Source organism: Balaenoptera borealis, assembly GCF_965194805.1.
Source record: "Balaenoptera borealis genome assembly, chromosome: 7".
Taxonomy (NCBI): Eukaryota; Metazoa; Chordata; class Mammalia; order Artiodactyla; family Balaenopteridae; genus Balaenoptera; species Balaenoptera borealis.
In genome coordinates this window covers 117540592-117754821 of record NC_138864.1, presented here as the reverse complement: position 1 = coordinate 117754821, position 214230 = coordinate 117540592, and the positions used below count along the sequence as shown (strand labels likewise).

Sequence of the window (214230 nt, the reverse complement as noted above, 5' to 3'; positions counted from 1 at the left end):
TCCCTTAATCTGCTATACTGAACCATCCATCCAAATATCTGCCCTCTGGGTTTATGCACTTGGCCCAATGTAAATGCCACCGAGTTTATAATCTCCCAAACAGCCTGGGCCTGCAGGCTGACAATCTTGCCAGCTCCTCTCATTTTTCACAGCAGAAATTTCAAACACTGATCCTTCTTTTCAAGTCCCCACCTCTGTCACCTGCACTCTTACTCCAGCCAACATTATCTCCAACATCACAGACAAGTATTTTGCAGAAACTGTTTCATCCTCCTGCTTCTCAACCCAAGCTTCTCTATAAAAATTATCCATATTTAGATAAGTTCTAATTTTTTCCCCTCTCTTCTCAATGAAAGAGTTTTCTCTCTTCTTGTCTAAGTATAATCCTAGTATCTATTCTCTAGATTTCAAAGCCTTTGAATTTCTCAAAAATCTTATTCCACCAAATATCCTTCTTCTCTCTTGCATGATCAACCTCTCCCTTTGAATTTGCTCTTTCGCCCAAGTCACCCTAAACTCTGTTGATGACTTTGTATTCTTCTCTAGACCATTATAATTTTCTTTTTCCTTTCTTGGTAACTTTCCAAAAAGATAATTCCACACTGTCTGCATTACCTTCCTCACCTATTACTGGCATGGATTCTGTTTCTTGCATTCCACTTAAACTGCTCCTGCCGAGGTCACTAGTGGTTTAGCTGCTGAATACGATGAGCACTGGCTTAGTGATAGCCCTATCAACCACTCCCTCCTCTTTAAAATTCTGGTTTGTATCATTTGCTATCATTCGATCTTAATTTTCCACCTACTTTTCTGGCTCCTCTTCAACTTTCTTTGTAGTCTCCTATTTCGTGAAATGTTGACATTACCTGTATTTCACCCCAGGTCCACTGCTCACTCTCCTTTAGCCATCTCCACCACTCATATGACTTCATATAATATCTGAGGACAATCCAACCTGTATTTCTAGCTCATAGATTTGGATTCATATATTCAACCGCCTATTAGATATCTCCCTTGGATTTCCCACAGACTTAACCAAATTCAACCTGTTTTAACATGAAATCATCTCTCCCCAGAACCCCATCCCAGCTTCTACCAATTGTGCCAAATTGGCTCCTTCTCAAATAATTAATACCTTGAGGAAGAGAATCACAATTTCTTCAAAAATCTAGGTATCTTTTTTGACTCTTCTCCTGTTAGTTCTCACAGCCAGCTACAAGTTCAGTCAGATACTTTACCAATATCTTCCAAATTTGTTCCTTCCTCTCCATTCCTACTGGAAATGCTTTAGTCAGGCCATCATTTCTAGCCTGAACTGTCACCACAGCTTCCCCACTGGCCCTCTGCTTCCATTCTTCCTGTTCCCAAAATCCACTGCACATTGCAGCTGGATTGATCTTTCTACAGCACGAACAAGATCGTTTCATTCTCTTATATTCTAGTCTTCGGTGGTTCTCCAGACAGAACATAAACTCGCTGTGTAACCAAAGGTCGTCATGACACCTCCCATACCCAGCTGCTCAGCCTCTTCTCCCTCTGGGTTTCAGCTGTACCAAACCAACAATTATGCAGTGACAATCTATAAACTGATAGGGACAAAGAATTTTCTCTCTCTTTTAACTTTGCCTTTCCTTTAATTTTCCATTCCCTGCACCTCTGCTCTTCTCAACCCCAGCCCAATGCCATGACCATTTCTACAAGCACTTTCATATGTGTATAGCTTCACTTTTCAACTGAGGCTGCCTTCAGGTTAATATTTAACAAGCCAAGAAAAGAAGCACCTTAATTGTGAAATGGGGGTGAGGAGCAAAGATCTACAGCCAATTTGCCAACATGGAGTTTAGGATTGGGGTTTGGCATTGAAGTTGGAGTTTATTAACTATTCTTTCCTATTTGCCTAAATCTATCAGGTGTCTCTCCACTGGCCTAAATTATCCAAAAGTTTACTCTAATCCCCAGAAGATACATCTCATATGATTATGCTTCCATAAAATCCCTGTATCAAGGTTGATCAGGCAGATGTCATGATTCACATTTTATAAATGAATGTTAAGGAATTTTGTCTAACCACGGTTAGTCATGGAACTGAGGCAAAAACTGAGAGGCCCTCCTTCTTAAATTGGTACTTGGGAATAAAGACACAGACCTACTAGAGATGGACTTGAGGATATGGGGAGGGGGAAGGGTAAGCTGTGACAAAGTGAGAGAGTGGCATGGACATATATACACTACCAAACGTAAAATAGATAGCTAGTGGGAAGCAGCCGCATAGCACAGGGAGATCAGCTCGGTGCTTTGTGACCACCTAGAGGGGTGGGATAGGGAGGGTGGGAGGGTGGGAGGGAGGGAGATGCAAGAGGGAAGAGATATGGGAACATACGTATATGTATAACTGATTCACTTTGTTATAAAGCAGAAACTAACACACCATTGTAAAGCAATTTTACTCCAATAAAGATGTTAAAAAGTAAAAAATAAAAAATAAATTGGTACTTGAATATTCTCACTCTCTCCACCATGTCTCCTAGACTCAAGAGCTTAGAGATCTAGAGACTAACTCTCCGATGCTGGAATTTCAGGCAGTGAAAGCAACCTGAGGGACCCACTCTGTATGCTCGCAGTACCTGACTAGTTTCTTGTACATGCAGCCCATGACTCACTACCACAGTAAACACACTGTCCATCAGTTAGCCTCCTCCTCCAAATACTCTCTCTCTCCATGGGGAGACATTTCTCTCCAGCCTCTACAAACCAAAAGTAAGCACCTCTTCCATAGCTCCTTAATCCTCTTGGGGAAGCAGGTTCAGCACCTGGAACTCCAGATGTTCAGGACACTCCAGGGACAACCCCGGGCATTTTCCTGCCATTGGAACTATTGTCATCCACGCAGAGGGTAGGAGTGGGGATTACGGAAGGTAGAAAGTCTTCCCTACTTAGAAACCCTCCCTGCCCAAAGCTGCTTTTCTGTGTCAAACAAAATTTTAGCATAATGAAAATCCTGGTTATTATTCAAAAACCTTAAGGACTGGATAACCATCTCCCTCTCTGCCAAAAGAGACAAGTTCACCTCTCTTCCAACCCATGCCACGTTCAGCTAGCTACCAGAAGAAGCCCATCTGTTTATTCTTTCCTTGGTTTCTCTCCTTGGGAAAGGAACATCGCACTTGAGACCCTCCCCCAAACACACACACACACACACACACAGACCCCTCTCCTCTCCAGTCAGCTCGTGCCTCCATGCACTATCTCATCCCCACTCCTCATCGTGGAAAGGGAAGAAGAATCAGGTTCAGGTCCAGAAACACAGTACAGGTTGTCCAGATCACTAAGCAGAGGAGACAGAGGCATTGACAAGAAGAAAGGGACACTCCTTGTTCAGAGAACCATGCACATGGGGAAGAGTACTCACCTCATAGCCATGTCCTTTTACGTGCTGTGTCTGTCCTTCGCTGGTTCTGGAGGAGCACTGAGCAAAGGTAACTGGGTGGATGTAGTCAGCTTCTGCCAGGGTTGATTTATTGCCCTACAAAGTGGGTGGCAATTGGAGGAGAGGAGCGCAGTTTCCAAAAGACCATAAAAGGGCCCTTACTTTCCTAGTGGCATGAGGAAAGCTCCATTTGCTAATAAAAGGGGAAGGTGGGGTTTTGTCTAATAGTTGTGCCTTTTCTGTGTTCCTGTTCATACCTGATTACTTTGCTTGTCACACTGTATTATGCTTGCTTGTCTGTCCATGTAGCCTAAAGAGCTCAAGAGCCAGGGTCTTAGCCATTTTCTTCACCTCTGTATCTCCTGTGTTCAGTACTCGACCCTATGTCCATTGATGTTTTTAAATACATAGCTCTTTGTTGAATAAGTGAAAGAATGAGTAATGCTTGGTTCATCACACTGTTTCTTTCTCCATTTTTATTTCCCCAAGTTCTCTTGGTATAACTCAGCTTTTCATTAATTCAAATAAGCATCCCCACCAAGTATCCTAATAAGAGAAACACCATTAAAATGGAAATTGTATTATCTTAAAGTGGGAAGACACCTCTACTGGATATTTGTCATGCTTTCTGACTGCTCAGCATCTTCCCACCTTGAGAATTCCGCCTCTCCAAGGAAGAGGCTAGACATTCTCTTTCACAGTCTTCCTTTTAGCCAAGGTAGAGGCAAGGAGCCTGGGCATGGCCAATGAGATATGCCTGAGATCCGGAAGAAAGTGGAGGGAAGGAGGAAGTGCCACGTGGATTCCAGGACATTGGAGGGGCATCATTTCAGAGGCAGCAGGAACAGGGGACCTAGTAGCATCCTATGCTCAGTATTGGGGTGCAAGTTGCCAGACATGCACTAATGGAAGTGGCAAATAGAGTATCCCACTGGGTAATCATGTCTGGTCCCTGACCATGTAGCTTACAAACCTGATGCTCTTGCCCTCCTGGAGCTTCAGTGAATCACTAATATCTTTTTTTAAAAATTGTTTCTTCTTAATCTAGCTAAAGTAGGGTTTTCTAATTGAAATATAATTTGCATACTATGACATTCATCCTTTTAAAGTGTACAGTTCAGTGGTTTTTAGTATATTCACAAAGTTGCGCAATCATCACCACTATCTAATTCCAGAACATTTGCATCATCCCAAAAAGAAGCCCTGTGCTTGCCTCTCCTGTGTTCCTGCAACCACTAATCTACTTTCTCTTTTGATGGATTTGCCTATTCTGAATATTTCATGTAAGTGGAATCATACAGTACGTGGCCATTTGTGTCTGGCTTCTTTCACTTAGCGTAATGTTTTCAAAGTTTATTCATGTTGTTGCAGGTATCAGGTACCTGCAGGTATCAGTCTATTATTTCTTTTTATGGCTGGATGATATCAATTGTATTGATATATCACATTTTGTTTATCCACTCATCAGTTGATGGTATATTTGGGTTGGTTACACTTTTTAGCTATTATGAGCAATGTTGCTATGAAAATGTATGTACAAGCTTTTGTGTGGACATATATTTTCAATTCTCTTGGGGATATACTTAGGAGTGGAATTTATGGGTCATATGGTAACTCTAGCTTTAACTTTTTGAAGAACTGCAGAACTGTTTTCCAAAGCAGTGGCAACATTTTACCTTCCCATCAGCAATATATGAAGGTACATAGTATATGTAGGATATTGCATATTCTATACATAGCAATATATGAGGGTATGCCATCTTTTGATGGCATCTAAGTAATATAGTACCCATAGTAGTCCATGTTTGCTTCAAATGTTCAGCGCATGGCCAGTATACACACACACACACACACACACGCACAGAAACTTGGTTTCTGCCTCTATAAACTCCTAGAATGACATAGACACCGTATCTTTTGCTTTAGTACAAGAGAGCCTTTGTTAAAAGGGAAAATGCACCTGGATCTCATTTCAAATTGGGACAATATGTTGGCAAAAGATCAAGAAAGGAGATTTATTGTTACACAAATCTTTCTATTCTTTGTGTGATAGTTTACTCTTAACTCCCCACACCCTGTGTGCACTTGTGACATCATTCACATTAAATGCTAACTGACAATCCCAGCTATAATCTGTTTCCTAAAGTGCAGAAAACAGCTAGCTTCACCATCCCTTCTTGTTAACCAGCAACTGGAAGATATTAGGTCACATGCTTGTGTTGACCAATGAAAAAGTAACAGAGACATTTTGAAGGGAAGAGACAAGCTTGTGAGCCAGTATCTTCCCATTTTTTATTAGTGAGAAGGAACAGTGAAGTTAGCTATTGGCAGAACATTGTAAATCAACTATACGTCGATTAAAAAAATAAAGTGTAAAAAAAAATTGTAGATATCTCAAAATATTGTTTATGCCGCTCATCACACTGACGTTATGACATTAGTTCCACTTGCTAGATCTTGTTATTTAATGTGATAATTTTTAAAAACATCTTATGTATTACTATATTAAATTTTTTAAATATTTGCATAACTGTATTTTAATATAATAGGATTCCTTTACAATAGTATGCATTTTACTTTATGCATTTAAGAACATCATTCTTAGGAGGGGTTCCATAGATGCCACTAGACTGTCAGTAGGGCCCCGGACACTACAAATGTTGCAAACCCTTTCATGCTTCACTCAGAGACTTGGCAATCAGGATTCTCTAGTCAGAAATCTTCTCCTTGAGCATTCTGTAGCAACCAGAGCCAACTTCTAGCAATATGTCCTTGATGATAACATATTTCTCATATATCAAGTAAATAATTCTTTCCTCCTGGTAGCCTTCCTGGGTTTATCAAAGGATAGCTGACAAGTTTCCCATCTTTTTGATCAAGGGATCCCTGTGGTTGTTTTTCCATGTTTCACTAGTTGCCTAGTTAGTGCAACCTCTCATCCAAAAGCCTCTTATTTTGATAATTAGAATACTAAGCTAACTTACCTATATTATTTTTATGTAGCCTTATGGAGGCACTGACACATGAGTAAACAAGTAGAATCTGACTCCCTGGTATACGAAAGAAAGAGAGAAAGGAAGAAAGGAAGAAAGGAAGGAAGGAAGGAAGGAAGGAAGGAGGGAGGGAGGGAGGGAGGGAGGGAAGGAAGGAAGGAAGGGAGGGAGGGAGGAAGGAAGGGAGAGAAAGAAAGAGAGAGAAAGAAAGAAAGAGAGAGAGAGGGAGGGAGAGAAAGAAAGAAAGAGAGGGAGAGAGAGGGAGGGAGGAAGGAAGGAAGGAAGGAAGGGAGGAGAAAGGGAGGGGGGATAAATTAGAAGTATGGGATCAACCCATACCCACTACTATATATAAAATAGATAAGCAACAAGGATTTACTGTATAACACAGGAAACAATATTCAATATCTTATAATAACCTATAATGGAAAGTAAACTGAAAAAATTATATATATACACATATATATATAAAACTGAATCACTTCGCTGTATACCTGAAACTAACACAAAATTGTAAATCAACTATACTTCAATAAAAAAAGGGAAAGATAGAAAAAGACGTAGGAAAGTAAACACATTCATCTCTAATACACTCATTTCCAAGTAATACTAAAAGTAAATATCCCTGTTGAACATTAGTATATAATTTCTTTATCCCAAAATCTAACCATCTAGTGTTTTAACCAATAATGTTGCAAATTCTGTTTTTGCCAGAGTTATGTTACCAAGTATAGTAACTTCTATGATGATTAAAAAAACAACAAACATCCAAGCACACTCTCCCACAAACCTAAATCTAAGAAAAACCCATACCAGAGGCATAAGGAAAAGGGTGAATAACCATAAATCTGATCATTTCTTTGGTGGATTGGCCTGCAGGAACTCTGATGCTGAAGAGAACAAGACCAATTCACAAGGGTTTGCTGAATAAAAAGAAGTTTTAATGCCTAAGTGAGATTACCCACAGTCAAATTACCACAAAATTCAAAACCTTTCATAAATCTGCTTGCCTATTTTTAGTTGGCACATGAGTTGCATGCATTTGTGTGAACTGTGGTTATACACATTAGGCACAGAGCAGAGAAATAAGATTTACACATTTCAAAGCACACCACAGCAAAAATAAGTTATTTTTTACATTCAAATTCCTTCCTTCAACTTTGCCTGCTTAAATCTCACCCCAGCCCTATTCCCATAGGCTAAGGATTTCCCCTAGCCCCTCCTCTTGTTTTCAAATGAGCTAGCTCTTCCTTTCTCCTTCCCATGAGGCTACTATTCCTAATATTTGTAGGTTATCTTCTTACTTGTCATGGCCACTTTTATCCTCATCATCTGTTCTCTCTCATCTTTCCTGCTTACCTTCCCTGCGTTTGCCTTTTCTTCCCCTTATATCATGCTCTCAGCAAATTATCCCATCTCCCTATAACTACCTGGCAGATGTTCTTTCTGGATACTTTTTTGAGGCGTTAGTTAGTTCTAGGATCCGAACTATCCTGGAAAGCTGTAGCTTGTATATTTAGCAATAGTGGGCCCATCCCCTAATCACACACACATATACACGCACACATGCTTCATCATGGACCCAGTGCGTCTTCAGTATATGTATGATTAGCCATCAGTACCATACTAATCACAGAGAGACATCAAGGTAACCCACAGTTTTCCACACCTCCCTACTGCCTATAGCACAGGGCTAAAACACAGACAGAACATAAAACAAAACGAAGAAAATATTTTAGCTGTACTGGGCATGAACTGATTGGCAACACACAATAATTTTATGAGCATGAAGTATAAGTAGTATCAAAGCCATTCGTAGTTAGGATCTTGCTCTAAAAATTCACAGTGCTCTCCATGTCAATGAAGTGAAATTATGTAAGCTGAGGTTTCTGCTGGTCACATCAATGTTTAACACCTGTTGGGAACCAAAGAAAAAGCATTGGGCAACTGGTGATTGAAGTTTCCTACAGTCAAACAAATCAGATACAAGCCAGTGGTCCATATACACTTTCACAAGTCATTGCCTAGCTTCCAGACTGCCCTAAGATTTTCAGGTGAGAAGGGTGTTTCTTAATCCCTTAGAGTATAAAAATCATTCAGTATGTAGGGAAAAGACGACAAGACCCTAAATAATGAAATACACAACCACTGCAGAGAAACAACTGCGCAAATTGGAGAAAATGTCCTCGGAGCCCTCCTTTTATTTCCTGCTTCTCCTGTTCCCTTATGGTGCCTTGATGATTGCCCAGTAAGAGTCTGATATTTCACTGTTTTTTTCTAGGCAAATACCTTCAATAAAGTTTCACCGCATGTGCAGTAGTTAGCTTGTCAGCAACAAAATTGGGCAACGTCCTTTATAAGCTCTTGGTCGAGTTGGGGAAGTTGGTTGACAAGAAAACCACAAAAATGAGGAAACAAATAAAAAATACAAACTGAAGGAAAACTTTCATTTCAGGCTTTGTAATCAGGAAGGATTATGAAAAAAGAAAGTTCTGAAAAAAGCAAGAAGTAAGCACACAAGAAAAGAGCCCATTTACCATGAGGCTAGGTATTGGAACCACAACACTGCATTAAATCCAAGGTGCAGATTTTTCACATATTTAACGTTCATGAAATCAGAATGTGTCTTACAATCAACAGGCTTGGAATTACTGTGAACAAGTAGCCCTCCTGACAACTGTTTGTACACGTGTGAACTTCATTGTTACTACTGGTGTTATGAATGGATGGACTGTAAACCACTTAAGAATTATTTTAGAAAGGAATATGAATCTTGGCTGACAGTAAAATCAAAAAAATGCTACGATGAAAACTTGTATAAAGGATCTTAGTGGCTTTGGAGTAAATTGCATAGACAGCAGTGAAAGAATTTTTATGAAATGATATATCACCAACACCTCTGATAGTTCAGAGGAAATATCTTAACCAATTCAGGCCACATATTTTTCTTCTAAATAATAATAAATCAAATAAAATAATTTAAAATATTTACCTAGAAATTTAAATAATAAAAGAAAAACTTAAATGATATAAAGTGGTTAAGATATTTCTAATATTTCTTCACATTCAGAGTTTCCCTCTTCTAAATTACCTTGATGCAGATTTATCAATGTCCATGTATCTCCACCCAACATTTTCCTCTGTAGTATCATAGTAAAATGATAAAAATCTTTGGTTAAAGAAATTTTGTAAAGCTTTCTATATTTTTAAACTAGAAGTTTTAAGTGATAGGAAAGCATAGCATCATACTTCTGTAAGACTTTTTCTTTCTTTGTGGCATGGGAAATAAAGGAGCAAATTTTAACTGATGGTGTCTTATAATTGATGAAATATGGTAGTGCAAGCTGTTTGAGAAGTAGATCTCTGAGGCAAAGACAAAGTTTTACATAGGTTTGCAGACAAGAAGACATACATGACAAGTAAGGATCCAGACCATCAATTCCAAATGATGATAAACCCTGAATTTTCCCTTCATCTCTGTGCTGTCCGCTCTGACACACGGAACACAGAGGGATTCGGGAAGGGCTTTGCAGGAGAGGGTATCATCTGGAAGGGAAGCAGGACGGAACTGCCCTAGGTAGCTCAGGGTTGGGAAATACCATCTGGACTTTTCACTGGTCACAAACCTGTGTTGTAGAGTTGTAGGAGAAGGTGGGTGTTATAACCACGCCGCTCACAGAGATGCTGACACTGGAAACGGAGACACTGCCCACTCCCCAGATCTCAATGTAGCCCAGTTTCAAAGGGTTTGTATCGCTGATGTATTTGTTGAAAATTACATGACTGTGCATCGTATTCTGTCAATTGGAGATAAAAGAAACCAGAGGGGGAAAAAATAGCAAAATTTGTTCAAATTTTTCACAACCTCTTTTTAGGCACAAATGTAGACCATGAAGTAAGATAACTTAAGAGCCCCCCCTTGTGACCTTGGATAGTGAGACCATGATTTTAGCATTCTATCTCCTACTGCCAACTACCATCCAAATTGGCATTGGTTAAGCACTGGCAGGGTCTCTAGAATCACACCAACTCTAAGAAGACAAAGAATCTCAGCTATCAGGAACCTTACATTCCACATGTGGAGAAGTCACAAAATATGCTCACCATTCCAAGGCGACATAGGAATAAGGGCTACAAAACATCGAAACAGCCTGTCCATCCGTGCTTGGTGAATTGGAATAAGCTACTGATGAAATATGAATGGGCTTAATCACAGAAAACTTCCGGGGAGCATATTATATCTCTATCTGAAGTCTAGAGGATGGGGCAGTTGCAAACTAGTAAGATGAACAGTGAAGGAATTCTAGGTGGATTTATGTCATGATTCCCAGCATCTTAGCAAGCTAGTAGAACTCTATATTCTCCCTTCACAGGCCCAGTCACACTCACCTGGCTGACAGAAAAGTGGGCCAGGTAGTAGAGTCCTTTCCCATAGGTATCTGCAAACAAAGAACAAAGTAAGCATGATCTGGAACATGCTCTAGAGTTCTAATTGCTTACCTGTCTTGGTTGAGAAAGTAGGGATGATTTTTGTTTGGGTTTTTTATCTTATTTTTCTTCTTTACAGTGTTCCGTTTTGGGAGATTTAGTCAGACTCTGGCTCCAACCTCAGTTTACACAAAATGTTTGAAATGAGTGTCTAAGAGAGTCGCCTCATATAGTATAGTTTTCTAACACCACACTTAGTCCACTTCTCTTTCTTGTGGCCTGTGATTCCCAACATCTTGGCAGTCACCTCAGAATCTCCAGATTCCTCCTGCTAGAGACACACATATCTGCACACACAACCACATCACAAACACCAAGACTGGTGTATAACTGGTCAGTTTATCTTGAGAGGGTTTAGGCAATTTTTTAAATGCCATCTCCAGAGAATAGACTTCTTTGTCCTTTATCCTTAATTTATGCCGCAGGTCCAAGGAGAACATCCTGTGGGGGGGGTGTTACCGCCCCACACCCTACCTCGGTGGCTTTCTCACTCTTCCCCATACACTTGCCTCTTTCTAAGTTGCTGATCACTTGGTCAGAAGGCATTGGCTATCCTCTAGAGCTGTGCTGTCTGAGATAGTAGCCACTAGCCAAACGTAGCTATTTAAATTTAAATTAATTACAATTAAATAAAATTTAAACTCCAGTTGCTCAGATGCACTTGTCATGTTTCAAGTGCTCAATAGCCACATATGCCTACTTGCTAGCATATTGGACAACACAGATATAGAACATTTCCATCACTGCAGAAAGGTCTATTGGATATCACTGGGCCTAGAAATTACTAATGGTACTTGAGACATCCTCCTGAGAGGTTACTAATTCCTGTAAACTCCTAATGGAAAATTCCCCCCAATAAATAGCATAGTTGATAGAGGCATTGCCTCTCTTACTGGGACATGTAATTAGGGAATGTGCCCTTGAACATAAACCATATATGGAAGTATAGCTCAGTTGGCTACAAAGAAACTCTCCCTACGGCTCCTATACTGCTGTTTTCCACAGTGGATTAGGACAGCTGGATAACGGTGAGAGATTCAGAGTTATGCTTCATATGCATGAGGCACAAGGATCATGTATCATACACTTAAAAGTAACAGATGTGCACGACTGTCTTAACACAGAAAAGGAAACAGCAGCCCTATAAGATATCCAGGAACCTAGCCAGTGGTATTGACATGAATGAATCCGAGGTGGCCCTTACTCACCAATGCTTTGCCCATCATCCCAGAAGAGCCAACCTTCAGCAGTCCCCTCATCATCCAAGGCAACCTTGAAGCCTGTGAATTTCTGACGGCTGCAGTGACGGAGGAAAGAGACACTGGGTAAAAACAAAGCCACAGCCACAAACCAAGCGTTTTCATAAAAACATAAAGGAAGTGCTTCATGATATAAAGACTGGGTACTGGGATTCCGGAGACTTGGGATCTAGTTCTAGTTCTGTCTCCATAAGCTCTATGACTTCATGTCAGGAATGAATGAATGAATCAAAGGGAATTTCCCTTTAAGGCTGTATAAGCTCATAGGAGCTCTACAATCTCTACAAAAAGCTTTAAGCAAACTCACTGGTTTCCTTCCTTTCTCCACTGTGAGGAAAAGCCTAGTGCTTCAGTCTTTCTTCTTTCATGACCTAATGTCCACATGTACAGTGAGTTCTGTTTACAGATGTCCTAAGTTCTTCAGTTTTCAACAGAATTTTTGCAATAAAATGAGTAGGGCTCCAAGAATTTTAGTTTGACATCAGACATACATGGATTTTAGTCCCTGCTCAACTCCTCACTAACTGTGTGACTCTGAGTTAATCACTTAGCCTCCTGAAGCCTCTCTTTGCTCATCTGAGAAATGGGGATGATAACAGTACTTACACCATAGGGCTTATTTTTCCTTTTGTTAGGAAAAACAGATAATCTCCAAATAGAAATCTCCATATTAGTACAGTTCTAGGCACAGAGCAAGCATTCACCTGCTGTCAGCTATTATCAATTATTATATAGGTCTAGAATACATAGGCTATATATTAGGTCTAGAATTTTTAAATCTTGCATGTAAGGGATCTCAGCCTCGGTTGCCATATGGCTTACACAATTTTTCAGCAGTAATTTTCTTAGCAAAGAGTCAATTATGATCCAGTCTTTTAAAACTAGCATGAACCATGGTTGCTCCTGTTTGACTTCCACTTCAAATGTCACTAATTAGACCTAATATCACACCCACTTAGATCTAAAATAGCTGTTAATTAAGAATTGTTCAGAGTACAGAATCCAAAAAAGGCTAAAATACAAACAAGTAAGCAAGCAAACAAACAAAACTGTTTAGTAAAAGTGCTCTGGGGCCTGAGGGTGCGGTTTACAGATTGGTGGGCTTCACCAGGATCTGAGCTGCCTGGCGTGGAAGGGAGAAATGTGGCACCCTCACTCACCTTAAGTGGGTGTTCTGTGCAGGCTCTTGCCAGGGCAGGATGTAGCCCCCACGGACATGAAGATTAATATGGTCAAGAGGCGCTGGCAAGGACTTCCACTCTCCCCGGGCTTGAATGTCCACACCCTATGGGCCAGAAGAAGGTGATGGAGAGAACACATCTGCCCGAATGACACATTTACCAGACATCTTGTCCACGCTCGGAAACTGCTGCCTGTTCAGGACCTGTTATCACACTTTTCCACGCTCGCCCAGCTGCTCTATGGGATCTTGAGTTGCTGCCAGGGCATCATGTCAGGATCTCTTGTCTTTGGGGGCTTCTGCTGTACACACCCCATGAGATCACAGCTGCCTCTCACCCTACCCTTACCCCACATCCTGTTTCTGCGTAGGAAGTACTGCTAAAGGAGGCTGAGCGAGCCTTCTTTCTTTCTGTTCGGCTCCTGATTCACTCCCCCAAAGACACGTCCAGACCTTCCCTTTGTTTTGTCCCCACTCCACCTCCGTCTCCCTCCACTGCCCCCCACTCCACCCTTACCAACTTCACTAACACCTTTGACTCCTACTTGACGGAAATAATTAAAGTGAACTGCCTTATTTCACAAATCCTTATCTTTAACTCATTATATCTTCCTTTATGTTTCACATCTTGATCTTGCCTGTTACAGGGAGAAGCATCTCTCACCCCAGGCCATAAACCTCGATTCCTAAGAAACCATCCTCCCACATGTTCTCAGCCTAGAGCAAGGCGTCTCGAATTCAGCACTGTGGACGTTCTGGGCCAGATAACCCTGTGCTGTGGGCACTGTTCTGTGCTTTCTAGATGCTGTCCAGTGTCCATCCACTAGATGCATCTCCCCCACTTCCCACCACATTGTGACAACCAAAAATGTCTCCAGACTCGGCCAATGTCCCCTGATAGGCAGGTCCCTCCTTTTGAGAATCACCACTTTAGAGGTAAGGAGCACAGCTACCACCACATTTCTTCACTTTTGGTCCCCAATGTTCATTTTATGCAGATTCGATCTACATCACATTCGCCGGGGTGGACTCTGCTTCGTGCCTGCCTCAGGACCCCAGAATCTACAGGACTGAATACAAATTCCAGCCCACATCTCTGGGGCTTCTTCAGTTTTCTTACTGATATCATGAGAAAACTGAATTATGTGCTTTCTAATGACACTTTATTCTAGTATCTTACGAATGCTGGACTTTTCCTCCATTGATTGTCCTACCTTCAAGTGAAATTTGATACACGTAAAACCGTCAGTTATATTTCTACCAAATTCTTTCTCTCAATGTTTTTTTTTTCATTCTACTACACATTGTGGCTAAATATGATATGCTACCTTCTCATGATTTCCTTTCTAGTACCTAATGAGTCACAGGCTTGTTTCCTTTCCTTTAAATAGTTTCTGACCAGGCTAGCCTAAAAAATTCCTGTTAAAATATCCATAAAGACATGACTATAAGATCAAATCTAAAAGCAGCATTATTAAAATAAGAAATGACAACCTAATGTGACTTTGTAAAGGGGAATTTTCATCAACTGCATAGTCACTGAATATGACTGAGAAGCACTGTTTTAAAAATCCAATATATATTCTACCCTGTAAACAAATAAACAAAATGGCCATGAGTGAAGTAGATAAAAACTTTAATTCACACACACTGTCTGCTCTTAATCTACACTAAAGTAGGTAATCAATAAGACAAGTCAGAGTAATTCCATGCCTCTCCCTCTCCCAAACAGTCTACAAGCTATAATGCCCGATATGACAGAAAGGAGAGAGGGATGGATAGAAAACAACTTCATGGCATGTTCAGTCGCATAGGCATGATGGAGACAGACGAAAGCTCGTCAAAGAGCTATCAACTGCTGATTTTGCAGCTTGAGAGCCTGAGCAGATGAAGATCCAGCCTTGCCAGAAGCACATCAGCCTGTCCTGCCTCAAGGCACCTGCCCCTTCATCAAACAAGCGCAGTCTAAACGCCAAGCAATAAGGATGGCTTGTTGCTTCTGCAGTCGGATGAGCACAGGAGGGACAGTGTGGGATGGGAGTCCACAGCTACTAAGGTGGCAACGGTAGGAGAAGTCATGATCCCTGGGAAGTGGGAACCACAGAGACAGGGAGATAGGAGTCTTACCTTCTTCACCCACCCTTCACTCAGGCATTTGCTCATTTCCAGCTCCACTGGACAAGCAACAGAGAAACTGGGCAGAAGTGGTAGCTCTCAAGACAAGTAGGACTTTCTTATTTTGCCCTCTCCTGCTTTCTATCTCTTTGCCTTTCTGTTCCGCTTTCTGGGTAATTTCCTAGATTGTACCTTACAATTTCTTTTTAAACAAAATTTTTTAATTCCTGCATCATGCGTTTAATTTCCAAGGATTGCTTTGTGAGTATGCTTTGTTTAAAGCATGTTTTCTTATTTTAAGTATACCTTCTTATCTTCCTGAGGAGATAAAAATTTTCTAGCTAACTTCTTAATAACATATGTGCAGAAAATTATACAAATAGAAAATGCACAGCTCAATAAAGTTTTACCAAGTGAACACACCCATGAAACCACCACCTAAATCAAGAAGTGACTATTACCAGCATCCCAGAAGGCTCTCTCATCCCCTCTCATAATAATCACCACACCAGAGGCGGCAACTATTCTGATTTCTATCACTTTTGCCTGTTTTCGAACTTGTATTTCATAAATGGAATCCTACATTCTTTACTGTCTTGAATCTGGCTATTTGTGCTCAAGATTACGTTTGTGATGTTCATTATCTTTGTTTGTGTAGCAACAGTTTATTATTTTCATTGTCCTATACTATTCATTTTTAAAAATAGAACATGATCTATTTATCGAGTTCACCGTTTATGGACATTTGTCTTATTTCCAGTTTTTTTTGCTATTTTACAATAGAGCTGCTATGAGACATTCTTGGACTTTTTTGGTGAAAATATGTACACTTGAGGAATAAATCTATAACACTACCATTTCTTCCCAGATGTACATTGACATAATATATATATAACATAAAGTGATAAAATATGATATACAATATATATTAAACACAATGAAAATTCTAGTACAAGCTTGTTTTTATTTTCTGGATTGACAATATTTTAATGTAATCTGGGAGAAGATATAAAAATAACAATCATGGGGCTTCCCTGGTGGCACAGTGGTTGAGAGTCTGCCTGCCAATGCAGGGGACACGGGTTCGAGCCCTGGTCTGGGAGGATCCCACATGCCGCGGAGCAACTAAGCCCGTGCGCCACAACTACTGAGCCTGCGCGTCTGGAGCTTGTGCTCCGCCAACAAGAGAGGCCGCGGTGGCAAGAGGCCCACGCACCACGATGAAGAGTGGCCCCAGCTCGCCGCAACTGGAGAGAGCCCTCGCACAAAACGAAGACCCAACACAGCCAAAAAATAAATAAATAAATAAATAAATAAATAAATAAAAAATAACAATCATATTTCTGAAAAAAGATGATGACCCATTGGTCTATCATACATTAAACTGTATTATAAATAAGTAATCACTAAAATGTTCAGAACTGACAGAATACATAATTCATAGATTAACAAATCAAAAATAGAAAGGAAAAAAGAGACCTTTCAGACAAATTTTACCATATGTAAAAACAGTACATAATAACAGAAGTTTAGCAAAGCAAAAGTATTGGGAAATTTGACCAAAAAAAGGCTGTATCCTGACATTTCGCTATTCACCAAATGCATTCCAGTGACTGAAAAAACATTAATTTGACTATATAAAAGTTAAAATATCTATCTAAAATTATAAAAAATTTAAAAGCAAATGACAAAGTGGAAAAATACTTCCAGTAAACATGGCAAAGTGTTATCAACTTAAGTGTGTAACTATCCTTTAAAATTCAGTACAATTACTTTATCTTAATAGGAAACTGGCAAAAGAATAGAAAGGTCACAGAAGTATAAATGGGCTGTCAAAGATGATCACAAATCAAATCAATGGTGAGCATTAGGAACCATATTGCCTTTAAGAGTGATACAAAGATGAATATAAATATTTTAAAAAACAAATATTGGGGCTTCCCTGGTGGCGCACTGGTTGAGAATCTGCCTGCCAATGCAGGGGACACGGGTTCGAGCCCTGGTCTGGGAAGATCCCACATGCCACGGAGCAACTAGGCCCGTGAGCCACAACTACTGAGCCTGCGCGTCTGGAGCCTGTGCTCCACAATAAGAGAGGCCGCGATAGTGAGAGGCCCGCGCACCGCGATGAAGAGTGGCCCCCGCTTGCCGCAACTAGAGAAAGCCCTCGCACAGAAACGAAGACCCAACACAGCCAAAAATAAATAAATATTTTAAAAAACAAAAAAAACACAAATATTCAAAGCTGACAATGACTTAGGGAAATGAACACTCTTGTGTGCTGATGGGAATGTAAGTTGTTTCTGGTATTTTGCCAACTTTTATTAAGGATTCTTGTGTTAAGCATCTTCTCTGGCTAGAAATTCAGAAAACCACTGGGTGATGGGTGGGAGTGGAGCACATGAAAGACATGCTTTCTTGAACAGACAAGATGGAAATTTAGGTTAACAATGTTCTGTTGAATGGAAGAGGTGAAAATTTAGGTACTGTAGAAACAGGAATTATATGAACTATACATAAATTCCTACCTCACTTAAGCATATAATAACCTGTGTGACAACAAAGAAACCCAGTTCAGAAACAGGATCTGATTGAATCATCTGCTCCAAGTGGAGAGCCTAAGTTTCCATTCTATTTACCAGGTGCAAATTTTTCCATGCTTTTGCTAACATCTGAAATACATCCTTCCTCTTCATCTTTTAAAGTACTGAGTATATTTTACTGACACTTCTGTAAACTGTCAGTGGGACTGGGTGCTGATAAAACCTTTTGGAAAGCAATCTGCCAGCATCTGTCAAAATGTCAAATACTTTACCCCAGCAAATTCACTGACCAAAACTTACACCAAGATATATGTACAGCGATATTTCCTACAGAATTGCACCACTACTTATAAAAAGAAAACAAGAAAACAAACTACAATCCTAACTGTCCATCCACAGAGGTGCTTTGCTAAATGATTCCATACAATGGAACATAACACAGCTCCTAAAAAGAATGGGGAAGAGCTTCAAGTGCTGACATACAAAGATCTTCAAGATATGTTATTAGGTGAATTAATCAAGGTCCAATAGTATGTAGAGTAAGATACTATTTGTGTAAATAAAAAAAGAATACACATATGCTAATCTATGCACAAATTTTTATCAGCAAAGATATATAACAGATTGTTAATGGGGGTTAGCTTTAGAAGGGGGACCAAGGATTGGGAGACAGGGAGAATGGTGAATTTTACTTTCCATTTTCCAATGTTTTCCCTTTTCCAATGTTTGAATTTTTACCAGTGGAGGGATTTTTACTTTCCTAATTTCTTGGCATCCCGTATGTCTTTCAGGGTACCTTTCCAGTCCATATTCCTCTGATATCTTCCATCCTTTAACCAGTATACCTGCATTTATTCTTCCTCGAAATTTCTACACTATATTTTAATATTCCACAGTGTTCCTTATATCGAATGATTTTTTTAATTTTTATTTTATATTGGAGTATAGTTAATTAACAATGTTCTGTTAGTTTCAGGTATACAGCAAAGTGATTCAGTTATACATATACATGTATCTATTCCTTTTCCAAATTCTTCTCCCATTTAGGTTATTACAGAGTATTAAGCAGAGTTCCCTGTGCTATACAGTAGGTTCCTTAACTTGTTCCTTTTCACATGACCAGATGGTGAAATAGGTCTTATACACTTTGTGTATCCTCTAGAATAGGGATTAACAAATTTCAACTTTAAAGGGTCAGATAGGATATATTTTACACTTTGTGGGCCAGATAGCCTCTGATGAAACTACTCAAAACTACTTGATTCTAATTAAACATCAAAATTTTATTTTTTTCTAAATGGCTTGTTCCATCAACATTTGGCTTCCTATGTTTAGTTTTGTCTCAAAAAGAAACAAAAAAAGTTGAAAGACTCAATCAAAGCTATTTTCTATTTAAAGGGAACACTCTTGCACTGTTGGTGGGAATTTAAATTGATACAGCCACTATGGAGAACAGTATGGAGGTTCCTTAAAAAACTAAAAACAGAACTACCATACGACCTAGCAATCCCACTACTGGGCATATATCCTGCGAAAACCATAATTCAAAAAGAGTCATGTACCACAATGTTCATTGCAGCTCTATTTACAATAGCCAGGACATGGAAGCAACCTAAGTGTCCATCAACAGATGAATGGATAAAGAAGATGTGGCACATATATACAATGGAATATTACTCAGCCATAAAAAGAAACGAAATTGAGTTATTTGTAGTGAGGTGGATGGGCCTAGAGTCTGTCATACAGAGTGAAGTAAGTCAAAAAGAGAAAAACAAATACCGTATGCTAACACATATATATGGAATCTTAAAAACAAACAAACAAAAATTGTCATGAAGAACCTAGGGGCAAGATGGGAATAAATATGCAGACCTACAAGAGAATGGACTTGAGGACATGGGGAGGGGGAAGGGTAAGCTGGGACAAAGTGAAAGAGTGGCATGGACATATATACACTACCAAATGTAAAATAGATAGCTAGTGAGAAGCAGCTGCATAGCACAGGGAGATCAGCTTGGTGCTTTGTGACCACCTAGAGGGGTGGGATAGGGAAGGTGGGAGGGAGGGAGACACAAGAGGGAAGTGATATGGGGATATATGTATATGTATAACTGATTCACTTTGTTATAAAGCAGAAACTAACACACCATTGTAAAGCAATTATACTCCAATAAAGATGTTAAAAAAAAAAAAAAGCTATTTTCTATTTAAAAGCCATGTATAAAACCAGCAATTCCAGGAAACTTTTCTCTTCGTTGATAGCCCTCACACTTCACTTTCTTTTATATGGTATATATAATTATGTATATATGTATTAGTGTTTATAACATGCAAATATTAGCTCCAGATTAGATGGTGAACTCCATAGGGAAACTTTTCCAGTATATACCACACCCAGAGCTCAGTAAGGTGGTTTGCACCTGGGCAAGGTTGGGACTAGAGTGAGATGTGTAAGGTGCCTAGGATGCACCATTTAAGAGGGCACTTACTCTCATGGTCCTGCAAACACAGGGGCCGCCTTAAAAAGGAGTGCCTCCTTAAACCGTGTGCCCTAGGCACCTTACTTGCTTCACCCTGGCCCTGGCCCCGCACCCAGGAGCCTCAGTGTACTCAGAATGACTGCCTGTTAGTGAATAAGCCAGTCAACATGCAAACTCAGGACAAAGGCTACACTCACTTAAAGGAAGTCGGCTGCTCCCTCCCAGAAAGGCCCTCTTCGGGAAGCACAGAGCAGTCTTAACCTACTGCCAACCAGAGGACAGATCCAGCTCAGGAAAAAGGGGCGTGTCAGGGAGGACTCAGGGCTCCATAAGACAGAGAAGAAAAGGAACAAAATTTCCATTGTCCTTGCAGGGTTTTCACCCAATCCCACTACAAATGGCTTGGCTGAAAGGGCCCAGAGCATGCTCTGCCTCTTATCCTCCTGCTGTTATCCTTTTGTTGTATTTCTAGTTTGCTGCTTTGCTCTGCTCAGAAAAGTCAGGAGAGGAGGACTAGTTAGAGAGAGAGGAGACATTACCATTGATTCTTCCTCAAGAATCAAACTCTGGACTTCCCTGGTGGTGCAGTGGTTAAAAATCCGCCTGCCAATGCAGGGGACACACGTTCAATCCCTGGCCCGGGAAGATCCCACATGCCACGGAGCAACTAAGCCTGTGAGCCACAGCTACTAAGCCTGCGCTCTAGAGCCCACGAGCCACTACTGAGCCTGCGTGCCACAACTACTGAAGCCCGTGTGCCTAGAGCCCGTGCTCCACAACAAGAGAAGCCACCGCAATACGAAGCCCACACACCGCAACGAAGAGTAGCCCCCGCTCGCTGCAACTAGAGAAAGCCTGTGTGCAGCAATGAAGTCCCAACGCAGTCAAAAATGAATTAAATTAATAAATTTATAAAAAAAAAAATCAAACTCTGATTTGTCTGTGTCCCTGCAAAAGAACACTGCTTGTACAAATTTACATTCCCACCAACAGTGTAGGAGGGTTCCCTTTTCTCCACATCCTCTCCAGCATTTGTTGTTTGTAGATTTATTGATGATGGCCATTCTGACCGGTGTGAGGTGATACCTCATTGTAGTTTTGAGTTGCATTTCTCTAGTAATTGGTACAGCCACTATGGAAAACAGTATGGGGGTTTCTTAAAAAACTAAAAATATAACTACCATATGACCAGGAATCCCACTCCTAGGCATATACCAGAGAAAACCATAATTCGGAAGGATACATGAACCCCAGTGTTTACTGCAGCACTATTCACAATAGCCAGGACATAGAAGCAACCTAAATGTCCATCAACAGAGGAATGGATAAAGAAGATGTGGTACATATATACAATGGAATATTACTCAATCATAAAAAAGAACAAAATAATGCCATTTGCAGCAACATGGATGGACCTAGAGATTGTCATACTGAGTGAAGTAAGTCAGACTGAGAAAGACAAATATATGATATCGTTTGTACGTGGAGTCTAAAAAAAGGCTACAAATTAACTTATCTACAAAACAGAAATAGAGTTACAGATGTAGAAAATAAACTTTTGGTTATCAGGGGGTAAGGGAGGGGAGCAATAAATAGGAAGATTGGAATTGACATAAATAAACTACTATATATACAATAGATAACTAATACGGACCTACTGTATAGCACAGGGAACTCTACTCAATACTCTGTAATGGCCTATATGGGAAAAGACTCTAAAAAAGAGTGGAGGGCTTCCCTGGTGGCGCAGTGGTTGAGAGTCTGCCTGCCAATGCAGGGGACACGGGTTCGAGCCCTGGTCTGGGAAGATCCCACATGCCGCGGAGCAACTATGCCCGTGAGCCACAATTACTAAGCCTGCGCGTCTGGAGCCTGTGCTCCGCAACAAGAGAGGCCGTGATAATGAGAGGCCCGCGCACCACGATGAAGAGTGGCCCCCACTTGCCGCAACTAGAGAAAGCCCTCGCACAGAAACGAAGACCCAACACAGCCAAAATTAAATAAATAAACCCAAAAAAGTTTAAAAAAAAAAATAATATGACAAATATATAAAATATAAAAAAGAGTGGATATATGTATATGTATAACTGACTCACTTTGCCGTACACCTGAAACTAACACAACATTATAAATCAACTGTACTCCAATAAAAATTAAAAAAAAAAAAAGAACACTGCTTGAAGCTTCTGTGAAAGACTGTTTTCCCAACTGAGTCTCTGGGGTTCAGACTAGCCCAGAAAAGTCATATGACAGAGAAGGTTGTGTTCCTTCCCCATTTCTAAATGCATTTGAATTACACCAGCTCACAAAAGTCGGGCCTCATACCTCTGTGTACATTTTACATACTGCCTAGGACCTTGCTTACCTTAGGAAAGTACATTTAACAACTCCACTTTGGGCATCTATGCTATAAAAGAAGGTATTATGTAAAAAGACAGAGGGGAAAAGGCTCCTAATACTTATGAACTTCCAGTCTAGCAGGGAGAATATAAACAAAAACCATAGTTCCCAGCACAACTTCAAGCATTTACCAGTGTCTGCCATTATACACCACTGTGAATAGTGGCGGTATAAGGAAAGATAAAAAACTAACACATAAAGAACACCCACAAAAAGCCAGGCACTACAGGAGATGCTTTTACGCATTTCAGAACAATTCTGTGAGGGAAGCGTTCTTTCCCCATGTGGAGGTGAGAAACATGAGGCTACAAGGTTAAAAGGGACATGTCCAAGAACACACAACAAGTGGGTTACGGAGCCAGAATTTGACCTGAGGTCTGTCAGATTCTAAAGCCTGTGCATGCTATCATTTCCCCAGGTTGTATAGAAACAATCAGAAAAACTTACCGTGTAGTAATCATACCAGCGGGCTCTAGGGAAATATGCAGTGACATTTCTGGCGTTCTAAAATTAAACAAAAAAAACAAGGCATGAGCAGTGGGCTCAGCCCTCTAGGGCAGAGTAACCCGTTTGCAGAGTACAGGGGTCAAAACAACGCAATGGCCTTGAACCCACAGGCCTCTTCTCTCTAGAGGTCACCAGTGTTGGGAAAGGCTCCCTTCTCTGATCCCGTCTCAAACTGGGGAGATTTGCCTAACCAAAAATGGTGGCTTCTGTAAAACCCTTTGGGATCCGGGACTTAAGGGGGAAAAAAAAAAATCATCATTTACTTATAGACTTATCCCATATCCTCTCTAAAGAGACAAACTGAGGTTGAGTCTAGAGCAGAAAAAAAATTTGTAGGTTTACGGCACCAATACTTCAGAAATTATGATTAGCGCAGTAAGTTTTGGAGAAGATCCGGTTAACTGTTATTTTAATCAGAAGCCTAATCATTGATAAATGAAGTAAAGAAATGGCTGCCTGAGGACCTCTTTTGGAGGAAGGGAAGAGCTAGCCAGTAACAAAATTATACACATTGCTACAAACGATCCTTCTGAAAAGTTTTGTTTTAATGGTGATAGAGGATAGCAAGGATTTCCTTATAGTACTGTCCCCACCTGACTCATACTCCTTATTTCAATTAAAGAAGAAATGATTATATCTTCAAATATATCAAAGGGTTTTTTCCTTCTTGATTATCCAATGAATCAGAATTCATTATACTGATTTGAAAGATGAGGGAGCTGAGGACCAGAACACCTAAGTGATGAACTTCAGCTCAGAGGGAGAGGAAGAGACAGAGGTAGAATAAGAAACCACATCTCAGGACCCCATCAGATGAGGCCTCTTCTCCTCGACTAGTCACCAGCCTCATAGCTGGGATCCTCTATTCATCAGAGGCCTCCATACTCACAGGCTCTAGGACAGGGCTGACCAGGAAGGCTGGGCCCAGAAGGAACTGACTGTCTACATCCCAGGTCACCTGGTCTGACACAAACCTGGAGAGGGAAACCAAGATACCACAATTAGGACCCCTACAGGACTCCAGATCGAGGCCTTGAAGAAACTCCTCAAGTTCAGACCCAAGTTGGAAATCCAGCCGCATCCTATGCCATCCTTTATTCTTGCCCTAGGTCAACCTTAATTAGATACATGCTCACTTTCTACATGTCATGTTCTTCAAACCCCAGAAACGGCTGGATTTAGACACGTTCTCACCTAACAATATCTCCACACGTTTCTTAACCACAGCACATTTTAACGCAAGGATGACCTCCATTCCTCAGATATGCCCCTGGAATGCCTTCTTTTGTGACCTGAGCTACTATAAAGGATAGGTAGGTCTTTACAGGCCCAAATTAGAAAGAAATTATTCTGTGTTGTATTGTATATCATTTTGAAATTTTTCAAAAAAGATCAGTAGTCTTTTACCAAAGAGCTAAGGTGTGACTGACACCATGCTAAAAGGAGTCGTAACGTACGGTCTGTGCCTAGAGAGCTTTTGGCAAAAGCAGTCATGCCTTTAATTTGGAAGAATTGTTTTCTTCAACTGCCACCATATAGAATAAAGTTATCACTTAGTCATTGGTATCCTCGCTAGACACTCACTCATGGAGAAGAGGCCGCACGACAGTGCTGCCCTCCGTGTTGGCCCTGTGCATCAGGGTGTACAAATATGGCAACAGGGCGTATCTGGTCTGCAGGACACTTCTGGAGATAGTCACAAAGGTAGAATCCCAGGACACAGGGTCTTGCCTCTAAGGAGAAAAGAAAGTGTTCAGCACTCAACTTAGGGGACCTGGGGGACGTAAGGAGATCACTGAACATTTATTCCAAATGAAGATCAAACAGAGCTAAACCAACGATGACTATAGATGAGACTCAAAGAATATTTTTAATAGACCAAAAGATGTCACTGAAGCTTTCCCAGGACAGTTGAAAAAATTCCCCATAAGAAATGGGGGGTAGGGTATATATTTGGTACAATGCCCAAACTGAAAGAATACTGATTCATTGAAACATGAGGATTTTTTCATGTACTTGTTGGCTATTTGTATATCTTCTTTGGAAAAATGTCTATTCAGTTCCTCTGCCCATTTTTAAATCAGATTTTTTTTTTTTTGCTATTGAGTTGTATGAGTGCCTTATATATTTTGGATATTAACCCTTTATCAGATACATAGTTTGCAAGTATTTTCTCCCATTCTGTGGGTTGTCTTTTCATTTTGTTGATTCCATGCAGAAGCTTTTTAGTGTGATGTAGTCCCACTTCTTTAATTTTGCTTCTGTTCTTTGTGCTTTTGGTGTCATATCAAAAAAAAAAATTGCCAAGAACAATGTCAAGTAGATTTTTCCCTATGTTTTCTTCTAGGAGTTTTATGGTTTCAGGTCTTAATCCATTTTGAGTTAATTTTTGTGAGTGTGGTAAGATTTATTTTTGTGAGTGTGCCTGTGATTATCTAGTTTTACCAACATCATGCATTAAAGAGACTATGTTTTCTCCACAGAGTATTTTTGGCTCTCTTGTCAAATATTAGTTGACAGTACATGCAAAGGTTTATTTCTGGGCTCCGATTCTGTTCCATTGGTCTATGAGTCTATTTTTTATGCCAATACCATACTGTTTTGATTACTAGACCATGTAGTTTTGATCATTATAGCTTTGTAATATAGTTTGAAATCAGGACGCCTGATGCCTCTAGCTTTGTTCTTTCTCAGGACTGCTTTAGCTGTCCGTGGTCTTTTGTAATTCCGTACAACTTTTAGGATATTTTTTTCTATTTCTGTGAAAAATCCCATTAGAATTTTGATTGGAATTACATTGACTTCATAGATGGTTTTAGTACGGACATTTTAACAATGTTAATTCTTCTGATCCATGAACACAGAATATTTTTCCACTTGTCTCTTTCATCAGTGTCTTACAGTTTTCAGTGTACAGATCTTTCACCTTCTTGGTTAAGTTTATTGCTAAGTACTTTATTGTGTTCTGATGCTATTGTGAATGGGATTGTTTTCTTTATTCCTTTTTCAGATATTTCACTGTTAGTGTTGAGAAAGGCAATCGATTTCTGTATGTTGATTTTATATTGTGCAACTTCACTGAATTCATTGATTAGTTTCTAATAGTTTTTTGGTGACATCTTTAGGATTTTCTGTATATAAAATCATATAAACTGTAAACAGAGACCATTTTACTTCTTCCTTTCTGATTTGAATGCTTTTTTTTTTCTCATCTGATGGCTCTGACTAGGACTTCCAGTACTATGTTGACTAGGAGTAGTGAGAGTGGGAACCCTTGTCTTTGTCCTGATCTTAGAGAAAAAGCTTTCAACTTTTCACTGTTGAGTATAATATTAGCCGTGAGCTTGTCATATACGGCCTTTATTATGTTGAGGTACATTCCTTCTATACTCAATTTGTTGAGAGTTTTTAATCATGAAAAGATGTTGTATTTGTCAAGTCTTTTTTTTCCTGCACCTATTAAGATGATCATATGATTTTTATCTTTTATTCTATTAATGTGGTATATCACATGATTTGCATATATTGAACCATCCTTGCATCCCAAGGTTAAATCCCACTTGATCATGATGCATCATTCTTTCAGTGTGCTGTCAAATTCATTGTACTAATATTTTGTTAAAACTTTTTAGAACTATATTCATCAGGGATATTGGCCTGTTTTTCTTTTCTTGCAGTATATTGGTCTCTTTTTCTTTTCTTGTAGTGTCCTTATCTGCTTAAGTATCAGGGTAATGCTGGTCTTGTAAAATTAGTTTGGCAGTGTTCCCAAACCTTTAATTTTTTGGAGGTGAGAAGTATTGGCATTAATTCTTCTTTAAATGTTTTATAGACTTCACCAAGGAAACCATCTGGTCCTGGGCTTTTCTTTGTTGGATTTTTGATTACTGATCTCCTTACTCATTACTAGTCTGTTCAGATTTTCTATCTCTTCATGATTCAGTCTTGGTAGACTCATGTTTCTAGAAATTTACCCATTTCAACCAGGTTGTCCAATTTGTCAGTATATAATTGTTCATAGTAGTCTCTTATCTTTTATATTTCTGTGGTATCAGTTATAATGTCTCCTTTTTCATTTACAATTTTATTTATATTTGAGCTTCCTCTCTTTTTGTCTTAAGAAATCTAGCTAAAGGTTTGTCAATCTTGTTTATCTTTTCAAAGAACCAGCTCTTAGTTTCATTGATCTTTTCTATTTTCTGGTCTCTATTTTATTTATTTCTGCTCTGATCTTCGTTATTTCCATTCTTCTGCTAACTTTGGGCTTAGTTTGTTCTTCTTTTTCTAGTTCCTTGAGGTGTAAAGTTAGGTTGCTTATTTGATATCTTTCCTTTTTCTATAAACTTCCCTCTTAGGAAGGAAGGTATGGAATGGTAGTTATCAGGGGCTGGGAGGTGAGAGAAATGGGGAGATGTTGGTCAAAGAGTAAAAACTTCTTGTTATAAATTAAATATTTCTGGTGATATAATGTATAGCATGGTGTCCATAGTTAACAGTACTGTATTATATACTTGAAAGTTGCTAAGAGCGTAGATATTAAATGTTCTCACAACAAAAAAGAAATGGTAATTATGTGACATGATGGAGGTGTTAACTGACCCTACTGTGATAATCATTTCACAATATATAAGTATATCAAATTTTAAAAAAAGAAACATGAGGGTTTAATGGTTTTGAAGATGTCCTTGGGGAATATAGACTACATTACTTGTAGTTCAAAAAGAGAGTCTGTGTTCCTGGTGACACAGAACTTTTGAGCTCTGAGCTCAATGTCCTACCCTGGCCCCAATGCTGTTGTGGTTCCTCGAGAAGGGGTAAAAGGCCCCCAGCTGCATCCAGCGAGCACACATTTCATATTCAGCATCTTGAAAGAATCCACAAATATCTGCTCCTGTCTGAAACAGGGTAGAATAAAATGGGCCCGTTAATGATTTCTGAAAGATGTCACCATCTGCTTGGTGATTAGGAGTAATCCAAAGGACACTTACAAAGGATATGCCGAAGAGGCTAAACTCCATCATGCCTGCAACGAGAACCACAGCTGTGTCAGACAAGGCACTCAGGACCTGCCTCCTCTTCCCTCCTTGGAGAAGCCTTGATCGAAGACCCCAACTCCTCTCCTCTCCCAGCAGCCCACACACCAATGATAGATTTCTTCAGCTGGTCCCACGCAGCCGTGTTGTCACCCAGCCAGTGTCCTCCCCAGCGGCCAGAAGAGGGGAAAGTGGAGCGAGTGATGACGATCCCTCGCTGCCCCGTCACCTCCTGCACAGCTCTGCTCGGAGGGGAACAAGGGGGTGATTTAGGGCACAGCAGGCGAGGAAAGGCCACAAACCTTCTCCTCCCAGAGCTCCTGAGCCTAGGGCATGGTGACAAAATATCTCCTGTATCACAGAAGGGAATATGGAAATCTGAGCCATGAGGTTCCTCACTGACTGACTCCATATGATGGTGATAATATTAAAAGTTGTATCTTTACATTGCGTTTTATAGTGTTTCATATAAAAAAAAACTTCACAATGTAATAAACTCACCAGATCACCTAAAAATAATAGGTAATCACTAAATTTTGCTATTTATTTACTCAATACTTAGCTTTATATATTTGGGAAAGAAGAAGATGAATTCCTTTATAAGGCTTTCCTTAGGATACTTCTTATTAAGCATTGAATGAGCACACAAAATGGGACAGTGATAATTAAGTAGAACACCAGTTGGCTACCCAAAAAGAATGACAAAAAATAAATTCTAATAGAGATGAGCCACTTTTGAAAAAAAGGAAAGAGATATCCAGTCCTCTGTGTTCCCTTACAATAACTAAAGTTATTATAGCATCATCCACGCTGCGTGATAAACTTACTTATGTCTCCACGTGTATTTCCTCCACTAGGACTATTAGTCTCTTACTTAAATAAGGACCACGCCTTATTTAAATCTGTCCTGCTAACTAGGATCACAGGGTCTGGCTCCGTGTTCATGAGTACTTAATAAACGAGAATTGCGACAGAGCTATAATTAAAGTCTTCTTAACTCTTGGCAGAGGGAATGAAAGGACGAGCAGTGTAGCTTCATCAGTCCCTGGCTGTCCCTGCAGGCTGTCCCGACTGGAGAAGGCAGTTGATGACTCACTCGTACGTGGGTCTGGTCTGAGCCCATCCGTACAGGCTGTGCACGTCGTAGTGCCGCACCGGGGAGCCATCAGGCAGGAGCTGCTGGCTCTCCATGCACAGGGTCTTGCTGCTCAGGCCCCTGTCCCTGGACTCCAAATCTGAGGAGAAAGATCTAGTGATGTGAAATCCACCCCTGCCTGATCCTGTTTATCCTTGACCTCTCCTCATGGGATTGGACTCTGGATCATAAGACTAACTTGACCCCTGCATGGGTGCTTCTCCTCCCCAGGGGCATGGAAACATGCCCGGCTCTGAGCTACAATGGCACTCGCAGGTGTTTTCAACATCCAGGGCCCCAGAGGGTTCCCCAGGAGAAAGCAGGGGCATGGGGAAGAACGCAGTTGTCAAACACTTACTGTGTGACAGGCTCCAACCTAGGCTTTTAACATGTACGTTATTTTATGTAATTCTTATCATAGTTCTATGGAGAAGATATCATTATCTTCCTTTTACAGTTTAAAAAACTGAGATCAGAAAATAGCAAGTAATCTGCTAAAGGTCACACAACTCATAGAGCGTATAATTTCCGGAGCCAAGACATGAACACAAGTACAACGCCAAAGTCATTGACTCCATGATAAGGCGAGGCCATTACTTTCCACCCACTGGTGACACAATAAATTCCTGCGGAGGGATTAACATGAGCCTGAAGAAGTAAGACACCTAGCTGTGGGATCCTTTAGAGACATCACCACAGTTAAGTGTTTTTTGAAAAAAATTTGAGAAACTTACCCAAAGGGGCCAATAACTTGCCCACACCCAACTGGGTAAAGTTCTTGGAGTGTGTTTGTCTTTGGTCCCCCCAAAACCAGAGTGTCAGTCAGGATGTCCCTGAACATCAGGATAAATGTCTGGCTGCTGGACTCTCGCAGCTCACTCCCTGCAGCCATGGCGCTGCCAGTAGAGGGGGCCAAGGGTCCTTACATGGCATGTAGGGAGGGTGGTTCAGATAGGCATCCTTGCAGCCTGGAGGGACTGCCCCACTCACGAAGCTCGCCGGTTCATTCATATCCTGGAAATGTCAAACACAGGAATACTTTACTTTTAAAAAGAATTATATACTGTCAACTCAGAGACAAGGAAGTAGAGAATAATTGTTCACCATCCAGTAATTCCACAGATACCAGCCCAGGGAGATTCATCAAATCCAGCCTGAAAAACATCAATTAAGCCCTACAGAATGACTGGCTGGAGGATTTGAAAAAAATTCTCACTCGGGGTGTGAGGCAGGCTCAGTTCCAAGGAATTCCTGGTAGTCAGCTTGGAATTCTACAGCAAGAACTTCAGACAAGGTACAAGGTATGAGGAGTATCAGAATGGTCCACTCCAGATTGGAGGAACTGCAGTCTGATATGTCCAAGGTCTTTCTTGGATGACTATTACACCTTTTGATTAAAGGTCAGTAATACATATGCTTAGGCACACAGAGATAGAAACACACCTATTCCCATGCACACAGACACAAACACACACACTTACAATCCACAGGCCATCAAACTTCAAGCTCTTCTCTGGATCCCGTGGATTGGTGTACATTTCTCTCAACTCCCTTTTCCACCATGTGATGGTTGAATTACGGAAAAAGTCTGGGAAGGCCACATAAGCTCGGTATTGCTGTAAAAAGTAAATACAATTTATTTGTCCCAAACAAATATATTAGACAGAAAACAGGCATTTCCTGAAAGCTTAACTCATGCAAAGCCTATACTGTGTGGTGATAGTTAATCCAAAGTTATGAGCTTAAGTAATGTTCTTGGCTTATTTGAAATACAATGAGCTCAAAGAACAGAAATGAGCACAAATGAGACACCTTCTTATCATTTGGAAAGCATCCATGGACTGTTTTCCTCTTTGTATCAACATGAATGGTAGCCATCAACCTGAACTCACTTTTTCCACCGTTAGATACCCACCCCTCAACTTCTGTCCTGCAATTTCCTAAGCACTCCTCAAAGACAAAGCATGAGCCAGGGAGACTGCAGCTTGAAAGGGGCAGACAGCAGATGCATTGTCAACAGGTTGAAAAGAAACATCAAGCTGATCCTCTCCTATCTCATTCCCAGTAGGAAAAAAGGGTGAGAGATAAGACTGCATTTTATTACATAAGACTATCTAACTGATATGTATCTGTGTTTTCTATGGTTTCAGAATCACCTGAATAGTGCAGTTGTGTGTCAACTAAATTGGGAGGACTTAAAGAGGAAGTTTCAACTCACCTTTCTCTTATCTTCTTCAAATAATAAAAAACTGTGTCTTTATTTTAACCTGAAAAATGGACCCAAGGTATAACTCCTGAACTATAACCCTTTTGAGATCAAGGCCCTTGTTGACTTTTGTATTCCCCAACCATGCTTAGCTTAGAAGCTGACGTAAGATAAATGTTCAGAGCATAATTGTAAATTCACGCCACTTAGCAATAGCAAATATTCTTAAATTTCTATATAGCTATGATGCTTGTTATGGAGCTTTATGGTCCTTTGTATGTCTCAGTAAATTGGTTCCTCTGTGTTCATCAGTGTATTTCAAGAGTTAAAAAGCTAAATAATGCTGGTGGCAAGAGTGTGGGTGGGGAGGAAACAACAGAAAAAGGACTTGGTCTAGGGAACCTCCAGTACCTATACATGATAGGCAAAAGGCAAGTGGAATCCCAAATGTCTAGAAAAAAGGCCAAAAAGAACACAAAGAAAAAACCAGAAATGGATCAGTGTGCAGGGATCCAGCTCACAGAGAGCTTCCGAGGTAGTGAGCCAGACCACTGAGCATCTCGTGAAAGGGAGGCATGCCAAGGTTGCCTTTTTGTTAGAAAATGGACGTAGAAACATGGACCCAACAAAATAGAACCTTTCACCAGAAACAGAGAACTCCAGCTCAGGCAGGGTTAGAAACATGGGGTAGAGGAGGGAAGTGGAGAATTGGAATAAACAGAGTCAACACCAGCCGCGTCCAAGTGATAACTGAATCCCAAATGAGATACAAGTGAGAAACTTGACTAACTTTGATTTATTAACCCCACTAAAAGGTACTCTGACCCTTACCCATGAAATTAAAAATGTTCTGCTGTTCTCCAAGGTACTGGCTCTGCCTCACTCCTGTCTGTATTCCACTCTTGCCTCATTGCTTCTGTCCTCACTTTCCCTAGTCCTCAACTCATGATGTACCCACTTGCATGTCTGGTCCCAGGATTACTTATCACAATCCATTGTGTGCTACCAAAATGCAATTCCTAGGCCCCATGCCAGGCTTACTGTATTAAACATCTAAGCTTCAGATCCAGTAGCCTCAGGCCCACTAATCTCATCAAGTGGGTCTTATTAATATAAATAGTTAAAATCATTCTATCTATTGAGAATGTCTTATGTGCTACCTAACAAACACTGCGACCCCCTAATGAAGTATTTCTCATCAGGGGCACAATTGGCATTTAGGGCAGGAGAATTCTTGGTGGAAAATCCCCTGCAATTGGGCATCCCTGGTCACTGCCTACAAAATGTCACTTGGTGCTCCCCTTGCAATAATCAAAACTGTCCCACAGATTTCCAAATGCCCTCAAGGTGGCAGTATTGCCTCTAAAAGTCGATGTACTGCAGGGCTCACACAGTGGTAGCCAACTTCTTGATTGCTGAAGTGGCCCTCTCCCCAGCATACTGATTTAAAAGTCATGGTACTGCCATAAAAACAGACACATAGACCAGTGGAACAGAACAGAAAGCCCAGAAATAAACCCACACATGTGCAGTCAATTAATCTTTGACAAGGGTACCAAGAACACAAATGGGGAAAGGATAGTCTTCTGTTAACAGTGTTAGAAAAACGTGGATATGTAGAGAACAAACGTATGGACACCAACGGGGGAAAGCGGCGGGAGGTGGGGGGGTGGTGAATCTAAGAAAAAAAAAAAAACATGGATATCCACATGCAAAAGAATGAAACTGGACTCCTATCTTACACTGCTCACAAAAATTAATTCAAAATGAATTAAAGACTTAAATGTAAAACCTGAAACCATAAAACTCCTAGAAGAAAACACAGGAAAAAGCTCCTTGACATTGGTCTTGGCAATGATTTTTTTGGATTTGACACCAAAAACACAAGCAACAAAAGCAAAAATAAACAAGTGGGATTACATCAAACTAAAAAGCTTCTCCACAGTTAAGGAAACAATCAATAAAATGAAAAGGCAACTTACAGAATGGGAGAAAATATTTGTAAATCAAATACCTGATGAGTTAATATCAGAAGTATATAAGGAGCTTATACAACTCAATAGCAAAAACAAACAAACAAAAAAACAACCCACAAATATATTGATTTAAAAATGGACAAAGGACCTGAACAGACATATTTCCAAAGAAGGCATACAAAAGGCCAACAGGTACATGAAAAGGTTCTCAGGATCACTAATCATCAAGGAAATGCAAATCAAAACCACAATGATAATCTGTTAGGACAGCTTTTATGAAAAAGATGAGAGATAACAAGTGTTGGCAAGGATGTGAAGAAAAGGGAACACTTGTGCACTGCTGGGGGGAATATAAATTGGTACAGCCACTACAGAAAATACTGGGTTAGCAAAAAACTTCGTTAGGGTTTTTCCATAAGATGTTACGGAAAAACCAGAACAAACTTTTGGGCCAACCCAATAGTATGGCGTTCCCTCAAAAAATTAAAAATAGAACTACTGTATGATCCAGCAATTCTACTTCTGGGTATATATCCTGAAGGAAGAGAAATCAGCACCTTGAAGAGATATCTGTACTCCCATGTTCACTGCAGCATTTATTCACAATAGCCAAGATGTTGAAGTAACCTAAGTGTCTGTCCACAGATGAATGGATAAAGAACGTGTGGTGTCTATACATACGATGGAATATTATTCAGCTATGAGAAAGAAGGAAAACCTGCCATTTGCAACAACATGGATAAACCTAGAAGGCATTATTCTAAGTGAAATAAGCCAGACAGAGAAAGACAAATTCTGTATAATCTCACTTACATGTGGAATCTGGAAAAAAAAAAAAAAAAGTTGAACTCATAGAAACAGAGAGTAGAGTGGTGATTACCGGGTGCCAGGGGGTGGGGAAAATGAGGAGATGCTGGTCAAAGGTTGCAAGCCTTCATTTATAAGATGAATACGTTTCTGAGCCTAATGTACAACATGGTGATTGTCGTTAATAATACTGTATCGTATACTTAAAAGTTGCTAAGAGAGTAGATCTTAAACATTCTCACCACACAGTACACAAATGGCAACTATGTGAAATGATGGATGCGCTACTTAACCTGATTCTCATAATCATTTCATGATATATATGTATATCAAATTATCACATTGTACACTTTACATATATACAATTTTATTTGTCAATTATACGCCGTTAAGCTGGCGGAAAATACTAAAAACTAAATAAATAAAGTCAAGGAGCCCATGACCCTGAACTTCTCTGGCGGATTCCTATGTCCATGTGGGCTGCCTGGACCATGAAACTTCAAGTGATCTTCTGTGAGAAGCAACAGAGATCACAGCAAGCTAGGTTCTCTCCCTTGGATTCTCATCTGAGATCCATTACAAGTAAGAACCTGTTCCCAGGAGAGTGCAAGTTTTAACATATGGCTGGAAACTGGAAGATAAGATCAAAGTTGGGAAACCCAAGGAAAGATGGGGGGATTTATAAGAGAGAAGATGGAAAAGCCTGTCTGTGAAAAAAAAGAGGTACAGAGAAAATTACCCAATCACTAAAGACAGGGGTGGGAGACTGTTTAAAAGAGATACACAAGGCAAATACAACAATAATGAAAACAACAATAAATACACTAATTCAGACAAAAGGCACTGTTTCTTCGAGGTGTCATTCAGCGGAAATTTCATGGATGTTTGCAATCTGACAGCCTTGGATTGGAAATCACCACTCTGTCACCTAAAATCATGGACACAAGTAATTTAAGCTCTCTGAGTCTTAGTTATGCAAAGTATAATAATATCTACCTCCCAACTGGGGCAAAATATTGCATGTAAAGTGACTGGCACACAGACAGACACACAGGACATGTTCCCTCCGTAAGTTTCCTCATCTCGCGCCCATGCCCATGCCATGGGCATGTCCAGTATCCTAAGTATGGCTGCACCTTCCTGGCAACCCTGATTTCACCCAACATCCATACAGGCCCTTTACCTCCACTTGACTTTCCCAGTCTAGAGAACTGTTGATAACAATATCAGGAAAATCAGGCCAGACCTGTGAAGAGAAAAATGTTTAAAAGCAATGCACTAGATAATTTCTCTTATATAGCATTTCCTAAGAAACTATAAACTATGCCCTAGAGGTGATAATTTGATTTTCTTGTAGGGTTGATCTAAAGAAAAGTGGATCTCACAATGCACATACATTCCTTTAAAATTCCTTAACAGTGGTGACAAATACTGATGGAGAAAATGACAACTTCTGACCTCAGAGTCCAAACAGAAAAGAAAAAAAAAAAAATGTACAAACACATTAACAATGTGGGGATTAGTGGATCACTGCTCAGAGCATACCTTTCCCCAGACAATGCTTCCATCATTCGGATCTTTGATGAAGACGTCGTCCTCCACACCCCGCGTGAAAGGGGGATAGGGCTTTGTCTCGTTGCCAGAAATGGCTGGGTCCTGAAATCAAAGCACAGGTCAGCTGAGAAAACCAAAGCCAGGGTAGAAAAATGGATAACTCTTCAAAAGCGGAGGCATCAGCTTCCACCTGAGCTGTAGAGCTTCTGTGAATCCAGGGAAATACACTTTTCTTATTGAACCTCAACTTCTCTACTCATAGCATGGAAGAAAACACAAGTACAAAGCTTTCTCCACCAAATCCCATTCACTCTTCCAAACAGACTCCGCCCATTCACACGGGGACTGACCAGAATGAGGATGACCCGCATCCCGCCGGCCTTCATTCGAGCAATCAGAGCTGGAAGCCCCTCAAACTTGGGGCTGAGGGTGAAGTCCAGCTGCCGCTCCAGGTAGTCGATGTCTGCGTACTGCACGTCCTGGAGGAGGACAAAGGAAACTTGCAAAAGCCCACGCTCCACGTGAGAACAACGCTCCACTAACCAATGGTGAATTTCAGTCGGCATCTTTTTGATTCTTTCAAATCCCACCTCTGTGATTTGTTAGGTATTAGGTTCTGGGAAATTCACCTAATTTTCAAATTTTGAGTCGTAAAATAGAAAAAAACTAAATTTGCACAAAATAGAATGATAATGCCGAACTGGCAAGGCTGTGGAGATAAATGAAAGCAGCAGATGAAAGTGCTTTGTGAAGGGCCAGTATAAGGAGCGACTGTGGTTACCACCCCCATCCCCAGAGGCTGCCCCTGGTATCAGTGGCTCAGAAAAAATAACATAATGTAAACTACCCGGTACTAATACAACATGGATAGTAAGCCCATTAAAACAAAACAAACAAAAGCACCTGTAATTGCTTTGGAATAACTAATCCTGGGGGTTATCAGACACAGCTTTCTTATTAAGAATAAAATATTGCATGCTATACTTTCCGTTAGTAGGAACAATCGTAAACAATAGAAAAATCAATAGAATAAAATTAAGTATGTAAATGGTTTATGGGACCAATTCTCTGATTAGTGGACCTCTCTCATCTTCAAGTGAAGGCGGAGTTTGTTTCCATAATTATTTCCTCTGGAAACCAGTCCCAAGATCCCTACATTCAACCAGGGATTAGCTCAAAGCTGTGGGAACACTGGGCTGCAGTGCCAGCAAAGCGTTGGAACTGAGGTTATATCTACACACACAGTGGTCTGACTGAATTTGGGTCAATTTCTTTTAACTAAGCAAAGCTACTCTCTGGGCAACATTTTTACGGTAGCAAGAATGTTTTTGACTAGATGTTGTGAAGTCATGTGAAAGAAACGGAAGCATGATCTAGCAGAAAGAGCCCTCAGGCTGACGCAATGCCCTCCTCCTTTGGCAAATCACTGTGACTCTTCAAGTTGGGGACAATGACACCCACCCCCCTTATATTACTACTGGGCAGGGGTGAGGCTGAGTGTGATACTGTATGAGAAAGTACTTTGTAATTTTATAGAACCTGATAAAAATCAGACAATCTAATCCAGATACAGAGACAAGGGTTGGCCATGCGGCCCCAGAGCCAGTACCCCGCAGACTGACAACGCACATAGGGGATTTGGACAGCCACCATCTCATCATACAAGCTACCAATCTCAGCATCGTTCTTGTATCCATAGCGACACAGCTGAAACCCCAAGGACCAGTAAGGAACCATCACTGGCCGACCAATCAACTAGAAAATAAACAGAAAATTTAGTCCTTAAAAAGAAGAATCTGGGTTAAAGTTGTACACAAAGTAATAAGAATATTTTTCCAGTGTCCCCAGTCAGATAATCAACAAATTCAAATCCAGAGAGAAACTAAGAGGATGCAGAGCCACTGAGATAACTTGGAGAAAGCTTCCTGCCGGACTTGACCTCTCTCCCTAGGAGTTTTGGAAAACCTGATTTTACTCTGATTCCTAGTGGCAGACCAGCTTACTGGTTAAGAACACGAAATTCAGAAGCAAAATACCAAAATGCCTGGGTAACCATACGGGATCCAGTCTCTGCTGGCTACGTGACTCTGGGCAAAAGTGAAATAACCTCTTCTATATCTGTTTCTTCACTTGTAAATTGAGGATAATAATATATTTGTTTCATAGTGTTTTTGTGAAGACTGAATGAGTTAACGTACGTAAAGTGCTCTGACATGCAACAAGTAACATATCAGTGACATATAGTAAGTTTTATGTCTGTGTTTGTTGCTGCTGCCAAAGCAACTGTTGGGACCACTATGACCACAACCACTACCACAACCCTCACCACCACAATCACCACCCTCACTGCCACCACTCTCACCACCACCACCATCACCACCATCGCCACTATTACCACTGTCACTGCCACCACCCTCACTGCCACCACCACCATTACTACCATCACCATCATCACCACCACCATTACTACCATCGCCATCATCACCACAACAACCCTCACCACCACAATCACCACCCTCACTGCCACCACCATCATCACCACCATCATCACCACCACCACCATCACCACCATCGCCACTATTACCACTGTCACTGCCAACTACCACCAGTGGCACCACTACTATTGATACTTCTGCTATTCTGCAATGCCCTGAGAGGCTACGAATATAACGGTTATCAGGATGTAGTTATTGTTCCTTATTCTATAGCCTACCTGTCTCCCAGAAAGACCAAAAATTCTAGTTATCATCTAAGAACTACAGAATGTGCTGTATAAATACTTGGTAACCAGTTGAATTCCCTCCTACCTCAGTGTACTGCTGAGTGACAAGCTCTGGAGTTGGCCCCAAGAAGACATAGAAGTCCAGAATTCCTCCTGTGGTACGGTATGTCAAGGCAGGCAAGGGCTGGAATGTCACATCTGGAAATGTAGGAAAATACCAATCAATATGGAAACCTTCAAGTGAGAAATTACCCCTGAAATTCATACATTCTCCCTCTTCCTATGCCTCCTTATTGTAGTGTACTGAGAGAAGGTATTTTGTACTATACCTACACAGAATTTAAAAAGTTAAGTGAAGGTCTGCAGGGTAATCTGCGCCTGGATTTTCTTCCCTTTCATGCACTTATTACCTTATTATATGTTTTGTCCTTCTGCTCTTTAAAAATTGTTATTATCATTTTTATTTCAGAATAGTTTAAAACTTACAAGAAGTTGCAAAAGTAGCACTAAGAGTTCTCTTGGACAATTCACCCAGCTTCCCCCAATGACAACTTCTTACATAACCATTGTACATTGTCAAAACCAGGAAACTGATGTTGATACAATACTATTAGCTCAGATAGAGGGCATATTCAGATTTCACCAGTTTTCACAAGCATGCTTTTTAACCCCACTTCCTGATTTTCCACCCCCTTTCCAATATACCACGCAACTTTTCTTTACACCCTCGTACCCCCAGAGCGAGTGCTCTGACCCACGGCTTCATCACTAATTCAAATTATATTAGTGGCTCCCACTGGCTGACCTCCAGGATACTTGGGACTTGCTTGGTTTTGCTACCCCTTCTTACGTTGTTTATGCCAAATAAGAGTTAATTCTTATTACTACACGCTACTGAACTGAAATAAACAGAAAGGCTAAAGAGAATGAAGAAAAAAAATAAAAAGCACTCTCCACAAGATAATAATTTTGACTTCAGGGGCAACATGATCAAACACATTCTAAAGTTCCTCAAGGATGATTGATTCACAAAAATAAGGGAAGATGAGAGCATCATCTTACCCATGGCGTTGCTGTTTAGCAGGAGCACCCCATGGGCATTGCCATCCTCCTCCAGTGCCATGTAGTAAGGGTGGACACCATAGGAATTCTTCTTGTACTGGGAGAGTCATGGGGAGAAGTGGCAGGAGGTTAGAAGACAAAGGGTGAAAAAAGACAGAGATTGAGAACAAAACTCAACAAATTGATTGGTAAGGTGTGTCTAGTCTTCTCTGTGAAATAAACACATAAGACACAAAGAAACCCAAGAATTGGCCCACTTGCCTAAAAGCAGAATGTGACCATCCAAGTTGAGTGTTGGAAAGATGAAACATGAAGCATACACAGTGTGGGTGGACAGAGGCAAAGACACAGATCCCAAATGCTCTGCCCTTACCCCCGGGGGTTGGTCTCGGGAAAACATTCCCCACGTGTTCCAGTTCAAGTCTCTTCGAAAGGCTGTGTGCTCAGTTTCCCCAAAGCCATAGAGGTACTGGGAGGGGAGGCGCGTGGAGATGCGGATGAACATGTCGTTGAAGGTGAAGCCAAGGAGCTGAGAGTCCCAACTGCAACACAAAAGGGTATGTGTGCAAAAGAAACGGGCTGTTCTAATAGCTTCAAGCAACTGACTTCTCAGGGAAATTGAACTCTTGATTTCCTCCTCCCACCCAGAACCCCCTGTTGACCTCCCACACAAAACATAAAGTCTATACGATTAAAATAATCATAGACTCCCTTGCTATCCAAGCCCAGGAGCCAGTTCTTTCTTCTGTTTTCCTCTATCACTACCTCCTTCTAGTGGTCCCTCCAGAATGCCAAATCCAATCTGTCTCACCATCTCAGCTGCCACCACTTCACAGCAGGCCTAGTTTCCACCCTTGCCCCACTATAGTCCATTTTCTACACAGCATCCAGAATGATTATTTTTTAAGCATCTCACATCATGTCAAGCCCTGTTTGCAATTCTTCAGTGATTCTCATTGAAACATCTTGTGACGTCTTCAAGGCCATTCCTGATCTCAAGCCACCTGGACCCCAGCCTCATCTCCCCCCACTCACCTCCTTACTTACGATACTACTGCCACCACATTGGACTTTTTTCCCCTTAATAAGGCAAGTTTGCTCCTGTTTCTTGGTCTGTGCACTGACTACGCAATTTGCTTGAAGTGCTCTCACTCCTCCCCCATCTCCATGGGGGAGGCTGCATCTGCTCATCCAGGTCCTACTTCAAATGTCACCTCCTTGGAGAGACCGCCTCTGACCACAGTATCAAAAGCAGTAACCTCCCCATAATTATCAATTACCCTGTTCTTTTTCCTGCATAGCGGTTGTCACTATCTAAACCTCTACATATTTTAACTTAAATTATTTTTGTTATTTCCGTAGTATTTTCTGTCATAAAAAGAGAGAGCTCATCTTCTATAACCACGTACTATGGAGAAGGCACCTCATAAACATTTGTTGAATGAATCCCTAGGTACCTGCAGCTGCCTCAGGAATTATTCCCAGGGCACTAAAGATTTCTCATAAGAACAGAAGGAAATCACTTGTTCATGAATCTGGAAATGGACAGTGTGTTGCTATGAGCAGTATATCTCCAAGGACAATGGACCTGGCAATGATACAGGTAATCATCAATTCCAAGTCAGACTAAGAGCCATTTACATTACAGTGCCTGTACTCTTCCGGCGAATTTCAATCCCAAAAGGATTCTTCTTAATGAGGACATCATAGAGTCGACTCTCAGAGGTGCTGGATGGAACCCTGGGTATGTTGAGAGGGACTGGAACTTCATACCGGTTGTTGTTGGGATCATAAATCTAGGACCACAGGAAATAGATTTTAGGCAAGTATAGTTGTCTTGAAACCTATACTCTTAGAAGAAACTTGATGTCTTTGACAAAGAGTCTGAACGCTACATTTGTCTTCTTTAAGCTCATGATACTGGAAACTTAATTAACAAATCAAAGAACAATGTCACATTTACCACCTTGATCTGAGTCCGTCATATCTCATTTTTAAAGCCTGTATTACAGAAACACATTCCTTTGATATTGGTTCTACCTTGGGAAATCAGTCTGGAATTTATGAATATATTCTTTATTACTTTGTGTGTGGTGTGTGGGTGTGAGTGTATGTGAATACCTGAAAACATTTCTGAACTGAAAAAAAAAATCCCCCCCAAAAAACGTGAACTCTACTTGATTAAAATAATCATAGATGTCCTTGTTAAAAATGGGGTCTAAATTGATTCACTGAGTACCTACTATATTCTTACCTGATACTGTACTAGACACAAGGATTACTAAACTGAGTAAGACACAGTTATTGCTTTTAAGAAGTCCACATACTAATGGAAAGTGAAAGAGAGGTGCCCACACTACCTGAGTGATACGTGTTAATGTAGAGCTATACAGAAGTATTGTGAGGTTATAGGAAAGGAAATGCCTAACAATGTTTCTGGAAGACTGAGACAGTTTCATGAGGGAAAAGGCTGAGTCTTAAAAAGCTTTTCAGTCATTAAACAAGCACAGAATGAAAATCAAGTGCTTCCTGGCAGAGACATAAATGCAAAGGCACAGAGAATTAAAAGAAAGAGGCAAATATTTTGAGAGGCTACTATATAATCAGGAGGTAGAATAGGAAAGAATTAAACCTGGAAACTTGATCAAGTTCATTTATTTCAAACCCATTAGGTGCCTACCACATGCCAGTGTTAGAGTGAGGATAGCAAGATAAAATAGTATCATCCCGACATTAGAAAATGTGAAAGAGCTCATCGTCCAGGTTGATATCAGATTGTCAAGAACATTTCAAGCAATGCCACACTGGCCTGAGTCTTTCATCTACTCTCTCAATAAACTTTTGAGAACTTACTATCTCCTAAGCTTTGTGTTACATTTCAGGAGCACAGAGATGAAGGGACAAATTCCTGTCCTTGAGAAACTTACAATTCAATAGTGAAAAAGATATCAAAAACAGCCCATCGCTTGTCCTGAGGTGTAATTAAATCATGGGAGAGAAAGAGATCAGTACACTCTTGTAGGTATTTCATGTACCCCAAATTCAGTGTTCAGAACTGAACTCATCATTTTATTTTGCCTAAGCTCAAACCTTTTCAGTTTTCCCATCACAGTTAATGTCACCACCATCCATATAGAGACACAAGCTAGAAACATGGTAATCGTCTTGATGCTTCTCTCTCCCTCATAGACTACTTGTAATTAATCACCAGATCCCATAATGCTACTTCTCATTCTCTCGAAGATGTCCACTTCTCCATCTCCTTTCTGTACCTGGTTTAAGCTCAGTCCCTCATCTGGATTTCCTAACTGGTAGCCTCCTAACTTGTCTCTCCTTTTTCACTCTTGTCCTCCTAACCACTTTCCTTACAGTAGACACAGTAATCATTTCAAAGGGCAATTTAGAACAGGTGTCACTGTTCCATCAATGGTCTCCAATTACTCTTAGGATAATGATCTAGCATATTGTAGCATGGCTAACTTAGAAGAGCAGACTGATTTCAGGGTTCTGTAACCTTGACTAGCAAATAGTAATGGAAGTGAAACGTGCCAAGTAAGTACTTGACACGTATACTGTAAACACATACCTTAAACTGCAGCATGTTATCCTTATGGTAGGTCACATTCAGACGGAGGGAGTTCACGGGTACGGAGGGCAAAGAGTAGGCATACGGAGAAGACTTTAAGGAGAGGACAGCTGTGGCCCCATGTAAGTCATACTGAACATCACTGACAGAGTATAGATCATTGACAAAATAGCAAAAAGGGACTCCAGGAGAACCGGATACCTGAAAAGTAAAGCCAAATCCAGCTCAGCATGAGTTCTAAGATTATCAAATATAAAGGGTCTAGAAAAGGCAATTTGCAGGGAGATAAAGATAAAACCAGTCATTTTTTTATATACTCTTTGGTAGTGACGTAAGTTTTCATTCCTGGTCTCCATGTAAAATATTTGTAAAAAAAATTCCCACTCCCATCCCTACCTATTCTTCATATCCAGATAAAAACTCAGGTTACTTTGGAAGTCTGTCCTTTCTATGGATTTTAAGTAGCGATATAGGCACTGGTGCTATGCTTGTGAAATTGTAGATTAAGTGTAGAGGATTTTACAAAATTACAATGAGGTACCACCTCACACTGTGAGGAATGGCCTCACAGGAATGGCCATCATTAAAAAGTCTACAAATAACAAATGCTGGAGAGGGTATGAAGAAAAGGGAACCCTCCTACACTGTTGGTGGGAATGTAAATTGGTGCGGCCACTGTGGAAAACAGTATGGAGGTTCCTCAAAAAACTAAAAATAGAGTTGACATATGATCCAGCAATCCCACTCCTGGGCATATACCCAGACAAAACTACAATTCAAAAAGATACATGCACCCCTATGTTCATAGCTGCACTATTCACAATAGCCAGGACATAGAAACAGCCTAAATGTCCATCAACAGATGAATGGATAAAGATGTGGTACATATATACAATGGAATACTACACAGCCATAAAAAAGACTGAAATAATGCCATTTGCAGCAACATCGATGCACCCAGGGATTATCGTACTGAGTGAAGTCAGACAGAGAAAGACAAATACCATATGATATCACTTATATGTGGAATCTAAACTATGACACAAATGAACCTATCTACAAAACAGAAACAGAGTCACAGACATAAAGAACAGACTTGCGGTTGCCAAGGGGGAGGGGGGTGGGGGAGGGATGGATTGGGAGTCTGGGGCTAGCAGATGCAAGCTGTTATATAGAAGATGGATAAACAACAGGTCCTACTCTATAGCACAGGGAACTATATTCAATATCCTGTGATAAACCATAATGGAAAAGAATATAAAAAAGATTGTATATATGTATAACTGAATCGCTTTTCTGCATAGCAGAAATTAACACAACATTGTAAATACACTATACTTCAATTTAAACAAAAAAGAGTAGAGGATTTTAATGTACATTAACACCGTCACTATGGTTACCTCCCAGACACAGCCCCGGGCAGTACAGTTTTCTGCAGAAGCACCGTTCTCATCAGGATAACAGTCTATTTTTTCTGCATCCCTTATCTTCACATCCCACTCCACCGTGTATATTCCTCCCAGGACAAGATCAATTTCTGTGATAAGGGCCACCTGTAAGAATGGGAAAGTATCAAGCAAATGTATCCTCTTGCACTGTGTATCCTTGCACTGTGGCTAAGTGCAAGTCCACTGGCCAAGTATTTCTTTCTTGATTTAAGGGCCTGCCCCTCCCTTCCCTTCACCTTCACCTTTCCCTTTTTCTTCCAGCTTCTTCTTCTTTGTTTATTTTTATTTGTTCTCTAACAAGGCTAGAGTGACTGGAATTAAGCCACAATTTCCAAACACAAGAGAAGAAAAGACCTCAACCCTGACAACCTTGAGCCACTGAACCAATGCCAGCAACTGACCACTTCCTAAACATCCAATCCCATAGGGAAAAAAATCCCAATTTGTTTAAACTACCATTTTGCTGAGTTTCCTGTCACTTGCAGCTGAACAAATCTCTACCAGATGTACCATCTTTCAAGGTCCAGCTCTAGCCCTGATGTCTCCAAAGTTTTGCTCAATGACTCCGTTAAGCTTTGAACATGAAATTGGGCAGAATATACATTAACATTTCCTAGAGGTAGGGTTGGGTTGACTGTCCCCTTCCCAATAGTTTCATGTGTTTCTCCACCACCTAAATTCAAACAATAAAAGAGTTCCTTTGGTTGTATATTTATTAATATATTTATCAAACATTTAATTAGTTTATTTTTATATGTGCATCTTTCAAATGGCTTGCACTTTGCTGTACACACAACTAGCCATATAATACTTTATTTCTAACTTTATAATGTATGCATCCTCAATGTATGTTGTGAGGACAAAATGTCAAATGCAACCAATATATCATTATAGTAGAAGATTAAATTTCCTTATTTTCTCCAAATTTGGACAGTCCCTCACAAACCACGCTGACCCAGCAGCTCCCAAACTCGGATCATTTGGAGCACCTGTAGCAAGGAGTGTTGGGGGAAAGGATTCCTCATAACACTAAGATTTCAGAGGAGCTGATTAAAGCCTATCCAGGAACTTCAGGCCTCATTAAAAGTGAGGAAAAATTATTTTATTATTATCACCTAACCAAGTGAGTAGCCATTAGCTAAGCTTATCCAATTCTTTGACTTAAAATATTTCCTAAAAATGTATGTGTTGGAGTGAGAATCTATATAGCCCAATACAGTAAAAAAAAAAAAAAAGCACCTCGAAATTTTAATTAATGGGAATCCCACCTCCCACCTCAACCCTTCTAGTATCAATCAATCAGCAGCTTTCAGACCCAGTTTTCCTCTAATCCTGTTCCCGACACTCCTGACTTTGCTCTTCTTCTGTTCCAGTCAGAGGACAGAAGACTGAGGGACAGATAAGGGAATAAAGATAAAGGACCAGTTTACCTCCTCCCATGTCTCAGCAGCTCCTTTGTTAATCCCAGCTCTGGCCCACTCTTTATTTTTTTCTGTCCTAACCCTCTGACTCCCCACCCCAGTCTTCAGAGTGTGCTCTGGTCCTTCAGAAACCCACGCAACCTTGGCAAGAAGGAACATCATAAGCGATGAAGAATTCTTTACAAACTATCTCAACAAAATGGGGTTTTACCTGGAGGTTAGAATCATAAGTGACATTAGGAGAAACTTGAATTTCGACACCACTGTGTTTCACTGTAACATTGGTAGGTTCCTGGGTCCCAAGGATTTTAATCTCTTTAAATGCTAAATTATTGGGGTCTGTGTAGGTTGATTGCAAAATCTTCACATCCAAGCGGTTCTGCAAAACAGTTAAGTACAAAGATGTGCCTTAAATACACAGATTCTCAAATCACTCCAATTCTTCATCCTAGACCGGATACTCAAAACCACTCCGAATGGCTCTTAGCTGTCTCTACTAATGTGTGCTCAAGTACAAACTTATTTTTCCCCTGAGGGGGGTGGAAAAAGGAGAGAGAGAGAAACATACATACAGAGAGAGAAATTTTTTAAAACTTCATTTAAAAAGACTGCTTTGACTTATCCATATCATTGCCTCTTTTTACTAACATGAATGATTCAATTATTAGGTGTTAAGTCATAAACTGAAATGTGGTCACCTATTGTCATAAATGAAGCTACAAATATAATTACACACATACACAAACACATATGAGCTAATGGTCAGACAGAAGCCCACACTTAAGATTCATAAAAATATACTACTCACTTGGGTGACGGAGAACTCGCAAAAGAGGTAAACTTTATTGGCCACAGTATCTGAAAGTGAGATTAAAACAAGTCAGACTCTGGTCTGCCCACTACAAAAGGACAGATTTCATCCTGGCACTCCTTGAAGCTACATGTTGAGAATGACAAGATTAGAGAGAGAGTTTCCAAGGCCAAGACACTGTTTTCCCTTTTTCCTTCCTACCTTAACCTTGAAAAGGTTCCCTTCCAAGTGCTTCCAAGGCATAAGCCTCAAGTGAAGCTATTTCCTAAGCTTGAGCCACAAGAATCGTTTATGCATTGGAGACAGATTAAGAAGCATGGCTAGATTCGGGTGCACTAGAAAGGTGTCTTCTCACTGCCTGACTAGCACAGGTAGGTTTTACACATCATCCACGTTTGTTCATAAGTATTTGGAGGGAGGATGTGTGCACTGAATGGCAGAAACAGTCTAGAAAACATTTCTTTCAGGTGCCCTTTGATAATAAAATGAGAGCCTATATATGCAGCTGGCCAGTGGGAGAATTCTAAGAGGTAGAGATGTGTTTTCCTTCCACCTGTGGTCCAACTACCACTATTCCTGAACAGCACAACTGAAATCAAAATTCTTCTCTCGAGTGATTAATGTTACTGGGCCTGGAGAGATTTCTCCCACCGCTGAATGACCAGCAGGAGTAACTGGGCAACATTGTGCTCACCTTTCGTTTCCCCATCATCCCAGAAAAGTTCGCCTTTTGCTTCTTTGTTGTCATCCAGGGCAATGATAAGACCAAGAGGGTTCCTTCGACTGTGAGAAACAAGATTTGTGTGAGAGGCAAAGACTTGGGACTCAAAGAATTTTGCTAAATGAGCTGTGAAGGATTCTATCAGATTTCAAATCGGACAGGTTACTAGCAGCAGACGGCTCTGCTTTTCTTCAGGCACAAAGGCAAAATCAACAGGGGCATCACTTTCTAGAATGGGTAATGTCACAGGCGAGAGCACCACTCCAAACATTAGCAATAAACATCTATGAAGGAGGCAAGAATTTAATCACCAGAATCACTGCAATAGCTGCAATAAAACCTGCTGATGCTATTATTATTTTGAATACAGACTATCAGAAGAGAAAGAAATCCGAGACAGTAATTGGTTCAGCCTAACCATTTTACAGCTGATACATGCAGGAGAAGTATTAACTGCAGTCAGGGGGATATATTTGTTCCCTGCCTAAGAACCATGTTGACTCAGAAAGCAAGAAAATACAATAAGGTCCATCTATATATTGGCAATTTTCCTAATTTGATTATTTATTATTAGTTCATTTCGAGAAAAAGAAAACATTCTAATTATCTGCTTTATAACTCAGAATATAAAACAGAAAACACTACTCAAAAGATGCTGAAATAGATGCACATAGAGAAAGGGAGAAAGAAGGAGCAACTGCATTTAAATCTCTCCTTATTTCACCCCTCCTCTAGACCGCCTCCCGATTTCCTACTCCTGTTGCATCCCTCACACCCCCTATTATATTCTTTCATAGGTCAGCCTTCCACTGTGCCCTGTGCAAGCCAGGTTCCAATGTCAACAAAATCACCTGCTTTCACTTAACATGCATGTACTGAGTAGCTTTCATTGCTAGGAAGTCTAAGAGATACAAAAACAAATAGACCAGAACTACATTGATGACCTTAAATATTTTAAGAAAGATTAAACATATTCACCAAATAGTCAAAACAGAAAGTAAAGAGTGGCACAAAAGTTAAAATCCTTATAGGAGTCCATAGTGACACTTCGAGTGGTATGGTGGCCTAGATATTCTGGAGGACACTGCATACTCTTAAGGACTCACCCACTGAAATACTACTTGGCCTTAGATAAATTAAACACATGATCCTTGAAGGGTGCTAATGTGAAACCCAAGTTGACAGCAGTCCTGGCTTGCAACCAAAGAGCAGGCTAATCACCTCTGGGGGAATGAGACCTATTTGGATCCTTGAGATCACCACATTTGAAAAACCAAAAAATTACTAAATACACGAGGTAACAAGCCAACATGAAAGAAAGTTGGCAAAAACAACTAAAAATAGATTTAGATTCCACTAAGGATTTTAGATAATAGAATTTTCAGTTACAAAGTATAGAATAACTATGACTGAAATACTTAACAATATTAAAGGAAAAAAAGTATTAAAAAATGACCAGAAAGTTGGAAGTGGCAGCACACCCTCAGCTGGAATTGTTGGGGAAGATTTCTCGCAGATGAAATCAGAGTGTAATTTGGGAGATGATTAAGAATGTATCAGGCATAGAATGCTGAAAAGGGTAATAGGTGCTGAAGGCCACATGCAGAGAAACAGACGAGTATGTTTGGAGAATAACAAGATCTTTGGCATGGCTGTCCTACAGGTGTGTAGTAAGGTGTGTCAGGAGACACAGGTTAACTTGAAACCAGATTATGACTGGCCTTGAACGACCTACTAATGATAGAATTTAGACTTTAACCTGGGAAGCAACAAATTGAGATCTTCACTTTGGAAAGACAATTTTGGTATCAGTGTGCAGAACAGCATGAAGTTGAATAGTTAGAGAAAAAGAAACCAGGTGGTATTTGGATATATAAATATTTTCCATCAGTATCACAAAAGTTTAAATTTGAAAAATTATGGCAGTAAGGAAGGTTCAAAAGATAAAGATTTCTAACCTCCAAAAAACTCCATCTATTAAAAGCAAATAAGCTAATACATTTAGAGACACAGATGTGAATGTGTGCCTCTTTAGTACAGATGGAGTCTATAATTTGAGCATCAAAGAATCATCAAGGAGAAATGAGTGACATGAAGGAGATTTGAAGTGCACAGGAAGTAATTTTTGAACCCCGTTTTGCATCACAAGAAAGAAATGGCTCAGTGGGAAGAAAGAAACAGGAAACTGAGATTATAGGGGAGTGGAAAGTGGACCCCACCCCCTAGAAATGAGAATGAAGAGTCGAGTGCATAGCATGGTAGAATGATGGTCCGATCAAGGCAGGTGGAGTGATCAACAGACCCGTTTGCCTGGAATTGACATGTTTCCCAAAACATGAGACTTTCAGGGCTAAAACTGACATATTCCTAGGAAAACTAGGAAGGTTCACCACCCTCGCAGTCAGTATGTTTCGAGGGGAAAGTCGGGGGCGTTAAGGAAGGACAGGATTAAGGTCTTTCAAAATCCATTTGGATGCAGCTCTAAATCACAGCTTCCCCAGAAGAGGCCCACAGAAATCCAGGGAACAGAGTTTGATGACCACACACACACACACACACACACACACACACTCACACGCACACACACACACGTGCCCTTCCTCCCCACATTCCACGTAATGCTTCAGCATCTTCTCCATGGGCAACAGATGGGAACAGAAACAACTAGGTTTGTCAGCCTCCCCCTTAAAGGAAACTCCCAGCCATGCTATACCTGGCCACAGTGGTTGTGGCTGGCTGCTGTGCGGGGAAGATGTAGCCCCCTCGAAGGTGAAGTCCAATTTTGTCTCCAGGAATTTCCATCTCCACTTTTTGCTTCCTCCATTTCACTCGGCCCCCCTGACGCACGTAGACAAATCAAACACATTGGCATGAGCACATCACCGCTACCTCTTAACCACACGTGGAGTTATCTCCAGCTCTTTCCTTCTCCCACCTAGTTGAATTGCTATCTAGTCAGGCATCAAGCAAGAAAAGGGAAAGAATTTAAGAACAACGGGTTTTGCGATCAGCTGGGGGCTTGGGGAACATATATCACGCTGAGGCTATTTGACATACATTATACAAACTGATAGTTTTCTGAACAAGAATCTCACTTATAACCAGGCTCAAATTGTCCATCGGCCCCACTATTTGCCCATGAGACATTCTCCTTCCATCTTTATCTTGCTGCTGAATAAAGTATATGAAAGTATCTTTTTCAGATTTCATCATGACTGATGTCGAGTGACTTAGTCTCACTTTATTGACTCTGCTATGAAATCACTGCAAACACGACAGAAACATTCCTCAGTGCATGGATAGATGTTTGTCTACCCAGACGTATCTTGTCTATGCAGCTTGAAGAGTTTAAGAAAAGTCAGAGCTACTTACAGTCTCATAGTCATACCAGACGGCATCAGGCACATATGCTGTCACTCTCTCTGCACCCTGAAATTAAAACAAACTATTGTCCTTTATGGCCCAGCCTCTGAAGGGGATAAAACTTCTTAATCACATACTGAGAATGCATAAATGGCCTTTCTTTTCTCTACCAACTTGTGCTTTTCTTCTAACAGAGGCAATAACCTTGCCACTCAAAGAAAAATCCCAGATGGAACCATATTAGGAATAATCATCATAATATTGAAATAGGTGTTGTGGTAAAAATTCCAGCTTTAGAGTCACAGAAGCAGATGTGATGACAGCGAGGCAGGGAGACAGAACAAGGAAGGCGGGCAGCCTCTAGAAGGTGGAAGAGGCAAGGAAATGGATTTCTCCCTTAGAGCCCCAGAAGCAACCGGCCCCACCAACATGGTGATTTTAGCCCAGTGAGACCCATTTTGGGCTCAAAATTCTGACCTCCAGAAATGTAAGATAATAGATTTTTGTTGCTATGAGCCACTGCATTTGTGGTAATTTGTTACAGCAGCGATAGGAAACTAATACAGCCTCTCTAGACACAAACCAGACCAGTTAGCAGAGTCAACTGCAGCCAGGTGGAAAACAGGAAGAAGGACACGACAGTGCATAGAAGTGATGAAACAAGAACCAGGAAAATCTGGGACTCCCTTCACTGGCTGAGAGGCAAGTTCTGCTTGGAGGAAAGGACGTAAGAGAAGTGCCATGAGACATCAGTGCTGTGAAGCTGGGCTTGGCAGAGAGGGCAGGGCTGGAGGGTGGGATTTTGAATAATTAAAAAAAAATTCCAGCTTTACACTGCGTACCTCATTTAATCTTCCCAACAGTCTCCAGTGATACATACTATTATTATCTCATCTTACAGCTAAGGAAGCAGCACATAATTTCCCCCAGACGGCACTGGTACCAAGTGGCAGAGACAACAAACACACCCAGATCACCCTGACCTTAGAGTGAGTGCTGGGTCACTGCTCCCTCCTGCCTCTGCATCCTGGAACAAGTCATGATCTGCTATGAGAATCTGACAACACATAGGACAATTCTTAAACCCAGAGTCACCCGTAGATGCTTCTATACTGATTGGAAACTTGGTCAAGGACAAAAGACTTCTAGAGACAAAAATGTGTACCCATCAGATATCCATCTTTCCCAAACTCCAACACACAGTTTTCAAGGTTGCCCCAGCCACAGATGTTGGAAATGGGTTTGGAACAGAAAGAGGACAAATGGTTCCAAGAAGAGAGGAGTCTGGAGTTAGCAGGAGCAAGAGCAGAGACCACCAGTGTGTCTCGGTGGGAGCACTTGCCTCAGCCAGAACCGGCGTGATGAGGAGGCCGGGCCCCCATAAAAACTGTTGGTGCACATCCCAAGTGTTGCTGTCCTCGTAGAACCTAGAGACCAGAGAAATGTGCAATGACATTTGGGCCAGTGCTTTCTGGCAGCTCTCCCCCAAGCCTGTCTAAAACTTGCAGGCTCCCTGTCTGGGGCAAATTCCCCAAATTATTCCGTGACACGTATTCAATCCCCGTCTCCCTACTCCTGCAGGCAGATCCACTTTCCCTAGCCCCTGCACCCTCCTATTCTTTCCCCAATTTGGACAGAAGTTCCTATTTCAGTATCTCTATGCTAGGCAGCTTCCAGGCTATAATTGTATTTGTCATATCCCCCTTAAAAAAATAAGTAAAACAAGCAAGACATTTTAAAACCTCAGCTGACTATCCAAAAGGAACTAGATCTGATCACCCAAAAAAAGCAGACAAAAACTTTACTCTTTTCTCTTTTAGGATACCTACCTTTTAACAGAGAATTCTGGGAGATAGTAAAAACTTACCCACAATAATGAATATATATTATAATATATATTATAATAATATATGCCTGAGGGCCTAAAATGTCAGACACAGAAGGGGATTAACTGTATTTTGATTTTGACAAGAAAAAGTCTCCTTTTTCCTAGACCATAAAATTATTGTGTTAATTTTTAATAAGCGAGACCTGGGTTACTTTTTTCTTTTTCTATGATATGACCAATATAGACCTCAAAGATGTCCCCACTGATGACCAGCAAGTATATCCTCCAATATCCAGGCACTGGCTTTCAGAATATCTGTGCTCAAAACTGTTAGAATGAATTCACTTAAAAGCCAACCAATAAAACTGGTTGAATTCCATGTCCCGATTGAGGCTTTTATCTACATAGCATCAAACATAGTTCAACCTAATATCTCTATTTTCATGCTTTTTTCTTGTTGTTTTTTTTTTGCATCATGTACACAGAGCATTACTGTTCCCACTGTTCAAACCCTGAGGAATGCTACCAAAGGCATGAGGGACTGGGGCAGGGTTCCCGCCTAAATCACAGCCTCCGTCTCAAGCCACTTCCGTACACTTCCCAGCACCATCTTCAATCCTTGGGTTTCTAAACAAGGCTTCTGGCTCCTTATTCTGCCAGGGCCAGTCATGAGAAAGCAAACCCCACTGCAGAGCTACTCACTCTGCAGCCACCAGAGGGTCCCACAGCATTAGCTAGGAAGCGAGGACACACCCTCTCCTACTACAAATCTCCACCAAGCTTATTAAATTTGCCCTGTGCCTCACAGCAGCTTCCCCGAGATTCCAGCCCCGAAACAAGATCGCCTGGAAACAACAGAGCTATTTGCTGGCTAATATAGAGGCATCAGTTCGTACTAAGTGGCCAGCTTTAAGGAAAGTCTCTTAAGTGTTCTTTTTTTAGAGTCAAATTAGAGACACATTGGCTGACAATAAAAATTCTGCATTCAGGAAATCCTCCGTACTATTCTTATTAGTATGTAAATGACAGGCTCATACCTAGAGCCTGAACATGGTGCATGACAAAAGCGACCATCAGGTTCAAGCTATCAAATCCTTTAAATTAAGGCTAAAGAAACTAAGGATGAAAGAACTTAAATGATTTGTCTCAGGTATAGAGTTAGTTGGTGGAACAAAGACCCCAAATTCCACAACTTTTAGTCTAGTTCTCTCCCCAAAAGGGAACAGGCTATAATACTTAAATATACCTAAAATAGTACATAGGCAGCAATAGCCTTGCAAATACCAACTCGTTATTCAAGTTAAAAAAATATATCTGAGTAACTGTTTGGATTGTTTTAATTTTCACTCATTTTTTTAAAAAATATTTGTTTATTCATTTAGGCTGCTGCCGGTCTTAGTTGCAGCTCACGGGATCTTCGTTGCGGCATGCAGACTCTTAGTTGAGAACTCTTAGTTTCGGCATGCATGCAGGATCTAGTTCCCCGACCAGGGATTGAACCCAGGTCCCCTTCATTGGGAGCGCAGAGTCTTACCCGCTGGACCACCAGGGAAGTCCCTTCACTCTTATATTTGATGATACAGTCAATGTCACCCAGTTACATTAACAAAATTCCTTTGGGCTAGGTGAACTTACTCATGCAGAAGGGGCCTGGCTACCGTGTCCCCCTGGCTGTGAGCACGGTAGAAGAGGGTGTAGAGGTAGGGCAATAGAGCATAGCGGATCGTAAGGTAGTGTCTGGAGGAATTCAACAGCAGAGAGTCAGCTCCAAAGGAGGCAGGATCCTGGGCCTGGGAAGAAACAAGAGGTTGCAACTGACACCTGGTTACAAATAAGAAAAGCCTCTGGAGATATCAGACCCCATTCATCACAACCAAGAGTTCTGTTCCTGCAAGACCTGGGGCCTACCTTGCAAACTCTGCCTCTGAGCAGTAGGGTTGGGCAAAGGGAGGTCATTCCACCAAGTTAGGTGGCCATTCTTCACCCTGCACTGCATCCCCCCTCATTCATTCTGTGGGTGCTCTCAGTAGACTGCCATTTAAATAACTTTCAAGTATTTCCTCATTTGATTCTCACTACAAAATGAGCAATGTAAATAAAGTGTATAGAGGTTTGATTAAAAACCTTCACAGACTTGCCATTTCCTTGACTGCCGCGGTAGAAATAGCAGGGGTTGTGTCGGCAGGGCATTTTAATGGTGCATCATGAGTCCTGGTTAATTGCAAACGGTGGTCCCAATTAGCCTAAGTGAAGCACCAGGTAGGAAGTTGGCTCAACAGATTCCTCGGACAGGATGCAGGTAGATCCAGTCCTAATGTATGCCAAGTCTATTTTGATCATATCTCCTGGGAGACTTACCTTGTAGCCTTGGCCATTGTGATTCCTGGAAAATGGATAGAATGCTCCCAGCTGCATCCACCTCCTGCAGAGCTCTTCGGGAGCATCCAATGTAAAGCCACATATGTCAGAACCCACCTGGAAGGACACACAGACAGCGACGGCATGTGTACCTCACTACCATTACCGTCCCCTGCTCCTGGGCTTTGCTTTCTACCAGGGACCTACCAGCTGTACTTGGCTAAACTCTTCCTGAGAAGGCTACTTCGGTGTGATGGAACTGGGCTAAATCCTATGTCCACTCTTTACTGCCAGGTGACTGCAAATGAATTACTTAACCCTTCTGTGCCTCAGTTTCCTCATTTTGTTAAAGTGGGCACTCTAGGGTTTTAGTAAATGAGATAATGGAAGTAAAACACTTGATGCACAATAGTTTTTTGGTGAATAGCAACTAGAAATACCATTGATATTATTACTTTGACCACAGCACTAGGAGAATTAATTTTCCAAAGCCTAATTCTGATCAGGTCATTCATCTATTCAAAAATCCCCAGGGTCTCCTGCTGCCTGTCCTACTAGCGCCTCAAAACCTGGTTCCAACCTACCTTTCCAGCATCATTTCTCATTCCAGTCCTACACTCCGATCCTTAGGGACACTCAAATTCTGCCCCTTGCTGGTCTCGCTCAGGTTTATTTCTCAGTCTTAAAATGACCTCCCCCACATCAGTCTGATAAAACATACCCACTTTCAAGGTTAAACTCAAGTGCCATCTTTTGCACGAGTTTACTATTTACTCCCTCCTGTGACTCCCATTGTTCCTTGTAATCTTGTTAGAATTGCTAAGTCCCGTTCTCAGGATTTCTTTTAACATTTAAATTATATGTTCCTGTTCGCACTTTTACCCTAGCTTGTCATAACTGTGTGTGTGTGTGTGTGTGTGTGTGTGTGTATATATATATATATATATATAGAGAGAGAGAGAGAGAGAGAGAGAGAGAGAGAGAGATAGAGAGAGAGAGAGAGACTTTGGGGGGGGGTGTGGAAGGAAGGTGTTTCTGTTACTATATTTATGTTTCTCTCCACCCTCACCATGCATACCTAGCTCAACGCCTTGCTCGAAGTAAGAGCTCAATAAATAGATATGCTGAATTTAACTAAAAGATGCCAACTGTAACCTTAAGGACATGTGCACTTTTTTGTGTGTATGTTGTACTTTAATAAAAAATATTCCAACGATACCACTTCAAGCTTGCACCTTCTATCCTTATAAGGCAGTACAGGAAAGAATGTCGTGGTATCAGTGTCATACTGACATGGATGAAGCACATAACCCTCCAGACTTTAAATCCCTGGGCCATGGACGGCAGTAGAGGGGAGCTTTATCATTTGAAAAACTTCTAGCCTGAGGCATTCTGGGGACTGGGATGTGGACTCACCATCGGGATACCAAAAAGGTTGAACTCGAGCATGCCAGGGATGGACCACCGAAGGTCATTCCAGGTGGCTGCGTTGTCTCCTAACCAGTGGGCTGCAAACTTGCCAGACCCCGCAAAGGTAGAACGGGTTAAAATGAAGCTTCTCTTGTTAGGGAACACAGTCTTGACAGCTCTAGAAAGGGACAGAGACTTAGGGAGTCAATGTGTGACCTTAGCGTGTCTTAGCCCAGAGGATAGAGTGATAATATCGAGGATCTCAAGTTAATACCTCACTCTTCTCTTCTAGCCCTCTCCTGCAGAGTTAGAGTTGCTGTTGGGAGCAGACTGTACCATTGAGTATATTTATATTTCGTTTTGTTTTGTTTTAGGCATTTTATGTACATCATTAACTCCATAATTTCAAAGTTCAGTAGAAGGATACTGAGCCAGTACCTAAAACCCCAAAGCACATGAAGTCTATAAGTTACTTAATCCTCCGTACACCAGTCTATAACAGTATGGCAGAGAGGAAAATACATGGGCCATGGACTCATGCAGAAATGAGTCCAAATTTTGCTCTTACATTTTATTAGCTGTTTGACCTTGGTCAAATTACTTCTCTTTCTTTCTTCCAACCTTCCATTCATTCATTTATTCATTCTTTCTTTCATTATACACAGTACACAAATACTTATTGGATTCCTTCCTCCCTATGTGACCAGGATTTTCTTCATTCATTCAATAATAACAACCATACTTATTTGCCGAATTTTTTTTTTACATTCTTTTTTCTGTATAGCTGGTTTATTTTGTTTTAATATAGCAGGTTCTTATTAGTTATCTATTTTATACATATCAGTGTATACATGTCCATCCCAACCTCCCAATTCATCACACCACCACCCCCACCCCCGCCTTCCCCCCTTGGTGTCCATATGTTTGTTCTCTACATCTGTGTCTTCATCTGTACCATTTTTCTAGATTCAACATATATGCGTTAATATACGATATTTGTTTTTCTCTTTCTGACTTACTTCACTCTGTATGACAATCTCTAGGTCCATCCACATCTCAGCAAATGACCCAATTTCGTTCCTTTTTATGGCTGAGTAATATTCCATTGTATATATGTACCACCTCTTCTTTACCCATTTGTCTGTTGATGGGCATTTAGGTTGCTTCCATGACCTGGCTATCATAAATAGTGCTACAATGAACATTGGGGTGCATGTGTCTTTTTGGATTATAGTTTTCTCTGGGTAAAGGCTCAGTAGTGGGATTGCTGGGTCATATGGTAATTCTATTTTTAGGTTTTTAAGGAAACTCCATACTGTTCTCCATAGTGGCTGTATCAATTTACATTCCCACCAACAGTGCAAGAGGGTTCCCTTTTCTCCACACCCTCTCCAGCATTTGTTGTTTGCAGATTTTCTGATGACGTCCATTCTAACCAGTGTGAGGTGATACCTCATTGTAGTTTTGATTTGCATTTCTCTAATAATTAGAGATGTTGAGCAGCTTTTCATGTGCTTCTTGGCCATCTGTATGTCTTCTTTGGAGAAATGTCTATTTAGGTCTTCTGCCCTTTTTTTGATTGGGTTGTTTGTTTTTTTAATATTGAGCTGCATGAGCTGTTTATATATTTTGAAGATTAATCCTTTGTCCATTGATTCGTTTGCAAATGTTTTCTCCCATTCTGAGGGTTGTCTTTTCATCTTGTTTATAGTTTTCTTTGCTGTGCAAAAGATTTTAAGTTTCATTAGGTCCTATTTGTTTATTTTTGTTTTTATTTCCATTACTCTGGGAGATGGGTCAAAAAAATCTTGCTGTGATTTATGTCATAGAGTGTTCTTCCTGTGTTTCCCTCTAAGATTTTTACAGTGTCCAGTCTTACATTTAGGTCTTTAATCCATTGTGAGTTTGGTTTTTTTTTCTTAAAGATTGATTGATTGATTGATTGATTGATTGATTGATTGCTATGTTGGGTCTTCGTTTCTGTGCTGGGGCTTTCTCTAGTTGTGGCAAGCGGGGGCCACTCTTCATCACGGTGCACGGGCCTCTCACCATCTTGGCCTCTCTTGTTGCGGAGCACAGGTTCCAGATGCGCAGGCTCAGTAGTTGTGCCTCACGGGTCTAGTTGCTCCGCGGCATGTGGGATCTTCCCAGACCAGAGTGCGAACCCATGTCCCCTGCATTAGCAGGCAGATTCTCAACCACTGCGCCACCAGGGAAGCCCCCATTGTGAGTTTTTGTGTATGGTGTTAGGGAGTGTTCTAATTTCATTCTTTTACATGTAGCTGTCCAGTTTTCCCAGCACCACTTATTAAAGAGGCTGTCTTTTCTCCATTGTATATCCTTGCTTCCTTTGTCATAAATTAGTTGACCATAGGTGTGTGGGTTTATCTCTGGGCTTTCTATCCTGTTCCATTGATCTATATTTCTGTTTTTTGTGCCAGTACCGTACTGTCTTCATTACTGTAGCTTTGTAGTATAGTCTGAAGTCAGGGAGCCTGATTCCTCCAGCTCTGTTTTTCTTTCTCAGTATTGCATTGACTATTCGAGGTCTTTTGGTTTCCATACAAATTGTGAAATTTTTTGTTCTAGTTTTGTGAAGAGTGCCATTGGTAGTTTGATAGGGATTGCACTGAATCTGCTTTGGGTAGTATAGTCATTTTCACAATGTTGATTCTTCCGATCCAAATACATGGTATATCTCTCCATCTGTTTGTATCATCTTTAATTTCTTTCATCAGTGTCTTATAGTTTTCTGCATACAGGTCTTTTGTCTCCTTAGGTAGGTTTATTCCTAGGTATTTTATTCTTTTTGTTGCAATGGTAAATGGTAAACATTTCCTTAATTTCTCTTTTAGATTTTTTGTTGTTAGTGTACAGGAATGCAAGAGATTTCTGTGCATTAATTTTGTATCCTACTACTTTACCAAATTCACTGATTAGCTCTAGTAGTTTTCTGGTAGCATATTTAGGATACTGTATGTATAGTATCTTGTCATCTGCAAACAATGACAGTTTTACTTCTTTTCCAATTTGTATTCCTTTTACTTCTTTTTCTTCTCTGATTGCTGTGGCTAAAACTTCCAAAATTATGTTGAATAATAGTGGTGAGAGTGGGCAACCCTGTCTTGTTCCTAATCTTAGAGAAAATGGTTTCAGTTTTTCACCACTGAGAATGATGTTGGCTGTAGGTTTCTCATATATGGCCTTTATTATGTTGAAGTAGGTTCCCTCTATGCCCATTTTCTGGAGAGTTTTTATCATAAATGGGTGTTGAATTTTGTCAAAAGCTTCTTCTGCATCTATTAAGATGATCATATGGTTTTCATCCTTCAATTTGTTAATATGGTGTATCACATTGACTGATTTGCATATATTGAAGAATCCTTGCATCCCTGGGATAAATCCTACTTGATCATGATGTATGATCCTTTTAATGTGTTGTTGGATTCTGTTTGCTAGTGTTTTGTTGAGGATTTTTGCCTCTATATTCATCAGTGATATTGGTCTGTAATTTTCTTTTTTTGTAGTATCTTTGTCTGGTTTTGGTATCAGGATTATGGTGGCCTCATGGAATGAGTTTGGGAGTGTTCCTTCCTCTGCAATTTTTTGCAAGAATCTGAGAAGGATGGGTGTTAGCTCTTCTGTAAACGTTTGATAGAATTCACCTGTGAAGCCATCTGGGCCTGGACTTTTGTTTGCTGGAAGATTTTTAATCTTCTTCTTTAATCAGTTTCAATTTCATTACTTGTGATTGGTCTGTTCATATTTTCTATTTCTTCCTGGTTCAGTCTTGGAAGGTTATACCTTTCTAAGAATTTGTCCATTTCTTCCAGGTTGTCCATTTTATTGGCATAGAGTTGCTTGTAGTAGTCTCTTAGGATGCTTTGTATTTCTGCAGTGTCTGTTGTAATTTCTCCTTTTTCATTTCTAATTTTATTGATTTGAGTCCTCTCCCTCTTTTTCTTGATGAGTCTGGCTAATGGTTTATCAATTTTGTTTACCTTCTCAAAGAACCAGCTTTTAGTTTTATTGATCCTTGCTATTGTTTTCTTTGTTTCTATTTCATTTATTTCTGCTCTGATCTGTATGATTTCTCTTCTTCTACTAACTTTGGGTTTTGTTTGCTCTTCTTTCTCTAGTTCCTTTAGGTGCAAAGTTAGATTGTTTATTTGAGATTTTTCTTGTTTCTTGAGGTAGGATTGTATTGTTATAAACTTCCCTCTTAGAACTGCTTTTGCTGCATCCCATAGGTTTTGGATTGTCATGTTTTCATTGTCATTTGTCTCTAGGTATTTTTTGATTTCCTCTTTGATTTCCTCAGTGATCTCTTGGTTATTTAGCAAGGTATTGTTTAGCCTCCCTGTGTTTGTGTTTTTTACATTTTTCCCCTGTAATTTATTTCTAATCTCATAGCCTTGTGGTCAGAAAAGATGCTTGATATGATATCAATTTTCTTAAATTTACTGAGGCTTGATTTATGACCCCAGATGTGATCTATCCTGGAGAATGTTCCATGTGCACTTGAGAAGAAAGTGTAATCTGCTGTTTTTGGATGGAATGTCCTATAAATATCAATTAAATCTATCTGGTCTGCTGTGTCATTTAAAGCTTGTGTTTCCTTATTAATTTTCTGTCTGGATGATCTGTCCATTGGTATAAGTGAGGTGTCAAAGTCCCCCACTATGACTATGTTACTGTCAATTTCCTCTTTTATAGCTTTTAGCAGTTGCCTTTTTATTGAGGTGCTCCTATGTTGGGTGTATGTATTTTTACAATTGTTATATCTTCTTCTTGGACTGATCCCTTGATCATTACATAGTGTCCTTCCTTTTCTCTTGTAACATTCTTATTTTAAAGTCTATTTTATCTGATATGAGTATTGCTACTCCAGTTTTCTTTTGATTTCCATTTGCATGGAATATATTTTCTATCCCCTCACTTTCAGTCTGTATGTGTCCCTAGGTCTGAAGCGCGTCTCTTGTAGACAGCATATATATGGGTCTTGTTTTTGTATCCATTCAGCAAGCCTGTGTCTTTTGGTTGGAGCATTTAATCCATTCACATGTAAGGTAATTAGCGATATGTATTTTCCTATTACCATTTTCTTAATTGTTTTGAGTTTGTTTTTGTAGGTCCTTTCCTTCTCTTGTGTTTCCCACTTAGAGAAGTTCCTTTAGCATTTGTTGTAGAGATGGTTTGGTGGTGCTGAATTCTCTTAGCTTTTGCTTGTCTGTAAAGCTTTTGATTTCTCTGTCCAATCTGAATGAGATCCTTGCTGGGTAGAATAATCTTGGTTGCAGGTTCTTCCCTTTCATCACTATAAATATATCATGCCACTCCCTTCTGGCCTGTAGAGTTTCTGCTGAGAAATCAGCTGTTAACCTTAATGGGATTCCCTTGTATGTTATTTGTTGTTTTTCCCTTGTTGCTTTTAATAATTTTTCTCTGTCTTTAATTTTTGTCAGTTTGATTACTATGTGTCTCGGCGTGTTTCTCCTTGGGTTTATCCTGCCTGGGACTCTCTGCACTTCCTGGACTTGGGTGGCTATTTCCTTTCCCATGGTAGGGAAGTTTTCGACTATAATCTCTTCAAATATTTTCTTGGGTCCTTTCTCTCTCTCTTCTCCTGGGACCCCTATAATGCAAATGTCGGTGCATTTAATGTTGTCCCAGAGGTCTCTTAGGCTGTCTTCATTTCTTTTCATTCTTTTTTCTTTAATCTGTTCTGCAGCAGTGATTTCCACCATTCTCCCTTCCAGGTCACTTTCCATTCTTCTGCCTCAGTTATTCTGCTATTCATTCCTTCTAGTGTATTTTTCATTTCAGTTACTGTATTGTTCATCTCTGTTTATTTGTTCTTTAATTCTTCTAGGTCTTTTTTAAACATTTCTTGCATCCTTTCGACCTTTGCCTCCATTCTATTTCTGAGGTCCTGGATCATCTTCACTATCATTATTCTGAATTCTTTTTCTGAAAGTTTGCCTATCTCCACTTCATTTAGTTGTTTTTCTGGGGTTTTATCTTGTTCCTTCATGTGGTACATGGCCCTCTGCCTTTTCATTCTCTCTATCTTTCTGTGAATGTGGTTTTCGTTCCACAGGTTGCAGGATTGTAGTTCTTCTTGCTTCTGCTGTATGCCCTCTGGTGGATGAGGCTATCTAAGAGGCTTGTGCAAGCTTCCTGATGGGAGGGACTGGTGGTGGGCAGAGCTGGGTTTTGCTATGTTGGACAGAGCTCAGTAAAACTTTAATATGTTTGTCTGCTGATGGGTGGGGCTGAGTTCCCTCCTTGTTGGTTGTTGGCCTGAGGCGACCCAACACTGGAGCCTACCCGGGCTCTTTGGTGGGGCTAATGGCGGACTCTGGGAGGGCTCACGCCAAGGAGCACTTCCCAGAACTTTTCCTGCCAGGGTCCTTGTCCCTGTGGTGAGCCACAGCTGCCCCCTACCTCTGCAGGAAACCCTCCAACACTAGCAGGTAGGTCTGGTTCTGTCTCCTATGGGGTCACTACTCCTTCCCCCTGGGTCCTGATATGCACACTACTTTGTGTGTGCCCTCCAAGAGTGGAGTCTCTGTTTCCCCCAGTCCTGTCAAAGTCCTGCAATCCAATCCCGCTAGCCTTCAAAGTCTGATTCTCTGGGAATTTGTCCTCCCATTGCCAGACCCCCAGCTTCGGAAGCCTGACGTGGGGCTCAGAACCTTCACTCCAGTGGGTGTACTTTTGTGGTATAAATGTTCTCCAGTTTGTGAGTCACCCACCCAGCAGTTATGGGATTTGATTTTATTGTGATTGCGCCCCTTCTACTGTCTCATTGAGGCTTCTCCTTTGTCTTTGGATGTGGGGTATCTTTTTTGGTGAGTTCCAGTGTCTTCCTGTCAATGATTGTTCAGCAGTTAGTTGTGATGCCGGTGCTCTTGCAAGAGGAAGTGAGCGCACGTCCTTCTACTCCGCCATCTTGAACCAATCTCCCTTGCTGAGTTCTTAAAAATAACACACTGGCAACTGGCATCTAGTGAGACTAAGAATTTGATCATGTATTAAGTAAATCTGATCATATATTAAGTCCATAGCAATAATGGCCTTACTCTGATGTGGCAATTGCCATGGAGTAGCCGTACAGATTGTGGACATCGTACTGCTTGCCCCAGTGCTGTACTGCATCCATGCAGAGACTCTTGCAGAATAGGTACCCATCCAGGATTCCTGCAACAAGAGAGGGATCAGTCAATGAGAGCCTGAGATGCATATTCCCTGTTTCTCGACTATCACCTGAAATTGTGGCTCCCTAGGCAGGCATTTTTTGTGGCCATCCTGGAAATCATCATACAGCTTCCTCACTATCAGAAGGATATATACTTTCAGTAGTTTCTCTGATATATAAAAAAATTGTGCTGACCCATACACATTCTCCCACCTGGGTGCACATGTGACCAGAGGCAAGTATTTGGAAGTAAGTGGATCCAGTTAGACTTGAAGTTAAATCTGAAGTCTTCAAACTGAGCTAAATTAAGTGGTCCAAGAATAAAAATATTAGATGAAAGTGTAAATTAGTTTCTCACCCTTTCTCTAAGCTGTTATAAGGGATGATTGACCAATCTCTCTTTCATTCATCCAATCTTTTCTGCTCCCCTTGCACCACTATGGTTCAGATCCAAATTACCTTTGTCTTAACCATTGCAATCATTTTCTTTTTTTTTTTTTAATTTTTATTTATTTATTTATTTTTGGCTGTGTTGGGTCTTCGTTTCTGTGCGAGGGCTTTCTCTAGTTGCGGCAAGTGGGGGCCACTCTTCATTGCGGTGCGCGGGCCTCTCACTATCGTGGCCTCTCTTGTTGCGGAGCACAGGCTCCAGACACGCAGGCTCAGTAGTTGTGGCTCACGGGCCCAGTTGCTCCGCGGCATGTGGGATCTTCCCAGACCAGGACTCGAACCCGTGTCCCCTGCATTGGCAGGCAGATTCTCAACCACTGCGCCACCAGGGAAGCCCTGCAATCATTTTCTTAATGGCTTATTTAACTCTGATCTATTGATCTTCTAATTCATATTAGAAGCACACATTAATGCCAGGTCAATATTTCCAAAACCATTTGACTGTCATGTTTCCCTCTAAAACTTAAATAATTTCTACCACCAAAGAATGAAGCCTCCCATCTGAGTCTCTCAGCATTTGATGCTGACCCATCTGCCCTAATTTCCTATTTTTCCATCAGACTGGAAGTTTTCATAAGATGCTGTAATTCTAGCAGCTCATTCTTTTCTTAATCAAGATACAATTTGTCTGTGAGCCTCTAGATTTCTTCAAACTACAATAAATGCTGTGATTCCAGGGCCACACCCTGGGATACAGTGTTGTTCAAAGTTCAATCAGAACTCACTAGCATCATATTCACTGACTCTGATGTTGACCCGCCCCCCCCCCACCCCCACCAAGCCATGGGTTCTGGCTTCCTTTCATTTTATGGTCCAAATCTGTTCTTCACTGTCTTGACATCACCACACTTGACCTTCATATGAAGACCTAACCTGGTTACCTGGTCTCTCTCTGGTTAGCCCTAACCTATCTGGGTACACACTTGAGAGGAAAATGAACTAACCACTAACCTCTGGCTTCTGCACCATATCTTCTCTGGAACAGAAACAGCTCAGATGTAGGTAGGACTAGGTTGATTGCCCCTTTTCAATTTACGCCTCATTTAGGAAAGCACAGAGTGTTTTGATTTTCTTTCCTAGTTTTCTTTATACAGTACCCACATTTTCCTTCCCTTATGCAATTTATGTAAAAAATCCCTTGCCAGGTTATTCATATCTATCCTTATGAATTTAAAATACCAGATATGCATTGCCACTTTAATCAAACCAACCAGCACTTACTGGGAGTGAATGGGGGATAATTTAGATTGCTTGTGGAACATCCTGAAACTGAACCATCCACGAAGTTGGAGACTTCATTCATATCCTAGAAGACAAAGAACAAAGACTATTAAGAAAAAGTAACATGTCCTCGTATGTTGTACTGATGGTGTCTTTCTTTTTTTTTGAGGACTCAGAGAAATGATTCTAGATATTTCTTTTTTTAACGAGGTTCTTATGTTAAGGAGAGAAATAGATGTTCCTGTCCTGTCTTCTCTACCCATTGAAGGCTTTGTGGAGAAGCTTCTTAAAATCCCTTCAGAATGATATATGTATATAATCATTGAAAATGAAGAATTTCCAAAAATACTAGGTGAAAAATATTTCAATTTATATGGTCCCATGTATATCAACTTATACATTCTTTAAATATTTAAATATAGCTATGAATACACACACATATAAATGCATATACATATATAATGCAAACATATGCAGAGAGAGTGAGAGAACAAGCATGTACCCACAGCTGTGCAAGTGAGGGCTCTGGAAAGATGCATACTGAAATATTGATGGTAGATGTCTTTGGCTGATATCACTTTAGCTCTCATCTGTTTAGCTCTTTGTATTGTTTGCATTTTCTACCTTTCTCTTATAAATAGAAAAAAGTTCAACTCCAGAGCTCTGTAAATTGTGCTGGACCCCTGAGGCTTTGCATTTGCTTTCATTTGACATCATGTGAGACATTTGTCCTTTCTGCAGCCACAGTTCTGTCGCTCACTTGAGTACTTTGGCTCTGATCAGTTTATCCAACACATCCAAGTGAAAGAGCCCTGAAGTGACAATTGAACAGTTTGTGTACTTTGTGACAACGTAAGGAGTATATGACCTATTTTTACTTCAGCTCATTCATTTGTAAAAGGAGAGCTAGGCTCGGAAAAAACAGATATCTCAGTTTACTTCCTTCCACTTCTAACAATCTGATTTTGAAGTCTAAGCTACATGTTTTGGTAAGATTATTTGAATAGTAAGAGAGAGAATAACTAGAATTATTGCCATACTTGCTTTCCTCTCTTCCTCTTCCCCCTGTGCTCCATGACTCGATGATATAGAGATACACAGTCTGAATGTTAGCCGCCTAGTAATCAAAATGTTAAGAACTCACAATCCAGATTCCATCAAATTCTACTTGATTGTGGAAAAGCTCACATTCATTTGCCCACCAAGCAGTACACTTGGGGTCGGTGTAATCGGGAAACACAGTTTTTCCAGGCCAGACCTGCAGGAGGAAAAGAAAAATATTGATCAAAGGAAGTTAAATGAATACAGAGTAAAACAGAGTACAAAGAAATTCCTAATATGATCATGGCAACAGAGGTGCCCAGGCACAGGTCCTTTTCAATTAGGAATGTAAAGTGCTTTAAATATTTAGAATAAATAGGAGGAGTCAAATAGTCACTTGAGAAAAAACTTATTTCAAAAAAATGGTTAAGTCTTTGCTAATCTTCAACTCTGCCTCACCCTTCCCTCACACTTTCTCTACTCCCAATCCTAGGAATGGTAAATGAGGGAGAGTACTGTATAATTTCAACTGACCCATGACAAGTTATGGGTTCTAACCATCAATTACTCTTCTCTATTCTCTTCCTATCCACTTCTTCTCAGACACTAGGCACTTGGGTCAGCAGAGGTGTTAAAAGTGAATCAGCAGATAACACCTTCATGGAAAACAAGGACAAATAAGTTTGAGAAAGAACTAGTCAAACTTGCCAAATAACAGAAAAACTGAGTAAGTAGAGGAATGAAATAGTTTCATTGGATTTGCCAGTTAGGAGGTAACTGGTGCCAAAGCAGCATCAGTGGAGTGACGGGGGAGGAAAGTAGACTGCAGTCAGCTGAAGAGTGAATGGGGGGTACTTCCCTTGTGGCTCAGTGGTTAAGAATCCGCCTGCCAATGCAGGGGACATGGGTTCAAGCCCTGGTCCAAGAAGATCTCACATGCCGCGGAGCAACTAAGCCTGTGTACCACAACTACTGAGCCTGCCTGCCACAACTACTGAAGCCCGTGCGCCTAGAGCCCATGCTCTGCGACAAGAGAAGCCACAGCAACGAGAAGCCCATGTACTGCAACAAAGAGTAGCCCACGCTCACCGCAACTAGAGAAAGCCCGCACACAGCAACGAAGACCCAATGTAGCCAAACATAAATAAATAAAATGAATAAATTAAAAAAAAAAAGTGAATGGGGGGTGAGGTGAGGAGGTGGACATTCAGTATCTAAGTCTATTGTTTAAAGGGACTTTGCTGTGAAGGGAATGTAAGAACTGGGATGACTGGTAGGTATTTGAGGATGAAAGGACAAGGGCAAGTTGATCCCCAGCATATATAAGGCACCTGAAAATGTAAAACAAAACAATTACAGACACACACACACACACTGCCACAGCCCCTCCACCAGCCCCGACTTCCCCATTAAGATACCTCCCCAGTGAGTGGAGTCACTCCATCTGAAGCATTCACCCATATCTTCATATCTGAACCCCTGTCATACGGGCCATAGGGATTACTTGGGGAAGAGTTGTTGGAGATGGCTGGATCCTAAGAAAGGGAAAAATACATTGAGGGTCCTAGCTTTGAGCTAGAACCACTGAAAGGGAACTGGGGATTGAGGGATGAGGGAGGGGGAGGGGGCGTAATGACAAGGAAGAGCAAGGACCTGATGTGGGGGAATAAGAGGATAGCACATACCATAATGATGACCAATTTTTGTCCGTTACTGTGTAACTCTTTAACAAACTCAGGGAAGCCCTTAAAATTTACTGGATCATAAGTGAAGTCCTTCCTCTCATGCATATAATCAATATCAGCATGCTGAACGTCCTGAAAGAATACACAACGTCCACAATTTATGAGCCCACCCCTGGAATCAGATTAGCTGCATCACCCTACCTTGTTGCCTGGCGCTCCGGCATTGAAAACCAATCTAACAAACAAACCACAACAGTTACAAAAAATATCACTAAGGCTATCAAAACATATCCATTACCTAAATGCTATGTCATCCACAAGATAAAGGAGAGAAGGGACTGGCTCTCCCACTTCTCCCGCATTTGACTGCACCACATTTTGTATTGTTGCTTCTCTTCCACTTAAAGCCTTCTTTGGCATTTGCTCTTTCCTAATTTTACTTGTATGAAAATAGTGGAACCCAGAATGAAATTGACTCTTGCTCCAAGACCTAAGCGTCTGCCTCCAAGGGAGTGGGGTAAGGGAGAGAAGAGGATTATTCCAGAGACTACTGGGCGTTTCTCTTTGCATCTCTTGTAAGACCTCGCTACTCATTATATAATAGACACATTCAAATTTAGCCACTTAAATCATAAAAATATTTTATTACATGTATAAACTGTATTCTTTTGTTCCCTTAAACTAGGGAAAGAAATGCCTTGAGAATACAAATAAGAATGCACTGTGTAGAATGTCATCAATACAGTAAGTATAAGAAAACCAGTTCCTTCAAGGAATGGTTGGCCCAACAAAAAAGTCCAGCATTCTGAATATATAAAAATATTTTTGTTGTATATTTTTAAAAAAAACTCAGGAGGAGAGAGTATAAACAATTGTTCTTATTCCCCAAGAAAATTCTTTTATTTTTGGAGGATTTTTTGCTGCCTTACTTACGTAAGGCAGCTGTGCAGCACGGTTTCTCTCCATGACTTCTTTCATGTTACCCAGGGTTCCATAGTCATAACGACTGAGATGAAACCCAAGTGCCCAGTATGAGGGTAGGGCTGGCCGTCCAATGAGCTGAAAGAATGATGTGAAATGAAAGTTAGCAAATACTCTATTTTTAACAAAACTTTTTCTACGCATTAGTTTGGGGGCACAAAACATACCCCACTTTCCAACACACTATTTCCTTAATATTAGAATGCTAGCCCCTTTAATAAATCATTAAGGTTTGGATCAATTTGTAATAGCACATTTATAATAGCTACTTATAATAGCATATGTTTGTGAGTCACACTTGCATATTAAATTTACATTTCTTTGCTCTTATTTACAATTTCCTCAGTCACAACCATAACATTATAAATTTACCTCTTGATACTCTTGAACCACTTGCTCTGGAGTGTTTCCCAAGAACACGTAGAAGTCGAGAATGCCCCCAGTGGTGCGGTAAGTGACAGCTGGCGTGGGCTGGAGGGAAACCTCTTGAAAGATTAAAAATGAAGCAAATAAACATTAGAATTTATTCTAGAGTAATAATTACAAAGCTTTAGACCAGAGGATCACCAGTCATCTGAACACTAATGAAGTGATCCTAATGCCTCAGTTTTTGTATAAAAAGGGACAAACTCTGACAATCAAAGTCCAACCTCACAGCACAAGAAAGGCCAAAGCATTTGTTCTGTGACAGATTTCCATAACTGGTGACTGCAGTGTCTTAACTGCTGTGTCAGGATTTCATGAAAAAGCAACCAGTTTCAGGAAGTGGTCCAGAATAAGCCATTGCGGCATAAAAATGGTTGTAAGCTGAAAACGTTTGAGTTTCTGAAATCCCTTATCCACCTAAAAGCAGAGCCTCCCATACGAACTCAGTTGTCATAAACCCCCTGCCCTGGAGCAAAACTAATCTCCTTTGAGACAATAAATCGGCAGCACACAAGAATACCCAGCCCCCACTATCCTCCTAAGGGCTCACTGATCTTTCCAAAACGTCATCTGTTGTTCCATTAAATGCCCTTTATCCCTCTCACCCCTTCTAAGAAGCCATTTGTTTCATCCTAAGTACATTTCTTCCCCTATTAGGATGGTTTGTAAGTCCCAAATTCTAACCACTCCTTTGAGCTACTCACTGAGCACTCTTGTGTATATGCAGGTTGCACACGTAAATAAACCTAGTTTTTTCTCTTGCTAACCTGTCTTTTGTCAGATTGATTCACAGGCCCTCAAATACCAAACCTAAGAGGACAGAGAAAAAAATTTTCTTCTCTGCCATTCACAACTACAGAATATGCTGTTCCCACCCCATATCCCATCATTATTGCAGGAACATAACCTGGCTAGACACACGGAGGTACCAGCCTCAGCAGATCTCACATCAAGCAAGAGCCAAACTAAAAAGATGTCAGAGATGATACTATAAATTCAAAATCCCTCTAAGCCCCAAATGCAATTTTCAGAGATGAAGTCTCCCCATAGCCTTGATTTGCATTAGGGATAAAAGGTCTCAAGATCGACTAAAATGTACTCTTCAGGCATAAGAACAACTCACACGGAGTATCTAAGATTCTGTGACTTTTCCCTCTAAGCCTGAAACAGATTGTTTTCTGGTTCCTTTCAGCCACCTGAAACTGTACAATCCTTGTATTATCTCAGTCTATTCTTTGACTATCAGGTACCTTAGAATCATCTTCGATCACTTAGAGTGATTCTCAAACAATCTGTGGTAAAGGATCAGATCTTTATTTTCTAAATTTCCAGTTCTTTGCAAACTGATACTTTTGTAAAATAACATGAAAATGAATTATTAGAAAAAGTTTCATACATGTACTTGGATGCTACAGCAATGTTTCCTCTTAATTTTATATTCATCTTACTGTAGACCTGAAACAGTCTTTGAACACTCCATGGGTCACGCTTTAAGGAGTACTGATCTAGTCCATCAAGTCCCAGTTGAGAAGAGGGTGGGGATCAATATCCTGTGCTGACCATCAACCTTGGGAGATTCTGACAGAACTCCTCTTTCCCTGTAGGGATTGATTCATTGCCCTGGGATTGGTTGTTACTGGTGCAAGCAGAAAAACAGTTGAGAATCACTGATCTGATCTAAAACCTTCAAAGATAAGGAAGCAAGGTACTTCCTGGAATCCTATGATATTATACCATTTGGTCTTAAACAATCTAACTGTACTCTGCCTGACCCTCACGCTCCACTTTACCTTGCTACCCTTGGAGGTCTCGATGTAACATTCACACCTCAGTTGTAGTTCCTTGGTTACACCCTGCTATTAGAGCAATTACCTGTTTCTTACCAGAGCTTTTATTAACCTCTGTACTGGATGAAAGTCTGAGGAAGGAGAAGAACAAATTGGTAGAAACGGCCTTAGAATAGACTGTAGGAAAGGGTTAGCTGTTTTAACACTATAATAGTAAATATTCCAACAGAGGCAACCAGATTCAAGAAAATCGTAAGCTAAGAGAGAAAACTCTACTCATGGCTACCATGAGTCAACAGGTAATGAAGTATGAATGGCACAGTCAGAGAACATATAAGGCCCCAAGCTACGGCTCAGCCATTCCTAAAGGGTGCCATTCCTTTATCATAATGCTGTAAGAAAGGGACTGAAAATCATCCTTGTGTATGAATATTCCTTTAGTCTTTTACCCATGGCATTGCTGTTCATCAGAAACACTCCAAAGGACAATCCACTAGCATCTTCAAGGCATAGGAAGAATGTCTGTGCACCATACAAGTTAGTTCCATCCTGCAGAAAGATAATTTAAAACCAAAAATTTACAAATAAACCCCACATGGCCAGAAATAGCTTAGGAAATCGACGTTAATCATGTGAGGAATTGACAAGGAACTCATGTCAAAGAAGACACAAATTTTTAATGTAAGGTCTACACTTGGTTGATGTTAATCAAGTGAATTAGCATTTTCATATAGAATGAGCCAGCTATGACCATTTATCTAATAGAAATGTGAGAACTTGTGATATGTTAGGATGTGGGAGAACAGGTTTGAAACTGTAGTTCAAAAAAGCGCTTCTCTATGGATATCAAAAACAAACTTATGGTTACCAAAGGGGACACGTTGGGGGTAGGGATAAATCAGGAGCTTGGGGTGAACTATATAAGACAGATAACTAAAAAAGGACCTACTGTATAGCACAGAGAACTCTACTCAATATTCTGTGATAATCTACATGAGAAAAGAATGAATATATGTATAACTGAATCACTTTGCCGTATACCTGAAACTAACGCAACAGTGTAAAGCAACTATACTCCAATAAAAATTTTTTTTCAAAAAAAGAGCTTTTCTCTCAAAGAGGCGTGACCTTGACTCAAAGAGTCTTGACCTAACCTCATCTGCAAAAACTCCATCGAGCCCTAATATAAATCATGCACCTTTCTAATTTGCAACTAGATGGAGCTCTACTTAAGATATATGGTCTTATAGTCTTTACAACAGCATACATTAGAACTTGAGCTGGTCTTCTAGACTTTAGAACAGTAGTTTTCAACCTGGGCTGCATCCCACCCCAATTAAAACAGAATCTCTGGGAATAGAAGCAGACATTGATAGTTTGTTCAATTTCCCCGGGTGATGCCAATGTATAATCATGTTTGAGAATCACTGCTCTGGGACAGCATATCTCAAAATTTGGTGTGCATACAAATTACAAAGGAACCTCCTTTCAGTGTGGGGTCTAATTTAGTAGATGGAAGAGGGAGCTGAGAGCCCAAATTTGTCACGTGGTGGTGCCCATACTGTACACTTCAAGCAGCAAGGATCTAAGGCTCCTTATTGAACAAGCATCACCAGCCATATCCCAGATGAGCTGCTTGGACCCAACACCTTTCCTGTTTTTCTGATAGGCCTATGGTATGGTGAGGAGCGTGGGCCAGGGATTAGATCCTATCTCTGTTCCTTATGAACTTTTTTTTTTTTTACATTGGGCTATTCATTTGGCTTTTCTAAACCTCAGTTTCCTTGTCTGTTAAATGGAATAAATTAGACTCATTTTTCTCAGAGTCCTTTTGGTAAATAGAGATAATATATTTTAAAATTCACTTAATAAGTTATTCCTCTAATTTCCTTTCATCCAGCCACTAGTTCTGCTTAATTGGGAAAGTTGCTGAACAAGACCTGAATGTAGTATTGCTGAGTCTAGAAAATGCCTCTGCTTTGAGTTTTAGCAGTCAAAACAAAACCAAGAGAGAAAAAACAAAATAAAATAATAACAACGAAACTCTACTCCTTCTATTCTTTCACTGCCCCAAACATTCTTCACACAAAGAATGATTAATACAGAATTTTAGCTGATATTTTATCCTATTTTGCTGACAAACCTGGTAAGTTGGTGATGTGTAAAGGTCAACCTAAAATATGGTAACCATAACCAGCATATTGTGCAGAATGAGTATTAGTTTTCTCCACAACTAGTTAGTTCAAAATGAAAATGTGATGAAAAATACTTGGTATTTATTGAGAATTTTCGATGTGGCAGACACTCTTCTAGAGACTCTACATGTATCAATTCATTTAATTCCCATCACAACCCTATGAAGTAAGTATATTACCCCCATTTCATAGATGGGGAACTAAAGACACAGAGAGGAAACATGCCCAGAACCACAAAACTGGTGAGTAGCAGTGCCAGAATTCAGACCCAGATAGCCTCACCGGAGCACCTGACTCTTAACTGTTATACTGTACTGCTAGGAGTGACCTTCATGAAAGAGGCTATGGTATTCAGTGGAAAGGGGCCCATCCTGAAAGGTTACCCCTTTTGGGACTGTGTCCCTGGCAAATATGGGCCAGGTCTTCCAATTCATATCGTGCCGGTACTGCTGGTGCACGTGTTCTCCCAGACCATACACGTTAGCACTAGGCAGTCGGATGGAGAGCTGCAGGAACTGATCAGCAAACAGCAGGGGCCCGATGCTGGAGTCAAACCTAGACATGGGTGGAAAACACAGGGATGGGTGGGCAAGTGGAGTGGAGGGGATGCAACTGCTTAGAAAATTGTTCTTGTATCTCAGAGACTCAATACTCCCTGTTTAATCGGCCTCATTTGCCCTCCTGTGACATTTTTCCATGGACATCAAGAGATCAGGATTTCCTGAGGGCAGGTACCATTCGGCACATTTCTTAGATTTGTCCCCTTGACTCTCTATCACATGACCAGAATATTAGTCATACATTATAGTAGATGCTCCATAGAGAGTTACTGCTGGATAGGTGTTAGATGGATGGAGGGAAAAAAGGGAAAATAAGGAGGAAAAATGACCAAATGGAAGGAAGAAAGAGAAAAAGGACACAGCCCAGTGCCTGGCCTACAATAAATGCTTAGTAATAAAAGAGGAGGAGGAGGAGGAAGAGGAGGAAGGGAGGAAGAGGAAGGAAGGCAGAAAAAAGTACACATTTGGAGGTGGAGAGTCTGGTCACCAACAGTGGGCTCACAGCCCTCAGGAATATTGTAGAAATGCATCCTTTTCCAGGCTTGCAAACCTCCCTCCCCCACAACCTTCATACTCAAATCTCCAGATAGGTTTGCAAAACTTACAGAACATGATTGTTGCTCGTTCTGATCACTTTGATGCTAAATGGCTGTTTGGAGATCTCAACTTTATAGGTCAAGGAAGAAGCAGCATTTCCTTTGAAGGGTTGCACATGTTCATGGGGCACTTCGTATCTGTCCTGGTTTTGGTCAGTTAACTGTCCAGAGAGATTAGGGAAAGATAGTCAAAATGAAAATGTCTCTGTTTTTCTAAAATAGAAGCACACCTACCAACACCAGCGTTTCCCAACATCTGTGCTCCTGGTACAGGAACCTGTGCAGCAAATGACATTATGTCTGAAATTATGTCACCAAATTCAGCTGTTTAACACTTGGACATAAGTTAGCTTTTAGGTAGAAATATATACTACAAGTCTGCAGACATAAACTATCTCTAGAATTTTCAAAGTTGTGATAATTCTTTTTTTCCTTCCCTATATCATTTCACATGGTACAAAGGGAAAATAAATGAAAGCCAAAGCTCACCAGTGAACTCTATAATATACATTTAGGAAGTTATCACACTGAAGGAAGGCTTTCAACATACACCTGCTAAGATGCTTTCAACATACACATGCTAAGTAAGAATAATGACAGTAGAGAAAAATACCTCCATCAGCAAATTTTTCTCCTTTGTAGTAACTGCAGTCATCAGGTTGGGAACAAGAACTTCTCCAAAAAAATTTTAAATAAACAAATATCATATGCTATCACTTATATGTGGAATCTAAAATATGATACAAATGAACTTATTCACAAAACTGAAAGACACACAGACACAGAAAACAAAATTAGGGTTACCAAAGGGGAAAGGGGGGTAGGGAGGGATGAATTGGGAGTTTGGGATTAGCAGATAAAAACTACCGTATATAAAATAGATAAACAACAAGGGCCTACTGTAGAGCATAGGAAATTATATTCAGTATCTTGTAATAAACTATAATGGAAAAGAATATGAAAAAAAGAAAAAAAGAAACAAACTACAACCTTAAAGTGGAAACGGTTAGACGTCTGGTATTCCGCTGTGAGAAGGACATTGTTGACATCATTTCCAAAAAGAGATGGAGAAGGCAACCTTTTCAACTGGGCTGTGAATCCTAATGTGAAGGGGGTAAAGAGTTTTCATAGCTGGTAAATTCACAAACAGCCACATACAATTAAGCTTTATGTCAAAGGGGCTGGCGAAAAGCCTTTACTTCCCATAAGAAGAGGAGACACAGATGTGCACCTCATCATACACACATACTGCCTTCGGCCAGATTCTGAAGCTAGGTATTGTCATTGCCTTATTCAAAAACCATGCCTCTCTTCTCCAAAATCTGAATGGAAACATCCCTCAAAGGCCTAACTCTCGTTACACCAGCCCATCCATCACTCATATACCCTTTATATTCTGAGCCCTCAAGGTGTTCACATCCATTATTCCTTCTCAGTTATCTTCATGTTACGCCACAGGTGATCGTATGCACTGATGCCATCTCCCCAGTTATGTGACAAGCCAGGTGAGAGTCGAGACCTTATTAGAAAAGCCCATCAGGCCAAGAGGCCCTGGAAGAGGAGCATGCCTCTTCCTTTATGCTAAGAGCCTCCCTAAGTATCCCCAGCATGTTCATTATTATGTCTGCATTTTGAGGTGGGAGAAAGAAGGGGGGATGTTTAGTCCATGAACACTGACACTGGCTAGCTAACTTTCACAAAACATTGGTAAAATTGGAATTGTTTCCATATCGTTAAAATTACATTATATTAGAGTTGTTAGTAGTCTCAGAGGTTACTGAGTTCAAATCCCTCTCTTTAAAAGTTAGAAACTTGGGGAATAAAGAAGTTACAATGTTTGGACAAGGTTACAAAGGTACATAAAGACAGAGTCAGGAATAGGACATGTCTCCCAACTCCCAAGACAGAGAGTGATATTTTTCCTTGATGCCAAAATAGACTCTAGTCCTTGCTCAAGGGCAGTGCCCACCTCCTGTCACACGCTGTGGTAGCCGTACAGAGTAACACCCCGCCTGCTGCTACAGCTCTCTTCTGCAGTGTACAGAGCCAACCTGCAGAGGATCTGGAGCTCCTTCCTCAAGGCTGAGTCTGGCTTACCTGCATTTGTGTTCACAAGGTTGCCCTCCACTTGATAGCCATGACTCTTAGAATAGTAGCACCAGGGCACACTTATGGTTCCCTGAGGTTTCCAGCAGCACCCACGCTGGTCACACGTGGCCTGAAATAAGAGATTAGTTAGAGTAACTCCACTATGTGTAGAACACTATCATTGATAAATTTAATTTGAGCATGCGGTCTCATGAGTCTTGTTTTACAAGTAAGGGACCTGATATTTAAAGAAATTGTGCTGTATCCCAGTCAATGCAGTGCTTGCACTCAAAACTCACTTTTCTGGCCAACATCCTTCCTTGTTGTTGTTATCATATAACAGTATATGATCACAATGCATTCTCTACCTGTCATCACAATAAACCTGGTAAGTTTATTTAAATATTCTAAACTACTATATAGTTATATCACCTGTAACCCAAAATGACAAATGGAGCTTCACTGACATTGGCTTTGGGCTTTAAAAAAAACTTTGCAATTAACTTTATTCAGAAGCTTTGAAATCAAGGCAATTTTGCTTTGACTTTTAAATGTGTATATTACAAATGGGTATATTTAGTATAGGTGACATATATGCATATATATTATACATATATACATAGTATATACATACGTGTGTGTGTGTATATATATGTGTGTATATATAGTCTCTTAACTCCTCCCAAGGCAGTAAGTAATTGTTCCTTGAAACCCAAATAGATTCTGATTCTTACTTAAGAAAGGTACCTGCCTTTTACTACAATTAATGACTGAATCACATGGAGACTAAAATGGATACAATTTCTTTCTCATATAACTAATTTGGAAGAAGCAATCAGGTTAAATACAAAAAAAGTACAAGGAAACCACTCCTCTTGAGTGTAACTAATAAAATACTATAGCAAAAATTATGGGTTGTGGCTTCCAAGATTAGATTACAGAGTGTCTCCTGTCTTGCTTGCTCCCTCCCTTTCACTGCTCTGTTGGAGCTCTCACTCTGCGAGAAGTGAGGTGCTGGACTGCAGGATGACCCACAAGGTGAGGAGCTGAGGGAGGTCTCCAGCAAGGAACTGAGGTCTCCTCAGCCCAATAATCCTTGAGCAGCTGAATTCTGCTAATAATCACAATACACAAGCTTGAAAAGGATCATCCCTCAGTCCCAGAAGACACCTTGATTGCAGTCTTCTGGAAGCCTATGAGCCAAAAGCACCCAGATACACCAAGGCCAGATTTCTGACCATAGAAACTGTGAGAAAATAATGTTTGTTGTGTTAAGCCATTAAGTTTCGGGATAATTTGTTACACAGCAATAGATAACTAACATACCCTGCTATATTATTTTACAGATGAAGAACCTCAGGCCACAGAGGTAAAAGTTCACAGGGGTGAAGTGATCTGCCAAAGGTCACTTAGCTATTGAGAAGACAAGGACCAAAACTTAGTTCTCTTGTTATCCGCTTCTTTTTTTCTATAGTCTGGGTTGAGTATCTGCTGAGCATATTTTTAGGAGGATATGGCAATGCTTTACAAACGTAAGACAAAAAAAAATTGCTTAGCTATATGAACAATTAGATTTAATCAAATGCTAATTTTTTTGCTAATAACCAATATTAAGGATCTAAAAACAGTGTCCATCTGTGTGGTTTCTATTGTTATGGAATCAGGCTTCACTGTGAACTCAACCGATCAGCAGTTTTTGTTTTTTCTTTTCAAAACCCACTCAGAGGAAACTTCAGTATAACCGGAAAAGAGAAAGGTGCTGGAAAGAGCGCTAAGCAGAACGGCTTCTGCGTGCTCCTCAGAGCTCAGTAACTTCTTCACCGGACTGGAAAGGGCAAAGATCAAAGAGTGGCCAAAGCAGCATGAAAAGTGAACAGCCTCTTGGCCACCTGGAAATCCCAGGCCCTGCAGCGGAGCCAAGCAGTGATGAGGAGCAATGTGGGGAGAAGCAGAGAGCGGGGCAAATAGACAAGAGAGTAAAGAGTAGGTGAAACCTCAGAAAAGAGTTGTAGAGAGAAGCTATAAAAAAATGACAACATGAATAGGACTGAAGGCAACCAAAAAGAATTAAACCCAAACCTGAGACACAACAAAATGGCCTTTGAAGTTGAACATGAGAATTAAAATTTAAGAGAAACTGCCAAAATAATGTAGAGTGTATAATTTCCAATACAGTATTGAGGGGAAAACTAAGGGGAAAAATTCTCAATGCAAAAAATAAGGAAAGAAAACATGTATATGGGGGTAGGCGTGAGTGGGGAGCAGTACATAAAAAACAGACCAAATGGAAAAACACAAAATGAGACCATAGAAAAAAGTTTTTCATGTCATTTATCATATGGCTTAAATACTTAATTTAAAAAACAAGGATAATCAGATTACATTTACAGAAATAAATTCAACTGAAGCTGTTTACAGGCAGCACACCCAAAATTTAAGCTGACAAAAGCACTAAAACGGGAAAACAGCTATGTGAGAAGAATTCTTACCAAAGGTTAGTACAGCTATAGTGATAGCTGACAAATAGACTTTAAGTAAATATTAATTATTAGAGAGACACAGAGTCACTACATGATGACAAAAGCTTCAGTTCACCAGGAAGATATGACATCTCAAACCTGATACACACCTGATAATAAAGACTCAAAATATTTACAGAAAAACCTTAAAGAATCACAAGGTAAAATTGAAAAAGATAGTAAGTACCTAATGCAATATTTTTAAAGAACTCCCTCAGTAATTGATAGATAAAGTAGACAAAAAAGTAAAGATATTTTGCTTTTTACATAATAGATACATACAGGCTCCTGCACCAACACAAAGAGAAGGACTGGATTGAACTCAGAGATAGTGAGAAATCAGATGCTGAAGACACTGCTTATGACCTAGTCAAGCTCTGCTCCACTGGAGTCCTTTTCTCCTCCAACCCCCAATGCTTCTTAACATTTAGAGAGAGAGGAGAAGAAACAAAAAAGGAAATATTTTATATCAAAATCAGACATGAGAGAAAAAGGAAAACTAGAATCCAGTTTTATCCATGAATACGAATGCAAAAACCTAAAAGAAAAGAGCATGCAATTTTAACAATGGAAATCAGCAACATATTAAATAAATAATAAGCGAGTAGTGTTTCTTCCAGAAACACAGGGATTCTTTACTATTAGAAAATCCACTGTATAATTTTTCATAACTTATTAAAGGAAGTACACAATACAATCATTTAAATTAATCACCTATTCATGATAAAATTCTTAGCAAACTGGGAATAAAAAGTAAGTTCCTTAGTTGGATAATGGGTAGATACCTAAAGCCTATAATATGCATCTCACTAACTGTGAAATGTTAGAAACATTCCTTTTAAAATCAGAAAAAAGAGTAGGTGACCATGTCTATGACGTTTTATAATTAAATATATATTGGAGGTCCTGACACTATAAGACTAATAAGACAAGAAAATAAAGAAAATTTGTAAAACTAAAAAGGATGAAGCCAAGTTATCATTATTTTCTGACATAATGTTGTGTAAGTAGAAATCCAAGAAAATTTATAGAAATAAATTTAAACTAAATAAGTTAATTATTATGATATTAGATCTTCTATTTTCTTCTTAAAGTCAAACTTTTTCTTTTTTGCCTTTAGGCTTTTAATCTTCCTGGCATTGTTCCTTGAGATATGATGTAATATAGGAATATATAAGCTTGACTTCATTAAAATATAAAATATCAGTTCATCAAGACAGCATAAAATAGGTGAACACAGCCTCATAACAGCAGAAGATACTTGCAGCATGTATAATAAAAATAAGAAGTAGAATCTAGAATAACACAAACAAGAAATGTGTACAAATCAGAGTGAGTTGAAAATAATTTACTGATAAGACTACATATGCCTTAGAATATGTGCATCATTAGGTCATTAGGAAGCAGCATAACTAAGATTAAAAAAAAATTCAGGACCTCAGCAACTGCAGCATTTATAAAAGACAGAAAGCAAAGTTGCAAGGACAAATGCAAACAGGTGAAAAGGAAGTGTCCCAGGTGCAGTGAGAGTCAGCCTGAGTGAATCAGAATTAGCCAGCTCCTGCCACTGGAGGGAATGAGACCACAGTCGACCTTGCTCATTCAGCCCTGCCAACCATCCTGTCTGGGTGCTGGCTCCTCTAACCCTGTATCCCTCCATCCTGTTCTTTCTGTACTGTCCAGTGTCTCTCCACAGCCTTTACGTGTCCTGTCTTAGACACAGGATTCCCTCCCTTCACTGGGATAAGAAACAATGGAATTTACAACAAAGAATCATCTGAAGGGAAATTTATACTCTTAGTTCTTTAATCCCAGACGAGAGAACTAGAGAGGAATGATAAAATGATATAGCAATGACCTCAGCAGTAAAACATTCTGCCTAGCCTGCTGTCATATTCATAATTTCTTCCCACTCCCCTCCTCCACATAGCCATATACTTTCCTTCAACAAACACATTATATATATATATATATATATATATATATATATATATACATATACACACACAACATTATCCATTGAATCAGCCTCTCAACAACACTTTAGATCAGCATATGGCACCCGGGATACTTAAAACACACAGCAAAATACCTAAGAAATACCTTCTATGAAAAACCAGATCACTGAAAGTGCTCCCAGAGTATTTCTTTCTGGCTGAGCTAAAGAGGAGCAGGCCAGTGAATGAATGCGAAGGTCATAGATTAATTCACTTGGGTATAACATTTAGAAAAAAGGCAAAGGTTGTTTATTGAACTACAATCTTGATACCACAGTATTAAACGGTCTTATTATAAAACCAAAGAAGCATTACTGAGGCAATAATGACGTTTGAAGTTCACGTAGCCAATAACAAGATGGGCTGTTGCAGGAAAGTGGACAGACTGAGGATGCATTATTCTTCCAGGTGGGCTTCTGAGCAAGTAGTTTCCTAGCACACTATGACAGGGGCAAGTAAATGGGTGTGGATCAACTTTCTGGAAACATCCTGTTTAGGTACAGCATATCTAGACCACGACTTCCCATTCCTATTGGCAAAGCAACACATTAATTAATGGTCCTCTATCATCAAGCTCCAAACTACCTTATAGTCTTAAACATTATATGCTCTCTGGCACCGATCCTGTATCTTGGCCATATGGGACCATTCAATATGTCATGTATGTGCCCCACAATTTCCTCTTCTGTCACTTTGTGTGCATTGTCTCCTCTATCCTGAATTCACTTTCCATTCGTCTCATCTCTGTCAAAATCCTGCTTATCATTAATTCCAGACTGTCACCTTCTCCTTGATAATAATCTCTTCTGCTTTGTGATCCACACAGTATTTTGTTTATATCTTATAAATTTTTGTTTTATATTCTAGTTATTTATTTACTTAGCATATCTCCTCTACCTATTGAACCTATCTCTAAAATACCAAACTTTATGACATTTGGCCCCATACTGAAGTGCTTTTTTTTCTTTTTCTCTTCTATCTTCTTTTTTCCTTTATTTCTGTCTTTTATTCTCTCTCTTCTTGGTTTCCCATTTCGTGATTTCGTTCAGCCCTAAGTGGCTGCTCCTAGCTGCTATGTATCACATAAAAAGCCAACCTCCTCTACCCGAAATGCAAGGTCTTCCAAAATCTGAATCCACCTTTTCTGTTCAGACACATTTCTTCCTACTCCAAGCAGGCATGTCTCTTCATTAATCCAAGAGAAAGTCACATTCATTCCGTCAGGGTAAGACGCCAGATGAAGGGGACTGAATACTGCAACAGTCTTGGTAAGATGAACGGCTCTCACTGGGGTTCCTCCCAGCGCTGGCAGGCTTGCTGCCCAGGCTGCCGCCCTTCTGTGCTCTCATTGTGTTGTCCTGTCCTGGGGATTTCCTGATCCTTGACTATTTACCATATTGGTGCTCTCTCTTGCCTTCAACACAGCCTCTGAGCTTCCTGACTAGTTTTGTCCAATCACTCTGCTCCTAACTACAGTTCCCAGGCATTTTCTCTACTCCAAGCTATTTATCTGGCTCTGGTTCTTTTTTTCTGCCTTAACTTCCAGCTTCCCCAAAACCCCAGTCTATCACTACGGTTGATTTCTCATCTGTTATTTCTTTGCCGTCTTGGTTCTCTCTGACTCAGCATCTATGCTATTTCAGTCAATACTCAAATTGTGAGTATTGGCACAATTGTGCCAATTTGTGGCTCAAATTGTGTAACCATTCTCACTTTCCACAGTTCACATTCTGTGACTCTGTCCAAGTTATGGGCTGAACTGTGTCCCCAGAAAAGATATGTTGAAGCCCTAATCCTCAGTACCTCAGAACTTGATCTTATTTGGAAATAGGATTGTTGCAGATGTGATTAGTTAAGGTGTGATCATACTGGAGTTGGGTGGGCCCTTAATCCAACGTGACCTGTGTCCTTATAAAAATGGGAAATTTGAACACAGACACACACAGAGAATGCTTTGTGAAGATGGAAGCAGAGAATGGAGTAATGTAGCTACAAGCCAAGAAATGCCAAGGATTGTGGCCGTCACCAGAAGCTAGGACAAAGGCATGGAACAGATTCTTCCTCAGAGCCCTCAAAAGGAACCAACCCTAATGACACCTTGATTTTGGACTTCTAGCCTCCAGAAGTATGAAAGAAAAAAAATGCAGAAATAAAATGTCTTTTGGTATTAGGACCTTTAGACAAACCAAAATAGTAACTCTCAAGAACATCACAGATTATTCCAGCCCATGAACAATAGGATGGCTACAGAGATAAATGTGAGAGTGCCACATGCCCAAGAATTGCATGCAGCAAGCATCCTTTCTGTGTCTGATACAAATCTGCCATTTCAGGTCAGTGCACTTCACTCAGAAGGCTGTATTTCGTTTTTATTCACTCTCAACGTGAAACATGACTGATATGGTGTGTGCAATGCATTTTAAATCATATGTTCAGCTGGACTTCAGGTGATGATCAGGAAACACTGCCCAAAAGTAAATGCCCAGATGCCTGCACTATCTTTAATCTGGTATTTATTACCTCTTCCTTCAAAACTTGGCTCTTGAAACTTTATCCTTATTTGAAATACTGTTTTATGCCTATGGATGACTTTTTATTGTAGATCCTAGATAACCTTTTAGAATTGTGTAAGGAAAAAAGAGAGAGAGGGCAAGAAACAGAGTCAGAAACAGAGTCAGAGAGAACTAGTAACCAAGTAGTGTTGCCAGATAAAAGACAAATATACTTTTAGTATAAGTAAGTCCCAAGTCTTACACGGGACATAATTATACTAAAAATTTATTCATTGTTTATCTGAAATTCAAACCTAAATGGACAGCATGTACTTTTATTTGCTGAATCTGTCAACACAAGGAAATTTTCTAGTTCTTCCTCTCCCAAGGCTGAGCTGTCATATAAGCATGAATACAGGATTTCTTTTCCTGAGCCACCAATAATTGCAATGCAAACAATAAACAACTCTGGGGGCTACAAACAGAAAAAAAAAAAAAAAAAGAACACAAACCCTTATCCAATGGCATAAACTCTTAAATGAAAACAAGATCTGTAACTCAAACCTTTGTTGGTGACTGGTCAGGGATGCAGTTTATCCGCTCCAATTCATTTACCACTGGGCACTTGGCAGGACCAGGAGTGGTACTTTTCCCAGGATCTGGAGTAACTGTCATCCCAGGACCTGGGATAATCCCAAAAGCAAACATAAGATGACAGAATTAATATCACAGGCATTCGATACCCCCATAGTTCTCAACACCTCCAATTATATGGACTCCACTACTGACCGGGCTTCACTCTATGACCTTGAAATGTACACATTCACTTTATAAAGCCTCATTTTGTTCTTGCTGACTGTATTTAACTCTACATACACCTGCACCATCTCCTTCCACCAGCAAGGCCCTCCCCTATGAGACAGTGCATACAAGAGCAAGGAGTTGGACTCCAACATTAGATTGGAAGCTCACCTTCCAAAGTGAGCTCCAAATCTACCTTCTCTACTCCAGGGGTTGGTAAACTATGTCCTGTGGACCAAACCAGGTCACAGCCTGATTTGTAAATAAAATATTGCTGTCACACAGCCACACCCAGATTTTTTATGTATTGTCTATAGCTGCTTTTGTTATTATAGGCAGAATTAGGTAGTTAGGACAGAGACCGTATGGCCCACAAAATCTGAAGTATTAAGTATATGGCCCTTTACAGAGAAGTCTGTACACTCTGCTTTGGTCCTGTACTTCCACCCAGGCAGCTGGTTCACGAAATGTTTGCACACAGATCACGTGCAGTATATGTTGTTCTCTTGAATGTTACCCTAATCATAGTAACCTCAATTCTCCTTGCTCAGTCAACAGGCAATCCCTTGACAAGGAACACTTCTGAGTGATGGCGTTCTTATACAAATGTAAAATCTCATAGGACAAAAAATGTAAAGGGAGGCCACCAAACTAGAAACTGGCAGCTAGAATCTATGCCAGTTGATTGATGGATTCAGACTTAAAAATCAGTTAAATAGGACTTCCCTGGTGGCGCAGTGATTAAGAATCCACCTGCCGATGCAGGGGACACGGGTTCGAGCCCTGGTCTGGGAAGATCCCACATGCGGCGGAGCAACTAAGCCCGTGCACCACAACTACTGAGCCTGTGCTCTAGAGCCCACAAGCCACAACTACTGAGCTCGTGTGCCACAACTACTGAAGCTCGCACACCTAGAGCCCATGCTCCACAACAAGAGAAGCCACCGCAATGAGAAGCCCACGCACCGCAGCGAAGAGTAGCCCCCGCTCACCACAACTAGAGAAAGCCCGCGCACAGCAACGAAGACCCAATACAGCCAAAAATAATAAATAAATTAATTAATTTTTTAAAAAATCAGTAAAATAAAGAAGGCACATTTATTGCATTCTAACATAAGGAAGTTAGATTTCTTTAGGGCACTCTACAATAAGCTAATAATATTAAGACAAAACAATGAGCCTTCTAATAAGTTTTCTTTTCACTAAGGTTTCCAATTCAAAAGTGGTGGAGTAATAGAACTTTATATTTGTGCCAGTTTCCGCATAAGGGTTTTAGTTTCATTTTCAGGATCAGAGAATTTTAAGAACTGAACAACCTTTGAGATTATTTAATCTAACTTCCCACAAAAGTAGAAATGGCGTGACCGAGAATGAGGTAGGGGGAGGGGGCAAAGGTTTTCCTCTGGCAACATACTGGCCCCTCTTCACCTGCCCCACCTAGGAAGCTGCTCCTAGCTGAAGCCCAGATAAGAAATCATGGATAACTCAGCACAATCCAGCCCTTCTGTTAAAATAAAACAGTTCAATAAACTTTTAATAAAAAAACTCTGGTAGCTGTTATTTTTTTAAATAACCAAACTTGGGCCTAAGGTACTTTAATTGATTATATACTTATTTGACTACATTTCATATAAGGGTATTGTTGATTACTATTGTTAACAAAATTACAATTATTCAATGAAATTCAGCAAATATATTTCAAGTGCCAGTTGCGGAATCCTGCGCTGCGCTAAATTGGAAAATGAAAGTGTCAGAGTTAGGCCTACAATGAATACCTATTGTGCTGTCACAGTTTTGAGTCAGGTGGTCCCCAACACACACATATAGTACACACACACACACACACACACACACATTCACACCAGTGAATATGAAAGCATCACTTCCCTGCCACTTCTGAGGTGTTTGCTCTGATAAGAGCAATATATGGAGGGGGGAACACCAGAGTTCCTTGTTACCTTCTGATTCCAAAGAATCTCTGGCTGAAAGCACAAAGAGAGGAATAGTGATGATAAACACCCCAAGCAGAAGAACACTGAGCATAAGCTCCAAAGTAGTGAACTTTTTCAACTTCTTTCTTGCCATCTACAAAGAAAGACAAAACAATTTTAGATTTGAGTTTTATTTAACATGTGGTTAGCAAACTTTTTTAACAGAAAAGCTCAAATGTATACATAAGAGGAATGAATAACATAATAAATGCCCAGGTACCCATCAACTAGATTAAAAAATTATCAAAAAAAAAAAAAAAAAAAATTATCAAGTGGCCAATCTCATTCTGTCTATTCTTTTCTTTTTTAAAGGTAATATAAAAACTTTTATTTTTCTTATGTCTATTCTTATTCATGTCTCTCCTTAACCTTGGGTTATTTTGAAGCAAATCTCAGATTTCATATCTTTTAATCTGAAAATATTTAAGCATATTTTTTTAAAAATAAGAAATTTCACAAAAGCCAAGCAAAATACTGTTATCACACTTAAAATATTTTTTAAATAATTCTTTAATCATCAAATTAAAGTATTTTAAAATAATTTCCCTCATTGTCTGATAAGTATTTTATAGCTTGTTTGTTCTACTCTCATAAGGATACAAGTAAGATTTATATATGACTGATTTATGTCTGTTAAGTCTTTTTTAACCAGTAAGGTTTGTTCTGTAGATCTGCCCACAATCTGGATTTTGTTGATTGCATCTCCATGCATGCCAACATGTTTCTCTATCCTTGTATTTCCTATAAATTATTAGATCTAGAGTTTTGACAGATACAGGTTGGTTTCTTTTTGGCATGAATGCTGCATAGATGGTACAACATCTTCCAGCAAGAGACACATAAAATCTAGCAGTCTCCTTTTTTCAAAAAAAATGTTCACAGCCATTGGCGAGCATTTCTTCGATCCATTATTTCATTAGGAGTTGTGATGCAGTGACACTGTAATTTTATCATTCTTTGTTCACTTATTAAATGAAATATTCCTATAGAAAGAAATTTCCCCTCATCTATCATTTGTCTCATAAAGGTACAGTTTGTATAGGAAAGGCAGGATAAACGTTTGACTCTTTATTTACTGGTTTTCAAAATAAGGAGTAGTTTCCCTAGCATCCTCCAAAGGGGATCAATGAGATTTTTTGGTCCAATATCTTTATGAACTCATAGGTTTAAACACACTTCATCTGTATTAATCCATTGATGTTATTATTATTATTATTATTATTATTATTATTATTATTATTATTATTAACGCTCATATTTTCCCATCTCTACCCATTGACAGTCTCTTCAAGTTGGCTCTTGGTACTCTTTGGTACTTTCCCTGCTTGCTGGTTTAACATGATAACCTAGGCTCCTTTTGCACATTTCCTGCCCCTCATCTCAAATCAAACATTTCTACGGAGTCCTGGCTCCTTTTAGTGGCAATAGTATTTAGAAATTATAATCTGGATAGAGTCGGTGAAATTTAACCTAGAATTCTAGAACTGAAGGGACCTTATGGATCATCTTGACCAGTGCTGCCTTTGGAGCCCCAAGGGGTCCTTGAGGATTTTTAATTTCAAAAAAAATACAGAAATTACACATTTATCTATGTTAGACTCATTATGAACCCTAGCTAGGGATAAGAATATTTTGTCAAGAAGTTTAAATCAGACACTCGGCACTTGCCCCTGCCCAACTCCTACTGAATCAGAATCTCTGGGGTTAAGGCCTGGATATCTGATTTTTTTAAAAACCTCCACAGATGATTCTGATATGCAATCATGTTTCAAAAGCAGTGAACCCGTCTATTATAGGTTCGCTGTTGGCTCCCTGCCGAACAAACTATAGTATCTCTGCAATGCGCTAGGAATCCTGTGTGCTCTTCAAGTATACAGAAAACTGAGATCGAACACATGAAGCTCATCTTGTTGGGATGCTAAATTTAGAGTATTTTAAGCCAAAATTTGGCTTTTAAGTAAAGATTCATGAAGTTCAAAACCTAAAAACATTATCCTTTATATTCAAAGATCCACCATAAATTGGGCTTTGAAGTATCTTCTTATTAGTGAGGAAAGATACGGCAAAGTCATCCACATTTACTCTTTCCATGCTATGGGAGGTTACAGGGAAACCCAGAGAGCCCAGAGGTCAACTCAACTGCTCAGCGGGATGAATACTGATATCATTTGTCCAGATACAGAGCATAGCAACATAGCACATGTCTGAACGAAGAAATAAAATACCACGTTCCTAAGGGTGAGTACTGTGATCGACACAGAAACAGGACTTGAGGAGAGAAAAACCTGACAGCTATTAAAGCAGGGACCACTGGCATTATCAGTGTCACCCGGGCCTCTGTGCAGACTCCCTTAGTCTTTGACCAGGAAGGCACAGACCACCATGCACAAACTCAAATGGGGATTATGCCTCATGTGCAGTCCTTTCTAGAAATCTTCCTCAGTGCTTCCATCCTTGGACTTGGTTCTTTGTTTGGATCAATTCTGATTCTGGACTGAGTTGTGGCTCTACCCTCCATGGGCAGCAAGTAAATAAACCCCCATCACTCCCTTCACGTCCTTCCCCTGGATGGCCCAGATATGACTGCATGTACCTCCTTCCTCTGACCCCACTACTGTCCTTCTTTAGAAGGACCTCACTGTCTCTTAGGGGAGGGCACACTGTCTTTTACGTTTTGTACAAGAATGTGGACACAGATATAGCACTTCTCCAAAAGCATGAGAAACTATGTAGAGCCATACTTTAATGCAGAAATGCACTGCTCAATAGGGAGTGAAACCTACAGCTAAGTCACAATCAATACACAAACCAGAGAGAGGGAGAAATATCTTGTCGAAAGAAGAAGTAAACAAATCCATTGTCAAGTTGAGTGGTGTGACTGGAATGATTCCTAAAATGAGTTTCATTGACCTAACTAGCTTCTTGTATTTCCTCAACTTATGAAAAATTGTACATTAGCCGTATCTAGAATCAGACATACTGAAAAGTGTAAAGAAAAAGAAGAGGAGAGAAGAGTGGAAGGAGCAGAATTATCTACACTAATGGGCCACTGGTTTTGAGGCCTCACAAGTTTAAAATGGTTTCCATTGCTTATGAGACTAAATGGCGTATCATCTATTACCATCTGACTCTTAATAATCATTATCACTAAGTTTCTGGTCTTCTATGTGCCAGGTATTTTCCAAGCTTGGTTAGATATCTGTATAACCCTGAAAGGCAGATATTCATCTCCATTTTATAAACGAGAAAACAGAGGTCAAAACGGTATAAAACTCGTCAGCAACCACAGACAAATGGTGGAGCTGAAATTCACTACCAGTCTGCGCTCCAGGGCCCAGCTTCTCGGAACACACACTCCCCGACAGCACCTTCTCCACTTACCAGGTCAAACAATATCTCCCCCAGGACTTCAAATTAATAACCCTCCCTCTCTCGCTCCCAAGCACTCTATCTAGATTTATAACCCTGAGGAGAATCTGTCTTCCCTACTAACTTTGAAGCTACTAGAGGAAAGTGAGTACGAGTTTCTTACCCCTCCCCAAGTCGTCCCTCTCAGCCTGAGAGCCTCAGATACCGATTCCCTTGGCCCTGGGGCAGCTGAGTGGAGCCAGGGCAGAGGGTCCAGGGCCATTCTTCTGCCGGCAGTTGCCGCCTCTGGAAATCCAGATCCCTTTCAATTAGCCTAGTGATGCCACCTTCCTTTTTTTTTAATCACTGTATCATTTTTTAAATTTTTATTTTATATTGGAGTATAGCTGATTGACAATGTTGTGTTAGCTTCAGGTGTACAGCATAGTGATTCAGTTATACATATACATATATCTTTCCTTTTTTCAAGTTCTTTTCCCATTTAGGTTACTACAGACCTGTGCTATAGAGTAGGTCCTTATTGCTTATCTATTTTAAATATAGCAGTGTATTTATGTCCATCCCAATCTCTCAATCTATCCCACCCACCCCCGCCCCAGTAACCGTAAGTTCCTTCTCTAAGTCTGTTATCACTGTATCTTTTTCTTAATAACTGTTTTTTTTTTTCCTTTTCCTTGTGCTCTCTGATGTGGACAGCGCCGGCAAGAACTCCACCATGCCTCAGTGCACGCTGCGTGGCAGGTGCTCTAAGTGAGTGTCTGCTGGCTGGGGAGCAAGGCTGAGTGGAAACACCGCCACAGGATCCTTTGGCCATGCACGCACTGCAGGGTCCTCGCTCCTGTTTCCCAAGAGGAAAGGTGGGGAAGGAATGGGGAACAGTGTGCCTTCATCCCAGGGACCTCACCAGTAATCACAGGGGCACTAGGGAAAAGGAAAGAAAAAATAAAATTTGGATTTAAAAAATAATATAAGTTAGAGGGCAGTTATTTATTTTACAAAAGGATCCAAGTCAAGCTTTCTTTAAATCAATCTTTGAAGTATGCAGGAGTGGTACATCAATATCTCCAGGGAGATTTTTTTTAAGAATACACAGCTACTTCCCTCTCCATTTGACCTTTGTAACGATTGCTCATAACCAGTAATAGCCTTCATGTGAGTTGTAACATACAAAGAAATAGCTGAAAACCATCTCTTTATAAAGGAATAGTTTACATTCTCTACCAGAATATATCCTAGTAAATGCACTTTCTGGAAAACAGCACTCTTCACAGCCCCTTCTTAAGCCCAACCACAGCTGAACACAGCCCCACATCCCTCTCCTGCTCTCTGTACCCTCCTACTCCCAGCTCAGAACTGCCCCCACCTCCACTGCAGACCCCCTTTCCCAGGCTGATTATCAGCTGAGCTGCTCTCTGCTCTGAATCCCCAGCACAATGGTTCTGTCTGCTTTTCTTCGTCCATACTGTTACAGACTCATTTCATTTTGTACATCTTTATTAGAATGTCAAGGGAAGTCTGGAAAGGAAAAAAGGTAAAATCCTGTGATCACAGTCTACCATCTGGAACCCTTCTATGTAGGTTTTAAAAGTTCCCTAGATCACTTTGATCTTCACTTCCCCTCCACTCCTGTTTGAGAATCACTTGGGAAACCTTGAGTTCAGTGGATTTAATAACATTGAATGACATTATCCTATGAGGGGGAGGGGGAACAGCAGGTGTAAATTAAGGACAGTGCAATAAGGGACAAAAATGAAGTAGGAGACAGTAATAAAGAAAAATGAAATACATTTGGAGGGAGTAGTGGGGGATGGGTGGCTCCTTGAAAGTTTTCAACCCCATCAAAGCACCCCTCCCAACTCTTCCAGTATCTCCAGTATATCAATGTGCCCTCTCTAACCTCAGCTCATTTGTGACCAAGGATAAGTTTTCCTAAGGCTTTTCCCCCAAAGGTATGCCTACTTTCTTAGGTTTACAACACCCTTTTTCTTTCTCAAATTGTAAGCTCTTAGGGTGTGAGAATTACGCCTGCTTCTTCCTCTTTATTTCCTTCCTAAATACCTACAAGCAGAATCTACATAATCAATACTTACTGACCAATAACATTTTATTCCTTGACTGAATATTTACAAAATAACCTGAATACTTCCTAATTATAGTACACCGTGAAGGTACTTTAGAGGATACAATGATGGTACCTGCCTTAAGTGGACTTAAATTCCAATACCACTATTTCCTTCTACCCAATAAAGGCAATGTACGGTAGAAAGAAGAGAAGGGATGTGCTCTTTCTTGAAAATCAGAAGACCTTAATTTTATTCCTCATTCTGAAAATAACTAGCCAGATGACCTTGAGAAATTTACTTAAGCTTTCTGGTTCTCTGTTTCCTCACTTACAATTAAAGAGGTTGAACGAGAAGATCTACAAAATTCATACCAGCTTTTATATGTCATGTTTGAATGAGTCACCCAAATTGCTTGCTTCTTTACTCTTCTCTTCCATAGAAGATCCCTGTGCTAAACATATCACTGGCATTTTCCTTCTTCATTATATGCCCAAGTTCTCTTTCTCAGTGTGAGAGCATGCTAAGTACAGCTTGAGAAGATCTGAGCTTGCTTTTAGCCCTACCATTTCTTGCTGTGGTCGCCAAAGAATTTATTTAACACTCTTGAATCTCAGTTTTCTGAGGTGTAAAAATGGAACTAAGAATATCTATTACTAACTATCATCATCTTCTTATTGTGAGAATCAAATAAAAACATCTTAAATAATAAAGCATTACATATCCTTATTTATTACTTACCATAGAGAAAATACTCTTGGGTACGAAACAGCATATTCCTAAGAAATGTGTTAATCCCTCTCTCGTGAGGGTGGCACCCCACCTTACTCAGTGCTTTGTAAAGTGGAAGATGCACGTTCCTGGCAGCTGTCCTTATGAACTTGTTCTGATATGAACTCCTATCTGCTAAGTGCTTTATGGCCCCATGTGTCAGGTGACTCACGTGGTACCTGAGACACAGGTGCAGAAATCTAGGAGGAAGCAGGAGGAGCTATGAGCAGCAATCTTGCCCATTCAAAGTCCGATTCTCCACCAGCCCACTCACAGCTCCTCTCCCGGGCTGCCTTGTAAATCACACTATTTTTACTCAAAAAGCACATTCCTTCTCTTCTTCCCTGAAGTCTTCATTCAAAACTCCCCAGCTCGCAAATCTTAAATCCTCAGCTCAACTTAGTTGTTTGATATTTTCTTGCAGCCTCACTATCCACCCAATCGATGTGTCCTCACACAACCTCCAGATGGTCCTCAGGCAGAAGAAGGCTTTTTCACACACTGATGAGAAAACGCTATTTGTCACCATAATACCCTCTTAACATGCAAAAGGAAATGGGGTTGTACCCTTCTCTACAACAAGGATTGCCTTGGTTTTTCTAAAGTAAATGACCCAGCTCTAATCTTTCATACCTGTCCTTCCCCAATACATCACATTCCCAAAGGCTTTATAGGATATTCCATAATACTAATCTTGCATGTAAAACTCCATAAATATTAATAGCCTTCCATGCCTGATATAATCAAATTAACTAATGAGATCAAGAGCGATCTCATGTTCACTGGCAAGGAGCAGAGTTATCAGAATGCCTATGGAAGCGACAATGTCTCCTTCTCTTTGGTGGTTGCTGACAGCTGTGAAATAGGAGACTGTTCTTCATACTAATTTAAAATTTTTCCCAAATGGCTGTTAACATACTGTGTTACATGCTATGAAGAAAAAGTCACCCACCATTTACTAGTCAAACTGTAAACACTATATGCTCAATAAAGACTTGGCAAAAGCTACTCAAGTTATTTACACCCGTAATCTGGATGTCCATTTATAGAAATTTAGTCCATAAATATACTTGTGGCTTCGGAGGTCAGATCCCAGGGAGAGGACTGGGGTTGGCTGTGTGAACACAGCCTGAAGGGGGCTAGTGCACCACAGGTAGCCAGGAGGGAGTCCAGGAAAAAGTCTGGACCTGCCGAAGAGGCAAGAGACCATTGTTTTCCGGTGCACAAGGAGATGGGATTCAGAGCACCGCCTAAACGAGCTCCAAAGACAGGCCCAAGCTGTGGCTATCACCGCGGACACCAGAGACGGGCATGAAATGCTAAGGCTGCTGCTGCAGCCACCAAGAAGCCTGTGTGCAAGCACAGGTCACTCTCCACACCGCCCCTCCCGGGAGCCTGTGCAACCCGCCACTTCCAGGGTCCCATGAACCAGGGACAACGTCCCCGGGAGAACACACAGCGCGCCTCATGCTGGTGCAACGTCACACCTGCCTCCGCCGCTGGAAGCTCGCTCTGCATTCCGTACCCCTCCCTCCCCCCAGCCTGAGTGAGCCAGAGCCCCCTAATCAGCTGCTCCTTTAACCCCCTCCTGTCTGGTCAAAGAACAGACGCCCCCAGGTGACCTACATGCAGAGGCGGGGCCAAATCCAAAGCTGAACCCCAGAAGCTGTGCGAAAACAGAAGAGAAAGGGAAATCTCTCCCAGCAGTCTCAGGAGCAGCAGATTAAATCTCCACAGTCAAGTTGATGTACCCTGCATCTGTGGAATACCTGAATAGACAATGAAACATCCCAAAATCGAGGTGGTGGACTTTGGGAGCAACTGTAGACTTGGGGTTTGCTTTCTGCATGTAATTTGTTTCTGGTTTTATGTCTATCTTAGTTTACTATTTAGAGCTTATTATCATTGGTAGATTTGTTTATTAATTTGGCTGCTCTCTTCCTTTTTTTTTAAATATATATATATTTTTTTCCTTTTTCTCTTTTTGTGAGTGTGTATGTGTATGCTTCTTTCTGTGATTTTGTCTGAATAGCTTTGTTTTTACTGCTTGTCCTAGCGTTCTGTTTGTCCGTGTTTGCTCTTTTTTTTTTAGCACTTGTTATCATTGGTGGAATTGTTTATTGGTTTGGTTACTCTCTTCTTTCTTTTTTTTTTAATTACTTTTTAATTTTTTTATTTTAATAATATTTTTTTTATTTTAATAACTTCATTTTATTTATTTAATTTTTCTTTCTTTCTGTTTTTTTTTTCTCCCTTTTCTTCTGAGCCATGTGGCTGACAAGGTCTTCGTGCTCCAGCCAGGTGTCAAGCCTGAGCCGCATAGGTGGGAGAGCCAAGTTCAAGACATTATTCCACCACAGACCTCACAGACCCATGTAATATCAATCAGCGAGAGCTCTCCCAGAGATCTCCATCTCAACACTAAGACCCAGATCCACTCAACAACTAGCAAGCTCCAGTGCTGGATACCCCATGCCAAAAAACTAGCAACACAGGAACACAACACCACCCATTAGCAGAGTGGCTGCCTAAAATCATAATAAGTTCACGAACACTCCAAAACACACCACTGGACATGGTTCTGCCCACCAGAAAGACAAGATCCAGCCTCATCCACCAGAACACAGGCACTAGTCCCCTCCACCAGGAAGCCTACACAACCCACAGAACCAACCTTACCCACTGGGGGCAGACACCAAAAACAATGGGAACTACAAACCTGCGGCCTGCGAAAAGGAGACCACAAACACAGTATGTTAAGCAAAATGAGAAGACAGAGAAATACACAGCAGATGAAGGAGCAAAGGAAAAACCCATCAGACCAAACAAATGAAGAGGAAACAGGCAGTCTACCTGAAAAAGAATTCACAGTAAAGATAGTAAAGATGATCCAAAATCTTGAAAACAGAATGGAGAAAATACAAGAAACGTTTAACAAGGTCCTAGAAGAACTAAAGAGCAAGCAAACAATGACGAACAACACAATAAATGAAATTTAAAATTCTCTAGAAATCAATAACAGAATAACTGAGGCAGAAGAACAGATAAATGACCTAGAAGATAAAATAGTGGAAATAACTACCACAGAGCAGAATAAAGAAAACAGAATGAAAAGAATTGAGGACAGTCTCAGAGACCGCTAGGGCAACATTAAACGCACTAACATTTGAATTACAGGGGTCCCAGAAAAAGAAGAGAAAAAGAAAGGGACTGAGAAAATATTTTAAGAGATTATAGTTGAAAGCTTCCCTAATATGGGAAAGGAAATAGTCAATTAAGTCCAGGAAGTGCAAAAAGTCTCATACAGGATAAATCCAAGAAGAAACACGCCAAGACACATATTAATCAAACTACCAAAATTTAATACAAAGAAAAAATATTAAAAGCAGCAAGGAAAAAGCAACAAATAACACACAAGGGAATTCCCATAAGGTTAACAGCTGATCTTTCAGCAGAAACTCTGCAAGCCAGAAGGGTGGGGCAGGACATATTTAAAGTGTTGAAAGGAAAAAAACTGCAACCAAGATTATTCTATCCAGCAAGGATCTCATTCAGATTTGATGGAGAAATTAAAAACTTTACAGACAAGCAAAAGCTAAGAGAATTCAGCACCACCAAACCAGCTTTACAACAAACGTTAAAGGAACTTCTCTAGGCAGGAAACACAAGAGAAGGAAAAGACCTACAATAACAAACCCAAAGCAATTAAGAAAATGGTAATAGTAACATACGTATCAATAACTACCTTAAATGTAAACGGATTAAATGCTCCAACCAAAAGACACAGACTGGCTGAAAGAATACAAAAACAAGACCCATATATATGCTGTCTACAAGAGACCCACTTCAGACCAAGGGACACATACAGACTGAAAGTAAGGGGATGGAAAAAAATATTCCATGCAAATGGAAATCAAAAGAAAGCTGGAGTAGCAATTCACATATAAGACAAAATAGACTTTAAAATAAAGACTATTACAAGAGACAAGGACACTACATAATGATCAAGAGATCAATCCAAGAAGAAGATATAACAATTGTAAATATTTATGCACCCAACAGAGGAACACCTCAATACATAAGTTAAATGTTAACAGCCATAAAAGGGGAAATCGACAGTAACACAATAATAGTAAGGGACTTAAACACCCCACTTTCACCAATGGACAGATCATCCAAAATGAGAATAAATAAGGAAACACAAGCTTTAAATGATACATTAAACAAGATGAACTTAATTGATATTCATAGGACATTCCATCCAAAAACAACAGAATACACTTTCTTCTCAAGTGCTCATGGAACATTCTCCAGGATAGATTACATCTTGGGTCACGAATCAAGACTTAGAAAATTTAGAAAAACTGAAATCATGTCAAGTATCTTTTCCGACCACAACACTATAAGACTAGATATCAATTACAGGAAAAAATCCGTAAAAAATACAAACACATGGAGGCTAAACAATACACTACTAAATAACCAAGAGATCATTGAGGAAATCAAAAAACACCTAGAAACAAATGACAATGAAAACACGACAACCCAAAACCCATGGGCAGCAAAAGTAGTTCTAAGAGGGAAGTTTATAGCCATACAATCCTACCTCAAGAAACAAGAAATATCTCAAATAAACAACCAAACCTTACACTGAAAGCAATTAGAGAAAGAAGAACAAAAAAACCCCAAAGTTAGCAGAAGGAAAGAAATCATAAAGACCAGATCAGAAGTAAATGAAAAAGAAAGGAAGGAAACGATAGCAAAGATCAATAAAACTAAAAGCTGGTTCTTTGAGAAGATAAACAAAACTGATAAACCATTAGTCAGACTCATCAAGAAAAAAAGGGAGAAGACTCAAATCAATAGAATTAGAAATGAAAAAGGAGAAGTAACAACTGACACTGCAGAAATACAAAGGATCATGAGAGATTACTACAAGCAACTATATGCCAATAAAATGACAACCTGAAAGAAATGGACAAATTCTTAGAAATGCACAACCTTCTGCGATTGAACCAGGAAGAAATAGAAAATATGAACAGACCAATCACATGCACTGAAATTGAAACTGTGATTAAAAATCTTCCAACAAACAAAAGCCCAGGACCAGATGGCTTCACAGGTAAATTCTATCAAACATTTAGAAAAGAGCTAATGCTTATCCTTCTCAAACTCTTCCAAAATATAGCAGAAGGAGGAACACTCCCAAACTCATTCTACAAGGCCACCATCACCCTGATACCAAAACCTGACGAAGGTGTCACAAAAAAGAAAACTACAGGCCAATATCACTGATGAACATAAATGCAAAAATCCTCAACAACTAGCAAACAGAATCCAACAGCACATTAAAAGGATCATATACTATGATCAAGTGGGGTTTATCCCAGGAATGCAAAAAGACCATATAATCATCTCAATAGATGCAGAAAAAGCTTTCAACAAAATTCAACACCCATTTATGATAAAAACCCTCCAGAAAGTAGGCATAGAGGAAACTTACCTTAACATAATAAAGGCCATATACGACAAACCCACAGCCAACATCATTCTCAATGGTGAAAAACTGAAACCATTTCCACTAAGATCAGGGACAAGACAAGGTTTCCCACTCTCACCACTATTATTTAACATAGCTTTGGAAGTTTTAGCCACAGCAACCAGAGAAGAAAAAGAAATAAAAGGAATTCAAATAGGAAAAGAAGAAGTAAAACTGTCACTGCTTGCAGATGACATTATACTATACATACAGAATCCTAAAGATGCTACCAGAAAACTACTAGGACTAATCAATGAATTTGGTAAAGTAGCAGGATACAAAATTACTGCGCAAAAATCTCTTGCATTCCTCTACACTAACAACAAAAAATCTGAAAGAGAAATTAAGGAAACATTCTTATTTACCATTGCAACAAAAAGAATAAAATACCTAGGAATAAACCTACCTAAGGAAACAAAAGACCTGTATGCAGAAAACTATAAGACACTGATGAAAGAAATTAAAGATGATACAAACAGATGGAGAGATATACCATGTTCTTGGATTGGAAAAATCAACATTGTGAAAATGACTATACTACCCAAAGCAATCTACAGATTCAATGCACTCCCTATCAAACTACCAATGGCATTCTTCACAGAACTAGAACAAAAAATTTCACAATTTGTAGGGAAACACAAAAGACCCCGAAGAGCCAAAGCAATCTTGAGAAAGAAAAACAGAGCTGGAGGAATCAGGCTCCCTGATTTCAGACTATACTAAGCTACAGTAATCAAGACAGTATGGTACTGGCACAAAAACAGAAATATAGATCAATGGAACAGGATAGAAAACCCAGAGATAAACCCACACACATATGGTCACCTTATTTTTGATAAAAGAGGCAAGAATATACAATGGAGAAAAGACAGCCTCTTCAATAAGTGGTGCTGGGAAAACTGGACAGGTACATGTAAAAGAATGAAATTAGAACACTCCCTAACACCATACACAAAAATAAACTCAAAATGGATTAAAGACCTAAATGTAAGGCCAGACACTATACAACTCTTAGAGGAAAACATAGGCAGAACACTCTATGACATAAATCACAGCAAGATCATTTTTGACCCATCTCCTAGAGAAATGGAAATAAAAACAAAAATACACAAATGGGACCTAAAGAAACTTACAAGCTTTTGCAGAGCAAAGGAAACCATAAACAAGATGAAAAGACAACCCTCAGAATGGGAGAAAATATTTGCAAATGAAGCAACTGACAAAGGATTAATCTCCAAAATATACAAGCAGCTCATGCAGCTCAGTATCAAAAAAACAAACAACCCGGGGCTTCCCTGGTGGCGCAGTGGTTGAGAATCTGCCTGCCAGTGCGGAGGACACGGGCTCGAGCCCTGGTCTGGGGGGATCCCACATGCCACGGAGCAACTAGGCCCGTGAGCCACAACTACTGAGCCTGCGCGTCTGGAGCCTGTGCTCCGCAACAAGAGAGGCCGCGATAGCGAGAGGCCCGCGCACCGCGATGAAGAGTGGCCCCCGCTTGCCGCAACTAGGGAAAGCCCTAGCGCAGAAACGAAGACCCAACACAGCCATAAATAAATAAATAAATAAAATTAAAATTAAAAAAAAAACAACCCAATCCAGAAATGGGCAGAAGACCTAAACAGACATTTCTCCAAAGAAGATATACAGATTGCCAACAAACACATGAAAGGATGCTCAACATCACTAATCATTAGAGAAATGCAAATCAAAGCTACAATGAAGTATCACCTCACACCAGTCAGAATGGCCATCATCAAAAAATCTACAAACAATAAATGCTGGAGAGGGTGTGGAGAAAAGGGAACCCTCTTGTACTGTTGGTGGGAACGTAAATTGATACAGCCACTATAGAGAACAGTATGGTGGTTCCTTAAAAAACTAAAAATAGGACTACCATACGACCCAGCAATCCCACTACTGGGCATATACCATGAGAAAACCATAATTCAAAAACAGTCATGTACCACAATGTTCATTGCAGCTCTATTTACAATAGCCAGGACATGGAAGCCACCTAAGTGTCCATCGACAGATGAATGGATAAAGATGTGGCACATATAAACAATGGAATATTACTCATCCATAAAAAGAAGCGAAATTGAGTTATTTGTAGTGAGGTGGATGGACCTAGAGTCTGTCATACAGAGTGAAGTAAGTCAGAAAGAGAAAAACAAATACCGTATGCTAACACATATATATGGAATCTAAAAAAAAAAAAAAAAAAGGTTCTGAAGAACCTAGGAGCAGGACAGGAATAAAGACGCAGACGTAGAGAATGGACTTGAGGACACGGGGAGTGTAAAGGGTAAGCTGGGATGAAGTGAGAGAGTGGCATGGACATATATACACTACCAAATGTAAAATAGATAGCTAGTGAGAAGCAGCCGCATAGCACAGGGAGATCAGCTCGGTGCTTTGTGTCCACCTAGAGGGGTGGGATAGGGAGGGTGGGAGGGAGACGCAGAAGGGATATATGTATGGGTTTATATGTATACTTATAGCTGATTCGCTTTGTTATACAGCAGAAACTAACACACCATTGTAAAGCAATTATACTCCAATAAAAATGTTAAAAAAAAATACACTTGCATGTGTGGAAAGCAATGTATGTACAGATACAGGTTCTTCACTGTAACATGATATATAACAGCAATAGATTGTGAATAGTATAGATATCTATAGAGAGAGGATGGAGTAAATTATGAAATAAAACTTAATATTATTCAAAATCATGATATGGTGGGGTTTTTTTAAATAAAGATGCACAAATTCTTCTATACTCTCCCCTTCAAGAGGTGGAGCCAAGCCCCCCATCCCTCACCCCATGAGAGTGGGCTGGACTTAGTGACTCACTTCTAACAAACAGAATACAGCAGAGCGGGTGGTGTGTGACTCCCAAGACTGGGATACAAAAGGCATTACATCTTCCTCCTTCCTCTTTCTCTTGGATCAGTTCTTGGAGAAGCCAGCTGCCATGCCATAAGGACGCTCAAGCAGACCTATAGAAAGGGCCAACAGCCAGCAAGGAACTGAGACCTCCTGCCAACAGCCATGTGAGTGAGGCATCTCAGAAGCAGATTCTCCAGCCCCAGGGAAGGCTTCACATGACAGCAGCCCTGGGCAGCATCCTGGCTGCAACCTCATGAGAGACCTTGAACCAGAACCACCTAGCGAAGTATTCCTAACCCACAGGAACTGTGAGATAATAAATGTTCATTGCTTCAAGCTGTGAAATTTTGGGGTAATTTGCTATGCAGCAATAGATAATTAATATACATGGGTAAATATGACTTTTGAAAAAATATCACTTGCATTTTAAAAAATCTGTTTGCCTCCTATCAAAAGTCCTTTTGCATCATATTCAAATATGGCTACTGGCTCTATGGAACAATGATAATTATTTTCTAGCTATAGAAGAGAAACATTTCCTTAAACCTTAAGGAAAAAAAAAAACCTCATCAGCATCATCTGATTCACCTTACTTCCCAAATTATATGGATCTCAGTGGTGAAACCTACAATCTCAATTTGAAATGCAATTTAGAAAAAAATCAAGATCAAAGAAAAAATGTTTTAAAAAACTGTTACTTGGCAGTCTGTCATCAATCTTTGGATATTCTATTTCATATGACACATAAACTGTGCAATTTTAATGATAATAATCGCTACTAGTAATTGAGTAATGTTCTAAGAGGTTTATATAATCCATTGCATGTAATCTTTGTTATAACCCCCAGTGAGTTATTGCTACCATCTTCGCTTTCAGATGAGGAAGTTAAGCTTTAGCAAGCCCACATAACCTGCCTGATGTCACACAGCTGATAAGGAGTAAAGCCACAATTTGAATACCCGCCCTTTGGACTTCACGGCCAGAACTTGTAAGCACTACTCTGTATTCCATGTAATAATGCCCGCAGTGTACTCCAGCTTAGGCTTTTAGTGAGATTGTGTTTTTGTCAAATAGTATCTGGGTCATTAACCAAGTACTTAGAACGTGTGTGGCACTGGGCGAAGCACTTAGGTGCATTATTTCATTTCGTCCCCACAGCCACCCTCTAAGCTGAGACTGTATTATTGCCATTTGACAAATGAGCTAACTGAGCCTCAGAGACTCCAGATTGCCTGAGGCCCAGGCAGTCTGAATCCAAAGCTCATTTCCACATACGATGCAAGTACAGAAAACTTACACATTCGTGATGATAGAAGTTTTTAATTTAAGAGGATGGAGGATGCATGGGAGATGCCTGTGTCCTTCCAAAGACAACCTCCGGGTAGGAAACTTACAGAAAGAAAAGGAAAGAATTCTGCAACATTTCAGTCTCCACAGCCCCTGGGGGGTTTCAAAGCTGTTTTGTAAGCATCTGTTGTAGTAGTCAATTCACTTGAAGTTTGCAACCCACAGGACTGTTTTAAATTCTCTGTGAGAGCCAGGAGAATGAGTTCCCCATGTTTATCAATCCTTTGTCTTTGGAGGAACAGGAGATCTGACTGCAGTTTATTTATTCACTCATCAATTATTTATTAAGCTCCTACAATGTGCCAAGCACTCTTCCAGGAGCTGGTTATGCAACAACAAACAAAAAGGTAAAAATTCTTGCCCTCATGGGACTTATATTCCTGTGGGTAGAAAAAAAGAGACAAAAAAATAAAAGAATATCCATAGGTTAGACTTTGGTAAGTGCTGTGGAGAAAAATAAAGCTTGGGCGGGGTAAGGACGAGGAACGTGAATGAGGGTTGCAATTTTAATTAGGCTGCTTAGGGAAAATCTCATGGAAAAGCTGCAAATTATTACTGTACATAAATTGTGCAGACTCCAACGGTAATTTTTTCCTTGAATTAAAATGGTTATACGAATAATTGCCAAAGCTCATTTTCCTGGTACTGTTATAATCATTTAGGCAAAGTAGATGGATAAAGCAGGTGGGGCCCAAACTACTGAGATTGCTATCTGAATTCATTAGGAAAAACTGGATAATCAATTTTCATTTTTTTCTGAATTATAGCCATTAGCTGATTTACATATGCATTCTAAGCCTTTCTTTCAAAAATCCTTTGATAACACAAGGCAAGAGCTCTCGTGGAAAAGAGAGGGTTAGTTTTACAGAGGCTGAGAATAACTTGCAAAGAGGACCCCAGCAAGTCATGGCTATTCCTCAAAACTCCTGGGCAAAATTTACTGACTTTGTACATTGTCGTCCGGATATTTAGAGAATGGGAAGGAAAACAGGAGCTAACGATCTTTTTCTCCCTAGTCTGGTCACATCCAAAGTGCAAAGATCTAAAAGCCAGCTTGACCCGACTTAGCTGTGTGGCCTTGGAAGAACTTGGGCCTCATTTTCCCCATCTGAATCCAAAGGGATTGTGTCTAGAAGACAGCTATGACCTACGGTGACCCCAGCAGCAGGGTGTGCAAAGGCTTATCTGCTCCATCACGTTCTGCAGTTTTGGAAATTTTTAGATGGACAATTTCTTCTTCTAGGGCCATCTAGTCCTTAGTATTCCATGCTCAGGGAGCAGTTTATAGAGTAACGTTATTAGCCCATCAAAACTCCCATTTGTGAGGGATGCCGGATAATAAAAATCACTGGCATCTGCGGAAGCATGAGTGAAACAGCGATGAGCTATCTTCGGTTGGGGGTACAGGACAGAAGGTCCTCCCCATCATTTGGTCCTTCTCAGCACAGCAAACCAAAGACCCCTCCCTCTTCCTCCTACCTGCCCACCACACATACACACTGCTCCACACCGTGACAAAGAGCAATAGACAGTTTGGAGATCTGGAGGTCCCTTTAGCACGTGAAAGCTGCCATTCAGACCCTCTATCAGGAACCCATGGAAGCTTTTTCTAGTGAGACCTGGGGGACTGATCTTGGTCTCCTGTTTCCCCAGTTGCAACTCTCCTTTCTCACCTCCACGGCCCATCAGAAAAGGAATGCCCACGTGTGTTTAGCTAGACTCTCAACCACTAGTGAGGATACCACCCTCTCTTACTTCGTTTTACCAGAGAGGAGCCAGCAACAATCCGTCACCTTCCCTTTCCCCTAGGCACTTTCATTCCATTTGGACAGGAGACAGTTCAGACGCCGAGTCTTTCCCTTCATAACCTCCTTCCAGACCCCACAGGAAATCACTACACACCAAAGCGTGCACACACCCCAGTACTTCACACACACACACACACACACACACTTTTAGACTCTTCCCCATAATAATTCTTTATTTGATCAATAAAGGCACCAAACTCACAGGGATAGAAATATATAGATTTCTCAATTTCCTGACCGTGATGGGTTCTCTAAATACCACTTCTCAGTCACAGCTCCACATCCTTTTAGAAGGAACATCCCCAAATGCCCTAATCTAACTTCCAAATTCTAACTCCTTCCCCTCACTTCCCCCACCTCATCTCAAGAATCAGAAAGAATTTCTACCAGTTACCTCACCCTGAATATTAAATCATTCATCACCACACAGACATGCACACACACATACATCCCAAGAAAAAAAAGAGCTGAATTTTGTTTAACATGTGTTTGTGTAATTCTGTGGTGTGTTGTTGATTTTTTTTTGTCTGTGTTTAACCAATTAACAAGGGCATTTGATTGAAAGAGCTGAGCACAAGTCCACGCACACTTGCACACACACATCTGCAGCTGTAAGAAAGCACACAGTTTAGGTACATACCTCATCGCCCCCGCTGCTCCCGCTCTCTGAAGGATGGGCTGGCAATCAGGGCAGAGCACCGTCCACAGAAAGCAGCCACAGCCCTGGTGACTGGTTACTGTACTGATGTTAATGGAGTTCAAAAGCAAATGACTGCCCAGCTCTTTTTCAGGATCAGATTTGCTAGTTAATTAGTAATCAAGGTCTTTCTGAGGCAGTCACCCCTAAGACCTTGGGGCAAGAAGTAACCACCCTGACCCCTGGGGCACTGAATGTCTCTGCCTAAGTGAGGACGCTCCCTGTGCCTGGTAGCAGAACAAGACTGACACAAAGTGTAGATGATAAAGAGCAAAAAAAAAAAATGATCCTGGTACCCCAGAAGAGCCCCATCTCTCCCAATGACCCCTAATCTCATCCACTGATCTGTGTTTGAAGGAAATAATTCTGAAAATGTTTTCAAAATAGTTTTCTTCTTTTCCTGCCTCTAGGAGGGGTATCCTTAAGCTTTTTTGTGTTAAAGAGACCCTTTGGCCATCCGGTACCTCCTAGGGTACCTCTCTTGGAATTACATTTTTTTAGAATCACATTTTTAAATGCATGAGACAAAATACAAAAATACAAAATAAGCATACAAAAGAAACCAATTTCATTGAATTACAGTTACTAGAATACTTTTTAAATTGTAGTAATGTATGTGCTTCTTTAATGATATATTAACTAACAAATCGAGCAGCTGGTCTAATAGCTACTGCAGTTTCAAAATAGTGTAAACAGTATTTTGAGATTATCTTCAACATATGATATAAAAGTATCCGTGACCTCTCTCGGAATCAAAGTCTTAGGTACTGCTCACACTACTGTGATTTGTGGCCTAACTTTATATTTTGAAAGATATATTAAATGTCAGTATTTCAGCAAAGAAAAAAACATAAACCCTTTCCCCTTCCAAGTTCACCTGCTCTCTGAATTAAATGCACAAACCCCAGGTTACGAGCGCCACTCTACTGCTAGGCAGACCCTCCCTCAAAGCAGGCAGTGTCCTTGCCCGGGTGCCACTCCAAGTGATGCCAGTGATCCATGAACCCATTACTGCCAGTCCCAAGGAAAGAAGTACCAAACCCGAGGATAAATATTTACAAGCTTCTATTGCCACTTGTCATGGTAATTTATGTCCATTGACCCTAATAATTAAAAACTGGAGTTTGTGTTTGTGTATGTATATGGTTTTTAATTTTCTTTTTCTAGTAATTTATTTTTATTTTAAATTTACAAAAGTCTCAGTCTGTGACATAATGGAAATTTTTGTTTTTAAAAAAACCTGATTTTTTACCACGGATCATTTTAAAAGCTCTGCTCAACTACTGTTATTCCTGGTCATTTGCTTTTATGGATCAGTGAAAATTCAAAAAACTTAGGCTAAGGGACCTAAATTTATAACCTGTGTATCACCGAGAAAAACTAAACAAAAGTCACCATCTCTTATCATTATTTCATTGTGGACACAGACTATTAAAATGGAATGAATTTATCTTCTTGAAAAGTTCACTTTCTTGTCCTTATTTTTGTCATTTCATCGACCAACAGAGAAGGAGGCTCAGCTCAGTGCTCTGTGACGACCTAGCCGGGTGGGACTGGTCGGGGGGGGGGCAGTGGGAGGGAGGTCCAAGAGGGAGGAGACATAGGTATACATATAGCTGATTCACTTCATTGTATAGCAGAAACTAACACAACATTGTAAAGCAATTATACTCCAATAAAATAATTAAATAAATAAAAAGGGAGTTTGTGATTGACATGTACACACTGCTATATTTAAAATGGATAACCAACAAGGACTTACTGTATAGCACAGGGAACCCTGCTCAATATTCTGTAACAACCTAATTGGGAAAAGAATTTGAAAAAGAATAGGTACATGTGTATGTATAACTGAATCACTTTGTTGTACACCTGAAACTAACACAACATTGTTAACCAACTGTACTCCAATATAAAACAAAACGTTAAAAGAAAAAAAAGAAATGTTGGGAACCAGTAAGACCTGCAGACCAGGTATTGGGAACCCCTGATCTACTGCGTTTGGCATCACAATGACAAAGAATTTTGAGCTAAAAGAGGAAGAAAAGGAAAACTAAGGTGTATGGAGGCCTGTTGGGTACTGACTCCTTTTGCCGACATTATTTCACCAGTGTTCACAACGGCCTGACAGCTGCCAGGGTCTGAACTGCCATGCGGATACTTGCCCACTCTGCATCAGCGCCCACGCAGACCGTTTAGTATTAGCCCGAAAGAACTTCAAAGATCACCACATATAGCCCCCTCATCTTAACAGACGGGGAGCCTTGGACCTAGCAATTTTGTGAGGTTTGCATTAGTCTAATAACGGAATGTAGTACGTGCGTGTTAACATTTAAAAAAGAAAAATTTTTGGCAGTTATATACTTTGCCCAAGGCCCTGTACTACTCACTGACTCTATGATGTTGCCTGACTAGAGCGTTTGAAAAGTGTAGCCACTGGATTTAAAAAAGAGATGATTCAGGACAGACCAATGTACAGAACTGTGATGCTGAGAGTGGTTTGTGACCCTGGTGACACAGCCTTACTTGAGCCTGAGGATGTCAGGAAAACATGTCTGTCTGGGAGCCATGGGGGCCGTGCAACTACGAGAACCAGTAATGTGAGGACAAACCCTCCTCCTCAGAACTCTCCAGCCAAGCCCCTTCCCCAGACCCCGTGGCCCCATGTCTGGATCATGCAGTAGCTCCTGGGCCTCCTCCCTCCTTCCAACCCCTGAAAATAGGATAACCACTTCCTAAACACAAGTCAATTCAATGTTTAGTTATTATACGTGTGCTATAAACAAGCATCTATCAGAATAGCAATGACAGCAATATTTATGGAACACTTATATGGCCCATGCATTATGTTAAATGAGTCACAGGCATGATTTCAATTTCTCCTCATAATTACACTATGAGGCAGTGACTGTTATCACCCCAGTTTTACAGCTGAGAACCCTGAGGCACAAAGAGCAACTGCCCGAAGGCTGTGTAACTAACAAGAGGTGAAACCAGAACGCAAGCGCAGGCAGTCTGGTCGAGCCTACACTGGAACACAAATGTGAGTGATGCCTCCGTAACCTCACAGCCAAGAGCGTGTAAGAAGTCAAATGGCTACGCTACAAAAGACAAGGCAGCACTGACAAATGTCATTGGAAAAAGAACACTCCCAATTGGGAGGGACAGGAAAGAAAGAAATTAAAGGCCAAGATAGATGGGAGTGGGAAAGAAGGAGAGACGGTAAGATTTGGGGGGCTAAGGGATCAGCATAAGCAAGGCACAGAGGTAAGAAAGAATGGGACCTGCTTCAGAAACTGCAGCAGAAAGACAAGGGAAGACAGTGTGGGAAAGTCAGGACATTATTGGAAAAGTACCCTAGAGCCGCCGCATCACGGAGATTCTGTTAACAAGAAGACTTCCACCAGCAACAGGGACCCATCGCAGGCAAGACACTGCCCAGGCTGTCATAAACATGAAATAGATTTCTGAGCCTAGGATTTCTCTGCCTAGGACTCAATGTGCAGGATTATCTGTCTCTGTGAGTCTTTACTCAGAATATTACTTGTTCCCACACCTCCAAACAGAACAAGACATATCCATAGGGAACACTGGGAGCTGTACAAGCTGCATGTCCACTGGAGTGGCCCAAAAGTATGGAACTCTGCTACCCTGAGATCCTCCATGGGCATTCCCTGAAGACCAAAGAGCCAGTGGATCACAGTCAATCCTGGGCGAGAACACCCGTCTCTCCCTGTGCAACTTTCCCAAAACAAAACTTTATTCAGGCTTCTCTTCTAAAACCTAAAATAGCCATGGTCTAGTTCTCACGATAAATCGCACCTTTCTTTCTCTCTTTAAGGCCCTCACTGTCATTTTGACTCCACTACTCCAGTGTTTTTCACTATGCACCAGTCAACTTGGCTCATGGCTGCTTCTGCATTTTTGCCTGAGGGCAGCCCTCCACCAGGGCTGTGTCTACATCCTCTTGTCCTCTGTTTTCTGTGAAAACCCCTCTCCTATTGCAAAGCCAAGTTTAAAATCCACTTGGTCATGAAATTTTCTCCAAACATTCAATTCCCATTGACGTCTCCTCTTTTCTGAACTACTGAAGTAATAGTACGTTCAAGAATAGTGTTCTGTCTTATGGGTGAACACACCCCAAAGCGCTCAGGGGAAAGCTAGCCTCTCATCAAGTCCCTGCTGGCTGAGTTCCCTCAGAGTCTCCCCAAAGCCAGACCCACGTGAGGAGCCTATTCTGACCTCTTGAGCGGAGAAGGGACAGCTGAGCCCCAGTGTGTGTTCTCCATCCTCCTAGCACTGAACATGGCAATGGATTCTCCCTTCTTGGAATAAAATCCTTATGAAAAGATACTCATCTGTCTGGATTTTACCAGCAATGGACTGTGGGTGGGTTAGATAATCCTGAAAGTATTCCTAAATAAGCTTATTAATCTGAAACAGGTAGATAGAACATTGAAATCAAGTTAAATCATCTCTTGGACACTGTTTCCATGTTAAGTCTTCAGCTGGTGGTTTAGTAGTTCCCTGTATGGTGTCATAGAAAGAGCATGGGGTTTGGAAACAAACTAGCTGGGGTTTGAATATTGGATTCTCTGCTTACTTTCCACAGGCCTTGGGCAGTCATTTCAATGCTCTGAAGCTCAGTTGCCCGCTCTGTACATTAGGGGTGAGAATATGTGTGACATATATTATTTTGCACCTAAGCTGAGATAATAAGTACCTGATATCCAGTGTCGGTTTCCCAGTCCCTCCCTAACTTGTCTTTTCTGAAAATAAGGTCAAATAAAACCCAGCAAGCGGTCGCCTTAGCTTAAATTCTGTTAACAACTTCTCCTTCAATTCATGCACCCCCAGGAAGAGCCTCACTAGCCTGGGCCGGAGGAGGCATTCTCTTGCATCCATGGACCACCGACAGGCAAGTGCAGAGCATCAGCGCCTCCCACGGGGAACCACGGGCTGAGGGGGAAAAGCAGCCCAGTCCATGACTTTGCTCTCCATGGCTCCTCAACAGTCCTTCTTCCCCATCTCTCCCCACCGCCCACTCCCAAGCACATGCCGTCTCCACACCTTCTTGTCACAAAGCATCTCTCACAGCCTCCACGGCCTACAAAATTGTATAAATTGTACCTCTTTCTTTTTATTGTGACCAAGTTCCTTCTTTCATTCCCAAAATAAGCTCTTCACATCAGATGCTATCTGGCAAAGGAGAAGTTGCTTAGAGTGAGAGTAATTTCCCTGCCCAGAAATGTTCAAAGAAAGGTGAAAAAAAAAGAGACTTATACTGGGCATTACAGCATTTCCTTCTCTTGTGAAATACCTATTATTCAGCAGTTCTACACGACCTTTCATCCTTTCCTACCTCACCCCCACAGACAGGAATACATGCAAACACCGGTGTGAGTCCAAGGAGAGAGTTATTAGGAATAATATGTTACTTAGTATTCACCTGTTAGTAATAAAACTTTATATTTGTATAATACATTGCAGTTTTCAGAGCACTTTAATCTGTATTATCTCTCTGATCATACAAAGAAATAGAGCAGGAATTTTTAATCCCCATGTATAATGAGGAAACAAACTAAGAAAAATGATTTGCTAAAGGTCACTCAAATACTGGCCAAGTCGAACTAGTGCTAACTTAGTTTCAAACTAGTAATCCAGTGTTCACAGAGTCTGAAGTCAGTAAATCCAGAAACTGATTTTTCAGACTAAATACTTGTTCATTCATTCAACAGATTCAAAGTTCACTCTCCACCACGTGTCCCAAAGAGGAAAGCTCAGATCCCATCCGTTATCAAATTCTGCCATCCTCCCCTCACAGATGGATACTTCTCTTAAGTCCAAAGCTTGTCCTAGAGATTTCTACCATTTCCTCCATGGCTCCCCTACCCCATGCCCAGGGAACACCGGCCCAATCCTGTAAGGGACCCCAATACAGCCCTAACTCACTAGTTACAGCTGACTGGACCAGCACTGGACAGCTGATCCAACCTGGTCCAATTGGATTCTCTCTCCCGGAAATTAGGATTTGAGACACAGAGTCTGAATCATATTCAGGCTGTGGGATCATATCATGTTACTGAGAGGCAGAAATTAAGATTTTACTGAAAATACCTGTTTGCCCAAAAGAGAACAGGATAGACATATAGAAAGAAGCAGGAGTAAGAGATTATTCAAACCCAAGGAAGAAAAAGTAAAGAGACTAGCTACCAGTATTTTTCCTATTTCTTTTAAGACCAATACACAACAGAATTTCAGGTGATTCTCCTGCTTCTTCACCAAAATACTACTTCTACAATTACTACCACCACTGCTTCTACTACTAACCACCATCATCACCACCACCATCACCACCACCATTATCACCATCACCATCACCACCACCACCACCATCACCACCACCATCACCACCACCATCACCACCACCACCACCATCACCACCACCATCACCACCATCACCACCACCATCACCACCACCATCACCAGCATCACCATCACCATCGACATCATCCTTTCCTGCAGCCATGTACTGTGAGTTTCTATACCTGGCAACCAAATAGTCTCTGATGGCCCTGCTATGGCAGGCTCTCATTGTCTCCCTCTGTCCAGTGTAAATACCTTCACCAGAAATTTCTAACCACTCCAGTCCAACCTACAAGCAACATATTGGCAACACTTTGCTGACTTCTACAACCACTTGCAATTGTAGGACCTTCAAATCCCCACAAAGTCCCTCTGAATTATTTGGCCTCCCTATAGAATTGTGCTTTTTAGTTCAGGATACATGTAATCTAGGGGTATGTGGTGACACACTGAGAGGTACGTAACACATCCTCTTGGAAAATCAACTTTAGTCAAAGTCCTTGGAGAAGAACAGGCAATTTGAATCAATATTTGGAATTATGAAAAATATGGCAGTATAAAGTAATGGCATGCATAATTTTTTTCAACATAAAACGCTAAATTTACAGAAATTTTCCTGTGAGCCTGCTTCCCCCAGGTCCCCACCCCAGGGGAAACTGTGAAAAGAATGCCATAGGGAATGTCTTAAAGGCGCCAATAATGTCTCACAGCCACACACAGGCTCTGGCTATCATTGTTGCCCTCTTCTCTGGCTTGGCCTCTCTCCCCCACATACTCCCTCGCCGTTCCGCTCTCTGGGAATCTCCGTGTCACACCATCTCCCCCGTCTCTGCCAGACAGTGACCCTCAAAGTGTCACGGCTGCTCAGCGTTCTCTTCCTTTTCCCATTACAGAGGAACGCAACGGGGCTGATTGTCATCCCATGTCTCACCGCTCTATCAGCTTTCACTTAACACCTCCTCTTCCATAATTCATATTAGTGGACAAAATAAAGCTCAAAAAGGGGTCGAGCACCTTCTAAAGCAATCCCTACCCACAGGTCCCTGCTGGGGAAAGTGACCCAAGTATGTCCCTGATCACAAGATTCCGTGCTGGCACCGATGCTGACTGGACCTGGGCTGGGCACTAACCCAAGACAGCCAGTCCTTCAACAGACTGGCATCTCCAGACATCACCTGCTGTGCGAGCACCAGACAACTCAGATTCTCTTTCTGAATGGAACGCACAGAGAATCTGCAGCAGGATCGGTTAGTAGCAAGAGCAAAACTGAAAGGTAGAGAAACAGAAATAAGAGCTGTGTGAGACCATCTTTAACCTCATCTCCCCTGGCATTACCTCTCTGCCCTCCTCCCTTTGACAGTTCAAAAGGGACAGGATATGCTTTAAATGCAGGAAGCAGAGACGTCCTTCCTTTTGTTTCCTCTCTTGCGCTTCCTGTTTTCTGCCTCTTCGTCACAAACGAACCTAAACACAGGGCAGGCTGCCTTTCCCTCTGTCCACTTCCTCGCTTCACATCCCCAGATGGGCAGATGGACTCAGAGCCCTTCTCACAGGCAAGTTATCGGTTAGTCATTGCGTTCAGCGTCCAGGCACAGTGGCCCAAGCATTGTGACTTAAAGACAGAAAGATATTACCTTTCTCACTTTCTCTGCTCTCTCTGGAGCACAGTAGTCGCTGGTGTGCTTTCACGAACTCAAAAACTTCAGGGTTGAGATTCTCTTGGCTTTTCGCTCATGGTTGGAGCTCCAACCATAACATCTTAGTTCAGGCACAGAAGGAAGAAAAGGAGACAAGGGCTTTCTAAAGAATCCCACCCAATGTCTTCTTCTTGTGTCTCACTGGCTACTCTTATCTGAAAGAAAGATGGGAAATGCAGTTTATTTTTAGTTAATATTGACATACCCAATAACAGAGGGGTTCTGTTGGCAATGAAAAGGAGAGAACTAATAGTCTGCAGGCAATTAGCAATAACTACCATGAACTGAATGGCAAGTTGATGCGTGGATTCTGCCTAGGTCTACTGCATGCTCCAAACCAAGCTGTGCCAGAGCTCTACCTTGGGAGCTTTCAGACGCTGCTCTAGCTTTTAATAAAGTAACACACACTCTACACCCCATTTCCCTGCTGCTCCTCTCATGTAATCGGAGTGATTGGCAGAGCTGGATTTGGGAATTCCCGGGACTCTTGGCTACATACCAGCTAAAAGCATCAACATCCTAACTCCTCACTTAGTAACCTTGGCCAAGATATCTAACTAACCTTCCTGAAACTCCACTTTGTCATCAGTAAAATGGAAGTATCACTACACTCTTCACACAGCAACTCTGAGATTAAAGGATATTCAGGCTGCCATAGCATGATAAATGGTGTCTGAAATTTCACTTCTGTGACATACGGGCCACATTATTGCAAGAGTAAATCAATGACGGGCGAGCTTGCACGGAGAGCAGGGCAGGAACTCCAGGTCTCACAGTGGTCTGGCCCCACCTCGTGGCAGCTGTTGAGTAATGACAGGAAGATTCTGGATCCCAAACTGGCGCTGACTTGGGAAAATGGGAGGGATTACATGACTCTTCAGTTCGATTATCTGGGGAGTTCAGAGACACAAGACTCATCCTCAGGTGCCATGCTTCCTAAGAGCAATTTACCTGTTCTTTCCCACTGGTCTCAGACAACCCTCTGAGGCAGGAGATAGACAGGCCCCAGGCTGAGCAGCTGGAGACTGTCCCCTGTGGACAGATACTCCAAGATAAAGATAATGGCAGGGGCCATAAAGATAAGGGCAGGGAGGACCTGAGTGCCGCCCAGATAAAAGATAAAGAGACCACATATTTCCATTCTTGAGGTCAAGGAGACTTTCCCAACTACACAGGAGCAGAAAGGCTCCTCAGGGGCCAAAAAGGGAGGGGGCGCCACCCCGTAACAGATGGTATCAACCTTCCCATAGGCCTCTGTGCTAGAATCCATCTTGGCTAAGAGATGCACGGGCACACAGGGAAGGACCAGGAGTTAAACCAAATACGGACTCAGAGCCAGGCAAAGCAAGATGATTGGCCAGAGGAAACCCAGAAGAAATGCCCACATAAGTGATTCAAACCACCACGGAGGCACGACTCTCTCTCTGAGCCAGCCCGTGTGCGCCTATTCACAGGTACATTTTTCCTCCTAAAAAACACTTTGTTTCACTATTTTCCATTTCTTTGCTGAAATTTATTTCTACAAAGCAGACAAGCCAGGGCCTTCTCACTGGTCACTGGCCCTCGTGGTCTAGTGGCTAGGATTCAGCGCTCTCACTACCGCGGCCTGACTTCAATCTCTGGTCAGGGAACTGAGACCCTGCTTCAAGCCACTGCAGGCCGAGGCCACACAAGATCACCTCCATAACTGCCTACCCACAGGGTAAGAACTGAAGCCAGTCCCTAAGTAGGAATGGGGGCAGGTGCCAGACGAGAAGAAGCCAATCATGGATCACTTCATATTATAATTCTCACAGAAGTGAAAGAAACAGTCTTGATCAGGAGCCCGGCCCCTCCAGTCTCACCTCCTGCTACAAGGCAGCACTGGCCTCGTCTCACCCATCAGAGCACAGGGCTCCTTCCCACCCTGGTTCCTTCCTGGGGGCCATATCCTCATCGTCACCATGGCCCTACTTCAGAACAACACCATCCCAGTCATCTGTTTCCTGTCAGTTGTCTGTCCCATTAACGTTAAATTGTTTCTTTCAGTTAGCTCTGTTATCTCAAGTCGTTTAGCCGTACTTTCCTGTCTAAATTAAAATGATCTCTCTCCCTGAGGAATACACTCTTTCACATATAAACTGCCATTTCTTCACAATTCCTGTTGTCTTGGCTTACTTTCTCAAGGCCTCATGGGACTTCCCTGCTGTCTCTCCCCCTCCATGCCTTTGCTTTGCATCTAGATAATTAAGCAGGTGAGAGCAAGTGAGGTTGCAGGGACTGAGGAATCTCAGCTCAGTGATGTTCAAACAGGAAGCTCACTTTGTTCTCAGAAATGTACATACTTTCTTACAATAGCCAAGATATGAAAGCAACCTAAGTGCCCATCAACACATGAATGGATAAAGAAGATGTGGTGTGTGTGTGTGTATATATATATATATATATATATATATATATATATATATTTATTTATAAATATATATATAGTGAAATACTACTCAGCCATAAAAAAGAATGAAATTTTGCCATTTGCAACAACATAGATGGACCTGGAGAGTATTCTGCTTAGCGAAATAAGTCAGAGAACAACAAATATTGTATGTTTTCACTTACATGTGATATCTATATATATTTGGTGAGAACATTTAAGTTTTACTCTCTAAGCAAATTTTATTTATACAATTCAGTGTTATACATTGTATGTTATACACTGGATCCTCAGACTTTATTTGTACCCTTTTACCAACCTCTCCTTATTTCTCCCACCTGCCAACCACTGGCAATCACTGTTTTACTCTTTGTTTCTATGTTTGACACTTTTTCTCATATTCCACATACAGTATAAGTGATACCATGCACTATTTGTCTTTCTCTGTCCCGCTTATTTCACTTCGCACAATGTCCTCATGGTCCATCCATGTTGTCGCAAATCACAGGATTCCCTTTTTCTCATGCTTGAATAATATTCCACCGTATCCATTCATCCATTAATGGACCCTTGGGTTGTTGCCATATCTTGGCTATTGTGAATAATGCTGCAATGAACATGGGAATGAGGACATATCTTTGACATCCTTTTGCATTCCCTTTGGATATATACCCAGAAGAGGAACTGCTGGATCGTATGATAGTTCTATAACTAGCATTTATTGATTGGACGTCATGTGCCAAGCACAATCCCAGTCACGTTACATGTGTCAATTCGGGTCATCCTCCCAACCCTCTGAGGTAGGTATTATTTTGTTCATCATCTCTATTCCATATGAGATGAGCGAAGAGGGTTCAATCACTTGCCAAGTTCTCACAGAGAGGAAGCAGCAGAGCTAGGCCTTGACCTGAAAGAGCTTGGTTCTAGAGCCCACACTCTCAACACAGAGCGCCCTTCAGAGGAGGACATCTGAGAAGGGACAGAGGCCCTGATTATGTACGCAGGACCTCTAGGCCACTGTGAAAACTTGGCTGATACGGTGAAGGAGATGGGGGGCCCTGAAAGGTTTGAACAGAGCAATGACATGATCTTAGTTATATGTTAACAGGATCACTATTGCTGCTTTGTAGAAAGTGGGGTATGGGAGGGGGTATGGGAAGCAGACAGAGCAGTTGTAAGGCTTCGGCAATGATCCAGGCCAGATATCCACCCCCTACCCCTTCAGAGCAAGACGCTGGCCTTGTTCATGTTAATACTCCTCTTGCCAAGCACAGTACCTGGCATAATAATGATGGTTGAATGAAATCTTTGGCAATGGCAGTCATACTAGTCATACAGGGGAGGAACCATGCACTTGTCCATATTAAAAACATAGTCTATGATCAGTCACCCTCAGGGGTGATAGAAGGCATGCAAATGGAAAGAGGTACCATCTCAAACCTTAGTTCACAGAGAATATATGCTCTGTCTGCTGCCAGTTTCCTTAAAACCCATAAGCAAATCCTGCTCTCCTCTCCACTCATGTGGGTCCAGATGGGCATGCAAAACTGGGCTTAGGAAATCAAGACCTTGTCTTATTTGCATCCCTGATGCCAGGCCATGGTCCTCTGGGAAGGCTGTTGTTACAGAAACACCCGGGTTTATTCAAAGCTTCTGCATCACCCAAGAGATAGAACCATCATTCTTCTACTCTTATGATGAGCCTTTGTGTGTATCCAAGAGATATTCTAAAGCAACAATATCCCTCTAAGTTTACTGTCAGAACTTTTCATGCACTCACTCTGGGATAGCTCTAGAGCAAGAGCTGGATGTCTTGTGAAGGAAAGGTCATGGCTCAGAATGTACACTTACCCTTCTCTGCTGGGCGGTATTTGAGTCTTAGATTAGCCAAGTAAGAAGAGACATCATGGTGACTCTGACTGCCATCGTAACTGTGCCCTATGAAGTCAGGAATGCATTTCTGTTCTTTTCAGTCCTGGAGTTTGCAGTAGGGATCCTGGTCAATGCCTTCATTTTCTTGATGAATTTTTGGGTCGTGGTGAGGAGGTGGCCACTGAGCAACTGTGATCTTGTCCTGCTGAATCTCAGCCTCACCTGGCTTTTCCTGCACGGGCTGCTCTTTCTGGATGCCATCCAGCTTATCCACTTCCAGTGGATAAAAGACCCGCTGAGCCTCTGCTACCAGACCATCCTCATGCTCTGGATGCTCGTAAATCAAGCTGGCCTCTGGCTCACCACTTGCCTTAGTCTCCTCTACTGCTCCAAGACTGTCCATTTCTTTCACACCTTCCTCCTCCGCTTGGCAAGCTGGATCTCCAGGAAGATCCCCCAGATGCTCCTGGGTGCTATTTTTTCCTCCTGTGTCTGCATTGTTCTCTATTTGTGGGACTTTTTCAGTAGATCTCACTTCTCAGTTGCAACCATGCTACTCATGAATAACAATACAGAACTCAATTGAGAAATTGAGAAAACTCAATTTCTTTCATTCCTTCCCCTTCTGCAGCCTGGGGTCCATCCCCTCTTTCTTGCTTTTTCTGGTCTCTTCTGGGGTACTGACTGTCTCCCTGGGGAGGCACATGAGGACAAGGAGGGCCAAAACCAGAGAGTCTCGGGACCCCAGCCTGGAGGCCCATATCAAAGCACTCAGGTCTCGTCTCTTTCTTCCGCCTGTATGTGGTGTCCTTCTGCGCTGCCTTCATCTCGGTGCCTTTGCTGATGCTGTGGCACAACAAGATCGGGGTCGTGGGCTGTGCAGAGATACTGGCAGCCTCCCCTCGGGGCACACAGTCATCCTGATCTCAGGCAATGCCAAGCTGAAGGGAGCTGTGGAGACCATTCTTCTCCAGGCTCAGAGCAGCCTAAAGGTAAGGGCGGACCGCAAGGCAGATCCCAGGATGCCAGATCTATGTTGAGAGTGGACATGAAACGGGTTCTTCATAACTATGCCTCTGATTGTTCATAAAGCCTTCAGAAACCTATTCCAATTTCTTTTCTAAGGTATAACTCCAAGTCTCTCTACTTTACATCCATGATCCCACCCATAGTAGAAAAAAATAATTAAAGCTCTACACATGGCCTAGGCAAGTAGAATGGCATTGGTTGTCTAGATAAAATGAACAAAATATAGAAGTGAAGTATTCAGTGTAAATTCTTTGTATACTATAGCTTACTAGTGCTTGGTATAAGCCAAACCATGAGAAATCCCCTCTTATGAAGTGATATCTAAATCCCAAGATAGCATGGTTGGTTTTTCACATGACTGCTATTTCTTAACATGAGTGCTAGTGGGACTTCCCCAGTGGTCCAGTGGTTAAGACTCCGCGCTCGCAAGGCAGGGGCCCTGGATTCGATCCCTGGTCAGGGAACTAGATCCCGCATGCCACAACTAAGATCTGGCACAGCCAAATAAATAAATATTTTTTTTAAAAAACAGGTGCTAGCATATAATATTTGAACATATTGACTACTATGGCAATTATATTATCCTCCTCAAGCTCCACAATATTCATGGAAACATAAGATATGAAAAGACAAACTTGGAAGAACAATGATGTCATCAGCTTCAAGAGGTACTACATTAAAACACCTACAGGAACCAAAGGATGGGTCATTTTGTCTGAAAATGCACTGATTCAGAAATGTACATTCACCTGCTTTAGAGTGGGAGAAAAAGAGAGGTAGATACTTGCTCAGTGGGTGCCCTGGATGTCAAAGCCTCTGTGTGTCTCCTGGCTCTACTCCACTTGCTCATGAGGACAGTGCTTTGCCTGGTACCAAGCACCGGTCAGTCTAGTTGGGGAACCTGCCAAAATAGCCTCGCTAAAAGGCCTATTTGTGGAGACTGGCATTCTCTGCCTGCCTGCACAGGAACCTAGCCGGGAAGGCTTTCCTCAAATCACATCCTAAATGGCTCAGCAGAGAGAAAGGTATACCAGACATAGATCTTTATGGGCTTCAAAGCACAGCCCATGACCACAGTGGCTCCTGGTTCTGCTGGCTGTGGGTGCTGCTGAGGACTGCTTCCTCCTCCCAGGACCTGTTCTTGATAACTCCAATCCCTCCTCTCAGTTTTCCCAAATTATCCTTTTTGCCACCTCCAATGGCTGCAAAATTTGTGCCTTCATCTGGTTTCCTTTCCTTGGTGGACACCAAAGTTATCCTAGAACTTCCTCAAAGACAGTGGTCCCCACTCTTGGCTGCACATTAAAATTGCCCGGGGAGCTTTTAAAATCTCAATGCCCAGGCCACATACTAGGCTGATTAAATCAAATCTCTGGAGATTGAACCCAGGCGTCACTTTTTTAAAGATCCCTGAGTGATTCCAGGGTGCAACCAATATTGAGAACCACTGTTCCAGATGCTCTTTTTCTTGAGCTGGATCATGTGACCCTCTGACTGAACTGTATTGTGACCTTTTAATTCCACCTTTCCCTAAAGTACTTGGAGGAATATGAAAGAAAACCTTAAAGGACATCCTTTCTTATTCTTCTTTCTCTCTTTTTTCACAAACTCTCTCTGGACAGGTCTCCATTACATCTTACTTCTCTCCACAGCTTTATTTTTATTTAACATTATATTTTGATGTAATTTCATACTTAAAGTTGCAAGAATTTCCATATACCCTTTATCCAGATTTACTCATTTTTTACATTTTGCCCCATTTCTCTCTCCTTTCTGCCCCCAATTACAATCCAAAAATATAGGGTTCACTTTAGTCTTCCACTTTTATATATTTGTAACTCCCTTCTCTAACCATGAGAAATATCCTCCACTTATACTCTATATATTTGCCCATTTGCTTACGGCTAGAATACAGAGAAAGTGGTTTCAGAATTGCTATAACACTGCAAAAAGCAAAATTAACTAGAGTTCAATATTTGTTTACAGATTTTTTTCATTTTTAGGCAAAATTTATACACAGCAAAATACACAGATGTTAAATGTACAACTTGGTGAGGCTGGATAAGTATGAATATATATATATTTTTTTCATGTAACCAACACCCCAAATATGATATACAATATTTCCATCAGCACAGAAAGTTCCAGTATTCCTCTTCCAGTAAATCTCCACCCACCATGGGCAACCACTGTACTAATTTCTTTCCAAAGGTTCTTTCTTTCCATAGATCATTCCTTCCCATAGATTAGTTTTGCCTGTTCTTGTACGGAATCATGTGGTATAGACTCTTGTTTTGCTACTTTAACTCAACATAATGCCTTTGAGATTCACCCTTAATAGTATGTGAGTCATAACTGGTTTATCCACTTTTGATGACCATTTGCATTGTTTACGGTTTGGAACTATTATGAATAAACATTCTTGAATTCATCTTTTTGTAGCCACAGTTTTCATTTCTCTTAGATAAATACTTAGTGGAATTACTGTGTCATAAAGTTGATGTACATTTAGCTTTACAAGAAACTGCTAAAGAGTTTTCTAGAGTGATTCTAGCATTTCACGCTCCCATCAACAATGTAGGAGAGTTGTTCTACATTTTCACCAACATTTGGTATTGTCAGTCTTTTTAAATTTGGGCCATTCTAGTGGAGGTGAATGGTATCTCAATCTCGTGGTTTTAATTTGCATTTCCCTGACAACTAGTAATATGGAGCACCTTTTCATGTGGTCCATGGCCATTTGAACATCTTCTATTATAAAGCTACTATTTGACTTGTTTGCCCCTTTTTTAATATTCAGTTGTCTTTTTATTATTTCTTTGTAGAAGTTTATTGATCTGCAGCATTTGTGTGTGTGTATGTTCTTAAAATATATATATATATATATTTAAAAAATATTCAGCCTGTAAAAAACTAAAAATAGAGTTACCATATGATCCAGCAATCCCACTCCCAGACATATATCCAGAAAAGATGAAAACTCTAATTCAAAAAGATACACGAACCCCAATGTTCACAGCAGCACTATTTACAATAGGCAAGACATGGAAGCAACCTAAATGTCCATTGACAGATGAATGGATAAATAAGATGTGGTATATATATAAATATAATGGAATATTAATCAGCCATAAGAAAGAATCCATTTCCAGCAACATGGACTGACCTAGAGATTATCATACTAAGTGAAGTAAATCAGAAAGGAAAGACAAACATCATATGATATCACTTATATGTGGAATCTTAAAAAATGATACAAATGAACTTATTTACAAAGCAGAACAGACTCACAGACATAGAAAACAAACTTATGGTTACCAAAGGGGAAAGGGGGCAGGGAGGGATAAATTAGAAGTTTGGGATTAGCAAATACAAACTACTACATATAAAATAGATAAACAACAAGGCCCTACAGTATAGCACAGGGAACTATATTCAATATCTTGTAATAAACTACAATGGAAAAAAATATTTAGTCTAAAAATCTATGAACAGGATATAGCTCTTCATTTATTTGTCTATAATTTCTCTCAGCAATATTTTATAGTTTTTAGTGTAGAGGTCTTGCATGTCTTTTGATAAAATTATACCTAGGTATTTAATATTTTATAATGTTACATACAGTAATGTTAAATGGGGTATTTAAATCTTCATATTTCAATTATTTGCTGCTAGTTTATAAAATTTTTGTACATTAACCATGTATCTTGTCACTTTCCTAAATGAATTTAATAGTGCCAATAGCTTTTTGTAGGTTCTTTGAAATTTCATACTGAAACAATCATGCCATCAGCAAATAAGAGAACTTATATCTCCCTTCTCAATCTTTATGGCCTTTATTTAACTTATTTCACTGGCTGGAACCATCAGTACAATCTTGATTAGAAATAATGTGAGTATACATCCTGCCTCATTCCTTATCTTACAAAGAAAACATTATTTCATCATTGAGTATAATATCAGCTGTAGATCTCTTATAGATCTCCTTTATCAGATTAAGAAAGACCATTTTTATTGCTAGTATGCTAAGAATTTTTATCAACGGAGGTTGAATTTATTGAAACGAGTGAATGGTTTCTATTTTGAACACAGTGATTTATACTGAAAAAATTTTGCATGTTAAATCAGTCTTGCATTCCTGGGATAAGTCCCAATTAGTCATAATGTATTATTTTTATATGTTGCTCTATTTGACTTGCTAACATACTGTTAAGAATCTTTGCATCTATCTTAGTATGTACTATTAACTTAACTTTTATTCTTGGTAGACTATATTTGTTACTTGCCCTTTCAAAGAGAATCTGTGGGTTATAAACTTTATGAATCCTCTATGTCTAAAATTGTTTGCCCAGCTAAAATAGGTTAGCTGAGTATAGAATTCTACATTCAAGTTTATTTTATCTTAATTATATGAAGATATTACTACTTTGTCTTCTCAAAAACAGTATTACTAATGTTATTCTATTTCTCATTCCTTTGTAGTTTATTTTTCTTTTCTATATAAAGTTTCTCCTCAGAAGTGAATTTCTTTCCATTATTTTCTTAAGTTTCATTTTGTTATTTCTAGTTATGGGTGTTTGTTCTTCTGTTTGTTTTTTAATCTTGCTTGGTAGCTAGAGAAACCTTTAATCTTAGGAGTCATGTTTTCTTCACTTTTGGAAAATTCTTGGTCATATTTCTTTAATATTATCTCCCCTCTATTCTCTCTCTTTTTTCCTTCTGCAACTTCTTTTAGCTGAATATTTAGATTCTGGACCTATTCTTGTCTTTGACTTTTCTTTAATATTTTCAGTATTTTGGGACATGTTCAGGGAAGTTTCTCAGCTCCGTTTTCTAGCACATTTTTTAATTCCTTTGTTTTTTTTTAAATTAAAATACATTTTTTTAATTAATAGAATTTTTATTTTGTTCTTCATAAGCACCTGTTCTTTATCATAATGTTTGGTTCTAACTCTTTGAAGCTAGTTTTTGGAAGAAGTTACCTCCTTTGGCTCTTTGAGAATATTAAATATTACTTTAAAATCCTTTTTAGGCTGCATTATGACCTTTAATTCCTAGGTTATATGTTCTTTTGGTGGTTGAGTTTATCTGTGTTTCTGTAAAGATGTTGGTGTTACTTAGCAGTTTTGTCATTTTTAGCTGTTTGTACAGGAATTCTTTCCACACTCTGTGGCAGGAATTTCTCCTAGTATAGTGGCTTCACAATTGTGTAGATACTAACCTTGAAGATGGCTTAGCTTTAGATTTGTCTGCTGGGCAGAGACATATCAGAATTTGTTTCCAAGAAACACAGCCCTAGTTCCCGCTTCATGATAGTAAAGCAGCAGACTCTGTGGTGGTTTTGAGTTTGTTTTACTCTTTTAGAAATGCTTCTCCAATTCTGGTTCATGAAACTTTCTCTTACTTGTTTTTGAGTGTGGCTAAAAATTTGTGCATTAAAAAAATATGTATATATCATTTTAATGGGTTTTGTGTAGAGGGGAGATATTTTATCAAATTTCTCATGTGCCACCTTGAACTTAAAAAGAATCACTGATATTTCTAGTTTTCTAAAATATTTTATAAAGAATAAGAGTTATTTTTAACACATATCCTTTCAGCAACGATTGAGTTAAATATGACTGTATCCTCTGTTGTGTTGACATGATATATTACATCAGTGATTTCTGAAGAGAAGTGTGAGTGCCTCCGTAGCTGTTTGCCTGCTTTATGTTAAAGAATATTTTAATAGTTCCTATGGGGTACTTTTTTTTTTTTTTTCTTTGTTTTGTTTTCCACTTCCTCATTCTTTAAAAGTGAGGTCCACTTAAGTCTGGTGTTAGAATTTGTATGAGTGGATTTCCCTAGATCTAGTTTTATCTTCAAATGATGACTGGAAGAATATTTCTCTGACCTTACTATTTCACTTAGACTTTAGTCTGAAGATCTGGTTGATGTGTAAAACATTTAGTTAAATTTCTAGTATTTAGTTGTCATTTATCACATTATTTTTCCTAAATTTTCCTGCTTTCCTGTTGGGTCATTTCTCTTTGTGTGGGGAAATATATTCCTGGAAAAGTTGAAATTGATTATTATATTTCAACTGAGTAATAGTCTCTTTTTTTTCTAGAGGAAAACTATAATACTATTTTTGAAATGAAACGCACCTGTTGGTCTAGAGATTCTATACTTCACTGAGGGTATTAATGGTCCAAATTATACTCACTTCTGTCTCTAAAAATACTACATTCTTTGTGTATAGGCCTGAAATGTGAAAAATACAGTACTAACTAGAGACCTAGAATATTGTCCTAACCCTGCACCTCATAAAGCTTTGCAGTAATTTCTTTTTAACCCAGAAATGGCTTTCTGGCTTCTATTCAGCAAAAGTTCCGTATCTCTTAGAGAGGCATGGAGAAGGGTATTGAAGTCTCCATTTTCCTCCTTGACTTTGTTATTTTGCTTCATTGTTATTGTTTTAACTGCTACTGCTCTTAATATTCAATACCAAAAGCACTACAGACCTCAAACATAAATAAAAATTTTCTCTGCTTTTGTAAATTTCAAAAAAAAAAAAAAAAAAGAATCTTTGCATCTATTTCCATGAGAAATACTAACTTCTATTTTTCTTTTTTTCTTTTAAATATCTTTGTTAAGTTTGGTATCAAGGTTATTCTGGCCTCATAATATAAATTGAGAAATGTTTCCTCTGTCTTTATTTTCTTTAAGATTTTGTAAAATTGGTATTATTCCCTCCTTAAATATTTGATAGCATTCACCAGAGAAGTCATTTGGGCCTGAAATTTCCTATTCAGGGAAAGTTTTTTAATTATAATAATTACAATTTATTTAATAGATACAGTAGTATTAAGATTGTCTATTTCTTCTTGTGTCTATTTTTGTAAGTTGTGCTTTTAAAGGAATTTGTCTCTTTCATCTAAGTTTGTAAATGTATTGCCATAAATTTGATCATATCCCTTTATTATCTTCTTAATGTCTATAGTATCTGCTTTGCTATTCCCTCTTTCATTACCAATTTAGATAACTTTTGTTATCTCTTTTTAATTCATCACTCTAGGTAGAGATTTATCAATTTATTGATAATTCCAAGAAATCACCTTTTGGTTTCGTTTATTTCCTCTATTTCTTTTATTTTCTTCTACCTATTTTTTTATTATTTATTATTTCCTTCCTCTACTTTTTAGGTTTAATTTCTCTTCCTGATTTAGCTTCTTAAGTTAGAGAATTAGATCATTGATTTTAAGTCTTTTTTTCTGTTCTAATATAAACATTTAAAGCTTTAAGCTTTAAGTTTCCTGCTAAACACATTTTGCCACATCCCCACATATTTCAATACATTGCATTTTCCCCCAGCTTTATTGAGGTATAATTAATGTATAATGTCTGTAAGTTTACAGTGTACAATGTAACGATTTGATTTCACATATATATTGCAAAATGTTTACTACAATAAGATTAGTTAACACATTCTTTACTCACATAATTACCATTTTGTTGTTGTTGTTGTTATAGTTAGTGAGAACACTAAATCTTTATTCTCATAACAACTTTAAAGTATACAATATAGTATTGCTAAATATAGTCACCACGCTATACATTAGATCCCAAGAACTTATTCATCTTATAACTGAGAATCTGTACCTTTTGACCACCATATCCTCATTTCCCCCATGCCCCATCCCCTGGCAACCTCCATTCTACTCTCTGTTTCTATGAATTTGATGATTTTAGATTTCAAAATAAGTGAGATCATATAGCACTTGTTTTTCTCTATCTGGCTTATTTAGTAATATAATGTCCCTTAGGTTCATCTATGTTGTTGCAAATGGCAAATGGCAAGATTTCCTTCTTTCTCACAGATGAATAATATTCCATATTATATATATATATATGTGTGTGTGTGTGTCTGTGTGTGTATACACACATCCATCTTTCTTATGCATTCATCTTAGGTTGTTTCCACATCTTGGTTGTTGTGAATAATGCTGCAATGACCATAGACGTGACCACCTCTCTCTGAGATACTGATTTCATTTCCTTCGGAATATATACCCAGAAGCAGGATTGCTGGATCATATGGTAGTCCTATTTTTAACTTTTCAAGGAACCTCCATACTGTTTTCCATAGTGGCTACACCAATTTGCATTCCCATCAACAGTGTGCAAAGGATCTTTTTCTCCACATCTTCATTAGCATTTGTTATCTCTTGTTTTGATAACAGCCATTCTAACAGGTGTGCGGTGATATCTCATTGTGGTTTTGACTTGAATTTCCCTAATGATTAGTGATCTTGAGCACCTGTTCATATACTTTTTGGACACTTGTGTGTCTTCTTTGGAACAATGTCTATTCAAGTCCTTTGTCCATTTTTTAACTGAATTGTTTTTTTGCTATTGAGTTGTGTGTGTTCCTTAAACGTTTAGGATAGTAACCCCTTATGAGATATATAGTTTGCAAATATTTTCTCCCAGTTGGTAGGTTGCCTTTTCATTGTGTTGATTGTTTCCTTTGCTGTGTAGAAGCTTTTCAATATTCTTTTTTATATAGGATAGACTGCTCTGTTGATGCTGAGTGTAAAGCCATAATTTGCCCCTCCGAAGGTCTTTTCTGATGCTTTTATTCCACTTGATCTCTCAGTAGCTTTCTTTTTTTGATTCAGGTACTATGAGAATGGCTGAGGGCTCAGAGCAGTGAATTAATAGACATGTGCTAGTTTCCTACAGCTGTTTTTAAGATGCTTAATTTAGTTTACAGAAATTTGACATTATGTGCCTAGGTGTGAGTTTCTTTTTATAAAATCTGTCTGGAGTTTGCTGATTTTGTTCAGTCTATAAGTTGATATTTTTCATTAGAGAAATTACGAGCCATATTTCTCCATATGACTCCTCTGGATAGTGCCCTCAAGAAACTTTTTTTTTTCTTTGCTCTCTCAAACAAAAAAAATTGTTTTCTCTTTTCTCTCTTTAAAATTAAAAAAAAATTTTTTAATGAAATATAGTTGATTTACAATGTTGTGTTAGTTTCAGTGTACAGCAAAGTGATTCAAAGTGATATATATATAATTGAATATATATATTATATTCAATATATATATATTCTTTTTCAGATTATTTTCCCTTATAGGTTATTACAGAATATTGAATATGGTTCCCTGTGCTATACAGTAGATGCTTGCTGGTTATCTATTTTATATATAGTAGTGTGTATATGTTAATCTCAAACTCCTAATTTAATAAGTGGAGTGTCAGACCTTTCCCAAAAGTAGTCTCACACACCCCTATGATCCTAGACCACCACTAAGCACCATGTCCAGAAATGTGCTACTCTCTTCTCCTAGGGAAAAGGACCTGCAGGGCATACCCTCCATACTTAAAGTGTTCTCAATAAAAAATTTATCAACGTGTTTCTCCCTTGAACTTTATTATCCTCACGCATTTTGCAAGAAATACCTTGCAAAAGGTAGAGAAGGAGAGATGCAGAATAGCAGGGGAGCTGCAATTGAATAAACTTAGAAATTTCAATGTAAGATCTAAGGGTGATGCAAAGAATAATAAAACATGTTCTGTTTAGTGTAGAATCTTTCATTTACTTGGGGGAATACACACCATCATATAGGGAACATTTAAGTGGTGACAAGAGGCTGTGTGTAATTGAGTGTCAAAATTTTGGGCATAAACAAAATGTGTGACCAGAGTTTAGATCACAGTTTAAGTGAAATGACATAAACAAAGGGGTAGAAGTGATAATAAGCATAGTATATTCTGTACAGGTAGGTCAAGGTCAGATTGTAGAGCCAAGCTCAAGAGCTGAGGCTTCTTCATGTTAATGGTCATAACAAAACCTTAAATGGGGAAGAGACATGATCATAGCAGAGATTTTATAAAGTTTTGCCTGATAGTGTTTTCTAATATTGATTCGAAGGGGAGGAGGTGAGGGTTTTGGGCTATTTGCACTCCAACTGCAGTGACAGATTTCAGAGTAGGATGGGGGTAGTAGGAAGGAGAAACTGAAATAGATATAACAGAGCTTTCAAAAAACATCATCAGCTAGTGACTTGATGTGGTGTTTAACAGAGAAGGAAGAATCAAGGAGGCTTTCAGTGTGTGAGTGTGTTGTAATATAATATAATGACAAACAAAAATAAAGAAGTTGAAAAAGGAAGTTGGATTGAGTTTGTGGAAGATGGTAAATGTGATTTGGAACTTATTGCAACTGGACTGACATCATGTCACCTAGTTGGAAAACACCAGTAGAGCCTTGGAAATGAAGAACTAAAATTCAGATTCGAGGACAGAACTAGAAAGACATATGGTCATCAGAAGAGCAGCTAGTTTGGAAAATATAAATTTTTAATTGGGTTATAAAGGTAGAGGGAAAATGTTGGCAAGGTTGGAGGCCATAAATTTCTGGCAGCAGTAAGTGGGCAAGAAGTAATGATAATCGTTGGAATAGGCCAGATGTGTGTGTGCGTGCATGCGTGCGTGTGTGCGTGCGTGCTTGTGTGTGTGTGTGTGTGTGTGTGTGTGTGTGTGTGTGTGTGCCTTCCCAGCACCTTCTTTCTCCTGAGAACAACCACATCTACCTAGGGGTAACTGCTCCTCACGCTCCAGTTAGGATGTTTACCATGATCCTGCCCCTGACTATATTTGCTGGGTCTTTTCTAGTCCCACCAATGTCTACCTTTGGGATTTTCTAACTCGATCCAAGAAAAATTTGTAAGACATGAAATACAGCAGCTTCTCCTGGTTACGCTTCCTGCCATATTTCCTATCACAAGAGGAAACGAGCAGAGACAAGAGGTAGATATGGCAAGACCTAGTTTTATTTGGTTCTTGATGTTCCAGAGGTTCAGCTATATCCTTTGCCTGCTTTGGTTTCACTGTACAACCCTTTATTATATGTCATGAGCCAACACATACCACTTTCGCCTAACTTAGTTTGAATTGAATTTTTCACTTGCAGCCAAAAGATTTATGACACAATGATCATACATAACCCATGAATGGAAGAGGGGGATGTGACTGGTGAGTAGTACAAAGAGTTTCAGTTATACTGTAATGTTTCATTTCTTGGATTAGGAGATGGGTGTTTATTATACTATTCTTTATCCTTTTTTGTACACCTGAAATATTACATGATATAGTTTTTAAAATACTGCATCAGAGACTTGACATTACATGTCATCTAAGTACTTTGAATATGTTGTTGCTGGGGCATTTACATGGAGGCACACCGCTGTATAATTAGATTCACTCTGTCCTACAAAAAGTCTGATTTGGGAGAACTTATTTAGCACTAAATAATCTAGTTCACTTTCTATGCCAAAATTAGTTTTCAGAAATGAAACAGATGACATGAAATAAATTTCTGAGCCTATAAAAAATTAATTTTCAATATATGTTCTCCAATTTCAAAATTATTGGACAAATGTTCTATTCATATTTAGAAGAACCTATACTTAAAAAGAACTATTTTCCATTTATGAAGCGGAATGCAGTTAAATATGGCTCTTAATTAAAAGGATTCAAGGATAAATTCTGTACTTTACATCTCAATGCACAATATTAACCTGAAATGGCAATCCACAAAAGAAAATAAGTTTTTAGTTCCAAATCAAAGACATGTAACAATTAAATGTTTCTAACTTTCAATTTGTATTTTTTCAATGAATTTAAAATATTGTCTCCAATATCATACATTTGTATTATGTGTTCAGTTGAGTAAAAATAAAAAGTTTCATATAGTTCTGGCAAGTGTTTGTCTTATGCTTGGTTAACTTCATTCAGTATATTCACTGTCAAGTACCTATAGGCATTTGAGTTTGTAAACCACTGGTTTATAAGCCACAATACTATAAAAACGTATAAAGGAAAGGTGTATTTCTTCACTCAGAAGGAGGCGGAAAGATCTCTGAGGTTTAACTTTGGCAGAATTACACACAATATCCATCACCAAACAAAATGATGAAATTTGTGGCTTAATGTACCTCCACTGCAGTTAATTCGCTGTTTACACCAGCCATCACCACAAAATCTGAAGGTCTTACCTTTATAATTGTGTATTTGGCCAATTCAAGAAGCCAAGGAATAGTGTTCCTCAAAAATGATTTTACAGAAATCATTAACACAGAAACTGCCACGTTTAAAAACCATTTTCTTGCAGTTTTGCTTTACAATTTCCAAAATCTTAAGGCCATCTGTTAGCAAAGACACTTCAAGTTTTCTTCTCATAAGTCCATTTTGATAAGTTATATTTGTGTAGTGATTTATCTATTTTATCAAAGTTTAAAACTTTAATGGCTTAAATTTACGGTATTTTCTTACCATCATATTTCATAGAATCTAAAATAGCATCAATTGTAAGATACACCCTTATTTTACATACAACTAAAGAAGAAAAATTCAAAGCTGTCAATTAAACAATGTTTTCTTATCATTAACTATGATATATCCTAAATCCAGAGATGTCATAATGTGAAAAAAAATGTGTTTCTCAGAGTCAGTGAAATATGGTATATTTTAAATCTCAGTGTATGTGTTCCTTTGTTAACTTCTAATGTTGCTTAGTAGATGCATGGAGTACAACAGATTATGGTGTGGTGAATCCAATTCACACAAAGCCCTGTTTTTTCTGTAGTTCCAGACGTTTCAAGCGTGTCTGGTACACAGCTTTAATTACCACATCCATGAATATTTTAGCACAGTGGGTTTCTTGACAAATGATGCAATGAGCAGGTTTCAGTTCTTTGCCATTGTGAAATGTTGCCACAGTGGTTTAAATTCAGTAATAAGTCTGACTTTAACACCTACCATCACAGAATTTCCCCCTAGTCACGCTTACTAATTTGAACTTTCTATAGTAAAATATCAAAGCTTTTCTTAGTATACAGATATAGATCATTTCTTGAAGTTATACATATCATGGGTACCATTTTAATAAATGCATTGGTTGCATAACCTTTTCAATCAATACCACAAGTAAATATAGCTAGCTACTTGTAATTATTATTTATACCCTTGCTTTCATCTGCTGCAATTATAAAACACCACAGATTAATTCCTCTCCAGCAAGTGCTCAGGCAATATTCTAAGCGACAGTACTTCTGGCTATAATATATTCATGAATGTTTGATTCTGTTGAAGTCATATAATTTCTCCTTCACTTCGTAGACAATCTTTAAGAAATTCATTGTCTGTAAAGGATTTTATGGCCACTTTTCCACAAAAGCATTTGGGAAACATGTTCTATTTTCATTCAGAAGTTAATCATGGAAAATCTAGTTCTTTCAGTTAATTGAGTTTTCATCATATGCCTTTTCTATAGAGCAGCTGTTCTTTAATTTGTTTCATAACTGTATTTAAGTTTTATTTTTTGGTGAAGACACATTTTGCATTTTCAATAATACATAAAATATTGTTTACTTTTTGCAAAGAAAGATGTTCTCTCCCATTTTTCTGAAAGCATATACTCTTCATTCTACTTTTTGTTTTCCCTCTTTCAATAGACTTTAAACAACTCTTGCTCTACTCCAGGAAAAAAAAAATAGCTATGTAAACATGATAATAGCTGGTACAGTAACTGGATTTCTTCCAGTGAGATGGTGAGATTGGAGGCAGACCGAGCGAGCCCTGACCCCTGCTCCAACTAACTACTGCCCAGAGGGAATGTGTTTTCAGCAGTGTCAGATCTTCTAGATACCTGGATAGCTATTGAAATCTCCAAAGCTTCAAAATGTTAATTCAAATTTCTTTCTGCTTAACACATCAAACAGAATATAGCTGCAATCTGTGGGGCACCAGTTTGTAACCTCTGCTACCAATTTGCAGCCTCTCCCTAATGGGATATGAGAGAGTATTTTTCTGTTTGAGCAGAAAAGAAATGAGGAACTAAGACAAAGAACCATGAGATAAACTCCTAAGAAGGTGCTATTTAGGCTGAATAACTCAGAATGTAATGTGGGCCTATTATCTACTGGTGCACATAGCCCTGCAGAATCCTCCTGAAAGTTGCTGAGTCTCCAAACTAGAGAGAAGGGTAGACTCTTTCATCTTACTAAGCTTCCTATCCATTAGGCCTATAGTCTGGAGACCACAGAGAGGCTCTGAGAGCTCCCAGTATGGAGAGAGTGGGGGCTGGGTGGAGGTCTAACAGCCACAGCCCATGAGCAGTTACAAGTCAAACTCTGTATTGCACTTGACTTATATTATTAGTTCCTAGATCACAATGTTTCTCCATCAGAACTTTAGATATCAATTTATGGTCTTCTGGGATTTAGAATTTTTGAACACAAATCTGAAGAATAGTGTTTTACCTCCTTCTTAGGTTTTTCTACCTAGAAGCCTCTGGAATATATTTTACCTACTTTTTAAAATTAAAACAAATCACCAGAATTATGCAGGTCTGAATCTAATTTCATTGATTTTGCCTGACTTTCAGCCTTTTCAATTACATTTTCTTCCACAGTTTCTTTGGTTATTACTGCTGTTTATTAAGTTTTCGTGTTTTCTCTTCTGCAAACCACAGCATATGTAAATGACCTGCTAGATCTGACATCACATCTCTCTTTCTCTCTCCTCTAATCACATTTCTTTTTTCCTTTTTTCTATGAATTCTGAATTAATATTTTAGTAATATCTTCAAATATTCTCATTTTTTTCTGGAGCATCTTATCTGCTATTCAGACCTCTTCCCTCCACTGATTTTTTTTTAATCAATAATTAAATCTTGAAGCATTTGTTTTTTAATTTCATTATATTAGGTCATATTCTTTTTATAAAATCAGTGTTCTCTAAACTCTGAATGAAAACATAAGTGAGATGTTTTCTAACATTTCCTATGAATTATAATGACTTTATTTCACAGACAGGCATTGGATCTTTTTTTTTCATAATGCTCATCTTATTTTAAGTTATTATATTCTCACACATCCATTGATTTTTTTTTTTTTTTTTTTTTTTGCTATATATTAAACTTTGAAGTAGGAGGTTAGCAAGTCTTTTACCCCACATTTGAAGTTGTGATGGGACCTGATAGATGTTGGAAGGGTTAAATATAGTAAGATTTGATGAAGGAAGATGGGGGAAGTATTTTATTTTCTCTGGTTCTGTTTTGCCAGGCTACAGACAACCTGAGCAGAAAGTCTGATCACTGAACATAGTGTTTCTTCTGCCTGGTGCTGTGGCAGCTTGACAGAAATGAAGTCATGTCCTCCCTACCCAATTGAATGACTGTCCTCAGCAGAAGGACTTCTAATTTATTCATTGAGCCACTGCACAGTGTGAAAGCCAAGCGTAAGCATCTCCCTAGGATCTCTGTGCTAGAACCTGACAGCCTTCCCACAGGCTCTAAAGCATCCCCTCTCCAAGCTCCAGAGCCACACCTCACCTCCAGGCCAAAACTCTTTAGATTAGGGTATATATCATAGAGTTCTCCTAGGGGGTCCTTCTAGTTACTCCCAAAGCAGGCTTATTCTGTGCATTCTGTGAATTCTGGATTGTCACCTTGTCTGAGTGGTAATGTACATTAAAATAACACAGTAGTGGTGATATGTCTGTGAATATAAATTAACTCTATCACAAACTAGGGGGTGGTTAGCTACCATCTGATGTACTAGAGTCATAATTCATACTCCAGGGTGGTTATTTAAGATATGAAGCTTTCTAATCGGGTATTAGTATCTTCAGAAATGGTCTAGCACTTAAAGTTTCCTTACTGAAAACTACAATAGCAAATGGGTTAATTAACATGAAGAATACAACACAAATTTTTAACTGATTAGGAATATTTTGTGGACCCTACAAGTGAATAAATTGCAAAAATCCAACAAACCTAGAAGTCTGATGTCATGCTGCAGTGTTCTAAGCACTATGGAGGAGCTGCAGTTACAGCAGTGATGAAGAAAGACTCAGCCCTGCTTTCATAATTTCATAGAATCTAGGAGGGAAAGCAAACAATGCATTATCATGCACTTTCCCCTCAAGGATAAAATATGAGACCATATCATGAGACCATAGATAAGGAGCACCTAGAGCCAACTGGGGCAGGGAAGGAGAACTGGCAGGAAAATTTTCCTGAAAAAAGTAACATTTAACCTGAGACCCAAAGGATGAGTCAGAATTATCTATTAAAGAGAGTATACAGGAATATAGGACCGGCACTGTCCTATATAAGTGGTTGCTCACTTCCTTTTTTTTTTTTTTTATATATATATTTTTTGTTTGTTTGTTTTCCTTTTTCTCTTTTTGTGAGTGTGTATGTGTATGTCTCTTTGTGTGATTTTGTTGGTATAGCTTTGCTTTTACCATTTGTCCTAGGGTTCTGTCTGTCTGTTTTTTTTTTTTTTTCAGTATATGTGTTAGTGCTTGTTATCATTGCTGGATTTGTTTTTTGGTTTGGTTGCTCTCTTCTTTCTTTCTTTCTTTCTTATTTTATTACTTTTTAATTTTTTTAATTTATAATAATTTTTTTTAATTTTTTATTTTAATAACTTTATTTTCTTCCTTCCTTCCTTTCTTTATGGTCCCTTTTCTTCTGAGCTGTGTGGCTGACAGGGTCTTGGTGCTCTAGCCGGGTGTCAGGCCAGAGCCCCTAAGGTGGGAGAGCCAAGTTCAAGACACTCGTCCACCAGAGACCTCTGGGCTCCACGTAATATCAAATGGCAAAAGCTCTCCCAGAGGTCTCCATCTCAATGCTAAGACCCAGGTCCACTCAATGACCAGCAAGCTACAGTGCTGGACACCCTATGCCAATCAACTAGCAAGATAGGAACACAACCTTACCCATTAGCAGAGAGGCTGCCTAAAATCACACTAAGTTCAGAGACACCCCAAAACACACCACTGGACATGGTCGTGCCCACCAGAAAGACAAGATCCAGCCTCATCCACCAGAACACAGCACCAGTCCCCTCCACCAGGAAGCCTACACAACCCACTGAACCAACATTACCCACTGGGGGCAGACATCAAAAACAACGGGAACTACAAACTTGCAGCCTGCAAAAAGGAGACACCAAACACAGTAAGTTAAGCAAAATGAGAAGACAGAAAAGTACACAGCAGATGAAGGAGCAAGGTAAAAACCCATCAGACCAAACAAATGAAGAGGAAATGGGCAGTCTACCTGAAAAAGAATTCAGAATAATGATAGTAAAAATGATCCAAAATCTCAGAAACAGAATGGAGAAAAAACAAGAAATGTTTAACAAGGACCTAGACAAACTAAAGAGCAAAGAACCAATGATTAACAACACACTAAATGACATTTAAAATTCGCTAGAGGGAATCAATAGCAGAATAACTGAGGCAAAAGAATGGATAAGTGACCTGGAAGATAAAACAGTGGAAATAACTACTGCAGTGCAGAATAAAGATAAAAGAATGAAAAGAATTTAAGACAGTCTCAGAGACTTCTGGGACAACATTCAATGCACCAACATTCGAATTATAGGGGTCCCAGAAGGAGAAGAGAAAAAAAAAGAGACTGAGAAAACATTCTTGAAGAGATTATAGTTGTTAACTTCCCTAATATGGGAAAGGAAATAATCAATGAAGTGCAGGAAGCACAGAGAGTCCCATACAGGATAAATCCAAGGAGAAACACACCAAGACACTTATTAATCAAACTATCAAAAATTAAATGCAGGGCTTCCCTGGTGGCGCAGTGGTTGAGAATCTGCCTGCCGATGCAGGGGACACAGGTTCGAGCCCTGGTCTGGGAGGATCCCACATGCCGCGGAGCAACTAGGCCCGTGAGCCACAACTGCTGAGCCTGCACGTCTTGAGCCTGTGCTCTGCAACAAGAGAGGCCGTGACAGTGAGAGGCCCACGCACCACGATGAAGGGTGGCCCCCGCTCGCTGCAACTGGAGAAAGCCCTCGCACAGAAACGAAGACCCAACACAGCCAAAAATAAATAAATAAATTAATTAATTAATTAATTTTTTTAAAAAAAATTAAATGCAAAGAAAAAATATTAAAAGCAGCAAGGGAAAAGCAACAAATAACATACAATGGAATCCCCATAAGGTTAATAGCTGATCATTCAGCAGAAACTCTGCAAGCCAGAAGGGAGTGGCAGGACATATTTAAAGTGATGAAAAGGAAAAACCTACAACCAAGATTGCTCTACCCAGCAAGGATCTCATTCAGATTCGACGGAGAAACTAAAACCTTTACAGACAAGCAAAAGCTAAGAGAATTCAGCACCACCAAACCAGCTCTACAGCAAATGTTAAAGGAAATTCTCTAGGCAAGAAACACAAGAGAAGGAAAAGACCTACAACAACAAACCCAAGACAATTAAGAAAATGGTAATAGGAACATACATAACAATAACTACCTGAAATGTAAATGGATTAAATGCTCCAACCAAAAGACACAGACTGGCTGAATGGATACAAAAACAAGACGCGTACATATGCTCTCGACAAGAGATCCACTTCAGACCTAGGGACACATACAGACTGAAAGTGAGGGGATGGAAAAAGATATTCCATGCAAATGGAAATCAAAAGAAAGCTGGAGTAGCAATTCTCATATCAGACAAAATACACTTTAAAACAAAGACTATTATAAGAGACAAAGAAGGACACTACATAATGATCAAGGTATCAATCCAAGAAGAAGATAAAACAATTGTAAATATTTATGCACCCAACATAGGAGCACCTCAATACATAAGGCAAACAGCCATACAAGGGGAAATCGACAGTAACACAATCATAGTAGGGGACTTTAACACCCCACTTTCACCAATGGACAGATCATCCAAAATGAAAATAAATAAGGAAACACAGCTTTAAATGACACATTCAACAAGATGGACTTAATTGATATTTATAGGACATTCCATCCAAAAACAACAGAATACACTTTCTTCTCAAGTGCTCATGGAACATTCTCCAGGATAGATCATATCTTGGGTCACAAATAAAGCCTTGGAAAATTTAAGAAAATTGAAACTGTATCAAGTATCTTTTCCGACCACAATGCTATGAGACAAGATATCAATTACAGGAAAAAATCTATTAAAAATACAAACACATGGAGGCTAAACAATAAACTACTAAATAACTAAGAGATCACTGAAGAAATCAAAGAGGAAATCAAAAAATAACTAGAAACAAATGACCATGAAAACACGACGGCCCAAAACCTATGGGATGCAGCAAAAGCAGTTCTAAGAGGGAAGTTTATAGCAATACAATCTTACCTTAAGAAACTAGAAACATCTCAAATAAACAACCTAACCTTGCACCTAAAGCAATTAGAGAAAGAAGAACAAAAAAGCCCCAAAGTTAGCAGAAGGAAAGAACTCATAAAGATCAGATCAGAAATAAATGAAAAATAAATGAAGGAAGCAATAGCAAAGATCAATAAAACTAAAAGCTGGTTCTTTGAGAAGATAAACAAAACTGATAAACCATTAGCCAGACTCATCAAGAAGAAAAGGGAGAAGACTCAAATCAACAGAATTAGAAATGAAAAAGGAGAAGTAACAACTGACACTGCAGAAATAGAAACGATCATGAGAGATTACTACAAGCAACTATATGCCAATAAAATGACAACATGGAAGAAATGGACAAATTCTTAGAAAAGCACAACCTTCTGAGACTGAACCAGGAAGAAACAGAAAATATAAACAGACCAATCACAAGCACTGAAATTGAGACTGTGACGAAAATTCTTCCAACAAACAAAAGCTCAGGACCAGATGGCTTCACAGGCGAATTCTATCAAACATTTAGGGAAGAACTAATACCTATCCTTCTCAAACTCTTCCAAAATATAGCAGAGGGAGGAACACTCCCAGACTCATTCTACGAGGCCACCATCACCCTGATAACCAAAATCAGACACAGATGTCACAAAGAAAGAAAACTATAGGACAATATCACTGATGAATATAGATGCAAAAATCTTCAACAAAATATGAGCAAACAGAATCCAACTGCACATTAAAAGGATCAAATACCATGATCAAGTGAGGTTTATCTCAGGAATGCAAGCATTCTTCAATATACGCAAATCAATCAATGTGATAAACCATATTAACAAATTGAAGGAGAAAAACCATATGATCATCTCAATAGATGCAGAAAAAGCTGTTGACAAAATTCAACACCCATTTACGATAAAAACACTCCAGAAAGTAGGCACAGAGGGAACTTACCTCAACATAATAAAGGCCATATATGACAAACCCACAGTCAACATCGTTCTCAATGGTGAAAAACTGAAACCATTTCCACTAAGATCAGGAAAAAGACAAGGTTTTCCACTCTCACCACTATTATTCAACATACTTTTGGAAGTTTTAGCCACAGCAATCAGAGAAGAAAAAGAAATAAAAGGAATCCAAATAGGAAAAGAAGAAGTAAAACTGTCACTGTTCGCAGATGACATGATACTATACATAGAGAATCCTAAAGATGCTACTAGAAAACTACTAGAGCTAATCAACGAATTTGGTAAAGTAGCAGGATACAAAATTACTGCACAAAAATCTCTTGCATTCCTCTACACTAATGATGAAAAATTTGAAAGAGAAATTAAGGAAACACTCCCATTTACCACTGCAACAAAAAGAAAAAAATACCTAGGAATAAACCTACCTAAGGAGACAAAAGACCTGTATGCAGAAAATTATAAGACACTGATGAAAGAAATTAAAGATGATACAAACAGATGGAGAGATATACCATGTTCTTGGATTGGAAGAATCAATATTGTGGAAATGACTATACTATCCAAAGCAATCTACAGATTCAATGCAATTCCTATCAAACTACCAATGGCATTTTTCACAGAACTAGAACAAAAAATGTTCAATTTGTATGGAAACACAAAAGACCCCGAATTGCCAAAGCAAGCTTGAGAAAGAAAAACAGAGCTGGAGGAATCAGGCTCCCTGACTTCAGACTATACTACAAAGCTACAGTAATCAAGACAGTATGGTACTGGCACAAAAACCGAAATACATATCAATGGAACAGGATAGAAAGCCCAGAGATAAACCCACGCACATATGGTCACTTTATTTTTGATAAAGGAGGCAAGCATATACAATGGAGAAAAGACAGCCTCTTCAATAAGTGGTGCTGGGAAAACTGGACAGGTACATGTAAAAGAATGAAATTAGAACACTCCCTAACACCATACACAAAAATAAACTCACAATGGATTAAAGACCTAAATGTAAGGCCAGACACTATAAAACTGTTAGAGGAAAACATAGGCAGAATACTCTATGACATAAATCACAGCAAGATCCTTTTTGACCCACCTCTTAGATAAAGGGAAATAAAAAGAAAAATAAACAAATGGGACCTAATGAAACTTAAAAGCTTTTGCAAAGCAAAGGAAACTACAAACAAAATGAAAAGACAACCCTCAGAATGGGAGAAAATATTTGCAAATGAATCAACGGACAAAGGATTAATCTCCAATATATATAAAGAGTTCATGCAGCTCAATATTAAAAAAACAAACAACCCAATCCAGAAATGGGCAGAAGACCTAAATAGACATTTCTCCAAAGAAGATATACAGATGGCCAAGAAGCACATGAAAAGCTGCTCAACATCTCTAATTATTAAAAGAAATGCACATCAAAACTACAATGAGGTATCACCTCACACCAGTTAGAATGGGCATCATCAGAAAATTTACAAACAACAAATGCTGGAGAGGGTGTGGAGAAAAGGGAACCTTCTTGCACTGTTGGTGGGAATGTAAATTGATAGAGCCACTATGGAGAACAGTATGGAGGTTCCTTAAAAAACTAAAAATAGAATTACCATATGACCCAGCAATCCCACTACTGGGCATATACCCTGAGAAAACCATAATTCGAAAAGACACATGCACCCCAATGTTCACTGCAGCTCTATTTATAATAGCCAGGTCATGGAAGCAACTTAAATGCCCATCAATAGACGAATGGATAAAGAAGATGTGGTACATATATACAATGGAATATTACTCAGCCATAAAAAGGAACAAAACTGGGTCATTTGTAGAGACATGGATGGATCTAGAGACTGTCATACAGAGTGAAGTAAGTCAGAAAGAGAAAAACAAATACCGTATGTTAACACATATATATGGAATCTAAAAAAAAAAATGGTTCTGAAGAACCTAGGGGCAGGACAGTAATAAAGATACAGACGTAGAGAATGGACTTGAGGACGCGGGGAGGGGGAATGGTAAGCTGGGACGAAGTGAGAGAGTGGCATGGACTTATAAACACTAGCAAATGTAAAATAGATAGCTAGTGGGAAGCAGCCGCATAGCACAGGGAGATCAGCTTGGTGCTTTGTGACCACCTAGAGGGGTGGGATAGGGAGGGTGGGAGGGAGATGCAAGAGGGAGGAGATATGGGGATATATATATATATGTATAGCTGATTCACTTTGTTATAAAGCAGAAACTAACACACCATTGTAAAGCAATTATACTCCAATAAAGATGTTATAAAAAAAATGTGTTTTACATTTCAGACACTGAAATTTCTGGAATGCTCAATATTTTATATGAAAATTAACAGGCTTTAAATCAAAATCAGTTTGCTCTATTGAGGATTAATGAAACAATATGTGGAGAACACAATTTTGGAATGCGAAATAAGTGTCTTTTGGGTGTGCTTGAGAATGAAAGCGTGTGCTCATGAATACACGCATGGCCTAGAAAGTGCATTCAGGGTCATGTATAAAAACTCTCAGGCAAAATCCCCATGAACTCCACTATTTTGTTCCCCTTTAAGAAAGTCTTGTGGGGCTTCCCTGGTGGCGCAGAGGTTAAGACTCCACCCGCCAATGCAGTGGACACGGGTTCGAGCCCTGGTCCAGGGAGATCCCACATGCCGCGGAGCAACTCAGCCTGCACACCACAACTACTGAGCCTGCGCTCTAGAGCCCGCGAGCCACAACTACTGAGCCCTTGTGCCACAACTACTGAAGCCTGCGTGCCTAGAGCCCATGCTCCACAACGAGAGAAGCCACTGCAATCAGAAGTTCGCGTATTGCAACAAAGAGTAGCCCCCGCTTGCTGCAACTAGAGAAAGCCCGCGCACAGCAACGAAGACCCAATGCAGCCAAAAAAATAAATAAATAAAATAAAAGGAAAGTCTTGTGATTTTAAGCAAATAAAAAAGCAGTAAACTGGAAAGAAAATCTATTGGAAGAAACCCACCCTATCATTTATAAAATCCTTGATATTTGTAGTATGCATTACAGCCATAGCTCAAAATACAGAAATCCATATTCCAAAATTACACTGACCTTTGCGTGGCCTCAGCAAACCTAAGAAAAATTTGATTCCACAGATCTTTTAAGTGTTGATAGATAATGGAAACATTAACTACAACCCCCATATACACACACACACACACACACACACACACACACACACACACACACACACACACTCACACTCACTCTCACTCTCACTCACCCAGGAGACACCTGGTCATTAGAAGAACTGCTAAATCGTCTCATTAATTTTCAGCCAATTACTGTCCAGCTACGTGGTTTGCATCCTGTGCAAGCAGACTCCTGGTAGTTATTGTCCCTCATTTCCCCTTGTCTTCTGTGTGCTCAGGATAAAACAGGGAGTATTTTAACCGAAGTATCTGAGTTGGTAGAATCCAAAAAGCTTCCTGGGTGGACTACACTTCTTGAGACCAGCATTCATGCTTTCAATGTTATAAACACTTATTCATGAGTTGGGAATAAGCAAAGAAACAGTTAAAGAAACTAGAGTAATGCTAACACCCAGGAGTCATCAGTGATCTCTTTTGAAACTCCACTCAAGTCTAGATCCTAGGAAAAACTGGGACTGAGATACATAATGTGGTTGCCATGGATCAGCTGGGATGTAAGGGTATCAGTGGAGTTCTATATCAGCTTATTTTGTAGAAATAATGTTCTCAATCCATGGAATGTAGCTGAAGATGTCAGTGAAGACAATAGTATGACCTGTCAGAATACGTCCAGTTGCCCAAGACGTAACTCCTTGTAATTCACCGCCACATGTGGCTGGTGCAGCTGTGGTCACCTGCCAGACAGAGTAGAGGGGATCAGAACTTCCCTCCCACCTGGAAATTTTTCAGCACTGGAACAAAAGGAAAAGCCACTATATCTGCCATGCAAAAGGGCCCAGGATATAATACGGTGGAAGCTTCTTTCCACTGTACTAACTACCCCTACCACCCAGTCATCCCTAGACAGAAATTTCAAAATGGTAGCTGGAAGACAGCTTTACACTTCTCAAAAATCCATATCTCTCATCTCTAACATAGGGTGGAGGAGAGAGGGTCATCATCCTTCAGCCCCTTACTCTCTGAGCTCTTAACCTGACTGCAAAATACAGACCCTCGTGAAGGATGAGAGGTAACAGAGACACAAAGACAAAGAGGAAGAGCACAGATTGAGCTGATGGGCAAGTGAGATACGACAGGTTACCTGGCATTTATCTCTGCTTATTCCTGTGCATCCCATACAGAACATGTCTTCAAGGAACTCTTCACCCAGTAAAGCTTTGCAGATTGAATCAGTGTTCAATTCATTCATAATGCTGTGCAGGTTACTGCCTGGATTTCCTAAGCACAAGAAATAAAGGAGGCTTTCATTCCTATTCGCATTTTCATAAGGTATCTTGCCTCCCTCTCCTTCAGGGCTTCTTTTCAGTTAGAATGGACTGCAGAGGAAGAACTGATGGAACAGACCATGGATTAAATATATCCTCCTGTTCATTTATCATCTTTGAAAGATAATCAGCATCAAGGAGTGGTGCCAACCAAGACACTCCACACATCAAACAAGATCTGAATCCAAGCTCTGCCATCACCAAGTTTATAACCTTGGACAATTAGTTAAATCTCCCTGAGTCTTGGTTTCCTCATTTACAAGATATAAATCCTACGAAAATTTATCTACATGATGTTTGATGATGGCTAAATAATATGTATAGGATGCTTAGTGCCTGGGACGTAGTTAGTGCTCAACAAATGGTAGCTGTTATCACTGTTGTAAGTGATAACCATATCGCTGATAGGCAGGTAAAGGAAAAATATGATTTTTACCAACTTGCAAATTAAGATTCAAAGTTAAAGAATTTGTCAATAACCCTATAATAAATGGCAGAACCAAAACTCAAACATAAATCCCTGAATCCCAGTCCTCTGCAGTGTGTGCCAATGTGATACATACATGCAACACTTTGATTTAGGATTTGATTCCCAAAGCCCTAAAGGAGATTACCGCTTCTAGTCTAAAGAGGTGATATTGTTGCTCTATTTCTACCTTTACACATGTGCTTAAAAATAAGTTCCAATTCCTTCCCCTAACTCCTCAGAGACCCTGAAGATGTGAATATATCCAAGAACACAGCTAACTCTTCTTTTTGACAGTCACTCACCAACAGATTCTTTATTCTCTACCCAGGTGTAAATCAAGCAATCTGGAAATTCCTTTATCTTGGCACTAGGCAACTGAAAAATGCTGGTGGAGAAGAAGGTGAGGGGTATAGACAACTTTATCAGCATAAGATCATTTTTAGGAGAAGTGACAGTGAAGTTTGCGTGAATGATGATCTTCTCATAAGGCAGAATCTCCCCAATAAAGTCTTGAAAACTGTTGGCTCCACCAGTTAAGATGACCTGGAGATCTCTGGAAAATGAAGAGAAAAAATATTGATACTATCACATATCACAAGGCTATTCTTTCTCTCTCTCTCTCTCTCACACACACACACACACAAACGCACTTTCCTTCATTTACTGGTATCAAGCAAAAAAAAATTAGTAAGGATATAGAAGATTTGAACTACATAATTAAAACTTTTTATATACTGAACATAAATAGAACCTTCTATCCTAAAATTAGAGAGTACACATTCTTCCAAGCACTCAAGAAACATTTATAAAAATTGACTCCATACTGGCCCAAAAAGTCTCAATTATTTTCAAAGAATCAGTATCACATAGATCACATTCTCTGACCACAAAACAATTAAATTAGAATTCAAAAGATTTTTTCTCTTTTTTAAATTGAAGTATAAATGATTTACAATGTTTCAAGTATACAGCAAACTGATTCAGTTTTATGCATATATATATATACACACACATACATATATTCTTTTTCAGATTCTTTTCCATTATAGGTTATTACAAGATATTGAATATACTGATAGTTCCCTGTGCTATACAGTAGGTCCTTGTTGTTTATTTTATATATAGTAGTGTGTATCTGTTAATCCCAAACTCCTAATTTATCCCTCCCCTACTTCTCCCCTTTGGTAACCATAAGTTTGTTTTCTATGTCTCTGGGTCTATTTCTGTTTTGTATATAAGTTCATTTGTATCTTTTTTTTAGATTCCACGTATAAGCAATATCATATATTTGTCTTTCTCTGGCTTACTTCACTTCTGATAATCTCTAGGTCAATCCATGTTGCAGCAAATGGCAGAATTTCATTCTTTTTTATGGCTGAGTAATATTCCATTGTATATATATGTATGTGTGTGTGTGTGTATATAAACACATCTTCTTTATCCATTCATCTGTCAAAGGACATTTAGGTTGCTTCCATGTCTTGGCTATTGTAAATAGTGCTGCTATGAACATTGGGATGCATGTATCTTTTAGCATTAGAGTTTTTCTCTTTTGTTGCTATATGCCCAGAAGTGAGATTGCTGGGTCATATGGTAACTCTACTTTTAGTTGTTTTCTTTTAATGTTTGTTTGTTTGTTTGTTTGTTTAGACTGCTCCAGGTCTTAGTTGCAGCATGTGGGATCTTTAGTTGTGGCATGCAGACTTCTTAGTTGTGGCATGCGGACTTCTTAGTTGCAGCATGCAGACTCAGTTGCGGCACGGGGACTCTTAGTTGCGGCATGCATGTGGGATCTAGTTCCCCAACCAGGGATCGAACCTGGGCCCCCTGCATTGGGAGTGTGGAGTCCTACCCACTGGACCAACAGGGAAGTCCCTCTACTTTTAGTTTTTTAAGGAACCTCCATACTGCTTTCTATAATGGCTGCACCAATTTACATTCCTACCAACCAACAGTGGAGGAGGGTTCCCTTTTCAAAAGATTTTTTTTTTAATTTGGAAAGTTACCCCCTAAAATTTAGAAAATTTACCCTCCAAATTCTAAACTTACAAATGAAAGATTTAATCATGTGGAAATTCCATTTTATTCCTTTTTACCTGAAGTATATTTGATTTATACTATATTAGCTTCAGGTGTACAGCATAGTGATTCAGTATTTCTACAGATTATACTCCATTAATAGTCATTACAAGATAATGGCTATAGGAACTTCCCTAGTGGCACAGTGGTTAAGAATCTGCCTGCCAATGCAGGGTACACAGGTTCAATCCCTGGCCCGGGAAGATCCCACATGCTGCGAAGCAACTAAGCCCATGCACCACAACTACTGAGCCTGCGCTCTAGAGCTTGCGAGCCACAACTACTGAAGTCTGCATGCCACAACTACTGAAGCCCACGTGCCACAACTACTGAAGCCTATGTGCCACAACTACTGAAGCCCACGCACCTAGAGCCCATGCTCCGCAACAAGAGAAGCCACTGCAATGAGAAGCCTGCGTACTGCAACAAAGAGTAGCCCCTGCTCACCACAACTAGAGAAAGCCCACGCACAGCAACGAAGACCCAATGCAGCCAAAAAATAAGAATTAATTAATTAATTTTTTAAAGTACAAAAAAAATTCTTTTTTTCTTTTTCATTGCATTTGTGTGTTTGTGCAGCAGAATACTGGAGCACATTGCCAAAGGGAAGTAGTTCTTTTTTTTTTTTTTATGATAAAGTAGCAGTTACCTAGTTCCTGCAGCCATGTAGGTAACTCATTATTATTTATGTTGGGAAAGAAAAAAAACGTTAATTCCAAGACATGCACATCTGACATCCAGGATGGCATATAAGCTGCCCCTCACTTGCCTACTCCACCTGATATGTAGTGGTTGCCCAGAGACCCATGCTGAGAAGAACCTGGGGCTGCATCGAGGCTCAGCCATAATGAGTGCCCTAGAGGCACAGCGATTTTGTCTATCCAGGTGAAAAGCAGCAGGTCCTATGTCAGGTACATGAAGAACCTGTCTTAAATGATGTAGATTTATTGTTTACCTCAGTGAAACTCACTGAAAAAACACAAAATCTTTATTTCATATTTTTGGTGTATTTTTTGAAGTTAGTAGCACTAAAAGAAGTACTTTTCCATAAGCTGTCAACCTGCTATTTGAATATGGTAAAGAATGAGAGTGAATGCTAGGGTTGCTAATACAGGAAATAGAGAAGTGAAAAAATAGAAATAAAACAAGTATTTAACATTTAAGCATAAAACAACCGATGATATAGTACTATAGAAAGATTACCTGTTTCCCCAAGTATTTAATAATGTTTAGACTGCCAACAAAAAATAAAGTATCTGTTCTGTGATTTACTTTATTAACTGGCAGTTATTGAACATGCTTTATTTAAAAGTTTTTAGATGCTTCAAATATGTGAAATGATGTAAATCCTTACATTTTTAAAAATTTAGGTAATTATGCTATGCACAAATATGCCTGAGTTCATTGTCTATTTTATTTGCCTGTAAGTTCTTCCAGATAAAATAGCCCTGTGGCATTATAATTGCAACATAAATAACCTATATTAAAATTAACTATATAAACACCATTTAAGGTAACAATAGAATAACTATAAATTTGCACATACAATTTTTGGATTATTTTTCTTATTAAAAGGTACAATGAAAAATGTAAATATACCTGAATAAAATGTAAACCCAGAAAACTTGTCTTCATCTCATTTAAAGCCAAGACATGACAGAAAAGTTACATTTTCTTTGTAGCTTTGAAGCTGTACATGGCTAATTAATAGTCTTATTTTAAACAAGTATATTTTGTGGGCAGGATAAAGGGTCATGAGCATTCATTTCTTTTACTGACAAGTTCCAGTAGAGGCAAATTCTGGCTGTAGGTGTCATTAGGTAAAACAGTGTGTAGAAAGATACAGGAATAGAGGAGACAAATGAGAAAACCCAGAAACAGAATAAAATAAAAAGGTTTGGAGTGTCTATGTAACTTGGTTATGAGGTAGTATTGACAACAGCATTGTTTATTACATCCATGTTATGTTTTTTTGGGGGGGGGGCAGGGCAAGATAAGGCTAATTTTATCTATTTATTTTTTTATACAGCAAGTTTTTATTAGTTATCTATTTTATACATATTAGTGTATATATGTCAGTCCCAATCTCCCAGTTCATCCTACCACCACCACCTACACCCCACTTTCCCCTCTTGGTGTCCCACGACTGGGCACATACCCAGAGAAAACCATAATTCAAAAAGACACATGCACCCCAATGTTCATTGCAGCACTATTTACAATAGCCAGGTCATGGAAGCAACCTAAATGCCCATCAACAGACGAATGGATAAAGAAGATGTGGTACATATATACAATGGAATATTACTCAGCCATAAAAAGGAACGAAATTGGGTCACTTGTAGATACGTGGATGGACCTAGAGACTGTCATACAGAGTGAAGTTAAGTCAGAGAGAGAAAAACAAATATCATATATTAACGCATGTATGTGGAACCTAAAAAAATGGTACAGATGAACCAGTTTGCAGGGCAAAACTAGAGACACAGATATAGAGAACAAACATATGGACACCAATGGGGGCAAAGCGGTGGGGGGTGGGGGTGGGGGTGTGATGAATTGGGAGATTGGGATTGATATATATACACTAATATGTATAAAATAGATAACTAATAAGAACCTGCTGTATAAAAAAAAATCTTTTAAATTCTTTAAAAAAAAAAGATAGTGGCTATAATTCCCTATTCTATACAATAGACAACAATTGTATAGAACAATTGATATACAACAATATATCCTTGTTGCTTATCCATTTCAAACACAGTAGTCTGTATCTGTTAATCCCATACGCTTAATTTTCCCCTCTCCCCTTCTGTCTCCCCTCTGGTAACCACTAGTTTGTTTTCTCTATCTGTGAGTCTGTTTCTGTTTTGCATATACATTCGTGTTATTTTTCAGATGCCACATATAAGTGACATCATATAGTATTTGTCTTTCTCTGATTTATTTCACTAAGCATAGTAGTCTCTAGGTCCATCCATGTTGCTGCAAATGGCAGAACTTCATTTTTTTTATGGCTGAGTAATATCCCATTGTATATATGTACCACATCTTCTTTATCCATTCATCTGTTGATGGGCACTTGGGTTGCTTCCGTATCTTGGCTATTGTAAATAATGCTGCTATGAACACTGGGGTACGTGTATCTTTTTAAATTAGTGTTTTCATTTTTTTCTGGATATATACCCAGGAGTAGAATTGCTGGATCATATGATAGTTTTATTTTTAGCTTTTTGAGGAACTCCATAATGTTTTCCACACCGGCTGCACCAACAGTGTATAAGAGTTCCCTTTTCTCCACATCCTCTCCAACATTTGTTATTTGTACATTTTTTGGTGATAGCCATTCTGACCGGTGTGAGGTGATATCTCATTGTGGTTTTGATTCGCATTTCTCTAATACTAATACTGACTATCTTTTCATGTGCCTGTTAGCCACCTATATGTCTTCTTTGGAAAAATGTCTATTCAGGTCTTCTGCCCATTTTTTGATTGGGTTGTTTGTTTTTTCGGTATTGAGTTCTATGAGCTGTTTATAATCATGTGGAAATTTCAAAAATTATTTAGAATTTAAACAATAGTGAAAATGGCCCATATCAAAGATGATGGATAGAAAACCCACAAGAACATATACATAAATTACTAGAAATAGTAAGAGAATATAGCAAAGCAACAAGCTATTAAATCAACTTCTGAATACCAATTGCATTTCCATCCTCACCAATAGACAGAAAATATAATTTTATGCAAGTATGTCAATTAAAATGATAGAAAAATATAAAGCACTTTAGGAATAAACTTAATAAGATATGTACAAGACATGAATGCAGATAATATAAAACTCTTGAAATGCATCAAAGGGAAACATAAATAGAGAGCTATCTCAGATCCATGGCTGGGAACAATCAATATCAGAAAATATCAGTACTTTGCAACTGATATAAAAAGTCAAAGCAATTCCAAATAAATCCCAATAGAGTTTTTCATAGAACTTGACAAGTTGATTTTTAAATTTATGTAAAAGAATTCCTAAGCATTCCTGATGAAGAATAAGATGGCTGGCCAACCATATCACACATCACAAATTATGATAAAGTCATAATTATTAAGGCATTGTGGTCTATAATAAATAAACCAATGGAACAGCAACAAGAGCCCAGAAACTGACCCATATACAGATGGAACTCTGACAGATGACAGAACAGGTGTTGCAGATCAGTGGGGAAAGAAGGGCCATTGACAAATGATATTTGGATATTTAGCTTACTATCTTTAAAAAATGAATTTGGATCCCTATTTCACATCATTCACAAAAATCAATTCTAAATTATATGAAAATTTAAATATGAAAATCAAAGCTTTAAAATCTTTAGAAGTAAATATAAAGGAATATCTTTCTGATCTTGTGGTCATAAAAGATATTTTCGACTTGGCACAATGCTCAATAACCACAAAGACTGATAATTCAAGTTTTAAACTGAATTATCTTGAAGAGCTCTTATTCATCAAAATACACCATAAAAAGAAGATCAAGCCACAGAGTGGAAGATATTTGCAACATATATAACTGACAAACAAGTAATATCTAGAGCATTTATAGAAGTCCTATGAAGCAATATTTTTAAAATTTAACACACAAAATTTTCATGACATAAAAGAGTTTTTCCCAAAAGAAACATTATTGTCAGAAGGAGAAGGAAGAGGAGGATGGGGGTGGAGGATGTTAATCATCACTACTAGTAAAGGTAATAAAATTAAAATGATAATAAGATATTTGACACTTAATCAGCAAAAAAATTAAAAAGCTTGACAATACCCAGTGTTGGAAGAACTCAGAAATTGCTGGAGGGTGTGTAAAAGTGAACATTTGCATGCTCTATGACCCAGCAATTCCACTCCTAATTATATGCTCTAGTTATATACCAAGAGGTGTACTTACAGATATAAACCAATATGTGAAGTGAATATACCAATACACACACACACACACACGCATATATATACATACAGAATATGCATCACAGATATAAATACAAGAATACTTTCTAAGGTACGTGGTACAAGTACATTTACAGCAACACTGTTCAAAATAGCAGAAAACTAGAAATAACTCAAATGTCTGTCAAGAAAACAATGAACCAGTGTGAATTCACATTAAAGTATAATACAGCAATGAAAAATAAAATACCGTCACATCTAACAGTTTTGGATGAATCTTAAAAACATTAAGAACAATTTGCAGGTCTATTTTATATGTATGTAAGATATTATTTTATAACGTAAAACTTTTTTCTTTCCTGACACATTAAACATAAGAACGTGTAGTTAAGTTTTATCCAAGTAGCTGAGCTCCCCTTCACCGTCAAATCGTTAGGATTTCCTGACCAGCACAAGTTTTTTAGAATTTCCACAAGGAGTGTTGAGCCCCAGCCTTGAAGCCTTAACAGAGTAGATTGATCCCCATCACTTACGGTAAGAAGCAGTGTGCTGCCGTTATCACCCACTGAGGACAATCAGAGTCCCCATATAGGACTGGTAACTGGATTTCAGGTATAATAAATAGAAAAGATGACATAGGTCTTCAGTGTCTTCAATAACAAATGAAATAACACCTGAAACACAGAGAGAGGAGAATCAGGGATACAACCCAGCTGATTAAAGGAAACTTGGTGTGGTTATGGAGATTTCAAGACACCAGTGTCTGATAATATCAATATTTACCACATTAATCACTTAGCCTACCATGTGGTACTAGAGTTCCATACTGTACAAACACTGTACTAAGCACTTTAGGTACTCTTAAAATGTTTTTTAATTTTCACAGGAAAAAAAAAAAAACCCTGCGGTGGATACATTTTATATTATTTTACAGAGTAAGAGCTTAACATTAGGAGACTTACTTAAAGCGGTACAACTAGTGAATGATGGTTGGTTCAAGGATTCCGACTTCAGTCTATTTGATCCTAAATCCCATGTATGTACTTCTCCTCTACATGACCTCCCTGCTTCCCCTCACCCTGTCTGCAGCTTTCCAGAATAGCTTAGCTCATTTCCAATCTCCCCAAGGCTCAAGGCTTCTTGGTTCTATCCACAGTCACAGCAATGCAGCCTTTCCTACAGCTCCCTGACTTTTCCTACTAGTGAATTGCAGGGATGCTCTGAGACTAGTCATCATGACTCCAACAGCAATAAGTTCATTAATTAAATAAAAAATAAAAACTTTAATTCTGGCATGAAAACATAGGGAGAGATACTTTGTACTGATGGGCACTTAAATATAAAATAGTACTTATTCTCTGGAAATAGGTACCTGGATTCAAATTCTAGCTCTATCTTTACTAGTAGCATGAACTTGAACAAATTATGTAGACCTCTATATCTTAATTTCCTTATTTGTACACTGAAATCATAAATGAACTTCTCTCCTAAGGTGATTGTGAAGATTAAATGTGTTAATATATGTTAAGCAGCTTGGAGGAACGCTTGGCATATAATGTGTTCAACAAATGTTATTTCTTACTAAGGCAGTTTCAAGAACATTTTTATGTTGATAAAGTGCAAAATAATGCTCAGAAAAAAGACATAGACAAAGCCTCTCCATGACCCACCAAATAACTAAACATCAGATATTGACTGATACCTCCCTTCTTTGCATTACTGCTGTTTCTTTACCAGTGATAGCTCTAGCCCTAATATAATCCTCCTACCTCCTAAATAAAACTTTTGAGGTACCCAATTAGGGTTGGGGGGCCCCAATTAGGGTTAGGATGTTCCCTCTTCTCAACTGCAACTAATTCTGAACTGACCCCATTTCTCTAACTCCATCTTCAGAATTATCCAGTACAAGCTCAAACCCTGTAAGACACCCCTTCCAACTCCCCCTTAACTGGGACACTTCTGAGGTTCTCTGGAGTGTGTTCTCCCTGCTGCATAAAGCAAAATAAATCTCACTTTAAAAAAATTACTGGTTAGTGGGTTCAACAAGTTACATCAAATCTTGTTTTCTCCAGTTTAGGAAAGGAGAGAGGAAAATATAAAACTATTAATATTTTAAAAAATCTATGTTCTAATTGGGGCTTCTCTTGCTATGTCAATTTATATTTCTGGGTCTATTGGTTTTTCATCTATACACATTACATAGTAAAGGAACAATGACTTGTACAATATTCCCAGCATTTAGCACAATGTCTAGCACATAGTAGAAACTCAATACATATATATTATACAAATGAATTAATGAGAGATTAGAACTCGCTTTGTGTGCAGGGGTCCACTGGAAGGCTATGAAATTAATGCAATGGTTTTATGGATTCATATGTGAAGCAAGCATCATCAGAAGACTAAAAGTTAATATTATGTATACATATGCATGTACTTTTTTTCCAAATCTATATATGCATGCATTTATTTTTTAAATTTACTGAATACTTATATGTACCAGGAAATATTGATATATTGGATGTTAAATATAAAGGGGTATCCAAGACAAAAGCAGACTTTGTCTTCATGAAATGAGGGAGGTAGACAATAAGCAAATTGTGATGAGACAATAAAAAAATCAAATTGTGATGAGACAGTAACAGTGTTTTATGAGAAATAATAATAAAGGCAGTAAATGAAAAATCTAATTTACTTTGGTTGGCAAAGAAGTACTTGCTGGGAAAGTGACAGTTAATCTGAGACATAAAAGATGAGAAAAAACAGCCATGGGAAGGTTAGGGTAAAGAGTTTCCCAAGAGAGGAAATGCATGTGCAAAGGCTCAAAAATGGGGAAGAACTAGGAGTGCTCAGGAATCTGTAAAGAACCAGTAAGACTAAAGCCTAGAGAGCAAGGAAAATATTGGCCTAAGGTGAGTCTGGAGAGGAGGCAGGGACCTCATCAAGCAGGGCTTCAAAGCCATAGTCAGGAATTTGTATTTTATTCTAAGTGTAATAGAAAACTTTGAAGAATTTGATGTATGGGAGTGATATGATCCTATTATATTTTTAAAACATCACTTGCTTCCAATTAGACACAGGGTTAAAAAAGGCAAGAGTAGAAACAGGTTTATTGAAGTAGACCTAGCAAAAAGTGATGTGGCTTGTGTTAATGTGGCAGCAATGAAGATGGAGGTCAGATAAGTAGATGGATATGAGACCTATTTCAAAAGTAGAGTGGACAGGAAATCCAGTTAAATAGTATTTTGATAATAAAATACAAATTGCTTTAGCATGCATAGTTAATTCACCTTTTTGTTATTATATAAGTCTTTAATAACATCATAAAAAGACTCAAAATATTTTAAGACTAAAAGGGGTTCTCATGCTCAAAAAGGTTGAGAACCACTGGCATAGGTAGTGTTCTCATTCCTTCTTACTCTAAGCTCTTCCAGTACATAAATCTAAGTCTTATTTAACTCCCATAATCTATCCCTGATTCCAGACCATCTCTCACTAGCTTCTAAGTCTGCACTACCACTAGATCCAACTTATCTCTAGCAACAAGATATCCAGGGTCCCTTGAAGCCACTGGGACTTCCAAGGAAAGGTGAAGAACAGATCTTCTCCTAATTAAGACTGAGTTATGTACCTGGCTGAGCCCCCCAACTAAATATTGGTCATATACTCTAAATGTGTCCAGGTTTTTTTCCACCAAAGCCCTGATGCCCTGTGACCCAAGGTACTGTGTCACTCTTAACAGAGCTTTATAAAGTCACTGATTCTAAGAACTCATTAGAAACTTATACATTGACTCTTTTTTCCCCTCCATTTCTTATCAGACCATGCCTGTTTTTACTTCCCTCTCTACCCAAGTTAGATTCCTTTATTTATCATTTCAACTATGCTCTTATTCTTTGGAACTCCCTTGTCCTAACACCCTTGAGCCATACTTCAACTGGCCAAATCTTAACTCCATTTTAATGCAACTATATGCCTTCACTGTATCTGTAGCTTTAACTTTCTTAATTTCTCACAGAACACATTAACTACACCCTCCTCTTAGAAACAGACTCCCCTGACTTGTGTAAAATCACATTTTTATTCCCTCCTGACTCTTAAGGTGCTTCACTGGTCTCTCATCTTCTACCCTCCAAAACATGAAAGCTCAACTTCCAGTTGATCCAAGATGGAGTAGCCCCATTCCTCCCAGCTCCTCCCTTTTACAACTAAAAGAACCCTGCACAACAAGCACAACAAACAAACGTAGACTCAGAGTTGAAAAGAAGGAAGTGTACAGCCTAGAAAACTGGGGACTTAAGGAACAACATGGCAGTAACTTCCCTGCGTTTACCTTTTATTTATATCTCCAAAGATCCAGGACAGGGCACAGGAGCAGCCCACAACCCAGAACCTCCAAGAGACAAAGACAAAAAACAAACAACAACAAAAAAAAAACCCCAGAAATGACCTCCAAGTAAAAACCTGCTCCTAGTTACAGGAAAGGGAAAAGGGTGGTCTAACAGGACGTCTTCTGCACAATACCCACCCTACTCTAACCAAACAACAAAGGAAAAAAATGCCCACACACCATGGCTTCACCAGGGCTGAGCAGGCAGCTCTTCTATCCCCAATCCCAGTGGAAGCAGGCTTCCTGTTAGACCATCTTTTTCCCTTTCCTGTAACTAGGAGGAGCACGTTTTTTACTAAAGGCTCTAATGGATAAAGGAGGCAGCATGCAATCACAGAAGGGGAAGTATAAGCAGAGAACTGGAAATCTCAAGAAAGAACCAAAAAGAAATGTTAAAAATAAAAAACACTAACAGAAATACGCCTTTGATAGGTTTATTAGTAGACTGGACATGGCTGAGGAAAGAATCTTTGAGCTTCCACATGTATCAATAGAAACTTCCAAAGCTGAAAAAAGAGAACAAAGACTGAAAAAGACAGAACAGAACATCTCAAAACTGTGAGACAACTATAAAATGTGTAACATATGCATAACGAGAATACCGGAAGGAAAAGAGAGAAGGGAACAGAGGAATATTTGAAATAATAATAACTGAGAATTTCCTCCAAATTAATGACATATCAAATCACAGATCTAGGAAGCTCAGAGAACACCAAGCAGGTTAAGTACCAAGAAACTACACTTAGGCATATCACTTTCAAACTACAGAAAATCAAAGATAAAGAAACAATCCTGAAAGAAGCCAGAGGGAAAAAACACCTTACCTATGGAGGAAGAAAAAAAAAAAAAAGAATTACATCCAACTTCTCCTCAGAAGTCATGCAAACAAGAAGAAAGTGGAGAAAAGTATTTGAAGTATTGAGAGAAAATAAACACCAACCTAGAATTCTGTACCCTGTGAAATTATCCTTCAAAAGTGAAGGAGAGGGCTTCCCTGGTGGCGCAGTGGTTGAGAATCTGCCTGCCGATGCAGGGGACACGGGTTCGAGCCCTGGTCTGGGAAGATCCCACATGCCATGGAGCAACTAGGCCCGTGAGCCACAACTACTGAGCCTGCGCGTCTGGAGCCTGTGCTCCGCAACAAGAGAGTCCACGATAGTGAGAGGCCCACGCACCACGATGAAGAGTGGCCCCCACTTGCCGCAACTAGAGAAAGCCCTCGCACAGGAACAAAGACCCAACACAGCCAAAAATAAATAAATAAATAAATAATAATAAAATTAAAAAAAAAAAAAGTGAAGGAGACATACTTTGTCGACAAACAAAAATTAAGGGAATTTGTTGCCAGTAGACCTACCTTGCAAGAAATGTTAAAATAAAATCTTTAAGAGAAGGAAAATAATATACAACACAAACTCAGATCCACATAAAGAAAGGAAGAGCATTAAAGAAGAAATAAGCAAAGGTAAAAAACTTTTTTCTTATTTTTCATAGTAATTAATATCTATTATATCATAATAGATAACAGCTTGCTTAAAATAATAGTAGCAACTATGTATTCAATTATGTATGCTTACATATATACATATATATGTTAAATGACAGCAATGATATAAAGGACAGGAGGGAGGAACTAGGATTACTTTGTAATTAGAAGGTACTCCACACTACCTGTGAACTGGCATAATGTTATCTGAAAGTGGACTAGGATTAGTTGCAAATGTATATTGCAAGCTCTAGGGCAACAATATAAAAACAGGAAAGTATAAAGAAGAGAAGTATAACTGATATGCTAAGAAAGGAGAGAAACTGGAATCATACAAAATGCTCAGTTAAAACCATGAAAGGCAGAAAAAGAGTGGAAGACAAAAACAAACATTCTTATTATTGTTAATAAGAAACAGTAACAAATATGGTAGATATTAATCCAACTATATCAATAATCACTTTTGAATGTCAATGGTCTAAATGCACCAATTAAAAGATGGAGATTGTCAGAGTGGATTAAAATATAAGACTCAACTATATGTTGTCTACAAGAAACCCACTTTAAATATAAAGATGCATATAGATTAAAATTAAATGGATGGATAAAGATATATCATACTAAGACTAATCAAAAGAAAGCAGGAATAGCTATACTGATTTAAGACAGAGCAGACTTCAAAGCAAGGAAAGTTATCAGAGATAAAGAGGGGCATTATATTATGATAAAGGTGTCAATTATCCAAGAAGACATAACCACCTTCAATGTGCATGTGCCCAATGAGAGAGCCTCAAATTATATGAAGTAAAAACTGATAGAACTGAAAGGAGAAATAGTTGAATCCACTATCATAGCTGGAGACTTCAACATCCCTCTATCAGAAATGGACGGTTCCTCATCAACAGACAAATGGATAAAGAAGATGTGGTATATATATACAATGGAACATTACTCAGCCATAAAAAGGAACAAAATTGGGTCATTTGAGGAGACATGGATAGACCTCGAGACTGTCATACAGAGTGAAGTAAGTCAGAAAGAAAAAAACAAATATCGTATATTAACGCATACATGTGGAATCTAGAAAAATGGTATAGATGAACCAGTTTGCAAGGCAGAAATAGAGACACAGACGTAGAGAACAAACATATGGACACCAAGGCGGGGGGTGTGGGTGGGATGAATTGGGAGGTTGGGATTGACATATATACACTGATATGTATAAAATAGATAACTAATGAGAACATGCTGTATAGCACAGGGAACTCCACTTCACTGTACAGTAGAAACTAACATAACATTGTAAAACAACTATACCCCAAATAAAAAAAAAAAGAAAGAAATGGATGGTTCCTGAAGGCAGAAAATTAGTCAGGACATAGTTGAACTCAACAGCACCTTCAATCAACTGGATACAGTAAAAAAAATTACAGAATACTTTATGCAAAAACAGCAGAATATATATTTTTTTCAAGCTCACATGAAAAATTCATCAAGATAGACCACATTCTGTGTCATACAAGACACATAATAAACTTAAAAGAACAGGAAACATACAGTGTCTGCTCTCAGGCCACACTACAATTAAATTAGAAATCAATAATGGAAATATAGCTAGAAAATCCCAAAATACATGGAGATTAAACAACATACTTAAAAATAACACATGGGTCAAAGAAATCTCAAAAGGAATTTTAAAATATTTTAACTAAATTAAAATTAAAACACAATTTACCAAATTTGTGGATGCAGCAAAAACAGTGCTTAGAAGGAAATTTTTAGCATTGGATGTATATATTAGAAAAGAAAAAAAAGATCTAAAGTCAATAATATGTTTCCACCTTAGGAAACTAGAAAAAGTAGAGCAAATTAAATCCAAAATAAGCAGAAGAAAAGATATTACAATATTATAATAATTAGAGCAGAAATCAAAGTAAATGAAAATAAGAAATAGAGAAAATCAACAAAACACAAAACTGGTCCTTTGAAAAGATCAGAAAAATCAATAAGCCTTAGCCAATATAACCAAGAATAAAAGAAAGAGGACACAAATTACTAATATTAGAAGTGAAAGAGGAGATATCACTACAGACCCCATGGACAGTAAAAGGACCATAAAGGAATACTATAAACAACTCTATGCTTGCAAACATGAAAACCTAGATGAATTCTGTGAAAAACATAATCTGCCAAAACTCAAACAAGATGAAATAGACAATCTAAATACGCTTATATCTATTAGAGACATCGATTAAACAATAACCTTTCAAAACAGAAAACACTGGGCCCAGATGAGCTCACTCATGAATTCTACCAAACATTTAAGTAAGAAATTATACCAATTCTCTGCAACCTCTTTCAGAAGATAGAAGCAGAGGGAATATTTCCTAAATCATTCTATTAGGCCAGCATTATCCAAAGTCATTACAAGAAAACTACAAAAAAAATCCCTCATGATCATAGGTGCAAAAATCCTCAACAAAACATTAGCAAATCAAATCCAACAATGTATAAAAAACATTATACATACACTAAGACCAAGTGGGATTTCTGCTAGGTATGCAAGACTGGTTCAACATTGGAAAATCAATTAGAAGCTTCTTCCCTATGTTTTCCTCTAGGAATCTCATGGTTTAAGTATTTAATTCATTCTGAGTTAATTTTTGTGAGTGGTGTAAGATAGCGTTCCCATTTCATTTTTTTGCATGTGGTTATCCAGTTTTCCCAATACCATTTGTTGAAGAAACTATCCTTTCTTCATTGAGTGTCCTTGGCTCTCTTGTCAAGTGTCAACTGACTGTACATACAGGGGGTTATTTCCAGGCTCTCTATTCTGTTTCATTGTTCTGTTTCTATTTTTATACCAATACCACAATGTTTTAATTACTATAGCTTTGCAGTATAGTTTGAAATCAGGAAGTGTGATGCTTCCGGCTTTGTTCTCAGGATTGCTTTGGCTATTTGAGGTCTTTTGTGATTCCATACAAATTTTAGGATTTCTTTTCTATTTCTGTAAAAAAAAGTCATTGGAATTTTGATAGGGATTGCATTAAATCTATAGATGGCTTTGGGTAGTATGGAAATTCTAACAATATTAATTCTTCCAAGCCATGAACATGGGATATCTCAATTTGTTTATGTCTCCTTTAATTTCTTTCTTCAAAGTCTTATAGTTTTCATTGTACAGATCTTTCACTTCCTTGGTTAAATTTATTCCTAAGTATTTTATTGTTTTTGATGCTATTGTAAATGGGAGACCATAAAACTCCTTGAAGGAAACATAGAGAGGAAACTCCTTGACATGGGTCTTGGCAACTTTTTTGACATGACACTAACAGCACAAGCAACAAAAGCAAAAATCAACAAGTGAGGCTACATCAAACTAAAACGCTTCTGTACAGCAAAAGAAACAATCAACAAAATGAAATTGTAACCTACAGAATGGGAGAAAATATTTGCAGACTATATAAAGAGATAAAGGGTTAATATTCAAAACATATAGAGGACTCATACAACTCAAAAACAACAACAACAACAACAAAAACAATTTAAAAATGAGCAGAGGAATTAAATAGACTTTTTTTTCCAAAGAAGACGTCTAAATGGCCAACAGGTACATGAAAAGATACTCAATAGCACTAATCATTGGCAAATGCAAATCAAAACCACAATGAGATATCATCTCACACCTGTTAGAATGTCTGTCATCAAGAAGATACAAAAATCCTTAACAAATATTAGAAAATCAAATCCAATTGCAAAGGAAGAAATATAATTGTCCCTTCCTGTAGGCGACATGATTGTCTACATAGAAAATCCCAAGGAATCTACAAAAAACTCCTAGAATACATGAGTTCAGCAAGGTCAGGAAATACAAAATCAACACATAAAAATCAGTCGCACTTCTATATACTAACAATGAACATATGAAGCCTAAAACTAAAAATGCAATATGATTTACAATCACTCCAAAGAAAATTAAATAATTAGGCATATAGTTAACAAAATATGTACAGAATCTTTATGCTGAAAAATTTTAAATGTTGAAGAAAGAAATCAAAGAACTAAATAAAAGGAATAACATGCTGTGTTCATGGACTGGAAAACTAAACATAGTAAAGGTAGCAATTGCCCCCAGACTGATCGATAGGTTTAATGAAATTCCTATCAAAATTCCAGCAAGGTCTATTAATTATGGAGAGAAGCTTATTGAAAATTTATCAGACATTCAGATGAGGTTTTAAGCCCATAATAAATGTTTTAGGACTTCCCTGGTGGCGCAGCAGCGCAGGAATCCACCTGCCAATGCAGGGGACACAGGTTCGAGCCCTGGTCCAGGAAGATCCCACATGCAGCAGAGCAACTAAGCCCATGCGCCACATTACTGAGCCTGAGCTCTAGAGCCCATGAGCCACAGCTACTGAGCCCGCGTGCCACAACTACTGAAGCCCGCATGCCTAGAGCCCGTGCTCTGCAACAAGAGAAGCCACCGCAATGAGAAGCCCACACACCACAACGAAGAGTAGCCCCCACTCACCACTAGAGAAAGCCCGTGCACAGCAACAAAGACCCAACGCAGCCAAAAATAAAAATTTAATTTAAAAAAAAGTTTAGTTAGGTTCTACAAATGACTGAGCCTGTACAGAAAATGACTAGTATATCACCTATTTCCCAAACTTCCCTGTTCCTAATCCATCAGCTCTCCCTCTCCAACAAAACTCCACAGCCTCACCTCCTAGTAGAGCCCCAATCAAGCATGAGATATCTTCAGTCACTCGCCAGTTATCATCAGCAAGGTTAATAGGATACACTTCATGTTGATGCCTGAATCTTGTCCTGAGGATAATGTTGTAGTGGAAACTAACAGGCACAAAGCAGGGATAGAACGTATATCCTGCTTGGGGATTCTGAACAGCAGGAGAAAGTGCAGGTGAGAGAACTGGGGATGAGGATTCTACAAGTCTGTCATTTAGAGGCTTCTCCTTCTTGTATTGATCCTTGGTGTAAAAAAGGATTCATCAGTTACACCTGCCCACTCTCTCTGTCAATAGGCACAGAAATCCTCTCAGTCTAATTGATACCTGTCCTATGGGAAGATGAGTTTCAGGGATCTGAGCTTTATCCACCTTATCTAGGGAAGTAGGAGCCAAGTGAACTTTCTGTGGAGTTAAAATTCATCCCAAGTTCTTTCTCCAGCCTCTCAGTTCTTTTCACCAGTTCCTTCCCCACAATGTGTAACTAGCACCCCTCCCTCTACATGTCCCATTGACCCTCTCCTTTCTGGGCTACTCTGATGAAGCAGAGCTATGTCTCCACTCCTCTTTGTGACACTGACTCCTCTCCCTTTTATGCATGTCACACTCAGCCCACCCCTCCTTAGAACTGCTTCACTTGTACAGGTCGTATCTCACAACCACAGACACGATTTGAATAAAAGTTCCCAATCAACACCAGTACTAGTGGCTCCTGTCAGATCTCTAAATCTGTTCTTCCTACACTGTCCTCTTGGACAGGATACTCTCATTCACTTGCTCTCTCCTTTCTCTGTGGCTGCCTTTTTCAAATTGATTTTTTTGGCGGCAAATATAACAAGAATATTACTTAAATAGAAAATCTGTTAGATGGCAGAATGAGACAATAATAGATTTAGAGTCCCTATAAACATGAGATATTCTGTGGAAAGAGGCCATGGACAGATATGTCTCCATATATACATGGAATCTATAATAACACTAACAGATAAAGAAAGAACTTAATGACAAAAAACATACAGACATGCGGAAACACTGAATAGCATACACATACATACACACCCACAGGATTCTGAAGATATTTTTACAAAGAGAAGCTTTATGAAAATGTCCATATCAGATATTAATATCCTAAAACAAAAAGGGAAAAATATAAATGGGATTGGCAAACTAAAACATTCAAAGGCTAAAGTATTATAAAAGGTTATTTGTATTGAAACAAGAAAACCCACACTTGAAAGTAGTTTTGTAGGCCTGGAAATAAGTGTGTGGGGTTGGCAGGTGGGAGGGGGTGGCAAAGAGGGGATGAGAAGGGAGGGAGACAAAGACAAGACGAGACGAGATGAGACGAGACGAGACGAGACGAGACGAGACGAGACGAGACGAGACGAGACGAGACGAGACGAGATGAGATGAGATGAGATGAGATGAGGATCAAGGCAGCTCCCTAAACCATGCTAGGGGTTCATTCTACACGTAGTAGCAAACTACTGAAGAGCTTTAAGAAGGAGACTAACATGCTCTCATCTACATCTTAGAAACAAAATCTGAGTAAAAGAATGGCAAGTTGAGCAACAGTAGAGAGGCACATGCATTAGTTCAAGTGAGACAAGATTATGGCCTGGATTGGGGTGACAGCAGTGAGAATGGAAAGATATGGATGGCTTCAAGAGATTTTGGGAAGTAGGATGGACTTTGGGATTGAGTGGTCAGAAAAAGAGAAAATTTTTTAAAGTGGAAGGTAGAATTGTCTTCTAAAATAAGGAAAACAAGCAGAAGAATGAATTTGAAAGGCTGGAGGAATAAGGAGTTTAATTTTGACATGCTAAATTTCAGGAGCTGAGAGGAGACACAAACAATGGTTTCCAGGAGGCAATTGTATATGTGGGACCAGAGCTCTGGGGTAGAGACACCAATGTGAAGCTCATCAACAGGTAGCGGTCCCCAGTGCCAACTCCGCCAGAAAATCTGCTTTTCTGCTCTTAGTCCTCACATCCCCAAACAAGCCTCAAACTCCCTTCCTGGTCCAGAATGTTTCCAAAAGAGCTAGGAAAACAACCTGAAAGTAAAGTATACCTCTTTCCCAAAATTTTACCTGTTTTAACTAATCCCACCCCCACCACAGAAAACCTTCCATAACTCCATCCTGTCTAGGAACCTCAAATATATTTCATAAACCAGCCCTACTCCCAATGTAGCCCTGTGTTCATTGTGAGGTTCAAGAAAGTATGTGTCATGTTAATTTCTCATTCCACACTTCAGGGAATTTGTGTGAGGGACTGTATAGCTTTCCCAGATCCATGAATGCTGGTTAATGAGCTGAAGCCGGGAGGATGTGGTTGAAAAGTGGTGGGTAGCCAGTAGTAAGATGTAGATTGTACTTCTAGTCTTTCCAGTCATGTGTGATTTGAGAAAATCATTTAAATTCTCTGTGTCGGGTCTGTCACCTACAGGTCAGGAAAAAAGAAAAAATGATACCAGTCCCACCCCTGTCTCGTCTTTCCAGGGTTGCTGTGACACTGGAATGAGATTATGAGTTTAGGAAACTTTCAGGGGCTAGAATGATACAAAGCATAATTAATTTTACATCTCAGACTAACCTGATATAAAATCACCACTAACACTGTCTGTAAAGAACTTAGCTCAGTGCCTGGGATGCAGTAAGTGCTCAATGAATGTTAACTATTAGCATCCCTGCTCTTTGTGTTCCCAACTAGCCAGGGATGACGGTGGCACTCTGTTATTGGCTGAGAAATCTTTTCATTAGGTAAAAAACACTTGGAGGTACTGCCTTCTGAATTGTCACCAACCATTCAGTAGATCCTAGATCTAATGTAATCTAGAATGTAAGTCATTCTCCAACTGTCAAAATAACCACTCAGTGAATGCTTTCCATTTCCACATTTCCATAGCTCAAAGCTGCTGATCACAACTACCAGACCAAGCTGGTGATGACGGCTGAGTGATGAAACAGTGACCACAGGGAAAGATGAACTTAGTGTAATAAAGATGGGAGGGGCTGAAGGAAAGTATAAGTAACTGTTAGGGAGTTCAGAGCAAACCTGAGCACACTGTCTTCCTGAACTAAGGTGGAGAGTCCTGTCCCCACAGCCCTGGCCTGAAAAACTCCATGGGGAGATAAGTCCTAAGCCTGGAGCTCCCTTTCCCACCGACAGTTTAACCACTTTTAGGGAGATGGGCTTTTAGGGACAGCAAATAGAGGGACCTGGATCCAGAAGTCCAGGAACTAGGCTTCCTTGTTCTTCCCTAAGAGACCCCAATAGAGGCATAGTCCCCCACCCTCCCTGCAGCAGAAGGGCCTCCATCTGCCTATCTGGAGCCCTCTTCCTCCTTCCTGTTTATGCCCAGCGCTGCTTTTCAATCCCACTGCGTGCCCCCATGCCTAACCATACCCACTGATTCTCCTAGGTGTTCCTGAGGAAAATACTGAGCTGAGAGCTCCATATTCTGCTGGTCTTCCGCACCTCACAAGGAAAGATTTAGACGGCTATGAAATTTATCTTCTGTTTGAGTGTCCTTGCTGGTATGTATCCATGACTTTCTACTCTGTCCTATAAGGCACAGGTTAATATAGGATGGAGTGAGGCAGAGGCAGGATGTGTGGAAGGTGCAAAAGAAGAGTCAAGAGAAACTGTCAGAAGCATAATTAGGGGTCTCCCCTCTCAGACTCCAAAGGCTCTCAGGACAGGCTGAGCCCCCATTGCTAAGCTATGGGGTAGGTTATGGTGTACACCTGCCTCAGAGAATGCTCAACAGTGAGTGTTCCACCCTGGTTATTCCAAAATGTGGGCTTCATCACACAGCAGGCAAGTCTAGTGTACTCACAAGGACAGAGTACTCATTTTGACATCTGATACGCCCCCTTTTTCAAAAGCTTAGAGACTCAGAATGCAGGGAATGGAGAACGTGGGAGCAAAAGATCAAATGCTAGGGCCCTATGTCCTACACTTCCTGACTACCATGACGTTCTTCTGATGGCAGAATTGGCTGGTGAGGCCTTTCCCACCACACCCTGACTTGCCTAGGTTGCATCACAAATTAGCTGTGTGAGCTTAGACAAGTTAATTAATCTATCTGTGCTTCAGTTTCTACAGTCAAAATGGGGATATTACTACTTACATTACAGAGTCATTGTGAAGATTAAATAAATCCATGTAAAGCACTTAGAACAAGAACTCAATGTCTCTTGTCCTCAATAACACTCCACCCTTTTTTCCTTGGTGTTTCTAACTGTGTGACCACACAGAGAAGGGTGTGGTGAGGCACAGGACTGGGCTTGGGGAGGACTAACATAAGAACCAAGGGCAGCTGAGACAAGCACAATATTTCTGATACTAGAATCAGCCTTCCTCCTCTTTATTCTCTAGTTTTTTTTAATAATATAATTCATTTATAAAAGCACTGCATGTTCATACTAGAAAATTTGGAAATATTAAAAAGTAGAAACAATGCTAATGCATTGTCTGAATTTACTCCCAGGTTTTATTTATTTTTAATGGTTTATTTTTGTTTCTTTACTTGTTTTTAGACAATTAGATTACTGGATTAAATGTACATTTTTATTTTTTAACTTAAAGGTTATCAATATTTCCTTTGCTGTTTAATGTACATTACAAATATAATTTTAATGTATATGACGTTCCATTTGTTCATATACTTTTGTATTTCAATGTCCAACATTACTTCATTGGACACTCATATTTCAACCATTTAGCTATTATAAATAGTGTTAAAATGAGCACATTTATTAATAATCTTTGTCTACATCTGATTATTTCTTTAGAATCAAGAATTCTTGGCTTTGGAAATATTAGGTCAAAGTTGACGAACCATTGACAATTCTTGATGCCCATTTCTAAATTGCTTTTCAAGAAAATAGAATAAATTCCCATTCCTATAAGCAGTAAATGAGAGTCTCTCTCACTGTACCTTCTTAGACTGAATATTACCAATATTAAACAAAAATGATTCGTATAAATATTAGATGAAACACTATGTCATTTTGATTTACATTTTTATTCGAAAAAAATGTCAGACATTTTCACATTTCCTGGCCAACTGATTACTTCTTTAAAATCATCCATATTTCTATTCAACTAGGAAGTAGTTGATTGTCTTATTCGTTCTAAGAACATCTTATATATGTTTCTCAGGGACATTTTTCCCCGCTCACTCATCTGTGCAGAAAGAAGACCACGCCCCCTATCTGGTATACCTCAAGTCTCACTTCAACCCCTGTGTGGGTGTCCTCATCAAAAGCAGCTGGGTGCTGGCCCCCGCTCACTGCTGCCTACCGTGAGTGCCGGGACATCCTTACCCACTACAACAGCTATACTCATTCTGCGCCGGTGGTTCTCAAGTAGAGGCAGCTTCCCCTCCGGTGTATTTCCATTTGGCAAAGGCAGGCACCTTCGGCTGTCACAATGGGATGAGGGATGGGGGGAGGCTGTGCTAAGGGCGCCTACCCTGCGAACAGAGGCCAGGGCAGGGACGCGGCTGAACACCCCACCGCGCACAGAGCAGCCCCACCGCAGAGCAGAACCCGGCCCCACACGTCAGCAGTGCTGCTCTAGAGGAGCCCCGTTCTACGTACTATGCCTCCTCAGTCTCCCGTCGGTTTTTCAAGTTTTTTACTGGCAATAGGAATGTGTTTTGTCAGTTAAGGGACCAGCAGGTAACTGATGGTACACTCAAATTTGATTAAGTTGAGGAGAGTTTATAAAAAGAACTAATGACAAAGGTATGGTCTCGTTATAGGGAAAACACAGGGAATAGTTCAGTCCCCCCGCGTTTAGTATTAGAAAGGTGCAGTTACTACCCCTAGACCTAAAGCGGCGGGGGAGAGAATGTTTACAAGGGGGGAGAAGGAAAGAAAGAGAGAGACAGAAACGGAGAGAGAGAGCGCGCTGTGCGCTGTGCGCAGGGACTGCCTGATAGGGGCTGTAACCTTTGGTCAAGAGACAGCCAACAGCCACGCCCTGTGGCAATCTTACAGGAAGAAAGATGGGAGGATATATACTCCAACCTCTCCCTTCTCCCTCCCCTTACTTTCCGGTGCTTCTTATTGGCCAAATACCAATCAAACGCTAGAGGACCAGAAAGCCCACTGATTTAATCCACATATATCACCTTCCCAAGTACAGGGCAGGATGAAAGAGTTGTGAGTAGATCTGATGAAGCAAACAGGAGATATCCAACACTCAAGTCACCTCATTCTCTTACCTCCACCGGAATGGAAACGCCCAATCTGATAGGCTGGAGCTGGAAAGAGGGAAAATAATATTTCTACGCCATGCATCCTTTTCTTCTCCACTACATTAAGGACACTACATGAAAACATAGTGGGTAAAGGCTCCACCACTTAACTGTGTGACATGGGTGAATACTCTTACGTGCCTCCGTTACTTCATCTGTAAAATGGGGATTCAAAATAGAATCCACCTCACAGATTTGTTGTGAGTGGTAAATGACGTAATCTAGAATCCAGATAAAGCCCTTGGCAAAGTATCTGGCACACTATAACATTCAACATCAGCTTAGATGATGATGACGATGATGATGATGATTACTTCCAACCCCTTATCCCTCCAGAAACCTGAAAGTGATGCTGGGAAATCTCAGGGTCAGAATCAGAGATGGGACAGAGCAGATAATTGACCCTATCCAGATTGTCCGCTACTGGAACTACAGTCATAGTTCCCCCCAGGATGACCTCATGCTCATTAGGCTGGCTAAGCCCGCCAACCTCAACCACAAAGTCCAGCCCATTCCCCTCGCCACCAGCACCGTCAAGCCAGGCACCGTCTGTATGCTTTCAGGCTTGGACTGGAGCCAAGACAACAGCGGTGAGTACACCTCCCACAGAAAATCAGGGTCATCAGTTATCCCTGAAGAGGAGCACCCATGTCTGTATAGCTGAGAAGGGAGGAGAATGGATGGAGACCAAAGGGAGATACTATATGAGTGGTCTGACAAAAAGAGACCCTCCCAGAAGTCCAAAGCTCCTCCCTTCCTAGGGTGACTAATGCTCCACTGCTTCTTCAGAGCTTTGGCAGAGGGGGCCACCAGGCCACCTGACTCTGCACAGAGGCCACGCCATTCCTGATCGTCAGAGGTACAATTCACATTAAGGAGTCTGTGCTCCTCTCTCCCATACTGGCTCACTTAACATGTGGAGGACACCTGAGAACCTGAGTCAGGTCACCTCTTATGCCTCCAAGAACAGACACAGAGAAGAAAGAAAACTCTGCTTTTTAAAGGGACATAAAGGCTATTTCAAAATCCTCAAGATTAACTCTCATAACCATGCACAAAATCATGTCTTCCCTTTGTCTCATTATTTCCTTCAGACACACACAAAACACCAGTTGAAACAGAAGGTGGTGATTGGAGCGCTAAATAACAATTGTGAAAAAACAAACAATTGTGAACAGGAAGGTTTCTTTTATTCCTGTCTTCCCTCAGGCAGACACCCTGATTTAAGGCAGAACCTGGAGGCCCCCATGATGTCTGATGCAGACTGCCAGAAAACCGAACAAGGAAAAAGCCACAGAAACTCCATATGTGTTAAATTTGTGAAAGTGTTCAGTCGAATTTTTGGGGTAATCTTTTCTCTCTATTCAACTTTCACTTACTTGTATTATATATGTCCAGTTAACTATTTAATCGTGATATTTAAAAAATTGAAAGCCCACAGCTTCGTAAATTTTTGAAAATTTGATAAGGCTGCAGCAAAGCCCCCCATTATCTTCAGTAAAGGGCCCTCCTTAGAGATGTCTGTATTCATTAAAGGGCATCACGCAGTACCTAGAGTTAATAACACTTTGCTAGGTTTTTATTCTCATAGATGCAACTTTGAAACGGGCATTGCTTTTAAAAAATTAATTCAAACTTTTCACAAATTGAAACTGGCTTCACCAGTTCAAACAAATGGAGTTTGACTCATTTTACATGTGAGTTCTAGAAAGGTTTTTCTCTGACTTTCTCAATGTCACATAAGACTAGTTACGACCAAGCTAGATAAATGACTCAAGCTTCCAGTCTCCCAGCTCAGTGCTCTTTTCTTGATGCAGCATGCTACCTCTAGACAGGGCGCATCCACATTGCGGACGAGAGGGCTCCTATAAGGAGAAGATCTGACCGAATCTGTCTCTCTCCCTCTCTCTGCATGATCCCTTGTAGGAGGTGGCCGTTGCTACTGTCATCTGCAAAGGCAAGCTACAGGGGATCGAGGTCGGACACTTCATGGGAGGGGATGTGGGCATCTACACCAATGTTCAGAAATATATCACCTGGATTGAGAACGTCACTAAAGACAAATAAGACCAGACTACTCCGTCTGCATCCCAGTGGCTCTGCCCTGACAACACTAACCACAACTTTCCCCAAATTCAAAATAAAACGTCCAAATAGAAATATTGGGATGTATCACACCAGTATCCTATGTTTTCTTATTTGTGTCTCTGTCCATATCCCATAATGATCTGAAGAACCAAGAACAAAACATGAAATAAGCACTTTCTACACTGTACTGAGTTATATCCATTATCTCATTTAATGCTTATAACAACCCTTTGAGGTTATCGTTTATTCCTACTTTAAAATAAGAAAATTGAGACTAATATAGGTTACTTAACATTATCTATAGCTGGTAAATATCAGAACCTGAAATGGAACCCCAAAATGTCAGATTCTCAGCCCTGTGCTCTTAGCCTCGAAATTATAGGCAAGTCCATGGCATCACAAGAGATGCTGGCTTCTGTTTTCCTGCTACCTCTCTTACCATTCAAAGGGCTTGAAGCTCTCAATTGTGTCTCAGATCCTGGGTACTGAAATAAACTCTCCCAAAATGCAGCAGGCTGAAGGGAGAGAGCTAGCGGATGGGTAGGAGGTTGAAAAGAAATGTCAGGACAGTGACAACAATCACCAATCAAGTCCAAAGGGAGGCCTGGCAGCTCCAGAGCGAGATGAAGCAGTCATTTAGATCCAAGGAGAGCACAGCATCAGGGCAGCAGCAGAGCTTAAGAGGTAGAGATAGCTGAGGGGAGGTGAAAGAAGGGCAGAAATTGGGTTTGGCCTCAGACCATGGGATTAACAAGGTCAAGAAAGCAGGTACCAGTCCTCTGGTTGAGAACTTGGTAAAACATCTCTCCAGATATCCCAGGTCTGGAAGTGATAGAGGAATTCAGGATACCCAAGAGATTTGGTCATACAGGACAAGGAAGGTTAAAGTAATCTCCCAGCAGATGAAGATTCAGGAAACAACCCCACACTATCCTTGAGTAACATTTTCTATTCCCAAGGTTTAAAATACAATCTATACTTTAATGACGTCTGTGTTAGGCAGAATAATGCCCCCAAAATATGTCCACACCCTAATCTTCAGAACCCATGAATATGTTACTTTACATGGAAAATGCAGCTTTGCAGATGTGATTATGCTTATGGACGTTGAGATTATCCTGGATTATCTGGGTGGGACCAATGTAATCACATGGGCCCTTAAAAGTGGAAGAGGAAGGCAGAATATTTGGCCAGAGAGACGTGACAACAGAAGAGGCAGCAGAGATTCAAAGCATGAGATGGACCTACCCCCCACTACAGGCTTTGAAGATGGAAAAAGGGAGCTACAAGGCAAGGAACATGAGCAGTCTCTAGAAACTGGAAATGACCCTCAGCCACCAATTAGCAAAGAAATGGGGACCTTAGTCCTACAATCCTTGACAACTTGATTTTAACCCAGTGAAATCTGTCAAATTTCTGACCTACTACTAGTACTGTAAGATAATAAATTTGTATTGATTTAAGGTAATACATTTTATTGATTTAAGGTGTTTGTGGTAATTTGTTACAGCAGCCATAGAAAACTAATACAACTTTTAAATCCACAGCCCCTAAAAGAACTACTTTTTATAATGGGATTTAAAAACCTTCAATGGTTCCCGATTGCCCTGAGAATAAATTCTAAACTTATTAGAATGGCATCCAAGCCTCCTTGATACTTCCCACCAACCTCATCCCACTCCCAAAGTAGAATTTCTAATATTGTCTTGCCACTTGGCATTGCTTCCTGACCCTGTGAAATGTAAATCAGGTTAAAAAGAATGTCAGAGGAAAACATAAAAAAAAAAGCCCAACGCCCTATTTCCTTTTAAGGTAGCAACCTGGTCAAGGCACAAACTTAACAAAGTTAGATCCATTTTAAAAAAAAATTCCTTGAGTTGAAGTCAAGTCTTCAAGTGTTGAGTGCAAAGGCAACAATATTCCAGGCAAAGTACTTCCTCTACTCCCATTGCCTATGACTCAGGCATAAACAAATCATATCAATCACTCTTCGAAGTAGATTGCAAACTGTGCTATGTTCAAATGTGTGAAAACTCCCTTAAATGCTGCCATGCGGCTGCTGTCTCATCAAATGATGCAAAGAACAATTATGCAATAGAAGCAACAAGAAAGATTAGGACTTGTTTAAATCAAAATTACCATCAGTATGACAAAAGATAACTCAAACAGCAGTGTAGATCTGGATCACCATTCAGAATCATCTGTCCTATAGCCTCAGCCAGAGGATGACCAAAAGGAAGTCTGAGAAATGAAAATTAAATCCATAATTCTACCTGTCAGAAAATTATCAATTCTGCAAAACAAGCAAGAACAAACCACAACCTATCTGGAAAGAAAACACAAAAGTTTCAGAATCCAGACGGAAAAAGAAACACTGAATGCACTCTGTGCTCCAAAGCCAATTAAAAGTGACCAATCCCTATTCATTGCCCATTTCCAAAAGCTCACCCAGAAAAGATCACCCAATTTATAATCATAAGAGCTAGCCCTTAAAAAACCTTCTGTAACTCCCCTTCTGTGGACATCACTGATGTTCTGTTCTTGATAAAGTTTTCCCTAGCTGGAACGATTATTAATAAATGACTCTGCTCTTGACATAGGCTTTCCTGATGATTTTGTGCAGATTTTAACAGCTTGTATCTAAAGCAAAGGCTCCACTTATTCACTAGATCTCATCCCCTCTCTTCTAGTCGAGAAAATCACTCTGGTACTATTTCTCTTTTGGTCTCTCGGTCTCTCAGTCTCTCTGTCTCTATGTCTCTGTCTCTATGTCTCTCTCTCTCTCTCTCTCTCTCTCTCTCTCTCCCCCCCTCCCATAAGTCCCATCAACACAGAACCACGTTGTTATATCTCCCATTAAAAAACCGTATTTAGATCTCATGTCCCCTGCCCCGGCTGTTATTCTCTCCTGCAATTTACAGCAAAACTCCTTGAAAAGGTTGTCTATTTTCACTTTTTTCCACCAATTCCTCTCCATCCCAGTCTCTTGATCCAACTCAAATCTGGCTTTTGCACAGCACTCCCTCTAAAACTACTGTTTCTAAAGTCACCAATAAGTTGTATATTTCTAAATCCACAAGTCAATTCTCAGCTCTCATTTTACTTGACATTATCAGCATCAATTGAAAATGTTAGTCATTCCCTCTTCCTGGAAACATTTTCTTTACTTGGCCTCCAGGACATCACCTTTTTTCCATCTATCTCACTGGTTACTTCTTTTCAGTCTCCTCTATTGATTCCACCACATTTCTCCAACCTCTTAACATCAGAGTTCCCCAAGTTTTAGCCTTGGCCCTCTTCTCTTATACATATCATCCACTTCCTTAGTGATCTATGCTAGTCTTAAGATTTTAAATATGATATATAATCTAACAGCTCCAAATATATATCTCCAGTTTGGACTTTTCCCTTGATGTCCAGTCTCATGTATTTTACTCATATAGTCTACTTTGATATCTAATATATATTTCAAACTTAACATGTTCAAAACTGAACTCCAAGTCTTACCCACAAGTCAACCAGCCTCACCCACGATCTTCCCCATATGAACTGATGACAAGCTGATGACCCTGCAATCTACTCAGGCCAAAAATTTTGGAGTCACTTTTGATTCCTCTCGTCTCTCATATCTTATATCTAATCTATAGGTAAATCCTGCCAGGTCTATCTTCAAAACATTTCGACAATCTTACCACGTCTCCCTGTCTCCACTGCAACCACCCTGGTAAACCTGGAGCAGTGCAATATCCCCCAACCCATTTTATTCTTCTACTTTTGCCTTACTAAATTTAACCTATTCTCAGTACAACTACCAAAGTGGTCTTTTAAAACCTAAGTCAAGTTTTGTCACTTGCCTCTGCTAAAAACCCTCCAATGGTTCCCCATCTCACTCAGAATAGAAGATAAAACTTGAACAATGGTCTATAAAGTCCCTAAAATCATGGGCTCCATGGCCCCTTTGACCTCAGTGCCCACTACACCCTCTACTCCAGCCACAGTGGCCTCCTCGCTCCTCCTTGAACACATTAGACACTTTCTTACCTCAAACTTTTACACTTTCCCCAGACTCCTGCATGGCTACCTCCCTCACTTCCTAAAATCTTTGTTTAAATATTTTCTTAGTGAAGTCTTGTCTGACTACCCTATTTAAAATTAGGATCCCACTTTTGGTGGAAGTACGTATTCATTTTCTACAAAAATTTGGCAATGCATGTGATAAACCTTCGAATTATGCATATTCTGACTTCTACCTTTAGAGTTTTACAAGGATGTTTGCTGCAGCACTGTAGAGAGCAAAAAACTGGTAGGGTGGGGGCCATAGAGTATCGCTTATTTCTAAAAAGGCAGTACAACCATACACAATAATATGTGTGATCATTTAAAATGGTGTTGTAAAAGAATATGTATTGTCATGAAAATTATAAGCATAAGACTCAGTTTATGAAATAGTATACATGTTATGGTTCCATTTTTGTGCCCATAGCTATTCGTTCAACAATAGCTACTATTCTAAACACTGAAGGCACAAAAGAAAAACAAAGAAAAAGATTCTTGTCCTCAAGGAGTATACATTCTAGTTTAAAGGTACAGGTAGTTAAATTTTAAAATGTATTATGTCAGATAAGTACTATGAAAGAAAACTAAAGTGGAATTGGGAGTACTGGGGTAACATTTCAAACAGAGTACATATTGAGATTCATTTGACAAGGATCCCCAAAACTTGAGCAGGTTCTAAGAATTCTCCTTGGGAATGCAGAATATAGAGTTGAAAGGTGTTTGGGAAAGGTGGTGTCTGCTCTCCTAGAGATATCATGATAAACAGAGAATAGTGAAAATGCCACGATCAGGAGTGAGAAAGTGAGGATGAGGAATGCGTTTATGACAAGTTGTAATAATAAAGTGGGACAAATGCGGCTCCTGAGCCTGAATGCACCCAGAAGGCGATGACGATGAATGACAAAAGAAGGGAAGAGGGTAAGGGATCCATCCAGGGAACATCCAGCACGTGGATCTCAGGAGTAAGGATCTGGATTGGCTACTGCTCCTGTGGGGATACTGGGAAAACCCAAAGCCAGTTTGCAAAGCTAGGGGCCTTGAAGTGAATGCCGCTGTCATCAGACGTTCCTCCAACTCTTTTACTAGTTCCTCAGAATTATCCAGTGCTGAATTATAAAACCTTATTAAAAGAAAAAAGGCCTGAACTGTTGATTCCTGTTTTTTAAAGTTATCTTTTACCTTATATTCAAGATAAGTTCATCTCAGTGACACTATGCTAAGAAAACTTCAATGAGATTAGTACTCTATTTTTCTTAACCTTTTGTGCACATCTGAATCACCTGAGGAACTTTAAAAGACATAATGCCTGGGCCCTATCTCAGAGATTCTGATGTAATTGCTCTTGGGCAAGACCTGGGCACTTGATACTTTTTAATCTGCCAAAGTGATTCTCATATGCAGCCAAGATTGAGAACCTGAAACTAACTTTCACCATGAAGCTTGTACTAACTAAAGCTTTCCCAGAATTTTACAGCACACTAGAGGCTGCGAAAAATGGTTTTCTAAAAACCCAGTTTTACTAATTGTTTCATACTGCTATATAGAAACACACTAACGTTTGGGTATTGACCTTATATATAGCTACATTTCTAAATTAACTTATTTCCTAAAATTGTTTAGATTATTGGGATTTTCTACGTAGACAATCATATCCTCTTAAAATAATGAGTTTTATTTCTTCTTTTCCAATACTTATATCTTTAATTTCTTTAATGTGTCTTTAAGTGTAAAATTCAGTGGTTTTTCATATAGTCACAGACTTAAGCAATTATTACCACCATCTAATTTTAGAACATTTTCATGACCCTGATAGAAAGCTATACCCATAAGTAGTCACTACCCAATACCTCTATTCCCCAGCACCTGGAAACCACTAATCAACTTCCTGGTTCTATAGATTTGCCTATTCTGGACCTTTCATACAAAGGGAATCATATAACATGCAGTCTTTGTGACAGGCTCCCTTCAGTTAGCATAATGCTTCAAGGTCTATCTGTGTTGTAGCATGTATCAGTACTTCTTTCCTTCTTATGGCTGAATAATATTCCATCGTATGAATATGTGTGTGTATGTACACACACACACACACACACACCACATTTTGTTTATCCATTCATCGGATGATGGACATTTGGGTTGTTTCCACTTCTTGACTATTATGAACAGTGTTGCCATGAACATTCATTGGTAAATTTTTGTGTGGACATATATTTTAATTTCTCTTGGCTACATACCTATGAGAGGAATTGCTGGCTCATATGATAACTGCATTTAACATAAAATGTAGAAGTTCTTGAAGTCACTCCACTAGCTCCCACTAAAGGAAAGCCCCTCAGCAAAGTTTTCAGCTTTGCTCTTAAAATGCTTATATATTGCTAACGTTTTCTCTTTAATTGAGAGAAAGCTGTCCCCAGTAGTTTCTTTTGTCTTCAATCTATATGCTTAATTTTTTTGGCCTGTTTCTCCTATTTCCATCTTTTTATTGCTTCCTGATACCTTCTGAGAGAGTTCTTTGAGCTGACCTTCCAGTTCATTAATCGACCATCTGCTGTATCAATTCTGCTACTTAACCTCATTGTTGAGTACATTATTTCATCTAATTTAAAAATACACATTTTAGAAGCCAAAGGGAAATCAGACTTTTTCTCACCACAGGACCTATCATCTAGGGCAGGTGTGTGACCTAGAATCAGCCAACCAGAAGCTCTTAGCCAGGGCTTACGTACTATGACGCAAAGGGACACATTCACAGAGGCAGCGGCACTGTCTAGGACATAATGCTGACAGTTGAAATGTGAGTGTTACTGCCAGCATCAGTCCCTCTAGAGTGACTTGGCTGTGTTCCCAGCTGTTTAAACCCTCTTGGTTCCCATTCTGATGTTGACTCTCCAGACTTCCCATTGATTCTAAGAGATAGCCAATTTCCTTCCAATAAATTAATTTCCTCCTTCAGTCATTTCAAGTTGGACACATGAGTTGGGATGTGGGAAAAATACATGAGAGTTAAAGCACTAATTTCTTCCTTCTACATAGTCAGATTCTGTAGACACTGTCATAAGTTATGGTTCAAAAAGTAAAGTGAAAAACATATTACTTGAAGTTACAAAATTAGTAACCAGAAGAATGACAAGTAAATAAAACTAATCAAATATAGGAGAGGGGAATAAATTTGGGGTTAAGTGAGATGATTCCCAAACTTTGATGAATGGGATTCAAAAGTTACAGTTTCAAAGTTGATAAACCAAGTAAGAAAGGCAAAATATTATTTAGAGTTGTGAAAGTAATCACCAGAAGAACTAAGACAAATGGTAACATGTGACCACATCTGGGCAGTGGGACTAATAACAGGGAGTGGAATGGGAAATGCTGCTGTACACTTTCTACCTTTCTGTATTGTTTACATCTTTTTCTAGTCCCCCTCCAGGCTGCACCAGCAGAGATCATACCACGTAACAGAAAGGGAAGTAGTAAGACCTACACACATACATACACACTTATGCACATGAACGTGGATCCAGCTGCAGCTCGGAGAATGCAAACTATAAAAGATTTAATTACAGAAGATTCAATTCAAGAGCACAGATTTGCCTCCAGATTTGTTTTTTTGGATAAAACACAAAGTAGCCTCACATCCATCATGAGCTAAATCACGCACGGAAAAGGAAGGAAATCCAATCCCAAAAGATGACTGGGAAAACGCAAGTGTTTTGTCCCTAAGAAAAGCAAGTCATAGATACTTCAGTCTGTCATGATTTTGGATCTTGACTCCCAGGCATCCCGCCAACACCAAACATGAAAGATTAGTTGCTTATTTCACCTGTTTAAAAATACTCACGAACTTGAGCTTTCCACAGGCTAATCCCGGCATGAAGTCTTACAAGTATATCAAGAGGAACTTAAGGTTTACTGGTAAAAGCACAAGACTTGGAGTCCAAACATTTGGGACTGTTTTATCTGACTGTTTACTAGTTGATGATGTTAAGCAAATCATCACTCCAGCCTGAGTTTTGTCATCTATAGAATGGGGATAGAATTACTACCTGCATAGAGTTGCTATTAAAATCAAATGAGATAATAGACTACATATAAGAATACCTGATAAAATGTAAAGCCCAATACAAATGTTAGGTTATTATCATTATGACAGTTGGTCACAACAGACAGCTGTATAAAAATAGGCATGGCATAGTGGAAAATTCACTCTACTACTAAAAATATAACCTACAGAAGCATCTCTATACTTGAAAAGGATGAATATTGTCATTTCCAGAAGACAAAGATGGTGCTTGACCTCACACAGCTCACAGTGACAGCAGTGGAGCTATCCCTCCCTTGAACTATGACTAACACCCACACGTGGCTAGCACATACCTCAGTTCACAGCTTTGGATAAGGAAAAGACACGTGCTAGAACATGTTAATGAAAGTAGAAATGAAAAAAAAATTTAAGTATATCAAGTATTGTCCTTTGGATTATAGATCCTTTAGAACTAAACCAAAGGAAATGTGTTCAAATAAGCCTAAAAAGAAGGCTGAAAAAGTATATACAAAAAGGGACAAGATTCAAAGGAGGGAAAGGCAAAGCTAACTCTTTAGGAAAGTAGTGTTATATAAAGGAAAGAGCCTTGGACCAGGAGTCAGAAAACTTAGTTCTGGCTCTCTACGAAACTCTGGGCAGGCCATTGCCCTCTCTGGGCCTCAATTTCTCTATAATATATAAAAGGAGTTAAAAGACTAGTTAACACAGCTAATCAATCATTTAGAAAACATTTATTGTTTATTATGGGCCAGGTAATATTCTAGGCACCAAGAACTTAGGAAGAAACAAAAACAGACACAGTTCCATGGATTTGATGTTCTAGATGGTCTCCATCCAACTCAAAGACCCAACATGCTAAACCTCTGACTTTAGGCTGTGGAGAGGCCAAGAAAAAGAAATAAAAGGTACCCAAATTGGAAGGGAAGAGGTAAAATTGTCATTATATGTAGATGACATGATACTATATATAGAAAACCCAAAGGACTACACACAAAAACTATTAGAACTGATATACAAATTCAGCAAGATAGCAGGATACAAGATTAATATACAGAAATTGGTTGCATTTCTTTACACCAATAATGAAATATCAGAAAGGGAAAGTAAAAGAAAAAATCCCTTTTAAAATCACATCAAAAAAATACTTAGGAATAAACCTGACCAAGGAGATGAAAGACATATGCTGAGAACTATAAAACACTGATAAAGGAAACTGAAGATGATTCAAAGAAATGGAAAGATATCCCAGGCTCTTGGATTGGAAGAATTAATATTGCTTAAATGGCCATACTACCCAAAGCAATCTACAGATTTAATGCAATCACTATCAAATTACCCAAGACATTTTTCATAGAACTAGAACAAATAATACTAAAATTTATATGGAAACACAGAAGACCCAGAACTGCCAAAGCAATCCTGAGAAAAAAGAACAAAGCCGGAGGCATAACCCCCCCAAACTTTAGACAATACTACAAAGCTACGGTAATCAAAACATCATGGTACTGGCACAAAAACAGACATATGGATCAACGGAACAGAACAGAGAGTCCAGAAATAAACCCACACACCTATGGTCAATAAGCTTTGACAAAGGAGGCAAGAATATACAATGGAGAAAAGACAGTCTCTTCAGCAAGTGGTGTTGGGAAAGCTGGACAGCTGCACGTAAATCAATGAAACACTCCCTCACACCATACACACACACACACACACACACACACACACACACACACACAAACTCAAAAGGGCTTAAAGACTTAAAGATAAGACATGATGTCATAAAACTCCTAGAAGAGAACATAGGCAAAACATTATCGGACATAAATTATAGCAATGTTTTCTTAGGTCAGTCTCCGAAAGCAATAGAAATAAAAGCAAAAATAAACAAATGGGACCTTTCAAACATACAAGCTTTTGCACACCAAAGGAAAACATAAACAAAATGAAAAGACCCTTCAGCCTGGGAGAAAATATTTGCAAACAATGCGACTGACAAAGGCTTAATTTCCAAAATATACAAACAGCTCATACAGCTCAATATCAAAAAAACAAACAACCCAATAAAAAAATGGGCAGAAGATCTAAATAGACATTTCTCCAAAGAAGACATACAGATGGCCAATAGGCACATGAAAAGATGCTCAACATCGCCAATTATTAGAGGACAGCAAATCAAAACTACAATGAGGTATCACCTCACACCTGTCACAACAGACATCATCAAAAAGTCTACAAATAACAAATGCTAGGTAGGGTGTGGAGAAAAGGGACCCCTTGTACACCGTTCGTGGGAATGTAAGTTGTGCTGCCACTATGAAAAAAGTCTGGAGGTTCCTTAAACAACTAAAAATAGAGCTACTAGATGATCCAGCGATCTCACTCCTGGGCATATATCTGGAGAAAACTCTAATTCAAAAAGATACATGTACCTCAATGTTCATAGCAGCACTGTTTACAATAGCCAAGACATGGAAGCAACCTAAACATCCATCAACAGGTAAATGGATAAAGAAGACGTGGTGTATATATATACAATGGAATATTACTCAGCCATAAAAAAAGAATGAAATAATGTCCTTTGCAGCAACATGGATGAACCTAGAGATTATCATACTAAGTGAAATAAGTCAGACAGAGAAAGATAAATATCATATGATATCACTTATATGTGGAATCCAAAAACCGATACAAATGAACTTACTTACAAAATAGAAACAGACTCACAGACATAGAAAACAAACTTATGGTTACCAAAGGGGAAAGGTAGGGGAGGGATAAATTAGGAGTTTGGGATTATCAGATACACACTACTATGTATAAAATAGATAAACAACAAGGACCTACTGTATAGCACAGGGAACTATACTCAATATCTTGTAATAAACTATAATGGAAAAAAACCTGAAAAAGAATATATATACACCCACATATTATGTATGCTGATATATGGATATATATATGTATGTTGATATATGGATATATATATGTATGTATCTGAATCACTTTGCTATACACCAGTAACTAACACAACATTGTAAATCAACTATACCTCAATTAAAAGAAAAAGTATTAAATGTTCCAAAAAAGAGGGGGAAACCCACTGTTGGGCAGTAGCCGACCCAATTCAGAGGTTGATATACCAAGCTGTTGGGTTCTCGGTAGCAGGAGGTACTATAATTAAGATGTGATCATGTTGGCTAGCGAGAACAATGAGTAAGCTGGCTCCATCTGAAGTTACTTCTGCAAGGGTCACTATGGGAAAAGGGTTAACAAAGTCCTTTCTCCCCCTGCATGAGAATTTGACCTTCAGTTAAACATAAATATCTTACGGAGACCTCCTGCTTCCTTGAGCGTGATGGATGACTCTTAGGTGTGTATCCCTTGGCTCAACCCTGAGAGCTATGTCTATGAAATTATTACAAGAGAAATTGGATCCTTTGGGACATGAGGCTTTTATTTTAGGGCAGCTTCCACCCTTACCCAAATGTGGATCTCTTCTCCTTGCACCTGAACTGTATAACTGGCAGCAAGGACTCTGCAAAAGAAGAAGGTCTGACACTTCCCTGCTGGTGAACTGGATCCTTGAACTATACCCATCTGAGTACACTGGTGCCTGAGTGGCCTAAGACAGTCTTGTAAGTCTGACTATTTACCGGAAGCCAAGAAGACCCACTTGTGGGTGTGCTGCAGCTGTGAGTCCAAACTCCACTACCTGGCAGATCTGTAGGGAAAGTTTTAGGGCAAATAGTCAAAGCAAAAGGGTGACTTAGTTTATTTGATGAAGGCTTTAAATAATGAGATCAGTCACGGATCAATAGGAATTACAAACTTTGAATTGTTTTCAAAAGAGTACCACTATTGCTTAGGAGGAACAAAGAAGAAAACTTTTATTTCTTGGACTTTTTTCAGTGCTTATTATGTTCCCAGCAGTGTACCAGGCATCACAAATCTCAGGCTAATCTTTAAAACAGTTCTAGGAGGGAGATCTGGTTATTCCTACATACAGGTGAGGAAAATTAAGATCAAAGAGAGTAAGAGACTGGCAAGCGTCACAGAAAATCAGTGGTTAAGTTGGAACGTCTTTCTGAGACTGAGCTCTTTCCAGTACACTAGGCCACCCCTCATTGGTTCATTCATTCAATAAATTGTTATTATCAGCCAGTCACTTATACGTTAGGTGCTGGGGAAACAAAGAAGAATCACCCACAGCACAACCTGCCTTCAAAGAACACACAGAATAGTGGGAGAGACAAATAGACTATTAGATCAGTGTATTACGTGCTATAATAAGGAAAAACAAAGGGTACATTGGGAGTGTTCAGGAGGGGCTTTTAACACAACCTTGGATATTCACGAAAGGCTTCGTTAAGGAGACATATAAATTATCTCTTGAGGATGCAAAGGGGTTATCCAAGCAAAAGGCTAGAGTGGGAGGGAGAAGGATATTAGAACAGGGGGAGAACTCTACGTGAAGACTCAGAGGTGACAAAGATTGTGGTAAATTCAGAAAACAGAAGAATGGGGGGATGCAAGGAGAGGAAGAAGTGGTGAGAGATAAAACTGGAAAGATAAGTAAGAGACAGATCATGAAGTATCTACGCCATAGGTACAAATTTTGGACATAAATAATCATTACAGTAATTTGATCTAACATTTTAGGAAAACACACAGAATAAGTCCTTAACTTTATCTGAGAAAGTCAGAGAAAGTTTCCTGGAGGAGACAGGTCTTGAAGGATAAGAGAACTTAACAAAGCTGGCAAGTGAGAAAGGGAATTCTAGGCAAAGAAAGCAGCTTATGCAAGAGTGTAGCAGCTAGAAGAGTATGGCATATTTGGGAACTAAAGTAGTTCAAGGTTCTTTTGAAAAAGTAAGGAATTGGAAGATGAAACCAGATAGGAAAATAGGGCCCAAGTGATGAATGGCTTCTCATTCCAATCTAAGGTATTTGGACTTTATCCAAAGCAAAGGAGAGTCACTGCAGGATTTTAAGAGAGGAGCGCCATGATTGTATGTTCACTGTATGAAGCCCACATCCCAGTAACGTGGAAATGCTTTGCTGGAAGGGGATGGAATTGGGAACAGGACATTAGTTAGAATCCTGCTGCAGTCACTCTGATGGGTTGAAAAGAGCAGAAAAAGAGACAGGGGGGCATTTGAGAGAAAAATGTTTAGAGTACAACCAAAGAGATCTAGTGACCAAATGAATATTAAAGCTGAAGAAGAAGGAAGAATCTGGGATGATTTCCAAAATTCTAGTGCACTTGAGAAAACACAACACTTAACATATCTTTTAAAAAGACAAGAAGCATAGGCTGAAATAGGATTAGACATTCAAGAGATTTTAGGTGGAAGGGAGCAAAGGAAAGTGAATAGAGTATTCAGACAGCAATGTAGGTCTGATACCTATAAGAAGGGAGGGAGAAGGAAGAAGAATTGGATAGGAAGAGCCCTAGACTGCAACACAGTTCCAAAAAAGGTTCACCCAAGCTGATGGAGAGTGCTTGGACCAAAATTGCCTGTTAGAAGAGTCTCATGTCTCAGTAGAACAGAGCTACCTTAGTACTCCACAGTCTCCATCACTGGCTGACAGCAACCTGCAGGAAGTGTGGAGCTCAGCAGCTGGAGCCCTCAGTCAACTTTGCTCCCCACAGCAGGAGAAGTGAGCAGTACATTTTCATGGCTGCCAGAAAAGGGAACTAGAGACAAAGATCACCTGTGCCAGAACCCTCTGGTGATAAGAGGATTCCTTTATCATATTTGAAGCATCTGTTTCAATGATGTAGACATGGAATACTCATTTCTGTGTCTTTATTACCCACTAGATGCAATGTTGTTGAAAATAAGAACTGATCTAGTACAGTGTTTAGTGCAGAGAGAATGTTATATAAATGTCTGTGGTATGAATGAATGAACTAGAATCAGGATAATCCAGAATCAAAATGGAGTAAGAAATTTATTTATTCCTGAAATATTACAGCAGTGTCCGACAGGTAGCCAGAACCCATCCCTTTCTCAAAGAGATCTGCCAGCTGAGCAGTAAGGGTTCAAACCTGAGCAACCAAGAAAACTTCAGAAATCATCCCTCTCTGTGGCTGTGAGTACCCTATTTGGTAATAGATAGATACCCAAGCTAGACAGAACATGTCAATAAAGTCTACTCATGAACATCTGATAATATATTTTTCAGGGTTAACCTGGAAATATTGCTCTGGTCATTGGGCGAGCTCCACCAAGTTACACGGACAATTTAATTATAGTGTGGGCAACAAAATTTACTCACTCTGCAAACTAAGATATGTAGAGAAAAAATAAGGTTCCTAATTTTGTCTAAAAGTATTAGAGTTTTTCTCCTGAGTCTCCACCTGTGGTTGAGAGAAGAGTTTAATCCAATGGGATAATGCAAAGAATATCTTCAGAAAAATGTTCATTTTCTACAGATTTAAAAATAAAAACCTCTGAGACATCCTCCCCATGCCATGCTTCTCTCCTTTAATTAGGGTCCAGGTGTGTACGGGGAGAGGGTTGAGGTTAACTACACCACACTGATGGCGGAGAAGTGTCATGTCCTCTCCTTCAGTGTCCTCGTCTCCTTGGGCTTCCAGGGAGAGGCCTTGTCCCTTGGTTGCTGCTAGCCCTGCCAGCATTCAAGGCTGAGTCTGTGCCTGTGCTTTGCTCCTACTGACTGCAAACAGGGAGCTTTCAGCCAGTCCTCAAAGAGGAGGAAAACCAGGACTCTCACCTACCCTACTTGCAATCCCTTTTCTTTCTCCCTCTTCTCCTTCCCACCATCCCCTGGGGGCTGAAAACAGTAGGCTTTCCCTTATATCATGTCCCCTCATACCAACAGCAACAATAAATTTCATGGATTCAGTGTCATAAGAGTAGGACTCCAAGAGGTACATACTTCCAGCTCAACCCTTGATAGGTTAAAATACTAATAGCTAATATTTGTTATGCATTTACTATGCTTTAGTTGCTAAAACACTTTCTATACGTTTAATCCTCACACCAATCCCATGAAGGATGCCTATTCTATAGCAAAGGAAACTGTGAAGTCCAAGGAGGTTTAGTAACTTGCCAAAGATCATGCATCTAATAAGTGGTGGGGTCAGGATTTGAACCCTAATGTGTGATTCCAGAACTAACATTCTTAGCCACTACATTATACATTTTTCTAGTCCAGCAAAATGTAGAAATACCAGAAAATAATATACAAGCATCAGCAGCACTTGTTGGAGTTTATAAGGTCACTTTTGCTTTCTTAAAACAGAACTTCTTGCAGATTATGAACAAATAACATTGACTTTCCTTTCCACTTATCCCAAATCAAGAAAATCACAAACACAACTTGCAGATCCTCCAGATAGCCCTGTTCATCAACAGTTGGGAAATATCAGGGATATTGTATTGGTATAAGGTAAAGAGCATTGATAAGCACTGAAACTGTTTAAGAAATGCTGGAATGTAATTTTGGGGGGTTTTTGGTTTCGTCTGGTTTTTTTTCCATTCATAATCCTCCTGGGACCAAACTATGGTTCAATCCCATTAACTGTTAGGACCTATGAACTCAGCCTAAGAGGTCAGAGAGTATCAAAAACAAGTAATTCCACGAGACATGGAATATAGGGGGCCCTGGAGGAAACTTGGAAGGTTTCAGGAGGTACTGTCATAAGTTGCTGTTGATTCCTGTGCTAAAGCCCCCCACAATACACCGAAGAACAGATGTGCGTGGCACAGACACGTGGCCTTAGGAACAAGCTCCAGCGTGTAACTGGACTCCAAATGCGGGGACAATTCTCATTCCCATACTTTGACCCTGGTCACAGTGGGGGAACCAAGCCATGCTCTGGTCCTTTGTGCATGAAACAACTAGATTTAAGAGTCTTAAGGGATTTAGCAACTAAAGTTAATTTATTGAAAGCAAAACAAAACAAACAAAATGGCCGCTTCCAGGGTTTCTCAAAAATGGGAGTGAGGCATTAGGTAGCTCTTCCCCATGGCCTGGGACTTGGTGAGGACCTGAAAAATTAAGTATTTTCCCTGGTAGATTCAGAAGACCATATCCTCTCCAAAATAGCTAAACTTCCCTTCAGTGTGCCTCCAGCAACAAGACTCCTTTCCTCGGCAACCCACCCACTACTCAGACCCATATCCCCACTCCCACCCCAGACTTTGATTAAGGGCAGTCCACATATTGATGAAGTCACATAACAAAGTCTCAGCTTTTCCATGTGTCACCTCCAAATTTCTCTGAAAGCGGAAACAGGGGAGGGGTTGGGAATGCCACACCTGTGAATCTGATTTCATTTACTCCCAGGGAAGGAAACTCTGCACTCAGCCAATTGGACTACCACAACAGGCTCCCTATCAGGAAATTCTACATTTTCCATCCATATTCCAGGCTCCAGTGGAATGAACAGTAGTGGTAACCTGAGCAAGTTTGCTGCACCACATCTGAATCTATTACATCAGGGTAGGATTTAATGGAGCCTCAGTAGAAATTCCTCAGTCAGAGGAGGAGTCCTTCAGAAGTTAGCCAAAGGCACCAGGAAACAAACAACAGCCAAGCCAAAATCTCTAGTAAAATGTTATGTTCAATTAAAAGAGAAGAAAATCCCCACACCCAAAGCAGAAGGCAGAATCAGGAACTCAGGTAAGGGCTAAAGAACCAGAACGTCAGGGCTAGGTAGAGAAGCTGTCAAAGTGACAGGAAGTAGGAACAAGTGTTCAGAGTGGGTGAGGATGAATCCAAGAGCAGGATTTAGGGTGAACACAGCAGACACCAACTGAGACAGCATGGTTATTCCACGGTTAAACTTCCCTGTGCTGAAAAGAAGCACAGATATTTTTATTAATTACAGAAGTACTCGTTTCAGAATCCTTCTTTTTTAGTGAATTATGAATGAATATTAAATCATTCTTATAAGTTTCAGCAGATACCTTTTTGAAAGAGAATTTTAAGTTATGTCAGGATTGGGAATTCTCCTAGCAGCCCCGAGAGGCATGTATCAATTTGAAAGCAAACAATACAGACCAAAAGACATTTTATTCCTATAATTTTGAAAATGAATATATAAATCAGAACAACCCGAGAATTCATTTTTGGTTACATATGACAAAATGCCAAGTAATGTGGTGATCTTTCATGCTATGTCAGAATGTAACCCCTTCATAAAATAACAACAATAATAATAATAGCAGTTTTTATTGATTATGTACTCCATGTGGGACTCTAAGCAGTTTTCATGTGTTAACTCACTCATTCCTTCCAACAACCTATCAAGAAAATACTATTACTATTCCCATTTTACAAATGAGGAAAGTGAAATAGAGAGAGGTTAAGAAACTTCCCCAAGGTCACCCAGTTTGTAAGGGCAGGGTCAGGATTTGAATCCAGGCCGTCTGGTCCACATTCTTAGCCCCAAAACTTTATACCTGAGAGCCCCATTAGTGATAGAAGTCCAGATTCAGAATTGCCATGTGTCCTAAATATGTTTACAAGTTTGAGATCTCAAGGAACAATATTCTCATTGACTTGTCACCACTGTTCAGTGACAGGAAGGAAATCAATGCCTACATAATTTTATTAAAATAAAAGTGATTACACTTACAAAAAACTGCTTAGGTTTTTTTTTTTTAAATAAAACTCTGAAATTTTAAAAGCAGATCTGCATCTTGGTTAATTAAACAAACCAAAAAACTGTTTGGATTTTTACCGAGACTAAAAAATTAAAAATGACTTGAAAAATCTACTTTAGCAAAATGATAAAGGAATGCAAAGGACGACTGAAATTGAAGTAAAATGACTTAACCACCAGACTGGATTAGAACCTAGTATCCAAGGGTCTTGATTTTCATTCCACTGCTTGTCATTACACAATGGATTTGTGGAAACTGGTCTCTTGTGGGAATTGCTGTTGCCACACAATTCACGGTGTTACACTAACAGCTTCATCTACTGCATGCTGACACAATACACTGAGCTGAAATGACGGCACACATTGTCCCATGAATCTCTAAAACCCCGTGAGGTCAGTATCACAGTCCGCATTTTTAAAAGGGGGAAGAGAGGTAATTAAAGTAACTCACCTAAGGCCAAAAAGTCTTGGAAAATGGACAGAACCAGAATTCAAACCCAAGTCTGTGGGACTGCAATGCTTTTACTCTTTCCCCTCTAGATCAATACATTGCTATCAGTATAAACTTTAAGTTAATAATCAGCTCATTATGTTGAGCTGTTATTAAAATACAACTCCATGTCTACATAGTGAGTGTTTTACCACACTGACACTTTCCAAAGACTATTTCACCCTCTCCAAAACAACCATACAAGGAGAGGCCATGAGAAGTGTCCCCGAGTGGGACAGAATGAAGCAGTAGTGTCTCTCCTACTGATGTGACAGAAGTGGTGCCACGGGAGGGTCAGGAAGAGCCCTGTAATCCTGAGCCAGGTCTAAGGACTCCTAGGCTCCCTCCTGTGCCCGCAGATGCTCTATGGAAAAACGGGTTCCTTGGATCCAGGCTTCAGATGACCAGGGTCACACCAAAGCATCTCCATGAACATCTGCTTCAGCCTATTATTTCCCAGAATGAGAATATATGAGCGGCCAGCAGGATATAACATTGTAATTACTTCTCCAGTCATCATAATCACCTCAGTTGCTGGAAGAAATAACTGGATGTCAAAATTGAAAAGAAAAGAAAGTAAAGTAGGAAGAGAAAGAGGAAGGAAAGGATGATTTTGATGGCCCTCCTGTGGGCCTCAGTGCTTGGATCTCTGGAGCTGGTAAAGTTTTGCTGCATCTGCCGCATGTGCCTCCCCAGGGAGAGGATGAGCAGAAAGTAGGAAGCTACAGATACAATTAAGGGAGGGAGGTCCCACACAGTCCCAAGAACATGGATCAGTTTATATTCATTTCTTTTCTTTCTAAAGGGTTCAGTCACATTCCCCATTCCATCAATTCCACTGAGAACAGAACAGATCTTAAATTCATGGATCAGAGAGACGGCACTGCTACATGATAAGAGCAGGGTACTAAACAGCATCCATACAACCAACCTGGAAACTCTCCACTTGAGCCACAGGAACGTAGGATGGGAGAAACTGGCGACTTTCAGGCAGTAGAAGACACTGAGACAGGTGGCAAGCCAAATGCTCAGACGGTTTGTAAATGTCCAGAAAATATCACTAATTTGCATGATTGCAAATTATTCATCGTGGAGTTTGGAAGAGAACACCATTAAAACACCATCAATCAAGAGAATCCACAGCAGAACAATCCTGGAGAGACCCAGGTTAGTGATGATGAAGTCAGACAAAGAGGTTCTCTTGTTCTTGAACCAGCTGCTACCATTGACCAGCCCGTGAAACTATTCTCCAGCATTCCCAGAATGAACTGAGTGGCAGTCAGAACCAGAAACCCGCACTCAGTGAGTCCCAGCATGTCAGCTATTAGGCGGACCTGATCTTCGTTCCTTCTGTGGATGAACACTCTCTTGCTAACTTGAAATCTGTTAATCACCTCTACCTGCTGCTTCTCTGTACCTGTCTCTTGTCTCTGCCCAATTTAGTCTGTTGTGGAGCACACTTTAGCAAACCCTCTCTGCTCTTTCAGGTTAGTCTGTCCTCTTCAGAGACGACATGGATTGTCACATTCCATCTATGATCTAAACTCAGAAGCTCTTTGCCAAAATGCAAATAGAGTAGTGTCCAGTGTCACACAGAGAAGGAAGAGATCTGAGTCACAAAGAAGATGCAGGATTTGGACTCAGTTTCAAAGGCAGAAGGGTTCTGAGCCACCCAGAATGGAAAGGTGTGTCACCAGAAGGGTCGCACAGAATCACTCAGAAGAGTGAGAAGTCTTACTCTTCAGGAGGGAGGACTCAGGGACACATACAAAAGGGCGAAATATCAGAATTCCACTATAAGGCACTATCACAGTCACCCTGGAGGGAGGTTTACATTCATAGAAAAGAAAAGGTTCAGTGTCAATGGTCCTGGATTAGAATTAAAAAGTGTGCCTCTTAGAGTATGCCTTACATGAAGGGGCTACAAGCTCTTCCCTAGTGAGCCATAGCATCGGAAATTCTTAACTACCTGAATATTTAATGATAACAATAATGAAGTATCATATGAGCTACTCAAATTATGGATTTTTTCAGAGGGACGACCACTGTATTGACATGTCAGTGATAGTTCAGGCTGACAGAAAACACACACAGACACTCTATGTCAACCAAAACAGTGCCTTACAGATTTTGACTATAACCAATAGTAATACTTTTTATATTGTCTTATATATATATATAAAACATATATATGTGTATATATATACATTTATATGTCACAATCTAAATACTGGGTTGGCCAAAAAGTTCGTTCGGGTTTTCATACGATGTCATGAAAAACCCAAACGAAATTTTTGGCCGACCCAATATATGTATGTAATACTGGAACACAAAGGTTTCACAAAACCATATTTCCCTTTCTACATGTGTGGCATTCTGATATTTTCTGTCCTATTCTATTTCTTTCAATGCTGCTTGTATATCACAAACTTGATTTTACAACCTACCAACGAGTTGTTACAAATACTGTTTGAAAACACTGATCTGAAGGGTAAAGAAAGAAATCCATGCCATCAAGATACAAAACAGAGAGTTCAGCAACATTATCTAGTAACAGACTGAGGGATACACGCCAAGGAGCCACTCACCTGAGCTAGTGAACCTCATCAGTCTTGGCATTATGTGGTGTACGCTACGGTTACAGAGCGTCGTAGAGACACTCAGGCATAAGTCCTCCTTCATTACCCTCAGCTTTCTCAGGCTAACTTGACAACCTGGCCCAAATGCTTCCTTAACTGTATGCTACAGAATTAGAATAAGGCCAGTTCCCAGCTGTCCCTGGGAGTCTTGTAACAGAACCTCAGACCAGTTGTAGGGCTGATCCTGCAACCTACCACCGACCCTGTTCAGTTTTTTTCTCAGGGCCTCAGTTCTATAGATTCAGATTTTTGTCATTATAACATCTTTTACCTCCCCTCATAAGAAGAAATACACTGGTAAGATTCCTCTACCCATGTATTAGACTTATCCATGATGAAAAAATTTAGAATATACAACGTATCAGAATGCATTTCACTTACCATTTCAGTTCAATCATACTTTTTTACTACCCCTATTATTTTTACCCCTTCCAAAATTAGAACTTGTACCTTTCTTAAGTTGTTATTGAGCAATTTAGGGTTAACTGTCACTTTTCTTTCTCATGTTTTGATTCTTTCCCAGGACAGTATGTTTCCATGTACACCACATTAGCTGGTGACCAGAGTTCAATTTCCCAAATGACTTTTGTTGAATATCATCATTATCACTGCTATTATTTCATCAGGTACCAGTGACATGAATCATGAGCCCATAGTTATAACATTCTCATCTCTTAACATAAGTACTAAGACCATCATACTATAACTAATACCATAGCATTAGTAATGGCTGCTTCCAAAATGTATGTTGGCCATGGTCAACCAAATAACCACATATACTCCAAGTCCAATTCTATTAAGCCTGCAGTTTGTTGGAGGGATCAATGCTAGAGCTGTGATATTGTGGCATCCCAGGCTGCAGACATCTAGAAAAACTACTTACAGGTCATGTACCTGCTTTTCTTCATTCTTTTTTTTTTTTTAACATCTTTATTGGAGTATAATTGCTTTACAATGGTGTGTTAGTTTCTGCTTTATAACGAAGTGAATCAGCTATACATATACATATATCCCCATATCTCCTCCCTCTTGCATCTCCCTCCCACCCTCCTTATCCCACCCCTCTAGGTGGTCACAAAGCACCGAGCTGATCTCCCTGTGCTATGTGGCTGCTTCCCACTAGCTATCTATTTTACATTTAATAGTGTATATATGTCCATGAGTAAAAGACCAAAGTAAGTATATAAGTGAGGGCCTTGGCAGAAAATAATTTGCATAAACTGGGTAATTCTAGAAGAGTTTTAAAAAGGGATTATTTACAAAACGATGGACAGAATACAGGGAAGCCATAAACAGATAGTGCAGTACCTCAGGGCTAGGAACAGTGGGGCACCATACCATGATACCACTGAGAGAGAGAGAGAGAGAGACCTGTGTGGAGGGGACCTCCTGACCGTAGCTGAGATTTTTCAGTTGGGAGACCCTGAAGAGAGTGAGCTGAGAGAATACTCTTCAAAACACAGATCAGCAGACTAACAAGGCATTCTGAGATCATCTTCCACTCCTTCATTATTCTTGACACTTTCTCCACAAGGACTTAGACATCATGGTCCAGGTCTTTGCATCATTCCCGCTTCTGATACTAATCTGCATGACAATTGTGTTGATAAACATCAGGAGTACACTCAGACTGACATCAAGACAAGTCATAGATAATATCCATTTATACCAATCAAAGTTCAGTAATCTGAAGAACACAGAAGGAAATCAGTAGAGTGTACTCATTAGAGAGATCAGCAATATATATAAAATGATAAGTGGTATGCAGCCTTCCAAGTCCCTTAAAGTCCTGACCTGGAGAATGCACAATGGCCAGTAATAAGTCTAAGTGAGCATCTTATCAGGATCCTAAAGGCCCACCCTCAAACTATATATGCATAAATACATTCTGTATGTGGCTAACATGGATGATTTTCCATTTCCATTGCCTCCACCGTGGTCCAAGCTACCATGATCTCTCATATGAACTGCTCAATGGCCTCCTAACCCATTTCTCTACTTCTTATCTTTTCTCCCACAATACATTCTCCATACAGCCACAAGAACGATCCTGTTAAAGTGTAAATTAGATCATTCCACTCCACTACTTAAAACACTTCACTGGCTTCCCAGTGCAACTGCACAAAATATAACTCCTCATAGTATACTGTATACTGAGAATCTCTTCTAAATATCCTTCTGCATGCAACAGAATTCAAGATAAATTTTATAATATCACATGGTCTGAGTTAAGGAATAGGCTTTACTGGAGTCAGAGAAAACTTCTGTATCAACAACAGAAATGAAAGCATGGTTCCTCCTCATCCTCCTATGACTACACAGAGAGACCTGGGCACTGTTAGGTTAGCAGTATACATCTGTATGCCAATGGAGATACCTCATCCTCTCTATTGGTCTCACTTCTTGTAACAAAAGTGTGAAAGCAACTTTGTCAGTAGGAAAATAAACAGTCTGCCTAATGCCAGAAAATCTGGATTTGGGAAGCCAGCTATTACAGGAGTTGTCTAGGAAGGCCAGCTGACCAACACCTGGGGACCTTAGATGTTCAAGTTCCCAGTGTTAGAAGGAGAAAGTCATCAATTCTGTGGGAATTGAGCTTATGTGAAACACATAAGTGCTTCACATAAGTGAAAGAAGTGAAAGAAAGATAAACAGGTTATCTTTTCCCAGATAACCTGTTGTCCAGGCAACCTAGATTGAACTCCTAGGGTTATTTTTGGACGACTTTCATCTTTGCAGTATAAATTTCTTATAAGAAGAGTGTTCATATTTCCCAGTTTGTCCAGGACAATTATGGTTAGGTGCCTGTTGCTCCGAGTAATTTGTTAATAATGCACCCTTTTGGTGTTTTACTCACTGAATACCATCTGGCCCTAAGCTCAGTCCTTGGAACATAGTAGAACCTCAATAAATATATATGGAATAAATAAATTTTCCAGAAGTTTCACTTTTGTTTTTATCTCAAGTTTTAGATTCACTTTCTAATATCGTTGGATTTCAGGAAAAATAATGGAAAATAAATGAACTAGAAATTAAATCTTATTTCTGTACTGCCACTCATTCATCTAACATTTCTTGAGCATCTACTACGTGACAGGAAGTGTACCAGGTGCACGAAATCATGGACTAGAAAACAAGAGAGACATATCTACCAAAAAATTACGTAACGATGTGACCAATGTTTTAAGAGATAGATACAAAATATACATGTTTGCACAGAGAAGGGACCAAATTCTGCCTGGAATAGTCACAGGCTTGAAAGAGGAGATAACATTTGAGATATGTTTTTTAAAATAAATGGGAGTTCACCTGGCAGGCAAGGTAAAGAAATGGGAATTCCATGCACTACCGAAATAGATGATGATTTATCCACCAACATACCCACAGACTATCCAAGCAAGAAAATAATAAACATACATAATACTTAATTACATGCAATGCACTGTTTTAAGGTAGCTAGAGTAAGTCACTTAATTTTCAACACATGAGGTGAGTTCTATTATTGTCCCCATCTTTAAAGAGGAGGAAACTAAGGCTCAGAGATTCTCATAGAGCTAGTAATCAGTACAGCAAGGATTCTGACCCAGGCACTCTGGCTTCAGAATCCACTGCCTTAACTAAAGACCTCAAAAATCACCTATTGATGACACCTCAATAAATACAAGAAAAAAATGGGGCCTTGAGCAGTAATATTATGTCAGAGACAAGATCTTAGATCCCCTCTCTTTTAGATCACACTGCATCATCTGCTCTGGTTCCTAATGATCCCTATAAACTCTCAAACCATGGGCTGCACCTCAAACCAACAGGTGTTTTATTGAGAACCCTCTGGGTCCCATTCTCTTCCTTTAACATTACTCCTCATTTATCTGTATAACACATTTTATCAATTAGGGATCTGCCACTACGGTAAATTGGAAAAAATCCCGTAAGATAGTAACCTAGGATACTTGCATCCTTGCCATAGAAATGCTTTAAGCTAATTATGTGACATCAGGCAAATGTCTTGATCTTTCTGATCCTCAGGTTGGAAATACATAAAATGAGGAGGTAGCAGAGAGTCAATATGAATGAATGGTTTAAGGACCTGGGTTCTGGAATCAGGCCTGGATTTGAATCTGAGTGCCACTGCTCATTAGCTATGTGACCTTAGGCAAGCTCATCTGCCTAAACTTAAATTTGCTCATCTGTGAAATAGGCATAATAATAGTACCTATTTCACAGAATTGTTACAGCGATTAAATAAGATAGTGACTATAAAAATGTAAAATGCAGGAGTGTTTTTTAAATGTTAGCTATTAATAGGGTCACTGCCCTATACATTACCCATACTTAGGATATTTTTATGAAAACTGCTATTCTTTTAATGTAATATTTAATACATATAAAAATACATGTAACATATAGGTATATTATAAAGCAAACAAATTAAGTACCCATAATCCCACCACCCAACTTAAGTAAAACATCACCAGTGGTACCATGGCACATGTGTGCTTCTTCTGTGCCCTACCCCTTGTTCCTTCTCTCAGCTTCCTATGGTAACTCATCTTGAATTCTGTATTTATCATTCCTTTTTGAATAGCTTTATCATATAGATATCTATCCATTAAAATATTGTATACCTGTTTGATTTTAACCTTTATAAAAATAACATGCTATAACAAATATCCTCTGCAACCAGAGCAACATTATGTTTATAAAAGCTATTCCTGTTACAGGATAACTGTAATTCATTTACCCAGCTGTATGATAATCTACTGTGTGAGCATTTATTTATCCATTCTCTGTGGATGAACCTTGGGGTTGTTTGCAGTTTTGTACTATTATGTACATTATTGCTATGAACACCTTTGGACCTGTTTCTTGGGCCACATGGGTAAGAGTTTCCTATAGAGTGTACCTTAAAGGTGGAATAACTAGGTGAAATTTCAACAATATCAAAATGATTTCTCAAACAAGGCAAGTTCATCTCCCTCAAAAAGAGGTGCCAATTTACACTCCCCCCACTAGTTTCCATTGGTCTACAACATCCTCCTTCACACTTTGTTCTTTCAAATGTGTTGAAATTCGCTAGCATGGAGGTCTTGAAAGTTCATTGCAGTTTCTGGTTTTCATTTCCTGGATTAATGAGGTTGACCACTTTTTCATATATTAATGGATTATATTTCCTTCTCTGTGAAATGCCTGTGTCTTTGACCATTTTTGTACTAAGCTGTCATTTTCTTATTGCTCCGTAGGTTTTCATATATTCTAGATCATATTCTTTTTGCTTTGTAGGTCTTTATATGTTTCAGATTGTATTTCAGTTATATTATTACAAATATCTTCTCTGCCAGTTTGTGACTTGTCATTTTGCTTTCTTTACGGTGATTTTTGGTTTAAAACAAGGTTATTTTTAAGTTAAATTTATCACTCTTTTCTACATTCAAGTTTTTTAAAAAAAAAAAAAAAACTTCCACACCCCTAAATTATAAAGCCATTGTCCTATATTTTCTTCCCCCAAATTTTTTTTCTAAAGGGGGAAAGTTCCCCCTTAATTTTTACCTCCTATTGTTTGTTTATTTATTTAGGCCACCCCACACGACTTGCAGGATCCTAGTTCCCTGACCAGGGATCAAACCCAGGCCCCCAGCAGTGGAAACACCGAGTCCTAACCACTGGACAGCCAGGGAATTCCCCTTTTCCAAAATTTTTAGTTTTTCCTTTTACTCTTTAAATAACCAAGAATGGACTTTTGCCTAAGGTGTAAGGTAGAGATCCAATTTCACTTTTTTCTATTGATTTATGGATGACAAATTTTCCTAGCATCATTTATTGAATAATCTATACTTTACCCAGTGATCTAGAATGCCACTTTCATCATATATCCTTTCCATATATGCATGGTCTGTTTGTGGGTTCTCTATTCTACACCACTGTTCCATTTGTTTATTCCTGCATCCATAGTATACTTAATTTATCACTGTAACGTTACTTTCAAAAAAGAAAAGAAAAACTGTCTTGCCAACTGGCAGAGCAAGCCCCCCATCTCACTCTTCCTCTTCAGGAACATGCTGACTGGTCTTAGACCTTTGCTCAACAGTACATCTTTAGAATCAATTTGTCCAGTTGCCCCAAAACACTTCTGGGAATTTTTGATCTGTAAACATCAACTTGGGGAAGGTTGACATCTTTACATTTTGATGCTTCCAATAAATAAAAATGGTGTACCAATGTGTTTGTCTTCTTTTAATGTATTTCAGTAAGTTTTATGTCCTCCATAGGGACCACACACCAGGAGACATCTTTCATCTTCTGACGCTCTTGTATACGCATCTTTTTAAAACTACATTTTCTCTGCTGTTGTTTGCCATTGACTTTGGTATACTGATCTTATTTCCAGCAACTCTTAATTACTTACTCATCCATAGATTCTTTTGTATCTTCTATGTAATCACAGCCTTGTAACTTTCTTCCTTTCCTGTCTTAAAACTTTTTCTTTCCCTTCCTGTGCCCTGATACAACAGATTAGTTCCTCCAAAGAGATACAAGAGCGCTCTCATTCTCGCTCTCTGCCAACACTCACAAACAAGAGGTCATGTGGGCACACAGTGAGATGCTGGTCACCTACAAGCCAGGAACACAGGCCTCAGGAGAAACTATTCTGGTACCCTGACCTTGGGACTTCCAGTCTCCAGAATAGTGAGAAAATAAATGCCTGTTGTTTACATCTCCTGGCCTATGGTATTTTGTTATAGCAGCCCCAACTAAGACATCCAATGATGCAAATAAAAACTATGTTATACTTAGGATCCGGTTATTTTCCTGTGGGAAGTTTCCTCACTCCAGATTATCTAGTCTGCTACACTGCCAGGAGGAGCATAAGGGCAGTACTTCTGTTCTTAAGTGTTCCTTTATTTAACAGGGGGCTGTTAACTAAGGGTCCTCATTAGGGACTTCAAGCAAAATTAAACAATATTTATTTGAAGAGAGAGTGTGCTCATATTCATGCTTTTTAAGGCTAATTGCTAAGGTTTTGTGTGTCTTTGTTCCAATCCCCTCCTCAAATTTAGAATGAGACGTAAGTTAAAAGCCTGAAGGACTGTGGGAGCCGAGGTGAGATTTTACTTCTACTTACAGTGGAAGTCGTACAAGAGAAAGGCAAGAGTAATGAGTTGATCATGTATATGGAGATAAAGGTAAGAATGTGTAAATTCGTAAGGATTAGGTTTAACTGCAAAGCACAAATCAGTAGCTTAAACAAGGTAGAGATTTATTTGTGTCTCCAAAAGAAGTCCAGAAGTAGACTGTCCAGGACTGGTATGGTGGTTCCATGGTCATCACAGATTCCATCTTCTTCTGTCTTCCATCCTGAAGATTGTATCATGCTCCAAGACCACTAGTGGAGATTCAGCCACAATGTCCACATTTCAGACAAGAAAAAGCCAAATGAGGGTTTAGAGAAGCACACAGGATGAGCCTCCCAACAGAGTTAGTTCACTGAAGGAACTTCCCTGGAAACACCATCAAATAACTTCTGCTTATAGCCCCTTAGCAATCCTTAACTGCAAAGGAGAATAGAAATACAATATTTTAGCTGTTCACACTGTCATCCCCAATAAAATATGGGTTCTGTAAATGTAGAAGGAGTAATAGATATTGGGTATCATAATAACAACGTTTCTTCTTTTTTTTTTTTTTTTAAATGACGTTTCTCATTTTCTGTATTTTACGATGCTTTGACATCTTGGGGCCTGGCAGACCCTGGGAGGGACTTTCCCCACTCCACCCCCAAATGATAGCAGATTCCTAGAAATAGTAAAGGACTTGTCCACGAGCATGCCTTTGATATGCACACCAAGCAACCCTGAGTTCATACCCCTCATTAGCCTTTCATCAGGCTTCTGAAGTCCAGGACACTATTCCTCTGCCTGAAATCACCCCAGGGCAAGGTACCTGACAACTAGGGACCACCCCTTATTACCCATTGCCTGCTGAAATGTGTTCAAACTGTCCAATCCTAAACTTGCTCAGCTCTCCTATCCTGTCTCACCCATTCTTTCCCCATGAAAACAACAATAAAAGCTCTGACCCATGCTTTTCCCTCGCTCCTTCTGCCTCCTGACCTACCCTGGTACCTCTCCGTGTGGTCCTGGCATGGTGTGTTGCACGCCCTCCTCTTGAGAACTGTAAGTAATAAACTCTTTGTTCAAAGGCAGTTGTCTCTGTGTCTGTCATCATACCATTCCTGATTAGAACAAATCCCATGTACATCGTAAAACAGGTAGGCAACTGGAAATCCTTCCCACAATATGGTTTTCCACAACAGGAAGCTGGAATCCTGGCATCATCTGAAAGTTATCTCACAAAAATCTGCTTACAATGTGTCTGGCAGAAGAAAAATAAAGTCACTCTTGCCTCAGCGTCTCTTCTGAGCGCCAGACTCGTTAACCTTCACCCTCCCAAATATAAGCTAGAAAGTCTACAGTTAAACTATTTTCAAAACTAAACTCATTATCTTCGCTCTTCTCAAATCTGCTGCCACATCCGTGTTCCTTAGTCTCTAATAAAACGTCATCATCTACACAGCTGCCCAAGCAGAAGTTTCAAAATTATCTTCTGGAGTCCCACGAAGTGGCCTCTGGGACGGTTTCAGGCACCCGGGTAGACCCACGCAGTCCACCAGGGGGGTCACTAGAGGCCACCGAGCTCTAAATTGCGGCCGGACAGCGTGACCGGGAGTAAGTGTAACACACACCGAACGCCAAGACTGAGGACGGATGGGAGGGGAGTGTATGATATTCCCTTGATGACTTTTTATATTGACATGTTGGAATATTTTGTATACATTGGCTTAAGTAAAAGTATTAAAATTTAGGGAAAAAAAATTATCTTCTGATTGCCTTTTCTCTTACCACCAACACCTGTGCTGTCACCACTAGATCCTGGACAGGAGCTATGCGTTCTCGGTTATCTCCAACCCAGAGCCTAGCACAGGACCTGGCACATAGTTGGTACGCGATGAATGAGTCAATGGGAATCCTAAACATCCCTCGTGTCACCTCTCATCCCCACTTTACTAACCTTTCCAGGCTTATTCAGTAGCTTCCTAACTACCGCCAGGCTTCGCTCCTTCTAACCCTTCAACTGTCTTCACAGTTCTTTCTAAAGCACAATTCTGATGAGATGTCCCTCTTTTAAAACCTTCTATGGATCCCACTGCCAAAGTCCTCTGCAAGCTTTCAACGCCCTTTACAATCTAGCCTCGAATACCTTTCGTGTTTTATCTTTGAATGCTTCGTATACTTTTAAGTTTCTGGACCTTCGTTCGTGCTGTTTCCTCTGCTGAAAACTAACCTAACTATTCTCTTCTGCGCCCCACAGGACTCTTAGAGTGTCCCTCCCACCGTATCACACTTGTCTACACCACTCCTGCTTTTACCTCCCCCACCCAACCCCCCCCACCCTACACTGCAAGTCCCTTCAGTGCAGGAGTCCTGTCATAGTCACCCCTACATCCACGCCGTACGGCTGCATGGCATAGAGCAGGTGCCCACATGGCCTCTGAGTGCAAAAAGATGCCCAGGTTAATTGTAAACAGCCACAGAAGATTAACAACAAACCAAAGAAAAAAAATGACCAAAGTGGAATACGTGCTCAGTAATCCACGGACATTAATAACTCAACCAAAAAAAGTCAATTACGATAAACTGAAATTAAAATGCTCTCCTAAGTATCTCCTGAGACTTGGTGAGACGGGCATGGTGACTGAAAGAGAGATACACCTTGTTTAAAATAACTGCAACAACAGTAATAATAGCCAGCAAGTATTGAGCACTTGATTCAGTTACTACGTGCTAAGTAAGTTACAGGTATTACTTACTGTGTTCTTCACAGTAGGCCTATAAAAGTACGACTACTATTATCCCTGTTTTATTCACAGGAAAACAAAACAACAAAAATCAAAGGCGTGGGAAGTTAAGAAACGCACCAGAGTTCACCCAGCTGCTCCGAGTAAAGCAAAAATTCAAATGCAGGCTTTCTGACTGCACAGCCTTAAGTGAACTATTGTGACAGACCACCTTTTTCCCAAATGACTGGTACAGCAGAAAAACTAAAAAAGATGTACACTTATTTGGACAAATAGGACCCTAAGGTCCAAAGCATGGCAGAGAGCTAATGGATGAAGGGTAAAGAGAGAAAAAGAAAAATTTCAATATTGTGGATGCATGATTCTGACAGCCGAAAAAGCTACACATCATCCTATCACAGACTGTGGGACTAGCACAGGGGCCAAGTATAGTAGTTTTGAGAAGGGACTTCAGTGCTGTTGGTGCAGGCCAAAAGCCTCACTCTCTAAAAAGTGAGCCTGACAAATTCTTGAACAATCTTCCTGACAATTTCAATGCTCAGTAGGAAGGAAACAATTATAGGAAACAATAAAAGGAGCAGACACTGAACTTATTTTAACCAGTAAAGAGACACTGCTTGACAAAAAGGAAGAGGAATATGTAAAGATAACCTGGTAGAGAAATTAAGTGTGACTTATCTTCCTGTGGGATCATCGGACTGAAAATGAGAAAGAATAAAGAGGTAGAGGTATTTCTCCCTCACTCGTAATTCTCCCCCTCAACCAAAACCTATTATGTACTGAACTCCTGGTGTGATCCAGATGCACCCTGCATAGGGCGCTGGTCAGAAGTCAGCAGTGGGGTTTCTGGTTATGTAGGGCCAATGCGAGTGGGAAGGCAGCAGGAGGGAGACTGTAGGCAGAAAGCAAAATGCAAACTTCACGTACCCAAGTTCAAACCCCTGGTGTGCCTCTTACAAGCTGTGTGACTTTGACATGTCTCTTAACCTCTCCATTTCAAGTTTCCTCACCTGTAAAATGGAGATAATACTACCTTCTTCTTAGGGTAATAGTTAAATGAGACAATGATAAAAAGCACTTAGCTCAGGGCCTTGTGTGCAGGTGGTACGCACACAATAAATGTCAGCCGTTAATATGATTACTGTTACCTTGTAAGATATTTCTCTGTAGCGCATTAACCTTGGGATTATCTCTCATTTTCTACAATGATCTGCTTGCTGTTACTCCCACCAAATCTTCAGGGCACATAATGCAAACCCTGACAGCAAAATACGTAAAGTGATCCTGCCCTCACTTTCATGTTGATGTTTCAGGGCAATCCAACTGAACAACACACATTTACAAAGCCCTAAAATGTCACTGTGCTCTGCTGAGCTGGACAAGGGCAAAAGGGTAGTCTGAGTAAAAAACAACACTGCCTTCAAGAATTACACGATATCTTTTGGGAACAATGAGAAATTACCATTAATTTCCCCTAAATGAGCTGCAAAGGTTAGACTGAAACCCAGTTGGCAATGACAAGTAATCCCCAAAACAGCCACAGAAACATGTCTTTGGTGTTTTCAGATGTCTTTGGACTGATCAATCATCCAGCGATTTTTAAGAAATGGATGACTCTCTGAGAACTGCACCTCGCAGCAAATAGTGGATCTTATCTGGGCTGGTCTTTAAAGTCAGCCATTCTGGGTTGTGTACGTTTATAAAGAGGAGAATACAAGAAAAAAAGAAAAAAAAAAAAAAAAGAAATGAAGTGTTTAAGCATGAGATGTTACAATACAGATAATGGGGGAAAAAAATGCATGAAAGAATATCTTGTTCACCTCTAGCACATGAAGTGGTACTAGCTTAAGGTGAATGAGGAGAGCAAGCCTGGCTTGGAAATAATGGTAAGATTTTTTTCCCCCAAAATGTAAAGAGCTTTATTTACTTCTTCTTCTTATAAAGGTAATACATACTCAATGCTAAAAAAAAAAAAAAAAAAAAACAAACTACGAAAGTGTAAAAAATAAGGAAAATCATACATAATCTTCTCAGAGATCATCAGAGCATTTTGATTTTTCTCCTTCCAGACTCTCCTAAGTATATATTTATATCAATTACTTCTTTTTCAAATATGGGAATAACACCACACATGCTGTTTGATACTTTTTCTCCCACACTTCCATGGATCATACTCATCTTTCTACCTAACCCAGAATCCCAAAATCAAAGACACAGGGCAGTTTTCTGCAGGTACATTCCCTGACACCATAAGAACATGGAAAAAGGAAATGCAGGACACAAAACTTGGACTACAAGACCCCTACGGTCTGTTACTGCTATCAGATTCCACAGGTCTACTCTGAGACTAGGCTGGGAACAGTAGAAAGTTTCTCAGGAGACGGGGCTGCCTGCGGGGGAGGGCAGAGTTTATGCTCCCACAGCCTGCCCGGTCGTGGACCCCGGGTCTGCAGTATCACGCGCACGCTGAGGCCTCCGCACTGAACACCTGACTCTGAAAGCCCTGCTGCCCAGCCGCAGAGCCTCTCAAGCAATCTCCAGTGGGAGTCTGCAGGAGAGCCCCTCGGCTCACGGGGATCCTGGAGGACACACTCTCTGCCCCTGCACCCTGGACTCAGAATCGCTTGGGGTTGGTAATTAAGCAGTTTTGTTCACCATGTCACTTTCCCAAAGCACAGATTCATCACTCAGTTTAAACAGGGATACTAATCCGCATTAACTTCTCACAACTTTGAAGGAGCATAAACGTACCTTTGCTGAGGAAAAAAATAAAAAGTTGCCCAAAAGACAAATTTTATCTACTTTACAGTTCTGCTTAAGGAATGTGGCATAAAGGAGTGAGGACTACATCACCAGACAGTTTAAATGTGGGAACTCAAGAGAGCAGACTTAATATGTTGATTAATGGTCCCAGCTACAGGAAAAAAAGATGGTTGAAAAAAAAATAATTAAAATTTAAAAATAAATAAAGATAGCTGATATGAGGAAACAGTAATTAATTTTCTACTGTTCCTGGGCAAAAGAAAGGATAAAGCTAAGGAACTCCATTTCTCCTTAACCAAACTGTGAGTACAAAATGCTGCTGATGTGTGCAGAAAATACCTTAAAACAAAAAGTCAAGGGTCCATAAAATAACGTGTGAATTCTGAACCTGTTAAAGTCCAGCAGGATCTAAGCTACAGTTAGCACCACACTCTCTCAGGCAGAGGGGAGAGGACATGTAAAAGTAAAAGATGCATTAGAAAACTGAGTCTGTTTTATGTAATCTTTACTAGTAAATTACTAGTACTGTCAGAATCTTAGAATAAAGGTAACTGTGCGTACACAATTGTACACAGTATGTACATCAAGAGACCATGTACAAAATAAGAGGAAAATGTCATACCTGGGGCACTAACCTAGAGAGGCAGGGACTCCCCTGAGAGCTCTGTATGAGACTAAAAGGTCAGAGAATGGGGTTTAGAAAGATAGAAAATAGTGAAACCAGAGCCTATGTCATCACCTGGAGATGGACTACTTCATCCCTAGTTATACTTTAGGTCTTTACTGCTAGTAAACTCTGTTTCACAAATGCTACTAGTGAAATTGTCCAAAAACAGAAGACGTGAATAATATAGGTTCATCTTGAAGCTATTTAGATTAGATATTAACCACTGTTCAGCAAGTCCCTACAATTTAGGCTAAAGCTTAATATCCCGTTGGGATCATTCATGTGTCAACATTTATTGCCTATTCTGTGCCAAGCAATGGTTAAGACGCAGGTACATAAAGAAGATACAGTTCTTGCCTTCTAGTCTATAAACCAAACAGATAAGGAAATCAGTATTTACAACCATGGGATAAATGTATGACGTACAGCAATGCTCAGTACACACTGAGTGGCTAAATCAATACTATAATAGAAGTGTGCAAAAAAAAGGGGGGGGGGCCTTCCGAAAGGACAGTTATCCCTCTGCCATAACACGGATGAACCTAACAGTTCACTATTTCGTATACTTATACACAGAAACCATCTCTTAAAGAATAAACAACTAGTGAATACCATAACATACAGGAACTACCAAGGTTCATGACACAAAAAGGGGAAGAACAGCAGTCAGGAAAAATATTATCACTCATTTTACATGAGTATTTTAATTCTTGCCCTCAGAAACTATAAAGACTATCAAGATTTGGAAACGAGACTGTACCAAACAATGGCCAAAGAAGAATCGTCCACTCTATGCCTTCTCCTTCGTCTGGTCACTCAGAAATATAATGTTATCTGTAAAGAAGCCAAAGCATAAATGTTATTTTCAGAACGCTTTCTCCATCTCAGTTAATCATTCCCCTCTACCACATACATATTTTAGTGCTATTCACTGAAAAGACTTTAGACAAATTCTCAAAATATTATGTTCTTGCTATATTGCTTGCTATGTCCTTGAGAGGTATATACAATAGGCATAATGGAGCTAAAAGCTGGGCTTCAACCGTTTATCGACAACTCAGACCTTGTGAGAAAAGGTGGGACACTTCTCATCTTCCCTGAAGACAGCTAAGGTCTTCTCAGCAACAACTTTCTACAAAAGAGCTAGTCACAAATTCTGACGCTTGCAGTGCTCAGACAGATGCCATGAAACCAGGGAGCGCATCCTCGCAGAGAAAAGGATGCCGGCATCCCAGTCCACAGGCTGCAGGGATGGAGGAAGGGCAGGGTTCAACAAACGGCCCCATCGCACAGACAGACTTATTTATGTTTTTTAAGTCTGAACAATTACATAGAACACATTTTATTTTTAAATTTTAAAAGAGAATGAGTTTTATATATTCACTCGAGAAAATTTTTACTAATCAGTATTTCAGAGAGAACATTTTTATCCAAAAACATCAGACATTGCTCTTAAAATACTGTGCAGAAAGAGTTAGTTTAGGACAAGCAAAGGAAAAGAAGTAGTATCTCCCGTATAACACCGAAAGATCTACATTCTTAAAACTTCAGAATTATTCAGAAACGGTTGTTATATAGTAATTGAATATTTGTTGACGACTGTAGTCTTCTAAAACTAGAATGTTTTGGTACAGAATGGTTAGTATTTTAGAAGAGATTATCAGAATTGACATCACTGTGTAAAAATGACAAGCGTGCCACCTGCTGGTGGTTATTTTTAAGCTACATTGATCCAAAGGATAAAAAAATATGGCCTATAAAACAGATCAGCCAAATTAAAACTCTATTCCCTTCCATTCTAATGTCACTAAAGACCCGTTCAATTTTACTATTAGCCATAAACCTATGTTAACTGCTTAATCATTCATGCTAGTGAATACTGGTGACAAGAAAAAAAAAAAAAAAGATAATTTGAAATGCTTCTGTTTGGCCTGGTTTATAACAATTCGCACAATCCAAAATTTGCCCTCACAATAGGTTTATAGTGGAATATTAAAGTGTTAAATGCTTATAAATACATGATCAATAGATTTTAAACTGTCAATTATTTTATTAGAAAGCTTGATCTTCCACTGCTGAAATCACAGGGGTAGTTCTATACAATATACAGGTCTAGAAAAAAATTTTTGAATAGGTAGATACGTCTGGAGGCTTGACCCAAGGAGGAACAGGGCAGGCAGGAAGTAATTTACTGTCAAAACACTCAAGAATTATGAAAGCAAACTGGTCAGAAAAAACCTCATCTAGGTTATCAAGGTCAGTATACTTTCAAAGAAACCAGTAAGAAAATATACGATTATTATTTACAACAAATTATAATTTATCCATATGGCACAGTAGTTAAGACAAACTTTGGAGCAAGTGAAAAGAGAAAGAGGAAAATCTGTCAATTAGGAGACTTAAGTTGTCAGACTTTTCACCTCCAGAATTGTGAGAAAATTCATTTCTGTTGTTTAAAAAAAGAAAATAAGAGACACTTAAGATACATATAAACCATGTAATATAATGTATGGACTGGTATTTATGAAGCAAAGAAATTTCAATACTATGACATCTGGTAAAAAAAAATTTAACAATAATTTCTTAATATTAGGTGTGATAATAGCAGTATAGTTATGTTTTAAAAAGGAATCTGTATCTTTCAGAGATACCTACTGAAATATTTCTGGATGATATAATGTCTGAGATTCCCTCAAAATAATCCAGGTGGGGGAAAAGGGGGCTGGGGCATAGATTAAATAATATTGGCCATCTGTTGATAATTGTTAAAGCTGCATGATGGGAGCTTTCGTTTCTTACTATTCTCTCTCCTTTTGTATATGTTTGACATTTTCCATAATAAAAAAATTAATTTTTAAATGATATCTAATTTGGGCATACCTCAGAAGTTCATAAATATTAAGATACTACTATAATAAAAGTTCTTTTATTCCCGTCTACTTATTTATCAAAACAAGATTTCCCAGTTTTTATATCGATAAAAAACCAGAGAACAGAATGAATACTTAACTATTTTAGCAATTTATCCAAACGGCAAAAAATGCATCATCTACCTCATTAAGATACATTTTCAATAAAATTTTAGTTTGTATACATATATACTAAAGTTGTTTTGGTCAATTATGTTCTAAAAACAACTGTAATGATAACCCAATTCAAGGAGAAACCTAACATTTAGAGCTCTACTGTTGCAGAATTTTTTTAAATATTTTTAAATTTCTATTTATGCATGTACTTTTGTTACAATTAACTGAATGAATGACGAAAGAGTCTTGACTATACAATATATTAAGGTACACTTCTGAGGAGAAAATGAAATTGAAAAGCAAGTTCAGAGAAAAGGGAATAATGTAAAATTTCCAAGTGTTGAGGTGTTTGTATCTTTTTTAATGATGATGGATATCAAATTGCTATAATATTTAGATCCATTAATACCTTTGAGAGTAACATAATTTTACATTAAAAAAAAATTTAATGTCAACTTAAACATGTCCAAAGGGGTATATTATTTTCAAAATTCTTGTAGAATTTTCAGAAAAGTTTGAAAACTCTGCTCTAGAGGATATTTTCTTAACCTCCTGAAGCTTCGTGTGTCCATCTTTTCTATGTTGTTTTGTATTTTGTTTAATGAGAACAAAAGGAATTTAAAACAAAATCATCATGTTAAGTACCAAACAGGTTCTGAACAAATCTGCACAAATGTCTAATGCCACTCACTTTAGTATAACTCTGTCTCGACACATGCTTTTTCCCTGTTTAGGCCATGTCCTTCAAAGACACTAGATTAAAGGTTTTCTAAGTCCAAATAGTAAGTACTGGCTTAGACAGTTCAACTGATAAGTTACTTGTGAACTAAAACTGTGAGTACAGAGATAATTTTCTAAAGGAAGAGATAAATGCAGAAACCTGGAGCAAGCCCACAAACCTCACTTGGAATTCTCCTGGTGAAATGCCTTACAATCTCATTAGCATCAGTACTAACAGCCTCAGGTAAAGTTACAACATAGCCAAGCTTTCAAAAAAGGAAGGAGAAAAAGAAAAAAAAAAAAAGAATAGCTATTATCACAAGAGCCTTACCAGCTATAATTGTTGTTGCTTGTCGTCTCACATTATTTTTATCCATATATTCACCATAGTCTACTTTCCCTTCCACATAAATTCGAGACCTGATATAAATAAAATTTAGTTTTTAGTCTGGAGATTCTAATGTACTTTACAGGAGAGAGTCAGGTCAGAGAGGGTAAGTATACATTAAGGATGAAACAGATAATCATACAGAACCTCATTTTTGCTACCACTTCTCAAAATTCAGAATTAGGAGTACTGAAACAGGGAGTTCCCTTGTGGTCTAGTGGATTCCTAGGGAATCCTAGCTCTAGGATTCCAGGCTTTCACTGCCAGGGCCCAGGTTCAATCCCTGGTCAGGGAACTGAGATCCCACAATCCACGTGGTACAGCCAAAAAGAAAAAGTAGTGAAACAGAATGTGCAGAGACTTGCCACATCTAGGAAAAAGGACAATGTTTTCATCCTTGAACTAACTGTGGTCCTTATGGAAGTTTAAAAAAAAAAAAGCTGTTCAAAAGTTTAAGCCAAAATTTAAAAAAAAAAAAAAAAAAAAAAGCAACCTTAAGACCTTGAAGAGCAACCTAGTGGCATCCTTTAAATCTCTATGATTAATTTCCAATGTGTTATTTTCCATCACCTCTGATTTTGGATTCTCTAACAGATTTGTTGATTTTTTCATTTATTTTTTAGTTAGTTCCTTTCTATATTGAGGTTCATAAACTTATTCTCAAAAGACTTAGATTATTAAAATACAAAATTTTCAGTTTTAGTATTTCACTCAGAGTTAATTACTAAGACTATACTGCACTCTCTAGAAGGCTGAACTAGAAGACAACTGTAACTCTGATTTCAAAGAGTAGAAAATGGCCATAATGACACCAATCTTCAGAGTCTAACACCACCAAAAATGTACAATACAGAAAACAGACAAGACTGGTAAAATGACTGGGTGCCAAAGGGAACAGTCACACAGATTCATCCATCAGTAGGTGAAATTGCATATAGACATTTTCCTTGAAATTTCCTCTGTTTATATGCATATATATGCACATATCATACATACATGACAATGGAGGTACATATGAAGAAAAGGTATGCACTTATTTTTAAAAAATAGAAATTTTAGTTACTGCTGAAATTATTTTACATGAAATGTTTTATTTCTATAAAACAAGTACATTTCTAAACATACTATGACTACAACTGCTGTTAAACACATCCTTTTGTCCTTCTGTGGGTTTGGAAAAGATATTTTTTATACATAATCAATCCAAGCATTCCAAAAGGGAACTACTAAGCTTACATAAAATTATCAAATATGAAATAACTGTTGTGAATATTACCATAATACCTCACTGTGTCAGGCTTCCGACATTCCAGACCCTCTGTTAGGCCATCATGTGACGCCAAGAGGCAAGACACCTGCCTTCAGGATCCCTGGCCGTGGAGGCACTTGCTCACATGGTACTACTCGGTACCCTTTGCCTTCTCTCTTACCTCATCAGCTCCATTTAAGTACACATCGTCTTTGCCCTAAATTATAAGTTGTTAAAAGTCTAAACCATGTTAAAACCTTTAAATTAGTCACATATGGCAATGCGCTATGTTTATAGTATTAAGCATTGAATGAATACCTCTTGGGTTAACACAGAGTAATTAGTGGTACTACATAAATAAAGGAGCTACACAGCCCATGAGAACACGTTACCAGTTTCTTAAACCAGCAGTCCCCAACCTTTTTGGCACCAGGGACCGGTTTCGTGGAGACAATTTTTCCCTGGACGGGGGTAGAGCGGGTGGAGGGGGTGGGCGGGTGGCTCGGGCAGTAACGCGAGCCATGGGAAGGGGCAGGTGAAGCTTCGCTCGCTCACCCACCGCTCACCTCCTGCTGTGTGGCCCGGTGCCTAACAGGCCGTGGACCGGGACCGGTCTGTGGCCTGGAGGTTGGGGACCCCTGTTTTAAACCATTCAATCGGTAAGATCCTTCCTTCCTCAACTTACCCCTTTTTCACATACTGATATGCCACATCTCTCAGGCCTGGTCGGAATACTGAAATTCTGTGCCACGTTGTCTTTTGACTGACATCACCTAAATCACAAGAATAGGGAATGTGGTTACAAATGCAAAAGACAAATGCCAAAGGACAACGTGTCCCAGCAAAACCAATGCCACAATTTCTAAAAGAGCAGAACAGAATTAGAGAAGGTCCTTTCTAAAAGTATCTAATTAGATAATTCACAATAAATAATGTCTATTTACTGCTGATAAAATTAAGAGCCCGGGCTTTTGTACTCACCCATTTGGTGTGTTTCATTTTCCCCTGATCGCCACATCTCATTTGTTGCTAGAGAAAATATTGTGACTGGGTTTTTTCCTTCTACCTGTCTCATGACAGGGTCCTGACCTACTCGACCAAGTAACTGCACACGATTCAGAGCTGAAAGGCAATGTGTAGATAAAATGAGACTGACAGAAATGTCCAGGGAGGAACAGCTACAAACACTACTCCAACTTCAGTCTTGGCATTAAGCAAAACCCAAGTTCTAGAAGGTTTGAAAATAAGTTGAAGGAGCAAATAGACAAGAGATTGGGAGGGAAAAAGGATTGGCAAGAAAGGAGAAAATATTCAGAGGAAGTAGCCCCACAAAACAAACGTTAAGCTCTTTATCTAAATTCTTCTTTTAAATACCTAAAAAAACTTCTTTAAACTGTAGAGTTAAAAGAACAAATCTGAATATCTTTATAAATACAAGGGACTATTTCTGTGAAACAACAGCTTTCACAAACATTCACTACTTCAGCCAAATAGCACATACCCTTGGAAGACTTAGATAACCAAACAGGACTCAAGGAAATTCTTTGGCAGGAAAGTGACAACAAGAGCGAGTAAAAACTGACTGGTAAAGGAAGAAGGGCCCAATTTACACGAGGCCCCTGCAGCCTGGTGGGGCAAGGCCAAGATCTGAGAGGCAAATATGAGTCAAGAGCATGATGATTAACAGATTATAACCCAACGAATACACCTCTTGTGCAACACTGAGAATATAAGCATACTGCTATAAATAACACACTTTAAACTTGGAAATCAGCTACTACTTACATCTTTCGAGAACCAAACTGCCAGCTATTTCAGACTCATGTCTTACAAACTGATGAAGGACCTAAAGTGGAACAAATGAGTAAAACAGCTTTAATCCGGGGGAAAGGCAAATACAAACAGAAGACCCATTCACACGTGGTCACCATCCAGTCAGTAGCTCCTACGGCATACATCCACACAAGACAAGAGGCGTGCCCATCACACAGAGCCAGGAGGACCATGCAAACACTTAAGGGCAGCCTACTGCAGAAGCCCACAGGTACAAAGGAGGCACTACACGGTATACCCAAGAGAGTTCATTTACAGTCCTCTCCCGCTTCTTTTGTGGCAATCTTCCTGATTATGGTGCCTCTGTGTTTGCACACAAAAGGTAAATAAATACATGTTGGAAAAAGTCATGCTTTCGACAGACCAAAGAAAAAAGTCTAAGATAAACAAACATGGTTCTTTGATAAAGTGCAAAGATATGCCTGCCCCAATCGGTCTGTCAGACAAAGGGAATCACTGTCACATAACAGCAGCACTCAATGATAACAACAGCTATCATTACTGAGTACCCGCTAACTGCTTTACCTCTCATCAATTATTCCTCAGACTAAATCTATAAACTATGTAAAATTACCACCACTTTATAGATGAGAAAAATGAAATTCAAAGAGAAAGAGTAACTTGTCCAATATCCTCCAGGAAATAAGTGGCAAGTCACGCCGAGATCCCAAGGCCGTCTGACCCCAAGGCTGCCGCTTTTCCCACTACCCTCTGCTGCCTCTTTAAGGACATTCTGTGTAAGGGCTACTGCCAAGATATGAGGACACATCACTGGGAACATCCCTGGGTTCAGAGAGCTAACCATTACACCAGAGAAACATGTGTCAAGTGGTGGCACTGTTAATAAGCCACCAATTAAAACAATACCCACTCCAGGGGCGGTACTTCTGGTTATGGAATCCTAGCGCTATGTCTGGGAACAGAGAGTGGGTAAGAAAATAAAAATGTGAGTTCCAACATATTAAAGATCAAACTGCTAACTGCTACGTGTGTCATGATTCCAGAAAGGTGCTAATCTGAGTGCTCAGATGAGCCAGAGCTCCTAAGTTTCATGGAACAACAGTTTGCCTCATTGGGGGCACACAAAAATCAAGACCTACTGGAGGAGCAGAAATGGGAAAAGAATTAATTTAACTGGGATACTTTTTTAAACTAAACATTTCACTCTTTTATAAACGGCTTTAAAGATATCGTAATACTGTAGAATCGTGTATGAAGACAGGAATAACTTTTCCATGCTTCACATTTCAACACATGAAAAAGTATATGTTTCAAAAGTATGTATAAGTTAGTACGGATCCAAGAATATAGGGCCAACTCTACAGCAGAGCGGGGGAAATGTGAACAGGTTTCACGGAGGAACTGCTTCTTCCTCATCTTCACAAGATGAGGAGCGAGAGAGGTGTTCTAAAGGAGAATCTATAGAACTTGGTGCCCAGATGAGCTTAAGCGAGCAAAAAGGGGTCTAGGCTGGCTCAAGGCTGGCGAGGCTGACAGGAGATCAGGTGAGAAGTCTGACTGGGTGACGTGAGAAGCAATCCTGGACCTGGTAAACGTGTAGTGATGCTGAGACTTCACCTGCTCTCCTCAGCACAAGGAGGCAGGGCGGGGTGGGGAGGCAGGCTGACAACACCTGAGGCACGTGGTCAGAAAAGAAACCACCTGTCTTATTAAAAATAAAAAAAATAATAAAAAATAAAAATCTGGAACAACGGTTCTCATAGTCTGCAGATCAACAACGACTTTCAATGCTAACTGATCTACGTGCAAGTAGCACATGTTTTTAAAAGTAATTACGCCCATGATATATGTGAACACACTAGAGAAGTTTCGTTTTGCTTTAGTGAACATTATTTACCCAAGTAAAATCTGTCCCCAATCCTCATGTCAAATAAGTACACCAAGGTGTGTGGGCTCAAAGGACTTTTGCCTGTGCAGGCAAAAGCCTAAAGAAATTTGATCACTATGGCTTATAGTAACACACCCCAACACTAATACGAAGAAGTGATTACCTGCATTACAGGTCTTCGAAACATGGCTTCTATTTCCTTTTCTTACAATCTAACCTTTAACCTGTTCCTGAAGAAAAAAGAGATCAATTAAGTCCTACAGCAAGAACATGAATTCACTGAGTCCTAAGTGCCTAACTGCATCCACGACTTTTACGCAACCCACCTTGCGACCGTATCGCATCAACAGCCCTGCACAGAGGACGGGAAGGATTCCCTCCTGCTACCAGAAAGCCCCTCTCGCACCTTCATGTCTCTTTGATCCCCTTTAACTTCCTCTTTCTCCAACCCACACCAAAAAATCCTGATTCCATCCCCATTTCCGTTCCACTGTCTTCTCAAATTTTATTAAAATGCAAGTTCCCTTCGGGCAGGGACTTCTGTCGGACTTTTTCACTGGTACACCCAATACCCCTAAAACAGTTCCCAAGACATAGTAAGGGCTCAATAAATATTAAAATGTTAGCATGGGGCTTCAATCTGAAACGTGTGGCCGCAAAAACTACCGCCTCCAGCCCCGTCAGCAAAGACCAAGGAGATCCCTGGGCTTCGCCGCCTCCCCGCCGAGATGTGCGGGCGCCCCTTCTCCAAGATGACGCTCCCAACCAACAACATAGGGGAACTGAGAGAGGCGACGAAACCACGGAGTCCTCTGCGCCAGTGAGAAGACAAGGTCCACACACCGACACAGTACCGCCTCCAGGACCCACGCAGAGCCTTACGCACACCTAACGCAGGACTCGGGCCTTCCACCCCTTCTCCCTCCCTCACCTGACGCTCAGGCTCCGACAGCCTCCAGGAAAGAAATCATTTCCGGTTGCTGCTGGGACGCAAGACTCGCGAGAAGAAGGAGGAAATAGAAATTCCGCTGCGTGCGTCGTAGAAATGAGGCCGGCCGGCGCCGCAGGAAACACGCCCCCTTAACGCGGTAGTTCCGAGAGCTTCGTTCTGCGCGGGAGCGAATGAGTCAACGCCGCCAAGAGGTTCAGTTAACCTGTTTGCAAGTT

At 39.6% G+C, this 214230-nt stretch overlaps 5 protein-coding genes across 15 annotated transcripts; 2 read left to right on the top strand and 3 right to left on the bottom strand.

Annotated features, from left to right (window-relative positions):
• Nucleotides 1-7712: 7712 nt before the first annotated feature.
• MGAM (maltase-glucoamylase) lies at nucleotides 7713-208139 on the bottom strand. Of its 3 annotated transcripts, XM_082400251.1 has the most exons (52): nucleotides 208076-208139; nucleotides 204759-204832; nucleotides 151391-151531; nucleotides 144143-144393; nucleotides 143188-143324; nucleotides 86832-86958; nucleotides 84637-84755; nucleotides 77074-77194; nucleotides 75967-76076; nucleotides 74986-75137; nucleotides 74204-74375; nucleotides 72075-72174; nucleotides 69785-69897; nucleotides 69365-69490; nucleotides 68432-68563; nucleotides 68165-68281; nucleotides 66850-66963; nucleotides 65706-65790; nucleotides 63919-64036; nucleotides 56840-57011; nucleotides 55424-55540; nucleotides 54701-54855; nucleotides 52580-52664; nucleotides 51247-51303; nucleotides 50588-50712; nucleotides 47848-47936; nucleotides 47151-47200; nucleotides 46554-46721; nucleotides 44874-45026; nucleotides 43474-43674; nucleotides 41529-41683; nucleotides 40261-40429; nucleotides 39888-39984; nucleotides 38911-39023; nucleotides 37733-37858; nucleotides 36454-36582; nucleotides 36095-36205; nucleotides 35733-35795; nucleotides 31042-31176; nucleotides 30487-30574; nucleotides 29522-29660; nucleotides 28534-28667; nucleotides 28381-28415; nucleotides 28171-28287; nucleotides 24977-25125; nucleotides 24282-24366; nucleotides 23333-23389; nucleotides 13328-13452; nucleotides 12117-12205; nucleotides 10810-10859; nucleotides 10047-10217; nucleotides 7713-8335 (listed from the first exon to the last, which is right to left on the bottom strand). In XM_082400251.1, the coding sequence occupies exons 3-52, from the start codon at nucleotides 151492-151494 to the stop codon at nucleotides 8261-8263; spliced, it is 5982 nt and encodes a 1993-aa protein (XP_082256377.1). In that variant the 5' UTR covers nucleotides 151495-151531; nucleotides 204759-204832; nucleotides 208076-208139; the 3' UTR covers nucleotides 7713-8260. The 3 variants fall into 3 exon arrangements, with proteins under 3 accessions (XP_082256377.1, XP_082256378.1, XP_082256379.1); XM_082400252.1 differs by lacking the exons at nucleotides 143188-143324; nucleotides 144143-144393; nucleotides 151391-151531; nucleotides 204759-204832; nucleotides 208076-208139 and adding an exon at nucleotides 105291-111809; XM_082400253.1 differs by lacking the exons at nucleotides 143188-143324; nucleotides 144143-144393; nucleotides 151391-151531; nucleotides 204759-204832; nucleotides 208076-208139 and adding an exon at nucleotides 110478-111809.
• TAS2R38 (taste 2 receptor member 38) lies at nucleotides 117727-136662 on the top strand (the record flags this gene model as incomplete). The annotated part of the gene is given in 4 exon segments (XM_082400366.1): nucleotides 117727-118275; nucleotides 118277-118464; nucleotides 118466-118587; nucleotides 118590-136662. Coding segments are annotated over 4 exon segments (1002 nt in total). The 3' UTR covers nucleotides 118733-136662.
• PRSS37 (serine protease 37) lies at nucleotides 165228-181997 on the top strand (the record flags this gene model as incomplete). Its single annotated transcript, XM_082400411.1, has 5 exons — nucleotides 165228-165260; nucleotides 166613-166800; nucleotides 168097-168354; nucleotides 168974-169106; nucleotides 169687-181997. 5 exons carry the CDS (start codon nucleotides 165228-165230, stop codon nucleotides 169825-169827), a joined length of 753 nt encoding a protein of 250 aa, XP_082256537.1. The 3' UTR covers nucleotides 169828-181997.
• Nucleotides 183069-197815, bottom strand: TAS2R3 (taste 2 receptor member 3). The gene is given in 4 exon segments (XM_082400371.1): nucleotides 183069-188622; nucleotides 188625-189156; nucleotides 189160-189311; nucleotides 189314-197815. Coding segments are annotated over 4 exon segments (945 nt in total). The 5' UTR covers nucleotides 189393-197815; the 3' UTR covers nucleotides 183069-188440.
• SSBP1 (single stranded DNA binding protein 1) lies at nucleotides 197952-214013 on the bottom strand. 9 transcript variants are annotated; one of them, XR_014247001.1, is made up of 9 exons: nucleotides 213786-213988; nucleotides 213227-213294; nucleotides 211167-211227; nucleotides 210363-210503; nucleotides 210067-210154; nucleotides 208076-208164; nucleotides 204759-204832; nucleotides 198828-198884; nucleotides 197952-198262 (listed from the first exon to the last, which is right to left on the bottom strand). XR_014247001.1 is itself a non-coding variant. In XM_082400388.1 (8 exons), exons 2-7 carry the CDS (start codon nucleotides 213248-213250, stop codon nucleotides 204789-204791), a joined length of 447 nt encoding a protein of 148 aa, XP_082256514.1. In that variant the 5' UTR covers nucleotides 213251-213294; nucleotides 213786-213988; the 3' UTR covers nucleotides 197952-198262; nucleotides 204759-204788. The 9 variants fall into 9 exon arrangements, 6 of the variants coding, with proteins under 6 accessions (XP_082256514.1, XP_082256515.1, XP_082256516.1 ...); XR_014247002.1 differs by having other exon boundaries at nucleotides 197952-198096; XR_014247003.1 differs by having other exon boundaries at nucleotides 197952-198096; nucleotides 198836-198884.
• Between the last annotated feature and the right edge of the window lie 217 nt (nucleotides 214014-214230).

Excerpts from the sequence above, each read along its gene's own strand:
- MGAM (XM_082400251.1), bottom strand. The coding sequence starts at position 151,494 with ATGTCATCTTTTCTATTTATTATACCTGAAATCCAGTTACCAGTCCTA. Across the intron at positions 143,325-144,142 it reads AGAGAATAAAGAATCTGTTG|GAAATCCAGGCAGTAACCTG; the intron begins GTGAGTGACTGT and ends TCTTGTGCTTAG. Across the intron at positions 29,661-30,486 it reads CCACCCTCCCTACATGCCAT|ATTTGGAGTCCAGGGACAGG; the intron begins GTAAGGACCCTT and ends CTTTCTCCTCAG.
- SSBP1 (XM_082400386.1), bottom strand. The coding sequence starts at position 213,250 with ATGTTTCGAAGACCTGTAATGCAG. Across the intron at positions 211,228-213,226 it reads TTCGAAGACCTGTAATGCAG|GTCCTTCATCAGTTTGTAAG; the intron begins GTAATCACTTCT and ends GTTCCACTTTAG. Across the intron at positions 210,504-211,166 it reads CAGTTTGGTTCTCGAAAGAT|CTCTGAATCGTGTGCAGTTA; the intron begins GTAAGTAGTAGC and ends ATTGCCTTTCAG.